At 41.2% G+C, this 288,358-nt stretch overlaps 1 protein-coding gene, 1 non-coding gene and 1 pseudogene across 5 annotated transcripts; 1 reads left to right on the forward strand and 2 right to left on the reverse strand.

The window, feature by feature from the left end:
* Positions 1–3,212: 3,212 nt before the first annotated feature.
* Positions 3,213–3,285, reverse strand: TRNAR-ACG (transfer RNA arginine (anticodon ACG)). Its single transcript has one exon. It is a non-coding gene; the product is annotated as a tRNA-Arg (tRNA).
* An 18,356-nt stretch (positions 3,286–21,641) lies between these two features.
* On the reverse strand, positions 21,642–155,370 carry LOC148026178 (ATP-dependent DNA helicase Q-like 2). Of its 4 annotated transcripts, XR_015693196.1 has the most exons (21): positions 155,039–155,370; positions 107,537–107,772; positions 91,232–91,378; positions 90,838–91,053; positions 86,863–86,967; positions 74,743–74,847; positions 74,395–74,517; positions 74,193–74,281; positions 73,751–73,787; positions 73,620–73,653; positions 73,181–73,233; positions 73,019–73,096; positions 72,866–72,931; positions 72,594–72,660; positions 72,392–72,445; positions 72,197–72,304; positions 72,031–72,107; positions 60,051–60,129; positions 24,905–25,134; positions 23,669–24,431; positions 22,948–23,081 (listed from the first exon to the last, which is right to left on the reverse strand). XR_015693196.1 is itself a non-coding variant. In XM_087693461.1 (20 exons), exons 1-20 carry the CDS (start codon positions 155,097–155,099, stop codon positions 22,803–22,805), a joined length of 2,244 nt encoding a protein of 747 aa, XP_087549587.1. In that variant the 5' UTR covers positions 155,100–155,370; the 3' UTR covers positions 21,644–22,802. The 4 variants fall into 4 exon arrangements, 3 of the variants coding, with proteins under 3 accessions (XP_087549589.1, XP_087549587.1, XP_087549588.1); XM_087693461.1 differs by lacking the exon at positions 23,669–24,431 and having other exon boundaries at positions 21,644–23,081; XM_087693463.1 differs by lacking the exons at positions 23,669–24,431; positions 90,838–91,053; positions 91,232–91,378 and having other exon boundaries at positions 21,642–23,081.
* Positions 155,371–260,022: 104,652 nt separating this feature from the next.
* Positions 260,023–260,775, forward strand: LOC148026179 (accumulation of dyads protein 2 pseudogene; annotated as a pseudogene).
* Positions 260,776–288,358: the final 27,583 nt, after the last annotated feature.

Genomic DNA, 288,358 nt, shown 5'->3' on the forward strand with positions numbered 1-288,358 from the left:
AAAATAGCAAAATGTTCAAAATCTCTATTCTGTCATCCACCTCTTCCTCTATATCTCCTCCTCGCTAAATTTTTCACAACCTCCTAAAACCTGCATTTCACCAAATTGCGGATTTAACCTGTTTTATTGGTTATCACTAGCATGTCCCATACCACAGACTCTCAAGAGGATCTCCCATGTCTCCTTCCTGAACTTGAATAAAATGCTTGGAAGCTCACTATTTCTTTCAAAAGATTCACCCTGCATATTGATCTCTTCAGTAATCATGAGAGAGACCAACTCATCAAATTTTGAAAATGGCTTTTATACATATACAGAAGTGACAAATGATTTCCAAGCCTTCTCATTATTAAGGCCACCCAAAGTAGATGAAACCAAATCATCATCATCAGGCATTGCATTAATCGTTGCTAAAGCATCTACAATGCTCCTCACCTTCAAAACACACTCATTGACACACATTTTTCCTTTCTTCAATGTATTCAGCTCTTGCTTGAGTTGAATCTTTCATGCCTTTGTATTTACTGAAAATATGTTCTCAAAAATTGTCCAAGTTGCATGTGAATTTTTTGCATTCCTGATATGTCCTACATAGTATTATCAATGACTATAAATAGCCAACACATCACCTTTTACCCGAACATAAACAACACTAGAAAGATGATATACAGAAGAGAATGCCATATGGAAATTAATAGGAATATCAAGGTATCCATTGTATTGATACAATGGAAAAACAACCAAAAGCTACAATAAATAATGAATTGAAATCCTATATTTTCACACACACTAGTATTGAGATATCTACAAATAGAAGTAGGCAATAAAACCAGAATACAATCCTACATGATGATAGAATCTCAACAACTCCCTAACTTCCACTGTATTTTCTTTGTCACATCCACAATAGTACCATGCATCCTACTATGATCATCATCTTCAACCTTGGGACTAGTAGGAGATCAAGCCAAGTTCCCATCGCAAGGGTCAGGGCCCACTGATATTGAAATGAAGCAATCTTCAAATTGAAAATAAACCATTACTTCAAGCAAAAATGACAAGAAACCATAGGAAACCATAGCCACAACCATATCATACATTGCAATAATGCACATGGCACAATGAATGCACATGGAATTATATGGAAACCATAGCTAAAATGGAAAGATACAAAGAATAAGATAATGGCACTTGAAGAGGCCAAACTCTTGTATGAGTACTCACCTTGATGCTAGGTGGACATGATAACTCGCCCTCATGTTAGGTGGGAAGAAGAACCTCAAGAGATCCACAAAAGGGAGCCTAAGTGTCCACATTTTATACTAAACCCGAATCCTCTAGGTTTAGTGTAAATGACATGCTTAGGAAATGCTACATTTCAACTATCAATCCACTCCATCATGCACCAATGTTTGGATGGAGCTACCAAGGGTCTAGTGTCCATGTTAAATGATTACATAAGATGTGGTGCAAATGAGCTCTTGGGTACTTAGATACCTAATGGTCAATGGTCTAAGATCCATGTTCAATCATCTAAATGCTCATTTAGAGGAGATTAAAATTCATGAAATGTGCTTTTACTAACATAGAAACAAATATTTCATGGAGAAACATAATAATCCCACATTTTTCCAATACGAGGGGAATAAGTGATTCAACATCTACTTGAAAGTTATGGTATGTGAGTAAGCCCAAAAGAAGTAGCCAAATACTTTTTTTCATGAAAAAGGGTGTCTAATTATATTACTAAAAGTTCAAAGAAGTATAAGGTCTCAACAATATAGCTAGAGTTAAAGACTTCTATTGATCAATATATACAAACACCTTTCAAGGTGGTCTAGGAGAGAGAAACCAAAAAAGGGGGTAGAGCACCAAGAACGGTGGCCTATCTTATAACATGAAGAGCATGTTGTGGCGGCCTTAAGATTGAAGAACCAACAACCACATCTTTTGTTAGTGATGGCAAAACTCCCCTTGGAGCTACTCCCACCATTGCTCCTGCAAGGAGAGAATGATGGGGACTAGAGATCCAGTATGATAATACACTACAAGGCTCTCTCTATTAAAGATTGGTTCACATTTCCCCCCCAAAAATCTCTTAGCTTGAGGTCCCAATAAGCTCTCGTGCCTTTGATATCAATATTGAGGCTCTAGAACCTAATGGTTAGGAGGGGTCTCTATGCTACCTACCACGAGTAGAGTCTAGCCTTGATGATGAAGATAATGACTCCATCTGTATCTTGTAGAGTAGGCGACAATCCCTAGCTAAGTGAACGGCAATAGAAAACACCCTAGACAATGCATTCTAGGCTCAGTCTTCTCTACTCACCATAAAATCCCATAGGCTTCACTTCACACCAACTTGGCTAGTCCACAAGACCAAAGGTAATGCTTTGGGGTCTCCAAGTATTGCTCTACACACAACACTCATATGACTGCTAATGTATGATAACTTGCTACCCATTACAAGTCCATGATGAGCAATAAACCAAAGAAAAGAAAGAGGCCATCCTCAACCATCAAGCCACAAACATTTCCAAAGGCACTTCTAGAATATTTATATAAAGGGCTTTGTAATCCTTTGCTTAGCATGCTACATGTAGGTAGGGGGGCAATCGGTGTATGCTTGCATTAGGATGTGCATGGTTAGGAGAAGAAATCCATTGACTCTTGTGAGATTGATGAAGCATACCTAGACCACTGTTTAGACCGACATGTTTTAGCATGCATATTACTTTGAAGAGCCCCTTTTTCTTAGCATGGATCTTATCTACCGCACCATCTTCCTTCGATGATATCAAATGACTTGGAAAAATTCTAAGTTTAGATGCTTTTACAATAATGGCATGAGTATTATGACAAAGCCAACTTAGCTTTCCAAGGTGACATATTGAAATATCCGCCGCACACAAAAATGATGCACCCATGAGCAAGAACTTACAACAACCCCACACAAAAGTGATGCACCCAAGAGTAGGAGCTTACAACAACAATTATTAGAGGAACTTATAACAACAATTATAGGTCCAAACTTTAATTGGACCATCGTCACTAGCAGCTTAATAATAGTTCGGGAGGAAAGATGGCTGTCCAAAATCCTTGCCAATCGTACTACACTGCAAGATGCTCCATGACGATGGCGACTGCAAAATTACTTGCCACAAGCAGAGAAATTTTAACACACATTTAACAGCACATACGCAAGATCAGATCGATCCTGCCAGGGGTCGAACCTGGAATCTCCGGTTTCGTAGACCGGCGCCTTATCCATTGGGCCACAGGACCTTGTTGACAAATGTCTTATTATCGCTTTATATATATTTGTGTGAATAATATATTTTACGGGCATTGCTTAAGCCCCTGTTTCTTCACTACGATGTTCCAAGCTGAGAAATTAGATGCATATTAGAGGCTGTTGCAATGATTGTAGTCCGAGTTTGCTTCTTGGAGTGGTGGCGAGGCGTAGGAGGTGAATGAGAATTGATGAGGAGAATCGTAAAAGCTCCACACTAGTACGCCCGCCATCAGTGTCCATGTAATGGAACCCGTAACAGCAGCAGGTGCTATTACTAGGTGAAGGAGCAGGTGCTAAGAAGTAAGAAGGCGCATTCTAAGAGCTCTACCTCTTCACACCATTAGCACTGGGGTGTTACGGTGGTAGCTACCGGGTTCCAGCATGTGAGGAATTTTCAGAAATCCTTCAACGCAGACCTTCTTAAGCATGAGGGGAGTTGAGAAAAGAGATTTGAGTCCCTACTCTCTTCCACACAACAAGATCAAAGCTCACCAAGATCTGTCAATGGAGGAAAACTTGCCCACTAACCTCTTGCAACCACCAGCTTTCAAGAAGACATTGCCTCTCTTGTCTTAGTGTGATCTACCTCAGAATGTTGACGGCATCATGTTGAAATTTACAGGGCAGCAACTGTCCTGAGTATCTACCACTCACTTGGCCATGCTCATTTGATGCCTGTCCATACTTATGTGATGCTACCACATTGGTACATGATATGCCTTTGATGTGAGATGACTTTGGGCTAATTAGAGCACTTCCTTCGCTCAATCTGGACAGAAATATGCATGTTGTTTATAACAAGGCTGAAGCTTATTTTATAAGTGAAAGCATATGCCTATTACTCTAGGGTGCTTACCAATCATTTTGGGTGATGTATGGATGATTATGGTTCATGTTGCATGCTTGGTTATGCTTCTGGATTTCCTTTGAGTTGTGATTGGAGCACTTTAAATCTTGACATTGGTTATCATTCACTATTATCCATGGTTATTTGATGCTTCAATAAGTGCTTTGCAAGTTAATTGGGTCAGATGCTCTTGGATATATGCTACTTGGATCTTGGATGTATGGATGCCTTCCACATGATGTTTTAAGCCGTTTTGTTCCATGGGAGCCACTTCTTGACATTTGGAGATTACATTGAGCTTTTGGTTATGTAATTAAGCTTGAGGGTCTTACAGTGAGATCGTGGGACTTGGTGACATGTATGTGCTCTTGTCATGTTTTATGTATGTAGTTGATGCTTAGTGGACTGATTTGACTTTACTTTTGGGCCGGCACCTATCTTTGTCATGATGTTGTCAGTGATGTATGTATCTTGGTTGGTTATGTACTAAGCTTCCGTTACATTGCTCAGTCCATTGTGCATCTAGTTGGTCTCTTCTGTTACCTGTGAGCCCCATTCTATGCATGATGGTTATGTTTATGGGATGTATCTCAGTCTACCACACTGATCCTTTGATAGTTCTCGGTCCTAGTCGCATATTCACTCACTACTAGTTGGAGTTATTCCCTGGCAGTTACATTTTGTCTTATATTAGTGATTGCCCCTCTCTTTGGCATTGATTTCTTACTGATGTACTTCATTTTCAGCATGTTGTAATTGCGGCTTCCTTTCATGTGACCCCTCATAGAGAGTGGTTTCACTCCTATCACAATTTGACTAGATCTGTCCGTTGTTTGGGTAATGACCTAGCATTGGAGATAGTTGGTATTGGTGATGTCTAGCTACAGTTTGGTTTAGGTTGTATGTTTACTCTTCATGATGTACATCATGTAGTGGCTCTCAAAAGATCCTTATCTCTACCGGCACTTTGAATGATGTAAGTTATGTGGTTTCTTTTGGTAATTCCTCATGGAAGATTATGCATGGGAGTCTTGCCATTGCACATTGTGCTAAGTCCAATACTCTCTATCTCTTGCTTGTATTTGGGTTAGCTAACCATATTTTGGTAGTGGATGTAGTTCCACATGTATCTCTTTGGCATCACCGCCTTGGGCATATGTCGTTGAAAGGAATGAAAATGCAAACTTATGATCATTGTTTATATGGCAGACAAATACGCAATATACATAAAAAGTCTTGTATGACATGTATAGTTGAGCCGTTGGCACTTGTTCATTTGGAGATGTATATGGTTCCATGCCCTGGAAGTCGTTAGGTGGCGTAAAGTACTTTGTTAAACTTTGAAATATGAGAATATGCAACTCTTGGAACCTTACTGGAGTCTATTTCTCTTCCAAAATCCTTTTCTTTATCATTTTCCTCATTTTATGATTTTTCATATCCTCTTATCCATCCTTTATCCCTCATTCCACTTCCTCCTTCCAATTCTACCATTCGTGATCCTCCTTAGTCGGTTCATGACTATCCAGGGTTTGATGCTACTAGTTCTTGTCATCTAGCATCATTTAGATTCATTGACCGGTCCTTGGATGAATTGGCCAATTATTCTAGAACATTGAGAATCTTTCGTCAATGCTTTTTGTAATCCTTCTGTTCAATTGGTAGTCAATTTTTCATGGTATCTAGCATTTATGTATAAACATTCTCATGTTGATATGAAGAAAGTTTTGAAGCTTTATCTAAATGCAAATGTGGACATTGTTGCTGAACAACTAGATATCTTGTATTTTCATGCCCATTCTTATGCTTCTAAATGTATTGTCTTACTAGAAAGGATGTGTTGTTTGCAATTTTTGCAAAATCCTCCTCTGCATTTGACAAATGAAAGGTATTCTAGATAGAGGCTAAGAAACATTCAAGCTTTTAAACAAAGGCATTCACACTGAGCTTTCTTGATTGTATATTCTATTTGATAATAATGTAAACATCCTTCCTTTTTTCCATTTTAGAATGCAATTTAAATTTTTTGTGTTTGTTTATATCTTCTTTGTGGATGTGATGTTGTATGTGAGTTTATCATCTTCAAATTGTGGATGTTATGGAGGATCATTGGTTGAACTTAATTCGATTGAAGATCTTGCTAACTCTGTGATGCTTCAAAGCTCCTTTTTGACGTATTGAAGATGGTAATGATGGAGAAAGCACTTATATTCTTTGTTAGATTATTTATTTGATTTAAATAATGGATTTATAGTTAAAGGTTCCTCTTTGTTTTCCTTTTGTTAGAGCAACAAGCCCAAGTTCTCTAAAGATTTGGTTGGGGTTGTATGTTGGTTTATTGTTCAAGTGATAAAGATAACTTGATATTTAGCTAGCTAGATGCGCTTTTTTCTATTTTACATTTTTTCAAGGTTGCAAGGTGCTCTCAAGCTAAGTACACAGATATGTCGAGTGCTTGAAATGCTTGACTTTTTGGCTATTTTTGTTGTTTTTTGAAGTTAAGATACCTTTTTAACTATGGTTTTTGAAGTTTGTGACTCTTTTATTAGTAGCTTTGTGAGTGTTTGTATGAGTTTGGATTGGTTGGATATCTTTTGATAGCTGAATATGGCTTTCACATTGATTTATGATATTTTGATGAGCCATGTTTTGGTTCTATTTGGGTTCTATTTGCCTCTACAAGGTTCTGTAAGGTTCTAGAGAGTTCTGTTTCTCTTCTATTTGAAGGTTTAAGGTTATAGTTGAATGATTTTGTATATTGATTGTTGGACCAACCTTAGATATTAGTGGATTGAAAATTTGCAAGAATGAAAATGTTTTCCATGGTCTAAAATATTTCCTCTTGAGTGGTTTTTGGTTGATTAATGTGGATCTTTTGTTGACTATGTGGTCTTGTTACCTTCTGTTTGGCTTCTTTCAACTTCTGTGAGCTTTTGTATGTCTCTATAGCCATATGTATACTTCTATGTGGATTCTATTGGATTGGTAGCTTGGGAATGTTTTGTTTCCTTGGAAAGAGGGGATTAGGAGCTCTTCCTAGCTAATACAAGCAAAGGAAGTTGTAATGGGAAAACTCAAGTAAAGACTTGAATGATAGTAACGATATTGGATTGTGAAGAGACATTATAGTTCCTCTAGTGAACCTTCTAATCAAACATACCTTTTGGGGATTGTCTCCAGAAACAAGAAGGAAATTTTTGGTCATTATTGCATTGTATCTTTGTGAGAGCATGAGTGAGAGTGAGGGAGAGAAAGAAGATAGTCATTTGATGTCAATTCTATGCAACTGAGATTGTGAGACTATGAGAGAAGAATATATGGAGGCTTCATTGAAATATTATGAGCCTATTTCCATTTAAGATTGGCACTTGAATGTGTTCTTTGTTTCATTTTTGGTGATAATGACAAATATGAAATGCTTTGTGAAAGATAAATTTGCATGAGAATTATTTTACGATATTGCATAAATTTGTTTGTCTTGGTTCTCTTTTCCTTATGTGTTGAAATAAAGAGAATAAGAAGATGCTTGTTGTGGTGTTACAAGATAGATTTTATTGCAATATTTTTCCTATTTTCTTGGTGCTCTCTCAAGAGCTCCACTTTGATTGAATCCTCAAAAGCAATGTTTTGAGCAAATGAGTAGCTAGAGTAGTGTTGAACTCATTTAACTAGTTGGACATGAATGTCCACTCTCCATACAAATATCCATAAGTTTCTTTAACAAGTAAACATATGATGCAATACTTTGCTTCTCATAAAGGTCACATAGCTTTTTCTAGACTCCATATACACCAAATCCAGAAGTTTCCTCCTCAGTGTAAGGCATTTGCCTCACTCCCGTTTGTGTATTGCTATAATTTACTACAAGTGGTAGGGAATATTTCCAACCAATGCTCTAGGTTTTAGGCATTGTTGGCAATAGAGGCTAGCATAAAATTGGCTACATGAAGATCAAGGTCTTTATTGTACTTTCCCTTCAAAATTGGCAATAAATGCTTAGAATCAACTAAGAATAGATCTTCACTCTTAAATTTTCCAAAATCCACCATTTGACTCTACTTTATAGCACTACAATCAATTTCATCAAATTTATACTCTAGCATCACTCATTGTAGATGAGGGCTTCAAACAATGGCTTTAGATTGACACTAGCTAATTACCACAGAATCTAAAAGAGGATACAAAGACACTTGAGAACATCTTTCCACTTTAGATGATTAAGTTTAAAAAATAACATTAATCTACAAATGAAGGTGATGGACATACAAAGTTTCCTAAGAATAATACCACTCACATTTCACGAAAGATCTGCATCATCCAGACTAATCAAATCTCCCCTAATGTACCTAAAAGACGTAAGCATGCTTTCATGAGCAACAAAATCCTCAAATGACATTCTAACCACTTCAGTAATAAGCATGGAAGATGATTGGGTGACATTCCATCCATTCTTGAGGGAAGAAAGATCCATATAGTAGATGACTTGATATAAAATGTTAAATAGTGGACCCAAAAAAAACAATTAGGAGGAACAGCATTCACAATTTTCTCAAAGGTAGTAAGAAGAAGATCCATGCAAGCTTTCAACCATTCAACCTTACCTTGAAACAACGAACTTAATAAAGAATTTCCTTGAAGATTAGCAAGGTCCACATAGGAAAGTGACGGAACCACAAGAGCCCTTGGATATGAGTGTGAAACGGGATGAGGGCTAACAATGTTTGAAGTTCTTGAATCTATCTAGCTTGATCACCATTAGAAGCTCTAGAATACCACAACTCAACATCCTAAGTAGCCAATTGGACTTTAAAGTCTAGACCTACTTTGGTAAGAGTATTACATTCAATAGTTAAAGAGGCTATTTGAGTGTGACCAACAACAATCTGTGCTTGTAAAGAAGTTGACTCAACCTTTGGAGCTTCCAATAGTTGGGTAGACTCTTGCATCTTGCAACTAACATTAGTAAGGGTCTCTTGAGTTGAGCTCAATTGACTCAAAGCATTACCTAGATTAATGTGAATATCATTAGTGGACTAGCATATTTTAACATAAATGGAAGAGTACAATTGTTGAAGATAAGCTATCACTGTCAACTTAGCAAAAGACTGAATATCCGAGCATAGAAATGGAATATAGTCAATAGCCACAATGCAACAAAGGAAAAGAGGTGTCACATCAACTGTATCCTCACGCTATGCTAAAAATAATTTTTTGATAAGTAAGAAAGTAGAAATGGAATTTCCTAATGTGGATGGTAAAGAAATACAAGGAGTTGCAAGTGCTGAAATTGAGGTGTTCTTTAAGCATTTAAAATGATGGATTGCCAAGTGAGGTGGAGGATCATGAATAGTAACCACTTGAGCAACATCAAGACTCAAGAGATGTTGCAAAAGAGTCAGGAAACTAGAGTAAGCACACCTTTAGAAGGAGCAATGAATATAAGAAGGGCATACAAATATGAACCATATGTGACTTTGGTAAGATTGCCTCTAGTCACTTTCATGAAGTGTTGGTCCATCTTAGAATAGAGGTATGCACTCCAATTAGCCACATGGCCCTTTAAGACCATGCAAGATGTAGAATAACTTCTTGGATAGATAGTGGCTAGGAGTTTTCATAGGTTTGAACCTAACTAACACAATTTTTTCTGTAAAGGAGCCACCATGGATGAGATATGATTGGGTTATAAACCTTAAGAAGAAAATGACAATTAAAAATCCCTAAAACAATCATGGATTATGAACCAATGAGTTAAGGTAACTCAAACTTCGTGCCATGACTGACAAGGATTCTAAATGTAAGGTTTCTCAATTAATAAATTAGAAGTGCATTTAGCATAATGCATGCACATTTGTATTGGTGGGTTGATTTTAATAGTTAATTGGTGTGTGTAGCATGGAGGCGCATGCAAATGTACACAATGGTTCCTTGGAAAAGTAATTAAAAAGTGTATTTAGCACCAATACATGTGCAATAGTATCTATGGTTCATTTTAACAAACAAAAGTTTGTTGTGAGTGTTGGGAAAAAGGAATAGGAGAAAACTTGGATCTGTGCATGGATGCACGATGGCAACCAAGGAAGAATCTAGGTGCAGTCGCATCTACAAGTACACAAAATCCAATAAAATCAATCTATGGATAGGGTGGTGGGTTTTTTGGGTTTTCTTTTTAATTTTTTTTCTTTTCAGTAAGTGTGGCATTCTTCTTTGTTTGGTTTTTCTTTTGAAGAAATTGATTGGTATTTGACAGATGCATGGGCATATGTGGTGATTGGTGGTTTGTTTTTATTTGGTTGTTAGTTTAATTTGTGAATTTTAATGTGTGTGTATGTATTTTTTCTTTTCTTTTTGGGATTTTCCCTTTTTTTTGTGGTTTGTGGGTTTTGCTATTTTATTTTATTTTTTTAAGTTTTTATTTTTTATTTTCTGTGTTGATTGATTAGGGAGGGACAGTCACATTGTGTTTGTTTAGGGGTAACACATGGAAGGGGTGGACATAGGGATTATGAGGGGGGGAATAGTTTGGAAGGTTCAAATCCAATTTATGCATGTATGAAGCCTTATTTTGGGTCAAAAATACATTGTTTTGAGCTTGGATTGTTGTATAGAAAACATCGATTCTTTTGGGCTAAATCAAATTGGGTTATCTCTAAGCTATAGACTCAAAACTATTTTCTGAAAGTGATTGTATATGTTGTATTGAATCTGAGCCAACACTTGAAAATAATAAATACAAACTCTAGTTGGGTTCTTGTATATTCCATGTGTTTCAATTGTTTTAAGTGTTTCTTGCCTTCTTCTTCTATGGATTCTCTTGCTTTTCTTTTGTAAGCTCTTCTTGTAAGAACCTTGACAATTTTAGGCCACACACAACAAATCTCTCAACAACATGGTCTCAAGGTTTCCCATATCCTCCACTACATACTCAATTGTAGTAGGGATTATTGTCATTGCAATGGTTTTTGACCTAAAGATGTAGCTTCAAATGGGGAGGATGTCATTACAAGGGAGGATTCTCTTGCTTTTCTTTTGTAAGCTCTTCTTGTAAGAACCTTGACAATTTTAGGCCACACACGACAAATCTCTCAACAACATGATCTCAAGGTTTCCCATATCCTCCACTACATACTCAATTGTAGTAGGGATTATTGTCATTGCAATGGTTTTTGACCTAAAGATGTAGCTTCAAATGGGGAGGATGAGTCATTACAAGGGGAGGATATTCCCACTAATGATGTGTGTTTGTTTGATTGCAATCAACTTCTTGATTCTCCCATATTTTCAGATGGCATAGAAACCCCTTAACTTTTCCCTTCACCACTAACCTCCCCTCTACCCCTCCACATTCCCTTTTTCCCATTCCTATGGTAGTATTGGTAGTAGTGGCAATGTGGATCACATATCTAAAATTCTACTATTTCTATAATAAAAGACAATTCAATACCCAAGGCATGTTAATCATCAACTCAAAGATTCTAGCATAACCCCTAAAACGTAAAGTTCTTTGTCAATCTTAATCTACAAACTTATGATTCAAAATTCAATTAAGGGTAATTTGTTCTTAGGTAAACATTTTAATATAGGGACATAATCATAAACTCAATTGAACCTACCTACAATGTCAAAAATGTTATTTTAAAATTGCTGTGAGGATCTTATGTACGAGCAACCCTTGTGTTGTCAACTTATAATATTAATTCAAGAATACATTACAAATTTTTATTTTAAAAATGTAAAATAAAATAATCAATGAGAGCATAAGGTGGACAACAAAACCAAGTTTCGAGAAATAAAAATAATTATGAGAAGTTATGGGGCATTGCCAAATTATAAAAACTCATTATAAATGTCTTGGGACATTTACTCATATCCAAAATATCACATCGATGACCTACACATCCAACAATTTGATCAAATGTATGGCTTGAATAGTCTTGCTTATTAGGTCAATCGACACAAAAGGAGGTAGTGTTTGAAACTACTCTTTAGGACAATGCCCATACATGGTTAGCAAATGATTTGAAAGACCGTTTTTCAACCTATAATGGTATCAAAGCTCTCTTGAGGTGTTTGTTAGGTGAAGACCATACTACAAATATGAATTGCTTGCAAACGTTGAGTAGGGTTTCAAGGATGTGTGCCATGTCCCTATTTTTCAAAGGTAATAATTTTCTTTACCACTCAAAGTGTCCATATCTATCAAAGCTCTAGTTTAAACAATGTTTTAAAGTTTTTAGCATTCTAAAAGAATAGACAACTCAATATCCAAGGCATGCCTTGTTTCACTTAAACATGATAATTCAAGGTATTTAACTAAAATATTTTGGCACTATTGATGGGTAAGCTTATGACTTCAAAATTGAGTTAAGGGCAATTAGATCTTAGGTAAAAATCTAATGTAGGATAGAACCATCAACTCAATTGATCCTACCTACAACATCCAAAAAATTATTCTAAAATTTATATGAGGATCCTAAGTAGGGGAAGCCCTAAGATTGTCAACTTCAAATATTTATCTATGAGTAAGTTATGAAAAACTATTTTTCACTGCAAAAGAAAAACAACAATTTCTAATGGGATCATAACCTATACAAACCCTAGGTTTCAACCACTCAAAATATTATGAGAAATTTCCACAATTATAAATGGTAAAAACTCACTAAATTGATCATCGATATCTCATAACATATACTTGGATTTAAAATTAGTTAAATTGGTGACTCACACATATAACAATTTGATAAAATGTGTGGCTTGAATAGTCTTGGTTAGATCAATTAAAACAAAAGAGAGGTAATTTTTGAATCGACTCTATAGGGAAATTGTCTAGAAGACCACTTTTCAACCTATGATGGTGTCAAACTAGCTCTCTATGGTGTTCACGAAGGGAAGACTCCATAATTGGTGGAATTATTCACAATGCTAGAGTAGGGTTTCAAGGATGTGTGCAATGTCCCTACTTTTCAAAGGTAAAAATGTTTCTTTTATAGTCAAAGTATCCATACCTATCAAAGCTTCAATTTACCTAAATAAACTTTCACAAGTCCCTAGCTTTCTAAAAGAAGAGACAATATCTAAGTCATATCTTGTTTCATAAAAGGCAAAATTTAGGGTATCAATTAAAAGACTTCGAATGTTGTTATTATTTAATATTATGAAAATAAGACATTAGCTATTGATTTATATTGTTAATTTATTCATTTCATGATAGTAATTTATTACACATGTATATGTCTAGCATTGGTCGCATTGTGCTAGGCAACTAGGCATGTAATTAATGCATTTCGTGTGTTTGGTGAGTAGATTATTAGTAGTTGTAGTAGTGCAAATGCAATATTTTTTATATTTACCAATGAAGCACTTTGGTATGCGGGCTATTATTTTGGATGCCATTGATATGTGTACTTATTTGTGCACTTACATATGAATTTATTTATTATTTTTTATAACATTTATATTATGGCATTAGAGCAAGTCGATTCTTTTTTATAAGATTAGAAATATGTTTTAGGCTTTATTAGCAAAAGCAAATTGTTTAAGCAAGGATAGCAAAAATCCCAAAAGAATTATTTTCATGTTTTTTAATCACATAAAATAAAGAAATACAAATCATTGAATGCTCATGCATGAGGAAAGTTGTACCCATTCTCTTGTCATGCACTCGTCTCTCTTATTCCCTTATTTAGTGCAGATGGATAGCATTGGTATCAAGGTACAAGGTGATTAGGCAAACCATCAATTTCACATGCATAGAAGACTTGATCATTATCATTAGGCATCAACCTTTTGTGTATTTAATCTTGGCATTATATAGTGGATATGGTTTCAAAAGTCACCTTCTTTGCAATTCACAACATGCAGACACCCCTCATGTAGCCTAAAAACAGCCGAATCTCTACAAATCACCAACTTAAATCACTTTGAATCATGGTTTGTAGGTGATTTTGCACCATCTACAAAACTAGCATTGGTAGTGGCTATCAATGTAAAAGTACCCTACCATGGCCTCTAAACCACTTCTTAGTTTCCTCCTCACTATTATTCACTAGCTACTATTGGATCGATGATGCAAATTTGTCTTGTTGGAAACTCACATAAAAACACAAGGGGTATTTTAAAGTTTAGACTTTTTATGGCTTACTTTTTAAGCCTTAGCTCAAGGCTTTATTTTTAAAAACTCTTACATGGCTAGTCCTACATGGATCTTGAATTGAAAACACAATGTGTACCCATGCAACAAGTCACTATTATATGAAAAATAGAAAAATGCTTCTAAAATCCATAAAATGAATCCAATTGATAATATCTTATTTTCATAGAATTAAATATCATAAAAACACTACCTTAGAAGGGTAAAGTTGTTCCTCAATCTTAATCTAGAAACTCATGAATTTCAAAATCAACTAGCCCTTAGGTCATAATTTTAATATAGGGGCAAAATCCTCAACTCAATTGCACCTACCTACTACAAAATACAAAATGCCAATTTCAAATTTATGTGAGAATATTAAGCAAGAGAAACCCTAGGTTGTTAGCTTAGAATATCACTGCAAATGAGTTATAGTAAGTACTTTTAATATGAAAGAAAAACTAAAATTATCTATGAGATCATAAGCTAGACAAACCTTGGGTTTTGACCAATCAAAATGTGATTGTTAGACATAGATGAATTAAAAAACCTTGCTAAAATGGTTATTTGATATCTCACAAGATATACATATATACCAATCCAATAATTTGATAAAATGTATAGCTTAAAATAGTCTCATTAGATCATTTAGCACAAAAGGAGGTAGCATTTAAATATACTCTTGGAGAAACTATCTACAAGATCACTTTACAATATTTGACAGTGATAAAAGGTTTCTTTGTGGCATTCATAAAGAGAAAATCATTATGCAAATGATATCTCTCTTATTGTGAGTTGCATGATCTAAAACCTAGAGGAGTCACTTATTAGTCGAACGAAACTCAAGTCCATGCATAACACCATCTAGTCCCCCCTTGGGAAATGGTAGACTTAGATAGGTATGAAAATTCCAATCCTACTAGTCCCCCCTTGGGAAATTGTAAACTTAGATAGGTATGAAAATTCCAATCCTACTTCATAAGAAAAGTGCGAGATGGTCAACCATAACAATTGTCCAATGCCACCTAAGAAGAGTTACTTCACAACCAAACAAAAGTGAGAGTGGACTAACACCACCTATAAGAAATCATCTAAACAATGTGTGTTTAAAGGATATTAATAAATACCTTTTTTTTACATGCTATAAGGCCTTAAAATGATCCCTTTTACTTTACTAAACTTATGATTTTTTTTCAAATTGTGATTAAAAGCCCCTTTTGTAAATATAATCCTATAAATTTTACTAAATGTAATACCCTTTCTTTTGAACTCACATGGTATCTTACATGTTCTATAAGGTGGACTCTCGAGGACTTCACTCTAGTCCCCTAAAATGATGTTAAGCTAGTTCTATCCTACCACCTTGGGGGGTCATGTTTTAACATCTCTATCTAGTATTTAGGAAAGTTAGCCAACTTATTAGGTCCATTCAGGATAGCGGTTGTCCATATACCTCAGGCCAGTTTCCTCAATGGGTTTGTTTTCGCTATCTAATTAACTAAGGTATGCTATCACACTATTTGAACATATAAAAAGAGCTTCCTTTTATTAATATGTTATACAAAGTTTGTTAACACAATCTTCAAGCACATAATAGATACTACAAAAAATTGTAATTCATGTTTATTATATAGTTTATATAAAACCATTACTCTTGCAAGAGTGGCCAAAAATTGACCACCGAGTCTAGGATAGGACTTTCCAATCCCCCCAAAAGGTTTGATTGTATATAATCACACTCCTTCCATGGTCATAGGGAATTTATGAGCTCAAAGCCCCACTAAGCTTCCATAATACAAAGGCACTTAGCACTCAACCATTTTCCCTATCACATGCTCGAGTGATTATAAAATAAAACACCTAGCTACTACAAGAGTGTAGGATCCTCACCCTACAAGGTGAGCTTATTGGGTATTCCACAAGATGCTAATGTACATTCGTGTGGAAATTCCAACACCACTATAACATCTTTTCCATCCAACTATCATAAGCATGGATTTGTAGTATGTAATAACTATCCATATTTAGAATGCAAAGATCGTCACACAAAACATTGCTTTTTAAACTCTTTATAACGATGCCATACATGAAATTACCCTTTCTTTTATATCGTTTTATATTCTTTAAAAGTAAATATTCATCTAAAGTTTGTTATGATATTTCTCAAGTTTTATCAAGTTAATTTCAACTAGTATAATATTTAGAGCCAAAATACCAAGTCTACGTGCATTTTAAGCACCCATGTGGGTTTATTGCTATATTCTTTTTGCTAATATACATATGACGATGTGTATAATTTAAAGATGGAAAAATGAGAAATTAAAGTGATATTTGATGTAAAATTATTTGACCATAATTCATCCTAACATGTTCATCCTCACTCGACCACCATCAGTCATTGCATGGAACCATTGTGACTTTGGGCAACGTGCAATCATTGTTGTCCTAGGTTGTGTGAATTCTATGGCCTCTTTGGGTTACACTTTAGCCTTAGGATGCACCTTAGCTTCAACAATGGGCTTGTTGATGATGGGAGCATAAACATTTTCCCTACATCTCTTTGGGACTATTGAAATAGTCTTCAGGATGTGACTTATAGGTATAGGTGTGAATGGTCTCCAAACTTAGGAATCCTATTGCTCCAGGCATGGTAGAGGCACAAAAGCATGATTGAATTTTTCAAAGTTAATCTAGAGTCATTTCAGTATTAAATCACCTAATGGGGTTCGTAGGCAAATACATGGGGCTTAAGTAAGTGGTTTGTAGGGTGGAATAGGTGTAAAGATGCTTGAGGACTAATTTAGCATGAGATGCTTAGTTGATATGAAAGGTTAAATAGCCAAAAAGAGGACACCATGTTTCAAGATGCTTGAGGATGCTATGCGTGATCATTCTACCTCGTCATGAATGGCTAATACCATAGGAATCCTTCCAATCTCAACGTCTTGTACCTTTGAGGGTTCATCCTATCTCATAGTTTGGAGAATCCATAGTTTCTTTCTTAAAATGGAAGCTTTGTATAGATGTTTTTTTTTGGGGGGGGCAAGGGGGTAGCAACATGCTTTTTCCCTTTCTTTTCTTAAGAAACACAAGCAGTCTATTTAGAGTATGCCTTTGTTAAGTGTGCCTTCTCTCCTAGAAAAGCTAATTCTTTTTAGGCTCTTTATAATCACCCAAAAGCTATACTTGAAAATTTTTTCCACTTGCATTTTATTTTTCCTTGTCCCATTATTTTTATGCACAAAAAACGCTTTTCTTTCTATTTCTTGCAATTAGACCTAGTGCACTCTTGGTGTCAAATTTACATGCTATAAAATTATAGAGTGACTAATTTTTTGAGAGGAGCATATGTAATTGGAATTTTTATTTTTTATGTTAAGTGAACCATTTAAAAATGTTTAGAATTTCTCATATTTGAACGGTACAAGTTAAATTTAATTAATCATGTTTGTGTCGAACAACATGGACATATGCTTCATCTTAACACCGTTAAATAAATTTTACACATTAATATAATTGATTTGAAATCCTCACCATTTTATTAATAGCAGCTATGTAATGGAGACATTACATTCTCTCTTCCTTGTTGGAGAAATTGGAATGTTCTCATCTCAATAGAAACTAAGGGTATTCTTTCAAAAGAGTAGCCTCCTCAACCCAAGTTACATCTTCTTCAAGATAATCCTTCCATAATGGAAGGTATTCTCTTAGGATTCAACTCCTCATATACTATTCTCTTGTCTCAAGGATTCTTTCTATGGCACTGCTACCTACTTGGAATGGGGTAAGGAGAAATTTAGGGTATTTGTAGGTGCAATGAAGGTTCTTTGTGGAGCCTCAAGGGCTATTATCATTCGACACAAATCCTATGCATTTTCGGTTTTCTGACATTGAGCAGTCCAATTGGAGGCCATGAGATTTTTATGTGGGTTCCTTATGGTAATTCAGTGAGGTATCTTGGTTTTCATATGGGTATTGATATCATATTCCAAGAGAAACAACTAGCACCCTTACTTTTGAACATAAAGAAGACGCTATTATATTGGAGCACTACAAGATTAAATGATTAGCATGGAGGATGGTAATGGCCAACTAGGTCCAACTAGCTACCATGTGGTATATTACCCATTACTAAGATTTCTCCAGGTCATGCATTGGACAAATGAAGCATCTCATCAAGAACTTCATTTTATTAGCTAGAGATGGTAGTCTTGTGAGGACTAATGTAGCTTGGGATGTCATTATTTAGTCCACATGTAGGGGTAGTTTGAAGATCATTCACCTAGACAATTAGAGGAGACTGCTAATGGTGCAGCTTATTATGAGGATCATTCTTTTGGGCTAGGAGCCATGGAAAAAGTTATTGTTGTGGAGATTAGAGACTATTGTTCCTATTCATGGAGGGCCTAGCTAAGTATCCATTCGATTTGGAGAAGGCTTTGAGGTCAGATTTACTGCAACCATTACATGGACTTGGAGATGAATATCTACAAGACTTCACCAACTTAAGGTAGCCATTATTGTAGAGAAGTTGAGGTAGGTACTACTCTTCAATCAACCACTCATGACAAAGGGTTCGGCTTTCATAGATATATTTTTCCTTGAGTTAGATGTGGGGAGCCAAAGGAAACAGATTAGACATGACATTCGGGATTGCCCTAGATTTAGGAGGTTTCGACAAGCCTCCAAACCAATTTGCCCCTTAGTTTGCTTTGGGATTCACTTTCTCTCTGCTCCTTAAAAGACAAATTCAGCCCTAAATTTGATATTGGAATTCCTGAATTTTAACTCTTGGAATTCAAGTCCTAGACCCTCAATTCTAAGCATGCATCCAAAGGAGGCCGTTAAAACCCTAATCTCTATTGTAAATTAGGACTCACAATAAAAATTGACTAAAATACATTTCTTTGATTACTCAAACCACTGGAAAATGCTAACATAATTTAAGAGATGGCTAGGGGATAAGAGAGAATACTGTAGAGAGAAATTTTAAAGTTTCATCGCGAGACACATTGAAAAGCTATTGCTGCCCTAGTCAAATAGCCATGGAAGCTGTCACCTACAACTCAAGACCACCACAAAGACTACTGACCCCTCTTCTATGATGTCATCTGCACCAGAAGGACCTTGGGCTAATGTTACCTACTCTTGGAAGACTTCAAACTACTATCACATGATATACGACTCATCCCTAGAGGCTGTAAATCACATCAGCAACCTCTCCTTGCTCTCTAATAGCCTCCTCCTCTCTCACAATGACTAGAATAGACTTCCACCAACCCCTAAAAACATTTTTTCCACTTAGCTAATATCAATTTTTTGAAGATTGAAAATTTAAATTAGTTCAAAATCAAATAGTTCTAATAAACGAAAGGGAAGGAAGTAACATGTTCATGAAGAAAGGGCCATGAAAGTAAATATTTTCTTACAAGCAAAAGAGGAGAAAAAGTAGATTTTTCATGAATAAAAAAGGAAATGCAATTCATTATGAAAATGAAAGGAAATTCTCTTATTTAAAAAAAAAAAACATTTGCATACCCTATCTCATCACCAAACCAAGAGCATGTATACACATCCTAACCCAAAAGCCATACTTGATTAATATGGATACAAGGATATGATTTTTGAATCTAGACAACTAAGGCATCTCAAGTGATTCATGTAAATATAAATCTCCATATTGGATTTTTATATACTCATGCTCTTCAAAAGATTGTGAAATTGTATGCAATATGAGCTATACTTTATAAGTGTATTGTGATATTTGTAGTAGAGTCATATGTATCATTTTGGATTAAAAGAAAATATTTGGATGTAATGATTAATATCACCATACATATAATATAAAATTAAGAATCTCATAAATAAAAAAATGTGTTTACATACTCTTTCTCTAATGCACATAGCTTACTTTGCAACACTGCAATTATAAAGCTTCTACTACAAATAGATTTTATTTTTTAAGTGATGTAATTTGTTATTTTGAAACTTAAACTTTTGTGATAAAATTAAAAAGCTTTGAATAAGATTTTGGAAGGGAGAAAATTGAAAGAAATTTTCTCAATTGTATAACACTAGAGTGTCTTAGAATATTCTTAAAAACATTAAGAGTATTCTTTATAGAGAAAATAATGATTCTATCAATAAATCATTGTAGAACAAAAGCACTCTTAAGGTAAATTACAAAAACAATCCTATAAATGACATATAGAATAAAGAATGCACAAAAAGGGGGGAAGCCTATTATAAGGCGTGAAGGAGGTCTATAGTACTAGACCATGTTGATTGACAATGGATGGAAGTGTTAGAATTGTAGATTTTGAGAAAACCTATTTTCTCATAGTTTTTGATTCACCATGTATCCGTGTTCATCCCCCAAAGAGTCAGCACAATCTTTGTCCAAATCTTAGAGTCTCTCTACAATGGGTATGTCCAATAGATCTATAGTAGGGCTACATCTAATAGTCCAAGCATACCAAGCAATGATGCCGGCTATAAGCTCCCATATGATATTGCCTTTGAGTCTATATTATATGTGGAAAATCTAGCGTGTTAATCCTACTCAAATGCTACTCTTTAGAGGGGATAGAGGTATGAATCCTCTATATATCCTTATATCCATAGGATGGGTCTCTACCGATGAAACCATCACCCAAGTTACAACCGAAAATTCTAATGTGCCATGAAACACCATCCCTAGGGCTACCCTCCATACCTATTGCAATCTTAATTGAAGGATAGTTTCAAATTTTTATTTTGTAATTTAACGATATATTAAGAAACTTAAAGATATGGAAGATCATAAATATTTTATGAGGAGTCTTTACGGTATATTTACGCCTAATATCAACATATCCATGTGCTCTCTTACCCTACATCTAAGCCCATGCACTAAAATCATATTCCATGATAGACATACAGTTTAAGGAGTAATGGTTCTACACTCGTTAAGGACTAAAGGGTCATTGCTCTTAAATAGACTTTGAGTATAGTCTAACCAACCCTCATAGAATCTCACATACTACCTTTTCTAATATACATGTCAATATGGGTGCTAATGTGTCATGAACATGTGAAATGTTCCATCACCAAACTATCCTCAACTTGTGCTCTCCCATTCTATAGTTTACATTTCCCATCTCTAATCGTCTTTCTTGAGAAAGGCCATTGTGTTACTATACAAGCATGTGGGAGTTACATGGGTGACTATCATGCCACATTAAATAATTGTTTACCATATTTAAGCAAAGCATCTAATGATGTACTTCCTATCAATTGGAGTGATGCTATCATCTGGTCCTCTGTACTTGTCTCTCGCTTATTCGCTATATCAACATATTGTTCACAGGCGTATTTTATTTAGTAACTTACTTTAATCCACAACATATATTCACTGTATATTCTACAAGTGTATATCGCTCACTGACATTTCGATAATACAATTAACCTGTGCAGTACACACTCTCTTTATATCTTGCAAGTGTATATTGCTCACTTCTGTATTTAATGTTTATTCAATCACCACAACCGCATTCACTACATCAAACAAAGGTCACACCATGCATCGGAGAGTAGTCTCGCATTGCATCTGATAGAAGCCACGCGATGGCAACAACCAAGTGGTCACAAGCATCATGCCATGACACCGGTCACGAGCATCATGCAATGGCCACTCCCAACAGTATTCGCGTAGTATTGCGCCTTCGTATCACTCTTGCAATTGTCACGTCTGCATTCGCATCACTCCCGAGTCCTGCATGCATGTCACTGCTACAGTTGTGTCCGGGAGTTGTGTTCGGTGTTGGTTTTTGGAAACCCCAAATTTGTCGAATCCGCGCATGTCCCGGTGGTTTCTCACTTTCTACACTCTGGCGGATGTTGGCATGATTGGACTGTCCGTAATGCTCTCATTTTCTATTCTCGTTCCGGCATGCATAGCGATATCGATTGTTTGCGAGGTCTCCTTGAATGGTCGCTGAGCAGCATTGAGTATGCGGGGATCATCTAGCTCCCTAGCATGCTGCCATCACTGTGTGACATGTAGTAGTCGACATTCAAAAGGCTCGATAATTTAAAGGCATTTCCTTTTCACTGTGGGTTTTTAGAAGCTTTGGATATCCATTTGAAAATGTGAGGACCGATACTTTCCAAAAATCAAAATTTCACCACGGAAACTATGAGCATGGGAGGAATGTCCATCAATCAAGATAGACTGGCTTGATAATATCTTGACACTTAATCAGTCCCCCTTGAGATGCCCCAAACATTTGAATAGGGCAGACTACTTATAACCAACAACAAACCTTGACCCAAAAGGCATGTTGCTTTTTTAGCTTAGCCTTCTCCTCTCACATATCAGGAAAAGGTCATCACCTCCTTAAGGCTGTTGAACTGTATAACAGCTTCCCATTGACTAGAGCCCTCTCGAGCATCCTGTGTCAACAACTCAGACTGAGCAATCAACGCTTGTGCTCACCAAATGCACACTTCATCAAATATCCTTCCATCATTAGCCCATCAGGCCTTATCCTCTAGGGATCATCCCCATCACTGTCTGTATCCTGTATGCATATGAATTCATCCAGTTTCCTCTTTTTGTTGGCTTTCTGCCGCTTCTGACTTGCAGCACTAATGCCAGCACTCTCATCACGTCTTACTTCTGAGCTCTGAGTCAAAGTTGAGCCTTTTGGTGAAACCCAGCTCCCGGCCTTTACTTGGCTATCTGGATCTTTGGTTGTGTAGGTCCTAATTGTCTCCAGAATTTCTTTCCCAAACTGTTCTGCTTTTCTTTTTCCTAACAACTCTTGTATCTGCCAAAAAAAGATGTTCCTCAAGTATTAGACCTTAAAAATGCTAGTCTGAAACAAACGTGTTAAACCGAGGTATTTTCTTGCTTCACAGCAAGCAAATGCAGATTACATGGTGCACGATGAGACTCAGTTTCAACAAAGCAAGCAAAGACACACAATTTTCAGGGTGAATAAACAAATTTGAATGCTTCACAACTGTGCACTGATCACTGCAGCTGCTACGAGCTACCTACATTGGTACAGAAATTCGGCCAAGTTTACATGGCAGGAAATTTGCCCACTTTCCACGTGGCTAAAAGTTGATTCCTGGTGGTGCCTGTCAGATGTGGTCTGGTTTGGATATCATTGGGGCAGACATCTGATTCTCCTAAGATGCATGGAGTCTGGCCATACTGAATGTACTATCATGCATTGGCAACGAAATTCACTCTTACACAACCATGGACAGTTTTGCTTGTAAACTATATCCTGTGTGATCACTACAGCACATGGGTATTGGAAGCTGGGATTATATTGAAGAAGTTCAAAAGGATAATTCTGGGCTGTCTTCGTAACAAAGTTATTGAATTACACAAACAGGGTATTACCAAATCCGAGTGAAACACTCCCCTCATCTGCTGGTGATGCATGCTCCTCTTCTCGGCCCCCAATGTTTCCTTCCATCCTGTTTCAACTGACAGCTCAGTTTCCCACACTGCCTTCAGTAGCAAACACGCAGCAGTTCCTTGTTAAAACTATCCCAAACAATATAACTGGTCCCTCATTTCTACGTAAAAGGACTCCCTTGTAGCCCCCACCATTTCTTTTCTAGCAAAGATGTTTCCTGGAGTCCTGTTCTCCTCCCTGAGTTGAGTTGCAGATCCACAACAGGATATCCAGCTTGAAGGTGACTTGCCTAGGATATCGGATCATCAAGGAAGGTGACTTGCCTAGGATGTAGGATCGTCAAGGAATGTCCACCTTTTTGCCTTCTCAAACACGAAATTCAGGTATGTGCTCTGAAGTGTCAATGGTCCCTTTGGGAAGAACATGCTTCTTAAAACGATAGGAAATCCTCCTACAATGAATCGTGCTTGTCAATGGAGGAAATCAGGTCAAAGATCTCTTGTAATGGTTGCCGTACGCTGACTGGCTTGTCCTAATGGCTCAACTTGGTCCTGGAACCCTTAGACTTTCATAGGAAATCTGTGTGCCAATTCACCACAATTGAAGGGTAGGTTGTAGAATTGGGTCTGAGGGGATAATAGCACTGGGAGAATATTCTCAGCTCTCTTAGTCCATACCTCATGGATGTCTCCAAAACTAAACAGAGGTTCCCTTTTATGAAAGGCATGTCACCAAAGTGCCCATCTTGCAGTATCAACACAAAACAAAACAGGATCAAATAAAAGCCATGTGGAACCAAAACATGAGTTTTGATGATCTTGTATAGATGCTAGACACAAGATGCAATCTCACCATGCTCTAATGGCTGCCAAGCTGATGCTAGATTTCCAGACAGAAATGTTTTGACCCTACGATCCTAGGTTTGGACTTTCCAGACAGAAATGTTTCCACCCTAGGATCCTAGGTTAGGACATTGCAGCCCAAAATGCAAGCATGCACCACTTCAAATGAACGCTAGAATCAAAACACAGTATCAAAATGCAGCATTTGTGGCAATTAATAACTCATACAAGATGACATACACGACTTCACATGAATGCTAGAATCAAAACACAATATCAAAATGCAGCCTTCGTGGCAAGCAATAACTCGTGCAAGATGACATACACCACTCCAGAAGCATAAAATGTAACACATTTAAAAATATTCAAACTTACTTGAGCTATTGAAGAAGGCTTTTGTACACACAACTGTGCAATCTGTTGAGAGGATAGAATCGCATATGGGTAGACTTCATTATATCTTTGTGCCAAGTCCTCACGTAAACTGTCGAGTACCCGTGCCAGACCGGAATCAAGAATATCCTGCAATGCTTTTCCTACATGAATCCTATTTGATTTGTTGGCTTGTACTTCTTGTTTTAATTCGAGTGTAACCTTTCTTTTTCCTGTGACATGAGAACATGATCAGTGTCTTGTTTTGATGTGATGATTATGACTAAGGTGCTATTTAATAGAGTTCCCTATTCAAGTGATTTTTAAGCGAGTGTAAGTCCTGTGAATGGAATTTTGTAATGTTTTTACTTCGTGATGACCATCACTGATGGCCATTTTTCAATGGAATTTCCTCTCTTGGAATAAACAAACTCTAAACTTTCAAATCCAGAAACATTCACTCTTGATCTAGATCAAATATACACAAAATGTCACACTCACTGATTATTTCTATCATGAAGGTTCCAACCCCACTACTTTTTTCATCTGGAGGAGACATGGCTGAACATGCTCAGATGCTGTACATACAAAGAGACATGGCCCACCACCCTCTGCGCCCCCCCAATCCAACGCCCCAGCGCCCCCCACACCCCCGTGCTGTCCCCTGTCTCCTTCACCCTGCAGCTTCAAGCCCCTCCCCCACGCGGCTCTAGTCTGACGACATCATTCCTGGCACCCGGTGCCTCCATCATCGTCAGAAAACAAAAACCACCCCCCCACACCCTCGTTGCTCCCTCCATTTGCAGCAACACTCCCGCCCCCCCCCCTCCAGCAGTTCAACAGTGTGATTGGCATGTTCTTAGTAGGGATGCGCAATGGAAACCTCTGGTCAGACGCTAGTGCATTCTGCAAGTGTCCCCCAGTCAAACACCTTGCGCGTCATCCTCTCTGAGGAACGGCTCTTAGCAGTCCATGCCACAGAACTGGAGCGAAAAGAAACAGCGATCTTCGATCAGTCATAGGACACTCCCCATCCAGGGCCCAGCTTCAAGATTGGCTTCACTCCAAGTGTATCCGCATGCCTCATAGCTCCTCTTCTTCATAGCAGCTTCCACACCGAACAGATGCTTGTTCGGTTAGTCACAGGTTTCCCTATGAGTTTACATCTTGCATCTTGGAATGTGAATAGCCTCTACTATAGTGGAGCACGTGATTCCAGGAAGTTGATTGTTCAACAGGAGCTCCAGCCTGCCCTTGCCAGACGGATTGACATCTTACTTCTACAGGAGCACAAGCTCACTTCCGCCCAAGCCCAATGGGTAGGGAAGGTACTCCCAGGCAATTCACACACTTACTAGGAGCACGCCATCGGTGCCTACGACAGGAGTGGAGGCGTATGCACCTCTATTGGCCCGAGTCTCACTGCCTGTGTATGAGACCACGGGACGATAGTGGCAGAGAGGTTTCTATGGATCAGATTGGATATTGGGGACTCGTACCTTGGAGTCCTCAATGTCTATGCCCCTACTGGGGTTAGGGCATGTAGCAGATTCTGGGTGAAGATCGTAGCAGGACTCCCAGAGGTGGACTCTTGGATTGCTGGAGGAGACTTCAACAACCTAGAGGCCTTAGAGGACTAGCAAGGCAGAGGCGGAAACTAGCAGGGCATGGTTGGGGAGGAGCAAGAGGCATGGGAGGTCTTTCTACTAGCAGTAGGAGCACGTGATGCTTGGAGAGACCCAGCTTTCCACAGAAGGGAGAGGTCACTGGACTTCTCTTGGGGATATAGGCGGCTAGGTAGAGTCCTGGTGGATCGGTTGGGGACAGGTTCTATGTGGGAGAGTGGGGATGCTCTCGCGCAGGCCAGGTAGGGCAGTTGGCGGGCTCCACTTTGTCGGATCACTACCCGGTTCTCTGGACACTTGATCCCCCACCATTTGCCCTAGACACACGATCTTGTCGGATCCCTGACTCGATCTATAGGAGGGAAGAGGTTAAGAGACAGATTGAACAGATTTGGACTAGGGAGTGGGGCAAGAGGGACCGGATCGCAAAGGAGGTTGCAGAGGTCCTAGCCCAGTCGAGCAGTAGCTGCCACGAGGCAGCCCTACAGGCTAGGCAATAGAGCTGGGAGGAGGAGAGAGCACTTTGGCGGGACCTAGCAGCCACGCAGAGATTACTACAGGAGGCACCAGGGGATCTCATCCTCCACGCACAGGAGGTGTGTGTTCTGAGTAGGAACATACGTGGTGTGAAGAGTACCTGTCATGAGCAATGTACTGATGCAAGGATGTACCTGTCGTGAGAAGTACTGTATGCTCTTTCTGCAGTGAATGCAATGGACGTACTGACTCAGGAGTACTGAATGAAACACACAGAAGTGACTGTTGCACTGTCCATGCTGACGCAAATGTGCCCAGAAGCCTGACATGCTATGCCAATTGACGTGAATGCAGACCTGAGTAAATATATTGAGATTGCAGATGCCAAGGCACTGAGATTGCAGATGTACTCAGACTGGTATGACATAAATGTACTCAGAATGACATGAATGCAGACCTGGGTGAATGTAGTGATGCACTGACCTGTGGACTAGGCAATGATGCATTGACTTTGGTCATGTCCTGGAGTATGCAGTAATGCAGTAGCTGGGGCTGCGACTTGTATTCTGCAGTGACTCTAAACAGTGTGAAGGCATTTGGGCGTGTGAATGATTACTAGGCTTGCAAAATTTAGTGAGGGGGTTAGGGAAACCTTGAAAATTTGCAGGAATCACAGATATTGCTCTGATTTGACGATTACAAGGTACAAGCTGAGTGGCTTTGCATACAGTGTGAAAGATGGATAATGCAGACAAATGTAAGCATCAAATTGTGGAAAATATTTGGGAGACGAATCTGATCAAGAACTAACACAAATGTCCATGGACTCGCAGCCCCAACACCCTTCGCATTCAAGGCAGTATCAATGGAAAGCATGTTTTTATCCTCGTGGATAGTGGAAGCACTCACAGTTTTGTCAATAAATCAGTCATTGATCGGTTGAAATGCACCCCTATGGCATTACACTATCCCTTGAAGGTCCAAGTAGCAAATGGAGAAGAAGAAATCAACACACATATATATCCTGCAGTTCCCTTATGCTTAGCTGAAAATTATGTGGCACTGGTTAATCTGATTGCCCTAGATATGGGGCCCATTGACGTTGTCCTAGGCTGTGATTGGCTGAAACAATTGGGGAAGATTGCTATGGACTTCTCTCAGCTTTACATGGAGTTTATGATGCATGGACAGCCTATCCACCTAGAGGGAGTTCAAGATCACGCTGATTTTCAGCTCATTACCGCAAAGCAACTCAAACGGGAGTTTAAGAAATGCTCACAAATCTTTGTTTTGCAATTAAATAAGGATAATTCTGATCAGCCCTTTGCAGTATCTAATGATTCAACCTTGCAGGCCTTACTTGAAGAATACAATGACCTATTTCAGATGCGTACATCCCTTCCCCCCAAGAGACAAGTGGACCACCCATTTGACCTAGAGCCCCATTCCAAGTCAGTAAATAAACCCCCCTATAGACTCTCCAAGTGTAAGCGTGAAGAGGTTGCAAAGCAAATCAAGGAGTTGTTAGAGATGGGTTTCATTGAACCGAGTTCTTCCCCCTATGCATCCCCCGTCCTCTTAGTCAAAAAGAAAGATGGCTCCTTTCGCATATGCATTGACTACAGAGACTTGAACAAAATTACAGTGAAGAACTACTACCCCATCCCACGGATTGATGATTTATTGGATGAGTTGAAAGGGGCATGCTTTTTCACTAAGATTGACTTGCGCTCTGGCTACCATCAAATTCGTATGAGGACAGGAGATGAGGTCAAAACGGCCTTCAAGATTGATTGTGGACTCTATCATTTTCTAGTGATACCTTTTGGGTTGACTAATGCCCCCGCCACCTTTCAAAGCCTCATGAACAAAATCCTAAAGCCCTTTCTGTTCAAGTTTGTGCTTGTTTTCTTTGATGATATCCTCATTTACAGCAAGTCATCCACGGAGCACTTGACACACGTTCGGAGGGTGTTTGACATATTGAGAGAGCATCGACTCTTTGCTAAGGAGAGTAAATGCATATTCATGCACACATCTGTGGAGTACTTGGGACACATTGTGAGTAAAAATGGTATACAGACTGACCCGAAGAAGGTGCAATGTGTTAGAGACTGGCTCACTCCGTCCACCACCACTTCTTTGTGTGGCTTCCTTGGTCTCTCTTCATTCTACAAACGCTTCATTAAGCACTATGCCACCATTGCAGCACCTTTGACTGATCGCTTGAAAAAAGGAGTCATTCTTTTGGGATGTCACTGTGGATCAAAGCTTCAAACAGTTAAAGGATGTGCTTACTTCAGCCCCCATCCTTGTTTTCCCTGACTTCTCTAAGTTGTTTACCATTCATTGTGATGCCAGTGGCCGGGGTATTGGTGCAATATTGTTGCAAGAGCATGGTGTGATTGCATTCGAGAGCTGCAAGCTTGATTTGAAGGAGATGCAAATCAATGTATATGACCAAGAGATGTTGGCCATTCTCCATGCCATCAAGAAATGGCACCACTATTTGTATGCCAGTCGCTTCCAAGTAAAAAGCAACCACCGAGTCCTCCAGTACTCCTTAACTCAGTCTACTTTGACTCCTAAGCAAAGGCGATGGGTGGCAACCTTACAGAACTATGACTTTGATATTTTACACACTCAGGGCAAGGATAATATTGTGCCTGATTCACTCTCTCGAATGTGGCATGCAGAGTATCCTCTATCTCAGAATTGCACAGTGATTGGGTTGAAGAGCTTCAAGAGGCTTACTTGTTAGATGATCACTTCAACCACACATTTCAGAAATTAGAGCATGGAGCCCACCCATCACTCCCCTCTGTTTCTCCTTGTTTTTTAAGGCCAAAACCTTCCGAGTGGGGATGGATTGTAACAAGTGGGATACACACCGACTAGGGTTTACACACCCAATCACACTGACTGTGGTATATAAGGTCTAAGAGCCTCAGATTAGGGCAATCAGTTATTATCAAGATCATACTCTTCACCTTCATCTCTAGCTTCCATAGCTTCCTCCTTCCTTCTCTCCTCTTTTCTCTCTTTCTCTCTCTTCTTCTAGTCTTCTTCTTGCTCTCTTTCTCTCTCCTCAACTCTTCTTTTCTCTCCTCTTAGCTTCTTTCATTACAACTATGCTGGCCATGCTAACTGCAGGAAGTCTACTTCAAGATATGTGTTCACGTTCACGGTTGCAGCAGTCTCTTGATATACAAGTTGCAAAAGTGTATTGCATTGTCTACTACAGAGGCAAAGTATGTGACTGCCACTAAGGCCTGCAAAGAGGCTTTATGGCTTTCACATCTAGTGAGAAAGCTTGGTATTACAGAGGCTCCTATCCTCCACTATGACAATCAGAGTGCTATCATGCTAGCATGGAATCTTGTCTTTCACGCAAAGACAAAGCACATATAGGTGAAGTATCACTTTATCAGGGATGTACTTGACAACAAAAGCATTGAGCTTGTCAAGGTACATACTGATGATAACCCTGCAAACCTTCTCACGAAGGGTCTTCTAGCAAAGCGGTTTACTCATTGCGGCCATATGATGGGGATTGGATAGTATATGTGTATTTCAGCTTTGTACATACATAGACTTAGCTTATTCTTTTCTCTACCTTTAGGCACGTTGTCTTTAGGTGAGAGATTGTTGGGAATAAAGGCTCATTGTGCCTTTCTAGTGTTCGGGTGTGAACGCACCCTTACACTCTTGTACTTTATATATTATCTAAACCTAAAAGTGGTACACCTGTCATTGTATCAAATACTGATTGTATCATGCTCACACTCCTGCTACTCACTCTTTTCCATGCTTCTTTTTGCACTCAATCTGCAGTCTTGTTCCTAGCTCACTCAGTCTTGATCCGAGTAGTGCCATCAATGTGGAGCTAATGGTGGCAAGAAGAGCGTCAATGCTGATGAACTCCATCGATAAGAATGCCAACTAGACCCCCTCCCCCCCTCCATATAAAAATCGGATCAAACAGAAGGCTACCAAAGGGCAATGGAAATAAAGAGGCCTTGAATGAATCACTCCTGAAGACTCCGTTCCAGCATGGGTGAGCCAAGCTTGTGACCCAACTAAGGAATGATAGCAAGGAACAATCAAAGGCGCCATAATTTGCATGGGAAAAATAGGGACCAAGGGCTGAGCAGTAGGGGATGGTGGCTTGATGACAAAGAAAAGAGGTTTCTGCATGAAAGAAAGGCCCAAAGTAGACTAGAAACTTGAAGAAACTCCTCACAATCCTAAGAAGGCCCCTTTGAAACACAATCATAGCCACATCACCGATATCGTCCCCCTCTGAAAGGGATGTGAGATACGAGGGAACCACAAGAGGAGATGGTGGGGGATGGGATAGAATCTCTGGGATAAATCATGCACAATAAAAAATGGGTGTCGCAATAGAATGCTGCCTCGAAGAGCCATGCACGATGGAAGAGGAATGGAGCATAGATAGTCCCCCTCTCCTGCCAACCAGTTACAAAAGTGGCTCTTGGAGAAGAATCCTCAACAAAGACAACTGGCTCGGTGAAGACAACATGGATCCCGAATCTAGGAAGGCCATAAACTAAGAGGAGAGAGAAGCCGAAGTTCGAAACATATAGGGTCAACTGCCCTGGAAGAGACAAATATAGGCAAAGCCAAAATCCAACAAACACGGCTTGTAAAGGGCAATAAACAAGCTATCTGGCCAAGGAAGATGTGCTCGGATGCAGAACACAACCTACCTTACAAAATGCAGACTCGAGAGGGCAAACCGCCCAACACTAGTAGAGGCTATCTGGATCCAAAACACAAGGGCTTAAGCATCTATGGATAGTGGCCAACTCAATTTATCATGCAGAGCCCCAAAATGCAGCTCTACACATGGGTGTGGGCTCCAGATGGTAGCAGGGGGATGAGAGAATGAGGAGGGATGGCTGATTATGAAGGATCAATGATGAATAATGAAAATGGGCGGGCAAGAAGCCTATATATAGGCAAACTGGGGCCACAATTGGTAATAAAGTGGCCAGGCCAAAAATATGGGCGCATAGGATAACCAATAGTGCCCAAAAAGAAATGCACTAATGTGCCATCCATCTAAAGTGCCTAAAACACATAAAATGACAGAAAGCGACAATGTTGGAGCTCCTAATGTCATTGTTTGACTGAGATTGAGACTCAAAGGCACGAGATGACCACACAAGACACACCTAACTGCTACCAAGAAGAAGCTGAGGATGCCAATGAGGCAGAAGAGTTGGGCAATGCTGGACAAAAGGCAGCTGCTACATGGCTGACGTAGGGAACAAAGATGGCAGGTTGCAAGCTGAGTAGCGAGTTAGATGGAATGCTACCCTATAGCAATAGGGCAGCAAAGAAACAATTGGATGGCGAGAGGTGAGCAGGGCGGTAGAGGGTGGTGGTAAGGTGCAAAATAGGCAATTGGAGAGGAAAATCAAAGTCATGCTTTTTGGACACGTAGACTATTGGGTAGAGGGGGAAGGAAGAGAGTGTGGCATTGTATGGGCGGGAGTAGATAGGAAGATGGACAAGGGAGTGGCTAGTACAACAGGTTCGAGAGTAGCTAGGGAATTACGTGCAAGCCAGTAATGTTAGGTCATTGGATATTCAACATTTGTTTCTTTTAAGAGTTACTTTTTTTCTTTTATCCCATGTAAATTGTGAGGACAGCAATCATTCATAAGGTGGAAGTGTTACATCCTTGGATAGGTGCTATTACAGGGACGTGAAATTTTAAGATACTTTAACCTTGTTGATAACATTTGATTAAGTTACTAATTAAATGTGCAAGGTTGTTTAGCACATGTGATGCACATGGCAGTTATTTCATGGTAACAGGCCAAGGACCCCGAGGATGCAGTGGGTGCCAAAGGCAAACATTGTAATCAATTATGTCTGACAGGTACTAAGTGGTATCTGGGGTCAGATTTGGTCCTAGACCAATTTATAGGTCACTAATGTCATTGGTGACATTAAAGACTAGGTATTAAATAATTAATGCTAGTCTAAAGATCAATAATTACTTGGAGATACTTGGAAGACAAATTGGCCTAACCAATTTAATTATTAGCTAGTGAAATTAAAATTTTTAGCACTAGAATAATTATTAAATTACTTTTCAAATTAATATTTTGAATATTAATGTGATAAGTTGGATAATGCTAGATAATGGGGATAGAAGGCTGCCACTTAGCAAAACTTGCCCATGCAAGTGGAAAAAACGTTTTTAGGGGCTAGTGGAAGTCTATTCCATTCATTGTGAGAAAAAAGGCTATTAGAGAGCAAGAAGAGGCTACTAATGCAGTTTGCCGCCACCAAGGATGGAGCGCGTGACAACAGCCCAAGGTTCTTTTGGTGCAGGTGACAATATATAGGAGGGGATAGCAGTCTTTCTTGTGATCCTAAGCTGTAGGTAACAACTTCCATGACTATTTGAGCAGGGCAACGACAGTTTTTCAGCATTTCTCGTGATGAAACTTTGAAATTTCTCTCTCTACATCCCCCAATCATCCCTCAAGTTATCTTAGTATTTTCCAACAATTTGAGCCATCAAAGGAAGAGATTTCAATCAATCTCTGCTGTAAACCCTAATTTACCGCAAAGTTAGGGTTTTGATACCTGCCTCCAGATGGTGCTCAGAATTGAGAACCTAGGACTTGAATTCTAGCAATTGAAATTGAGAAATTTTAGGGAGATTCAAGAGGCCAACCAGCCAATATCAGATTTAGGGCTGAATTTGTCTTTCAAGGAGCAAGGTGAAGGCCAATCCCCAAGTACATCAAGGGACAAATTGGTTTGGAGGCTTGCTAGTCAGTTTTGACAGCAAGAGACATTTGGATTAATGGAGGAGATCAGAGGATCTCAATTGTACTCCTTTGATTTGCAATATAAGATAAAGAAATACTGTAAGGGGCGTCAATTTTGGGGCCAACCGGGTGTCCAATATCCAACATTATAAGTGGTAAAGTGTGTATTTTCAATTTATGTGAATTTTATGCTTATTGTAATCGGTGTTAAATCAAGTTATTTACCACTCTATCCAAGAGGAAAGGTTGGTTTCAAGTGCCCACAGCATTGGCCATTCTCCAATGACCGTTTGGTCACTAGGGGCCACTAAGCGTTAATGTTTTTTGAAGATAAGGGCAACAAAACGGCCTTGTAGTGTGAACATACTCAAGGCACTTTAAGTTTAGCAAGGTTAGGCCATAGTTACCTGGAACGGGGAATGGGAACGGGAGCGGGACCCCCTGGAACGGGGGGAACGTCCAAGGTGGGGGAACGGGAACGAGGGGGAACGGCACATATCTTAAGCGCCCCAAATATGCCCTGCATGATCAAGTTGCCCCAAAGAATGTCCCTCTAATTGCCCCAATAGCCCCCAATGCTCCAAATTGACCCAAATGTCCCGAAATTGACTCGATTACCCCCACAGCTCCAAATTGCTCATGAATTGCCCCAATTATTCTAGTTTCCCTTGAAATTAGACAATATAAATGGATGATTACCTTGGAATTGAAAATAGGCTGAAATTTGATTGTGATTTGCAAGAGTTCATAACGCATCAAATTTAAGCTTTGCATGGACTCCTAATTGGCTTGTGGGTTGTCTTGACACTTTGAATATTCAAAAGAGAGAGAGAGAGAGAGAGAGAGAGAGAGAGAGATTAGTGTGTGCACATTAGGCAATGGAGATAGGTGAACATGTAGTAGAAGAAGTGTGATATAAGCAAAAAGAAAAAACGTGGAAAAATGTAAATTTTTGGTCAACAGGCCTGGAATGGCCGTTCCAAACAGGAAACGGCAGGGAACGGCAGGGAACGGCCCAGGGAACGGCCCAGGGAACGTTCCCTGGCCGTTTCACCTCCTCCAAGGATTTGGAACGCGTTAAACCGTTCCTATAGGCCGGAACGGCCGTTCCCTGTTTCTATGGGTTAGGCTCTATGAATGAAACACAAGGCTTATTTGTGCACTTTCATCATGTGATCCCTACAGTTGGATTTAAGACCCTAGGCAACTATACCTGCATACCTACATTGAAGTGGGTTGATGGTGTAGGATGCCAACTCTTGTTGTATTGACTCTATGGATAAGAAGAGATCCTATTTGCATTATGCCGTCCATGTAGATGCCATGATCCCTCAACTATGTGCTAGTCTTTGAAAACGAACACATGTATTCCTTGATGCTACAAACTATTGTGAGGAACATGGTGCCAACTTAGGGTCTTATAGTCCATGTATGGATGTGACCCCTTTGAAGAGAGCCTTAACCACTATGGCGGCTTGGTTGACGTAGAGAAGGCGACCCCAAGGTTGATATAAGATGATACTCTCTCCAGTATATAGGCTCAGTTGATGAGATGTGGAGTTGAAGTGACAATCCAATTAGCTAAGTTTAAAGATCAAGATCTTGGGCTTCCATCCATAGACACATCTCTCTCTATGCAAAGAGCATGTAGAGCATCGATATGGCATTGGGGTGTGTACTCAACCCTCCACAATGATGTTATGTAGCTTAAAACTTAGTCAAGGGTAGAGTACCCTTCTCTAAAGCTAGCTTGTCCAGCTGCTCTATGCTCATGGCGCTTAGCCCATTTGTTGAGCTCATGCTCGAGAAAAAGCCAAAAGTATTGGTGAAAATATGACCAATCATGCTCGTCATATACTTCTAGGGATCTATGGAATCTTGTGCTTTTTGTATATTGTTGTTGGTTGCCCAAGTGGATGGGAATCACTAACATAGGACTTTATTGGACATGTGCTAGAAGGGTCGCAAGTAAATCCCTCACATGTGAGTACTGCTCAAAAACTAATCCATGATGTCTTGAGCCTTGTCATTCTATAGACAATCAATAGCTGCCCTTACCATGTTGAAGTGCAACAAGGATGAATGGGTAGGGCAAGGTATTGGGAGGTGAGGGAAGGGGACTGATAAAGTGTATGCTAGAGAGAGTGAATATACATATGCCAAACATTTGGCAAGGAAGAAGGCATTGTGTGGTGTACTCTTAAAATCTCCTCCGATCTCCTTGTAGCCTTCACTTAGGGAGAACTAGTAGCATTCCTCTTCACCCTCCCATACTACACCCATTAATTGCATCTAATGACCTTCTTTGCTTTAGTATGGTTGTGTTTTTTTGTCCATTAAGGAAGTCAAGAAATCTCTAGCACTCCAATAATATGTCGAATACACATGCAATTCACATGGGTCTCATCTATGGTTGCATAGCAACCTAGTCAAAAAGTCTCGTGGTTCAAAACACATCAAGACAATTATACTTCTCCCTCCAACCCAAGAACGTAAACAAGTCAAAATGCTTCTAAAGTAAAAGGAATCTAAACAGATAATGAGCCACGGATGCAGTTTTATTCTCATAATTCAAACTTTAGAGGATGACTCCATCTCAATCTCAAGTAATGTAATCAACACAACCTACCCTTGAGCTAGGATATTGAGAATGCAATAGTAAATAAAAGTCTCAACATTAAATTACGGACCATTAACAACGTTAGTCCCTAAGCAGGTTAGCACATGGTAAGCTACTGATGCAGGATTCTATGATCTAAAGGAGATAGAGTAAACATAGGGGTACATCTTGAACGTTTGGAGAAAAGTGAATTGTGGGATGCCTCTTAGAGAGCAATAATGATCATATATCATTACCTATTCAAGGGACAATACTATTGCATTTATTATGTGTGTATTAGATCAATCCTCTCTCATGCTTTTCATCATGGTTCTCTTAGCACACGATCCTGGATAGTTCTCAATCGTACCACGACCACCATAGAATGGACTATCAATACCAAATTTACCTAATAGAGGAGTCTTCAAGGTGACAATAGATATAATAACAAAGCTATGTAGAGCTAGGAGACCTCATCCCCAATACACACAATGCCCACAAGATTCCTCTAGTGTCACCATATGAGGGATATCGTAAATGGTAGGAGAGCCAAGACCTCTTGTACACATTAATTGCATTACCTTTGATTCAGTTATTTTAGTTGTATCTTTCTTTGTTTAACCATCACGAGGCATACCATGAATCAGTTGTATTATATACAAGTCATTTTTGCATGTACTAGATGTTTTTTTTTCCCAAGAAAAGAAATTTCTATTAATAACACCTCGGCAAATAACTGAGGTAAAACACAAAGTACAAGGAACTTTGTGAAGAGTAACTAAATACATCACAAATACAATGGTTGTGTGAACTCTCTCTTTTGTAATGAGTACTTACATCATATCATATCATAGGCGTACAAAAATCAAATCACAAGAAAGATACAAAAGTCATGGCAAAGAAACAAAAGGGATTGCCATGTGCCAAGGAGCTAAATCCTCCCTAGGGAGAGATTAGCATGTTAAACAATATATAAATGCCAATATAAGAGACCCTTGATCTTGGCAATATGTCCCCATGGTGCAGTCTAAAAGCAAAGCATTAGGCGTAACCAATTATACCAACAACCCCAAACACTAAAAAAATGGACCAACATCTTCATGTGTGGCTCTACCGGGCTGGGGTATTTTGCCTTACGAAACCTAGTCAAAAAGACATAGCAACATGCCAAAACTAGAGCTCTCCAAATATTCAACAAGAGGGTCCACATTTTCCTTGTTAAAGGGCACAAAATGAATCTTTGACAAGCAAATTTCATACTAGTCGTGCAAAAAAAATAATTGCCAATTGATATTCAGCACTCTCTCTTGTTGAGCTAAAAATGCATTAACCTGACTTAAACAGCCCCAAATCATGCTTAGTTAATGAACAAACATTCTTATTTTGAAAAGAAATGAGATTCTAGAGAGTTGTGTCCCACATGCAAAACCCTAAATTGGGTGCCCCAAACTTTCTATATATAAATAGGTATGCAACCCACCACTCTCTCTCAATCTTGTGTTTGCAAATTTTAGGAGTTGTATCTCTACTTCCCACTCCTCGTTTACTAAGGACTTCATGGTCAAAGCTTGCCCTAGCCATCTGCTACCATCTGGCGCATGATTCTAGCCTTCCGCACCCGTCTACAGTTGTCGCCTGGTATCTTGGAGTTGTTGCCTACAGTTTGCCTACTACCTTTGATACTAACGTCAATATCTGGTGCTATCACCAACAATTTGGAGCTATCGCCCTGATCTTCTCTCCCCCACAACTGTATTTATAGTTTCTGGCTGCCACCCTGATCTTCTCTCTCCTTCACAGGCTGTGTTTGCACCTAATAGCTGTTGCCCGGTTTTTCTCTCCTCAGGTACTTGCGTTTTTAGTCAATCAACTAAAACACACCTCACTAAATCACTATCAACACCCCATCTACCATATCCTAGCATTATAAAGCTAGATGACATGCACCTCTATGTATAGGGTTTAAATCATTTCTATGCACAAGTCAACTCAAACTATCAATGCAACCTAGGTCCTATCATATCAACACCAAAATTGTGATTTTTATATATCATTCAAATCATTTACACCCCTAACCCTAGCCCTACCGTATCAACAACTATTGAATGATCAATAAATTGTTCAAGGCTCAGTATTCACTGCATAGTGTGTTTGTTGCATGAGCACTATATGTTCAATATTCATTCACTTTATTACTCATTGTGTTCACTGTCTCTTCAGTCACCCTAACCCTAATCCTAATTGTATTCTATGTTAATTAGTTTGTGCTTTGTTGTACGATTGGTTTTGTGTTTTCTGCACTTAGAGCATTTCTTCACATGGTATCATAGCTAGGTACTCTCTGAGAAACATTGGCCTTTGATTGAAAAGCTCATTCACAAAAGCAAAAACAACAAAGGGATCATATGACTTCGAACACATTCATAACACTGCTCCCATCTCCACAACCAAACATGGATAGAAATGATCAGGAGTGGGCCTCTCAGCTTGCTACAACCCGATTTGACATGGACACAGAACCATTGGACTACCATGGAGTCCACATACCATATTAAATTTCTGCCGTTGAGTATGATCTCATCCTTATGCATAGGGCTCCACAGGAGGTTGAAGGTAAGCCTGAGTTTTCTCCTTTAGATTCAATGCACAGAACTAATGATCTTGCAGGACCTTCCAAATCTCCAGTACCAACCACCATCCGCAAGTGGAATCTAGCTCAAATTACACATCACTTCTACAATACTTTTCTTCAATGCCAAGTACAAACGCTATTATTTCAAATTCTATGCCAATTGATTCTGTATTTTCTGTTGGATCGTCAAGAAGGACTCTTCAAAACAAACTTTGGTTTGTAAGTAATGAGAAAGATATGTGTTTCTTTATGAACTTAAAACTAGGTAAGAAGCTAAAAAAAGAACTTGTAAGTATTCCGTCCCTTCCTTTTCTTTCAAATGATTTTATTTCTCATGGTCAATTTGGAGTAGATGCATCCTCATCCAATGCATTTAATGGACAAAAGAAACCAATGATATTTTCCACAACAACATCCATCATAAATCCATTTGGGCTCCCACCCATCGCTCCCTCATCTTCCACTACATTTTTCTTTCCGCTTCCATTAAGTGCACCACATTATCCACCATATAGCATATGGGGGGTTGTGCACATTCAGGCACAACCTTTAAGACCTCTACATACTTGTTTTCAAGTAATATACCTGTGATGGACGTTGGACCTCCCACACATACACTTTCAGGTTATGCCTTTGGGAGTGCATCCCAGACATACTCAAGTGTGGATCATTTGGTATCACAATTTGTCTCTATAGCATTACCTAGTGTACCATCCAATCATTCTATTGTGCCCAAGCCGACATTTAGATAAGGCTATTGTGTCCCAGTGCCTCCACCTACACCTACGGTATCATATGGACCTATGTCCATTTCAGTACCTCCACAGCAATTGTTACTCATTGGATATCAACAGCTTATTTCTGTCTGTCCACCTTTACCCCTTCCTCCTTATCCACCACCATCTTATCCCATCTATCCATCTTCACAAACACCTCATGGTTCTAGTTTCTTATCCACCAAGAATGCTTTTTAACCGCCCTGTTACAATCAAGTCATCCTAACAGTGTGGATGAAGTTACAAATGCTCATAATGTACACTACAAAATAAATAAATTTCTAAGAGTAAAAAAAAATTGTAAGCATAATTAGTGTCACTATGAAGAGAAAAAAACCACCCCCTCTCAAATTGAAAGGAGAAGTAAGAGGGAAGCACCCTCTCCCTGTCAATTTGAAGAAGTAGAGGAGAGTGTACCCAAGCTAATCCACGGTAGAAGATACTACACAACCGGCTTGTTGAGTGCCTTGGTTAAAATATCTGCAAAATTGTCACTAGATGGCACAAACTCTAGGCATATGGTGCCTAGCTCAGTCTGCTCTCTGGTGAAATGGAAATGAACCGCCACGTGTCGTGTTTGAGGGGTGATGATAGGATTGGCCACAAGGGCAATGGCACTCTGGTTGTCGCAGTAGGCATTTGTAGGCGGCTCGAAGAAAACTATAGTACAGCCAGCAAGTTCCTCAAATAAATGGCCTCCGTAGTACCATTGAAAAGAGCCCAATACTCTGCGTCAACCATGGAAGCCGCCACCATCTTTTGCTTACGGCTAGCCCAAGAGATGGGTATTGTACCAAAGATGTAGAGCTAGTCTCCATGGGAACACCGGGTATTAGGATCTCCTATCCAGTCAGAATCAATATACCCCTACAAGCATAAACCATGACCATAGGTTAGTCCATAATTATAGGTACACCTTAAATATCTTAACACACAAAGACGAGCAATCCAATGAGACATTCTAAGTACATTAAAATATTGACTAAGCAAACTAACTAAGAATGCATAATCTAGCCTAGTATGCATCAACAAGAGTAATTTCCCTACACTAGGATGATGGGTATGAGTATCAAAAGGTTGACCTAAGGTATCATTGTGCAGATGGACTGGGATCTAGAGGCATGGCCACTGGCCGTGTTTGATCAATGCAATACAGTTTAACCAGCTGTAGGGCGTATTTCTGCTATGATACAAAGATACTTTTCTCAGATCTAACAATCTCCATCTCCAAGAAATAAGACAACAAACCTAAGTAGGCCATCTCAAAGGTAAAGCAAAGTTGTGCATTAATTTCTGCTAGAGACACAGAATCTGAGGCAGTAAGTAGTATATCATCAACATATGGTAGGATACAGCTGATCCCCGCGCTAGTCATGCACATGTATAGATTTGGATCATAGGCGTTAGAATGGTATTCATGAGTCCATAAGAACTTGTCCATCCTATGGTACCAAGACCTTGACACTTGCCTCAATCCATAAAGAGATTTCCACAAGTAAAATCTTGTCAGTCCGGTTAGCGGAAGAAAAGCCGGAAGGTTGCTCCACATAGACTTCCCCCTCAAAATAACCGTTCAGAAAGACACTCTTGACATCCATTTGATTGATTGGCCAACTGTAGTGAGCGGCAAGTGTAACCAACAAACGAAATGATGTCAACGAAGCGGTAGGTGTGAAGGTTTCTTCATAATCAGCATAGTTGCACTAGTACCACGTACGAAAGTTTTCATACTATACCATACTTTATGTACCGTATCTTACATATTAGTACCATAAGGTACCAACTTAATGGATACATCTTTCCCATTCGAACTGCACTTTGGGACTAGCTGAATGCTCCTTATATTAATATGATTCTCCCGTGAGATTAGGTTATTTGAGATTCAAACAATTTCTCTCAACCTTCTCTCTCTCAAGCCCACACCTCTCTTATTCGTATGATCATTAATGTATGATGTATCCACTGTAGTTATAAGTTGTAGGTAGCAGTAGCGCATATTGCACATCCAGCATTAGGTTTTGGCATGTTACCTTCAAGTACTTATCTTATATACTCTAATAGCATTGCTATTTAGACTTGAAATATCTATTCTATTATCTTTAGTCCAAAATAATCAAGTTATTTTTTTTCGTACTAATATCGTACCATACCTTATAAAATCTTAAGGTACCATTTAGTACCGTATTTTATCGTACCGTACCGTATCGTACCTTTCGTACCTGACAACTATGATAGTCAATGCCGTGCTTTTACTTAAAACCTTGCACTACAATACGAGCCTTGTATTTGCCTAGAGTACCATCAATCTTTAGCTTGGTCCTAAAAATCCACTTCATCTCGACGATTGGCTTGTGATACAAGAACGATCCACCAATGTCCAAGTCTCATTTCGATCAACGCTATCTAGTTCCTTCTCCATGGCCTCATGCCAAAAAGAGACTTGGAGAGTCTCCTCTAGCTCAAAATATGCAATGTAATTAGCTAGAAACAATGATGCATATGAAGCCTGAGGACAAGCCAAGCAAACCTTCTAAGACCCTCAAGAGTGAAGTCCGGTGGAAGGCTCCCCGAATTCCACATGGTCTGCTGGTACTAGCGAGATAACGGGTCTCGCGGAAGAGGCCTGGGAGCTGAAGTATTTGTTGAAAGGTAAAGAACTGGTAGTAGACTCGGCTTAGTAGGCCCAATCTCAAATGATGTGAGTGAAGCTGAGGACAAAGAGTCCAATGTAAAAGATTGCATAATGTTCCTCTCATCAAAGATGACATCTTGCCTAACGATTACCTTGCTTGTCCAAGGATTAAACATCACAAATATGCGTATAAGCACGACTATTGAAAACTCTAAACTGAGAAATAATAGGTCGAGAGCAAAAAAATGCCTCATATGGAGTCTTTTTAGGAATCGGCGAGCATGTACACTGATGTGTTAATAGCCTTGACGACCCAAAGGCGATCAGGAAGCTCTGTGGCGAATAGCATAGAGCGTGTCATATTCAAAACTGTCTGGTTCCTATGCTCTACGACTCCATTCAGTGCGGGGGAGTTAATAGAGGTGAGTTGGTGTGTGATGCCTTGCTCCTATAGAGACTCAAAGAATGCGTGGGAGGTAAACTTGCTACCAAAATCACTCCTCATAGTACCCACACAACATGTATCTAGAGAAATCATCCACTATAAAAAAGAAATACAACATGTCATTCAAGGTAGCTGTGAATATGGGACCACAAAGATCTACATGAATGAGACTAAGGGGTTCAACAACAGGAGTGATAATAGACTACTGAGGAAAGGGTGTATGATGCTGATTACCTAGCTAATATGCTTTACAAACCTCTCCAGATAGTTTTAGGCGTGGAAGGCCCTCAACTATCCCTTGACATGACAGCTCATAAAGAGAGTCATAGCTAAGATGTCCTAAGCGAAAATGCCAAAGACGCTCGGAGTCCGTGGGCTCCCATGCGGTGGTCAAAGCTTGGAAGTGATGGAACTCCGAATCATCGGCAATCGGCTCGGTAAAGAAATGTGTAATGTGATAAAGGCCATTAGACTCTGCCATGCCTCGAGCAATAAGTAAACCAGTTTGAGAGTCTAGGACCTCGACTATGGTCGCGATGAAGAAAATTGTTCACCCCAACTGGCAAAGTTGCTGAACGGATAAGTTCACCCCAAGCTGAGGGACATGATAGACATCATGGAGTGAAGTGAGATTTGGAGCTAGGTTAGTGGGAAAATTCACGTGACCTTGGGCCTAAATCTTGACTAATTAGTTGTTTCCTATGCGAACACTTTAAGGGCTCGAAAAATGAAAATGTCTACTTTAGGAGTCATGTGATGTGTAGCTTCACTGTCCCTAAGCCAAACAGGTGTTGAGCTGCTCAGCTATGACGAGTTGACTCTGCAAGCATCTCATCAAGAGGCAACTTGCAGATGTGAACAAGACTCACATCCGATGTCTCTAAGGAGAAGATATATGCCTTTATAGACCAATCAGACAAATCCTTTGGAGTTGAGTAGTTTGCCGACTGTGATGACTCATCGGTGGCAGTGTGGGTTTGGCCTTGCCACTACTCCTGCTAGGGGTTGCAACCACCCTGGTTCCCTTGTTGGGGGTTATCTCACTAGGATGTGAGGGTTTGATTCTTGGATTTTGACTATGTGCTTCTTGCCTTAGATCGACACACGTCGTCATAATGGCCAACCTTTTAACAATGTTGACAAAACCTATTCTTTTTAGGTACATTCTGCCATCCAAGTTTCAGAGAAGATTGATTGGTTCCTTAGGATTCACTAGGCTTGTTTTGATTTTGATTTTGAGTTGAGTTTGTTTGCCCTTGCCCTATTGCCCCTTTGAGAAGATACAACTAGAGCCCCCTCTATTAAGGACATGTTATGAAATCGATCAAACAACCATGCATAACACAACAACTGATACTCAAACTCATATAATGTGGCAATTTGAAGTTGTGAAATCACCTACTATACAAAATGAAAATATTTTCTTGGCAACTTGTTAAGAAATAGAATAACCTAATCGTCAGGAGACTTAGGAGCCCCAGTGGTTGAGAACTCATTAAGGAGACACCGATACTCAGCCAACTTGACTTTCAAGTCATCCTTGTTTGCCATTTTGAAGTTTTGGAGCTCATGATTCAAATTTATGCAACAAGTCCTATCCCAAGCCGCATAGTGGTCAATCAAGTATGCTCAATGCTCGGATGCTAAGTCAAAATGTTGAAGCTGAGAGTTAAACTCAGACAATAGGCCGCACATAAGCTCGACAATAGCAGAGGCATTACGAGCCTTCCGTGAGGGGATGACCTCGTATAGAACAAGTGCAGGATTAGGGTGGGATTCCAACTCCTGTACTAAATCCCATAGGTTTGAGAGTCTAAGATATGCCTCAATAATTCCCCTACAACCATACTATCCAAGTGACACCGTTGCATCGTATTCTACATGAGTATAAATACTTGCATCTTTCTTTGCATTACCCCATGCATCGACATTCTATTCATGTGGCATTGCACATGGCAGTCCCTAAAGGCAATTTTTCCCTATGCTGGCTTTGCTTGTCTTGCTTGCTCCCATCATATTGCCTTTCTCTTCACATATTCTCTATATGATAGGCACACACGCACGCACGCGCACACACACACACCCTCTTACAAATCCCTAAGCACTTGTCCTAGAAGTGTGTGGGATTATTTTGCTTATTTTATGAAGATAGTGGGGCTATCCATCCTTCTTTTCCCGTGTTTCGGGGCACTAACTCAATGGGCAAAACTTGATTTGAAACTATTAATTAATGCTAAACCTTTTGAACAAATTACACCAAAGCTCTCCAATTTAATTTTTTTTTAAATCAATAAACACAAAGTCCATTATTGATTCCATCCACCTTTGCAAGACTTGGTAGGCCCTTGGGCAACCAACGCACATCCTTGATCCAATACCCTAGTCTCTCTGGGGTGATCACTTGGGCTCCCTTGGTAAGATAACCATCGCCTCTGTAGCCTTGGTAGGTCACTAGGCAACCAACGTGCATCCTTTGCTTAATGCCATGGCTGCTTTGGGGTGGGACGCCTTAGGATAAAAGACAATACTTATCAAGTGCTTATTTCTCCAAGCTCAGTTTTGGCCCTAAGAGGGGGTCTTCAACTGAAAATGCATTAGCCTGAATTAAGTAGCCCCAAAACATGCTTAATTAATGAAGAAACCTTCTTATTTTAAAAAGAAACACAGTCCTAGAGAGTAAGTACGTCCCACATGCAAAACCCTAATTTAGGTGCCCCAAACTTTCTATAAATAGGCATGTAGCCCACCACTCTCCCTCAATCTCGTTTTTGCAAGTTTCAAGAGCCGTATCTTTGTTGCCTACACCCCATTCACAGAGGACATGGTGGTCAAAGCTTCCCCCAGCCATTTGCTACCATCTGATGCTTAATTCCAACCTTCATTACCTGTTTGCAGCTATTGCCTAGTATCTTGGAGCTGTCACCTACAGTTTGTCTGATATGTTTGATGCTGACGTCAACATCTGGTATTATGGCCAGCAGTCTAGAGTTGCCGCCCTAATCTTCTCTCTCCTCTATACATTGTGCTTATAGCCTTGATCTTCTTTGTCCTCCACAAGTTGTGTTTGCACTTAACAGCTGTCACGAAGATATGAGAGTTCGAGGTTCAGTATTCACTACATAGTGTGTTTCTTGCATGAGCACTGTATATTCAATATTCCTTCACTTTATTATTCATTGTGCTCACTATCTCTGAGTTACCCCAACCCTAAACCTAACTATGTTCTATGTTTATCAGTTTGTGCTTTGTTGTACGATTGGTCTTGAGTTTTTTGTGCTCACAGATGCAATTCCAAGAACCCCGCACCAAGCTATGGCTCTTCGATACACTGGTCACATCCACACTACTTTATGGAGTACAAATATGGGGGGCCAGTCTTGACCACTGTAGCAGATCAAGGCGCACTTATGACGGTAGAGGTCGATGGAGAAACCCCTAGTGTCCATGATATCTAGGATGATGAGATATAAGGCCTCGGTGCCACATGAGATCATCAAAGCCGAGCTAGCAGCTACACCAATTGTGGTAGAGGCCCTCACCCGATCGGTCGCATATATACATAGCCTATGGGACTTACCCAGACATAGATATGCACAGTTGGCCCTTGAGTCCTCCAGCTTGCCAGAGAGGGTCATACTTCATGTTGATATGCACAGATATCGGTCTGGTTTGAGCTGCATGGCTTTAGCATGGACAAGGTACCCCCCTTCCAGTACTCCCCTGATGCACCATCTCTTGATCTGAGTAGGTTAGAAATCTGCAAGATCATCAGGATGGATCTTACCCAGTTGGATATCAGGCGGGCATGGTTGATACCAGGGCAGGAGCTAAGGACAAAGATAGCTTACTACCGCGAGCATTTCCTTCATACTACACATGATTGATTTATTGTTCGCCCAAGATACATGGACACCCACCTTTCCCATGGGATCAGAGGTACTATTGGCCAATTGCGCACCTCCTCACATCAGCTAGAGATTGAGACTGGCAGATATAGATCCATCCCACCAAAGGAGCGCATATACCAGATATGCCAATTAGAGCCAAAGACAAAGGAGCATTATATATGCCGCTGCCCAACGTATTATGAGGTTTGTGGTCATTTCCATTGTCTCTTTAGAGATGGATTTGGACCACTATCCAAAGTCATGGATTTTACCGATCAGCGATGCCTTGGCCTCTTTCTTCTTGAGATATGACGGCTTTGTGACATGTGCCTCAGGAGTACATCTACTCTGGGACATCGAGGCCCTTCACAGAGGCAGCTCACAGACTTCTTTGCAAAGGAGACTCAGAAGACTTCAATACAGTTACAGCCAGAGTCCACACAAGAGCCTCTCTCACCGCCACAGTCCACACACAGACAAGGAGCACTGATTGATCGAGCCATTCAGCTTATCCGATCTAGACATCCTAGGCCTCGACATAGCCACCGATGACACCTTCATAGACGGATACATGGGATTATTGCTCGGGCTAGAGCTAGGCCCTCCATACCCACATGAGATTGTACCGTTTGGAGCTCATTGTTACTAGATAGAGCTCTATGTTTTACACATACGATAGTTAGTTTCCTTTCTTATTTTGCTTTGTGCTACATATTTTGCCCAGACAGTTGTACCATCATACACATGATTGTAACTCATGGTCTCATAGGTCATTTTGGCCTTTTGTAGACGTTAATATATCATTTCCTCTCTCTTCTTTTTTTTTTCGTAAAGGGTAATTGTATTAATTACGAAAAAAAGTACAAGTTTACTTGATTACAAGATACATGATGGCACTAAGCCATCATGTGAAACGGTTCTAGTTCTAAGAGTTACAAGGTCATGGCAAAGATATAGAGGAAATTGCCATATGCCAGGGACGCAAGTCCTCCCGGGAAAGTAAGTCAGAATGCTAAAGAAGATCTATCTGCCAATACAAGAGACCCTTAAGCCTAGCAATATGCCGCTGAACATTACAGGCGGAATCAAAAAGAAAAGCATTCCGAATGGTCCAGTTATGCCAACAGCCCCAATATCGAAGAAAGTGAAACACGAGCTTCATATGTGGCTGTGCCGGTGTTGGGTATTTGGGCTGCACAAAGACCTAATCAAAGGGCCTTAGCGAGAAACCAACCACTGCTCTCCAAACGGCTGACAAGAACGACCATATTTTCTTAGCGATAGGGCAAGAAATAAATCGGTGACGGGCAGATTCGACACTGGTGGTGCAAAAGAAACAATTGCCATTGGATATTCGTCGCTTGGAAAGAGCTGAAGCAAGCGGAAGACCCCCAATCATCACCCTCCAAAGAAAGACCTTATATTTGAAGGGTGTCTTGTTCAGCCACCCTTCCATCACAGTTGCCCTCCACCATGACCGGGATTTACGCAATCCCCATAGAGCATTAGCTTTAGTGACCAACCAGTGATGATCTTTAATCAGAAGATGATAGACCTGGTTAGCGGAAGCTTTGTCTAAACTCAGCCGGCCTTCAAAGTCCCAATCCTGCCAAGGACGATCCAAAGTAAGGGCAGGAAAGGGTTGTCTGCTCTGGAGCACCATCAAAAGCTGTTCCCATAAATGCCTGTATCCACGAGGGATCCTAAAGATCCTCCTGGCTGTACGAAATGATATTAACACATTGCAACTGGCAAGGGTGGCATCCGCAACTGAAGTTAAGCCCAAACGTGCCATACGGTTGAATTGTGGTCGAAGCTCTTGTTTACCTTCCCATGAAAGTAACCGCGAGACTGCCAGCAATTCCAGTTGAAAAGAATTAGCAACTAAGCGATCCTCCGCTGGATGCCACTGAGCCTTCCGGAGGACCAGTTTCCAGGAACATACCAAATGGGTAAGCAGTGATGAAGAGGAACAAGAGAATCGGGAATCGGCATTAAGGACATGCCACCACGAACTCTGGATTTGGGTATTGCCATGCCGAAGCCCCTGCTCCTCAAGGAAATAATGGGCTATAACGACCCACGGATGATGATCTGAGCACATAGCGTGGAAAAGAGACCAACGGAGGGCCAACATGTGAGTTTGGGCATCCAAAATAGCTCCTCCACCCATGCGTTTGGGGGTGCACGCATGCGACCAAGAAATCTAGGAAATGCCTGCATGCAAGGAATCTTTCTTCCATAACATGAAACGAATAAACTGAGTCAGAGCATTCAGAGTAGTAGTAGTCCAGGGCAGCAAGGGCAAGAAATATGTGAGCATCGGCAACATAATTGTCTGGGCTACTTTGAGGCGAACATGGAATGGCCAAGCCTGAGACTTCCAATACAGGAACTTAGCTGCCAGTTTCTGAGAAGTCCACTGTAGAAGCTGCTTTGGGGGAACATCAACGCCCAAGGGGTAGCCAAGATGCCTGACAATGGAACCACGAGGCACAACGATACCCTGCCAATTCAATGACTGCAAATCGGACTCCGTGCAGCTGAGAATGGCTGATTTCAACGCATTGATGCAAAGGCCGGAAGCCTGACCAAAGAGAGCCCAAACATCCAATGCTTTGCGAAGGTTATCCTTATCCGCCCGCAGAATCATAAAACTGTCATCAGCCAAGGATTGACTAATGAAATGTTGTCCAGAAGGAAGCGACAATCCAGCCAACTGAGTGGAAGCTGCCATATGAGATAACATCGAAAGAACCGGATGAGTCGCAAGGGCAAAGAAGAGCGGGCTCAATGGGCACCCCTGTCTGACAGACCGGGCAAGGGCAAATGGCTCGGTAACGCCTCCATTCAACATGACTCGCGAAGACGCCGCTGCACTGATGATGTAGATCAGTCGAGACATCCGATCACCAAAGCCCATAGCAGACATAAGCTCTGCAACAAAAGACCAGTCCAGATAGTCGAAAGCCTTTTCCAGGTCCAATTGAATCAGTACGACCTCCTGATTAGAATGCCGTGCATAATCAATCGCCAGTTGCGTATTTAATACATTGTGCAGAATGTTTCGGCCCTTAATGAAACCATATTGAAGAGGATGCACAATGGCAGGGAGATGCTTGTGGAGCCGATTCGCCATTACTTTGGAAAAGATTTTGTACATAGAACCCATTAAAGAAATTGGGCGCCAATGTTTCAACATAGACGGCGAAGGAACCTTCGGAAGCAATTTAATAAGTCCTTCTTTCCATGAGGAAGGCATAATCCCCGTTTCCCACACCTGCTGAAACAAAGCCGTCAATGGTTTCGCCAATTGGGTAGCAAAAACCTCAAAGAACTCATTGGTGAGACCATCCCAGCCAGGACTTTTATCCTTGGGTAAGTGTAACAAAACATCCATAACCTCCGCCTCACAAATATCTGACTCCATAGTGGCTTGCATGTCTTGCGGAACCTGATTACGAACCAGGTCATAAAAAACTGAACGGGCGTGAGTAGTTTGGGCTGAAGGTGGAGAAGTGGAACCAAGAAGATCGATGAAATAATCCCTACACATATGCACAATAGTCTGCGGATCAAGGACCAGGTGCCCGTCTGCATCCAGAAGTCTAGTCATATTCTCTCTAGCAGGAGAGGGATGCAGGGCTCGAAAGAATTTATGAGTCTGACACGCATTATCTTGCAAAGTCTCCGTCAGATGCTGCAATTTGGCCTACTGATACGATTTCAACTGAAACTCTTGAATAAGATGAGCCACACGCATTGCCAGTGCTAGTAGAAATGCATCATCTGGAGTGTCCATCAGCAGAGAACGGACCAAAGCCAGCAAGTCCTCCGCTGCTTGCCGACGCTGTCGACAAAGAGAGGCATGATGGATTCCATACTGCCGAGCAACCCGCTGCACATTAGAGAGCAATCGTTCAAACGAAGCAGTGCCCTGAGAGGAGAAGTCCAGTAAGAATCTATCAATCAATTGCTGCATATAACCCTGAAAGATTGCATGCTTCAAATAAGATGAGTTAAAACGCAAAGGTAGCCGCTCCAGAAATCGCTTAAAAGGTGCAATGGGTTGTGCGAGCATCTCAAGCTGCAGAGGAAAATGGTCCGACAATGCATATTGCTGCAACACTTTCATTTCAAGCATCTCAGGGAGGAAATCATCATTCTGCATTATGTATATGCGGTCCAGCCGCGACCATGTTGTTGCATACTGAGCGGAATGGAAAGTAAACCCTGTAGAAGACGGGTGCAGCCAGCACCAGAGATCTTGCTTAAGAACAGCAAGAGCCAATTCATGCCACCTACGGCTTTCCGGCGCGTCCATCACCGAATGCTCCGATGTGGACTGCGAAGAATCAACACACATATTGAAATCTCCCATGAAGAGGCCCCGTCTGCCAAGTGACAAAGAAGTCTGCAAAGTATGCCAAAGCTCCTGGCGCGATAAAGGATCATTCGGTGCATAGAGACCAAGTAACCATAAGATTTCTCCATCGAATAAAATTTCAATCACCACAAAGCGGCCATGCACATCATTTTTAATAAGAAGAGGTTGATATTTTTCGTGTACAATCATGAGCACACCAGAATAACGCATGGCCTGTGTCCCTGCATAGAACAGACGAAAGCCATGGCAGTCTACAACTTTTCCAGCTTCACCGTGACTCTTGTGTTCAACAGCACACAAGACATCCCACTGATTCTCATGCAATACAGTCCACATGGCATGTTGCTTATGGCGAGAACAGATTCCTCGCACATTCCAAGTGGCTATTTTTCATGTGTTTTTTGTAAAAGAAAATCACGTACGAGGCACAGCTTGTCTCGATTTGACCTTTTCTACGAGAATGTCCAGGACTCCCTCATCCAAGAAATCAGCCAACACGGCAAAAGAGTTCTGCGGACCAGATTTGGAGGTAGACAGCATATCTGTTGGCTTGGGAATGGAGCGGGGATAACGACGATCCCACGGGGTAATGACGTTGCCTCTCGTATCAAAAGTCAGCTTAGCTGGTGGACCCTTTGGACGATCCGAATACACTCTCCGAGTGGGCTGAGGACGGGGGGCAGAGGAAGCCATCGCAGGAGGAGAGTGCTCCGACGGCAACATTTCTTTCCTGCGCATATAAGTACGCATGGAATCTTGTGACGCAGAAGGCACAGAATTCTCCATGCCAGCAACCACCCTGTTACCTTTTTTTGCGCGTACTTCAACCCAGTCTGTGCCATGGGAGTCTAAAACCGAAACCTGTTGTTTACCTTTATCCAGAGCTTTAGGTGGGTGAATAGCATCCTGCGATGGGACATCACATACCATATCTTCCATGGGTAGCGCAACATGCCCCGCATCTGAAGTGTGTTGTTGTTCTGGGCATTCGGCCATGAAATGCCCTAATTTGCCACAGGAAAAGCATGTCCTGCAAAATTGCCCCATTTCAAACGAAAGTGTAAGGGATGCATGCCAGAGCAATTGAGACATAACCACGCAGGCCTTTTCCTGGTAGTGTCCCATAACATACACAAGCGATTACGATTCACTGCCCTTAAACTTGGAGGGACCAGAACCGTGCCCACAGTAGCCATGGCGTCCTTCAACAGTGGCCAATAAATAGCCGGGCAATTTTCCACTTCAACCCATACACGGCACTCCCGTTGTAGCAGGCGCTGAAAATCTGCCATTGGGCGCCATGGTACAACATGGACCAAACGACGATCAAGAAACAGAGGCAGTTTAGACAGAAGAGCAACACGGTGCGTCTCAGATTTTAACAACACCTCAAAAAAACCTCGGGGCCCCACAAAAATCTCTTCAACACATTCCCCTTGTAGCAGACTGTGCAGCCACTGGCGAATACGGGAAAGCTGGGGGATTCTACCAGTGAAGAAGAGTATCACCGCGCGATCATAGAATACTGAAAAGGAGCGCAAGACAGATTTGGGGTCAACAGTGGCTTCCAAAACATCTTCCGGTGCAGAGTCAGAAAAGGCTTCCTGATTATGTTGAACATAATCGCCAAGTAGAGTGTTGGCAAACTCTAGCAAATGCTCCCAGTCAACATCCTGTGAGTCTGCAGAGTCCGAAGCAACCTGAGCATAGGAACGATCCTGATGATCCATTGACTCCTCCGAAGTGTGCTTGGTGCGTTTGCCTGCAGGCTGAAAGTCAGGAGCAGTGGGCATCTCTTCATTGCACGGAACCATATCATCGGGTTCCTCGGTATCAGAGTCCGGACGAAGCGCTGCCACCGTTTGGTCTATAAAATCCAGGTCCAAGCCAGCCATGGTGTATCACTGCGTATACCGGTCAGAGGCCGAACGAAGATCTCACGGGAGGCAGGAATGCACAGGCCATTCTTCCTCTTCGCAGGCAGAGACGGGCTCGTTCCCTTTGCTGGCTCACCCTGTCGCACGCTCTGTGTGGCAACCTGGGTGTGACTGGCTGCTGGCCCTTGGTGGCAAAACGGGCAGATCAGGGCGGGTAGCAGGCAGGGGGCGACGGAACGTGCAGGCAGAGGGCGAGCTCTCTTTCTCTCTCTCTCTCTCTCTCTCTCTCTCTCTCTCTCTCTCTCTCTCTCTCTCTCTCTCTCTCTCTCTCTCTCTCTCTCTCTCTCTTTTCGTAAAAGGTAATTGTATTAATTACGAAAAAAATACAAGATTACTGGATTACAAGATACATGATGACAGAAAGCCATCATGTGAAGAGGTTTTCTCTTTCTCTCTCTCTCTCTTTTTTCTGATTACAAGATACACGAGGGCCCTAGGCCAACGTGTGGGGAAGCCCCGTAGTAATGCACTGAAAAGGTTACTCCAATCATGGCAACGACCCAGAGGCAATTGCCATATGCCACGGATGCAAATCCTCCCGAGGGAGCAAGTCGGAGTGTCGGATGATATCTAGCTGCCAATCCAAGAGCCCTTTAAGCCTGGCAATATGTCGGGGTACATTAGAGGCCGAATCAAAGAGAAAAGCATTGCGCGTGGTCCAAATGTGCCAGCATCCCCAATATCTGAAAAAGTGAAATAAGATCTTCTCATGCAACTGTGGCGGTGCGGGATACTTCGGGTGCACAAAAACCCAGTCGAAAGGAGTTAGCGAGGACCCCACCACCGCGCGCCAAATGTGCGACAAGAGTGACCAGATATTCTTGGCGAGCGGGCAAGAGAGAAAACGATGTCGGGCCGATTCCGCCGGTGTGGTACAGAAGAAACAATTGCCATTCGAGATGCGACGCTTGGCAAGGGCCGAGGCCAGAGGAAGACCACCAATCATCACCCGCCAAAGAAAAACCTTGCATTTGAAAGGGGTCTTATTTAGCCAGCCCTCCATCAGCGTTTTCTGCCACCATGACAGCGATTTCCGCAGTCCCCAAACAGTATTAGCTTTCTCTCCCAGCCATTGGTGATCTTGAACAAGAAGATGATACACCTGATTAGTAGAGGCCTTTTCCAGACTCAGGCGGCCTGCAAGGTCCCAGTCCTGCCAAGGGCGATCCACAGTCAAGGCAGGAAAGGGTTGCCGACCCTGAAGCTCCGACGAAAGCTGCTCCCATAAATCACGGTATCCACGCGGGATCTTGAAGAGTCGCCGAGCCGTCCGAAATGATACGAGGACATTGCGAGTGGCAAGGGTAGCATCCGCAACCGACGTCACACCTAAACGGGCCATGCGATTAAATCTTGGTCTGAGTTGATGTTTATCTTCCCATGAAAGGAGTCTCGATACTGCCAACAATTCCAACTGAAAGGAGTTAGTCTGCAAGCGGCCCCCTACTGGGTGCCAACGGGCCTTTTGGAGCACCACTTTCCAAGAGCCGACCAAGTGCAGTAACAAAGAGGAAGAGGGACTGGAAACACGAGAGTCAGCATTAAGGACATGCCACCAGGAGGCCCGAAGCCGTGTGTTGCCATGGCGGAGCCCGCTGTCCTCAAGAAAATAACGGGCTATGATGGTCCATGGCTGATGGTCCACACACATGGCACGAAAAAGGGACCAACGGAGAGCTAACATATGAGTGTGTGCATCCAAAATAGCTCCTCCACCCATGCGCTTAGGGGTACATGCGTGTGACCACGAAATCCAGGAAATGCCGGCCTGCAGTGAATCCTTCTTCCACAGCATGAAACGGATGGGATGAGTGAGGGCCTTCAACGTAGTAGGCATCCATGGCAACAAAGGCAGAAAATACGTTAGCATTGGAAGCATGATTGTCTAGGCCACTTTGAGGCGGACATGGAATGGCCACGCTTGCGACTTCCAATACATAAACTTCGCCGCCAGTTTTTGTGAAATCCACTCCAGCAGGTCTTTTGGCCGTACATCCACCCCCAATGGGTATCCAAGATGCCTGACAATGGATCCACGGGAAACCACCTGGCCTTGCCAACCTAAGGACTGTAAATCAGGCTCCGTACAACTGAGAATGGCGGACTTAAGGGCATTGATGCGAAGCCCAGAGGCCTGACCAAAGAGTGTCCAAACATCTAATGCCCTGCGAATGTTGTCCCTGTTCGCCTGCAAAATCATAAAGGTGTCATCAGCCAAAGATTGGCTAACGAAGTGTTGACCCAACGGAAGAGACAGCCCGGCCAGCTGAGCAGAGGCTGCCATGGAGGATAACATTGAAAGGACCGGGTGAGTCGCCAGGGCAAAGAAGAGAGGGCTCAAAGGACAACCCTGTCTGACCGAGCGTGCAAGGACAAATGGCTCTGTAACTCCACCATTAAGCATAACTCTGGAGGACGCCTCAGCACTAATGGTGTAGATCAGTCGGGACATTCGGGTACCAAAGCCCATAGCCGACATGAGGTCTGCAATGAAAGACCAGTCCACATAATCAAACGCCTTTTCCAAGTCCAATTGGATCAATACCACTTCCTGACCGGAGTGCCGCGCATAGTCAATAGCCATTTGCACATTTAAGATATTATGCAGAATGTTGCGGCCCTTAATAAAACCATATTGAAGAGGATGCACAAGAGCTGGAAGGTGCTTGTGAAGCCGATTCGCCAGCACTTTGGAGTAGATTTTATACATGGAGCCCATCAAAGAGATTGGTCTCCAGTGTTGCAACTTTGACGGCGAAGGGACCTTTGGAATTAGTTTGATAAGGCCTTCTTTCCATGAGGAGGGCATGACCCCCGTTTCCCACACCTGCTGAAACATGGCCACCAATGGCTTCACCAACTGCGTGGCCGAGGTCTGAAAGAATTCATTAGTGAGACCATCCCAGCCAGGACTTTTATCATTCGACAGGTGCAACAAAACGTCCATAACCTCTTCCTCGCAAATATCTGTCTCCAAAGCGGCTTGCATATCAACTGGAACCTGCTGGCGGACCAGATGATAGAAGACCGAGCGGGCATGCGTAACCTGGCTAGAAGGCGAGGAAGAGGAACCAAGAAGTTCCATAAAATAGTTTCTGCACATAGTGACAATGGTCTGCGGATCCGTGACCATGCGACCTTCCGAATCCTGGAGTCTGGTCATATTTTCGCGAGTCGGAGACGCATGCAAGGCGCGAAAGAACTTATGAGACTGGCAGGCGCTATCTTGCATTGTGTCCTTCAAGTTGTGCAGCTTGGCCTGTTGATAAGATTTCAACTGAAACACTTGAATAAGATGGGCCAACCGCCTTTCCAGCGATAGCAGAAAATCATCATCAGGGGAATCCAGGAGCAAGGAACGGACCAAAGCCAGTAAGTCTTCTACTGCATGTCGACGTCGGCGGCAAAGCGAGGCATGATGGATCCCATACTGGCGAGCAACCCGCTGCACATTAGAGAGCAGCCGTGCAAATGAAGGCAAGCCCTCAGAGGCGAAGTCCAATAAGAACCTCTCAATCAGCTGCTGCATATAGCCCTGGAAAATTGAATGCTTCAAATAAGAGGAGTTGAAACGTAAAGGGAGCCTATCCAGGAATTGCACAAAAGGTGCAATAGAGTGTGCCCACATCTCAAGCTGGAGGGGGAAATGGTCCGACAACGCATATTGCCGCAAGACCTTCATTTCCAGCATCTCGGGAAGAAAATCATCGCCCTGCATGATATACATTCGGTCCAGTCGCGACCAGGTAGTTGCATATTGTGCGGAATGAAAAGTAAACCCTGAAAAAGAAGGGTGAAGCCACGACCAAAGATCTTGCTTGAGCACGTGCAAAGCAAAGGAACTCCACACCCGGCTTTCCGGCGTATCCATTACCGAATGCCCTGAAGTGGACTGAGAAGAGTCAACACACATATTGAAATCTCCCATCAAGAACCCCCTTCGGCCGAGTGACATGGAGCCCTGCAAAGTGGACCAAAGATCCCGTCGGGATGCGGGATCATTCGGAGCATAGAGGCCCAACAGCCATAAAATCTCTCCTTCAAATAAGACTTCGATCACCAGAAAGCGGCCCTGCACATCATTTTTAACAAGGACAGGCTGATATTTCTCATGGACAATCATCAGCACGCCCGAATAGTGCGTAGCATGGGTCCCTGCATAAAACAGACGGAATCCATGACAATCCATCACTTTTCCTGCTTCACCGTGACTTTTGTGCTCAACTGCACACAATACATCCCACTGGTTCTCGTGCAAGACGGTCCACATGGCATGTTGCTTATGGCGAGAGCAAATGCCTCGCACATTCCATGTGGCTATCTTCATGTATCCTCAAAGAAGGAAGTCAGGAACGAGGCGCCTGCTGCCTCGATTTCACCTTTTCCGCGAGAGCATCCAGGACACCCTCATCCAGAAAATCAGCCAATACTGCGAAAGAATTCTGGCGACCTGCTTTGGAGATAGAAGGGAAATCCACTGCCTTGGGAGAGGGGCGGGGATAACGCCGATCCCAGGGTGTAATAACATTTCCTTTGGCATCGAACGCCAGCTTGGCAGGTGGGCCTCTGGGGCCGTCGATATAGGCTCTCCTTGGAGACTGATTGCGGGGGCCCGACGGGGCCGTAGGACGCGCAGCCTGCTGTGAAGTGGCCATTTCTTTCCGGCGCGTATACATGCGCACGGAATCCTAGGAAGCGGGAGGCCCAGGATCCGCCAGGCCTGCATCCAACTTTTTACCTTTTTTAGAACGTGCCTCAATCCAGTCAGTGCGACGGGAATCCACACTCAGGACCTGTTGTTTGCCTTTATCCATGACATGAGGAGACTGAAGGGCTTCCTGGGGCGTGGCATCAAGCACCATGTCGTCCTTGGGCAGCACAACCTGCGCATCCTCGGAAGACGATTGCTTTTCAGGGCATTCGGCCATGAAATGCCCCAATTTACCACATGAAAAGCAGTGGCCCGCAAAGTTGCCCCATTTTAAGCGAAAATACAAAGGATGCATGCCCGAACAATTGAGGCGAAGCCACGCGGGCCTTTTCCTGGCCGTGTCCCATAGCATGCATAAACGGTTGCGGTTCATCGCCCTGAGGCTTGGGGGAACCAGCACTGTTCCCACAACCGCCATCGCATCCTTCAACATGGGCCAATAGACCGCCGGACAGTTTTCCACCTCCACCCACACCGGGCATTCGCGTTGAAGCAGACGCTGGAAGTCGGCCATGGGGCGCCATGGCACAACATGGACCAAGCGGCGATCAAAGAATAGCGGCAACTTGGACAGGAGCTCAGCGCGATGCGTTTCCGATTTCAGCAGGACCTCATAAAACCCGCGAGGTCCAAGGAAGATCTCCTCAACAGACTCCCCTTACAATAGATGGTGCAACCACTGGCGAATGTGCGAAAGCACTGGGATCCTGCCAGTGAAGAAAAGTATAACTGCACGGTCATAGAACACCGAGAAGGATCGCAAGACTGATTTGGGGTCCACCGTGGCTTCCAGCACATCATCCGTTCCCGCAACAGAAAAAGATTCGGTATTATGCTGGACATAATCACCGAGCAGAGTATTGGCGAAGTCCAGCAAATGCTCCCAGTCAATTTCCTGCGAATCCACAGGATCAGAGGCCACTTGCGCATAGGAGCGTTCCGGAGGACTCATTGGCTCATCAGGCGTATGCTTGGAGCGTTTGCCGGCAGGCGGCTGTTCAGAACTCGGCGGCAACTCCTCCGTGCATGGCACCATATCTTCCGGCTCCTCTGCATCGGAATCAGGGCCAAGGGCTGCCACCGTCCGGTCAAGAAAATCCAAATCCAGGCCAGCCATACTGCTGTCTTCACACGCGTCCTGGCAGAGGGCGCGCTAGGTTAGGTGAGGTCGATCCTGCGCAGGGACGTATTGCTGGTCCCCTGCTTCGCGCAGGATCCAGTCAAGCCTGCGCTGCCCTGGAGGACGGGGCCAGGCGGCGCGCAGGGCGGGATGGCGAAGGAACCACAGGGCAGGGCGGCGCAGCACGCAGGCGGGTCAAAGACGAAAGGCGCGCAGGGGGGCGACGAAAGGGCGCAGGGGGTAGCGACAGGCGAGAGGGCAGGGCGGCGCGCAGGGCGGCGCCAAGCCCGCAGGTCAGAGGGGCGGCGGCAGGAGGGCCAGACGGGCGCAGGAGGGCAGACGGGCGCAGGAGGGCCAGACGGGCGCACGCAGGGCCAGACGGACTCGCAGGCGCTCTCTCTCTCTCTCTCTCTCTCTCTCTCTCTCTCTCTCTCTCTCTCTCTCTCTGTGCGGTGCGCACTATGGAGCGACCAGCTGTTCGCAGACAGGCAGGGGCAGGAGTCGAGCCGCAGGGTCAAACAGACCCCACACGGGTCCGAAGGGCGAACGTAGGCAGCGCGTGAGGCAGAGGAGCACGTCGGCGGGTCAGGAGAGGCACGTCAGATCCTCTCGCTCTCTCTCTGAGACGGGCACGGACAACGGCGACGGCGACTGACGCGCACGGGCACAGGCGGGCGAGCAGGCGACTGACGAGCGCAGGCGGACAAGCACGGGCGACGGCGACTGTCGCATCGCAGACAGGCGACTGAGGCGGCGCAGACTGGCGATGGCGTGTCAGGCGACGGCTGCGACAGACGCTATGGCGTGTCAGGCGACGGCGGCTACAGACGCGACGACGGCGTGTCAGGGTTTCGGTCCCGCTCCCGCCATCGCTCCTCTCTCTCTCTCTTCATTTTCTCTCTCTCTCTCTCTCTCTCTCTCTCTCTCTCTCTCTCTCTCCCCAAAATTTTTTTAAAAAAACAGTACCCATCTCTTTTATAGTTGTCCAAACCTCATTGTTTTCACTAGTTGCAAAGCCAAAACATATGAAATTTGAAATGCATCTAAATTTTATCAAAACAAAAATTTCATGCAGCAAGGTATCTGCAAGAATCAAAGACATTTACCATTCATTATTGATTGGAAAACTGGTCCAAGTGTTACATATGCATTTGTTGAATACGCAGTGTGCTGAAAAGTTTCCTTCTGCACAGAGATAAAGAGAACAATTAAAACACTATACATTGATATAACATGAATGCCAACACTAAACATTTCTTTTTCCTTTCCAAGAAATAAAAACTATTAATAAATCTCCTCGGGACAACATATCCCAAGGAAAATTACAAAATTAACATTTCCTTGCATACAAAATTAACATTTCCTTGCATACATGATCAAAAGCATTTCAAGAAAAAAAAAGAAAAAAGATAAAGAACACTACTAACTGGCTGCTCTGAGGGGTTGTTACTGCCATAATAACCTGGGATGAGGTACAAAGATAGGGTTGGGGATGGGCAATCACCAAAAACAAGGGACAAGGACAGGGAGTTGGGCAGCATACATATGCCATCATCTCATCACCATCATCCTCACTACTGCATTTGGCACCCAGCATTCATTAGCAACCTCTGATGAGCAGCCATAGTTATCATCTGCAGTTGACACCCTGCTGCTGCCTCCATTGTCAGCCTTGGAGAAGCCAGCATGCTGCTTTGTTTTCTCTTCCCCCGATTGTCAGAACCAGACACAACCCTTCCAGAGGCTGCCATGTCAAACAGCCGCGAATGAGATTTTCCTGCTGTCACTGCTCGGTCCAGTCATCATCTCCACTGCAAGAACTTCCTTTTGGTCTCCTTTAATTGCTGCAGCACTGCTCTATTCATTCTACATCATCTGGCATCAAGTTTCTGTTGGGTATCTCACACGCCTTACTTATGCCTACGCTCATATGGGAGTGTGCGGGTGATCACTAGGACACTGGGGCACTTTTTACTCTCGGTAGGAGAGGTTTTTCCCCCAGATTATGTGTACTATTTTGTATGTGCTTGTGGTGCACACTTACGGGCACTTACTGTGTTCGGGTGTGAACAGCCCCTTATAACTCTAAGGTATAAGGGTTATCATTTGTACTTTCAGTTACACTCTATTCAGTACTATTGCATTGGGTGTCGTGCTCAACTCTGTCTCTCACTCTCACACTGTCTACTGCACTTCAGCTGCACCTCGATCCTCTCCCATCTGACATTTGGTATCAGAGCTCAGCTCAGAGCAGTCTTCAGTCTGCAGTCTGCAGCCCCCGCCAGTTCTGCCCCAGCCGCCTGTTCCTGCCCAGTCCTGCCTGCGCCTGTCAGTCCGTCAGCGCGCAGCACCAGACGACTCCTCTGCCCAGCGTGCAGCTCCAACAATCAGCGCGCAGCACCGCCCTGCCCAGCGCGCCACCTGTACCTGCGTGCTGCCACCTCTGCCCAGCGTGTCCTCTGCCCTGTGTCTGCCCAGCGTGCCCCTTCGCCTGTCAGTCTGCCTGCGCAGCCTCCCTGCGCTGAGCTAACCTGTGCCGTCAGCTCCAGCTGCCAGCGCGCCACCTGTCTCCACCAGCCAGTCCTGGGTGCCGCCTCCTCTGCCCAGCGCGCGCCCAGTCCTGCCTGCACGTGTCACTGGACCTGCACGCCTGTACCTGTGCGTCAGTCCGACTGTACCCAGCAGTCATTACCTCGGGAATCGTGCCCGTCGTCAACACGCAGAGGTAACATTCTGCACTTTTCTTTTACACAGGAGTTCGTGCAACAGGTTCAGGTTCAGCATTGGGAAACGTGCTGAACAGCAGGTTCAGTTTTCAGCATTGGGAAACGTGCTGTGTCTGTCTGTGACACATTGAATGCACATTTTGGGGCTTTTGTAACAGACATTTGTGACAGAAATTTTGGGCAGAAAATTTTGGGGCTTTTGATGTTTTAGTGCTGCTGAGCACTAATTGCACCTTGGGAAGCGTGCATCAGTGACAGTTTTTTTTGACAGAGTATCCTTTGCACATTAATTGCAGACTTGTGTTTGCTGCAATTTCTGGAAATTTGCAGATTTCCAGCCCGTACTGCATTGACATTGCTCTATTACCTTTTGGGAAATAATGGCAAATCAGGGAGGAGATGTATTCACCTATGTGTCCAAGGAAGACCGATTGGATGGGAACAATTATTCCCTTTGGTCTTTCATGATGAAGAATGTATTAGTGGCCAAAAATTTGTGGGATTATGTCAGTGGAGAGGAAGCACGACCGGGAGTTGTGGCTCCCGCTACTCCTCCTCCAGGAGGACGTGCAAGAGGGCAACCTCAGCCCCCTCCACCTCACCCCGCTCAGCCACTTCCCCCAAGAACTGCAGCTCAGAAAACTTGGGATACACGGGATGCACAGGCTATGTCGCTGATTGCATTGGCAGTTCAGCGTTCTATCATTCCTCATATTCGTTCAGCAGCTTCTTCACAAGAAGCTTGGTTGATATTGGAGCAGATGTTTGCAGGAAAGAATGAGACTCGCATCTCTTTCTTGAAGAAAGAGCTAGAGACTCTAAAGATGAATGAGGGTGATTCTATGCAGGATCATCTCAACAAAATTCAGGACTTGCGGGAGCAACTCATGAATGTGGATGAGTACTACTCAGATGCGCAGCTGATTTCTACAACATTGAATTCACTGCCTCCCTCTTACTTGGCTTTTCATACTGCCTTGAACCTCACTATGAGGATTTCGAAAGAGCCCATCACTTTCATTCAGCTTGTCAGTTTGCTTCTAGAGGAGGAACAAACTAGACGGAACAGTGGTGTGGATGGTATAGCCTCTGAGCAGGCTTTTATGTCAAGGCAGAAGGGTAAAAACAGCCAAGGGAAAAATGCTTCGCAGAGTTCTGGTAGTAGTAACACTTCACAGACAAGTCAGAAACAGGGGGGCACGCAAGCCAAGAAAGGAAAATGCCATTACTGCAAGAAGCCTGGCCACTACATCACTGAGTGCAGGAAGCGCATCGCCAAAGAGAAGAAGAAGGAGTCAGGGATGTCTGTTTCTGCAGCTCCTTCCACTGCTAGTGAGTCCGCGTCCTTTGTTGCAGACAGGGACTATTGTTTTTACACTTGCAGTTATGATGTCTCTTGGGCTGATAGAGCATTTAGCTCTACAGAAGATGCTGACACTTGGTTCTTTGACAGTGGTGCTTCACGGCATATCACATCTCGTAGAGATTTGTTTGCTTCTCTTGGTGCACCTCCCGTTGGGAAGTCTGTTCAGTGTGCTAATAATGCATCATACCCTGTTCGTGGTATTGGGGAGATTCAGCTTACAGCCATTGATGGCTCTATTCTCCGCCTACAGGATGCTTTGTATGTGCCTGGCATTAAGAAGAATCTGCTTTCCATTTCTTCTATGGCACGTTGTGGTTTGCAGGTCACCTTTGATGATGACCGTTGCATGGTCCGTGACAAGGAACACATGACATTGGTCTTGACAGGTTCTTTGTGTCATGGGTTATATGAGTTGGATGCTCTTTCGGTAGATCAGTCTGCATATTTGACATCCACTCTTACTCCTGCTATGTTAGAGGCAGAGTTATGGCATGCTCGTTTGGGGCATGTAAACTATGGCAGCTTGATGCTATTACAGCGTACTCAGATGTTGGATGGATTACCTCTCTTGGAGAGACCTCCTGAGCATTTATGCGAGGGTTGCATTTTGGGGAAAATGCATCGTTTCTCTTTTCCCCGTGATGTTGCTTTTAGAGCAACAGCCAGATTGCAGCTTGTGCATTCGGATGTTTGTGGGCCCATGCAGACACAGTCATTGGGTGGTTGTTACTATTTTGTAACATTTATTGATGACTTTACACGTTTGTGCTGGGTCTACTGCTTGAAAAAGAAGTCAGAAGTGTATGATGCATTTTTGGCTTTCAGTGCACTTGTGGAAACTCAGTCTGGTTGCAAGATTAAGACTCTCCGTTCGGACCGAGGGGGGGAATACATGTCCTCTATGCTGAATTCTTATTTGCAGCAGAAGGGCATTATCCATCAGTACACTACTGCATATACTCCACAGCAGAATGGGGTAGCAGAGAGGAAAAATCGGTCACTCATGGAGATGGCCAGATGTATGCTGAAGGCAAAGAGTTTGCCTCATAGTTTTTGGATGGAAGCCGTCATGTGCGCTTGCCACATTTTGAACAGATGCCCTACCAAGGCCTTGAAAACCGTCACACCTTTTGAGGCTTGGCACAGCCGCAAACCTTCTGTTGGCCACTTCCGTACTTTTGGGTGTCTTGCATATGCCCATATTCCACAGGTACTTCGAAAGAAGTTGGACAACAAGGCTGTAAAATGCATCTTTATGGGATATAGCAGCGAAAGCAAAGGCTACAGACTCTATGATCCCGTGACCAAGAAGGTTTTTGTCAGCAGGGATGTTGTATTTGATGAAAAATCAGAATTATCCTTGGCTGGTTTTGATACATATCAGGCTGCCCGTGATGTCTTTGAAGGGCTGCTGCCCATCACATTTGGTGATTCAGCTGGTACTTCAGCAAATGAACCTAATGTTCAGCCAGCTGCTCCTATGGAACATGCAGTAAATCAGCACATTGCTGAAACTGAAATTCAGCAGGAACTTGTACACAGTCAGGAAGCAAGACAGGTGCCTAGATGGTACACGCAGACTATGAGAGATAGTCATTTGGAAACACCCTTGGCTGGTCGTACTCGAAGGCAAACTCGACTGCATGATTCAGCACATTCCATGGAGTTTGTTATGGCAGCATGTACTCATGATAATGAGGAGCCTGAATGTTTTGAGGATGCACGACATAGTGTGCATTGGATGGCAGCCATGCAAGCTGAATTGGATTCTATTCATAAGAATCATACTTGGGATTTGGTGTCTTTGCCAGTTGGCAAGCGTGCCATTGGTACGAAATGGGTCTACAAATTGAAAAGGAATGCAGATGGATCCATAGATAAGTACAAGGCACGGCTGGTAGCTAAAGGCTACGCACAGAAAAAGGGCATTGACTATGAGGAGACCTTTGCTCCTACCTCCCGTATGACGACCATTCGGTCTATGATTGCCTTGGCTGCACATTTTGGTTGGAAAGTGCATCAGCTGGATATAAAGACTGCATTCTTACATGGGGAACTTCAGGAAGAAGTGTATGTACAGCAGCCCATTGGTTTTGCAGTTGAAGGCTCAGAAAATTTAGTATGCAAGCTGAAAAAAGCTCTATATGGTTTGAAACAAGCTCCACGAGCTTGGTACGCAAAGATAGATGCCTTCTTGCTTAGTCAGGGGTTTATAAACAGCCCATCTGAGTCTACCCTTTATGTACATAAAGAAGGGGGATCCATGCTGATTTTGTGTCTATATGTAGACGACCTTTTGCTCACTGGAACACGTGCTGATCAGATTTCAGCATTCAAAAATAATTTACAGCAAACTTTTGACATGTCTGACTTGGGTATTTTGCACTATTACTTGGGCATCCAATTTGTACATGATGCTAGAGGCATTGGATTATGTCAGTCAAGGTACATTGGGCAACTTCTTGAGAAGTTTGGCTTACAGGATTGCAAGCCAGTTTGTACACCCATGGAACCTGGGCTCAAACTGTCATTACATGATGACAGTGATTTGTTTGATATCCATACTTATGCTCCAGCAGTGGGATGTCTCATCTATCTATGCCACACTCGGCCAGACATACAGTTTGCCGTTTCAGTTTTGAGCAGGTACATGCATCAGCCTCGTATGTCGCATTGGCAAGCTGTGAAGCGTGTGTTTCGTTACTTGCAGGGTACTAGAGCTCTTGGATTGCTTTATGCCAAGGGGGGACCACTGCAGTTACATGCTTACAGTGACTCTGATTGGGCTGGTGATTTTGATACTCGTCACTCCACTAGTGGCAATTGTTTCTTTCTTGGCTCGTCATGCATTTCTTGGCTTAGCAAGAAACAATCCACTGTTGCCACGTCGTCATGTGAAGCTGAGTACAAGGCAGCCTTCACTACTGCAGTTGAGTGCGTATGGCTTAGACGCTTACTTGCTGATTTGGATGTATCTGTTACGGAGCCTACTCCTTTATATACTGACAGTCAGAGTGCCATTGCAGTGGCACGGAACCCTGTGTTTCATGCTCGCACGAAACACATAGAGATTCACTACCACTTTGTCAGAGAGAGGCTACATGCAGGTGATATCAGCCTTGTCTACTGTCCTACCACCAGCAATGTGGCAGACATCTTCACCAAAGCTCTTCCACGAGACAAATTTGAAGCATTTCGCGATGCTTTGAATTTGACGCCCTTTGGTGGCGGATGATCCTTGTACACTTGATCACTCTTCACTCCAGGGGGGTTTGTTGGGTATCTCACACGCCTTACTTATGCCTACGCTCATATGGGAGTGTGCGGGTGATCATTAGGACACTGGGGCACTTTTTACTCTCGGTAGGAGAGGTTTTTCCCCCAGATTATGTGTACTATTTTGTATGTGCTTGTGGTGCACACTTACGGGCACTTACTGTGTTCGGGTGTGAACAGCCCCTTATAACTCTAAGGTATAAGGGTTATCATTTGTACTTTCAGTTACACTCTATTCAGTACTATTGCATTGGGTGTCGTGCTCAACTCTGTCTCTCACTCTCACACTGTCTACTGCACTTCAGCTGCACCTCGATCCTCTCCCATCTGACAGTTTCAGTGTCAATTAGGATGAGCATCTCTTGGACAAGTGTATACATTGTTCCTCTTTTACCTTCTCAAAGTCCCACCCTCATCTAGATTGCATTTAGGTTTTGCTTTATCTCCTTCTAGTAGTTTAGCTTTATATCCTTACATCTCTCAGTTCTTTTCTTTTACTTAAGTTCACTTAGAGCCTTCTCTACATTTTAGGTCACCTCTCCCTTCTGTAGAAATTACACAGTGCAGCGGACAGAATCTGAGAAAGTAGAGAACACATAGCAAATATGAGAAGAACGAAAATTGCTTTAATTTCAAATGAACCGATACAAAGATTGTTCTATCCACTTATGCACTTCCATTGTGTGAAGCTTAGATGATGATCCAAACAGATGATAGGCAAAGAGCTTAAGGGTAGCTGGAAGAAGTCTGACCGGGTGAAAGATAGATTGATGATGGCTTTGGAAGGATCTTCTTTTTATAGCCCAAGATAGTAGTCTAGTCGGCCTATCCGACCATATTATGAAGCTTCCCTAGTCGGCCAAGGAATATTCCATTTACCGTCGAAACAGGGGTGCTACCCTCGAACTCCCATGAGTAGGGCTGCTAGTCCCCCCTTGCGACCCCCCAGCCAAGGGTTACTTTTGCGGCCCCCGAATCCCAAAATAGTCATCCTAGATAACTCCGACACCTCACAACTTGATGCATTACGACTCATGTTGCTACCAACATAACTACTCTATCTAACCCGATGGCTAGATCCACAAAAGATCACATTTTTGCCATCCAATCACATAGACCTCATCTGACAGACAATTCAGGACACTTCTCCCCATAACAGGGGCCTTACAACTTAAAGTACCATGGGGCATTGAGCATATCTAACACCCCCCCTCAATGTCCACCCACAAGTGAACTACATCCTCGGCCCAATGTCGAGTCTCTAAAGATGAACTCGAAGTAATCCTTCATAAGAGCTTTGGTGATTGCAACAAAACAAGCTGCGTTGTAGTATGCTTTGGTAGAAAACAATGCCATAGTTGATTGCTTCTTATTGATCCAAGAGAAGATTCCTGAACCTAAAGAGAAACAATATCCAAAAACTCATTTCCTAGAACCATCGTCACCTGCCCAATCTGAGTCACAGTTCCCCATAAGAGAACTTCTAGAACTATATGTGATACCATACTCAAGAGTTCCCTTCAAGTATCTGAGCATCCGCATCCCATCTTTCCAATGCCTTTCTCGTGGTTTGTTTGTGAGAACCTGCTCAAAACACCACCAACAAAACTAATATTTGGCCTAGTGTTACACAAGTAGATGAGGCTGCTAAACAACCTCCTATACCTCCCAATGTCTGCTAGTGTTGATGTATCCTCAATGAATAACTTCAGATTGACGTCCATAGGTGTAGCTATCTCCTTACACTCAGTCGTGCCAAATGCTTTTAAGATCTCCCATGCATACTTCTTTTGAGAGATGAAGATTTTGCCACGCACTTGCCAAACTTCAATCCCCATACAACAGTGCAACAAGCCCAAGTTTCTCATTTCAAACTTAGAGCTCAAAACCTTTCCAATGTGATGGATCATATCTTCATAGTCACATGTAATAAAAAGATCATCCACATATAGACCAATCACTACAGACTTTTCACCATCCTTGTTACCGTACAAGTTAGCATCTAAGGCACATCTTTTGAAATTCAAGCCTTAAAAAAAAATTATCTATTAGTTGGTACCATGCTCTAGGGGCTTGTTTTAGCCCATGCAATGCCTTCTTCAACTGACAAACTTTGTTCTCAGAATGAGGAACCTCAACCCTGATGGCTGAGCCATGTACACCACCTCCGTGAGGCCTCCATTTAAGAACGTTGATTTAACATCCATTTGGTAAACTGGCCATTTCTTATGAGCGGCCACTACAAGTAATGTGCGAAAAGTAATCATTCTAGCAATTGGAGCAAATGATTCTTGAAAATCAAATCCTTCAACCTATGAAAATCCCTATGTAACTAATCTAGCTTTGTACTTATCTAAGTTGCCATCAACCTTGTACTTTACCTTCCGAACCCACTTGGTGCCAATAATCTTCCTCTTTTCTGACCAATCCACTAGCTCCGAAGCATTATTTTTCATTATGCTATCATACTCAGCTTGCATAATTGCTCGATCGGCAAGTGCTTCTTCCAAGTTTGCTAGCTCCTTTACTTCTCTCATAATCTCAGCCATCAAGGGCATATTGAATATGTGAGTAAAAGCCTTTCTTTGCTCCTCTATTCTTAGAGACCTTCAACTATGGTAGGCATAGAATTACTTTGATCATAGAGCTGCTTCACCCATTGCGGCAATGGCTTTTCTGGTGGTGTGATTGCAGGTTGGTGAACTTTTTCCTCATCATCTGAAGATGATGTTTCCTCCTCCTTCAGGATAGAGACAACTCTTGGGATGGGTTCATAGTGGACTACTTCACTAGATGATAAAGTGAAGTACGTCTTGAGCTAAGAAATGCATTCCATGCTAATTAGCTACTTAAACAGCCCCAAAAGAAGCTTAATTTAATGAAAACCCTAAAACAAGAAGCGGTTTAAGAGAGTTCAGTGAAACCCTAATTTAGGAGGGTCCATCCTTATCTATAAATAGATAAACTCAACCTCATCCCTTCCATGCATGTTTCTCACTCGTGTGCAGATCTTAGCCATCAGTCTCCTACCATGTAGCAGTCCATCACCTCATTCTACTGTGGCATTCTACTGCGGCGTTTTACTGTAGTATTCTACTGCTGCATTTTACTAATGCATTTTACTGCGATGTTCTATTGCAGCGTTTTGCTGCTTCACCCACATCCTTAAGCATCATCCTCTGCAGTCTCCTCACACTGTGGTGATTAGCATTTGGTGTTCCTCTCACTCCGTCACTCCGACTGGTGGTCACAGCACTTGGGATCCATCTCCGATGGGCGTCACTCTCCAACACACTACTCTGCCCTTGGGCACACTGAAACTTACACATTCATTTACAGCATTGATTCACTTCACAGTTGTGTTCTTTCTATCCCTTTTTCTATTTGTGTTTAGTTTTGAGTTTTGTGTTTAGGGTTTGAGATTTGCTTTCTGTGTCTATGTTTGTCTCCTTTTGCTTTTGTCTTGATCATACACTCTGTGTTTCCTCAGTGCAAACCCTAGCAATGCCTCCACACTCTTCTTCACATGGTATCACAACAGGTGCTCTTATCAAGAGTATCCTGTGGATATTGTGGAGTACTAGTCTTTGCACAAGGCACACAATATGACTCATAACTAAATAATAATGTCACAGAAACCTTCTTCTTGTAACCCCATGATGTCATATCAGGCTTCTCCATCATTGGAGGCCCTGAGGAGGCATTATGAACTCGGCGAGAAAGAAAACACTCCATATTCACCCTCATCATTACCCTCTATGTTTACACCTATGCCAAATATTCCAGATTTCATCAACCTCACAGAGGAGTTTGAGGAGTACCTACGCAACAAGTATGGGCTAAAAGACATCCCTTCTTCCAGTTTTGCTACTCCTTCCGGACTAGTTGGTAAGGCTAGCCACCTTTCTGGTCACGGAGGCAATATGACATTTGGAACGACTCAGTATCCATCTTCATCATCTTTGCCAGGCCCTAGGTTCGTACAACCCTCTTGAGTCATTCGAATCAAAACCCTCTCTTGTTTTGCCTTTCAGTGTGTAGGATCCGGATAGTCAAATGTATGTAAATCTTAATAGAGTGGTCTCAAGAAGCAAACATTCATCACATCAGGTGTACCCACATCTTCTGTTTCATTTGAGCAAGTAAATTACTCTTCTTCTCTCCCTCCCATCCCACCCTCTTCTCCAACAATCATATCACACTCATTTCACAACCTTGGCTTACATTCCACGTCCGCCTCTACCACATTAGGAGTTGGACCTTCTGTCTCAACTCCTAGCACATTCTCATTTTCTATTCCATATTCACATCACGGTGCCTCATTAAGGGGCATTCCACCTCTTAACACTGTCACCTACCCTTTTCCACAAGTCATTCCACACTATGGGACTTCATTACAAGAAACGCCACCCTCTAACATAGTTTCCTCTACCCTTCCTTATGTAGACATCTCTTTTTCCTACTGGGACAGTTATGATAGACATCCCCCTCATCACTACCCCCAACTACATGCACACCATGACCTCTCAGTTGCAGGGATTTCCATCCTTTGCTTATGGTGCCTCGTCACACTTTCCATGGGTCACTCCTATGCAGGGATTTCCATCCTCTACTCCACATGTCCCTATCCCTCCACCATGGGGTCCTCATGCGGCGACAATGCCCATGCCTAGTCGTCCCATGCACACATTTGGATCCACTGTGCATACTTCTCGAATGCCTGGTGGGCACAATGGGACCCATTCCCAAGTGTACTCGTTTCCACCACAATATCCACACTATCCAGCTTATCCGAGCACACTCACTCTTATTGCCTCGACCAAGAATGCCTTCACAGATAAGACTCATTTCAATGGGTCGATTTTTACCACTTAGTCAAACTATATGCCGCAATGCCTGAGTCTCAAGGTCTTTGGAACCTCGTTGTTGGTCCTAAGCCTATGCCTGACCCTCATTTAGCCCACCCTAATCACATCCGTCAGTGGAGAGCTCACAATGCCACAGCCAATGTCGAGTTAATGCAGGGTTTGCTTCTTGAGTTTCACTCTCAATTACAGCACCTCCCTCTTGCATCGGAATGTTAGAGTCATCTCGTCGACCGCTATGCCACTAGAGATCGTACTCGGCATTAAAAAATCAACTTTGAGTTTCAAGAGTTTTCCATTAAAAGGAAGGGGATGATCTTAAAGTCAAGTTGACCGAATATCGGCAGTTACTAGCCAAGTTTTCCACTACTGGCTCTCAAAAGTCCTAGGTCACGTTCTTCTTGAACAAGTTTCCCAACAAATACTTCCATTTTATCCAACACATTATCTCATCGCTTAGATTGCCAACCTTCTACGAGTTTGAATGTTAGTTCTTGCGTTACGCAAGGCTGCATGATAAAGTTCACAAGAAATCCTCCACTCACATCTATTCAAAGGAGCGAGGGATGGTTGCCTCTTCTTCGGGATGGAAAACCAACAATAGCAATAACTTGCAAGATGTGAAGGCAAGCCAAAACAAGGCTTCCATGAGTGAACTACCTCATATGAGAATCAGTGGGGGTTAGGCAAGGATTCTTGCCCTAAACAAGTTCCCACAAGCCTTGGGAATCCAAGACATGTCACATCAAATTTGACCAAGTGGTAAAGTTAGACCCATTAAAACGACTCATCCATAAAAGCATGCTTGGCCAACTTTATAATGTTTCACCTTATTGTAAGCTGAGAAACATACCAGGATACCATCAAGAATAAGCTGAACAATTATGTGCTCCAGCTGCTCCTTTTTCAAGTTCTTGAAAAGCAATTGACCTGCAGCAAATCAGTCCAGTTCCAGCACATGAACCTAGGCAGGTCTAACTGGGTGATCAACAGGAACATATTTGATATTTTAATAGTACCTGCCTTGTTGGAGTGACTTTTACATAAGTCTGAAAGCTGTAACATCGTAATCTTTTTGTCAGAATTTTCCAGATCCCTCACAGTTTCTACAATTGCAATTGCATGTCCTGCATCACAAGGAATCTTTTTTTACAATGTCTTCACATTCTAGTGGGTCAAGAGTGCAAAATCATTACCAATGAACTCACTATCACCTGTAATGTCCATGTCAGAAATGTCACCACCAACTGCACAGTTGTCACACATGCCTGATTCACATAAGCTACACATTAAAATCAGCTCAACAGCCTATGCAGTGCACCTTGCACTAGAGTTCCTTTGAACATTTTAGTTCTGCAACAAACTTAAATTCTTTAAGCTATACAATCTGTACTTACACTAGTCAGGATTTATTACCATTGCATTCTTGAAGCCCTTCTCCAAAATGGTTGAAGAAAGATGAACGCCGGCAGGCATGCTTTGACTAAAGCAACATGGCAGAAGTGATAGGATAAAGTGTTAAAACCTCAATTACTGCGAAAGCTCTCATAGTTGACCCTAACAATCTGCAAAGTACTTGCTTTTTTTTTTTTCTGGGGGTGGGGGTGGGGGTGGGGTGACAAATATGAAATGTGTAGTTGATTTTGGGGGGGACAAATATGAAATGTGTGGTTGATTTTGGTGTACACCTTGCAGAAATGCACCATGCTGTAAAGATTTTGCAATCCTGTATGTTCATAGAAAACCATGGAGCTCTGTCCCAGCACAAACAAACAAGTGATTTATTTCAGCAGTTACGAAAAGATGCTAGATCAAATCAAGGGGAAATTGAGCAGCCCTACCTGACGAGGGAGGTCCGCAGGCCTATAAAACAGTAGGCAATGTGATGGGAGACCATCACGACCAGCACGTCCACTCTCCTAAATGTCACTAACAGACATTAGTAAATCAGCAACACCACTACTGATTCTCAAAGAGAGTTAGATTTATCCAACAAGTGGTACCTGATAATATGTCTCCAGTGACTTGCTCATAGTGTGATGAATTACAAAACGAACTGCAATGGAAAAGCACTACCCCCATTACACACAATGTGCAAAGTTTTAATGTTTGTCTTCAGGGAAGGAGAACCAGAATTTATGAAAATCTCCGAGGAAAAGGGGTTCAACATTGTCAGGCTAACGCAAAATTGATAAACTGAATAATGCCAAACACTTGATTGAATTAAAGGCATATGACGCAAGAGGATGTATTCAACTATTCTGTCTATGTCAGCCAATTGCTTTCTTAAAGAACCTACTTCTGTACTTGGAACTTCATCTACCAAATGCGAAACCAAATCACACTACCTGCTGCTTTCTTGGCTACTTTCATATCTTACTAGATGATGTCCTATAGAATTTCGTGGCTAAATGCATTAAACAAGAACTTATTTGTAGGTACCATCTGGCTTGTTGATGCCCATGCCAAAAGCCACCTGCCACAGTAGATACAGAAAAGTTATTTGTCTTTACCACGTGAGGAACTTTCAGAAAGAACAGGGGAAGGAAAAGGTAATGTGAAAGAAACCTTACTGTGCCAACAATGACCTGCAACTTGTTCCTGCTCCACCTGATTGAAAGAAAGAAACAATGCTATAACTGTGATTGACATTTAACCAGACATCTGGACTTGTGCAGACCACTAGAATCATAAATCTACATACTGAAACATAACCCTCCATCTGGAGAAGACATATATAATTACTATTATCAAAAGAAAGTCATTAGAAAAATATGAACATGCAGTATGTTCAATGGAAGTTGTCAGAGAAAGGCAGCTATAATTACTATGATCAAAAGAAAGTCATTAGAAAAATATGAATATGCAGTATGTATCAATTCAGAGAAAGGCATCCATTATAAAAATCTGCATGAATGTGCATATATGTGAGGTTGCCAGAAGAGTCTAACATACTGTATTAAAGAATTAAAAACTAGAATCAAAATTTCTGAGATTGGTACAAGCATCACCCACCTATGATGAACACTACTGCGGGCAGCTGTTTCCATATCAGCATGATAATAAGCTGCTGATATTCCTCGTTTACAGAGCTCTTCTGCAACCTATAACAGGAGTAAACTTTCTTAGGCATATTGACATATGAAATATACTAATAACTGAACTTCATATAAATCAGTATGTCATTCAGCATGATTATCCAGCAATACTACTTTACCTGTTCACACTCTTTACGTGAAAAACAATAAATAATCCCTGATCCTTTCTTTCCATATGACTCCTTAATGAATTCAGCAATCTCCAAAATAACCATTTGAAAGTTTGATGACTTCTCACGGACCTACAAGCCAGAAATTGTCCCCTAAGTTATGCAGCATTTACATTTATATACATAATTGACCAGAATTGACTTCATGAAGACTATCATTTGTTTTAGGTGAAGGTGGCCATTATGCTTCTGTTTCTGCTGGAAGTTGGACACAAATGAGACCATAGAACCACATGTATCAACACATTTTCTGCTTCTGAAAGACTGCCCATAGTGTTTACTGCTACATGGACTTGCCTCGTAGAATAAGTTAGGCCTGTTCACTGTGCTCACAAATTTCACACACTTTTTTATGAGAAGCATTTCCCTTAAATCTGCCTGCACCCTCGCAGTAGCCGTAGCCTTCCTAGCCAAAAAAGAAAAAAGATTCATGCATTCATAAGAGAAATTTTTGTATGACCATTCTTAAGAGAAATTTTGTATGAAAGCAACGATCTTATTTCATTTTTACCCCATGAAAAAAAAAGGCCAGAATAATATGACTAGATGAACGTTCACCAATGGCAGAACCACCTCACGTATATAAAGATGTACAGAGCAGATAATGATGTATAGGAACAGATAATTTAACTTTACTTGCTACAAACAGTAACATTACCCAGAAGTGCGAGCAATGTTCAAATTTTTTTTCTACCCAGGCTATTGTATACCTCCTCTGACAAGGTAATTGAAATCAGCACCCCATTCTTATACCGAAGCGACATGCCAAAGCAAGTATCTTGAGACATATACCTTGAGTTCACTTCCTCTAGCCCCAAGTTTTCCATGAGGGCAGCCAATTCTAAAGTCACATGGAGTTTTACAGCCTTAAACAGAAAGTGCACACAGGTTTCATTGCAGGAGCCGAGGACAAAGCAACAGCTTACCCAGGCACTAATCTATGGAGGGCCCGTTGTCCATAAGGATGGGGGACGCTGGCAAGGCCCTTGGCTATGCTGAAGCCTGATCGTCACGAACATATACAGTGAATCATTAGTACCACTGAAGATTGTTACTGCTGAATTCACTGCTGCCACATGGTGGTTGATGCCCTTTTCAGGTCATTTACTACCTACACAAACTACGAGGCATGGCCACAGACAAACCCTACATTAGCACTACGGCCCTCAAGAAAAGCTAATAAGTTGCATGCATAGAGCACGGTTTACATATCATGACCAATAGGCAATATTCCCTAGAGTGCATTGTGTGAACGATGACTCCTGCATAGAGAACCTCCCCCAGGATACACGTCCCTTGTCCAAGGAGTGGCTTGGCTCTCATCTCAAATAATGATTGAAGAGAAGGCATTGCCTCCCCTTCTATTCAGCTATATTCGGTGGTAGCTGATGAAGCCCGAATGAAATAGATCTCCATGCTCTAGTAATGCAAGCTACAAATCTGACCTCAAAGCTCCTCCCTATGTCCCTAGTCCTGATCTCCTCAGAGATCCAGTGAATATTGGGCTGCTATGGTCCTCCATGTGTAGGTGTGATAAACCAAACCCTCCCTATCAAGAGTTTCTCCCAAGGCTCCTCGCTGGGGAAAAGACCCCTAACCATGAGCTTAGCTAATAAGGCTTTGCTCTAGCCATCTAGGTCTATGACCCCTAAGGCTCCTCTAGATGTGTGTTGCATGATGACATCCCAATCCACCTTCGCTCTAGCTGAGCTCCCATCTCCTCCTAACCAGATAAAGTTTCTAATAAGACAATTCACCAGCCAATGCATGACTTCAAGAAAGCCCAACAGGAACTGATGCACCACATGCTCGCAAGGAGAACCTGGCTAACCAGCACCACTGTCCCTGCTAGTGAGAGCCTTGTTGCTCCAATAAAGGAAATTCTGCCTAATGCTCAAAGAGGTACTCTCAATCGCCACATGGCATTCAAGATATCTCACTGCAGTCCTACTGGGAACCCAAGTGAGATCCTCGTGCCGGCACCATTCAGGCTGCCAAGATATCTCACTGCAGTCCTACTGGGAACCCAAGTGAGATCCTCGTGCGGGCACCATTCAGGCTGCCAAGATATCTCACTGCAGTCCTACTGGGAACCCAAGTGAGATCCTCGTGCGGGCACCATACACAAAATCCATAAAACTTGCACCAATTACAAGGCACCTCCTACTCTACAAAATATCTCCATGGCCGCTAAAAAGTCCCTAAAGTCAGCATGACCTTGTTGATCCCAAAGTAAACAAGAAAATCAATAATCTAAAGCACGTATTTCCAATAATCTTCTTTCTCGCCCTAGAGCTTTTTGCAGCTATGTTTCCAAATTTCAGTTTTCAGCCTTCATGATGATCTTGTCCAAGTTTGTGGAGAAGTGAAAGGTCCTTTGGATTTGAAATGCCTAGTGATTACAAGCTTGTGCAAAAACTGGACCTCCAAATGTATCCTACTAACAACACCCATGAGGTGGGCCTAGCTGCTCCTCAGCAGTTTTGGAATGGTAAGGTGGAGCTGTCAGCAATCAAGCTTGAAGGCTCCAGGAAACACTTTGAAACATTATGCACCTTGAGCATGTAGACTCAATGTTAGCCATTGAATGTTAAAATGACCCAATCTATGCATTGATTGGGGTAGGCGCATGTATTTTCTCCCGTCAACAAGACCCTTACACTTCTCAGGTTTCTGAGAAATCTTAGCTCCACAGCAAGCACTAGACCAACAAATTGATTTATTTCCTGGTGCTCAACTTGGAGAATGTGTGTTGATTATAAAAGGCTCACTAGGGTGACAATAAAAGATTTTATCCCCTCCCAACATCTAATGATTTGATTTACTATTAGCTAGATTGAAGTATTTTTCAACACCAAAGGAAAAAGAAATATAATGTCCCTAGATCCCTACTCATCTAGCCTAACTCCCAATGCATGAGCCCCCAATGTCGAGCCTAACCACAAGGCTCTATCTGCAATAATCAACCCATGATCTTGCACAAAGGACAATAGTCTCAGGCCAATTGAAACCAACCTTCCTTCCATGAATGGGTGATAATTCCATGATTACAACTTAGTTACAACAATAACATTTATTACAAAACTAAGAAATGCAAATTAATTCACAATCTTGGACGATGGACATCCTATTGGCCCCAAAACTAGTGCCCCTTTCAGTATTTCTTTAACTTAATTGAAGAAGAAGTTGATGTACAATGAGATTTTACCAATCCCTTTCAATATTCCAATCCCCTTGCTGTCCAAAATAACCAATAAGTCTTCAATCTGATTTGCCCCTTGATTCGGGCAATCAATTGGCCTTCATCTGCTTTGATAGAGATGGAAAATACCCCAAATTCATTGATTTATGGTCCCTCCACTTGAATTTGACTGAAAACAGCTTCACCCCTATCAAATCCAAGTCTTGGAGCTTCCAATTTCTGACATGCTTTCCGAGGCTACTACTAAACCCTAATTTATGCTGCAAACTACAGTTTATAGTAAAGAAATCTGAAATTTCTCAGCCTCTGGTGATCTCAATGCTGTAATCTTCAGAGCAAGGTTGTAGAAAGACTGGGAGATGAGAGAGAATACTAGGGAGAGAGAAAATTCACATTTTCTTCGCGAAGAACTAAAGAAAATCAGTCATTTATTGTTGCTTCCCTGTCTCATCAGCCTGTAGATGCTGTTGCGTGCCGTAGATTGGTCTTCTCCTACCTCTAGCTGCCTCAGAAGGTCCTCCAATGGCTACAAATCAGACCACCAATATCTCCCCTCTCTCTCTTGCAAGCTGAATGCACTAAAATGCGTCTCTCCAACCTCTAAATACATTTTTTAATCTTGCATGGGCATTTTTGCTAAGTGGCGCCCTTCCCATATGGTTTTTTCAGTATTATCCATAATTAAATATTAATTTTCAATCTTTAAATATTGAAAATTAATCTAATAATTATTTCGATGCCTGGAAAAATAATCTGATTGGCCAATAATTAAATAGGCTAGGCAACTTCCATTCCCAAGTGTCTCTACGTCATCTTTGACCATCAGATTCACATTATGTACCATTGAACGCCACTTCTCTAGTATCACCAACTAACACGTTGGCCAAATGAATGACCTAGACCAACAACAACTGGTATCAGATACCAAGTACCTCTACAGCATAACTTATGGCAACTTTTACCTTTGACATCTCGTGGTTTTCTCGAGTCCCAGGCTCTAAATTTACTCTAACCCCAATTACTCCTCACATGTGCAACATTTACTTAACCATGTGATTAAAAATTAATCCACATGTTATATGAGATTTCAAAAATACATGTCCTCATGATAACTTTTCTTCTTGTGCCTGATTATATTACTAAAAAAAAAGTGATTACAACAGAGTGCTCATGCTCAACAGACTAACTGGAGCTGATGCAAAGTCACTAATATATCATGTATACAAGCCTCTCAAGGCGGTCTAGGGGAGATGGGGGCAAGAAGCCATGAGGGGGGGGGGGAGTATATCGCCAAATGGGATTGCCTGCTTGCATCACAAAGAACGGGCCCTGGCCGCCCCAGATACGCATGAAGTGACCACGGAGCTCCTGACGAGCCCTGGACTCGCCCTGCACCTGATCCCATCAGCCGCGGAGGGAATGGATGATGGAGGTCCATAGCTCTGTTAAGGTCGCAAGTGCTAAAAGTCTCTCTCCGCCGAAAGCCACGTGGCATCGCGCCTTCCAGATATGCTATCCAGTAAGACTCCCTATGATCTCCCATATCTCCGAGCGGTCTGCTGTGGGCTCTAATACCTGGCGGATGGGTAAAGCCTCCAGACCGACCACTGCACATGAACCTGCCTCGATCATGAATATCATGTCCTGCATCCCGGCCTCATCTCCTCTAACTCCTCGCTAGTCTATGGCTCCTCTCTGCACCAAAGGGGATACAAGATATGTGCGACAGCATGGATTGGTTCCAATCCCATTGTGCATTCCACACTGCACGAATCTCATCAACCCTTCAAAGTAAAGAATCATGGATCATAGATAAAATAAGTTAAAAACTTGGAAGTTAAAATAATGATCAATCATCAAGGAGTCGTTAACACCAAATAATTACATGTGTAAAAGTTAAGCAAAAACTTACTTGTCTTGGGGCAAAAAGCTATTGCAAAGCAAGGCCTTGCCAATTTTATCCATATACTCATATAGAAGGCCCAAAGTACTCCCTTCCATATCAGTGATGCGCAATACAGTGTAAATAGAAGTGAGACTTTTCATCAATGCCTCTGCCTCAACCCACCAACTCTCATTTAAAATATTTCGCCTAAAAGCAAGAGCCTTTGGAGACTCTCTCACTCCATGTAAGCCATTCCTGCCATGCAATGGTCCATATCAAATTTGGACAGACCCATATCAATCTCTCCAATACAATAAACATATAAGCAAATCTAGTAGTAGAGGGCTTCAATAGCTCAAGTGTGCTATTGGCGCAAAGCATGCTTATGACGGATGGCCTCTTCTTCACGTCATCCACCCAAGATATTTATCAAACATCTTCAATAAACAAGTCAAGGTAATGGGATGCACATGGAGTCTATATTATGCTAAGAAACTCCTCCTCAAGCATACGTCTAATAGACACACAATTGCTTCCATTATCTGTCACCACCTACACCATATTTTGAACTCCCACGTCCATGATGAACCGTCACATGTGCTTTCAAATGAAAGTCATTGTGATGGTAAGACCTGAGGCAAAGACATCAATGGCCTTAATGAACATGGTGTTGAGCTAAAAATGCATTAGCTTTACTTAAACAACCCCCAAAACTTGCTTAATTAATGAAGAAACCTTGTTTATTTAAAAGAAACACGATCTTAGAGAGTTTCTGTGTCCCATAAGCATAAATCCACTTGGGAGGGCCTAAACTTTTTATAAATACGTATATTGCTCTCCATTCAGCTAATAATCTTGTTTTTGTAGATTTCAGATGTTTCAGCTTGCTGTTGACACCCCGTTTGCGAAGGACATCCAGCCGAAGCTGTCCATTGCTGTCTACATCAGTTGGCGCCTGATTTCCAGCCCTCCCATCTTTCAAATGTTGCGATAAACTTACCCTTTTCAATAATCCCTTCCCATGCAGCTTAACTCAGGTCTAATGCATCTTACGCGTGAATCAAAGCAAGCATTTATCATTTTGGAAATACATTACTTACAATCGATACCACAATTGGATGGACAATGATGTCCTCGCCCGAGGCTTCATTGCTCGTTATGGGGTTTCCATCCACGCATGTCATTTTCCACTTGGGAGCCATCCTCAATCTTTGCGAGTTTGGAGCTGATTTTAGTCAGGCGACTGCTATTCTTGCACAGATCTACTGCCGTGCTACCTGCCACGTCATCTGCAGCCTGCGTTTGGCAGTTTTCTCTCTCCTTTAGCTGTCGCCAGACTGTCCAACCTACATTTGATAGCTTTCTCTCTCCTGCAGACATCCTGCTATTCTTACACAGACCTGCTGTCGTACTGCTTGCCACGTCATCTACAGCCTGCGTTTGGCAGTTTTCTCTCTCCTCCAATTGTCACCAGGCTGTCCAACCTACATTTGGCAGCTTTCTCTCTCCTACAGACTGTCCTACCTACGTTTTCAGTATCTCTCTCTCCTGTAGAGTGTCCTACCTATGTTTTTAGTCTTTCTGCGATTCAGGATACGTTCAGAGTACGACATACTCTCCAGCTCATTACCCCTGCCCTGATCCTTGAGATACACGAGTTCGAGATTCAGTATTCATTCACTACATGGTGTGTTTGCTACATGAGCATTGTATATTCAGCAGTTATATCACTTCAGTTATTTTCTATGTTCATTGTCTCTGAGTTACCCTAACCCTAACTGAGTTCTTTTATCAGTCTGTGCTTTGTCGTACGATTGTTATTCGTGTTTCTGTGTCAGAGTATTTCTTTACACATGGTGCCTTTACATAAAGACACTAAAACATTGTACTCCAAGTGAGCCTCTATCGATGCTTTCTCCTTTCGAAGCTCCCATGTGCATAATGCATCCGTGGATGGGCCTTTCCACTCACACCGTATATGGCTCACTACCCTCATTGTCTTCTTCCATTGATGTGTAGTGGCCACATTGAAAGGGATAGCACAACGAATAAATAAGCATGTGGTAATTGTAAACGATCATTAAATGATGTCTAAATAGTTGCACGAACTTTGACAATGAAACATATTTTATGCAATTTGCATGCTTTGATAGCTACATTTCTAGGTTGAGATAAGCGATAAAAGAAGGATTAAATCAATGATGTACTCATTGGCATCTGGTCATGAAAGAATGGTGCATCCATGCATAGAGTTCTTTTATTAAAGTTCGAAATTGGGAAGGGATGCATATTCATTAAAATACTAAAAGCTTGAATTCGATGCATAAAACGTAGGGTTTATAAGAATAGCTCTGAATGTCAATCAATGTTGCATAAGGCAAGGAAAAGAAAGATCACTATAGATCCTATAATTGCATAAAGGCAAAAGGCCTATGGTCTTGAAATTTCATATTTGCATGGAATGATATAACTCATACATCTTGCAATTACTTACATCATTCTCTAGTTGCCTCCACAATTGCCTACCTCTGAAGTCCTGCATGGACACTTGCACCATGCAAGGAGCCCTTTTGCCCACCACCACTAGAAGATGGCGACAGGGTCCTTTTTGCACTTGAAACCAATACGGATATGGATGCACTTCTTTTTTATGGGCCACTAGCATCTCCAATTTAGCTAGCGCCACTAGGCCCACTAGCCTCTCCTTGCCCCACTTGTGCTTCATTAGCCCAATGTGGTATTGGATGAGAGGATTCATCCTCTTCTAGCTCAATATCCATACGCTTTCGATGCCAAAGATGGAAACTTACCGTTACTTCTGTCGGCACATTTGCGCAAGGCTCGATGTCTTTGTTGGGAACAAGTGTCAAGTGGTCTTTCACACACGTTACGCTCCCCGATTTCTCCAATCCACAATAGTTGCACTTCTTTGATCCGTCAAAGCCCTCGTATCCCTTGATTGGAGTAACGTGCCTCCAATATGAATCCGGCGTCATGATATGATGATTAGCCTTTAGATAATGGATTATGGGAAGAAGAATAAGAACAAGAAAAATAAGAACAAAAACAAGAAAAATAAGAAGAAGAAGCCCCAAAACGCCGTTTCGGGATACTATGATAAATCTAGAGTTATCCATCACTAAGGAACAGAGGTGCTAGCTCCCTCACAAGCATCAGGTAACACTCTGGACCCTTACTTTGCTAAACCTAATTGAGTCCGCAAACTAAAGTCGGCTCTAACTAGAAAGCATCAAGGTAAAGCTACAACAACTAAGGATGGTCTACCAAGTCATCCTCCTCCATCCATTTGGTATCCATTGGTGAATAATTGTGAAACTTCACCAAGTACCTTCTGGAATCCTTACCCCTGATCTTCCGCTCTTTGTGTGCAAAAATCTGCTCTAATTTTTGGCTCTATTTTGAGATTTACCCTTTTTCTCAACCTTGGCCTTAGTGACAAGCTTGGCATCACTATCTTGGAATCTTGCATCTTTTCCACGCAGCAATGTGTCAATTGTAGTGGTAGTTTTTATAAGCTGAGATATGCTAGAAACAGTAAACTTAATGCAAAAATCCCAAATACCCTTTGGCAAACCACAAATACACTTTATCCATATGGCCTGCTTTGTGCCCCAGGCATCATGCCTATGCTGCCATACATGGGATTAGGCATTCCACTTGCATTACCCAGATACATTGGGTGTTGTGAGCCATGCATTGGCTGCTGCATACCATAGGGATTTGAGCCACACATTCCTGTATGCCGTGCCTGTCCAACCATAGCATGAAAAATGGTAACACCACCAAAGTATCCTTGTTGTCTCATGCTTGCATGTGCTTAATTACCTTGCTGCCCATGTTCCCATAGAATGGCACTACCAAGTTGGCCATGCATTTGCACTTGCTGCCCCATGGGTACCAACTGCTTGTGCTTATCACGCATTTTGGGCTCTTCCAAAGAAGGCTTAGTCATTTCCTTCGGTTGTTGTGGCTGTCCCAAAGCTGTAATAGGTGTCTTCTTCTCTTTGCCTTTGCTATCCTTCCCTAAGGCATTCACGAATTGAGAAAATTGGGGATCCTTTGCCAATTCAGCAAAAAGATTTGTTGTTGTATACATTCAATCCTTAAAGCTATCATCGAATTCTTCAGCCCCTTGCTAGTCATCAACCTCTTTATGCATTGAAGTGCCAACATTTGGGTCATTTCCCATATTTTTTGCTTGCTGTCCATGTTGAGAGTCATGCCCAATATCGGATATTACATTTTACCCTTCACTACGTGGCTGATCAAGGAGTGATGTATCCTCTCCACTTCATCCCATATCACCATGTGAAGACCTGCTTCCTCTAATTCACTGCTGAGAGCAATTTCAGCACTAATGCAATAGTCCCAAGTTGCAATCAAGTGCTATAGGCCCACCAATTCAAAGAATTTGATGGTATCCGGGCAAAGGAACCATGAAACCAGCCTTCCTTCCATGGATGGGTGGTAATTCCCTGATTATAAGTTAGTTATAGTAGCAACATTTATTATAAAACTGAGAAATACAAATTAACTCACAATCTAGGACAATGGACATCCTGTTGGACCCAAAAACTGGTGCCCCTTTTAGTATTTCTATAACTTAATTAAAGAAGAAGTTGATGTACAATGGGATTTTACCAATCCCTTTTGGTATTCCAACTCCCCTTGCTGTCCAAAATGACCAATCTAATTTATCCCTTAATTCGGGCAATCAATTAGCCTTCATCTGCTTTAATGGAAATGGAAAATGCCCCAAATTCATTGATTTCTAGCCCCTCCACTTGAATTTGATTAAAAACAACTTCAGTCTATTAAATCCAAGTCTTGGAGCTTCCAATTTTTTATATGCTTCCCAAGGCTGCTGTTAAATCGTGATTTCTACTACAAATTGGAATTTACAACAAAGAAATTTGAAATTTCTCAGCCTCTAGTAAGCTCAATGCTATAATCTTCAGAGTAAGCTGTAGAAAGGCTGGAAGATGAGAAAGAATGATAGGGAGAGAGAAATTTCACACTTTCTTCGTGAAGAACTGAAGAAAATCAATCATTTATTACTGTTACCCTATCTCAACAGCTTATAGATGCTATTGTCTACCACAGATTGGTCTTATCCTACCCTAGCTAACTCAGAAGGTCCTCGAATGGCTGCAAATAAGACCAGTAGCATCTCCTCTCTCTTGCAAGCTTTAAAGACGTTTTTTAGTCTTCCATGGGCATTTTTGCCAAGTAGCAACCTTCCCAAAAAGTTTTTTCAGTATTATCCATAATTAAATATTAATTTTTAATCTTTAAATATTAAAAATTAATTTAATAATTATTTCGGTGCCTAGAAAAATAATCTCACTAGCCAATAATTAAATAGGCTAGGCAACTTCCATTCCCAAGTATCTCTGTGGCATCTTTGACCGTGAGATTGTTGTTAGGTTCCATTAAACGCCACTTCTCTAGTATCACCAACTGACACTTATGGCCAAATGAATGACCTAGGCCAACAACTAGCACTAGATATCACCAAGTACCTATGCAACATAACTTATAGCAACTTTTTTGTTTGACATCCCATGGTTTCCTCATGTTCCGAGCTCGTAAATTTACTCTAACCCCGGTTACACCTCATATATGCAACATTTACTTAGCCATGCAATTAAAAATTAATCCACATGTTAAGTGAGGTTTCAAAAATACATGTCCTTATGACACCAATCAAAGACCATAGTCCTCCACTCCTACCATGGGTTTCAATAGACTACTCCTAGTAGGTATGAGAACCTCCTAGAAGCACCTTTCCAACTCTGTTAGCTTAGAAGAGGAAGGGCTTATGCTCCTCAAGAAGAAGAACGTTGATACATTTAGCAAGGGCTGGCTGCAGCTCCTTCAAGAAAATCAGCTTCCTGGGACCTTATCCCCACTGAAAGCAGGGGCTATTCACATTCAAGGATGTAAGGTGTATATTCATTGGAACACTCTATGTTTTGTTGGACAAGCTCTACAAGACCCATAGCATGCTACAAAGAAAGGATGACCTAAGTAATGAGTTAGTGCTATAGTGGAAATCCATCTCAAAGACAATCTCCACTCACCACCTAACGAGGTCTACACTCTTAAAAGCCCTTGTAGAGGACTTTCCATGCATACCCACCTGGAGTGAGCCCTAGATCACCAACTCCCTATACAGGGACTTTGGTACTCTGAATCAATGATCCGTCGGGCCCCCCTCAAAGCAATGACAAATGATGCTCTCCCAAGCCACCTTAGCAAGACCCATCTAAGCTGCACCACAAAATCTGAAGTAGGTGGCGTAGTTGAGCCACACATGCCAAAGAGGCCACATGGTATCCAAGATATCTCACCAAGGTCCCATGGGGAATGTGGGTGAAATCCTCATGTGGTTGCCATTCTGGCTGCCTACTGTTCCATACCCAAAGTCCATAGGACTTGAGCCAATTAATGAAGGCACGTTCCACCTACTTCTCTGCAAAATATCTCCTTGGCTGCTACAAAGGCCCGAAAGGTAAAGGGATCTTATTGATACCAAAGTAAACAAGAACATCAATAATCTGAAGCACATATTTCCAAAAATCTTCTTTCTTACCGTAGAACTTGTTGCGGCTATGTTTCCAGAATTGATTTTTTGGCCTTCATGATGATATTTTCCGAGTTTATAGAGAAGGGGAAGGGCACAAAATACACATCCTTTAGGATCCAAAATGCTTAGTGATTTATAAACTTGTGCAAAAACTGGGTCTCCAAATGAATCCTAGTAGCAACACCCATGAGATGGGCCTAGCTGCTCCTCAGTAGTTTTGGAATGGTAAGGTGGAGCTATCAGCAATCAAGATTGAAGGCTATAAGATACTCTTTACCAATTATGCACCTTAAGCACGTAGACTCAATGTTAGACATGAATGTCAAAATGATCCAATGTATGCATTGATTGGGGTAGGCACATGTATTTTCTCAACAAGACTCCTGGTCTTCTCAGGTTTTTGAGAAGCCTTACCTCCAAAGTAGACAATAATAGATCACCACATTGATATATTTCCTGGTGCTCAACATGGAGAACGTGTGTTGATTACAGAAGCTTACTAAGGTAAGATTTCATTTTCTCCCGAAGTCTAACAATTTGATTTACTGCTAGCCAGATTGAAATATTTATTCAACACCAAAGGAAAAGAAATATTTATTCAACACCAAAGTCTAATAATTCAATTGACTGCTAGCCAGATCAAAACACCAAAGGAAAAGAAATACAGAAGCAAAACCTAAATCCAACTGAATGTCATTGTGTTGATCTTGTAGTACTTACAGTCAAAGCAATCATAGGCACTTTAGGAAATTGTTTCTTCAAAATGCCTAAGTTCTTATAGTCTGGACGAAAATCATGACCCCACTGACTGCAACAATGGGCCTCCTGAAAAGAGAAAACATCATGGGAGTAAAATCAGCATCAGTAATGAAGCAGCTCACAGTGCATGGTTATTTATCGCTTATTCCAGTAGTATTATGAAAGTGCAATGCATATTGAGATCTAAACAGGTTAAAAGATAAGGAAACAAGATTCATAACGTGTGAAGTCATAACATGGTCTTTCTGCTGAACAGTGCCAATTACTTAGTTGCAAGCCTTTTCAAATTTATAAGCAAAGATTTGTGATGTGTGAGAAGTCGTAACATGTTCCTTCTGCTCAGTACTTAGCAACAAGCCTTTACAAAGTTATAACTAAGCATTTTTGTGAAAGTTAGACAATTGCCATAAAATAAAGACACTAGACAGCTGAGTTAAAAATTAAGACGCAATCAAACTACACATTCTTTGATTTCTTATTACTCAAGGAAATAGTAATTCATCCAAATTTCCAAAGAAGAGAAGAATCTTAATAAACTCATGAAAACTTTCCAGAGGTAACAATACAAAACAAGCCCTGAAAAGAACTTCAACAATACATCAACAAGATTAAGGAAGTCTAATACAAAACTGAGTAAATAGCCAGTCCAGCGGGCTGTAATTCCAAACCAAACATGAGTCCAAATGAAAAAGGTGTCAGGATCCCAAGTACAAATTAAGACATTTCTCCTCCTCATCTGCTCAAAGTCAACCTGCAGTCTCCTCCTGTGGAGTGCCCGAGTAATCTTGTTCCACATCCTAGAGAGAGTGTATGTAGGAATGTCATGTAAATCAATGGCATGAGTACATCTCACTGTCCAAATGAATAGAAATCAGCTCCCATCTGTGACAATGCCTCTCACTCCACTCTAAATGTGAGAAGTCTCATGCAAGAATAAAGCTGATGTGCTAGCCAGCAATGAGAAAGATGTGACTCTCCTATGATTCTTGTATCTACATGTTGGGCCTATGTCCGTAAACAACAAGCTACCATCCCCCAAGCCACTCTGACAGTCTCCGTTGTACCATAGAACACGATCCTAAGGGCTCTCCTCCAAACCTCCTAGGTCTGAGGGCAATTCCATAGGTTGTCTATCTCCATGGCCAAGCCACGTGCCAATTGCTAAACTCCTATGTGCTACTAGCCACAAGAAGAATGAACTCTTCTTAGGTCTAATGTTATCATTCAACCTCCTTCAAAAGTCGATTGAAGAAGGCAAAGAAATACCATCTCCAACCCAATATTGGGTAGCAGCTAGCATCCTCTAATGCTACTCATATGTATCCTCCTCCTTAACCTCCTAGTGTAACCAAGAAGGGCATGTCACAAGGTCTACCAAGAAATGGATCGCTCCCTACCCATTTATAGATCAAGATGGATAAGAGAGGGAGTTTTATGATGGATGGGAGATATAAAGAGACTACTAGTCATGATTATGTCATGTATAAGACGAGCAAAGAGTTCAACCACATACGAGATTATCAGAGTGCAAATGGGGGTGGTGGCTATGCTAGCTGGAGCCCTACTCTAAGCTGTGACTTACATATACAAATATAAGAGCTCCCTCAAGATAGATACCAATGGCTAGCATTAACTTCCTTTAGACAGGTTGTGATATAGAGGGTGACACACATTGTTGGTATGCTAAGATGAGTTCATGGATGAGTTTTCCTACTGGCCACACCCCATTCGCAGAGGAGATTATTATGATCAAAACTTCCCCCGGTCATCTACTACCATTTGGTAGCCTAATTCCAACCTTTGCCTCCATCCCAGAGCTATCGTCTGGTACCCTAGAGTTGTCGCCTACACACAGATTGCTGCATTTCCTACTGATGTCATCATTTGGTGCTGTCACTATCAGTCTAGAGCTGCCACCTTGACATTCTCTCTCGTCCCCAGGTTGTGTTTACTATTTTTGCCTACCATCCTAATTTTTTCTCTTCTCTATTTGCTCCATTTGCATCTAACAATTGTCATCCAGTTTTTCTCTCTTCTGAAGTACTTGCGTTTTTAGTCTTTCTCTCTGTTGCACTACCGTCTACTTTAGATCCAACCTTCCTTATCTGCATTTGCTAGTGTTCGATACTTGTTGGAGGCTGCCTTGCTGCAATTCGGGACGCATTCGAAGTATGACACACTCTTCAGCTCATAACCTCTACCCTAATCCTAGAGATACGAGAGTTCGAGGTTTAGTATTGACTACATAGAGTGTTTGCTGCATGAGCGTTGTATATTAAATATTCATTTACTTCATTATTCATTGTGTTCACTATTTTTGAGTTACCCTAACCCTAACCCTAACTATGTTTTGTGTTTATCAATCTGTGCTTTGTCATACAATTGGTTTTGTGTTTTCTGTGTTTAGAGCATTTCTTCATAGAGAGAACTCTTGCCAAGGGTCAGCGACAGCTTGGCTAATTAGGTGACAGCATTTATGTGGCTTTGGAGAGCAGGTGATTGCATTTAGTGCAGTTTGATCAAGGTAGCAATCAAATTGAAGGCATTTCCTATGAAGATTCTCTAATTTCTTTCTCATCTCAGCATTCTCTCACCTCACCTTCTCTAGCTTGTGCTCACTCATTCTCAGCATTTCTCAGTCATTCTCAGAAGATCTCAACCAGATTTGGTGGATAGCAATGAGAATTCTATTGTAAACCCTAAATTTCGATAAAAATTAGGCTTTAACAGCCACCTTGGGACCCATGCCATCAAACAAGGGTATCATACACTGAAATCAGCACCTGAAATTCAAGGCATTGTCAAGGATTTCAGATGCCAGCTCATCCGTTGTGAATTGGGGTAAGATTGGCTAGTTGGTGGTTCCATTAGTGCAAGTCCTAGGTGAAAATCAAGGGGCAACTGGCCAAAATCGCTTGCTGATTGTTGTACAACAAGGGGTTTTTTGGGTATCCAATGTCCGTGGAGATATGGAGAGACTAGTGCCTTACATCCTCTATCTCTTGATGGAGTGGACTGCGGAAGTAGTATCACATAGGGCTTAGGGATGCTAAAAAAGGTGTCAAGGTTGTGTGTTATTATAGGTGGAGTTGAATGACACCATAAATAATAGGGGGGAAGTGTATCATCACTTATATGGATCTCAAATGTGGGCTGCTAACTAGCACTCTAGGTAGGGATACTAGACTGTGAGGTATAATCTTCATTTGGGTAGCCATGAAGAACAAGCATTTGTGTTTTAGCAGGTAGCGGCTGTAAAGGCAGTACAAGTTGCATTTTGGCAATAAGCAGGTGCAGTATGAGCTGGATCCTTGGTGCAGGATGCACTGTTTCAGGTAGAAGCAGTTCCAGGTGGCTGAAAATGCTGACATTGGAGGAGACAGCAGATGATGCATCTCAGGCTGGAGCAGTAGCATGAAGACTGGTAGAGCAGTAGCCCAATGTAGATAATGCTGCCCAAGAAAAGTTGTGGTAGCCGCAGGATTAGTCACCAAGCTTTTAAGACAGGTTGTGGCAGCAGCTGGACTGATATGGAGGCTGGTCCTTGTTACATAGTAGGGTGGAGATGAATTATGGGATATGTTGGGATTAAGTATGAATGCCCCTATTATAGAGTTTGGGCAGGTGTATGGCTCCCCCTAAGAAATTCTTAAAGCCCATTGAATTTTGGCCCTTTTTGGGACTGTTCTCCAAGGAATATATTTGACCATGAATTTTCTTAATTACTATTGTTTTTGTCCTAATTTAGCCTTGCTTGACAGCTTGCCCTTTCATTCCAATTCTTGCATTTGGTAGCTTGATACTGCTCACTTTAATAAACAGTACTGAATTCATTAGACACGCAATGAATAGTAGAGCCAAAAATGATGCTTACAAACTCAATTATCATGTTCCCCTATGTTAAACATCAAAGTTCTTGTAACTTTTGAAAATTACATCAATAGCTATAAGCGAGAGTCGACCAGCATGGTTGCATTTTTCCAACTTTGACATGAAGCGCTTGCTTTTGGAAATCTTTTCTGGAGTCACATACAAAACTTTCAGCTGCCCCTCTCCTTTCTCAAGATATGTATAAACTGTCTTCTCTTCATCTTTTGAAGTGACTGAAGTCAATGATGCTGCCAAAATGCCTAGACTGTTGAGGCCCATTATCTGATGAAAAGGTGGTGTGTTATAAGTTCAACTTTCACTGTTGCTAATACAAAGCTTAAGAAATATAAGGTCTTTCAATTGGGGACTGCTTGTAAATAAAATTTGGATCCTTATTGTGCTTAAGCTTTGAAGCAACATATATACAGGAATAACCCATGACTTTGTAAAATAAATGTACCTGGTCTTGAATAAGTGAAAGTAATGGGCTAATGATAAGTGTGATGCCTGGGCGGAGAACTGCAGGAAGTTGATAACAAAGGCTCTTGCCACCTCCCGCAGCCATAATGACTACAACATCCCTCCCACTCATGATTGCATTCACTATCTGTGATTAAACATACAACACAGTTACAGAGTATCTTGTCATCTGCAATATACAGACTACTGCTATTATACTGTTGCTTGCAGGCATACTCTTCTTACTTTTATGTATACTTGACCCTGACTGCCTATCTTGAAGCTCTGAAGACAAAAACTAAACCTTCTGTATTCACATCAAATGCAGCTGATCATGAACACCAAGAGAGGGGATGGGAAATGAAACGGGTAGAACCCTCCCGAATGGTTATGTCTATCACTTTCTGATCAACACTTGGTCAATATAATGAGTACTAAAGATCCTATATACTTGAAAATCATCAACAAAACACCACTAAATGTTAAAAAAGGTATGGTTACTTTAGTTTAACAAGGGAAAAAACTCGTGTCACTTTCTCATTAAAAACACATAGAAACATGCATTTTATTTTGAAGTTCAAAATATTCACATCCAATTAGCCTACCACTTTTAGTGTTGTCAGTCCTGTCATCTCCCGGTTGTGAGCTCCTATCTGTTCTGATGGAGACATGGGAGTTCTAGCATTTTAGTATGTGTTTCTCCTATTTTAGACCCTTTCCCTATGTTTGTTAGTCGATTTACACCTCCTGCTAGTGCCTATCTACGGCCAATAAATTGGTCTAGGCTAAAATCTGACATTGAGTATCACCTAGTACCTATCTGACATAACTTATCACAACTTTTACCTTTGACACCCATTGCATCTTCGGGATCCTTGGCCTATTACCATGAAATAACTACCATGTGCATCACATGTGCTAAAGAACCTTGCACATTTGATTAATAACTTAATCAAATGTTATCGACGAGATTAAAGCATCTTAAAATTTCACGTCGTCATGGCAGACCCCTACAATCATTCTTGATTGCACTACATTGTGCCAAAGGAAAAGCGTATTGCACTAGAATTTCCGTAAGGCATCACAGTCACAACATTGGCCTCTGTTGTCCAACCATGTCATATGCTCCAAACCTGCTGAAAATTTCCAACGAGCATATACATAACATAAAACTAAAAATCACTCTAGAACTATTGCTAGAGCTGACTTCAAAACCACAATAAAGCATATTTTCAACATAAACCATGGCTGAAACTCCCAATGGCATTTACTCACATGCTTTTGTCCATGGAACCAGCTGTAAACCATTGAAAACTAAGCATAATCTGATCGTAAATTGACCACTTGCTGATCTAAGAATTGATCACAAACTGCTGCAAATGTGATCCCAAACTGATCACAAACTGATTGCAAAAACTGACCACCAATTGATGCAAAAAAACTCGTGCAAAACTTATCCCAAAAATGACCATAAAGAGTTCTCACTCTGATCAAAAACTGAGTTGAAACTTATCAGAATTTTATCTAAAACTAAGGCAGACACTCGTGCCCATGAACTGATCCCACACTCATGCAAAAGAATAGTCTTAGAACCATGGCAAAACCACACTCATCTGCCTACATTTCACATGACTAGTACACAGAGTAGTGACCCCATGGCAAACATACTATCAACACAATACCTTGAATGCATGCTGAATACATCCGAGATCCACTACATACAAGAGTTGTCCACAATAGGAGGAGTGGAAGTGCTACCTCTCCCTTGAGCATCAAGTTATACTCCACATCCCTGCTCTGTTGAACCTGACCAAGCCCGAACTGAAGTCGGTTGTAACTGAAAGGCATCGAGGTAAAGCTGCAACAACTGACAATGGTCTGCCAACTCATCCTCTTCCATCCACTTTGCATCTATTGGTGAAACAATGCTAAAGCTTCATCAAGAAGCATAAGGAAACTTTACCTCTAGCTTTACTTGCCTTAAAACCTTCACTAGGTTGTAAGCATTTCTTCCCCTTCAACATTGCAATACTTTATACTTTCACATTGCTATAATTCCAACTTAACTAATATGCAACATTCCATCCAGTTGACTAGCCCCTTATGTGTACTTGACATGCTAGGAGCACCACATGCATCACGAAACATTCTTGTTTACATACTTTGGACTAGTGCAATATGACTATCCATGGGAATTTGCATACTACCAATCATACCAAGATACATCTTCCTATATATTGCATGCATTACTAGCTATATTTTTCCTCATGACCAACGCTATACAAAGCATCTACATGACTAGCATTAATAGCATGAGGTACAACCACAGTGAACTACATACACACATTGCCAAACTTGACACTTTGTGCCACGACATCATGCCAACATTGTTATACATGGGATTATACATATTACCAACCATACCCAGATACATTATCATGGCTAACCCATCATTACATACATACCCTACTATCCAAAAAGCATTGGATTGGCACTTTCAAGTTGGCCTTGCTATGCACCAATTGCTCCTTCCCATGGCCAAAACGGTGGCATGTTGTCTTGGTGCGTGCCATACAAGCTCGAGGAGGGAAAGATGGAGAAAGACAGAGATTGGGGGTGTGAGAATGGAGAAAGCAAAGAAAGAAATATGTGAAAATGAGACGAAGAATGAACTTTTAACCCGTTTAAATCCCAAAACCGATTTAATGCAACTTCATATGCACTGTCCATTGTGTGATTGTAAATCCATAACCTTTTATCAGAATGCAATGAAACTTTACACACCCACTCGTTAGATGGCCAAGAATCCAAGTTTCTTTTTTTTTGGAAAAAAAAGGCCTAGAGACCCTTGGTCTGAAGTGTGGTATCTGGAGCCACTTTCCTAGGCTCGGTGGAGCATCATTTGCTTATGCTCACTGCTCACATTTGGAACATCGTGCTGATGTATTGGCTCTTCCTTCGGTGCATCTTGCTATCCTGAACATCTTAAAGACAATTTCCTCGTATTGCCTTTACCACCCTCCTTTAAGGGATTCAAAAAGTATATGAACAAAGGATAATTTGCCAATTCCACAAATATTCTAATTGTTTCTTGAAGACAATTTCCTCGTCTTGCCTTTACCACCCTCCTTTAAGGGATTCTGTACATGAACTAAGGATAATTTGTCAATTCCACAAACATTTTAACTGTTGTAATCAGCTGCATCTTTAAAATGGTCATCAAATTCCTCTTACTCTTGCAGGTCATCAGCTTCTGAAGGCCTAGGAAGGACCCACATTTTGGTCTAAACCAACATTATCAACTAGTTGTCCATGTTGCCTGCCTTATCCAAGATTGGGCATTGCATTTTCCCCAACAATTTGTGAATTATCAAATCGAGAGGCATCATCCTTGCTTGATCTCATCTCACAATCTGTAGACATTCTTGCTGTAATGCTTAGCTAAATACAATTTCAAGACTAAAGCATTGCTTTTGACCTTCAATCAAGTGCCTCAAGCCCAACAATTCAAGAGAATTAATGGTATCTCAACAATGAAACCATGAAACTAACCTTCTTTCTCAGATAGGGTAGTAAATAACCTAATTTAACACTAATTACAACAAGTATAAAATTCACATAAATTGAAATGTATGCTTTACCACTTTAATCTTAGACATTGGACACCATGTTGGCCCCAGAATTGGCACCCCTTGCAGTAGTTCTTTATCTTCTATTGCAAATGGAAGGAGTACAACTAAGATCCTCTAAGCTCCTCCACTAACCCAATTGTCTCTTGCTGTCAAAATTGACCACCAAGCCTCCAAACCAATTTGTCCCTTGGTTTGCTTGGGAATTGGCCTTTACCTTGCTCCTTAAAGACAAATTCAACCCCAAATCTCATACTACCTAGCTAGCCTCTTAAATTTCCTTGAAATTCCTCAATTTCAGCTATTGGAATTCAAGTCCTATTCCCTCAATTCTGAGCATGCATCACGCGGCGATTGTCAAACCCTAATTTCTACTATAAATTAGGGCTTACAACAAAGATTGACTGAAATCTCCTCCTATGATGGCTCAAACTACTGGAAAATACTGAGATAACTTCAGAGATGGTTCGAGAATGAGAGAGAGATAAATTTCACAGTTTCATCGCGAGAAACGCACAAAGGCTACTATTGTCCTCTTCAAACAGCTATGGAATAACACTCAAAGGCTACTATTGTCCTCTTCAAACAGCCATGGAATGGGCTACTGAGGACTCCAAATTGTTGTCACAAGCTATAGCATTGATTCCTAGCGGCTGCAAATCACATCACCAGAATCTCCCTGCTCTCTAATAGCCTTTTTCTCTCTCATAATGGCTAGAATAGACTTTTTCTACCCCTAAAAACGTTTTTCCCATTTGCACGAACAAGTTTTACCAAGTGGCAACCTTTTAATCCCATTTTGCAACATTATCCAAATTATTAAATTAATTTTTAAAATATTATTTTAAAAATTAATTTAACAATTATTCTAGTACTTAAAAATTTAATTCCACTTGCCAATTTGTCTTCCAAGAATCCTTGAGTAGTTATTGACCATTAGATCAACATTAATTAATTAATTAATACCTAGACTCTAATGTCACCACCACTGATATTCGTGGCCAATAAATTGGTCTAGGCCAAAATCTAACATCAAGTACCACCTAGTACCTGTCAGACATAACTTATCATAACTTTTGTCTTTGATATCTATTGCATTCTCGAGGTCCTTGGCCTGTTACCATGAAAGAACTCCCATGTGCATCATATGTGCTAAACAACATTGCACATTTAATTAATAACTTAAACAAATGTCATAGGCAAGATTAAAGCATCTTAAAATTTCACATCCCCATGGCATTTTCCTACTTCCCAATGATTGTTTGTGCCTAGCAACAATCCTTGACTGTAGACAACATCTTCTGGGTATACTCAACAATCTTTTTCGTGCAAGCGGCACATCTACATCTTGATTGTAGTTGGCTTCTATTAGCAGATATGTCAGTTCATTGTTCAGTCAGTGCATGCTAGAGAGAGTTGGTGTCATGAGGACATGTAATTTTGAAACCTCACTAAATATGTGGATTAATTGTTAATCACATGGTTAAGTAAATGTTACACATGTGAGGTGTAATCGGAATTAAAGAAAATTTACGAGCCCGAGACCCAAGGAAATCACAGGATGTCAAAGGAAAAAGTTTCTATAAGTTATTGTTGCACAGGTACTTGGTGGTATCTGGTCCCAATTGTTGGCCTAGGTCATTCATTTGGCCATAAGTGTCAGTTTTGGTAACACTATAGAAGTGGCGTTTAATGGTATCTAACGTCAATCTGATGGTCAAAGATGGTGCAGATACACTCGAGAGTGGAAGATGCCTATCCAATTTAATTATTGGCCAATCAGATTATTTTTCAGGGCACCGAAATAATTATTTGATTGATTTTCAATATTTAAAGACTAAAAATTAATATTTAATTATGGATAATGCTGGAAAAACCATTTGGAAAGGCTACCACTTGTCAAAAATACCCATGCAAGACTGAAAAACGTCTTTAGAGACTGGAGAGGCATTTTTTGTATATTCAACCTGCAAAAGAGAGAGAGAGAGAGAGAGAGAGAGAGAGAAGATGTTGTTGGTCTGATTTACAGCCATTGGAGGACCTTCTGAGACAGCCAGAGGCTAAAGAAGACCAATCAACAGCAAGTGAGAGCATCTACAGGCTGTCGAGACTATGTAGCAATAATAAATGACTGATTTTCTTCAATTATTTGCATCTACAAACTGTTGAGACAGGGTAGCAGCAGTAAAATGACATATTTTCTTCAGTTCTTTGCGAAGAAACTCTGAATTTTCTCTCTCTATAGCTTTCTCTCTTATCTCCCAACCATTTCACATCCTTGCTCCGAAGATCTCAATATTTGGACCCTTGGAGACTGAGAAATTGCAGATTTCTCTGCTGTAAACCCTAATTTAGGGTAGAAATTAGGGTTTAGCAACAACCTCGAGAAGCGTGCCAAAAATTGAAAGCTCCAAGACTTGGATTTTTTAGGACTGAAGGTGAATTTCAGCTAAATTCAGATGGAGGACTAGCCAGCCATTGAATTTGGGGCATTTCCATCGTCTATGAAGTGGGTGAAGGCCAATCAAGTGCCCGAATCAAGGGGCAAAATAGATTGAAGACTTGTTTGTCACTTTGGATAGCAAGGGGAGTTTGGATTGCTAAGAGGATCGGGAGAATCCCATTGTAAATCAACTTTTTCTTCAATAAAGCTAAAGAGATACCGAAAGCGGCACCAATTTTGGGGCCAATTGGGTGTGCATTGTCCAAGATCAGTAGGTAAATTTGTATTTTCAGATTTGCATTAATTGTTTACTGTTGTAATTAAGTTGTAATCAAGGATTTACCACCCATCCACGGAAGGAAGGCTGGTTTCATGGTTTCATTGCTAGGATACCATCAAATCCTTTGAATTGGTGGGCCCCTGGTACTTGATTGCAACTTGGGACTATTGCATTACTGCTGAAATTGTTCTCAACAGTGAATTACAGCAAGCATGTCTTCACATGGTGATATGGGATCAAGTGGAGAGGATGCATTACTCCTTGGTCAATCACGTGGTGAAGGGGGAAATACAATGACTGATGTTGGGCATGGTTCTCAGCATGGACAGCATGCTGAAAATGTGGGAAATATCCCAAATGTTGGCACTTCAATGCATAAAGAGTCCGATGACCAGCAAGGGGCTGAAGAATTTGATGATAGCTTAGAGAGTCAAATGCGTACAGCAGCAAATCTTTTTGCGGAATTGGCAAAGGATCCCCAGTTTACTCGATTCTTGAATGCCCCAAAGAAGGATAGCAAAGGTAAAGAGAAGAAGACACCTTCTACTTCGAGACAGCCACAAGAACTGAAGGAAATGCCTAGGCCTTCTTTAGAAGAGCCCAAAATGCCTAATGAGCACAAACAATTGGTATCAGTCGGGCAGCAAGTACAAATGCATAGCCAACTTGGTACTGCCAATTCATGGGAAGCAAGGAAATTATGCATATGCAAGCATGGGACAGCAAGGATACTTTGGTGGTGGTACCATTTTTCATGCTATGATTGGACAGGCACCACATGGGAATGTATGGCACAAATCCCTATGGTATGCAGCAGCCAATGCATGGCTCACAACACCCGATGTATCCGGGTAATGCAAGTGGAATGTCCAATCCCATGTATGGCAGCATAGGCATGATACCTGGGGTACAAAGTGGGCCATATGGATATGTGTTGGCATCCTCAGGGACTGTTGGAGCACAAGGATTTGGTGTTGGTCATGTAGGTACTTCAGATAGTGCTAGTTTTTATGCAAATACAGCCAATGCACCCTTTGTGCAACAGCCCATTTACGATAACTTGACTCCCATAGGTCCCCCGAAGGACTACGATGAAGATGGCAAAAGCGTGAAGTTTGAGCCTTTCAGTGGTGCACAAGATAGGCTAAAAGCACTTGTTTTTATTCAACAGTTTGTTGCATCCTATTTTGAAGGCAACTTCACAGAGGCATCTAAGATACACGAGGCGGCCACATTTTTTAAGGGAAATGCATTGCAGTGGTGGTCTACAGTTCTTATTCAAGGGAAGTCACCTACCACTTGGGTCTAGTTCAAGCAAATGTTTGCTTCAAATTGGTTGACAAGTACCTTTGAAGTAGACATTATGACAGCTTGGAATTAGTTGAATTCCAAAGATTGCAAGAACTGGGAGCAATATAATAAGAAGTTTTGGGATACATTGCTGCCTATTACTTCTTATCGCCCCGTACCCCTTCATGAGCAAGTGGAAAAATATGTTTGTGAGCTACCCAAAGGAATCAGGAATTTTTGCATTAAATCCACTGTGTCTAGCATGTCTCACCTTATAGAGACTGCTGCTACAACCGATGCTTTGCTGCGTGGGAAGGATTCGGGCTTCCTAGAGAGTGGAGAGAAGCCGAATAAAAAGTTGTTTAAGGCTAAGAAAAGGGGCAGATCTGAAAATCAGCCTGAAAAGAGGCCAAAATAACAGAAAAAGGGCTCGAAAACATTGGCACGACGTAGGGAGCTGATGGCTGCAAATAAATGCTATATTTGTGAACAGGAAAGGCATATGGCACGCAGCTGTTCTAATAAACAGCAAGCTGAAAAGGATGATAATAAGGGAAAGAAAGGCAAAACCACTGCTGGTTTAGTGCTTGATGTAGTGGCAAATTAGCCTAATCAAGATATTACTGAACTTTGCAGGACATGGGGCAAAATCAGAGATCAGCATGCATTGATTTTTCTTGATCTAGGGGCATGGTCAAATTTCATCTCTCTTGATATGGCTGACCGTCTAGGCATCAAAGAGGATGAGATGGGGCCCATGGGTGAGATTGGTATGGCATGCAAGGGACAAGCAGAGCTGGTCACTCCTATCATTGGAAAGCTTCGTTTGCACATTCAAAGTTATGTGGACAACGAAGAGTTCTTTATTGCTCCATTGGAAGGATGTGATGTCTTGCTTGGTATGCCTTGGTGTCATCGTGTGCATGCAGTGTTGATTCTCATAATAAGATTGTGACCCTCTTCCATAGAGGCAAAGTTCATAGTTTGGATGTAAAATTGAAAGGGGAATCTGTCCCTATTGTATCTACTTCTGCTATTTCCAAAGTAATGAAAAATCATCTTTCAGCTTACTAAGAGAGCAGCTGATTGTCATAGACGTGCTTTGCACTTTGCAGAGGGAGATTATGTATTGCTACAATTTGAAAAGGCATGGCTGATAAAGATGAAGGGCAAAGAGCGATTGTATCCAAAGCTGTCTATGAGATACTATGGGCCATTTCAAGTATTGGAGAAGATCAACGATGTGGCATATCAGCTGAAATTACCTCCACATTGGCGGATACACAATGCCTTTCATATCAGTTTGTTGAGGCCTTTTCATGGTGATGTGCCAGAGGATATGTCTACTGAAATTCAGCCTGAGGTTGAGAAGCTAGATGAGATTTCGATACCTAAGTAACTTTTGGCACATAAGAAAAGAAATGTCAAACATAAGGGTTCCAAAAGGTACTTCGTGAAGTTTCAGAATTATTCACCAATGGATCCCAAATGGATGGAGGAGGATGACTTAGCAGACCATCCTCAGTTGTTGCAGCTTTACCTTGATGCTTTCCAATTAGAGCCAACTTTAGTTCAGGCTCAATCACGTTCAGCAGAGCAAAGGTCCAAAGTATTACCTAATGCTTGTGAGGGAGCTAGCATCTCCGCTCCTCAGTAATGGACAGCTCTCGTATGTAGTGGATATCGGATGTATTCAACATGCATCCAAGGTACTGCGTTGACAGTATGTTTGCCATGAGATCACTACCTAGTGTACTAGTCACTGTGAGATGTATACAGATGAGCATGAGTTACACCCGAGCACTGGAACTATACTTTTGCATCATCTTATGATCAATTCAGCATGAATTTTGCCTCAATTTTGAGACAAAAATTCTGATCAGTTTCAGCTCAATTTTTGATCAACTTGAGAACCGTTTATGGTCACTTTTTGGATCAGTTTTTGCATTGATTGCTAGTCAGCTTTCGCAATGAATTTGTGATCAGTTTGGGGTCACATTTGCAACAGTTTGTGATCAGTTCTCAGATCAGTAAGTGATCAGTTTATTATCAGATTATGCTCAATTTTCAATGGTTTACATATAGTTCCATGGACAACAACATATGTTATGATGCCATTGATGTTTTAGCCATGGTTTATGCTTGGTTATGCTATGCTATGGTTTGGTTTTGCCACATGAGTTGAGCTCATGAGAAATGGACATGTCACATGATAATATGGCAATGTTTTTTAGATTCTTTGTGAGTCTTATGTTATGTTATGTTGGCTGGTAATTTTCAACATATATTGAGCATATGGAATGGTTGAACAGCAATGCGCAATATTGTGTTGACTATGATGCCCTATGGAAATTCCATATAGTCATCATGCATCATCTGACAAGTTCTAGTAAAGGGAGAGGAGCAAATGCCAATGCCTTCACAGTCGGTGACTCACATTGATTCTATACTGTCTCATATCTTGGTTTATAGATTCCATTTCCTAAGTATCTCTTCGCTTCTAAGTTCTTTGTGCAATGTTCTTTTCTTTTGCAGTGTTTCTCTTTCTCTTTCCTTTGTCTTTGGTGTTCAGCAGTCTATTACAACAATTTTCCACGTTTCCATCACTACATCCACTTCTAACATGGTATTCGATTGAATGATCATTGTTCTTATTGCTGTTTTATACTGTTTCAGGTCTGAGTTTTGGCTTTTTGTCTACTGATTTGACTTGCTTTTGACTTTTGTGCCTGATTTACAGCTTGGGCGACCATCTTCTGATCACTTTCAGCATGTTTCATCTGCATTTTGCAGACAGCCATTTGCATTTTCAGCTTTCGGGCGCCTTTTTCAAGGGTAGGGACCTATTCTTGACCCTTCCACGACAGCATTTTGGTGTCTGATGCTTGCAATTTTTCTAATCCACCTGCATTTTACTTTTTTTCTTCTGTGTAGTCATGTTCTCATCACTATATGCTAGTTCTTGTTGATCTTTTCTCTGTGTGTTTTCTTTACTACTTTGAGCTCGTGCAATCCTTGTGAGTCTGTATTTTTGGCATACTTTATCTCCCTCCTCATGGCTCCTCCAGCATCTCTCGATAGGCAACATGCAAGCATTATTTACTCATCCACGAGTGTTATGTCGGAGACTTACTGTGTTCAACTTCAGGTTTCTGTGAGGATGCTCTCTCTTTGTGCTTAGATGCTCCAATTTCAGAGAGGGGTGCCATACAAAGGAAGAAGAAGTCTCCCTGCTATTATTGTGGCAAGAAGGGACACCTCAGCAAGGACTGCCGGACATTAGCAACTTTACAGCAGGAGCAAACAGTGACGAAGGGTGAGGACTCTCTCAGTGAGTCTTCCTTATCTCCAAGTCTAGGTTTAGGCTCCAGCTATGTGGACCTGACAATGGTTGTAGGGGCCTCCCTTCTAGGTTGCTAGTAGAGATGATACGGTCATCCCTCACAACTCTCCCGTGCTAGAGAAAGAGTGTGAGGGGTTGGTGCGATGGGGTTGGAGAGCCTCATCTATATAGGTATACAGGTGCACACATTCCCGAGAGGGGTTTTCCTCACATATCAACCGAAGTGTGGCAAGTTCAAACCCTTGAGCTCGGATTGACATCCAGATTCATGATGAGTTGGATATTTGATAGAGAGGGGGATTGGCTCCTAGCCCGAGCTCACATGAGGAGACACTTAGCGGTCTGGCCAAAGGCGTGGTCACATATGTTCAAAGGCATTTTCAACAAGTTGGTCTTGTATGCTACTACGAGACATTCTTAACAGCACCTTGGTGGTGGCTTGCGCACCCACTGCTTGGGTATCCATGGTTCTACTCTAGTGGTCCTTGTTGTATGTACTATGATGGGATATTATCATTGTATATTGTATTGTATCAGATCACCCATGATCTGAGAGAGGGTGTTACCAGATATCTCACTTCATGGCTAAGTCTATGCATACCACAGAGGGCTGGGTACATTCTATATATTTTAGGCATTTTTTATTTGCCATTTTGATCATGTTTATAGCATTTACTACTAGCCGACCTGCTGCCATTTATGGCATTATTTTTTGCCTATTTACTCAGGGTCCTCCACAGTCATTACGCATCATCTATCATTCATCATGTGACAAGTTCTGGTGGAGAGAAAGAAACAGATGCCAATGCCTTCATAGCCAATGACTCACATTGGTTTTCTATTGTCTCATATCTTGGTATATGGATTCCATTATCCAAGTATCTCTTTGCTTCTAAGCTCTTTGCGCAGTGTTCTTTTCTTTTGCAATGTTTCTCTTTCTCTTTCTCTTTCCTTTGTTGTTGAGTATTTTACTCACGCCTCACTTACGCCTACGCTCACATAGGAGTGTCGGTGATCAATAGGACACTAGGACATTTTTACTCTCGGTAGGAGAGGTTTTGCCCCCCTGACTTATGGTATTATTTCGTATGTACTTATGACACACACTTACGGGCACTTATCGTGTTCGGGTATGAACACCCCCTACAACCCTAAGGTTTAAGGGTTGTACCTTGTACTTTCAGCTAACACTCTTCAGTCTATTGTATTGGGTGTCATGCTTCACTCTCACACTGTCTACTGATTTCTGCGCTGAGCTTTGATCTTGCCTCCATCTCACATTTGTCTCTTGTGTTCAATAGCCTATTACAACAGTTTTCCACATTTCCATCACCACATCCATTTCTGATAACTTCCTCCTATTTCAATGCTGTTGACAGTCAAAATGCAACTTTTCTGGGTGTTTGCAAGATTCATGTTAGTAGCCATGTGTGTCTCGTACAGTCGTCTCTTGCATGTGAACGTCAATCTAAGTAAGACAAGGACATTAGGAGCTCTGACATTGTATTTATCTATCATTTAATGTGTTTTAAACACTTTAGATGGAGGGCACATTAGTGCATTTCTTTTTGGGCACTTTTGGCTATTTTTAGGGGTTTTACTATATTCAAGGTTTTGCCTTTTTTTTGCTTATATATAGGTGGCTTGTCCTCCCAATCTCATTATCCATCATTGATCCTGATTCCTTTGTGATCAGCCAACACTCCTCATTCTCTCATCCCCTTGCTACCGTTTGGCATCCACATTGATGCATAGAGTTGCATGTTGTGAAGAAAATACCCTAACACAAAAACACAAATAACACCGTACGACAAAGCACAGACTAATAGAAGAACATGGTTAGGGTTAGAGTAACTCAGAGACAATGAACACAGAGAATGAATTAAGTGATATGATTATTGAATCTACAATGCTCATGCAGCAAACACACTATGTAGTAAATGAATACTATACCTCGAACTCCTGTATCTCAAGGATCTGGGCAAGGGTAATGAGCTCGAGGGTGTGTCGTACTTCAAACACATCCCGAATCGCAACAAGGCAGCCTCCAAATATCAAACACCAACAACCGCAGCCAAGGAAAGCTGGATCTAATGCAGACGGCAGTGCAGGAGAGAGAAAGACTAAAAACGCAAATGAGGAGAGAGAAGCAAACACAGGCTGCAGGAGAGAGAAAACAGCAAACACAAGTTGCAGGATGATGGCGACAGCTGGAGAAGAGAGAAAATCTGCAGGTGAGCAACTGGGGCCTGAAAATGCAGCAGTATGTTGCCCCTTCCTCTACTGCTTTCTAGTCTAGGTGATGTAGTCATCCCTCACGACTCTCTGATGCTAGAGAGGGAGAGGGAGAGTGAGAGGGTGCTGAGATGGGGCAGCCAAACTTCATCTATACAAGTATACACGTGTACATGTTCCAAAGAGGGACGTCCCTGATGCATCGTTTGGCAAGTTTGCCAGCTATAGACATGTGGCTGATTAGCAAACGCAACAAAAATCAATGTAAATTGTGCAATCGAGACTAGAAACAGGTGCCAAACTAATGTAGACAGCAATGGGCAGCTCCAGAAGAGATGTCCTCCGTGAACGCGGTGTGGACAGCAAAGCTAGAGAGCCTGAAACTTACAAAAACAAGATTGGGGAGAGTGTGGGCTGCATGCCTATTTATAGAAAGTTTGGGATACCCAAATCAGGGTTTGGTAACTCTCTAGGACCACGTTTCTTTTTTTTTAATAAGAAGGTTTCTTCATTAATTAAGTGTGTTTTGGGGCTGTTTAAATCAGGCTAATGCAGTTTTAGCTCAACAAAAAGTACCCAAGAGAGTTGTAACTCGATACTAATAGAGGGATGGTTGTCCAAGAATTGATATTATTTGCTCCTAAAACTGTCGCAATCAATTAGAAAGGGCCTCTGATAAGTCCAAACAAGCTAAAATGGAACAGTGACGACACACCATGCCAAGGCTATAATAAGGTCGTCCAGCAGACACTAGTGAGCCTCAAGCATTGTCCAATATACACATAACAAAGACTGGCACATTTATGCGAGCATTGGGACATTTAAAGCACACTGATAAGCCTCAAACACTGTCCAGCCAACACATAACAAATACTGGCACATTTATGCAAGCATCTCTGCTTATGTTGGTGATTGGAAAACATATTATGGGGTGCTAAGATATTTTCTAATCCATCCAGTTATGCTATAGCTGCTTTTGAACCAAGTTTGGATGTGCAGTCAGTTGCTATTTTTCAATTAGAAGCACCTCAAAATGTAACTTCCAGATACATGTTTGACCTATTCTAGGTGCCCATTCTGGTTCTGACAAATTTCTATCTGAGTCAATGCTCTGCATCTGATTTGAATTTGAATTCAATCTTGAAAATTCTAAGCATACATAGCTCATTTTGAAAAAACAACGAAACTGTATATCTGCAATATTAACAATGACAAGGTCCAACAGAATAGCTCATTTTAAAATAACAATGAAACTGTACATCTGCAATATAAAAAATGACTAAGTGCAACACAATCAATCAACTTGGCAATAGACATACAGTCTTGATAACATCCATGTTAAATCCTTTCCCCTTTATAAAAATTGAAGCTGTCTCTATCTGAATTTGAAATTGATAGAGTCTCTTATTGGTGTGGATGGATTTTCTGAAGTGGCATGTTGTCCAAGATAGTATTTCACTATACCAGGCATTCTAGCATGTGTCAACCGCAAACGGTTGTAATCTAGGATTCTGTCAAATTGTAGATCAAGGACTCCTTAAGTCGGCTTTAAAATTTGTGAAGAGACATGATCATAGCTTTGAAAAGAAGTCACCAAGAGAGGATGCCAAAACCCACTGTACAAGAAAGGGTTATGGTCAATATGTGATGTTGAGTACATGGAGTGAAGACAGCATAAGAAAGAGGGCGCTCATCGTGAAGATAAGGACATCGCAAAAAGGACAGCTCTCGGCAAATATATCTACAGAGCAATCTCACTCCAATCCAAGTAGCACACAACAGACATGTATGTCACGGATACTAGACACATGACTAAAAGGAAATGGACCATATATTTAGATAGGAAGATAATTATTGCAGGGATATTTGAAGAGACCTTCAAAAGGGGAAACATCATGTTACATAGAAAGGCATATCAATGTCAAGGAAGCTTGTTGCCTAAGGTGAGAGAATATAAATGGGAGTCATCGTACTGCCCACAACCACATACATCAGGATGCAAGAGAGTATCAACAAGGTAGGCGGCTATGCAAAGTGGGTATTATGGTCTAGATAGTCAAGCGACACAAGGCCTGTTAAGGAAGGCTAAATTAACCCACAAAAAATGTTAGCTAATGACAAATTAATGGCCAATTTTATTCCACAGAATACGGTCCCAAACAGGGGAAATTTTAATTAACTACAAAAAGTTCTCAATGGGCAACCATTGCCCAAACTCTATAAAAAGGTGGCCAAAGGGAACCAGTCTAGATCTCACATGATCCACACATCAGCCATCATCCTGCCCACATGAGCACCAGCCTATCCATGCCCACACCCTGTTTTCCATGCAAGCTGCCAGCATTCTACATCTGATGCAGCTGCTGCAACAACTGCTCCAAGTGCTGCTATGACTGCTACTGCTGCTGCACACATCATATCCAGGTCTTCCATGTCATCATCTACATCAGGCAATGGTCATTCCAGCCTGTCATGCTGCTGTTTCCTGCCAAATGCAGCCTCTACTGCGTCAATTTCCATGCTTGCTGTTCGCAGTGCTGCTATTCAGAAGGAAGCATCCTGCCCCTCTATAAGACATTATTCATCCTGCCAGCTGGTCATGATTCATCCAACACTACCATGTCTATCAAAAAGGCAGAACTCACATATGCCAGATAAATATCAGATTATCATAATTGGTCATTCCTAACAAGGATATACGAACCACCATGGAGTCTGAACTTAGTAACTGAGTGGAAAGACAGAGATGCAAGGAAAAGAACAAGAATGCTTTAAGAGAGGCTGTTCTACTCTAGATAATGTATTCTTTGGAGGCCCTTATTGAGGAGGGCAGCATCTCTACACAGCTTTACATTTTGACAAGGATTCTAGAGGAAAACAAATGAGGTTGCGTCAGTCTTAAATAGCAATTAACCTGGGGTCACTAGTTAAGATTCAGGTGTAGCATCATCTCACTTTCAGCAGCTTCATGTAATAGCCTTGAGAATACAGGGAAAAGCATTCAGTTGAACTCATGAAAACTGCAAAAAGAGTTACACAGCTAGTAATTTTCTTTAGATTTTGCAATGTTGACTGCTAGCACTTACCTCTCGCTGATTAGTTCGATAAGATGGAATACCGAAGATGTTCAAAAGACAATCATGAGCCTCTTTGTCCCATGGAAAAGACCCTGCCCAATCCTCTTCTGAAGCATCTGTTAGATTATTATGGCTCCTTGTTTCTTTACTTGCACCACTAATTTCACATACATCAAGCAAATTTTGCAGTTCTTCTTTCTGCCCCAGCAGCTTTTCTTGACGCTCAAGTAAACAGGCTATCTGTTCTGAGGACAGAAAAAACAAAAGTCAAAAGGCGGCATCATAAGTTCTAATTCAAGTATGGTAAGTCTTAACTTGAATACAAACTGAAAATGGTGAAATTGCAATCCAAGAATAACAATTACATATATGGATGCCTTGCACAATACATGTGTGTCCACAATATACCAGAACAGCTCCTCAAAGTGGCACTCAGGAGTTAGACAAATGTATGCATCAGCTAGCCTAATAAAACTCAGAGAGCGTGATGTAAGTGCAGGAAGGTACAGAAAAGCAGCAAGCAACGTCCTCAATGACTTTAAACACACTATTGTATTCTAGTCACATCTTAGTCTGGGAAGGAGGCCATCCTCAGTTCTATTGAAGTCATCAGGATCAAGAAAAGGCATTCCAACCTCAGCACTCTCCTTGACCGTTCCACAAACTGCCTCTTTTATTGTGTCCGTTTTCAATGGCAAGAGCCTCTTGCAACTTAGAAAAGATGGATCATACCAATTTGTTTGAATCCATATATTCATGTAAGGGTCTGATATAAGTAATCCAAAAGAGGGCTACAGACCAGAAACTAAAAAAAAACACTAATGCTGCTGCCTAGTTTTGTGAAATTTATGCGGCAATACATCCTGGCTCCACAACAGTAAAACACATTATAGCACCTCCGAAACAGTACCAATCAACTATATTCTAAGTATGCATCTTCATTACTGGAGATTAGCTTGGAGTTGCTGCACCTGGGTTTGCTTCTGGGATAGGCTACCCTACTAGTCGTTTGCTTGTTGGAGAACATATGGCTATTGATGTATCAAACATCCATTTAGCAATTGTTTTTATAGTTGGTCTGCTGCCCACACTATTTCCAGATCACTTAGACATCATCAGATACATCCAGATTATTATTGCTGTGTTTTGGGATCTGTTGGAGTCCAATATACTTTGATACCCATGCCTTTAGCCACCTTTGCCCCAATCTCGGAGACGTGGAGGTTCGAGGCCCTATCTTCATTACTAAAACTACTAAAACTCTTTTATGAAACCTTAATAGATAGTATTGTAGTATTGTAAGAGAAATTTGCTAGAATTTTTTTAAGCCAAATAGATAGAGAGAGAGAGAGAGAGAGAGAGAGAGAGAGAGAGAGAGAGAGAGTGTGTGTGTGTGTGTGTGTGTGTGTGTGTTGATAAAAATCCAAAGTTGTTAATGTAAAAGAGGGTCTAAGGTAGTATTATAGGAGAGAATCGCTAAGATTCTTTAAAGCCAAAGAAGGGGGCACTGGTGCCCCATTCTTTGACTTAAAAATTTTCTACCCATTACAACAGGTTCGAGAGCAGCAAAACACAAAGATCAAGACCTAAAACAATAAATAACAATAGCACAAAGCACCAAAACCAACAACACTGGTCTTCTAATACCATGTGAGAACAAGCAACCAAACCGGAAGAATCACAACTATTGACCACTGGATTGGAACAGGGAGACCCCATTTTGGAACGTGGAGATAATGGGATATTTTTTTAAAATATCAACTTTGGGTTTTTTCCATAATTCAGCAAACAAGCACTTCACAAGTATTTGAAGATACTTCAAAGGCACACTCTTAACATCATTTTGGCCCAGTAAGACCAAAATGAATAGTGCATGACATATTAAGGCTAGTTGATGCTGCAAAATACGTCCATAACTAAAACAAGTCTAAAGAGTAAAGATCAAGAACCATAAATGTCTGAGGTCAAAGTATGTACGTCATATCATGAAAGAACAAACTGGTCCCTAAAATACGCAATCGGCCTACTAAAAAACTGGCTGACCAGCCATGTGGCGGTGCAAAAATGCTGACCGAACACTCCAAGGCTGATCGCATTGACCTGGGGCTAGCAGCCTCTCGCATAGCAAGGAAAAAATGACTGCCTACTTAGTGTAAACACATCTAACACTGACTGAAGGAAGAAATGCACACAACTGAATGGAAAAGACAGTTAGAGCTCCAATGTCTCCATCAGACTCTGATGGAACTCACAACGAAATGATGACAAACTGACTGGACAAAATGGCAATCTAACACCCCATCTCAAATCTTGGGAGTATTTGAAGACCCAACAACCTCATATCATGAAGCATAGAAGCTTGTCGAAGAGGCTTCATGCAAAGATCCGCTACATTGTCTTCCATGGGACAGTAGGCCACCCCTAACTCAAAATCCACAATGCTCCCTGAACAAGTTGGTACTGAACCTCGATGTGCTTTGTGCGAGCATGAAACACAAGGTTCTTCACTAGAGCTAAGGCACTCTAGTTATCCAAATGCACCTGTGTGGGTTCTGTTTATGGAAGGCTAATCTCCACCACCAAGTGACAGAGCTAAACTGCCTCCTGAGCTATAAAACAAAGAGCACGGTATTCAACCTCCGAAGAAGATGAGGCCAAGGAAGACTGCTTCTTATTTCTCTGTGAGATAGCTCTCGATCTGAGGGAGAAATCAAAACCTTTAGTGGAACCTCTAGACTCCACATCACCTACCTAATCAGAGTCACTCCATCAAACAAGAGTAGCCCACTCTCCATACATGATCCCATAGGATCAAGTTCCTTGAAGTGGCACAACACGCGCAAAGCAACTCTCTAGTCAGCCTAAATAGGAGTCTTCATAAAATAAGACAACAGTGCTACCACGAAAGAGATGTCTGGCCAAGTATGAATGAGCCAAATCAAGGATCTAACAAGACATTTGTACCTGGTAGCATCAAGAAGGCAATCTCCAATAGTAACCAACCTAGACTCCAGGTCCATCGGGCAAAAAATTGGCCGACACTCCGCCATACCAAACTCTGAAAGAAACTTGAACATATACAATACTAAGAGATGAAAATACCCTATGCCAACTAATAGATCTCCAAACCAAGGAAGAAGTGAAGGATCCCAAAGTCTGTCGTGTCACTCTTGCCACAAGTTCTCGTGAGTCCAATTAACCTCTTGTGAGTCACTCCTTGTGATAATCAAGTCATCCACATACAAGATGACTAAAATACACTTATCACTCCACAACCTTATAATAAAGGTTGGGATCATGATCGGATCGATGAAAGCCACTCCATAAGAAGAACTGATCAATCCTCTGGTACCAAACCCTAGGAGCTTGCTTCAAGCCATAGAGCGCCTTACACAATCTGTAGGCACAATCCTCCTCCCCATACACAAGAAAACTAGGAGACTATGAAACATAAATCTCGTCCTCTAGTATGCCGTTCAAGAAGGCAAACTTCACGTCCAAGAGCCAATATAGTGTGAATAGTAGACATACAAGTTGTAGATATGAAGGTTTCCAAATGATCCAAACCTGCTCTCTGAGCAAAACCCTTGGCAACAAGCCTAGGTACAGCCATTAGATAAGTACTTGGTCTTAAAGATCCACTTCACACCAATCACCTATTCGCAGAGTATTTATCAGCTCATGTTTAAGTCTGTGCATGCCAGTTGGGCTGCCCATGCTAGCCAATATTTAGGCATTATTTTATTGATTTTTGTGTTTCACTTGTGGCACTTTACACTAGGTGGCTAGCATTAAATACTAGCTGACCAACTACCATATTTGGCAATATTTTGGGCCTATTTATTCTATGGCTCCTCCTCTTCCCATTCAGTCATCATCATTCTTCAAGCGGTCTCCTATTGGAGAGAGGAGCCAGTGTCAGTGCCCATCCAACCAATGACTCACTATTGTATGCATCATTCTTGTGTTTGGTATATGGTTTCCATTTCCCAAGCACATCTCTGAGTTCTCTTCCTTTGCAGTGTTCTTCTGTTTTCTTTCTCTTTTGTCTTGTGTTTAACAATTTATTTCAGCACTTGTCTATGCTTCCATTGCTACACCACTTCTGACATGGTATCAAATTGCAAGATCTAGGTTCCTACTGCAATTTTTCTGCTCATTAGGAGTCTTTCTCTCCCCTATTGATTAGGTCTGTGTTTCTCAGACTAGCAACTTGCATTTCGGCCTGCACCTCGATTTCAGCTTGCAATCATCAGTTTGCTACATTAAATGCTCCATCATCCTGCATTTCTCATTTTCTACCCCTAATCGTGGCTGGTCGACTCTTTGTACAAGCCGTTTTTGCTATTTCTAGCAGTTCTTGACTAGTTTTTCTTCATTTTGCAATAGTTAGCCTTCATTTCCAATTGGGTTTTTGGTTAAACTGCATGTGAACTCCCATTTTGTGGAGTCTTTGCTGTTGGTTTGGTTGTATTCCCTCTTTGTATACCTTCTATTCTCTATCTTCTCTTCTTCTCCTCTCAAAATGGCTCCTCCATGCACTTCTACAAATGATAAGTTACATGGACCTAACTATCTTACAAGGAGTGCTATGATGAAAGCTTGGTTTGTGTAGAAGCAGATTCGGTACATTGTCAGTGGCGCTATTCCTCGATTCCAACGTCCTTTTCCTCTTCCCGAAGATTTTGATGCGGACAACCGGACGATGCACATGCATATTTTGCACTACTTCGGTGTATTTCTAAAGAAATTCTATCGGCGATTACCTCCTGTAGGACATCACCAAAAATATGGTCAAAGCTTCATATGTTGTACGAGGCACCTTTCCCCATGCGTGTTGTAACCCTTTATGGATAGCTTCAGCAAATGAAGTTTGAGCTTAAGGACACCATTCAATCATTTTTGCTCCATGTTACACACGTATAAGACCAGCTTCGACACATGCAATCTGCCCTTCCAAAGGCATGTCTAGTGGGAAAGGTACTCTACAAGCTCCCCCCGAGTTTGATGGAGAAGCGAATGCTTTGAGGGCACAAACATCATCTACACATGTGAGCTTTACACATATGCCCTCGATGTTGCTTGAGCATGAGGCAACTTAGCGTCTACAAGGTGGGCTTCCATCTCATTATGTGTTGGGATGAGTGCGCAATGAAGTGCAAGACAGAAATGGAGTAGGAGCAATGTTGAGTGAGAATGAGAGAATTCCAAGATGAGTGTACCAATCAGTGACGGTGCACAAAGAATAAGATCTATTTATATGTTAGGGTACAAATAAGGGTGTGTTCACACCCATATAAGTTTATACACACAGACTTTACACCGGAAGAGACTTAACACCCAACAACCTCCCACTTAAAGGCCCGAAGTGGTACCTTTAAGCTAACCCAATGTTGAGAGTGAGAATGAGAGAATCCCAAGATGAGTGTACCAATGAGTGACGGTGCACAAAGAATAAGATCTATTTATATGTTAGGATACAAATAAGGGTGTGTTCACACCCATATAAGTTTATACACACAGACTTTACACTGGCAGAGACTTTACACCCAACAACCTCCCACTTAAAGGCCCGAAGTGGTACCTTTCAGCTAACCCACTCGCACTACTCCGATGCAATGCTCATGCTAAGCCTTTTCAAGATTCTTAGTGAGAACATCTACAAGGTTATCTTGGGTTTTGACCTTAGTTTGTGTGACAAGACCATCATCCAAGATTTGTTGAATGAAGTGGTACTAAACATCTATGTGTTTGATACGTGCATGAAACATGGCATTCTTAGCCAGACATATGGCACTCTAGCTATCACAACCAAGCACTGGAGTACGTGAAAAAAGATCAAAATCCTTGACCAAATGACCCAGTCAAATAGCTTCCTTAAAAGCTTTTGTGGCTGAAATATATTCAGCCTCTATAGTACTCAATGCTACAATTTTCTGCAACCTTGAACACCAAGAAATGGCCTCATTAGCCAAAGTAAAGGCATACCCACTGGTAGATTTGCTAGTGTCAAGATCTCTTGCCATGTCCAAATCAGACAATCCTTGCAACTCTAGTATATCATTTCCATAGCAATATACACTTTTCCTGTGTACCTTTTAAGTATCTAAAGATACATTTCACTACTGCCCAATGTGGCTTGCCAAGGTTAGACATGAATCTACTAACAACTCCCACTGCATGAGCAATGTCAAGACGAGTTGCAACACCATGGCATACATCAAAGAACCACAAGCTGATGCATAAGGTATGCCCTTCATAGCAGTAGCAGCTACATTATCTTTTGGGCAATCAGCTTCGCTAAGCTTTGTATGTGGCGGTAAAGGCACACCAAGAGGCTTAGCATCAGCCATATTAAATCTATCAAGTACTTTGCTCATGTACTTGTCTTGTGAGAGAAACAACAAGTGTTTCTCTCTCTCTCTTTTAATGCACATGCCTAAAATGTGTTCAGCTGCCCCCAAACCTTTCATTGAGAAGGCTAAACTCAGTTGCCTTTTAAGAGCATTTAAAGTACTCTTATGCTTTTCTGCAAATCAGCATGTCATCCACATATGAGGCTAGCATAGTAAGGCTTATATCATCAGTCTTTTTAGTGTATAAGCATTGATCTGCATGACTGTGTTTAAATCCATGGCTGAGCATAAAAGTATCAAACTTTTTATACCACTATCTAGGGGCTTGTTTCAGCCCATATAAGCTGCATTTCAGCTTATAAACTAAACATTCTTTCCTTGGAATAGCAAAACCTTCAAGCTATTTCATGCACAGCTCTTCATCCAGGTCACCATGAAGAAAAGCAGTCTTCACATCCATCTGATCCAACTCTAAATCCAAGGATGCAATCAGAGCAAACAAGACATGGATGTTGAGAATCTGCCAATCACACCCTATGTATGCCCCTTTGTATGGAACAGCTAGGCTAGGGAGATGCAGTTCATTCTAGGAAGAGAGACAGATCCCATAGGCACAGTGGATGTAGTGTGCTACCAAGCAATCCTATATAATGATGTACTTGACTATCACTTTCACATGATGATAATGCAATAGTACTTGTCTCTTTCTATCAAGTGTCTATGTCATTGTCAGTACTACACAAGAATGTCTTTATGAGTCCAAGTCTCAATCTTGGAACCTAATTCACTTGTGTAATAACAGTTGTCTTCTTTGTCAATGTCATCATGAGTTCTCTCTTCATCTTCCATCCTCCATAGCTTCCGCCTCTGCCATGCTCTAGATCCCGCATCTTTGACATGGTATCAGAGCCCAGTCGGGCATGGCCTAGCTCATTTCACTCCTCTCTCAGCTCCTCTTCACTCAGGTCAGCTTAAGTCCAGCTCAGTCCCAGCTAATGAGCTCATTTCTAAACTCTATCTCCACTTGACCTTGTGGCAGCCATAGCCAAACCTGCACCCTGCCTCCTTGGAGCTTCTTGATCTCCCTCCACAATCAATATCCTAACCCGCTTTCTTCTAGAGATACATTCCTTAGCTCAGGGCACTGCCTCCTGCCACTTCAAACACCAACATTGACCAACCATAGCTCCAGCATTGCAAGATTTCGTGGTCGCTGTTCAAATCTGCGTTGTTCCCTGTCGTATTGCTGGATCTCCACGCACAAGCCGCGATACATCCTGCGTCTATAAGGCTTCTTTAGCCCTTGAAATAGGCTATCTAACCACCAAGTTTCAGCCCCAATGATTGCGCCTATCTCCTGCTTCAGACGAAAACACAGACGTTGCCTCAAAAACCCTAACAATGACTCCATAGCTACTTTGTGTCAAACTTCTCTTCCACTTCATTTCTCTCTCCTGCCACTTAAAGCAAGTCTAAGCCACTCTGATCAGAATCCTCCAGCAAGATTTCAACATCCAACAAGCAATCTTTGAAGATCTTGAAGACTTGGAAGGTTCGAAGCATTCAAGGACAAGCATTGTGAGATCCCAGTACTTGTGTCCCTTAACACATTTGGTTGCTGATCAATCTCAGTCAAGTGAAGCCATTGTGAAACTCAGAAGATTTGGAAGATTCTTGAAGTTTTGAAAAGACCTCAAGATCAAGTTCAAGATTGAAGGACACGCATCAAGAACCATCATCAAGTTCAACCATAGTATCTTTTGATACTACATAGTGTGTTTTCACACTGACATTGGTTGTGTCTTTTGACACATAAGATTTCAACTCTCTTGCTGGTTATTCTCAGTCATCTGCTACTGATTTCCTGTCACGGGAATGACCAATATGAAGATTTCTATGTGGATACACTTCATGAAGAGTTACACGAACTATGTTGCTCATCTACACTACATGAAAGATTTGTTTGATCTACTTGCAGAGAGACATGGAGCTGCTCACACTAAAGTGCAATCAATGATTCCATCTAAAGTTTTTGAAGACACTCCAGCTACCTTGGCCATCATGAAGAATGAGATGTCTTTGCTTGAGGGGGACAAAGACATGGACATGAAGACTGAAGCTGCAAGCAAAGTCCATGGGGAACCAGACATGAAAACTGAAGCTGCAAGCAAAGTCCATGGGGAACCAGACCAAGAAGACCATAAGATCAAAGAGCAAAGGAAGAAGGACAAGAAGAAGATCAGCCATGAAAACCAAAAGACCACATCATTCAAAGCTGAAGAGCCAAAGATTAAAGACAAGAAGATTTTCCATGCTGACAAAGAGAAAGCATATGCTGAAAAAGACCACAAGGGCCTATCGGTCCTTGTCTCTCATTTTTTGTTTTAAAAGCATTGTACCTGCCTTAATGTTCCTTTCATAAGCTTGTAAACTCCTCATGTAGCCTTGTATTACAGTCCCTGTACACTTTGTGAGGCCCCTGTTACAGCCTCTGGATGTCCACCATGTTTATGGTACCCACACTTAGCCTTTTCTGCGAGACAGCCTCTGGTGTTTTGCCATGTTTGTGGTATGCCCACACTTTGCAAGTGTTGCTCTCACTAAAGCCTCTACACTTTGTACTTTCAGGTTGTGATTGAGGAGGGGTGTTGAGAATCTGCCAATCACACCCTATGTATGCCCCTTTGTATGGAACAGCTAGGCTAGGGAGATGCAGTTCATTCTAGGAAAAGAGACAGATCCCATAGGCACAGTGGATGTAGTGTGCTACCAAGCAATCCTATATAATGATGTACTTGACTATCACTTTCACATGATGATAATGCAATAGTACTTGTCTCTTTCTATCAAGTGTCTGTGTCATTGTCGGTACTACACAAGAATGTCTTTATGAGTCCAAATCTCAATCTTGGAACCTAATTCACTTGTGTAATAATAGTTGTCTTCTTGTCAATGTCATCATGAGTTCTCTCTTCATCTTCCATCCTCCATAGCTTCCGCCTCTGCCATGCTCTAGATCCCGCATCTTTGACAATGGAGCGTAGTCATCTTTGTTGGGAATAAAGGCCTCGTGCCTTTAAATGTGCTCGGGTGTGAACACACCCTTAGCACTTGTACTTACATATATATATCTATCTAAAAACCTAAAGGTACTCTCTCGTCATTGTACCTACCCACAGGCTCACTCTCGACTTTGCTCTATCACACTCTCTCTGTCTCTCACTGTGCGTAACACCTATTTGTCTCGATCTCCGTGCCCAACCCGTCACTACAAATGGTATTAGAGCCATCAGGTTCTGCACACTTCTCGAGACGTCAAGCATGAGCTGGGTGAGGAGGCAACTGCCAAGGCAACAGTTCCAGTTCACAAGCAGACGGCATTTTGTCACATGCAACAGGGCCAGGCTCCAACGAGGAGAGTGTGTGACAAGACCAGCAGGGAACCAGGCGTGCAATGGGCAACGGATAGTGCGTAACCTACAAATGAGGAGTGTGCGACAAGCGGGCGACTTGCGAGCACATAGGCGACTGGCGACGACCAGCAACTGGTAGCGGACGGTGCGACGGGTGACGGGCGATAGGCAGGGGACAGCCACCAACAGGCCATCAATCACGCAACCTGCCTGGCGTGTCAACGGACTCATCATAATTTTCTTACGAAATCAATTTGTTCTTGAAATTCCTTTTGCCCATTGACGGGCGTTCATGCGTGGAGGCACAGCTTCCAATTTTTGTGCAATCTTGACCCAGAAATTTGGGGCTTTTTCCAAATTTGGAAAATTTGATACAGGACAAGCAGATCTGTCTCATAAATTACAAGAATTTGTGAACAACAAGTAGATGATCTCGAGTGGGAGCAGCATGCAGGAGCCGGGCAAAACGCGCAGTCCCAGATGATCCGGGCGGGAGCAGTGGCTGGCCAAAGGTAAGTGGTGCCACGTAGTGTTCCCTGTCCCATTTCAGACAGGAAATGCAGCAAGTTCCCTGTCTAAAACGGAACAGGGAACGTTCCACCAATTCGGAACGCGTCCCACGACAACTTCGTGCCGGGGACAGCAATTCCACATACCGGGGGGCCATTCCGACCGTTTCCTGTCACTATGGAATAAAGGCCTCGTGCCTTTAAATGTGTTCGGATGTGAACACACCCTTAGCACTTGTACTTACACATATATATCTATCTAAAAACCTAAAGGTACTCTCTCGTCATTGTACCTACCAATGGGCTCACTCTCGACTCTGCTCTATCTCACTCTCTCTGTCTCTCACTACGCGTAACGATTGTCTGTCTCAATCTCAGTGCCCAACCCGTCACTACAATCTTCACCACTGGTGAAAAAACCTCGAAGTCTATGTCTTCTTTCTGTGAATAGCCCTTAGCAACCAAACGTGCCTTGTACTTGGGCTTCCCATCAATACATGTCACCTTGTAAACCCATTTGTTAAGGATAGATTTCCTATTCTCGGGCAAAGGTACAAGCTTCCATGTGTTATTCGCATATAAAGACTTCATCTCTTCTTGCATAGCAAGCTCCCACTTTCTCTTGTTTTCACACGACTGTGCCTCTCTAAATGTCAGAGGCTCACCTTCATCAGTCAATAAAATGCAATCCAAAGATGGTTGAAACATCTGTGGCTACCTTCTGATACGTGTAGACCTTCTTACTCAATTATCTATATTGTTAGGCAATGGGCCTACATCCTCAAGTATGTACACACCATCACCTGGTGGCTGACTTTCAGCATTTTCTTGCTGTTGTAACCTATTTTCAGCATATTCTTCTTGCTGTCCTATTCCAGCCTGTGCATCTACTTGCTGTCCATTATCTTCTAGCTGTAGCATAATAGGTTGCTGCCCATTTTCAGCATCAAAAGGAACAGAATCTTAAGCTAATGGTTGTTGAATGGCTGGTTGTTCATGCTTAAATTTGACCTTCTTCTTGTCAAGGTCACCATGTGTAGCATTTTTCAGTAACTTTGCCTCATTAAATACTACATCTTAGTTGTGTACTATCTTCCTATCTTGAGGAAGCCAAACTCTATAACCCATCTCTCCCTCATCTCCATATCCCATGAAGATGCCCTTGATGGATTTCATGTCTAGTTTAGTCCTCTGATTTATAAGAACATGCACAAAGGCATCACAACCAAAGACACACAAACGGTCATATGAAGCCGGTTTGCCATACCAAACCTCTTCAAGAATACCATTTTCCAATGCATGATTGAAAGAGTGATTGCATATATGAGCTGCAATTTTAAGAGCCTCTCCCTAGAACTACTACGAGAGATTAGCCATGTATAGCATGCATCTGACTCTCACAAAGTGTAAGATTATACCTTTCAGCCATGCCATTTGATGCATGATTGTAAGGGGCTGTCAACTCCCTCTTAATGCCATGCATCTCACAAAACTTTTTAAACTCATTTGAAACATACTCACCCCCATTATCCATTCTTATAGCTTTTAACTTAAGCCCTTTTAGTGTGGTAACAAAGGCATAAAACCTTTTAAAAGCATCCAACGCTTCCTTTTTGCTCTTTAACACATACACCCATGACTTTCTACTGAAATCATCAATAAAAATGCCCATGTGAATTAACAAGCAGTGCACACATCAGAGTGTACTAAATCAAGAGCATTGGACTTCTTAACAATACTAGAGTAATAAAGAGACTTCACATGTTTTCCGTACATGCAATCATTACAGAAGTCCAAACTAGAACCTTTTACATCAAAACTCCCTAAAGAAGAGAGAACCTTAAGGCCTTTCTAGCTCATATGGCCAAGTCTTTTATGCCAAAGTTCTATCTAAGAATGAACTTCAGCCATAGCCAAAAACTTGCCAGGTAATGCTTTACAATGCAAATAGTACAAAATCCTCTTTTTGTTGTCTTTAACAATCACCATAGAGCCCTTGTGGACCTTTTAAGATCCACCACCAAAGGTAGTAAAATATCCTCATGCATCAAGCTACCCAACTGACAATAGACTGTTTTTTATACCAGGTACATATCTGACATCCTGTAAAATCAGCTCTTGGCTATTTTCAAGAGCCAAGTGAATGGTACCTACACCCTCTATTCACATGTATAATTGTTGCCCAAGTAAACCTTGCCTAAGCAACCTACAGTGTATTCAAAAAATGATTCCAAAGAGGGAGTAATACGAAAAGAGGCACCACTGTCCAAAATACATAATTTTCACCAGTCATATATAATAAAATAGAATCATAATGGCTCTATCCACGATTGGGACAGCCCATCATAAGCTGAAAGTAAGGCATCAATCACCTCCTTTTTGGTGATGTGCATATCACATGTTGCTACCATAACATCTACATCATTGCATGAGGCTGCAATAAGTATCTCTCTTGTGCTAGAGAGCTCTTCAATGACCACACTAGATGCAACATTTGCCTTTGCAACTTCTTTTGAGGGAGAGCTATCATCATCTTTCTTGTCATCCTTCTTTTTCTTTCCTTGTTGTTTCTTTCTTTCTTGCTCTTTCTTGCAGTACCAATAATCGAGCTTTTTATGCCCTTTACGCCCACATTGATAGCAAGTAACATCCTACTATTTGCCCTTGCTTTTACTCCTACTTTTCCCTTTATTTCCTACATTTCCCCTCTTTTTTAACCTCCCTCTAAGATGATAGACTAAACCACTACTTTCTTCACTCGACTTTCTTCTGATCTCCTCATTGAGAATAGAGCCCCTAACACCATCAAAGGTTAAAGCAAGGTTGTTGCTTAGTGAAACAACCAAAGACTCCCAACCATCAAGCACAGTCATCAACAAGAAAATAGCCTTTAATTTATCATTGAAGGGCTGCAAACCAAAGTCCTGCAACTGACTCAAAATCCCCTATGAAAGCAATTAAATACTCTGATGCTGGCTTAGACTCGTCCAACTCCATGTTCACAAGCTTACACATGAGATGCACTTGATTTACTAGAGTTTTATTTTCATAAGTGTCCATCAACATTTTTCATATGGCATAAGCCGTATCAAGAGGCTTAATGTCTGTAAGTACACCATCAAATACAACCATTTTGATGTATACAATGGCCTTCTTATTGAGTCTAGCCCAATCCTCATCTGTCATAGCTGAAGGCTTGATTTCCAAGAGAGTATCATCATAGTCCTTGAGAAACAAAATGTGTTGCATCCTATCCTTCAACAAGTCTAATGCCATCAAACCTCTTGATTTCAAAAAGAAGGGATTTAGTGTCACTGCTGCTAGAAGCATTAGTGACTATTGTTCAGCAAAGTGCCAAGTACCAATGCTATATTTTATGACAGTAAATATTAGGCTGAATATTCAACTAATTTCAGCCCAAAATTTCAGGAGATAAGAGCAAGATTTGATCCAAGTTCATGTACAGCAGTAGAAGGAATGACTTTCAACAATATATCTAAGATTTCAGCATAAAATCCATACATACACCACTGCAAAGTGACTCCCACTTCAGCAATATTACCAAAAATATTTGCAACAATCCCAAATCTGTAAGTGATCACTAAGACTGTTGCAGCATGAATATTCAGCAATACATCAACTCAATGGGAGCTGCCAAACATGTGTATTGCATACATATGTGCCCAAAAGCACTTTTGATACACAGAAGCACCAAAATTCTCTGCAATTTCTTCAAAATCTCACAAGTGGGGGACAATGAACTCGAATTTCACTGCTTATTGCACCAAGATTGCTTGAACAATGTTCCCAATGTGCATTTCACACATCAATTTTGCCAAAATTCACAAATTTCAGCAAAATTCCCAAAATTTCACTGACCAATATGCTCCAAGTGCATTAATATGTGTTCCTAAGAGCATGAAACAGGTAAATTTAGCGAAGTTCTGCAGAATTTTGCAAAAGCCCCAAATTTCTCGTCTCAAGTCCAAATGTGCACCAATGTCAGTAAATTCTGAGCAAAATTTCACCAATACATGAAAAGCCCCAAAATTTTTAGGGCCAATGTGTACAATTTCTGCAATTTCCGAGTCCAATGTCACTATTATGCATGACCAACATCAAATCTGGGAAAACCCCCAAATTTTCGGGCATAAATATGCACAAATCTGAAAGCTGTGCTTACGTGTGTGAGCCCCCATTAGTGAGAAGGAGAATAGTCTGCATAAATTATTTTTTTAAAAACTGACAAAAGAAAACAGCCGAAACGTGACCACTGACCTGTCACCTCACGCTTGGCCTGTCAACTCACACCGTCGCCTACTGACCTGTGCCTCACGCTTGGCTTGCTGTTCACGCCGTCGCTTGCTAACCTGTGCCTGACCTGTTTGGTCAAGAACAACTGTCGCCAACTAACCCGCTGCCCACACTAGCTTAAAAAATGCAACTAACGAAACTAACAAATTGACCAGTCGCCTAGTCAAGACAAACGCCTACTCACACTCAACTGGTTGAAAGGTAAACTACCTAACTCCTCCGCATGCGCACGCACAGAACTAACTAGCAGTGTCCTTGGGAAGCGTACACAATCTTGCCGCAACTCTGATACCAGTTTGTTGGGATGAGTGCACAATGAAGTGTTAGATAGAAATGGAGCAAGAGCAATGTTGAGAGTAAGAGTAAGAGAATCCCAAGATGAGTATACCAATGAGTGACGGTACAGAAAGAATAAAATGTATTTATATGTTAAGGTACAAATAAGGGTGTGTTTACACCCATATAAGTTTATACACATGGAGATTAAGGGACTTTACACCCAAAGGGACTCTACACCCAACATTATGGAAGTTCCAATGAGGCCTTTACAACTTTAGCGAGGGGTGACAGGAAAAAGAAGTCAAAGGCCTAGTGTTATCACTGTGGTAAGAAGGGGTACTTACGGAAGAACTGCAAGGAGTTAGCCGCCTCATGGAAGAAGAAGGAGAAACAGAAGAAGCCGGATGCAGACTCCTCCAACAAGTCATCCTCTTCCTCAAACTCCGACTCCGATCCTCTGGCCAAGGGGAAGTCCAAGGCGCAACAAGGATCCACTTCTTCAAACGGAGGGACGGGCTTGATTGTTCCTTCCTCTGCTGCTTTCTAGTCCAAGTGATACAGTCATCCCTTACGACTCTCAAGTGCCAAAAAGAGAGTGTGAGAGGGTGGTGAGATGGGGCAGTTGAGCCTCATCTATTCAAGTATATAGGTGCCCAGATTCCAGAGAAGGACGTCCCTGGTACATCGACTGAAGTCTAGCAAGTTCAAATCCTGGAGCTGGGATTGACATCCAAGTCCATGATAAGCTAGTTATTTGACAGAGAGTAGGATTGGCTCCTAGTCCGCACTCACATGAAGAGACACTTTGGCGATCTTGGCCAAAGGTGAGGAATCCATGATCACGTATATTCAGAGGCATTTTTGACCGGATGGTCTTATACACTACTGCAACATATTGTTGATAGGGGACACAGAGATCTGTTATGACTCTTTTCTATTTTTAGGAGCTGGTATGATCGACATCTACCCCAGGTTCTCTTCGAGACACCTTGGTGGTGGCTTGATGACCCACTACTTGAGTATCCATAGTTCTACTCTGGTGGTTCTTTGTTGTATAGACTATGATTAGCCTTTATCATTGTATCATTGTATTATATGAGATCACCCTTTATCATTGTATCATTGTATTATATGAGATCACCCATGATCTGAGAGAGGATGTAAGCAAACTATTTGTCAACTCGTGTGGGTCTCTACATGCCAATTGGGCTACACACACAAGTCATTATTTAGGCATTATTTTAGTGATTTTTGTATGGCACTTTATGCCGGTCAGCCAGCATTAAATGTTGGCTGACCAACTGCCATATTTGGTATATTTTGGGCCTATTTATTATGTGGCTCCTCCTCCCATTCAATCATCATCATTCTTTAGGTGGTCTTCCTATTGGAGAGAGAAGCTAGTGCCGGTGCACACGCAGCCAATGACTCACTGTTATATGCATCATTCTCGCGTTTGGTATATGGATTCCATTTCTTGAGCACATCTCCGAGTTCTCTTCTTTCCCAGTGTTCTTCTATTTTCTTTCTCTTGTCTTGTGTTCAATAGTTTATTTTAGCACTTGTCTATGCTTCCATTGTTGCACCACTTCTCACATCACCTTCGAGAAGAAGAGGACTCCTCCTTAGACGGCTCAAGACTCCTAGAAAACACCTAAGGGGATGGGGAAGGAGTAGGAATACTCAATGAAGAAAGAATAGAAGAAGCTGTCAAGGGTGGAAGAGAAGTTGAAGGGGGGGAAGGAGGGGATGGAAGGGGAGGAGTCGAAGACGAAGGAGGGGTACCAATACGTAACTTGGAAGGAAAGGGAGGGGTTGATGATGAGGGAGGGTCAATCGATGACAAAGAACCACCTATACAAGCACTATCGATTGAATAGTTAGAGACCGTGGCCTCATCAAAAATCACATTCCAATTCACATCGATCTGTTGTATCTTCGCATCGTAGAGCCTATAGCCCTTCATGATGGTGCTATAGTCCATGAAGATAAGCTTCTTGGACTTTGAGTGAAGTTTGTTGATGTATTTCTTCTTGTCCACATGGACAAAAGCATCCCACCCGAAGATGTGAAAGTGGGGCACAAAAGGCTTCTTCCCAAAGAAAGTCTCGTATGGAGTAATGTCCTTCAAAACCAAAGTTGAAGACCTATTGCAGATATACACCATTATGGAAACTACCTCACCCCAAAGGAAATGAGGAAGATCTCAATGCTCCAATATCGATCGAGACATCTCAAGTAGCATAGTCCAATTGACACACTTCACCATGCCATTCTCAAATGGTGTGTTTGGATGAAAATATTCCATCAAAATGCCGTGATTCCTGCAAAACTTAGAAAAGACATTAGAATAAAACTCGCCACACAGGTCAGGACTCAACTCGAAAACCTTGAATCTTGAAAGTCGTTTGCATTTCCACAATAACCTTTGAGTCGCAAAAGTTTGTTGGAGATTAAAGGCCACATATGCCTAACTACCTACATTTAATTTGTACACAGCGCCTGCATACCTGTACACTACAGGTGGTAGCTGCCCATCATTGTCACTTTATTCTTTATTCTTTCTACGACAATAGAATAAGAAAAGGCAACTCACACATTGTAACTATTAAAGTTCCCACATACAGTCTTGCTCTCTCTCCTACTTGAATCTCCATAGCTCTTACTTCCTCTTGCTTCTGCTTTTGCTCTCAATCCTGCTCCACCTTTCAACTAGTATCAAAGCGGGCATTTGAGGAGCTTCATCCACATTGACTTGAGACCAAAAAAGAGCTTCATCTACACCTTTCATGGCAGCCACTAGTTGAGATATGCACCAGTCCTATCTCTCTTTGGACCTTCTTGGCACTACTCACGCTTGTCGAGGACCTTCTAGGGATTGCCTTGAGTATTGTAAAGTGCTCAATAAGAGTAACAACAGCCAGCAGTACCCCCAAGACAGCCAATGCGATTTGCGCCAATTTGGGCAGCCCCGTTCCTAACTAACAACAATCATCCAGCTCTTGCTTGAGCTCTAGGATCATTGGCCACTTAATTGGCATCCTCTCTGGCATTGAAGGCTTCCATTTGAGCATTGTTTTGAGTGATTGACATCAGCCATTGACCTACTGTTCAGGACAGAGCTGTTGTATGTTAGCCAGTCATTTCCTGGACAGAGTGGACATCAGTGCCACATCAGCAACTGCAATCGGACAGGTTGCTGCAGTCGGACAGTATTTACTGCAGTCGGCTGCATTAAAATGCAGCCAACCTGATGCAATTATTTCCTATTTTTCGGCTATTTATAGCCGGTTTTGTGGCACACTTCATTATTCAGATTCTGATCTTGAGATCTGTTGGCTGAGACAGACTGTGCTCGGGCTGACGGAGATCGAGGTCATCAAGTCAAAGATATATGCAGATATTTCCTCTTCACCCTTGTATATTTCTGCACTCTTATACAGCATATTACACCGCAGATTTTCTGCATTTACACTGTCTCCTTTTCTCTCTCTCTCTCTTCTCTCTATGTTCACTCTCTCTCCGTCTTTGTCCTACACTTCCGCATTGCGGCACTTTGACATGGTATCAGAGCGGTGAAGATGGACTGACTGAGCTATCTAAAGAGGAGATTTCATCGCGACACAAGGCTGCGTTTCCAGGTTTCGAGGGCGAGCGGGAGGGCTGCGCATCGGATCAAGGCTGAAGCGAGCGTGGGCATGCGGAAAAGGAGTCTAATCGGTGAATTTGCTGCAGGTTATTGCTGTTCGAAGGGGAGGAAGACTACGTTTGAGGCCTTCCATTGCAGATTTTACCTTTTCATCGCCTCCGGCAGGTGAAGAAGGTTTGGGCAGCGGAGGAATCAGTCCTAGAAGGCTACGTTTTCACAGTCAGAGGGGGCTTCTTTTGTGTTTTTGCAGGTATTGCAGGTTAACATGTCTTCAAAGACTGATTTGGAGTTCCAGGCAATCATGGACAGGAAGGTGCCTGTCGTACCAGCTCTTCCAACGGATCAAAAGCTTGATGGTGACAATTACCGCATCTGGCGGGTGATGATGTTGGCCATTTTAGAGTCTTATGATTTGGCGGAACTAGTGATGGAGGAGATTAACACGCCCTCGGTGGGGGATGAGTCCAAACTCTCTTCCAATGCTCGTGCGGAGTTGACCAAGGCCCAGTCTCATTGGGACAAACTGATGCCAGTATTCGATCTTTTCTATTTCTGTCTTCCACCACAACCATGATAGCTCACATCGAGCACTTGGCGGTGGCTCGTGAGATATGGCTGGAGCTCGATCAAATGTACAACCGGATGACCCTAATGAAGAGGGTTTCTTTGGAGGTGCAGATACAGACTTTGTCCGTGAATAAGTCTTCTTCGCTTCGGGAACACATCAATAAGCTTCCGCAGCTTCAGATGCAAGTTCAAAATGCGGGGAAGCCTAGTTCCTCCGAAGACATGGCGATCACCTTACTATCCCAGTTGCCGCCACGATTCGGTACTTTTTATTCCGCTCTTATTGCTTCAGGGCGGGAGTCAACTCTTCGGTGGGAAGAGTTGGTTCCTATGGTCTTGGACTAGGAGGAACAATTGAAGGGACAGAATGCTTCCAAATCGGAGGCATTGGCTGGAGGAGGACAACAAATCCAAGGAGGACAAGGAGAAGGAATCAACTTGCCATATTTGTGGTAAGATAGGTCACTGGAAGAAGGATTGCCTCGACAAAGACAAGAAGGATACCAAGAAGAAGGACACGAAGGACTCTGGAACGGTGGCTGCACCCTCATCAACTGCTTTTCTACACTTAGCAATCATTGAGGACTCTACACCGACAACTTCTGATGCTGCGATGACAGCTCCCCAGGCTCAAGAGTGGATTGTGGACAGCGGTGCCTCACGGCACATGACTCCTTCCGTTGGTGTTGCCCATTTGCGACCTTCGCATAGGCAGATTCTCATTGGAGATAGCTCTTCTGTGTCTATTGCTGCGCGGAGTGAGATGCAGCTTATTCTAGATGGACGTGGTGGTACCCACACCTCTGAGGTGTTGCATGTGCCAGGATTAGGGTATCATTTACTTTTGGTTCATAAGATTTGTGCTCTTGGTCTCTTGGTAGAGTTTGACAGTGATATTGTTCGAGTCCTTGATCGTGGATCGAGGAAGGTTCTCTCTGCAAGGTATGAGGAGAATGGAGTCTACAAATTGAAGTCTTCTTCAACTCTTACTTCTCTTCTTCTTACTTCTCAAACACAGTCCAAGCTATGGCATGCTCGGTTTGGCCACCTGAACTATGAGTACCTTCGGAAGGCGTCGCGAGGGTCATTTATCTGAGGCTTGCCGAACATAGTGGTGAGCCATCAGCCATGTGTCTCCTGCATTCGTGGGAAACTGCATCGGGATGCAATTCCCAACAAAGCTTCTAGACGGTCTACTTCACCCATGGAGCTTGTATCTATGGATCTTTGTGGCCCGATGAGGACCGAGTCCTTGAAGGGGAGCTTGTACTTCATGTTGATCGTAGATGACTACAATAGGATGACTTGGGTCTATTTCTTGACTTTGAAGTCGCAGGCTTTCTCTCATTTCAAGGATTGGCTTCTCTTTGAAGAGAACCGTTCTGGCCGGCGACTGAAAACCTTGCGTTCAGATAAGGGAGGTGAATTTATGTCTAATGAGTTTGCTCATTTTTTCACCAGGAGTTTGATAACACCAACACTCCCCAAGAGAATGGCATTTTGGAGCAGAAGAACCAAAATGTGATCGAGATGGCACGCACCATGATGGAGTACCGTAAGATGCCTCAGTTTCTGTGGGCCGAGGCAGTAGCTACCGTAGTTCACATCCTCAATCGATCTCCCACTTCGGCCGTTGACAAGATGACTCCTTTTGAGGCTTACTTTGGGACTAAGCCTGATGTCTCTTATTTCAGGATCTTTGGGCATGACGCTTATGTGCACATTCCGAAGACGCAGCGTGATAAGTTCGAGACAGCTTCCCGACGACAAGTTTTTGTTGACTATAGCTCCCAATCCCAAGGTTATCGTTTGTTTGATCCCATTAAGTAGGATGTCTACACGAGCCAAGATGTGCGGTTCGTGGAAGTACCGGCCACAGAGGGGGGTGAGGAGCACCCCGTCCTTGGAGATCCAGGGGAGAGTTGGGCTCCCGAGACAATTCCTTTGGAGCCAGAGCCTCTTGATGGAGATTCTTCTTCAAATTCAGAGTCTTCTCTTCCACCAGCCACCCCCGAGGAGCTTCCGCCGGTAGATGTTCTTGAGTCTTCAGCAGATGGAGAGCCACGGGGAGAGGTTCGTCCTCCTCCTCGTTGGGCCCGTGATACCCTCCGAGATTCAGGGATCGAGGGGGTCCTTGAGAAGTGGAAACCACAGGATGAACCGCGGAGGTCACGAAGGAACCAAGCACATTCTTCGGAGCTTGTTTGCTCTAACTATTGTTTACTGACCCGTGTTATGCAGATTCGAGAGCCCACTTCAATAAAGGAGGCTTTGCAGTCTAATCATTGGCGGAATGCCATGGAAGCCGAGTTGGAGGCTATTGAGAGGAATGGCACTTGGTCTCTTGTGCCTCGTCCCTCTCACAAGAAGGTGATTGGTGTCAAGTGGGTCTTCAAGACCAAGTACCTTAGCGATGGTTCTTTGGACAAGCACAAGGCTCGCCTTGTTGCTAAAGGTTTTCCTCAACGCCCAGGCATTGATTTCCATGACACTTTTGCCCCCACTGCTCGTATGGCGACTATTCAAGCTGTTCTTGCCTTGGCTGGCCAGAGGAGATGGCATGTTTATCAGTTGGATGTGAAGTCGGCCTTTCTGAATGGTGACTTGCTGGAGGAGATCTATATTGAGTAGCCTTCTGGCTTTGGATCCTCGGATGGGAAAGTTTACAGGTTGAAGAAGGCCTTGTATGGCCTCAAGCAGGCTCCACCTGCATGGAACGAGAAGATTGACTCGTTTCTTCAGTCGAAGTTGGGATATCGGCGCTCCAAGGACGATCCGTATCTTTCTATGCACACTTCCGAGGTTGGTCATGTGTTGTTTGTGTTGTATGTTGATGATTTGATTTTGATAGGGGATCATGCACAGAAGGTCCGAGAGACCAAGACAGCTTTACATCAGGCATTCGGGATGACAGATTTGGGGCTTCTTCATTTCTTCTTGGGTCACGAGATTTATCAGTCTCAGAGGGGGATTTTCATATCTCAGCAGAGGTACATTCAGGAGCTCTTTGTGACTTTTGAGATGGAGACTTGTCAGCCCATTTCTACTTCTATGAACCCGAATTGGAAGGCCACTTCACACTCAGATTGATGGATGCTTCACGCTACTGTCAGTTGATTGGATCCTTGATTTGGCTTCTCAACACTCGTGTTGATCTTTGTTTTGCTGTGGGTCTTTTGGCAGGGTTCATGACGGAATCCAAACAAGTGCATTGGCAAGCTGACTTGAGGATTCTTCGGTATTTGAGGGGGACCTCTGACTTAGGGATTTCTTATCCCACAGGTACAGATGCTACAGATCTGGTTCTTGCAAGTTGGAGTGACTCGGATTGGGCTGGAGACGTGAACCACCGACAGTCTACTACAGGCTACTGTTTTATCTTGGGTACAGGTGTTATCTCTTGGAGTAGCAAGAAGAAGCCCACGGTAGCCCTTTCTTCTACTGAGGCGGAGTATCGAGCAGTGTCTTCCACCACATGTGAGGTTGTGTGGCTTCGGAGATTGTTGGAGGAGCTTGTCTGCCCCCAGACTCGTTCTACTCTTCTGCGGTGCGACAATGAGAGTTGCATTGCCTTAGTACGGAATCCAGTATTCCATGCCCGGACGAAGCACATTGAGATCCAGTATCACTTCATTCGGGAGAAGCTTCTGGATGGGACCATTGATGTGAAGTACTGCAAGACCGAGGATAATCTTGCAGATTTGTTCACGAAGGCGCTTCCCCAGGCTCTTCTTCGGCAGCATTCCAAATCTCTCAATCTTTTCACCCGTCCAGGATCTGAGAGGGGATGTTAGCCAATCATTTCTTGGACAAAGTGGACATCAATGCCACGTCAGCAGGTGCCACGTCAGCACCTGCAGTCGGACAGTATTTACTGCAGTCGGCCGACCTACTGCAATTATTTCCTATTTTTCGGCTATTTATAGCCGGTTTTGTGGCACACTTCATTATTCATTATTCAGATTCTGATCTTGAGATCTGTTGGCTGAGATAGACTGTGCTCGGGCTGACGGAGATCGAGGTCATCAAGTTGGAGACATACGCAGATATTTCCTCTGCCCCCTTGTGTATTTCTGCACTCTTATACAGCATATTACACCGCAGATTTTCTGCGTTTACACTGTCTCCTTGTCTTTCTCTCTCTCTTCTCTCTATGTTCACTCTCTCTCAGTCTTTGTCCTACGCTTCTGCATCACGGCAACATGTATCTGAATGCCTATTGCTTCACTAATGCTAACATGATGCTATTTTAGTGCCCGGCTGATGCTTTGATGCTTGGGAAAGGCTTTTGATTTGTTAAAGCTTGAATAGCTCCATCATTGAAGGGTTCTTTGCTGTTATACCCTGTGGACAGTATGCACACGCTATGAAAGCTTATGTATTAAATATACACCGGTGCTTTGGGGATGTTGTTGGGATAACGGCCCGGTTTAACCCCCGTGTACAGTACATGCACATTGTACATGTGAATGCACCCTTACGTGCCCTAAGTATAAATACATTTTATTCTTTGTGTACCAACATATTGTTGGTACACTCATATAGAATCGTACTTGACTCTGCTCTCTCTCTCTCTTGTTGGTACACTCATATAGAATCGTACTTGACTCTGCTCTCTCTCTCTCTCTCCAACAGTCACACTCTCACACTCACTCTTCCTCGAACTTCTGTCACTTTGCAGCTGAGCTTTACAACAAATGCTACATGGATGTTTCAATACTTGGCATTGATTACTATGCCCAAATATGCTTATGTTGAGCTCTGAGCTTTGGATTTGAGCTCCGTTAAATACATATTTGCAATGGCTATTTGCTTCAATGGTTTCTCCTTTGCCGCCTTGAAAACCTCTTGTAGGTATATACTCGTGTCTTTGGGCATCTAGATGTTATGAGACATATATTGAGCTTTGCTTTGCTCTTGGACATTCTAGATTTGCTTCCATGGGAGCACTTTAATATTTTTCATTGTAGAGCTTGGTTTATTTGACACAGTGGGAGTCTCTTTCCTATGTACATATGCTCTATTAGTTTTGGTATACACTGTCCTTGCAAACATTGATGATTGTGGGCTGATTAAGCTTTGGTTTGTACACCTAGTACTTTCTCTTGTCAAACGGATTTGTCACCTTTGGATCCATGATTGGTGATGTACTTGAGCTTCATTCTTCATATGTAGTGAGTTAGTTACAGATTGGTGAATCTCTGTTACTTTTGGAGATCTCTTATGCACAATCAGCTTATGTACATCAGCTTATGTACATGCTACTCTTGCTTGAGATTGCATCTATGTACCTGACATCTGTATTACAACAGCCCGTACTCTCTTTGCTTAGTCAACATAATGGCAGGTGTTCAAATGCTTCCAATGAATGTGCTATCTTTAATATAGAGAAGTTGGATGGCAATAACTTCCTGCTAGCAGTCATGTGTGCCGTGTGTGGTCATCTCCTGCCTATGAGCCTCAGTCTAAGTCTGACAAGGACACTAGAAGCTCTAACATTATTTTATGTGTTTTAGACACCTTAGATGAAGGGCACATTAGTGCATTTCTTTTTGGGCACTTTTGGCTGTCCTAGGGGCCCTATTTTGGGTCCGGCCAGTTTTGGCCCTAATTTTGGCTATATATAGGCTATTTGCCCTTCCACTCTCATTATCCATCATTGATCCTTCGTGATCAGCCAACCCTCCTCATTCTCTCATCCCCCTGCTACCGTCTAGTGCCGACGCTGACACGTAGAGCAGTGTATTGGGGCTGACTGTTCCAGCCCTGTACCTTCAACCATTGCAGTCACATTGTTCCTCCTCTCACCTACATTTTCTCTTTATCTCCTCTCCAAGTTCACTTTCCTCTTTCCGTTGCACACTCTCACGTGGTATCAAAGCCACACATGGAAGCTGAAGATCTTGAAGAGAAGCATGCTGTCCACGACAAAACCAGCTAGGTGTCATCCACACATCTTACAACCTTTGTGTTTGCCCTCTCTAACCTGTGTTTAGCAGGACACCTCTACTCATGTTGGCTTCTCCATTAGGCAATCCTTCCCACACAAGAACTGCTGCTTTCCCCCTTGCATTTACAGCAGGGCTGCTGTCCACCTTGCGTTCTCTATCAAGAGGGCCATTATTCAGGTCAGGGCAGCTATTTTCAGACCAAGACGGGGGTCTATTAAGACCAGGTGGCTACCCCCAATCCAGGGTGACAGATTTTCTGACCTATTTTACTACATCTATTGCAGCCATCTCTGTGTTTTGCAGATCTATCCCTCCTGCCTGGCATTGTGCGTTCCCTTCGGCATCGGATACTCCCCGTCTACCTTGCCTAGGTCAATCTTCTTCTATACCATGGCCCGATAGACCCCAATTATCTAGAGGACACCACCTATTGGTCGTTTTCATTCCAATGGCAGCATCTTCTTTGTTTTATTGTAGGTACTTATTGAAGAACATCTATGGCCAACATGTATGCTTGAGGGGATAGTGTGGTTGGGGACAAGTCAAACTGACCACCATCCAATCTCTCTTTCCCACTATATTCTTCCAAGGATACCAATCCCTAATTGGCATTGATGGCATCTCCTAAGTAGGTGCCAGTCCTACCCTCTCAACCTGCCTTCCACAAGCTGGATAGGATGAACTACCCTCTCTAGTTGTGTCAAATGGAGTGCCTCCTCGACATATATGACCTTTGGGATTTTGTTATTGACCCTATACCTCGGCCTACCATGGATCCTCATGATGGTGTGACCACAAATTCGGTAGCTTTATGAGATCAATTGAATGCCAAAGCCCACTCTTTTCTTCTTTTGAGTTGTACAGATAATGTGCTCATGCATATTAGACGTATCCGCATTGTTGTGGAGATTTGGAGGACATTGGCATCTCTCTTCTAGATCCAAACATTTGGGCATCGATTATCTCTTGAGTTGAAGCTACAACATCTTTTTGTCACAGATTCCCCTACGATGAGGAATCACGTCTACCAGATGGAGGAGCTACGAGATGAGCTTGCATCCCTTGGTACAGACATTTCTTCGAAGGACCTACCTATGACACTTCTCTCACATCTTCCATCATCAACATATGATGTGTTCTACACAAGTCTTCTCACTTATCATCATGGTCTCTTCCCTCTCCTCCCCTTTCCATTTTTTGGCAAGCTTGTGACCCCCCATACATTTTAATTATTTTAATTATTAGATCTCTCTTACTCCCCCCTCCCAATCAGCTTAAGTGAGTCCCCCATTATTTTGTAAATGGTTAATAAGAGAAAGAGAAAAGAGAGAGAGAGAGAGAGAGAGTCGAGAGACTCTCACTTGGGAGAAGCTAGTCCCATTGGTGCTTGAGTAGGATGTGCGTCATTGTTAGAGATTCCTACAGAGCCCATGCACATGGCCATGCTTATGCAACTTTATCTTCACGTATAGGACAAGCAAAGCAAAAGATAGGGAAGAGGAAGAAGTTGGAGTCATCTTCCGACCGATACAAATTTCATAGGGAAGTGTAGAGGATATTCCACGTGCCCTCATTGTGGGAAGATCTCGCACCCCAATGAGAAGTGCTAGAGGAAATAACCTCACCTTTGTCCGAGAGCAAGATCTACATTGAAGCCTTTATTTACCTATTCTTCATCACCCGCTATTACCACTAAGTAAGTATTTCTACACATTTATCAGGTGGAGAAGCCTTCTTTGACTATCTCGTCTTCTAAGCAGCCTTGGCTCATTGATAGTGGTGCATCCAATCATATGACTCCCCGAGGTGATTTGTTACAAGATCTCTATCTATCAAAGGATATCATCACTACTAATGACATTTCTTTGGTGCCTATTAGTGGTGTTGGTACCTTGCCTCTGTTGTCCGACCATCCACGAAGCTCCATTTCTGCAGCCCTATATGTTCCTAGCTTGGGCTTCCCTCTTCTCTCAATTCATGGCCTTCCTAGACTTGGGACCCGCGCTGTCTTCATCGAGCCGGTCATCTTTGTTGAGGATTCTTCCACAGGAGCCACTTTTGTGACAAGTTGGCAAGAGAGGGGGATATCTATGCTCCATTCCCCTTCCTTTGTACAGGACCCTCCAAGGCAGCTTTCTATCGTTGCACCCATTCTTGATTATGCACCATTTATCCCACAAGTTCTATCCCATCCCCCACCATCTCCTCTGGTGGTTCCCTCGTACCTCCCATCCCTCTCAAAGAGGGACGATATTGGTGATGCAACTATGGATTTTCTAGACCTTGTGTTTTAGAGGGGGCTACCCAAGATCATAAGGAGTTACTTCAGGGCTCCCAATCCACTTTGGGCCTTTCTTTTATGAAACAACCTCTTTTCTTCATCATCGAGCCACCATCCCTTGATGCTTCGCCCTTAGTTCCTGTTGTTTTTTTGTAGCTTATGGCGCCTTCAGTAGTTTCTCTCTATCATCTCATAGTTGGATTAGAGGCTTGACTCACCCATCCCCAACTAGAGTCTTCAAGAGTAATCCATTCAAAGCCTCTCCGTTTCCATTGCCCTTTGGTAGCCTTCCATTTGATCGGATTTTTTATGGAGAGGGGGTCTTGCTCCTTGGCTAGCTTTCTTCATCAACGGACTTCATCGGCATTGGCACTCTTCCTGCCATCCTCGGATCCGCATCTCGTTTGGCCTTCTGCCACATCTAGGATCTGAGGCAACATTACCAGTCGTCTTATGTAGTCATCTCTTGCTTGTGAGACTCAGTCTGAGTCAGACAAAGAGCTCTAACATTGTATTTGTATGTCATCTTATGTGTTTTAGACACTTTAGATGGAGGGCACATTAGTGCATTTCTTTTTGGGCACTTTTGCCTGTCTTGGGCGCCCTATTTTGAGTCTGGTCACTTTTGGTCCTAGTTTTGCCTATATATAGACAACCTGCCCTTCCACTCTCATTATCCATCATTGATCCTTCGTGATCAGTTAGCCCTCCTCATTCTCTCATCCCCTTGCTACTATCTAGCACCCACAGTGAAGCATAGAGCTACATGTTGGAATTAATTATTGCAACCTTGTATCTTCAGCCATTGCAATCACATCATTCCTTCTCTCACCTGCGTTTTCTCTTTGTCTCCTCTCCGTGTTCACTTTTCTCTTTCTGTTGTGCACTCTCCCACTTTCAATGCTAGAAGACCCAAATTTGGTACATATTAGTGCAAAAGAAACAAGTTAGGCCATTGAAAACCAAGGGAATAAAGCCAGAAGATTGACATAGAGATGATTGGAATGAGGTTGATAAGCTATACATGTCCACCATTATCCTATCTTTATCTAAGCAAGTTTATTTCAATGTCATTGAGACTAAGGGTGGTGCTTGGCAATTATGGGATAAAATATGTTCTCTTTATGATAAGCAAAGTGGTGCATCACAATTATATTGGTTGAAAAAGCTTGTGGACCTTCGCATGAAGGAAGGGGCTGCTATGTCCTCTCATTTAAATGAGTTTCATTCCATTTTCAGCCAGCTTACTTGACATGGCATTAAATTTAAGAACAATATAAATGTTGGGTTTGTTTGACTCAGGCCTACACTCACAGAGTGTCGGTGATCTTTAGTAGGACACTGGGGAACTTTTAACTCTCCATATGAGAGGTTCTTTCTCCCAGATTTATTCATTTTATTGTTTTAGACACTTACCGTGTTTCACACGCTTAGAGTGTGAACACCCTCTTACAACCCTAAGGTTTAAGGGTTGTACTTTGTACTTGCACAACACACTTCAGATAATTGCATTGGGTGTCGTGCTCTCACACTCTGCACTGTCTACTCCACTCTCAACTGAGCTTCTCTCTCTTCCTACTCTCACATTTGGTATCAAAGCTGAGTTCAACTCAGTCTTCTCTCTCTCTGCAACCAACAGCATTGGGTCTAGCTTCAGACTGGTCAACTGCTCCTTCAGACTGTAAATGCCACCAGCAGCACCTCTGGTTCAGCCGCCACCACCAGGCGGAAATCTGCAGTGCCAGGCCAGCTGCTAGCTGCTAGCAGTACCACCAAGCACGTCCACTGCCTTCACCACCTGTGCCTCTGGTTCTAGTGCTGCCCCAGCCTGCTGTCTCCAGTGCCGCCGCCTGGCAGTACTCTGTGGCTGCCCTACCTACGCCCTGTTTATCCCTGCCCGCCAGGCAAATCACAGCTTGGCCCAGCTCGCCTGCCTGCTCCAGACCTGTCACTACCCCTGTGCCGCCCCCTGCGCATGGACGCCGCTGAAGACCTGCTGCTCCCACCTGTGCAATGCCGCCTGCAACAGCTCTGACAAGCTGCGCCACCTGCTGCTCCAACTCCCAATGCCCACCAGTCCAGGTCTGCTCTAACCTGCCAGGTCAGCCCGTCAATTTCGCCCGCCACTGGTCTATACTGCCTTCAGTCACCTCCACAGCCAGCTCAGTCCATATCAGAGGTAACAAACAAGAAAATTTTATCAATTTTTTATTCCCTTTAATTCTTTGGGAGAGGCTTCTGCTCGGGCAGGCATCCTCAACTTCAGTACGTGTCTGGGACACGATTACAGCAGAGATTTTATGCATTTGGGCCAGACATTTGGGGCTTTTGCAGTTAGCTCACTGATTGACACATGTACATCTGTGACAGTCTGAAATAGACTGATTTTGTACATTTTGGAACACTAAATTTTGGGGCTTTTGCATCTTCAGTGCTGTTGAGCATTTATTGCACCTTGAACAACATGCATTTCAAACAGTTTTGACTGAGTGTGCTTCAATTTGCTAATTACAACAAAGTACTTGCTGTAATTTCTGGAAATTTTGAGATTTCCAAGTTGGTCTAGCTTGAGACATTGCTCTTTTGCTCTCTGATTAGCATTGTTTTCATGGCAAATCAGGGAGGTGATGTATTTACTTACGTATCCAGGGAGGATAGGTTGGATGGTAACAACTATTCATTCTGGTCCTCCATTATGAAGAATGTGCTGATTGCAAAGAATCTTTGGGATTATGTCAGCAGTGAAGAAGTTAGGCCCGGAGTTGTGGCTCCTACTGCTCCTCCTCCAAGAGGATGTGGACAACGGGCAACTCAGCCTATTCAACCTGCTCCAGCTCAGCCATTTCCCCAAAGATCAACAGCACTGAAGGCTTTGTCGTTGATTGCATTTGCAATTCAGTGGTCTATGATCCCTCACATTCGGTCTACAGCTTCTTCACGAGAAGCGTGGCTGACCTTAGAGCAGATGTTTGCTAGAAAGAATGAGACGCACATCTCTTTCTTGAAGAAAGAGTTTAAGACAATAAAGATGGATGAAGGTGATTCTATGCAATATCATCTAAATAAAATTCAGGACTTGCGTCAGCAGCTTTAAATATAGATGAGTATTACTCAAATGCACAGTTGATCTGTACTATCTTGAATTCATTGCCGCCCTCGTACTTGGCCTTTCATATGGCCTTGAACCTCACCATCCTCATAGCCACTTACTTTCCTTCAACTAGTCAATTTGCTCTTAGAGGAAGAGCAAACACGAAAGTGTTGAGCTAAAACATGCATTACTTGCTGATTAGCCTCTTAAACAGCCCCAAAACACACTAAAAAATGCTCTTTTAGAGTAAAAACCCTAAAACAGGGAGCAACGGCCAAGAATGCCTTCATGGATAGGACACGTTTTAACACGTCAAATTTCACCACTTGGTCTGATTTCATGCAACAAGTGCTTGAGTCTCAGGGTCTTTGGAACCTCGTCATTGGTCTAGAGCCTATACCGGCTAGCTCACCCTGATTACATCCATCAATGGAGAGCCCGCAATGCCACAGCCAATTTGAGCTTATGCAGGGATTACTTCCTGAGTTTCGCTCTCAGTTGCAGCACTTCCCGCTCGCGTCAAAGCGTTGGAGTCACCTTCTCGACCGCTATGCGGCTCGTGATCGTACTCGGCGCATCAATCTCGAGTTTGAGCTTCAAGAGTTCTCTATTAAGGAAGGGGATGATCTGAAAGTCAACCTGGCTGAATATAGACGGTTACTTGCCGCATTCGCCACTACTGGCTCTCCAAAGTCAAATGACGATCAAGTTACATTCTTCTTGAATAAGTTGCCCAAAAAGTACTTCAATTTCATTCAACACATCATCTCCCAACCTCGATTGCCAACCTTCTACGAGTGTGAGTGTCAGTTCTTGCGTTACGCAAGGCTACATGGTCAAGTCCACGAGAAATCCTCATCATAGCCTTATTCAAAGCAGAGGGGATTGGTTGCCTCTTCTTCGGGAGGGAAAACTACCAGTGGCAAGAACTTGCAAGATGCGAAGGCAAGCCAATCAAAGAGTGACTCCTCTTCCTTAGATGGAACCAAAGAATCTAGATCTATCTGGCAGCAACTCCCTAAGAAAAACCGATTTTGCACACAGTGCCAGAAAGCAGGCCATGTGGATGAGGAGTGCCGCTCCAAGGCCCAAGATCTTCCACCTAAAAAGCCTCAGCATACCGCTGCGATTGCACAGTCCAGTGGGGCTACGCCTTCCACTCTTGCTTCATCTACTCCTCAGCACCCGTTGTTGCTAGACATGTGGCTCGAGTACAGCCTCAGTAGCCCATCTCTTTCACTACCCCTGAGGGACTGGCTGATTGGTCTGCAAGTTCCGATCCCGTTGCACTTCATGTATCTATCTCACCTTCCTCTCCACCTCATCAGGTGTTCCCTTGGCAGAGCCCTGCTAGTGGACGTTCGCGATGGTGGCCACCTTCTTAGACTAGCATGTCTCTAGGTCCTTTCGGATACCCTAGGTCAATGTAGCATTCATTTTTCAAACTCTTAGAGTTGGGCCCATAGGATTCATTGTCCTTAGCTTTTCCATTCTTTTGACTTCCGCTGCATTTACTCACACACATACACTCATTGCATTTATTTTGAGTTAGATTTCCTTTCTATTATGTTTTGCTTTGGAGCATCTCACCACTAATCTCAGTGTATGCAGATTCTCATCTCTTTTACAGGGTTTTGTCTTTCCGTGTAGGGCTAACTTGCAGATTGCTTTGGTCCTACCTGGGCTAGAGACGTGGGGATGTGCACCATTCCTTTCATGGTTTCATCATCCTAGGAGTGCTTGCTCTTCTTCCAACATTGCGGTTTCCCCTCCCGAGGCAGATCATGCAGCATCTCTCTCGATGCTATCATGGCAGTGACTTCTACCTTGCTCTTCTAGCGGGGTGCTTTATCCACTTCCTCTTCTTTCATTCCTTATAGTTCTTGGCACAATCCAAAGACCGACATCAAGCTCCTCTTCCTTCTTCGACATCTACATCCAGGTTGAGAGGGGGTTCCTACCCTTCTTGGTATTCTACAAGCTTCAACACTTTGTCTTCGACATCGACTTCTTCCCCCTGTTGTACCTTACCCTTTGCATTGCATGATTTCATCATCTTTGTACTAGGGCGCTTGGGCAAGTAAACAATTTCCCCACGAGGGATACTGTCCAAGTGGCACCTGCTGCATGAGCATTCTTCAGCATGTAGCATACTTTGCATCTCATTGTGTAGAGCACCACTTGAGCGGATTCTAAGCTGTTTCCACCGGCGGCAGATGTCACCACACCACCATCCTCCTTCATCACATGGATACCTCATCACCTATTTTTCCTCGTCATCAACACCCTGAGTGGATGGGTTAGCTTCTTATGTTTTGTGATGTGTTGGGTGTATCCTCTCCCGTCTTCTGGGTCACTATTACTCAATCGGCTGCATCCCATAAAATTTACCTCACTTATTCAAAAAAACAAAAAAGTTCCATGTACTTTCATCCGACTTTATAGGGCTTGGTAGGCCACTAGGCAGCCGACGTGCACCCTTTGTTCGATGCCCTATCCTCTCTAGGGTGACTACTTGGATTCCCTTGGTAAGATAACCATCGCCTCTATAGTCTCGGTAGGCCACTGGGCAGCCAACGTGCACTCTTTGTCCGATGCCCTGGCTGCTTTGGGGTGGGACACCTTGGGGTAAGTAAACATCACAATGGCTGGCCTAACCTTTCGGCTCAGTTTTAGAATTGAGAGGGGGTGTTGAGCTAAAGCATACATTACTTGCTGATTAGCCTCTTAAACAATCCCAAAACACACTAAAAAATGCTCTTTTAGAGTAAAAACCCTACAATAGGGAGCGGTTCGAGAGAGTTCAGTGAAAACCCTAAAACGGGGAGCGGTTCGAGAGAGTTTAGTGGACACCCTAATTTTTGGGGTGCCCTTCCATATCTATAAATAGACAAACTGCCCCCATTCAGCCCCCAATCCGTCTGTGCAGGTTTCTCACTCCACGTGCAGATTTCAGCCATCAGCCTCCTCCCACATGGCTGTTCAGCCCTCGAGACTGTTGCCACTCCATCCGTATTTGCTCCTTCTGCTAGCGCCTTCATCCATGCTGACATCAGCTGCTGGCGACATGATCATCTGCTGCGATCTGATTAACCAGTCATCGCCAGTCACATCAAATACTGTTTCAGCCTGTTGTTTACAGCAGGCTGTGCACAGTTTCGAACCTCCGATCAGCAGTACACTATTGCGTTTGCCAGTTTCCAACCTCCAGACTGCTGCATTTTGGTGACCAGCCTGCTGCCATTCACTATTCAACACTCCTACACTCCGACTGGTGGTCACAGACTTGGGATCCGTCTCCGGTGGACGTCACACTCCGACATTGCTCTACCCTTGAGCACACTGTACACTCTTACATTCATTTACAGCATTCATTCACTTCAGAGTTGTGTTCTCTCTCTCCCTTCTTCTGTTTGTGTTTGAGTTTCTGAGTTTTGAGTTTTGCGTTTAGGGTTTGAGTTTTGTCCTCTGTGCCTATGTCTGTCTCTTTGTGTTTCTGTCATGGTCGTACACTCTGTGTGTCCTCAGTGCAAACCCTAGCAGTTTTCTTCGTAGAAAGAATCGCGGTGTGGATGTTATAGCCTCTGAGTAGGCTTTTATGGCATGGCAAAAGAGCAAAGGCAGCCAAGCAAAGAATGCTCCGCAGAGCTCTGGGACTTCAAGCACATGTAGAAAGTGCATAGCCAAGGAGAAGAAGGAGTCAAGGATATCTGATTTTGATGCACCTTCTACTGCTACTGAGTTAGCGTCCTTTGTTGCAGACAGGGACTATTGTTTTTACACATGCAGTTATGAGTCTTCTTGGGCTGATAGAGCATTTAGCTCTACTAAGGATGCATGTACATGGTTTTTTTATAGTGGTGCTTCCATGCACATCACATCTTGCAGAGATTTGTTTGCTTCTATTATTGCAGTTGTCATGAGGATATGTATTTTTGAAACCTCACTTAACATGTGGATTAATTTTTAATCACATGGTTAAGTAAATGTTGCACATGTGAGGTGTAACTGGGTTTAGACTGAATTTACAAGTCCAAAAATCGAGAAAATCACGGGATGTCAAAGGCAAAAGTTGCCATAAGTTATGCCGCATATATACTGGGTGGTATCTGGTGCCAATTGTTGGCCCACGTCATTCGTTTGGTCATAAGTGTCAGCTGGTGACACTAGGGAAGTGATGTTTAATGGTACCTAACGTCAATCTGATGGTCAAAGATGGCGCAAAGACACTCAAGAATGGAAGTTGCCTAGCCAATTTAATTATTGGCCAGTCAGATTATTTTTCAAGGCACAAAATAATTATTAGATTAATTTTTAATATTTAAATATTAATATTTAATTATGGATAATGGTGAAAAAACCATTTGGAAAGGCTTCCACTTGTCAAAAATGCCCATGCAAGAATGAAAAACGTCCTTGGAGACTGGAGAGAGGCATTTTTTGTGTAATCATCATGCAAGAGAGAGGGAGGAGATACTGTTGGTCTGATTTGCAGCCGTTGAATGACCTTCTGAGGCAGCCAAGAGCAAGAGAAGACCAATCAACAACAGGTGATAGCATCTACATGTTGATGAGACAGGGCAATAGCAATAAATGACTGATTTTTTTCAGTTTTTTGCATCTACAAGCTGTTGAGACGAGGCAACAATAGTAAATGACAGATTTTCTTCAGTTCTTCGCGAAGAAAGTCTGAATTTTCTCTCTCCTCAGCATTCTCTCTCATCTCCCAGCTTTTCTATAGCTTTGCTCCAAAGATTAAAGCATTGAGATCACCAGAGGCTGAGAAATTTCAGATTTCACTGCTGTAAATCCAGTTTAGCAGCAACCTTGGGAAGCATGCCAGAAATTGGAAGCTCCAAGACTCGGGTTCTGATGAGCACGAGCAGCAGCAGAGAGAGCATGAACATCAACTAAGATGCTGAACATTGAGAGAGTGAGAGTGAGAGTCAACCGATAGGTATGTACTAGTATGGTACACACAAAGAATAAAAGAATGTATTTATACTTAGGATATGGTACACTTACACCCGCTAGGATAAGTTCACATGTGTGAATTAATATATACACGGGAGAGCGTGTGAAGGGCCTTTACACCCAACAACCTCCCACTTAAAGGTCCTAAGCGAACCTTTAACCAACTCCCACAAGTCTAATGCAATGCTCATGTGGAGTTTTTGCAAGACTTTTAGTGAGAACATCTATAGGGTTATCCTGTGATTTGATCTTAGTCAGGGTGACTGGACCATCATCCAATATGTTTGGTACGTGCATGAAACATGGCATTCTTAGCCAAGCATACAACGCTTTGGCTGTCACATCTAAGTACACGTGTTTTGGTGGGCAGCCCAAAATCCTTGACCAAACGACCAAGCCAAATTGCTTCTTTTGAAGAAGCAGTGGCTGAAATATATTCAGCCTCAGTAGTAGAGAGTACTACTATTTTTTGCAATCTAGAGCACCAAGAAACCGCCCCACCATTCAAGGTAAAGATGTACCCGCTAGTAGACTTGCGAGTATCCAAGTCACTTGCCATGTCTGCATCACAATACCCCTGCAGATCTAACGTACCCTTGCCATAGCAAATACATTTTCTTTGTGCGCCCTTAAGGTACCGTAAGATACATTTCACTCCTTCCCAATGTGCTTTGCTAGGATTTGACATGAACCTGCTTACTACTCCCAATACATAAGCAAAGTCAGGTCTAGTGGCAACCATAGCATACATGAGTGAACCACAAGCTGAAGCATAAGGAACACCCTTCATAGTACTGGCTACCTTATCATCTTTTGGGCTATCTACTTTGCTAAGCTTAAAATAAGATGGAAAAGCTACACCAAGAGGCTTAGCATCAGCCATAGAAAAACAATCAAGTACTTTGCTAATGTACTTTTCTTGTGAGAGAAATAAGAGTTGTTGCTCTCTATCTCGTATTACACGCATGCCCAAAATATGTTCAGTTGTACCCAAATCCTTCATGGAAAAGGCTTATCATCCACATAAAGTACAAGTATAATAAGGCTTCCATCATCAGCCTTCTTAATATATAAGCAGTGATCTGCACTTCTCCTTTTAAATCCATGTGAGAGAGTATGAAGGCATCAAACTTTTTATACCATTGTCTAGGAGCCTATTTCAAACCATACAAGCTTCTCTTAAGCTTACATACCAAATGCTCCTTTCCATGTATAACAAAGCCTTCGGGCTGTTTCATGTACAGCTCTTCTTCCAAATCACCATGCAGAAATGCAATTCTAACATCCATCCGATCAAGTTCAAGATCCATAGATGCTACAATGGCAAATAACACTCGAGGAGTAGTCATTTTGACAACATGAGAAAACACTTCCTGAAAATCAATGCCCTCCTTTTGTCTATAGCCCTTAGCCACAAATCTGGCTTTGTATTTGGGTTTGCCATCCACACACTTGATTTTATAGACCCATTTGTTAGGAATGGGTTTCCTATCCCTGGGCAATGTAACCAAATCCCAAGTATCATTCTGATACAATGACTTCATTTCCTCCTGCATAGCTAGCTCCCAATTTTTCTTTAACTCACATGATAAAGCCTCTGTATACGTAAGAGGCTCACCTTCATCTGTGAGCAAAATGCAGTCCAAAGAATGATCAAATCTTTGTATAGGTCTTCTAACACATGTAGACCTTCTTACCCAATGATCTATGTTATCAAATAATGGATCCACATCCAAGGGAATGTCAATGACCTCATTGTTTGGCTGCTGAACTGCATGTTCGAGTTGCTGTAATACAATTTCAAGTTGCTGTAATTCATTTTCAGCATGCTGATTTTGGTGCTCAAGCTGATGTTCAGCATCCCCTTGCTACCATTTTCATCTGGCTCAATAATGATACGCTGATTGTCACAATCAGCATCAAAAGGTTTTAGTAGCTGATGACTGCTCAAGTAACTAATCATGCTGAAATTTAACTTTCTTTTTGTCTGAGTCATTAGATGTGACATTTTTTTGCAGCTTTGACTCATTAAATACCACATCCCGACTGCGTAGCACCTTTTTCATGCTTGGAACCCAAACTCTATAGCCCATTTCACCTTCATCTCCATAACCCATAAAGATGAATCTATGAGATTTCATATCAAGTTTGGTTGTGTTATCAACAGGTAGACTCATTAAATACCACATCCCGACTGCGTAGCACCCTTTTTATGCTTGGAACCCAAACTCTATAGCCCATTTCACCTTCATCTCCATAACCCATAAAGATGAATCTATGAGATTTCATATCAAGTTTGGTTCTGCTATCAACAGGTGCATGTACATAGCATTCGCAGCCAAAGACCCTTAAGTGGTCGTATGAAGCAAGTTTGCCAGACCAAACCTCTTCAGAGATGCCACTTTCAAGTGCACGGTGTGGAGATTGGTTGCAAATATGCACCGCGGTTTTAAGTGCCTTTCCCCAAAATGATTGCAAGAGATTAGCTGTGGACAACATGCATCGAATCTTCTCACATAACGTACGATTCATTCGCTCGGTCACACCATTAGATGATGGATTGTAAGGAGTTGTAAGCTCTCGTTTAATCCCATTGTCATCACAAAACTTATTGATTTCTTTAGATACATACTCTCCCCCATTATTTGTTCTTATGTATTTTAACTTTAAGCCCTTTTGAGTATTAACCAATGCATAAAACCTTTTAAAAGCATCCAATGCCTCACTTTTCTGCTTAAGCAAGTAGACCAATAGCTTCCTAGAATGGTCATCAATAAAAGGACACAAAATAACGGAAACCATTATGAGTTTTTATTGGCATGGTGCAAACATCAAAATGGACTAAACCCAAGATACATGCCTTCCTAGAGGCTCCATAAGAGTATGGACTCTTTACATGTTTACCAAAAACACAATCATCACAAAAGTCAAGCTTTGAGTTTTTCACATCAACTCTTCCAAGTAAAGAAAGTGCCTGCAAACCCTTTTGGCTCATGTGTCCAAGACGCTTGTGCCATAACTCCATGTGTGATTGTACTTCAACAACAAACTTTCCAGGAAGTGCCTTGCAGTAGAGATAATACAGAGTCCCCTTTTTACCACCTCTAGTGACTAGCATAGATCCTTTCTGTATTTTCCACATGCCACCACCAAAAGTAATGAAGTAACCTTTGATGTCTATTTGCCCAACACAAAGCAAGCTCTTCTTGATACCAGATACATACCTAACATCACGAAGAATCAATTCCTGACCATTTTCTAGAGCCAGGTATATAGTGCCCATTCCTTCAATATCATATGCATGATTGTTCTCAAGGTAGACTTTTCCAAGATTACCTTCTGCATAAGTAGAAAAACACTCCAGAGATGGAGTTACATGAAAAGAAGCACCGCCATCAACAATCCACGATTGTGACAAACCATCATGAGCTGACAACAAAGCATCTATCACATCTGTTTTAGTGATATACATGTCCTCCACTATCATAGCAAGCGGATCAAAAATGCAACCAACAAATCAGCATCTTTATTATCTTCTATTTCCTCACTAACAACACTAGATACCACATTTGCTTTTTCTATCTCTTTAGGGGTAGAGCTGCCATCCTTGTCATTCTTTTTGCCTTTTGCATTAGCTTGCTTTTTGTATTCTTGTTCCTTTTTAAAGTTCCTGCAATCACGTTTTTTATGCCCTTTGCGACCACATTGATAATAAGTTACATCTTGCCATTTTTCCTTGCTTTTGCTGCAATTTTTGTTTTAATTTATAACATTATATCTAATTATCAGTTCTTCCTCGTACATTGTATGCTGATCCACTATTTTTCCCACTTGCCTTTGCATCTAATCTCTTCATTTAGAATAGAACTACGCACACCATCAAATGTCAAGTTGGGGTTATTGCTCAATGACAACACCAATGCTTCCCATGAATTGGGCAAGGTCATGAGCAAGAAGATAGCCCTCAATTTAGGATCAAAAGCTGGCAAACCTGCATCTTGTAACTAACTCAAAATACCAATGAAAGCATTCAAATGCTCTGAGGCAAGCTTGGACTCATCAAGCTTTAAGTTGACCAACTTCCGCATGAGATGTACCTGATTGACAAGAGTTTTATTTTCATAAGTAGCCTTGAGTTTCTCCCAAACTACATAGCAGTATCAAGCCCCTTTATATCAACCAAGATATCATCTATGACGGCCATTTTAATGTAAGTAATGGCCTTTTTATTCATTTTAGCCCAATCGTCATTTGACAAAGTAACAGGCTTATGTTCTTCTAAAGCATCATCACAATCCTTTAGAAAGAGTATACCCTGTATAGATCTTTCCAAAGATCAAAACCATTGCCATCGAATTTATGAATCTCAAAGAGATTCTTTGTGTCACACGTAGATGCACTCCCAGTCATCTTCAGCAATACACAACTGCAATAACGAGCTGAATGCTTTCAGCCAATAGCAAGGTTGCTGAGAGCTCCAAACTACCTTCAAAAGGATCGATTTATTTCAAGTTTGTACCCCTTGCTCAGGGAGAAGGTAAAGGTGAAATTTCCAAACACTTTTGAAGATGCTTTGAGAATCACTAGGGAAAAGAATTGAAAGATTCTCTACCAAGCCCAAGCTAGCCAAGCAGTTTTGGGAAACAACATCACAACTATGAAGGCCTCTCAAGTTCCCTCAAATGTATCTAATACACCAGGACTTGTTAGAGCTCAAGAAGACATGATCCAACAAATAAACAATCTTACTAATCAACTAGAGAGTTTGAGAGTGAATCTTGTGCAAGGTGCAAGAAGACCTATCGAGGGGAATGGTGGGAATCGACCACAAATGCGGCGACAAGCAAGGGAGATGTGTTACAACTGTGGAGAAAATGGACATGGAGTTATTTTCTGATGCTGATACCGACGGTTGCAGAAAATAAAAAAATTTTATGGCAGCATCTGCAGCGCTGCCACAGTTAGAGCCACACAGGGCTAAGAGACAATTCTTGCTGTCAAAGAAGTTAGACAATCAATCCCAAATAATGACAAGACTTTGCAAACAAGTACTTTCAAAGAAAACAGCAATTCTTCACGCAGCATCATAGTAGATATCTCCCACGGATTTGATAGAATCAAGCATATTCTCCAACATCTTCACAAAATCCATCAATAAAACAAAGAACACGAGAAAATACACCATCTTTGAATGGAAATACATTCACATATTATTCATCTTCAATGTCTTCATAGTTCTCTTTCTCAATCTCTCATATACAATTACATTGTTTTGATAGATTTGACTATCTCTGACTCTCTTTCTCTCTCTCCATCAATACCATGGCATCTCCACCAACAGACTACCCATCTCCTAGGTGCTCCTATTGCAACAAGAACACTAACACCACTGAAAATTGTCGACATCAACCTTCGCTCCCTACCCCACTAGCGTATATGCATATTCAAAGGGGGATCTTTTTCCTTTGCCCTCCAAGGGGACATCGCCTTTTTCTTTGGCTTCAAAGGGGGATCCTACTCCTCCAATTTCTGAGGGGGATCCCCCTACTCTCAAAGTTCTTTACCCACCATCTTTTACTTCTAAGGTTTGGCTCTCTTTCGAGTAGTTTTACCTCCACTAAAACCCAACATCTAGAGGATCTATCTTCGATCAAGGCCCTTGGATTTTCAGCAATGATTGTGTAACTAGGCCTTCGTATTCCCTCCAAAATGGTTCACAGAGCTGGTGGCTTCTCACCCGAGGTGGTGTTTCAGGTTCTATCGCTCATCCAGTCTCCCAACCATCTTCAAAGGTCTCCTTTCAAGTTGTATTATCAGCTTACAAGGTGGACCTTCTTCTCTCCACCTCACTCCTCTTTTGTGCTTCTATTTATAGGCTTCTTTTGTCACTTATCCATCAATAGCTCGTTCAGTCAATCACCATCATCTTTCTCTCTCCATCATCTCTCTCTCTCCTCTCCTTCCACCATCTCCACCTGCTTCTACCAAGCACCAGCCTCCATTACTCATGGGCTGCATTTAGGTGGCAATGGCTCCCTCCTCAACTCATGCTCCTCCACCTTGGCATCAGCATCTCCTAGAGCTCCTCTATCTTGCGTTTGGTACTCCTGCTCTACTGGAGCCTTTCTCCATCATCAGGCATCATCTTTCTTAGCTAATAGAGTTTGTGTTTGCAGCATCTAGTCGTTGCTCCACCATCTAGTATCACATCACTACTGGCATTTCCATCATCAAAGGCTTTTCATCCTTGTTTGCAGCTTTTGGCCCTGCTCCATCCCCTGGGAACAATGCACCTATCTCACGAGGATGTGAAATTTTGAGATGCTTTAATCTTGCCGATAACATTTGATTAAGTTGTAAATCAAATGTGCAAGACTGTTTAGCACATGTGATACACATGGCAGTTATTTTATGGTAGCAAGCCAAGGACCCCGAGGATGCAGTGGGTATCAAAGGCAAAAGTTGTGATAAGTTATTCTAGTTGGGCTTTGTGCGTCTGTTATTGCTGTCAATTTTGACCCTAGGACAGTTATTTGGCCAATAAGTGTCAGTGGTGACACTAGAAACTAGCATTAATTAATTGAATTAATGCCACTCTAGGGTCAATAGAGGTTAAGAACCACTCTAGGTTGCAAATTGACCTAGCCAATTTAATTATTGGCTGGTGAAATTAATTTTTTGGGTACTAGAATAATTATTAAATTACTTTTCAAAATTCTGAAAATTAATTTAATAAGCTGGATAATGCTGAAAAATGGGTTTAGAAGGCTGCCACTTGGCAAAAATGCCCATGCAAATTGAGAAAACGTTTTTGGGGGTTGGGTCTCAAAGATTCAATGAGTTTACAATTTGGAAGAGGGAGAGAGAGAGTTGCTAGTCCATTTTTTTATCAGAGAACAGCAATTTTCTGCAAAAGATAGGCATCTGAGGACCTTGGCAAGCAAGGGACAACAAGAAGTCACCTTCCAAGGGTTGGCAACAGCATTGCTAATCAAGTGATAGCATTTTGGAGATGTCTGGCAATAGGTGATTGCATTAAATGTAGGCTGAAGCAGGCAGCAAGTAGAATTTAGGGTTTTCTCGCGAAGAAAATCAGATTTCTCTCCTATCTTGGCTTTCTCTCACCTTCTCCAACCCATTCTCAAGAGATCTTAGCAGTTCTCAACCATTTTGAGCGGATCTCAGCGACATTTGGTGGACAACAAAGACATCTCTACTGTAAACCCTAAATTTCTGCAAAATTTAGGGTTTAATAGCCACCTTGGGACCCGTGCCAACAGGAGAAGGCATCGTACACTGAAATCAGCACGTGAAATTCATGGAATGGATAGGGATTTTAGATGCCAAGTCATCGATTGTGAATTGGGGTAACATTTGGCCAATTGGTGGTTCCATTTGTGCAATTCTTGGGTGAAAATCAAGAGACAATTGGTGTCACGAGGACGTGAAATTTTGAGATGCTTTAATCTTGCTGATACCATTTAATTAAGTTATTAATCAAATGTGTAAGGTTGTTTAAGCACATGTGATGCACATGGCAAATATTCCATAGTAACAAGACAAGGACACTGAGGATGCAATGGGTGTCAAAGGCAAAAGTTGTGATAAGTTATGCCAACAGGGTTCTGTTGGTCAGTTGGTATCAGATTGGACCCTAGGGCAAGGTTGGAGACCACTCCAGGTTGCAAATGGCCTAGCCAATTTAATTATGGATAGGCACATTTAATTTTGGGTAGAATAAGAAGGGCTGAAATTAATTTTTAGAATTATTTAATTCTGAAAATTAATTCAATGGCTAGATAATGCTAAAAAATGGGTTTAGAAGGCTACTACTTGGCAAAAATAACAATATTGTCAAAAGTGGATGCAATGATGGAAGCGTGAAAAACGGTTGTAATAAATTGTTAAACATAAGAGACAAAAGGAAAGAGAAAGAGAAACACTGCAAAAGAAAAGAACATTGCACAAGGAACTTAAGCAAAGAGATACTCGGGAAATGAAATCCATATACCAAGATATGAGACACTATAGAACCAATGTGAGTCATCGGTTGTGAAGACACTTGCACTGCTCCTCCCCCTCCACCAAAACTAGTCAGGTGATGAATGATTAATGAATATGGAGAAGAAGCCTAAATAAATAGGCAAAAATAATGCCATGACTCATGTTAGGTCCGTCAGCATTTAATATCGGTCGGCCAGCAATAAATGCTAAAATGATCATCATAAAATGCCAAGAAAAATATCTAAATAATCAGGATAATATCTTGGTGCCGTAGCCTACTGAATCACATGCACAGGCTCAGTCATGAACTAACATTTCTGCTAACACCCTCTCTCAGATCATAGGTGATCTGATGCAATACAATATACAATGATAAGGTCCCATCATAGTACGTAAAACAAGGACTACTAGAGTAGAACCATGGATACCCAAGGAGTGACTGCACAAGCCACCACCAAGGTGCCTCAGAACTTGATGTCGATGTCAATCGTAGCAGCTCCTGAAAATAGAGAAGAATCATAGCAACTCTCAATATCTGTCAACAATATCTCGCAGTAGCATATAAGACCATCCTGTCAAAAATGCCTTTGAATATATGTGACCATGGATTCCTCGCCTTTGGCTAGACTGTCAAAGTGTCCTCTTATGTGAGCTCAAGACTAGGAGCCAATCCCGCTCTCTGTCAAATAACCAGCTCATCATGAACCTAGATGTCAATCCCAGCTCTAGGATTTGAACCTACGAGACTTCGGTCGGTGCGTCAAGGAAATCCCTCTCTGGAACCTATGCACCTATATACCTGTATAGATGAGGTTCACCTACCCCATCTCACCACCCTCTCACACTCTCTCTCTGGCACAAGAGAGTTGTGAGGCATGATCGCATCGCCTGTACTAGCAGCCTAGAAGGGAGGCCCCTACAACCATCACCGGGCCAGATGAAGCCTAAACCTAGACCTAAAGAAGAGGAAGACTCGACGGGAGATTCATCACCCTACATCACGTCCGCACCTGCTTCTATTGTAAAGCTGCTAATGTCTTGCAGCCCTTCTAGAGATATCCCTTCTTACCACAATAATAGCATTGAGACATCTTCTTCCATGGTATGGCACACCTCTCTGAAACTGGAATATCTGAAGTACTGAGAGATAGCATCCTCACAGAAACCTGAAGCCGAACACAACAAATCTCCAACATAACACTTGTAGATAAAGAAATAATGTCAGCATGTTGACTATTAGGAGGAGATGCTAGAGGAGCCATGATGAGGGAGATACAGAGAAGATGAAGAAAGACAAGGGATCTTTAGGGAGAAAAGTATGCCAAAAATACAAACTCACAAGGATTGCATAAGTTCCAAGCAATAAAGAAAGCACATAGAGAAAAGATCAACAGTAACCAAAGTGTAGAGATGAGAATACGACAATTGGATGCACATCAACCCTCTCGAAAGCTGAGCAGTGTACCACACAGTGAGAAGATAGACCAAAAATAACCTGAACCAACCTGAAAATACCGTCGCCCAGCCTTGCACACGAGCAAATAGCCAAAATGCAAGTGCCGATGAATAAAACACATGCAACAAACACCAAAACACAAATTTGGAAGGGTCAATAACAGATCTCCAACCCTGAAACAGGCCCAAAAAAAAACTGAAAACGAAATGGCAGTCTACAAAACGCTGAGAAAACAAGCCGAAAATGATCGGAAGATGGTCGCTCAAGTTGCAAATGAGTCGCAGCAGCCAGAAACAGGTCCAATCAGCAGCAAAAAAGCTAAAACTTAGACCCAAAACAGTGTAAAACAGCAACAAGCACAATGATCCTACAATTTGATATACCATGTCAGAAGTGGATGCAGTGATGGAAGCGTCGAAAATTGCTGTAATAAACTATTGAACACAAGAGACAAAAGAAAGAGAAAGAGAAACACTATAAAAGAAAAGAACACTGCACAAGGAACTCGGAAGCAAAGAGATACTCGGAAAATGGAATCCATATACCAAGATATGAGACAGTATAGAACGAATGTGAGTCACCGGCTATGAAGACACTGGCACCTGCTCCTCTCCCTCCACCAAAACCAATCAGGTGATGAATGATTAATGAATGTGGAGGAAAAGCCTGAATAAATAGGCAAAAATAATGTCATAAATCATGTCAGGTTGGCCAGCAATAAATGCTAAAATGTCCATCATAAAATGCCAAGAAAAATGCCTAAATAATCAAGATAATATCCTAGTGCCCTAGCCCACTGAATCACATGCACAGACTCAACCATGAACTAACATATCTGCTAACAGATGCAAACTAAGAAAACGTTTCTGGGGGTTGGGTCTCAGCCATTCAGTTAGTTTACAGCTTGGGAGAGGGAGAGAGAGAGAGAGAGAGAGAGAGAGCTGTTGATCCATTTTCTGATCAGAGAATAGCAATTTGCTACAGAAGACAACCATCTTGGGGCTTTATCAGGCAGGGGACAGCAGGATGTCACCTTCTAGGGTCTGGCAATAGCATTGCTAATCAAGCGATAGCATTTTGGAGGTGCCTGGTAGTATAGGTGACTGCATTGAATGCAAACTGGAGCGAGCAGCATGTAAAATTTAGGGTTTTCTCGCAAAGAAAATTAGATTTCTCTCTCATCTTGGCTTTCTCTCACCTTCTCCGATCCATTATCAGGAGACCTCAGCATTTCTCAACCATTTTGAGCATATCTTAGCCAAATTTGGTGGACAGCAAAGAGATCTCTGCTGTAAACCCAAAATTTCTGCAGAAATTAGGGATTAACAGCCACCTCAGGACCCGTGCCAATCGGTGAAGGCATCATACACTAAATTCAGCACCTGAAATTTGTGTAATTGTCAAGGAATTCAGATACCAACCCATTCATTGTAATTTGGAGCAGCCTAGAGTACCATGAGCTGAATTTAATCACCAAGACACATCGGAGTCCTGAGAGGGGACTGATATGTCTAGGCATCCACATACGGAAGCTCCACAAAACATCAAGGCACTACCCAATGTTTGAGAGGAGTGGCAATGTTGATCAAACAAGAGCTACGGGATAGAGTCTACATCATGGCACAAGACCCTGGCATGCGATACATGTAGATCAAAGTGGAGATCTCCCAAGACCAAATGCTATATATCGCCCTCTACTACTTTCCTTTACGAGGATCAAGATATGCTACAGAGGAGCCCCAACAGTAGGACAGAGAGGGAGATCAACGAGCAGATGGAGCGTCCCCTTTCATAGACCTCTCAAACGAGATTGTACACTATTGCAAAAGACTAGGAGAGATTCTCTTGGTAGGAGATTTTCACGCTAGGATGCAGAGCAGACAATGTGACGCATATGATTTTGAGGATCCAAGGTGGCTACAGGTGATGGATATAGAGCAGGCATACACAAGTAGGGTATCAGCTCTTAGCAATCATGTGTGTTATGCACAGTCATCTCCTACCTTTGAACCTCAATCTGAGTCAAACGAGGATGTTAAGAGCTCTGACACTCAAGCTGTCATATGTTTTGACGGAGGAGGTAGCTCTTTTAGAGTGGATTTAATGGTTTAAAGCATGACCACTCCTTACTACTTAAATACTCTTGCAGCATAGCCCGACCACATGAGCTACCATCGTTAAGGGCAAGCTGTCTTTTTCCTAAGTGGCAATGATATGTCAATAAAGCTTCTCTCATCTGGTCTAGGTTTAACTATGATAGCCTCCCTACAACTACAAGGGAAAAGTGTGTTAAGGGGTCTCACCATGGTAAGGTTGGGCTTTAAGGAAACATGCTAAAAAGGTGGTTTATTTTTAACCAAACACCATAGTATCCATGTGCACCCAAATTGCTAATCGACCTAGCATGGTTCATAAAAAGGTCGGAGTGTAGCCTTCTACTACAATTTCTCATGTGCACGGGCTCTCAAGGATGTCCACATCCACAAATTGAACAGCAAAAAAATTTGCACCTAATTTCACTTTGACAAAGTTGCAGATGTGACATTAATCTGTGTGGGTGGCTCTCCCACCAACCTCAGCCAGGCCTTTAACGAAAGGACATATGTGCTTTCCCAAAACAGAAAATGAAAAACAAATGCCCAAAGAAAAAAGGCGATATTATTGTACCTTGTACGTGTTCCAGCTCCTCCTCTACCAAAGCCAATTGTTGCCGCAACTCTTCCGTCATATTTCCGATGCCGGCAGGTCCGGCACTGCAGGAATGAGAAGCTTGGAAGGGCGATTTTATCTGTCGTGTGATTCCGGCTCTAGAGAACAGAAAACGTAGTGATTGTAGAGGAACGCGTTGGTCTCTCCTTCGTCAGACGAGGTACGTGAAGCGTTCCATACAAGCAGCGGTCACTAACCTCCGAGCCTCGACGTCTACCTGCTAAAGCATGAGGGACAATGTCACGTGTGATCTCTCTATTATTACACATAATGTAAGAAGTAGACAGACATTACACACATTAGGAAAAGGGACAAGTTGCTTTCAATTCATTAGGTGCCTTTCCAAAGCAAGACAAGTTATCACAAAAGCTAATTGAAAATAAGACTTTCTCCATTGAGAATGGGACTTATTTTCTATTCGCGAACAAGGAACTATATATATGGGCAAAGGTCCTTCAGGATGAGAGTAAAGGATAGTCGTAAGTCATAAAACATGCATGTGGTCATGAATAGAATGAAATGTTGTTACCAATCAAAATGTGTTAAACTAATGCATCATCACCTTGTTGTATGGAAGCTGAAGGCTTCGAATAAGAATCTATGGCTCTTTGTTACAAATGAGTATGGCTCCTAGTTACACGCAAGCATTTGCATATATATACATGTACCATAATAAGTCATCAAGTTGTTAATCAAAGTACCTAAGGTTGATTAACAATAGTAACTAGCCTACAACTCCATGCATGCTTCTTGCTTTACAATGCCAAATGATGGCCTCCTCATTATATACTCCAATCAGGCTGCAACATGATGCTCATCCCTACTCATCCATTGCTAGTGTCCTACTTGCATAGATTATGATTGGCAATCTCCTTATGGTTTGTGTTACCAAGTAGCAAGAGCCTTGATTTCCATAGCATATTAGATAGTCACATGGCAAACCAACCATTGTACAACTCACCACATGCATTTGCCCTATTTGCCACCAAGGTTTTCATCATGTGTTGTTGCGCTCAAACCAAGAGTCTCGAAATATGTAATTAATATAGTGTTGAATTGGATATTACAAGCTAATAAGATTACATTCTTCACCAATGGCATCATGTGTGATCATTGATACAATTATGAAACCACTTTCTAGAATTAACACTGCACATTTTAATGTCAAACTTACACATTTTAATGCCAATATGCACAAAGATTGATCATTATTTGCTCTAAGCATGGAAGATGAAATGGAGGAAACTCACCTGATAGAGACAACTCTACAAATAGAGATAAGAGCCATAAAATAAAAATAGAAATGGATCTATTAATGGAATAATGTATGCTACCATGACTCTTGGTGGCCAAATCATCACCATGAAAGGATGGCATGGTGCTAATATAAGGCCGATGCACATGAATACAAACTTGCCTCCATACACAAGGTGGGGAAGAAGCTCACGTCCAACCAAGGTGGATGGTGGAAGCACAAGGCTCTCCCAAATCATAGTTGAATATCACTAAAATCTATTAAGGATCATAACTAAGAAAGAGTGTGGTCTTTATATAGGTGATCAAACTATAACCAACTTGTTGAAACTATCTAAGCCTAGTAATATAGGAAAAATAAAAGACTCCAAGACCATCTAAATGTAATGCCTTAACATGTAACTATCACCATATCTTAGTAGTGATGTGTGTGAAAACACTTAGGACTACCAAGGCAACTTTATCCCTCTCTAGGAGTTCTTTTTTTCCTCTGGCCTTATATGTATTCCTATTCACTTCATGCATACTTAGTTTTGTTAATCTTCTCTATTGATACCTCCCAATACACTTTGTGTTGTGCACTCTCAAGCTTCTCATTCTCAAGCTATATGTGTGCATTACTACAATCTTAAACCCAAGAATTGGTACCAAAGAGAGCTTCAAACTACTTGGGCAAAGACTTCAACACCATATGCTTGATTTCCTTAGATTGTGGCAATATTTGACAAGTGCTCGTGTAGGTTGACAAATGTTATTGGTATGGCAACAATGCTCGACATCGTCAAGTCTTTTATTGAAGTTTGTTTTAAGATTTGTTTGCACTACTACCAATACTACACGTGCTATTCTATCCTTTTGTGCAAAATATTCGATAATGATAACTTCTAGTACTAAGAGCCTTTATAGTCTACTTTGTGGTATGTTATCATAGCACATATTGGTTTTGCATATCTTTTTGTGGGTACCTTTTACATCAATGGCTATGGCTAGAAACAATGATGTGTTCTATAGGTTGGCTATTGAGAACAAGTTGGATGAAACCCATTATCCAATGTGGGCTCATATGATACGTCACGTATTTGTTGCAAAAGGGCTTTGGAACATTGTGCATGGAATTGAAGTACATCATGATAGAGCTTCAAAGACTACAAGTGCAATAGAATCAGGTGCTATAAAGTATGTTGTAGGTTCTTCTAGTTTTGCACCAATTAATACTAAAGATCATCCACCACATACTTTTGAGCAAATCTATTGCAATGGTAAAGAGAAAAAGTCACACCTTGATTGCATGAATATAAATATACTATGATCCTAAACATGTGCTCATATAAGTCAATTAAAGATGCCTGCTACAACTAGGATTTTGCCAAATAGTTCACTTTTGCAAGCTATTGTCAATTATCTTCCTGATTCTAATCAATGTTTTGAATCTACTCTCTGATTGATGATGAAAGGAAATATGAATGCTTTGTCATTTTTTATGAGTTCATTTCTATTTTGTTGCAAGAAGAACAACAAAATAGGTCCATTATGCGTGTTGGAGATCAAGCTTTTGTGGCTAGTTGAAAAAGTAAAGGACAACCTAAATTTTCTCCCAACCAGCCAAAAGATGGAAATGTTGTTGAAACAAAGAAGGCTAATGAGTATGAGGGAAAAAAAGATTGTAAGATCTATTGTAGGTTTGTAAAACAAGAGATGATGTCGTAATGATTGGCCTAAACTACTTGTGTAAGAGGCCAAGAAAAAAGGGGCTTGTATGGTTGTTGTAGGTACAATTAATGATTGTCCTAAATTGGTTGTGTAAGAGGCCAAGAAGAAAGAGGCTTGTATGGTTGTTGCAGATACCTCTCTTCTAAATCAAAAATTTCTGTAGGATACATAGTGGATATTTAGTGCGTATTACAATTATGACCCTTCTTTACATGATTTTTACATGTATGTTGTGGATCCGGATGTGTGGCTATCATGTCTACTAATAAATTGTTTTATCTTATTCAAGGAGTTTGCAAATTTGTGTTAACGACTATTAATGGGAGTACATTCACACATATTACTAATGTTTTGTATGTACTAAAGATCATGAAGATTTTGTTGTTAGTTTCTACGCTTACCAAGGTTGGCTTAATTGTTAAGTTTATTAATGATAGATGTATACTTTTTGATATTTAATATGATGATATAGAAATTAAATCTAGTTCATCATGACATAGGTTGCATAAGCTCAATAATTCTATTAAATGTGTGGAAGACATGGCATATGCAATTGTAGATTTATAGGCTATTTTAGATGCAAAAATTTAGAATGCACATGTTGGTCATTTCAATTATTGCTATGCCTACAAAAATATGATATGCTCTCTTCCTTTGTGAGAATTGCATATTGATAAAGTGTAACATTCTTCCTTTCCAAAAGATGGTTTAGTGAGAGTTCTTTGCAAACTATAGCTTGTACACAATGATGTTTGTGCTCAGATGCAATTATCGTCTTTTGGCAACCAACTATACTCTGTGACATTTATTAACATTTATTCCACACATGCATGGGTATATAATTTGAAACCCGATGTCAAAACTTTTTGTGCTTAAAATAGTTTTTAAGTATGGTTGAAATTTTATTAGGATATAAAGTGGGTGCTCTTTGTCCTAACAAGAGGAGAGAATGTGTCTAAGGAGTTTAATGTACATATTGATGAATGGGAGTTAAAACACCAATGTGCAATGTATTAAACATTATAAGAACACGATATAGGTAAAAGCAAGAATAGACCGCTCATGGAGATGGCACAATGTATGATTAATAGTGAAGCTTCACCCCATAACTTTTGGCTTGAGACTATCATATGTATAGCTTATGTACTTAATAGGTGTCATGTTAGGCATTGCAATCTATCAATTTGTATAAGGCTTGGTATGGCAAAAAGTCATTTATTTCTCACTTGTGGGTTTTTGATTGAAAGCTATGAAATGCATATTTGTTGGTTAGAGTACTAAAAGCAATGGCTATAAGTTATATCATCCACAGACTAAGTATATTTTGGTTATAATACTAAAAGAAAAGGCTATAAGTTATATCACTAAGTGTGTTGTGGGTAATCATGATATTGTCTTTGTGGAGGATGTTGTCCAACCTTTACTTTCATGTACCAAATAGCCAATTGTATGCTAACAAGTTATGTATGACAATTGTTGCCTCTTTTTATAGTGGTGGGCAATTACTTGTAACAACAAATGAGGTAATTTTTCAAGTTATGTAGGTTCTCATGAATCCACAAATTAGACTATTTTTAATGCAAATTTGAATTATATACTTCTTAATGATAGAATAGATATTTACCAATCTAGGACTATGCCAAAATGTGCCAATATTAGATGTCATTAAATTACATGCACCTTTGTCTAGTCATTCTTATTTTGACACGTCATTAAATTACATGCACCTTTGTCTAGTCATTCTTATTTTGGCACTCATAATGCCTCTTATGCATTTGATTGTTATGCACTATTCTAATACATGTGATGAGGATGAGTCTATATTTTTAAATGGGCACAAAATTCAAAAAATTGGATAGCTACTATGAAACTTAAGGATAATGTTATTGTAAAAAATGGTACTTTGTTCTTATGTGAATTGTCTCTTAGCAAAAAGGCCATTGGTACTAAGTGGGTCTGCAAGTTAAAGTGCAAGCCAAATGGTAATGTTGATCGCTATAAGGCTAGACTTATGGCAAAGGGTTATACTCAATAAAAGGGTATTGACTTTGATGAAACCTTTCCTTCCACTTGCTGCATGCTAACAACTTGTAGCATTTGTGCATAAGTAGATCATCGTGGTTGGAATATACGTTAGTTGGACATTAAAATTGCATTTCTAAATGGTGATTTGCATGAGGAAGTATATGCTCATGGTTTTTCTTGACTATACTTTTTAGTGATTTTGATGCCAGGAGGCATATTCCATGGTGGATTCTGTGAGGTTTTTCGATGGATTCCATAAAACTATTTATTTGCCGAGGCTCGTACACAAGGTGGATTCCTTGTGTGAGAGACTGATGGGGACACTTGTCCTTTTCGGGCATCAGATTAATTTAATGTGCACGTGGGCGATTCCATAGCGGGTGATTCCGTAAATTACATATTAAATTAATGGACGTTTACGAGTTTAGAGTGCACACTCTAATTAAATTAAGGTTAGCACACAGAGTTCCAAGCTATTTCATTATTTTGTAGCTGAAGACTGCTAGGTATTCACTTTTGTTGGGTTTTACTTAATTATTTTCTAACAATTGTGAATGCTTCAGTTGATGTGTAGAGCAAGCGGCGGTGGTGTTGGGTAGCATCGAGCGATAGTGTAAATCCAAATGCCTAGAAGAATTACTATTTTTGATGGACGTGCACCTTATCACTAAAGGCGTGGCGCTATCACTGCACGTAGGGTTGAAGGTCACCTCAGGGGTTTGGCAAGAGAAGAATGTATGGGGTTTTAAGAGCTTAGACCTTGGAGATGGTAGAGATAAGAGAAGGGTTGAAGGTTTCAAGCCAAGTTCTTGAAGATAAGAGACATCAGGATGAAGGTAGATTTAGGGAGAGAAGTAGATGGAAGAGAAGGGGTTTAAAGAAATTGAAGACATAGAAAAATACTCAAAAAAAGAATTAGAAAATGTAGAAAAATACTAACAGAGATTAAGCCTGTCAGTTTCTTTCAGCATTATGAGAAGATATAACTATAATAGACAAAAACGTGTACAAAATAATACCTTCCTCTATGTTGCTCAGATCGCCAATCTGACACCTGGCCAAAATTCAACCAGATCACTCCTTCTTCATCTTCCACTTTGGAGTGCTGTTCTTGCCTGAAAACAGCGATTGTGCGTCGTGCGATTTCATCAATCTCTCTTTTTACATAAAATCCTCTCAAATTGGCTGAAAGCTACATGCTTTCTTTTACATGTCATCCTAATCTAGAAGTTATCCATAGTTTTATGGATTTTTACAAGAGATAATATCTAGAATATCAAAAATTGACTAAAAACTTGTCCAAAAAAATCTAATATTTTGAACCATGGACACTAATACTAATGCCTAAAGTGGCATCGGCTTTCTAAATCTAAAAGGAAGTCACACTCTAGATTTTTTTACATGGTGTGTGCATAGCGGCACGACATCCACCCCCTCCTAACCTGCATATCCTCTGGTATGTGCCAAAGTCTTATGGATTTGCAATGTCAGAAGAAGTATCTTCTGCCATGTCACTGTCTTCATCTTCTACCTCTTCTTCTTCCTCTATGTCTTCATGCTCTTGAATTATATTCAAGTCTTCTAGCTCATATGTTGAACTTTCTCTTCGTTTGAAGAGCTTGATTCTTTTTCTAGCTATGGGTATCTTCATGCTTGTTCCATCCAATTCAGCCAATGAATATGTGGCATTGTCATGAACGACCTTTACCACATATGGGCCAAACCAACGCTTTACCATCTTCCTAGAAGCATTGTATTGATTGTCTAGGCTGCTGTCATAGACAAGCACCCAGTCATTTTCTTGAATTGTTCTTGGCTGAAGTCGATGTTGCTTATCAAATCTTCTTTTGTTCTTTAGTCTTGTTGTCTTTAGCTTCTCAATAGTTGCTTGAACATCTTCAGGCCTTCTTTCTAGCTGCTAGGCCGAAGTTGATGACTCTTATCAAATCTTGTTTTGTTCTTTAGTCTTGCTGTCTTTAGCTTCTCAATAGTTGCTTGAACATCTTCAAGCCTTCTTTCTAGCTGCCATATGCGCAAAGTCAGTAACTCTTCTCTATTGATGCCTTCCTCCCAAGGTAGAAGACTCCACGTGAGAATAGATTCTTCAATTGGCATAATTGGTTGTTGTCCATATATAAGTTTAGCTGACTAACATATAGCCAATCACTATATTGTGAGTAGTCCGATTAGCCCATAATGCAAAATGTAGCATTTTAGGCCATTCTTTAATCTTTCCTCTACAAGATTTTGCTAGAGCTTTAAGAATAGGTTGGTGCCCTCTCTCACTTTTTCCATTGCCTTTAGGGTTGTAGGCTGATGTTAAAGCCAACTTAAGACCCAATTGAGCAAAGAAATTGCATGCCGCCTCATCAACATCCAACTCTCCTCTATCTGCAATTACTTTATCCACACAACTATATCTACAAAACACTTTTTCAATCAAAAAACGACAAACAACTTGAGTGGATTTGGTTGTTAAGGCTTTTCCCTCAACTTGACTGGTTAGATCCTCTCTTGGAAGCACTAAATATCGCATATTCCATATTCCTATAGGCATGGTTACAAGATCAATAACCCATTTATAATTTATAGACAAGGGATAAGTTGGTTGTAACCCATCTCGATGCTTGACCATAGAATACATCTGACACACATAACATGTTTCAACAAAATGTGCTATGTCTCGATACATGTTTTTCCACCAATATTTTTCTTTGACTTTAATAAAGATTCCCCATATGCCTCCATGTCATGCCCACAAGCTTTCATGAAATTCCTTCATTATCTGTTGTTGCAACCTTTTGTTACCTACAACTCGGACAGGTGCTCCTTTCTTCTTCTTTGCATGCTTCCATAGATGTCCTTGTTTGAGAAAAAAACCACAAGCTTTCCTCTTGATATGCTTGAACTCCTCATCAGTCTAAGTCTCCTTCTTCTTCATTGTGCTCAAATATTGGCTTCAGCCAATCTTCTTCAAGGAAATGAACTAGAACTTGAGCAATGCAATGAGCATGCTGGCTTCTAGTTGACCACCCTATTGTTTTCAGCTTTGGACAAGTATATGCTGTAAAACTGAAAAGGTATTTTCAGCAGCCATGGAATGAAATTCAGCAAGTATAGATTCTTCAGCTTCATCTTTTTCCATCAGCTCTTTTTCATTGTCATATCTTGCACGTGATAGCATGTCAACAACTGGATTTGCCTTTCCTGCAATATGCATGTTCACTTGCTGTGGTGGCTTAGATACTATAATCATGGGTTACACTTACTCCAACTATGCAAGTCATGCAAATAGTAGAAAGTCCACCTCTAGGTATATATTCACCTTTGCTAGAGTTGTTGTTTTTTGTATGTCGAGGGTGCAGAAATGAATGGCCTTGTCTACTACTAAAGCTAAATATATTGTAGCCACTATGGCTTACAAGGAGGCCCTATGGCTAAGACGTCTAGTGGTAGACCTTGGTATTACTATTACTCCTACACTGCATTCGGATTCTATGAGTGCTATTTAGTTGGCCAAGAATCCACTCTTCCATGTAAAGACAAAGCACATTGAGGTACACTATCACTTCATTAGGGAGATGGTAGAGGATAAGTCTATTGAGCTTGTCAAGATTTTGATTGACGAGAATCCTGCTAGTTTGCTTACTAAAAGTCTCTCAGCAAAATATTTTTTCTTCCTTAGGAAGATGATGAGCATAGAATGAGATTGCATCTATTCCTCATCCTATTGTACTTTATGTACATTTGTACCTTGTCACTTTTTTCTATACTACATGTAGCAAGTGCTCATCAATATCACTTTATTCTTTATTTTTTTAGTGACTATTGAATAAGGGGGAGGTACACATTGTGACTGTTGAAGTTCCTACATCTTGTGTGTCTCTCTTATACTATAGGGAAACCCACCTACACTCATGTCATTCCCAAATTCTTGACTTACACTCATTTTCTCACCTTATCAATCACTTCAAATTGATGTTCATGATTTGGACATTCTCAAATTATAGCAATAGTGGCCTTTCCAATGTGTGGCACAGCGGTAGTACTTTCTTCAGTGGACACATGAATCACTTTTATTGGTAGCATGTTGAGTCCTTCACTTTTCAAGGCAATCTTACCCTTGGCGCATTTTCTCCTTTTCTTTGAGTCTTCTTGCCTATTACCATTGCCTATTACCAATCTAATACTAGATTCTTATCTTTCTACATTAGTCCTTAGTGATGGCATTCTCACTAGAATAGGTAAGGTGTCCTTGTCATTAATTGTCTCCACTTTGAAGAGGCTTAGAGACACCAAATTAATGATTACCTTACTTTTACTCGCTTTCTACTTAGGGAAATTGGAGTATATGTGAGTGATGTCATGTCAAGATTGTGGGAGAGAAGGAAGGAGTCTCACTTGTAGCTTTCTTGCTTGCACAATGGGGGAATACACACAGAGGTGGAGGCTGAAAACAGTTTTCCTCTTCTTAGTTGTGTAAGCCAAAAAGAACTCACATACAAAGAAATAGAAGAACCCTATATATGGGTCTCAAACCAAACTCAACTAACTAAGGTGGCATACTAACCAAGCCACGAACTAGAGTAGATAAGGATAGCTATCATGTAGCTATTATTCATGGGTGGTGTACCAACCGCATCTGCAACTAACACGTCGGTGACATAAATGCACAACGGTCACCCTGGCATATCACGAGTGGAGCTCGATATCTCAACACTCCCCCTCGAGCTCAATCCCAATTCCTGCACACCAAGCAGGTCTCTGAACTTGCGCAACTTCTCTGCGCCCAATGCCTTCGTAAATATGTCAGCTATCTGATCCTCTGTGCTGACATAAACTAGATCAATAAGACCTAGTAAAACCCTCTCCCGCACATAGTGATAATGCATCTCAATGTGCTTTGTTCTAGCATGATAGACTGGGTTATTTGCCAAGTGTATACTACTCATGTTGTCACAATAAATGACAACTGGCCCATCTGTAGGCTGATGCATATCATAAAGTAGCTTATGCAACCAAGCTACCTCACATGCAGCCATTGCTGCACCCCTGTACTCAGCCTCTGTGCTGGACAAGGCAACTATAGGCTGTTTCTTGCTGCTCCAAGTGACTGCAGCACTCCCAAAAGAGAACACATATCCACTGGTAGATCTTCTATCAGAAATACTACCAGCCCAATCAGCATCAGTGTATCCATGCAGCTGTATCTGAACCCCAGTCTCATAAAATAGTCCATACTGCAATGTGGACTTCACATACCTGAGTATGCGTCTAGCCGCATCCAAATGTGGTTTCCTTGGAGCCTGCATAAACTGACTTACCAATCCAACAGCATAGCTCAAATCTGGCCTGGTAATAGTCATATAAATCAAGCTTCCTACTATGCGTCTGTACATAGTAGGGTCTTCCAGAAGCTCACCTGCATCTGCGCTCAGCTTCACATTCTGCTCCAAAGGAACTGAAATAGGCTTACAGCCTGTCATCCCATATTTGGACAGCATGTCCAATCCATACTGCCTCTGCAAGAGCTGTATCCCACTTGGTGATCTAATCACCTCAATGCCCAAGAAATAACGCAGCTCTCCCAAATCCTTCATCTCAAACTTTTGCTTCAATAGCATTTTCACATGAAGGATATCTTCATCACTGTCACCTGTCATAATCAAATCATCAACATAAATGGCAAGCAGCATTATACCTTTCTCTATTTTTCTCACATAAAGTGAGAAATCTGCCTTGGAAATCTGAAAGCCAATAGTGACAAGATACTGTCCTATCTTGTCAGACCATGCTCTAGGTGCTTGCTTCAAGCCATACAAGGCTTTCTTCAACCTGCAAACAAACTCAGGATGAACAGTATGCACATAACCTGGTGGCTGCTCCATATAGACCTCTTCTTGCAAATCACCATGCAAGAAGGCATTCTTTACATCCATCTGATGTAAAGACCATCCCTTTGATGCAGCCATAGCAATGACTGCTCTTACGGTTGCCATCCTTGCAACCGGACTGAATGTTTCTTCATAGTCAATGCCATATGTTTGTGCATACCCCTTGACTACTAATCTTGCCTTGTATATGTTCACAGAACCATCTGCATTGTGCTTCACCTTATAAACCAACTTACAGCCAATTACATTTTTACCTTTAGGCAAAGGTACCAATTCCCATGTAGCATTTGCTTCCAAGGCATCCATTTCTTCATCCATGGCTTTCTCCCATTTTTCTTTTCCCATGGCTTGCTCAAAAGAAGTGGGTTCTGGTTCCTGTATCACTTTGACCATATATGCATAGTGAATGGCTGTAAATCCATCATATTTCAGCCTATCCACAGGATACCTAGCTCTGGTAGACCTGCGCAAAGTAGGTTCACTCCCAGGTGCTCTCAAAACATCCCTGGTCTTCCTTACTCCAGGTGTAACAATAGAAGGAATACCCAACTCATCATCAATGCTCTGTTCTGAGCCACTGGATTCACCATCCACATAAGAGTGACCTGCATTCACATCAAACATGGGCTGATCAACCTTCTCTTTTCCTTTTCGTGATACCTGCATACCACTATCTGCATTGCTTTGAGAAGATTCTTCTGATCTCAATCTGCCTGTCCATGGCGAAGAATGTGAACCACTGCTAGAGGATGCTCCAGGTCCACTAATATTTTGTGACTGCTGTTGTGAATTCTGTGCAGCATTACCATTTTGTGCATCTACATCATCAATCACATTTATTGGTTTATACCAGCTACTCATCTCATCAAAAACAACATCTCTGCTCACTGTAAACTTACGAGTAGAAGGGTTATAGCATCTATACCCTTTTTGCTGCAGAGAGTAACCAATAAAGATGCACTTCTCAGCTTTTGGATCCAACTTGGATCTCAACTCATCTGGCACATGTACATAGGCAATGCAACCAAAAATTTTCAAATGAGAAATATCTGGTTTCCTACCAGTATACCTCTCCTCTGGAGTCATTCCATGTATTGCTGCAGTGGGAGTCCTGTTCATTATGTAGACTGCTGTAGCAACTGCTTCAGCCCAATAAAAATCTGGCAAGTCTTTTTCATTGAGCATGGCACGAGATACCTCTCCAATATGCCTGTTTTTCCTTTCTGCAATTCCATTTTGTTGTGGGGTATGACTGCATGAATATTGTTGCTTTATGCCATGCTCCTGCAGGAACCTTGCAAACTCATTTGAGAGGTACTCTCCCCCTCCATCTGACCTTAGGCATTTTATCTGCAAGCCTGTTTCTTTTTCAACCATAGCTTTAAGAGTTTTGAAATGCCCAAAAACTTCACTTTTCTTTTTCATAAAATACACCCAAATTTTTCTGCTATAGTCATCAATAAAAGTGACAAAATAATGACAGCCTCCAAGAGATGCAGCTTTAGTAGTCCACACATCAGAGTGGATTAATTCCAATGGCTTCTCACTCTCTTGAACATGTCTAGGAAATGGTTTCCTTGCCTGTTTTCCAAACTGACAGGCTTCACATACCTTATGCATTTCTGCAACCTTGAATTTGGGCAATCCTGCAACAATATTTTGGGCCTGCATTGATTTAAGTCGCTGTACATTAACATGACCAATGCGTTTATGCCAGTTATCAATATCTGCAACTACACCGGTCCCATGTGCAAACATTGCTGCACTCAATTCAGACATGTCTGCATCCAATGTAAACATTCTGCCCTTCTTCTTTCCTTTTGCTATCAAGCGACCTTTATTTTTCATATCCTCAACAAAGCATCCATGAGGATTAAATCTGACCTGCAAGCCCTGCTCAACCATTTGACCAACAGAAACCAGATTCTTGGTGATATTCGGGACATGAAATACATCGGACATGTATTTCTTTTTCCCATCCTGCATAGACAAAGGAATTTTTCCAATCTGCACAATAGGATGTGCAGTATCATCACCAGTCTCCACAAATCCTGGTTTTTCCATTTTCCTTGCATCCTCCATCCATTCTGCATGACCTGTCATGTGGTTTGATGCACCTGAGTCAACATACCATACATCATTGCTTTCTTTTGCACTTGTCACAGAATTGTTCATGTGCTGCACCATAAACAAATGCTCATTTCTGTCATCACCCTGTCTACTAGAAGATGCATAATTCCCTTGTTGCAGTTTTCCATTCATGATGTCATTCTGCTTTTTATAGCAGTCTTTAGCCATATGACCCATTTTACCACAGTAGTAGCATTCAACATTACTGTTTGCATTTTGGCCTCTTTGCCATCCACCACGACCTCTTTGGCTCCCCCTGCCTCTAGAGTTACCACGTCCTCCTCCATAGGACTGATTTTCTTGAGTTTGCTGCATATTCTGATTTCTACCACGGCCTCCAAATCGGCCTCCTCTACCTCTGCCTCTACCTCTTCCAGCATTTGAGTAGAAGACAGCTTCTTTTGAAGTTCCTCCTGAAGAAGATGCACCACCATTTCTCTGCTCCTCAGAAATTAGAAGAGCAATCAACTCCTCAAAGTCAGGAAATCTTTCACGAACGGAAATGGATGTTCGAAACTGTGCATAATCCTTTCCTAGACCATTCAAGGTCACGGAAACTAAATCATCATCTTCCACTGGCGACCCAATGGAAGCAAGTGCATCTGCAATCTTCTTCACCTTCATGTGGTAGTCATTGATGCTCATATTTTCTCTTTGAACATTATGCAACTCTTGCTTGAGCTGCATTTTCCTGGCTTGCGTATTTGTGCTATACATTTTTGACAAAGTATCCCATGCCTCCTTTGGCGTACTTGCATCCTGAATATGCACAATCATAGAGTCTGAAATACTGATAGACAGCCAGTACATAACTTTCCTGGCTCTCTCATGCCATGCTTTGAATGCCTGCATTTGCTGTTGATTGGGAACATCAGGAAGAACTGGTTCTTCTTCATTTCCTGCAACAAACTCCCAATATCCTTTTCCCATAAGGAAATTCGTCATTCTAAACTTCCATGCTTGGAAGTTGTTCTTGTCAAGCTTTTCAGTGACAATCTATGAGAGAGAATTAGACGCCATTACAGAATACTGCAAAAAGTTCTGTCACTGCAAAGAACACAGCTTCAGCCTCACAAGGGCAAATCTGCAAAACTGGCGAAAGTGGTATTTGACCACACAGTCACTTCCTAGTGACGATTTTGCATAAACAGGAACCAAGGATGATTCTGTAACTCCCAATGTCTCTGCACATAAGCATACGATGCAATTTCTACAGTAACTTTTCACCGACCTGTAGAACAGTGGCTGCACAGCATAAAACTGGGCTTTTTCCTGAGTGCGTGCAGAAAACTTCCGTCTCCAAAACAGGCCCCGAAATGGCCTCAAATAAAAAAAAAACAAGGTCGCCGAGGGCTAAAGCCCTCTCCCGCAGCATATACTGCCCTTTTGCTTCACCTCGAAGGGCATCTCAACCTGAGACAATGCACTCCTGCACTTTCCGGCTGTGCTACCTGCAGAGATCTGCTCCCAAAACAGAAAATGAAAGCAACACTGCTCCTCTTACCAGAACACCGCGAGCTTGGCTTGCTTTCTTGAGCTCCTTACCACGAACAAGGCTCTGATATCATGTCAAGATTGTGGGAGAGAAGGAAGGAGTCTCACTTGTAGCTTTCTTGCTTGCACAATGGGGGAATACACACAGAGGTGGAGGCTGAAAACAGTTTTCCTCTTCTTAGTTGTGTAAGCCAAAAAGAACTCACATACAAAGAAATAGAAGAACCCTATATATGGGTCTCAAACCAAACTCAACTAACTAAGGTGGCATACTAACCAAGCCACGAACTAGAGTAGATAAGGATAGCTATCATGTAGCTATTATTCATGGGCGGTGTACCAACCGCATCTGCAACTAACACGTCGGTGACATAAATGCACAACAGTCACCCTGGCATATCACGAGTGGAGCTCGATATCTCAACATGTCATACTTTGACCACCACCATTAGTCCATGTGATTGTCCTTAAGAGATTCCAACTCTATGGGCATTTCATGGACATATACCCATGCTATTGGAAACATTAGCATTCAATGGTTTCTTATGGCTGTATTGCTACTCTCCCTTGACCATATCCTAGCATAATCAAAAGAATCAGATAATACTCCATAAGAACTATGATGGTCTATTTTTAATATATGACATAGGGATTGGTATACTCCTCTTCTCTAACAGGTTACTTGATGAAATACATAGGAGCATTGGTTGGAGCATAACAATAGGCCCATGAGGTCTTAGTATACCTAATGGTTTAATCTCAACCTTTTGAGCTACTGGTTTTTTCTCACACGACTCAAGCAATGCTAGTTATGACGACACAAGCAATGCTAGTTATTGTGGCCTTGGATAGTATGGGCTAAACTTTTGTTGTTATTCAAGATTTGCAAATGGAACAAAGTAGGGGAGTCTTCTTAGCATTTGGCAATATGTAACCTCATGCCTAAAGCTCCACAATTTTGAGAAGGTCTAGAGCATACATTTGGAAAATGGGGGTCACCTTTACAATACACACATTGTACATTTTGGCAATAGGTTCATGGTTGCTTTAGGACATTTGCAAACTTGGAGAGCTCTAGCCATTGTTTCTTGAAGGGAATTTAGGAAGGCTTGCATTGTGTTGAGCTTAGTGTTACTCCTCATCAATATAGAATCTTAAGTGATTGCCTACTCCTCTCCCTATGGAGATTGTCAAAACCATATTGCCTCATCAGGGATACTATTAAGGTTGGATCTATCCAATGTCAATTTCCTAGCCATTGCCTCATAGATTATTTCAATTGTGGATGCCCTTGGCAAAATCTTTTATGAAAACCTTGATATTAGGTATTTTCCCCGCAAGGATCCTTTACACAAGCATCAAACCTTTGAAGTATAATCTTTCATATTCTCTTACTAAATATTCATTAGTCATACAAGGAGGTTTCCCCCATATCTATCTTCTAAAAAGTACATTATGAAGAGGTATTTTGCATAGTTGAAAATTGTGACTTCTCATTACCCTTGTGAACCATGTGTGCCCCTTTTCATCTAGGCACAACCAAAAGGCATGTGCTTTCTTCAAGTCAATAGTGATGTTGCTCACCTCGCATACTTGCTCAAACTTCTCTATATAGATCTAGGGAGTCATTCCCCACTCTATATTTTTTCCATTTTTTGTCTATTAAGGGCATCTTTGATTGCTCCTTGGTCCCACGTGTAAGACCCATTCCTATGCGAATAGTATGTTAGCCAAACGAGTTCCAATGTGAAGTGCACTTGAGTTGTAGAGCAATTTTTTTTTTGACAAGATTGATTATAGAATCATTAGAGATCTTTCTAGGCTTTTATTTTTCAAGAGCCTTTTAAAATTTTCCATTTCACACTAAAATTCAGCCCTTACTTATTGCATTGACATAGCTACATCCATAAGCTTGCTAAAAGTATACTTACTTTGGTCTACCAACATTCGATATGGGCACCATAAGTCAAGTCACACACATCACTTGGAATCCAATCCTCTTGTGGCATGGAAATGGCCTAAGGATATGTAAATCTTATGATACATTATCCAAGAAGTGTTCCCTTTGTGTGTAAGTACTTTTTTTTAAATCTTTCCTATTCTACTAGTTGGACTAACCTCTCAAAATAATAAGAGGTACCAGAGTGTTTGAGATTTCGATTGCCTTCAAGATACATTCACGAGTTGTTAGTTGGCTATTATCATGAGTCAAGTTTTTTTAATAATCATGCAAGCGCATGAGACTCATGTCTTCTTGGCTCCTTACTAGCCTAATTTTTAGTCACAAACCCAAATTTTTTCATGTACAACTTCTAACCCTTGTGAGCTCCCCTTTTGTGTGTTTGAATTTGTCACTTTTTCCCTATTATTTGTTTTGTGCTTTTCTCAAATTTCCAATTATTGTGCAATGGTTTCTTCTCTCCCAATTTTTGTAGTCCAAGATTCCTCTTTAGTTTGGCTTCAACTACCACTTATGATTTTGAAAATCAAGCACAATCAAATTTTGTTTTGAATGCCCTATGTATGTGTCCTTGTGCATAGTCACAACTTTCTAATTTCTTAAAACTAATTGGTTATATGCGCAACCAATACCTTTTAATGATATTAACTTAGCTCTAGGGGGTTTTGGTCTTTCTATCATTTGGTCAGTGCAAGTCACCACTTGTGGGGTCTAATGGTCTAGTCTTGTTGAATTTTCACCTAATGAGCCCTAGTGAGCCAAGTTTATATGTGGCCTCACTTTTGCATGCAATGGGATATGTAGACCTAAATGGTGGTAAGTTAAATGAGTGTATGACCTTAGTGCATATAGAAAGAGACTAAAGTGTGATGTAAGGTTGTGTCAAGTGAGTTAGATTTAGGGAAGTAAATGGGTGGAACAGACAATGACAATCCTACTATGGCTTTTATGGATGAACTTATCGTAACTCAAGGGTAACTATGAGTGGTAGATGAGCTAGCCAAAGGGGAGGTGAATGTCTATGGCATGTAACTATGGATACTCTACATGTGGCAAGTGTCCCTTATGTGGAATGATGTTTTTAAGTGTTTAAGAGTGCAACTTAGGATTCTTGGTAAAACCTTAGTTTAAAACAATCCAAAAGATTATATGTAGTGTATGACTCCAATGGTAGGCAAAGATGGTGTCTTAGATGCATGTATGTCCTAAGGCCTAGGTATATGGTTGTGTGTGAAATCTAAGTGTCAAAGGGGTGAGTGGATAAGTGGAGAGTTGTCTCTAATTGTGGATGGTGTTGGCTCAGTATTGGTTATGTTGTCCTACCCTAACTTTGATTGCATGCAAGAAGGCAATGTGGCCTAGATGTACATATGTTCTAGGATTTCAAGTAGCATGTGCCTTATCTACAATGGGAGTATCTTTGAGAGGAGGTTGAAGTTTAAAATGTGAGATATGTTGTCCTTGAAATGCAATTAATAAGTCCTAATTCAAGTGCAAGTGAGCCTAGGTGTAAGTATGTAAGGGTATGTCTATCTTGAGGATGATGTGCCTAAGAAAAGTGACTAGAGTGGTGCTCCTATGTCGATGGTGCTTATGGTGTTAAGTGGATATGCCTCTAACTATTGTGTCTAAGTGATTTAAAAGTAGTGCTCATGTATGGCTATGTTGAGGTGCCTTTGAGTGAATCATGTGGTCAAATGTGTGTGCTTAAGCATAAAGGCAATATACCTCTTAGTTCAAGTGATAGAGTGGTGTGGCAATTCAAGTGGTCACTTGAGTGTGAGCTATGTGCTTGACTGTGGACTTGAAGAGATGTGACATGAGTGATTATTCAGGAGATTGCACTTGAGTTATTCTTGTCAAGCATGTGATTGGTAGTATGAGGAATGGACGACTCAAGAGTCGGCTAGATGGCAACTTGAGTAAGTCCTTGTGTCTTCTAATGAGGGTGGGTGTGATTGGACTCTTGTGCTAAGATGGCACTCAAAGTTGATCTTAGCAAACTTGAGGCTTGACTGTTAGAGAGCCTAGTCGAGTGTCTAATGACTCATGCACTATAAATTGAGTGAGGGTGGTGGTAAGTGTACTCAAGAGGGGTGCTAGATAGGTGATGACTCAAGTATTAGGTGGAATTTGTAGATTAAGGTAACATGGCTTGAGTGGTTGTGGGGTGGTGGACTTAAGGGGGATCACTTGAGTAATTGTTAATTTGGCTAAATGTTCTTAATGGAATGTGGCTCTCAAGCACAATGGATGAGGGTGATGGAGGTGAATGGTATATTTGTGTACCCAGGTGGTAATCACAAACAATGATATTTGCTAACCCTTGTGCAAAGAAAGAAAAAGAAAATCAAAAGATACAGACAAAGTAGAAAAGGGCAGCCCAACAAAAGAAGACGAGGAAAAAGGCCAAAAGCAGAGGAGCAACTTTAAAAGTCCAAAGCGAGTGCAAAAAGGAAAATGTGTATTTTAAATATAAAAACACACCCTAACTTTTTGTAAAATTATGCCAAGCTCCCTCCTATGAAATTTGTAAATGCGCATGGGTGAATGAAAAATGTAAATAGGAAGGGAATAGGGAAAGAGGACCTAGGCTAAAATGGCCGGTCATGTAAAAAAGGATGGGTACCCAAGATGGAGGTAGGGCATGTATAAAAGGAAAAAAGTGAATGAAAAAGCTCATTTCTGTGTGTTGCCAAAACTAGCTCTCTTCTTCTTCTTCTTCTTCTTCTTCTTCTTCTTCTTCTTGCTTGTGCTTGTGCTTGAGAGAGGGAGCATAAGGGTGTAATATTTCCACACAACAAAAGTGAGTTGGTTAGTTTGAAAGTTAATTAGTCAATTAATAAGTTAGTAAGATTACTAACTAAAGACTTACTTTTTAAATAAAGAAAAAAAACTAACATTAATAATTAAGGATTTTTATTTAATTAAAAATATATGTTTAAAAAATTGAGAATCGTAAATCTGATATTTTTCTCAGATTGACAAGGACCGTAGCCACCCTTCACGTACGTTACAACGTGAACGAGACTTATGAACTATACTAATCATTAATATTAATGTGTATAGTTTGGATGGTCCAAAAATATTAGATTTTTGGCAAAACTAGTGTATTCTAGATATTTTAGATATTATCTAAAAAGATATGGAGATTTCTAGAACTGGATGTCATTTAAAAGAAAAGACAAGTGATGTTTTAGTTAGTTTTGGAGATTTTATAAAAAGAAAAAAAAAGAGGGATTGGCGAAATGGCGCACGCCGCGATCGTAGTCTACAGGCAATAGAGAGTACTTCGAACAGAGAAAAGAAGAAGGAGTGAGCTGAGAGCTTTCTAACCAAGTATTTTGGCATTTTACCCCCCTTTCGAAGCCAATGGAACCATCAGATTTATGATCTGAGCATCAGATCACTGATCTTTCCAATATCCCCCTCCACAAAGAGCTCCACTTCTCAGTCACAAGCCCTCTTCTCTAATTGACTATAAATATGAGGCATGGGGAGGCATAGGGAAGCATAAGGAGACCTCGAGAGGCTACGAGAGAGAGGTAGAGAGAAGGATACCCCTCCAAGAGATTGTGAAAGAGAGTTTGAGAGAGAGAGAGAGAGAGAGAGAGAGAGAGAGAGAGAGAGAGAGAGAAGAGTTACCCCGAGAGGCTGCACAATTCCCTCTATCTCGATCCTCAACTTAGCCATCTTCTCTTACACTCTCCCATCTCGAATCTATTCTGCCTTCTTAATCTCTTGAGCCTACTTTCGGACGATGGCCCCCAAGTGAAGAATGTCACGTACAGATGGCAATCCCATAACCAACAATGAAGCTTCAGATGAAGGCATCATCGTCAATTCTATTGTGGTACCGGTCGTAAGTAATGTATTTCCAAATTGATAGATGCTTGTTTTGATCCTCGTATGAGATATGTTAGGCCCCATACTATGATGCATGAGTATAGGTCATCGGAAGGGATAAATTTTATCTCACGTATTCAAATAGATCGAGCTTGCAAAGTGCATGTATTAAGGGAAGTTAATTGCACCTAGTTGCATATGGCTTGTTTGTTGATAGAGCAATTACAAGGAGGAATCGGTCAAGGGTTATGAATGGCATAATCATGACATTAAAAATTATGTATACAAGTGTTAAGTAAATTTTACATAGAATCGCTCTTTGATCCCAAGGGGAAGAACATATATGCAATGGTAATGTTATCACGACTATTCTTGCATTGTTTGGCAAGAATACAATTGGGTTTTCATTGGTTGATCTAGCAACATCCTAAATGCTTTTACATTCAACTGGTTGTTAATTTGTTGTTTGGATGATTGTTCCAAGTGCTTGTGACTTATGGTAAATTCATGGCAAGGGTCTGTGATGACAAGTTGCCATGGGGATAAAGGAATGTTTTCTTGGAAATGATATTAGGGCTGAATGCCTTGTTTGTGCTTGATTCTTAAAGGAATTAATTAAGGATATATCGCATGGGTGGATCACCTCCATGATCGCACCGTGGATTAACCCAAAGAGGGCTCTGCTTGATTCATGGGCCAAAGGTCGAGTGATGAAAAGGCCAACCACGGGAATGATGTTTTTCTCCTAGACAGCTTGCAGGTCAGGTGGAGCTCTGGACACCCCTTGCTAGGTCTAGAATGGAGTTGAAAACATCCGTGGCCCCCAACATCTAGGTATGTTGGGATATCTTATTCTAGATAAAGGATAGAATTGGTGGTGCCATGTAATTTCGACCAGTTACTTCTGTAGGGTAGAAGAGATACTTTTGTTGGATAGAAGGGATACAAAATTTCTCCTGTATGGGTAGGAGACAAAGATTAACTTCAAGATAAGTTAAGGAACTTGTTTGTCAATAGATTGCTTGCTCTGTTTTTGTGTCTGTGCCATAAGTTATGCTAACTAACCATGTTTCCTTAAAGGCTTAATTAATGAAGCTGATTTTAAGTGTCGCACATAAATATGGTAGGACCTAATTAGAAAACTAAAGCTATCAAGGGAAGCGGGTGGGCAAACCCTCGACGTGTCTGTCCTATAGCAGGGTGGTCCTAGAGAACTGGGAGGCTTCTCACAAGATTTTATTATCATTCGATCTTTAGGTATTGTTAGGTTAGAACCCGATTCATGCCGTTTTAGGGGACCGAAATGGGACTATACCCTACGGGCAGAGAGGTGGAGTGGCGCGAGTAGAGAGGTTGAGCGGCACATCCCTCTCATTTCCCATTCTCTTTGAACCAAGTGTGGATGGGTCTGCTTCAGCTTGGATATCTCTATATAAAGTAGGATGTCCAGGATTCGACGCTAGAATGCTAGTAGGAGACCTTGGCCACACTAGGAGCCCAAATTTCAGATTGATCCTGGTGGGTTTTGGCAGTGAACGTTCTGTTGTGAGGCAGATTCGGGAAACCCTAGGTGACAAAACTCGAAACATTCCATGGGAGTGCCGGGCAGCAATGCTTAGATTCATTTCTCAATAGACCACTAAAAGCGTGCTTGGATAGCCGATGGGCGGGCACCTTATAGAGGGAGTGAGGGAATGAGTGTGTGAGGGTGATGGACCCTGGTGGAGAAGCTCTCCATCTTCTTCTCTCTTCTCTCTTCTCCTTCTCCTTCTCCTTCTCCTTCTCCTTCTCCTTCTCCTTCTCCTTCTCCTTCTCTTCTCCTCTCTTCTGCTCTGCTCTGCTCTTCTCCTCTCCTCTCCTCTCCTCTCCTCTCCTCTCCTCTCCTCTCCTCTCCTCTCCTCTCTTATCTTATCTTATCTTATCTTCTCTTCTCTTCTCTTCTTATTCTCTTCTCTTCTCTTCTCTTCTCTTCTCTTCTCTTCTCTCCTCTCCTTTCCTCTCCTCTTATCTTATCTTATCTCATCTCCTCTCTCTCTTCTCCTCTCCTCTCCTCTCTTCTCTTCTCTCACTCATAGAAATGGAGCTCGGAGCTTGAGGATCATGGAGCTTGCTTGAGCTTGCACCTTGGATCGTGGAGCTACCAAAGAGCTTGTGGGAGGAGGCAACTTGATCGGGCATAAAGGTAAGCTCACTACACTCATAGGTGTGAGAGTGCACACAGCTATGTGAGAGATAGCCATTGCAGTTGGCTTGAAACGAGTGAAATAATAAGCACTCCATGGGTCTTAGCACTCGAGTGTGAGCTCCCACATTTTTATTCCATTGTCGGGACAAGCAGATTTAAGCTTTGAGTGCTTTGTGCTCCGAAACGAGAACTAAAGTAGGGTTTTCCACAAACTAGTGCTTGAGATAGGTAGGAAGTGAGGGAGTTGGAGGGCATTTGATCCCCTTTGCAAGTAAGTTTTTTAGTTTTTAAGATTTAGGTGAAAAGGTTGGAGTAGTGTAGGTGTTTTCTTTGTATTTTGAATGCATTAAGGTAGGAAGAAATATGACCCATTTTACCACAGTAGTAGCATTCAACATTACTGTTTGCATTTTGGCCTCTTTGCCATCCACCATGACCTCTTTGGCTCCCCCTGCCTCTAGAGTTACCACGTCCTCCTCCATAGGACTGGTTTTCTTGAGTTTGCTGCATATTCTGATTTCTGCCACGGCCTCCAAATCAGCCTCCTCTACCTCTGCCTCTACCTCTTCCAGCATTTGAGTAGAAGACAGCTTCTTTTGAAGTTCCTCCTGAAGAAGATGCACCACCATTTCTCTGCTCCTCAGAAATTAGAAGAGCAATCAACTCCTCAAAATCAGAAAATCTTTCACGGATGGAAATGGATGTTCGGAACTGTGCATAATCCTTTCCTAGACCATTCAAGGTCACGGAAACTAAATCATCATCTTCCACTGGCGACCCAATGGAAGCAAGTGCATCTGCAATCTTCTTCACCTTCATGTGGTAGTCGTTGATGCTCATACTTTCTCTTTGCACATTATGCAACTCTTGCTTGAGCTGCATTTTCCTGGCTTGCGTATTTGTGCTATACATTTTTGACAAAGTATCCCATGCCTCCTTTGGCGTACTTGCATCCTGAATATGCACAATCATAGAGTCTGAAATACTGATAGACAGCCAATACATAACTTTCCTGGCTCTCTCATGCCATGTTTTGAATGCCTGCATTTGCTGTTGATTGGGAACATCAGGAAGAACTGGTTCTTCTTCATTTCCTGCAACAAATTCCCAATATCCTTTTCCCATCAGGAAATTTGTCATTCTAAACTTCCATGCTTGGAAGTTGTTCTTGTCAAGCTTTTCAGTGACAATCTGTGAAAGAGAATCAGACGCCATTACAGAACACTGCAAAAAATTCTGTCACTGCAAAGAACACAGCTTCAGCCTCACAAGGGCAAATCTGCAAAACTGACGAAAGTGGTATTTGACCACACAGTCACTTCCTAGTGACGATTTTGCATCAACAGGCAACAGGGATGATTCTGTAACTCCCAATGTCTCTGCGCATAGGCATACAATGCAATTTCTACAGTAACTTTTTACCGACCTGTAGAACAGTGGTCGCACAGCATAAAACTGGGCCTTTTCCTGAGTGCGTGTAGAAAACTTCTGCCTCCAAAACAGGCCCCGAAATGGCCTCAAATCAAAAAAACAAGGTCGCCGAGAGCTAAAGTCTTCTCCCGCAGCATATACTGCCCTCTTGCTTCATCGCGAAGGGCGTCTCAACCTGAGACAATGCACTCCTGCACTTTCTGGCTGTGCTACGCAGAGATCTGCTCCCAAAACAGAAAATGAAAGCAACACTGCTCCTCTTACCAGAACACCGCGAGCTTGGCTTGCTTTCTTGAGCTCCTTACCACGAATAAGGCTCTGATACCATGTCAAGATTGTGGGAGAGAAGGAAGGAGTCTCCTTGAAGATTTCTTGCTTGCACAATGGGGGAATACACACAAGGGTGGAGGCTGAAAAACAGTTTTCCTCTTCTTAGTTGTGTAAGCCAAAAGAACTCAAGTACAAAGAAATAGAAGAACCCTATATATGGGTCTCAAACCAAACTCAACTAACTAAGGTGACATACTAACTGAGCCACGAACTAGAGTAGATAAGGATAGCTATCATGTAGCTATTATTCATGGGCGGTGTACCAACCGCGTCTGCAACAACTGACAAGTCGGTGACATAAATACACAACGGTCACCCTGGCGTATCACGAGTGGAGCTCGATATCTCAACAGATGCCCCCTGCCATCAGAAGCTAGAGCTATCAAAGCCTCAGCTTCTAGAAGGTCCGTGCTATGTGACATTCCTGGACGCATCCTCTGAAGATGAATCCCTAAGTCCAAAAGAAATCACCACTCACACAGAAGCAAACAAAGCTTTGATATCCTTCTAGCAACCTCAACAGATAAATGAGTCATCTGTTCAGAAGGAGGACACTGGTTTTAGTGGAACATCAGACGAGGACACTACTCTCTTGAAAGAGTCCGACCTCTATCCAAAAGCAATCCGTGGGACATTTATTCGCGAAGTGGAAGGTGAAAGGCAAATAACATTCTTGGATACTAACGGTACTGAACGTCACCTGAAAGTGGGCCTCAATCTTCCAGAAGAAGAACTAGTGGTCCTACAAGACCTACTCAAAGAGAACTTAGACGTGTTTGCTTGGTCATATAAAGACCTAAAGGGGATTGATCCCACAGTATGCCAACATCACATTGACCTAGAGCCCGATGCCAAACCTGTAAGGCAAAGATGAAGGCGTATGAATCCTAATTATTCTGCTCTGGTGAAGCCTGAATTATTAAAGCTCCTTGAAGCCAAGTTCATTTATCCCGTGGCTAACAATGAATGGGTTTCGCCCATTGTGGTAGTACCCAAGAAGAACGGAAAACTTTATATATGCGTAGACTTTCGAAAGCTCAATTCGAAGATGAATAAGGATCATTTCCCTATCCCTTTTACAGACCAATTATTAGACACAGTGGCAGGCCATGAGCTCTATTCCCTCTTGGATGGATTCAACAGATATAACCAAGTCTAAATTGCAGAAGAGGACCAATCCAAAACAACCTTTACCACAGAATGGGGGACCTATGCCTATAGAGTGATGCCATTTGGGCTCTGTAATGCTCCTGCCACCTTCCAGCGAGTAATGATGGCTACTTTCCAGAACCATCTGCATGATTTCATTGAGGTGTATCTCGATGACTTCTGTGTCTATACTTTAAACCATGAGCACTAGGGACACCTAGAGCAATATTTTGACAAGTGCCGAGAGTATGGGATTTCTCTCAACCCCGACAAATGTGTCTTTGATGTCTCATCGGGAGTTCTTTTGGGCCATATTATCTCTACACAAGGGATTGCAACAGACCCGACGAAGATTGAGAAAATTGTCGCCTTGGCAGCACCAACAAACCTCAAGTAATTGAGAGGATTTCTTGGCCATGTGGGCTACTACATAAGATTTATTGCACATTTTGCAACCAAGGCAGCCCCTTTGCACAAGCTCCTAAGGAAAGCTGCGGATTTCCTTTGGACTGATGACTGTGAAAAAGCCTTTAATGCCCTAAAATGGTACCTTATACAAGCACCTATCTTGCAACCTCTTGACTGGATGAAGGAGTTCCATGTGCACACAGATGTATCAATCGAAGGGCTAGGTGCTTTCCTATGTCAAAACGGCCCCTCTAAATTAGATCAACCAATATATTATGCAAGCCGGAAGGTCACTGATAGGGAACGGAACTACGCAGTGACAGAGCTTGAGTGCTTGGCAATGGTGTTTGCACTGGAGAACTTTCGACACTATCTATTGTCAATGCATTTCAAGTTCTACGTGGATCATGAATCCCTGTCCTTCTTGATGAACAAAGTAGATGTTAAAGGACGACTAATGAGATCGTTGCTCCTATTCCAAGAGTTCGATTTTGAAGTAGTCACTAAGCCTGGCCGTTCCCATGTCCTAGCCAATCATCTATCACGGATCCCTCAAACTGCAAAAGAGGAACAAGATGATCCAAACCTTCCTGATGCTTCATTGTTTCTAGTTGAAACAGTTACTCCCTGGTATGCAGACATAGCCAACATCCTTGCAACTCAACAGTATCCTCCTGGAATCTCAAGCCGTGAGAAGAAGAAGCTTCTGTTAGAATCAACCCCCTACACTTTGCTAGGCAGTGCACTGTACAAGAGAGGCAAAGATGAAGTGCTGCGAAGGTGTGTTGTAGGGGATGAAATCAGCATAGTATTGAAAGCAAGCCATGACGAACCATGTGGTGGACACTTCACAGGAGAAGTGACAGCTAGAAAGGCTTTGTTAGCAAGATACTAGTGGGTGGCCGACCCTCCACAAAGATGGATATGACTACTACAAGAGATGTGATGCTTGTCAACGAATGGGAAAACCCACTAAAACAAGTGCCATGCCACTGCAACCTATTCTTCTCCTAAAGTCATTCGAGAAGTGGGGGATTGATTTTGTGGGTCCCATTGATCCACCCACCAGACAGAAGCAAAACATATACATCTTAGTATGTACGGATTATGTCTCAAAGTGGTGTGAAGCTAAAGCTCTGAAGCGGGACGATGGTAACAACGTAGCCCTGTTCGTGTACGAGAATATTATCATCCGTTTTGGCAGTCCCGTCGAGGTGGTAAGTGACAAAGGTACTCATTTCCTTAACAAAATCATGGAGGAGCTAATAGAGCTGTATAAGATCCACCATTGCAAGTCCACTCCCTATTACCCCAGAGCCAATGGCCAAGTTGAAGTCACCAATCGCATCCTCTGCTCGATCCTGACAAGAACAATTTCCGCACATCGTCATGACTAGGACAATTGACTTACAAAGGTCCTCTGGGCATACAGAACCTCCCATAAAGTAGCTCCAGGACAGACCCCTTTCCAGCTAGTGTATGGTACAGAAGCCGTCTCCTGTTGAACTGGAATTGTCCTCTTTACGAGTGGCAGTTAAAGAACGCTTGGGAGATGATGAGTCATTGCAATGCCATCTCCTGTACTTGGAATTCTTGGATGAGATACGGCGGATAGCCCTACAGTGTATGGAAACAAATCAAGTGCGATGCAAGGCCTATCATGACAGTTTCATCAAGCACAAGTAACTCAAAGAAGGTGATCTTGTCCTAGCCTATGATTCGAGATTTGTCAAGTTTCCTAGCAAGCTTCAACAATGGTGGATGGGCTCATACACGGCTCTGTTCAGGTGCAGACCGTTGATGCCTCTGATGATCCTTTCCTGATCAATGGCTATTGTCTGAAGAAGTACTTCTCTCCTTGGGGATCTTGACAATCATAGTCGACCTACCCTCTCCCTTTTGGCTGTCACACTGTCCTTCTCTTCGTGCTTCTGATAGCCCTTATGATTCTCCTCATGAGGCAGCCTCGTTCTACTAGCCCCTCACAGATACCTCTCAACCCGACCTTGTTCTCTTCTCATCTGATCTAACAATGGTGGTGAGGTTGGTCTTGACACATGGTATTTCTACCTTTCTCTTTCTTAATGAAAAAAAAAGGAAAAAGAAAAAGAAAAAGAAAAAACAAACAAAACTATTATGGGAGAAAATGAAGAAATTCCCTATCATAACAGGCCTCGTTCCAAGAAAAGGTGGAAACACCCTTGGGCGGGAAGCTGACTATGGAAAAGGTGGTAACGCCCTGCAGTTTAGGATAGTTGACTCACTAGCAGAACCTTTTCAGAAGCCACCTCCCTTGGTGCACTGTCTCTATAATGTCAGTCCGTCTGTCCTTCTTAATAGATGACCTTTCTTACAAATCATTGAAGTACCAGACTTGTTGGCTGCCTCCCTGGGTACGCCTCGTCTTCAAGATCCTAATGACAATAGCCGACATGATCTTCATCACCAACCCCTTGAGTGATGTGAGCTTTCATCCTAACACGATGGGGACGTGAGTCTGGGCTGCCCTCTGTATCTATCAATGAGCGTGAGCCAGAGGGTGGGGTGAGTGACCAGTTTTTCCCTTCAAATCAAATGAGAGGTGAGATGTGTGAACAGAGTGTTACACGCACAGGATGGGCCTCTCAATGCACAACGCACGATCTGTTCATGTGCACTGCACCATAAGTATCCACGGCCTTCCTTCGTGCACTATATACCGGCACATGGTGGGATGCACTGTTGCACCATCAAATGCGCACAAGGCATACAAGCTCTGCACAAGTGACAGCAAGGATTACATCAATGGGTTTGAGGAATGGGCTGCCCCCTCTGTATCTTTCAACAGAGCATGAGACAAGGGGTGGGCTGAGGGTGACTAGTGTTTCTTCAATCAAGTATTGAGAGGTGAGGATTTAGGAATGTTACAACAATTGGAGTCCGGTATGTTTCCATTTCCCTATGCACCCACAGGATGGGTCTCTGCCATCAGCACACAAGACATGTCACTCTGTTCTGTACACGGTACTGCAAGGCTCCCTGGCCTTCCTGCTTGCACCTATGCCAAACGGGGTTAGATGCACTGATGCACCATCAATTGTGTACCTTGGCATACTCCCTTTGCACCACCCCCTTGTCGATTCCTAAATCAGGTGTGAGATCTGGGTTTCCATCAATATTAATGGAACGAGTGACTGTTTTCTCATTCCATTTGAGTGCCCGTGAGTTGAGTGACTATCTTTCATCAACGATGCCTCCCCCGATGGGCCTTATCAACCAGCTACCTCCCTGGGTGCTGCTGCATGGTCCCTGCAATGCTGGGTGAATGCTGGAGCAAGCCGTGGTACCTCTCCTACAGCCGACCCTAACCCTTCTGTAGCAGTGATGAGACGGTTCCTTCGACCATACGCAAAACGGGCCAAGTGTTCCTAACCCTACTTTTCTGTTTGTAAGTATGTGATGTCTTAAGTGTGGGGATGCCAGCTTCCAGTCGATTGACAAGTCTGTGGCCATGTCGATCAATCTACTCTGTCCGTTAAGGTTTTAAGTGTGGGGACACGTCCCTACGCGTCTGATGTGCCTACCCCCTCCTGCATATGTCTCAAGTTGATCATGCATGTATGCCATGACCTCTTTCTGCCCTCATGGGGTCCCTTTCCCACCCACCTGTCTAACTTTTCCCCACCCTTTGGGTCGTTCCTTCCCTATTTCCCTTTATCCCTTGTTCTGACGTTTTGCATGTGAACGCATCCTACATTCATCGGAATCCAAATCCAAACTTATAGCCCTATTTGTCCCTTCAAATTGCCCATTTTTCCTTTTTACCAACCCCTGTTCCGACGCTGGTTCTTGAGTTATTAATTTTTGAAGCAATTCCCGTAAATTGGACGGTTTTCCATGTCAACATGCTTTTATTGCTTCGAAACTGAGTTTCGACGTGCCCATCCTGACAACCCCCTTTCCCTTGATATTTTTTGTTTTTACTCCATATCCTTCTGATGTGCAGTTCATCCGCTATTCATTTTTGCGGGTATTCAAAATCTTTTCGTGCGTATTTTTCACATTTTTCCCATGTGAACCCCACCCACTTCTCCCCAAACTGAGTTCTGATGTGTTAGCCCTGTGAATCCCCTTCCCCAAATATTTTTCTTGTTTATCCCACTTCGTTTCGGCAATTGGTTCTTCTCGTATTAATTTTCGAGTCCCTTTTCGGGTACGATTTTTGGGTTTTTTTCATGTGAACACATCCTATCTTGATCGGAACTGTGTTTTGCCATGATAATTTTGTCGGGCACATTATTTTGCACATTTTTCCTTCGTTGCGCCCTACATTCCGACGGGCAGATTTTTCCATATTAATCCTCGTTTGTATTTTTGGAGCCATTTTTTGTGTTTTCTCCATGTGAACACCCTGATTTTGCCCCAAAACCCGTGTCGCATTTTTCTCTCATCTTCCACTCGTCTTCCGACACATTTTTCCTTTTTACAGTTTTTCTATTCGATGTCCGGTTTGTATTTTATTAATTTTTCTTTCCATTCACGTGTGCCGCGTCCCACGCCTCGCGCATGTTTTTGGGTTTAAGCACCTCGCATTGCCCCATGGTGTCTGCAACTCGCGTGTCGCCATCCCCGCCGCCTTGTCTGATCCCGCCGATGCTAATTTTTTTACTCCCGTCCCGCGCATGCGCACGGGCCGGGGGTGCACTCATTTTTTAATGGAAACACACAAACCACACACAAATTAAAAAAAAAACAACCCAAAAAATTTTATTAATAAGTAATAATAAAAATATTTTAAAAATCCACACAACCCAACTAAACCAACCCAAATTCCAACAACAAAATAATAATAATAATAACATACAAATAATAATAATAATACAATACCAAACAAAAAGAAAAAAAAGACAAGAAAAAGAAAAAAAAACAACACGCCCACATTCAAACCAAATTTTAGGAAAAAACACAACCTAAACTATCAAAACAAAAATTATTTTTTTTAAAAACGCAAAGAAAAACAACCCCTTACCTTACCTGTTCGTGCCTGCTTCCTCCCCCACACACCAATCTCCCTCCCCTTGGCCCTGCCTCCTTCCTCCCCCATGCGTCGATCTCCCTCCCCTCGACCCTATCTCCTCCCCCATGCCCCGCCGACTACCTCCTCCTCCCTTCCGCCGCACCGCCGCAGTACCCTGCCTCCCTCGGCTCCCTCCTCCCTCGCCTCCTCCCTTCCCTCCTCCGCGAACCTCCTCCTCCCTCGCCTCCTCCCCTCCCTCCTCCGCGAACATCCTCCTCCCCTCCTCCAATCACGCCGCTACTCGTCGTCTCCACCCCTCCTCCTCCTAGTTAGGTCCCTAACTAACTTAGCATACCTTAATTAACTTTATTAACTAACCTAACTTAACTAACTCACTTAACACCCTAACTAACTTAACCTAACTTAATTAAGTTTATTAACTAACCTAACTAACTTAATTAAATTAATCACCCTACCTAACCTAACTCACTTAATTAACCTAATATACTTACCTCACCTAATTAACTTAATTCACCTAATTTCCTTAACTCAACTAAGTTACTTAACCTAACCTAATGCACTTAGATCACCTAATTAACTAACCCCCGTTTCCCCCATTTTAGCCCCCTTTCCTGCCCCTTCCCCACTCTACCCCCACCCTCCACATGTAGTGCAGCCGTGCAGGTGTGCCTATGCGTACGGGAGTGGCCAACAGGTGTTCACACGCGAGGACGCGCGTTTGGTCTTCTCCGTGCAGTGGTGCGTGCCGTCCCTGAGCGCACACAGCTATTCACACACAGCCCGCGTATCTCTTTTGATTTTCCACAAACCTGAGAGAAATATCTAAAAACACTTAAAAATATTTAAAAATTCATAAAAATCAATTAAAAAATAAAAAAATTTACTTAAAATTTTCTTGCTAAATTGGATACTTTTTTGGTTTATATTTTTTATTATAATATAGGAAATTAATTGTAAAAAAATTAATAATATTTAAAATCCTTTTAAAATTCATTAAAATTTGAGGAAAAATCATTAAAAATCCCTAAAAATTAGAATTAAATTTAAAAAAATCTCAAAAAATTCCATCAATGCATTTGACTACTTTTTAAATATTTTAAAAATACAAATATATCCCAAAAAACAAAAATAAACAAAAATAAAATACAAAATCAAAATACACCTAGATTACAACAATTAAAAAAATACTAAGAACAATCTTACCCACACACTAATGAATATTTCCTAAATCAAATGTGATCTCCCTAATATTTCTTTGATATTTAATTAATAAAAATTAAAAAATAAAATAAAAAACTGAGGTGTTTTATTTTTTTCAGTCTCAGTGGTTTTTGCTTTTTGGTTGGATTCCTTGCATTTGGGACTACTCAGTGCACCCTCAGTCTGTTGCATACACACCCCTACCAGGTATCTATTTTTCATGCTTTATTTATTTATGGTCATCTCTTAACCTCAATTAATGGTTAAAATGAACTTTATTCACCCACTTTTCCATGCGCGCTCGCGCTTAACACACATTTTTCTAATAATTTAAAATCAACCTGCCGTTCACTCTACACGTGCTACGTGCGCTTCAAAGGCACTTTAGTTTTTAATAAAAACAAACTAGCCGTCACAAAAATGCACGCGTTGAAAAAGAAAAGCGCTTCAGACACATTAAAATTTTAATCAATGAATATGCATTAAGAGACCTGAGTCTGGGGATCGTAGTCCGGGTTTCGTTAAAAGCACCATTTCACATTAATAAATTATAACTAACAATTTAAAAATGAACCGCCGCTTTCTTATTAAGGTTTATAACCTAATAAAATTTCAACCATTGTTAATAATTTATTAAAATGAACCCTTCATTAAAATCATTCCCCTCACTGCACTTTTTTCCCTTTTTAATAAATACGCTTCGTGGGATGGGCACGTATAGTCCTTTAAGCTGACATTGTTTATCAAAGTTCTGGTTATGCCCTGATTAGGTTTTTGAAGTATTATGGTTTGCTTGTGTGATACGATTACGGGTGCGGTTTGTAGTTTTCTTTTTTTGTCTGATATGGGGTCTTGGGTGCCTGCTTGTCGCATAGCATGAAGCTTTCGGTCGCATATGTGTAGGGGTCATGCCGAATTTTTTCTAGGATGTGGATTGTTTGGGGTGGTCAATTAGTTAGTTATATTTGTGTGTGCTTATTTTGATCGATTTCTTTTTTATAGCTATTTGGTTGTTTTGCAGGCATTCTCTGTGATTGTTTGTGTTTGTGGTGTGTGTGTATTCCATCTGAATGGCGCCTCAAGCTCCTCCTAGGGTTGTGACGCCTATGGTTATCTTTACCATTCCGCATGTTCCTTGGAATCTTCGGTCTATTCCTGTGCCTAGAGCTTACTTGCCCAAATTGGTGGAGCTTTTGGATGAGTGGATCAGGATGGGGATTCTTGAACCATCTTCAGCTCCTTATTCTAATAGATGGTTCACAGTTCCCAAGAAGAACGGGACACTCAGATTCATACAAGACTTACAGCCTGTGAACATGGTTACTATACGGAATGTTGGTGTAGGACCTATTGTGGATGAGTTCGTAGAGGCTTTTGATGGACGTGCTATCTATTCACTTGGTGATCTTTATTCTGGTTATGACTAGTTCTAGCTTGCCCTTGAGAGTAGGGATTTGACTATGATGAAGACACCTTTAGGCCTTGTCCGAATGTGTACGCTTCTGTAGGGCGCTACTAATTCGGTTGCCCATATGATGAATGGGATGAATAAGGTTTTAAGGGATTTTATTCCAGAGCTTACCATGCCTTTCATTGATGACCTGCCTATCAAGGGATTCTTGGAAAAGGAGAAAGATGAGACTTTGGACGATCATGGATGCATGTACTTTGTGGTTGCGCATATTAGGGATATTGAGAGGATTCTTTGCAGGCTTGAGGAGGTGCATTTGACTCTATCAGGGCTGAAGTCTATTTTTGGTGTCATAGAGGTTTTGATTGTTGGTCATATGTGTGCTTATTATGGCAAGAGACCTCCTCTTGTGAAGGTTGATGCTATAGAGAAGATTGCTGAGACTTGCACTTCTACTTCAGAGGTTCGCAGGTTTCTTGGAGCTTGTGTATTTTATTTGATTTGGATTCCTCATTTCGCTCATATTGCAGATGATCTCTACCAGCTCTTGAGGAAAGGGCAGCGATTTTCTTGGGAGATGAGACACACTAGAGCTATGTAGAGGTTGAGGAGATTGTTGAGAGTTGCTCCAACTCTTCAGAAAGCGAATTATGAGTGTGGGAGACCTATTGTACTCATTGTTGATACTAGTCCGATTGGTATTAGATGGGTTGTTGGTCACGATGATACAAATGGAAACTGGTATGCAATTCTCTTTGGGGCAAAAGTCCTAAATGAGCGGCAACGAAGGTATCCACAAATTAAGAGGGAGCTCTTAGGAGTTGTCACGACTCTCAAGATTGACAAAGAGTACTTCATTGGAGCTGTTGTGGTGGTCAAGACCAATTTCTTGCCTCTTCTAGGTATGATCACGAGTTGTTCTACTCCAGATATCGCCATGCTTAGGTGGATTGGGTACATAAAATCCATGAATCCTGAGTTCAGGCATATAGCAGGTAAAGATAACTCAGTGTTTGATATGCTCTCACGAGCGAGGTGTGATGACATGGATTTTTCTTACACTAATGATGTTGATGATGGGGCTAATGTTTTAGCCATTCATGCTTATCATATTTGTTATGTATCTGCCTTGGAGAGTTTTGATGAGTCTTTGTACACATGAGAGTATTTGCAGATTGGTCATTACTTGAGTACCTTGTCTAGACAGGATGGGTGGACTAATGTAGAGTTCAAGAAGATCAGAAGGAAAGCTTATAGATTTTTCTTGCGGAGTGGGCTACTTTGGAAGCATCCACGAAAGTGAGGAGGACAACCATTGAGAGTTGTATGTGACAGAGCTTCACAGGTGCAGATCATGAGAGAGTTTCAAGAGAGTCTTTGGCCTAGACATAGAGCTATTTGGGTGACCTATGAGAAGATTAAAGAGCGCTATTGGTGGAGAGGCATGTAAAGGGATATTTCACGGTTTGTGGAGACATGTATAGATTGCCAGATGTTTTCTTCAGTGAGACATAGAGACGAGCTTCACCCGACATACCCGCTATGTATTCACTATAAGTGGGTTGTTGATTTGATTGTGATGCCTGTTGGATTGTGGTAGATGCGCTACATTGTTTTGGCTCGAGAGGATCTCACGAACCAGGTGTAGGGAAGAGTATTGAGGATGAAGACTACTTCAGTGGTTCGTAAGTTTCTGTTGGATGATGTTATTTGCAGGTATGGTTGTATTGGGAAAATTACGGCAGATAGAGGTGAGTTGGATGCTGAGATGAGGCTAGGGATTGCTTCTCTCATCTTGGCATCAAGCTTGCTTTGACTTCAGCATATAATCCGAAAGGCAACAAGAAGAGCGAAAGAGGCAATCCGTCGATTGTGAAAGCCTTGGCCAAAGAATGCAGTGGACAGATCAAGGAGTGGAATAGATTGTTGTCTTATGCTTTATGGGTTGATCGTACTACCCATAGTGCGACCACATGATATATGCCAGCTGAGTTGATGTATGGGCAGAAACCAGTCATGCCTACAGAGACTTGCACACTTACTTGGACCACTTTACCATGGCAGCAGGATGAGATGACTAGAGAAGATCTTTTGGCTCTTCGTATTTGTCAATTGGAGAGGAGATCAAAGGATATCGAGAGAGCTGTCCAGAAGCTCAAAGATGCCAAAATTTGTAGCAAAGACTGATCTAACAGCAAACACAGATTGAGACCTAGAGACATTGAGGAGGGAGATTGGGTGTTAGTCTATGACAGCAGTCTAGACAACCAGCATAGTACTATTCGCAAGGTTTCGAGACGATGGTTTGGGCCTTACTTAGTGCAGCATGTCCATGACAATGCTACATATTCTTTATCAGAGCTTGATGGTATAGCCTTGCGGATATCGATTGCTAGGAAAAAGGTCAATTTGTTCAAGAGGAGAGATGATACATCCTATGCAGTTGAGGAGTTGGATGTGTATTTAGCAGATGATGTTGCAGAGGATGATGAGATTGAGCTGACCATCGAGCTTGGTGGTGATGAGGATGGGTAGCTTTGGCCCATCCGGAGGATGTGCAGGTTTGGAGGGGGCAGATGTCGTGACACTGTGCATCCACCACTGCAAACCAGAGGATGGACCTTCTCACCAAGACTTTCATTAGTCAGCATCACTTATTAGGTTTTTTATTTTCAATTGTGTGCAAGCGTTTTCTTGTTATTTTGCAGTTTGTCAGGTGTGTGGTTGCTTGAATCCAACCTAAGATTTTGTACACGCTAAGTAGTACTTACGCACAAATCCGTGTGCAAATAGTGTGCTTGTTGTGTGTTTCTACGTGTAGTCCAAGAAAAATCTGAAAAATGATGACAAGTTCTTGAGTGTATGCAGTTGGATGCCAAGTCACAAGAGAACAAAAGCCAAAATTTTACATGAGAATCCGCTCTAAAGAAGAAATCTCCAAAGAAAGTTGGAGACTTATCGAGGTTTGGGATCCCATGAAAATTAGTATATTAAACCTTATAGCATAAGGTTTAAAAGATCTAAGTGAAATTGGGCAGAAACAATGAAGGTACAAGCTTTCAAGGGAGAATCAAACCCTTTCATGAACTAGTTTAGTCTATTTGAGTGTGAAATCTCAAAGGGGATAACTTTGAACTAGTTTCAAGGCTAGTTTGAAAAGGGTTTATGCTACCTTATCGTTGGGCCAATGATGAAAGCAGGAAGCTTCTAATAAGATTTTCAAAAGAATATTTTTTGTCTTTGCAAATTATGTGATACAGAAAAGCGTTTTGAAACGTCAAAAATGCACTGAGCCAGGGGGATGTCTGCGCTGAATTGGCAAAGTCAGGGCACTGGGAGGACAGTCGATGCAGACAACGTTGATAAGGAGAAGCATAAAATCTTAAATCTTATGTTATAAGCTTGAAAGGGTGAATAGACGACACTCCACGGAAAGCTAATGCTATAATAAAGCTTTGTGCTTTAACAAGTTTAAGGACTAACTACATCGACACACTTTTTGGAGAGTCAAGCTTGTAAGCATATACCTGGAACTGGACTTTCGTGCAAAAACATGAGCTTTTATGGAAAAGCTTTCTTAAGCTATTATGAGAGAAGAAAACTACTATTTGGAATAGGGCTCTCTGTACTTCATTGGGTGGATAGCATTAATAGGAATTTATAAGCAGAAATTCTCTTGAGCAGGGAATTGGGAGCTTATGAACGTATAAAAGATTTGCTTGTGTTGGTAGCATTAGAAAAGGATTTGCTGAAATAGAGTACTTGAAGCAAGAGAAGATTCTTTGGATGCTCTTGATAAAAGAGATTACAAAGAGTCTTGGATTCTTGAAGACCAGCACTTGGATTTGGGATTTATTCATAGAAGCTCTTGTACTCCATTGAATATTTGACTTGGCATTATGTCTATGGATTTAGCTCTCCTAATTGAGCTATCTTGGATTTGTACTTGGAGTAAAATTGCAATACACTAGTTCTTTGTCATCAATCTGTTGTCTTGTTCTGATCTTGATCAAATCTCCCGTCTCTCTTAGTGTCCCGGTGACGAGCGAAAAATTCACGAACTTCTGCGCTATTTTCTACGCTACAACGGATGTACGGCAATATTGTCGGTCGTACGACAATCGTGATGTAAGGTTTTGTCGTACGAATGGCAGTGGTGACATATGTTTTGAATTCGTGCTCCCGCCAAACGAGAAGTGCTTATATACTCGGGTTGCTTATGTCCACGTGTCACGTTCTCATTCGCCTCGATATTAGGGTTTTTCTAGAAAGTTCATTCCTATTTAAGCCCACTCAAAAAAATTCGCACCTTTTTCCTCCCCATTTCCTCCAGTGCTAAATTTCTTCCTCTCTCCTCGGCTCCTTTCCCTTCCTTATCACAAACGCCCGTCTCCATCTCCGTCCCCTTATGGCTTAATCACATATGCTCATCCATCCATAATTCCATTCCCCTGACGTCACCAACTATGTTGCCCCCACATTTTGTACTCCGTCCAAACATTACGTCCAATATCATTCCCAACCTGTCGTAGAACCTTCCATGCATGCCTGAGTAGATTTCCAAAGTCCATCCCCAGGTTTTTATATTTCTATTCTCATATTCACATCTCCACGTGTATTCACGTCTCCACTTGCAAGGTTTTTTTCTCCACTCGCAAGGTTTTTTTCTCTCCACTTGTTGCAAGGTTTTTTTCACATGTGAGACTTATCACAGGTGAGTCTTATCCCATGTTAGGTTTTTTTCTCTTCACTCGCAATGTTTTTTTGTCTCCACTCGCGTCGTCCACAACTAAAACAACACGATAGGTATTAAAGAAAGGCTTTCGTTTCTCACCCACTTGCATCGTATTGGAAAGACCTTATTGCATCGTAATCATGTCTCCACTCGCGTCATCCTCCATTCGCGTTGACCTCCATTGAAACAATCACTCGCGTCGACCTCCACCAAAGTAATCACTCACGTCATCCTCCACTCATGTCAACCTCCACCGAAACAACGCGATAGAGCTAATAGGAGGGCTTTTATTTATCTCCACTCGTGTCATATTGGAAAGACTTCGCTTAAGGTTTTTATTTTTCTCACAATGTACTCTCACATACGTGTCTTTGTTTTGCATTGTGTGTACAATCCCAACCAATTTCTGAACCAGAACGGTGCGATGGAGAAGTTTTGAGGCTGGTAAATGCTTCTACTCGCGTCGTAAAAATTGATCTTCCAACACGGTGTCAAAGAGTTTTTTGTTCATGATATAAATCATAGAATTATTATGTTTGTAGAACAACTTCATTAGGATTCGCATGAGGAACTTTCATACATAATTTAGTCATTGTTACCCAACATCCGACTTAGATATCACTTAATTTCATAAGTTCTTTTGTAACTGTCATGCAATTTTCAGTTGTACCATGTATATTGACAAAAATTAAGGCTATGGGAACCCACAACTTGATCAACTGGAGGTAATTGATAGTCTGCAGGCTAAGTCACATTGATTCAAGAGGAAAATTTGGCTAGAAATCAAGAGAAGTGCCAAAAGTCCACTAGGTTTGTATGGGACCTGGAATAATGGACTTATATGACTTATAAGTGACCTAAATGATCAAACTGAAGTGTGGGAACTGAAGGGAGTGCAGCCCACATTTTTCGGCGCAAAAATCGGGCATGCATACCTGTGGCAGATGGAGGGTGAGATGAAGGCTATGGTGCATGCTCCAAAGCATGCCAACTCAAGGCAAACTAAAGCTAAAGAAGGAGATACAAACAAAGAAGGTGAGAGCTCTTCTTGCCGTCCATTTGGTATGACGAAAATGAGTGGTATGACAGTCCATAAAAGGGGGAAACCTAAGAAAAAGTATTTACCCTGCTCTTATGTACGCCTTCTTTCATTCTTTTACCATATTCATGGTCTAATGAAGCCCGTCTTATTCCCAAGTACTTGAGTGACTTTGGGGCAAGCAAAGGGGGAGGATTTTGAAGGTGTATGGGCTATTTTGGACTTAAAAAACCAATCATAAATAGGGCAGCCCACTGTTCTTGTCCATTTTGATAAGAAAACAAGTGATCTATGTGGTTGTAAGAGAAGGAATTGACCTCTTAACATCAGGGCTTCATTTGTGAATGATTAGAGAAGCTTATTTTTGGGATTATGTGCATTTTTGGAGCTTGTTTATGGGTTGGAAATTACTATTTTAAAACAGGGCTGAAGTAAATTTTATGCTTTGTCAAATTTATGCTTTGTCAATGCATTTCATGAGTTTTTGATCTATGTCTTGGATGTAGAAGAGTCTACCACCAAAATACTTGTATCTTAGAGTTGTTGTCCATTAATATTCATGAAAGAGAACCCGTTTGAGCTTGCATTGGAAGTATGCATTTGGATTAAATCTAAGATAATCCCTAAATGTATTGGCTTATTATCTGTATATGCATTTGATGTAATCAAGTCAAAGTCTTTCATTCCATTCATGTATGCTAAGTAAAAGAAGAAGCTTGAGGTCTTATTCTTCAACTGAGTCATCTCCAAAACCCAAATCTTATCAAACCCCAATCTTTTCTCCCTCTCCTAACCTTGAATCCCACACTCCTCTTCTGCTCTAAACCCCGGTGGAAGACCTTCAACCCCCAACACAACGACCGTGGTGAACCCGACGTGAAGATCAGCCGCAGAAGAGAAAGTACAATGGGAGAATCATCAAGTTCGGGAGGAGATGCCTTGCAGCAGTTGGTTCATTTGATGCAAGAGAGCCAACAACAACAATCGCAATTTCAGCAGAGCAGTTGCGTCTACAACGACAGCGGAGACAAGATGAAGAGCGAAATGATGCCACTGCCATTAAGGTTTTGGAAGCAATTGGATAGGAGCTCAAGCAATTTAATGGGAAAAATGTGTCCTCTTTTATCCGCCTCTATACGGAAAAGATGGTCTTCTTTGGAGTTACTCATCATGCTTGGAGCCGATACTTTGCCCGTTTGGCCGTGCATGGCCTCCAGGACCGGATTCATGGTCTTTTTCAAAAAGATGCGGGATGGTCTGCATTCAAGAAGGCTCTTTGAGAATAAATTTTTCTTGAAGATTCTGGCCTCATGACGAAGAAAGACTTCACTGAATGGGTTGAAAGGCCCAATAAGGGACTAACCGCCACTGGTCTTCACTGCGAATTTGAAAGCAAATTTGCTCAACTAGATCTTGACGATCAGTAGGGTATAGAAAGACAAAAGATTGAATTGTTTCTAAAGGCTACAGATCTTTTTCTTCAAGAGAAGCTAACTGATCGGCTTGAAGATCCTGACTCTGAGACAGGATTGAAGACTGCTTGGGGTGATGTCACTGAAGCAGTTAATATGATTGCTCGAAGAGAGCGGATGCACCTAAGGTGGGGGTCTATCTCTGCACCAACTGAATCCATGAAGGAGCCTGTTCCTGTATCTCGACCTCCTGTCTCTATGGCCGAGCAACCAAGAAATCCTGTTGTTCCACCTCCAAAGAAGGATGTTATGGACGAGTTGATCAAGAGCATGCGAGATCTCCATCTTAATCTAACGGAAATTAATTCCAAGGTGGAAAGGCTTGATATGAAATTGGAAGAAAGAGGGCGGACAACTGCCCAAAGACCCGTACGAGAAGGCTTTAAAAGACGTATCTGGTGTGATAGCCTACAACATGATAAGAGGGAGTGCAGTGCATTCCATGAAGCTGAAGTGCAAAAATTAGTCTTTTGGAAGAATGATATAATTTATGCAACCGAATCCAGGCTTCCTCTTGAGCCAAATTTCGATAATGGTGGCATGAAGAAAAGACTGGAGGATTTGGCAACAAGAACAGCCTATGCAACTATTGAAGTAGCTACCTATGGGGGGCTGCAAATTGATCCAACTAATGAAATTGTTAAAGCATGTAAAGCTGATGCAAAATCTAAAGTGTGGATGCAGGCCTTAGATCGCATGGAGCAAGGCAAGGCAACCAAAGATGATTTAACTACTGCCAGTCAATGCATCTGAGGAAGAATCGGATGGACCGAGCTAGTTGATTCATTTTCAGCTTTCGCTCGGTTGGCTGAAATTAATAATCATGAAGCTATGATAGAATAAAAGAGAAGAAGAGATGAAGATGTTGCCGGTCCCTCCTCTTCGGGGCCAACTAAACGTGTGACAAGAAGTAAACCAGATCAGCAGAAGGCTGCTGAAAATCCACCACCGCCAGAGCTCGATATGGGAAATGCCCCACAAGCAAAGAAGACGGAAGGAAAGAGAAAAGGTAAACATCCCACGGCTACAAGCTGCAGTCTGACATAGAGACTGCGACAGATCTCAAGCGGATCCTAGAAGAAAGGATTCTAGGAAGCAGAATTGAATTTACATTGGGTGAAATTCTCAGAATTGCAAAACGAGGATTTCATGATGTAATAATTGATGTAATTAAACGAAAAAGACAAAATGTTGGTGAGAAAACTGAAGAATCTGTGCATGCTTCTTTGCAAGCCCTTCATGTGTATTTGCAGGATGAAGAGAAGCTGAATACTCAAGGGATTTGATTGGAGGCAATCAAAGAATTGATTGCAGCCATAGAAGCCAAAGATGAAGACATCTATGAAGCAGAAATTGAAGAAGCTATTGCAGAGAATGTTATGGTGGGATCTTCTCAATCTAAAAAGCAACCCATGCAAAAGAAAAAAGCTCATCTTCACAACATGCAAGAAGAGATTGATGCTCATTTTATTCCTAGTAGTCACTACTCCCTACCCATTGGGCAAGGGCGACCACAGAAACCGTTGTCAAGATTGGAGAAAGAGAGACTCCATGCATTGCCCTTATAGACCATGGCTTGGAGATCAACGTCATGTCAAGAAGTCTCTACGAGAATGGTGGATGGCCCATAGATGTGGACCTGGGATGGTGCATGAAAGCAGCCAATAATTCCTTTGGCGATCTCTATGCGGCATGTCCTTATGTACGGGTTACTATTGGTAATGTAAAAGATGAATTTCATTTCTTTGTTCAAGATTCCTGCAGCTATCCTATCATTCTTGGTCAACCTTTTATTTCTGATCTCGTTTGGAGACAAAGGCCCTTGATGATGGTTCATCATATGCTTGGATAAGAAGTAAGGATAATGACAAAGCTATCCAATTTCTGACTGTATGTCTAAATCATCATCGGAATATAGATTGATTGAGAGATCATCCTGTACCTCCTAATGCTTGAGAATTTAAGGGTTTTCGGGTAGCATTGCTGTAAGTGGAGGCTATGGTAGTGCTTCATGTCATAAAAATTTGCCTCCACATGTAAAGGGGGCTATGCCAAAAGTTGACTTGCAGGTATTTACCGCCAGCAGTGTGGGCTGTTATAAACAGTTTTCAGCCCCCATGAATAGGGCTGAAAGAAAGCATTTATATCATGTGGAGCGAGAGCTAAAGCAAGTTGATATTTTAGCTGAAAATGAAAAAATTTCAGGGCTATTTCATGGGCTGATTTATAATGATACATTGGCTGAAATACATGCAGCTGTTCATACAGAAAATCAGGCTGGAAATCAGTCCATACAGGTATGCACATTGGATATTTATGACATAATTCAAGAATTTGCAGATCATGAAGCTTTTGGACAGCCAAACAAGGTTGAGGTAAGGGTAGAGACGAAGTATAAGACAGTTGACAAGAAGGTCAAGTCGGTGGCAACTCCACTACCTCCCGAAAGTGAAGGACTGGCAGAAAGGGCATCCAAACAGCCAAGCCTTCGTGACCCCAAAGATATTGGTCACCAATTTAGGGCTGAAAGTTTACAAGAGCAAAAAATTGGTGAAGACCCTTTTCTCTTGCCAGCTGAAAAGCAAGCCTTCATGCAGATATTAAAGAAACATGGAAAAGCTTTTTCATTTCAGCCTCATGAAATTGGCTGTGTGGATCCAAGTGTTGTGGCACCAATGGTGATTTTCACGGTCCCACACGTTCCTTGGAATCTTAAACCAATTTCAGTACCAAGGGCTCATTTGCCTAAGTTACTGGAGCTTTTAAATGAAAAGATAAAGATGCGAATATTGGAGCCATCTTCAGCTCCATATTCCAACCGATGGTTTACTGTGCCTAAGAAGAATGGATCTTTGCGATTCATTCAAGTTTTACAGCCTATCAATAAAGTCACTATTAGAAATGTTGGTTCGGGGCCAATTGTTGATGAATTTGCTGAGGCTTTTGCAGGTAGAGCAATTTATTCCATGGGTGATTTATATTCGCGTTATGACCAATTTCATCTTGCTTTGGAGAGCCGAGACATTAGCACAATGAAGACGCCTCTTGGTTTAGTTTGCATGTGTACTCTACCTCAAGGAGCTACAAATTCAGTAGCTCACATGATGAATGCCATGCATAAAGTATTGAGAGATTATATTCCCCAACTAACTCTTCCTTTCCTTGATGATAACCGATCAAAGGATGTGAAATTCATGAGAAGAATGAAGAACTCAATGAGCTTGGATGCCGCAAGTTTGTTTTCGATCATATTAATGATTGTGCTCAAATCTTGTCTAAATTGGAAGAAGTCCATCTTACCCTTTCAGGTGATAAATCTGTTTTTGGAGTCGAAGAAGTTCTTGTGGTAGGGCATATGTGTGGTCCATATGGCTGAAAGCCTTCTCCACCCAAGATTGATGCTATCAGCAAAATGCGGGAAATTTGCACAAATGTTTCGGAGGTGAGAAGTTTTCTTGGAGCATGTGTTTTCTATCTTATTTGGATCCCACATTTCGCTTATGTTGCTGAAAATCTTTATCAACTATTAAGAAAAGGCCAAAGGTTTATATGGAAAAAAGAGCATACTCAAGCTATTCAAAAATTGAAGAAATTGCTAATTTCTGCCCCCGCCTTAACACAAGTCTTATTGGGATAGGATGGGTAGTCGGTCAAGATGATCTTGAGGGTAACAGATTTGCAATCCGGTTTGGAGTGAAGGTTCTTAATGAACGTCAAAGAAGGTATGCTCAAATTAAAAGAGAACTTTGGGGAGTTGTAACTACATTAAAATGTGACCGGGAGTACTTCATGGGTGCCCATGTAATAGTTGAAACAAATTGTCTTCCACTCTTGGGCATGATTGCCAACTACTCCACTCCCGACATAGCTATGCTAACATGGATAGCCTATAATAAATCCTTAAATCCTGATTTGAAACATATTGCAGGAAGAGATAATCCATTGCTGACATGCTTTCGCGCGCCACATATAAGGATGAAGAAGAGATCATGGATGAGGAAGAAACAGAGTCTATATTTGCTAAAAATGATGCTAAAATTGCACGTTCAAATCTGAAAATAGCAAGTACAGCTGAATCTAATGATGGTTCAGCTGTAAAAAATGCAGGTACATCATTAATTACAGCAAGTACAACAGGTTCAACTGCTGTAACAAAATTTACAGCAGCAAAGAAAGAAGAAACAACCATGGAAGGACGGTGGGTAGCTGAAAGACAGCATGCTCAATGTTTTGTTTTGGTTTGTTCATACTTTAAAGAAGAATATTATGCAGGTAATTGGCTAAAAATTGGCCAATTTTTGAGCACTATCACAAAGAAGGAAGATTGGACTAATGAAGAGTTCAAGAGAATCAGGAGAAAAGCTTATGGCTTCTTTCTCAAAGATGGCTACCTTTGGAGGCATACGAAAAAGAAAGGAAGAGCGCATATTCGTGTCTTAGGAGATAAGAATACTCAAAAACAGGTCATGCAAGAATTTCATGAAAGCCTATTGGCTGGCCATAGAGGCATATGGGGCACTTTTGCCAAAATAAAAGAGAAATTTTGGTATCAAAACATGTATAAAGACATTGAGCATTTTGTCGAGACTTGTCATGTTTGTCAAATGTACTCTATGGTTAAGCATAGAGATGGGCTTCAGCCTACCTTTCCTTTATCTATTCATTACAAATGGGTTGTTTATTTAGTAACCATGCCTATAGGAATTTGGAATATGAGATATCTAGTGCTTGCTAGAGAAGATCTCACAAATCAGGTGGAAGGAAAAGCCTTGACAACAAAGTCCACTCAAGCCATTTGTAGATTTTTACTTGAAGAAGTATTTTGCAGGTATGGCTGTGTTGCCAAACTAATTGTTGATAGAGGAGAATTGGATGCCAATGAGGCTCGCCATTTCTTTGCTCAATTGGGAATCAAGATATCTCTTACATCAGCCTACAATCCTGAAGGCAATGGTAAGAGTGAAAGAGGTCATCAACCAATTCTCAAAGCATTGGCAAAATCTTGCAGAGGAAAGATGAGAGAATGGCCTAGAATGCTTCCATTCGCGTCATGGGCTGATAGAACTACCCATAGTGCAGTGACAGGTTATATGCCGACTGAACTAATATATGGGCAACCATCTATTATGCCTATTAAGGAGTCTATTATCACATGGAGTATCTTGCCTTGGGATGAAGGCATAAATAGAGAAGAGCTGCTGATTTTGTGCATAAGGCAGCTTGAAAGAAGGCCAAAAGATGTCAAGACAGCCATTGAAAGGCTAAAGGCAACAAGATTGAAGAATAAGAAGAGATTTGACAAGCACCATCGACTCCGTCCAAGAGCTATTCAAGAGAATGATTGGGTACTTGTCTATGACAGCAGCCTGGACAATCAATATAGTGCTCATAGGAAGTTAGCTAAGCGATGGTTTGGACCATATGTGGTGAAAGTAGTACATGATAATGCTTATACTTTGGCTAAAATGGATGGGACCATGGTCAAGGTACCAATAGTTGGTAAACGTATCAAGCTCTTCAAACGAAGAGAATCTTCTACTTATCAGCTTGATGACTTGGATGTGAGCCATCTACTTGAAGACAAGAAAGATGAAGAAGACTTAAAGGATGAAGATGAAGATATGTAAGAAGAAGAGCCTCCTTAACCCGCAATTTTGTGAAATGGCACATGCCGGAGGATGTGCAGGTTAGGAGGGGGTGAATGTCAAAGAGTTTTCTGTTCATGATATAAATCATAGAGTTCTTATGTTTGCAGAAGAACTTCATTAGGATTCACATGAGGAACTTTCATACATAATTCAGTGATTGTTACCCAACATCCGACTTAGATATCACTTAATTTCATAAGTTCTTTTGTAACTGTCATGCAATTTTCAGTTGTACCATGTATATTGACAAAAATTAAGGCTATGGGAACCCACAACTTGATCAAGTGGAGGTAATTGACACAGTCACATTGATTCAAGAGGAAAATTTGCCTAGAAATCAAGAGAAGTGTCAAAAGTCCATTAGGTTTGTATGGGACCTAGAATAATGGACTTATATGACTTATAAGTGACCTAAATGATCAAATTGAAGTGTGGGAACTGAAGAGAGTGCAGCCCACATTTTTCAGCGCAAAAATCGTGCATGCATACTAGTGGCAGATGGAGGGTGAGCTGAAGGCTATGGTGCATGTTCCAAAGCATGCAAACTCAAGGCAAATTGAAGCTAAAGAAGGAGATACAAACAAAGAAGGTGAGAGCTCTTCTTGCCCGTCCATTTGGTATGACAAAAATGAGTGGTATGACAGTCCATAAAAGGGGGAAACCTGAGAAAAAGTATTCAACCTGCTCTTATATACATCTTCTTTCATTCGTTTACCATATTCATGGTCCAATGAAGCCCGATGTCTTGTTCCCAACTACTTGAGTGACTTTGGGGCAAGCAAAGGGGGAGGATTTTGAAGGTGTATGGGCTGTTTTGGACTGAAAAAACCAGTCATAAATAGGGCAGCCCACTGTTCTTGTCCATTTTGATGAGAAAACAAGTGATCTATGTGGTTGTAAGAGAAGGAATTGACCTCTTAACATCAGGACTTCATTTGTGAATGATTAAAGAAGCTTATTCTTGGGATTATGTGCATTTTTGGAGCTTGTTTATGGGTTGGAAATTACTATTTTAAAACAGGGCTGAAGTAAATTTTATGCTTTGTCAAATTTATGCTTTGTCAATGCATTTCATGAGTTTTTGATCTATGTCTTGGATGTAGAAGAGTCTACCACCAAAATACTTGTATCTTAGAGTTGTTGTCCATTAATATTCATGAAAGAGAACCCGTTTGAGCTTGCATTTGAAGTATGCATTTGGATTAAATATGAGATAATCCCTAAATGTATTGGCTTATTATCTGTATATGCATTTGATGTAATCAAGTCAAAGTCTTTCATTCCATTCATGTATGCTAAGTAAAAGAAAAAGCTTGAGGTCTTCTTCTTCAACTGAGTCATCTCAAAAACCCAAATCTTATCAAACCCCAATCTTTTCTCCCTCTCCTAACCTTGAATCCCACACTCCTCTTCTGCTCTAAACCCCGGTGGAAGACCTTCAACCCCCAACACGACGACAACGGAGCGAGGGTTGCACTTCAAGAGATCTATACGTTTATATTCTCTTTGTATAGGCAAGTAGTTTTTAGAGCTATTAATTCAAGATGTCAGGAACTGAAATGTCACACATATTTGCCTCCACATCTATAAAGGGGAAAAAAGATCTTGAGCCCACAATGACAAAGGAGTCAATTGCTTCAGAGGATGTTTCAATTGCATCTCATATGTTAGTGACAGGTGAAGGTTCAAGGAAGGCTTCAAAGAAGGAAAAGCCTTCAAAGTCTCCTGTGAGGGTCCCAGGGCTTTCTCAAATTATAGATGTTACAGCTTTTGATAAGCTCTTGGATTTTCTCATAGAAAATAATATTGACCTTACATTCTATCCAACAGCTCGGGAGATTTTCAATCCAGAGTGGGATATTGATCAAGTTCCTAATTTCTCAAAGGACTTTCGCAATGAAGATTTTGCAGAGTTTGAAGAGTTGGCATATCCTGTTGTTCAGTTGGATTCCAAGGAGTATGTTCACACCCCTGTTGGAAGGTTAGGCACTGAGAAATCCTTGTTTACCAAGAAATGTGGTTATCATTCTCTTGATAGATTTTATGTAGCTGAGTTATGCTCTTTACACCCAAAAAAATGCAAGCTTATGCTTAAGTCTACTACATTCATTGTATTTGCCCTTGTGAAACACCCCCTTAAATCAAATGAAAAGCATAAAGAAACCTCAAAATTATCTAGTTTTTGCCTTCTTAAAGAGATAATTGATGAAGTTGATGTTGAGGAGCAACTAGACACCCGTATGGAAGCACTAGTTTCAAAGGACCTAGATGTTGCTAAATTTAAATCAGCGACTGTAATTGAAGAAACCACTATAGAGGTCTATGAGCCATCTGACAGTCCTTCAAGCCTTATTGTTCCATCTTTGCCTACTTTCCCAATGAAAGACAAGGAATACATATTATTGTCTGATCTCCAAACTCTTTTCGATTTGAGAGAATATTATTTCTTAGGAGTTATTGTAGAGGCATTTGTAGATGAAAAAGGCGTAGTGGATGTTGAAAATGAGTCCAAGAAGGACTTAATTAAATTAGATACTCAAATGTCTGATGATATATTTATAGATGAATCAAATGCTTTATCCTTATGTTTAAGCAAGGTTAAAGATGCTAAGAGAGAGTTATTAGCTGCTAACAAAGAGTTTGACCAATTTCAAGAGAAGCTTGGAATCTCCAATTTTGGAAGGGAGGAGTCAGAATATGTAAAGGAGATCAAGGATATCAAGGAGACATCAATCAGCTTATGGAATCCAAACAAACTTGAGAGTGATGAAAATCACATGGTAATGCATTCTTTTGTTTTTGTGGAAGCACATACATATTTTTGTTTTTTTCATTCTGACTATTGCTTTTACAGTTGGAGATTGCAGATGAGGATAATTTCTTGGGAAGAGCCAAAGGATCGAGAGTTGGTGGTAGTTCCCTAAAGGATGTTGCACTTGGGCATTACATATCGAGGATTGATCCCAATATTCTGTTAGTTTTGCATAGCACTTTCTCAGAGGAGGCCTCATGGCCAATTGTCTGTGTTAAAGCACTTACAAGGCTTCTTGGATACTCAGGTTTGCAATACAATGCACACAAAGTTATGTTTTTGGAAAAGACAGCAGCCATCCGAATATTTGGTTATGGTCCTGAGTTCTCTGCCTCCAGGGCTGGATACTTCCTTGCATACTCATCTTATGTTTTAGCAGCAAACAAAACAAATATCAAATCCATAGCTGGATATAAGAGAAAGTTTTTACGTTATAGAGGAAAAATGCTTGAGGAGGAAGAGGATGTAAAGGCTCTTAAAAGCTAGCCATGTATATAACATTTTGAAAATAGTATCAGTATTTTAGATTCCACCGTATTTATTGTGTTCTTTGAAGTTGTCTTTGAAAAAACCAATTGAATAACTCCTGAAGGGAATTGGTTTTTGTTGCTCCTCCTCCATGTCTAGTGCTCTAAAAGAAACACATGCGTGCTTGGTAGTGAGATTTCTCCATACCTTGGCTACTGTAAGTTGCTAGGGGCCCTTGCTCTTCCACAAAAAAAGGCCCATGAATAAGAAGAATATGTTGTGACAACCCAACAAGAAATAATCAGTTTAAATCATTAAACCTTGTTTTCAAAACAGAAATGTTCAAATTTATGTCCATCTTACCAAGTAGAAAGTAATATCCTTTTCTCCCCAAGTTTCCTTGATTTCTTGAACAAGATTCACAATTGAACGTTTGTACTCTTCCGAATAGTTAGATGTTATATTTTGTTGCTTGAGCATTTTTAAAAATATGTCAAGGTGTCTCCAAACCTTTATTTTTAGGAATGCAATTCATGGTTTGCTAGCCACATTTCTTAGAAATTGTCTAGCTTTTTCACCCCCCATAGAGACAACTGCTAATACCTCTCTTATTTTCCCTGAGGCTTTTGGATCCTTTCTCAGGTGAACTTGACCTCCATGAAAACCCATTTTTGACAGTAATGCCTCACATTTATCAATACAATCATCTAGCAAAGATACTGGATTTATTGAATATGCATAGTCAAGATGCAATCTAAGCAACTTATCAATTATTCTAATCTATGCATGTAATGTACAAATATGAATGTTCCTTAGAGAGATTGAGAGAATAGGATCCCATAAGCCATCCATGTTTTTGAACTTACTCAAATCTATAGAGTTTCGAGTCGGGGCTCTTCTTGCTGGCCACAAAGTACTCCATTCTTTGGATCCCAAACTCTCCATGCAATAAATACAAGGATATTTTGCATTGGCCCCATTACTTACTCCAAGCATACATTTGATAGTTTTTAAGTCAGCACTCATATGCCATTCCACATTAAAACTACCAACACCATCGACTATCAACATTTCACCTTCACTTTGAGACTTTATAATATCAGGAATACATGTATGAGAGAATAACCATTTCAAGATTTCATGACTTTTAGTTGGTACTTGGGCCGCACCAATCCAGCAAAGCTCCATCTCGGATTGTATCTTAAATTGTTGCTCTGGCTCCTTGCTGGTACTGTAATCTAATGTCCTATTCATGATACAAATGCTGACTCTTTTCATCTTTTGTCCCTTTTGAATCTATGCTTCATCCAATTTTAGTGCAAGCTTCAAAATACCACCACATTCTTGGACAGTAAATTTATACATATGGACCATTGTAATCTGGACTCTTTTAAGATCAATCCAAATATTATTAAATGTATTGTATTCAAAAAAGGCCTTTGTTTTATGTTTTTCATAGGGCATGGATCCTTCTATATGAATATACTCCCCAAAAACATTTGGAATCCTATGATTCATAGCTATCCTAGCAATTGAAACTGCAAGAGGCCGAGGCAAACCAAATGCACTTATTCTATGACATTTAAGATTTGTAAACCACAATTTAGAGAGAGCATGATAACCTCTACAATTGATACCCATACTGTCACATGTCTCCACTATTTCATCTGGTTTAACTGTTCCTTTTAAATCTTTCACTAACTCTTTCAGAGTTTGGCTTCTCAAGTCTACATTTTCAGGTGATTTAAGAATCCTTATAATGTCCTTCTTTGTCATGGTTTCTTTAATAAGCTTAATCCTCTCATTGTTCTCTCGAATATTAATACCTGAAATATTAGAGACACATCTCTTTTGCAAGATTGAGTCTCCTTTTCTTCACCCGACTACACAAGTCCATTATATTTTTAAGTGGTCTTTTTCTCTGTCTAAACCCTATTGGAGTTTCTTTCAAGCGCAATAATTTTTCTTGCAATGACTGATTAGAGTTTTCTAGATTATCAACCTTGTCTGTTAGCTCAAAAATAGTTTTTTGTGCCAATCTTAATGCTTCCTTCATTTCGTACATTTTTTCTGTAAATGTAAAAGATGCAGAATATAACCTCATGCAATAGCCAAGCATCCCATCACAACCATCTCCAAGATACCTTATGCAGTTGTGAATATTGTAAAAAGGAGGATGCTTGGCTGTAGAAGGGTTCGAAGGATAAATATTCTACAGCCAAGCATCCTTGTAATCGCAACCTGTTAGCTTCATCCTTGTCCAACAATGCTCGATGGTGTATACTCCAAGATGAATAGATAGGATCTAACTGAATAGTAAGTTTAAACTTGTGTGGTGGGGCTGTGCTTGTATTACTAGAAGAGGTACCGATAAACATTTTGGTAGGGAACCCTAAACGGGACAACAATATCACACAGAAGGAAATAAAAACCACAGGAAAGAGTGGTGTAGAAAATAAACGTCAAGGAACACAAAGAGCGATGTCTTAATACCTGACCTATTAAATGAATCATATATTCTCTCATTAATCACGTCCAGGCAGCCAAATTTGGAGGGTTTTTCTTTTCTAAACCTCTTCTAATTAGCAACTGAATCATTTTCTTACGAGCACCATTTTGAAACTTTTTTGGCCCTAGTATAAAAATCCCTCTTATTAATTAGTTTTAATATTAAGAAAAAACCTAGTCTAAGGCTAAAAAGAGCCTTGGAAAATGCTATATAGGGGGACAGAGCATGCACAGAGGGGGGGAAGGAGATTGGAGATGATTTTTACGTTTATGAAGGGGGCTACTCAATTCATCTTTGAGGTAATAATTGGGAGAGAGCAAGCCGACATGTAGAAGGAGGAGCTTGTAGGCCATCATCATCTCGAGGGGGTTCCTCAGTTGTGTGTGGAGCATTGACATGTTTTAAGGCGATCCCAACTTTTATATTGTGAGGAGCATTGACGAAAGGAGGAGGAATGGTTTAACGCAAGGTGTCTCGAGTAATTAGATGTGAGTTACCTCACTGTCACTTTTAGGAGGCTATCTGCAAGGTCTAATACCACAAGTAACAGGCTCCCTCCTATGCAAGTTGTAAAATCAAGGAAATCACAATGATGTATAGAATAATTTGTGCTTTGCAGGCTTAGAGAGAACGTAATACACGTGTTGAGAAAGGGTCATTGTTGGATCAAAGGGTGGGTGGATGCCCAAAAAAAGGACATATATGTAAGCCAAAAAATAAGAGGATAAGCTCATTCTTGGAGTGTGCAAACTCCTGGCTGTCTTCTTGCTTTAGTGTCCATCTTATCGAGAGAGAGAGAGAGAGAGAGAGAGAGAGAGAGAGAGAGAGAGAGAGAGAGAGAGAGAGAGAGAGAGAGAGAGAGAGAGAGAGAGAGAGAGAGAGAGAGAGAGAGAGAGAGAGAGAGAGAGAGAGAGAGAGAGAGAGAGAGAGAGAGAGAGAGAGAGAGAGAGAGAGAGAGAGAGAGAGAGTGTGTGTGTGTGTGTGTGTGTGGAGCGAGAGAGAGAGAGAGTGTGTGTGTGTGTGAGGGAGTGGCTTGGACAAGCTTTTACTTCTCTCCTCTCATATTCTCTTTGCACGACGAGCAGGGTGGGTGGAGCATGGAGATCGAGCTTGCTTGAGTGAATTTCTTGGATCGTGGAGTTATTGGAAAATTCCTATGGCTAGACTACAATGAATGGATTGGCTAGTAAGCTCACTATATTTGATTAGAGAGTGTGCATTGGCTATGTGAGAGTTAGCCATAGTTCGGTTGCTTGAAACACTTAAATCAATAAGCGATTTATAGGCTTAATAGTGTTGCTCATGAGAGCAATGACATTTTGGTTCCATTTCTAGGACAAACAGATTCAAGCAAATAGGTGTCCATGCTCTAGATCAAGTGACAGAATATGAGCTTGCACTTCGAAAAGTCTTACAGATTAGTATAGGATGATAGATCGAGAGGGAATCGGTTTGTATTTGTGTGTTGGATTTTCCATTTTTATTGCATGGATTATTGGTTGCATAGTGTAGATTGATTTAACATTACATGTGAATGTAGAGTTTAGGTATTAAGGTGCTAAAGTCAAGGAAAAAAATTTAAAGAAATTTCAGACTTTGTATGCTCCATAGGGTTGCAAGCAAGGGGCTTGCAACCAGGGGGCTTGAGGAAGCTTGTGAGTAGGGTTTTTTCCTTTTCCCTCTTTCTTACTTTTTTTAAAAAATAATCTAATATTAGAGTTGGGAGCTTACTTTTCACTTTGGTGTCTGATTTTGCTTTCAGTAAAAAGCTTGTGCAGTGGGAGAACTATAAGACCAAGGGGGGCAAGAGAGAAGGCACCATTTGGAATCTTGCATTGGGAGGAGGGAAAAGATGATACAAAAAATTGCAAGCATGACAAAGGCCCATGAGTCTACTCCACCCCCTCCAACTTGTAGGTATCGTGACTCCTTGGGATGATGTTAAATTATTTCCATCATTGGTGTAAGTGGTGCATGCATCCATCTCTTCTCGTGTACTTGATCTTGCCTTTTAATTTTATTTAATACTTGTATAACTAATCATCCACTTGGACCAGAGAGAGATACCTAGATGTAGAGGTGTGTTTGGATGAGCATGGGTTCAAATAAGAGCCATAAGGCTAAGGCCTAAACATCCAAGTGATTATTGTTCAAATTGGATAATGCATTAAGCCTTTGCAAATTGATGTCATTCGAGTCATAATTAGGTGTAAATCTAAGGCACGCCATCCGAGTCATAAGGCATAAAGCCAAGTCATTTTGTCTTAGTGACCATTGACTAAGGCATTTAGCCTTTGATATTAATGTTTTTTGCGTTGCCATGAGCCATCTGAATGATCACAACATGTAATTTCTAGGGCATTAAGCCATTGATATTGACGTTATCTAATTTTCCAGGAGTTGCCATAAAGGTGTCTTTAGATTGTCATAAAAAGGCTTAAGCCTTGGCACACAATATCTATCCGAGACATAGAGGCTTTTAACCGTAATGAAGAGCTATGAAAAATCTTTGAGGCTTTGTGCCTCAGGTCCAATTTAATAGGCCGCATAGACCACCCTACACGTTGCCATCCGTGTTGAAAGTATTGAGCCTTTGCTTTGTATATTTGAATTGACCAAGCAATAGCATTGTCTGAGTTGCCACAATAATTATGGGCCATTCCTCTAAGTGTTTATTAAACACAATGATTATTAAATGCAAATTTCAAAGTGACCAAGGGGCTAAAAGCCTTATGATGACAAAGGGGCTCTTTCCGAGTGGAGCAAGGGGCTAAAAGCCTATTCTTGTTTAGGGCCATCCATTTGAATGTTATGTCCAATTGACCAATAGGCTTCTTGCCTTAAATGTTTCATGCCTATCCAATCTAAAGGCATTAAACCTAAATGCTTCATGCCCATTTTAATTTCCAAGGCTTGAGTCTTTATGTAAGTCTAATTTGATAAGGCGTTAAAGTCTTAGCTTGAGGAGATGTCCAAATTGACAAGGCATTAAGCCTTAGCTTGAGGGCCAATCTAAATGACTACAAGACTTTATGCCCTAAGCATTTAAAGGGGCCATTTGAATTGAAATTTGTCCAAAAGGCCTCTTAGCATTGAAACCCATTCAAGATGACCTTGTTGATGAGCCGTAAGGCTTTGGGTCTTTGCATTACAGCCATCTGAAAGCGATACTAAGTCTTAAGCCTTAAGTGTTTATACCTAGAAAGAGTTGACTATCTGATTGGCCAACTTGGCCCCTCAAACATCAGGCTTGACACTCCAAAACTCACATACAACCATACGTCATGACCCTTGCTTCAAGTTGATATACCACTTGAGGAGTTTGATGTCACACATCCATGTCACCTCATATGACATGAATTTCCCTTGAGAATAGTAGCTCCCTACTACTCACTCAAGCCATTCAGATTAAATAAATTTATGGGGATGATGAAGAGGAAATTTACATTGATAAATTAATGAGTGCCAACCCTTAGGTTTGGCTTAATTGGCTCATACCACAATTGGTCTCTCATGATGGCCTCCCATTGCCTCTTGCTAGTCCTAATAACAATGGCCTCCAAACTAGGGATATGTCACTAGCTCTATCCAAAGTGAATCATACTACAATCATGCCCGATGCTACTGTATTGTGCATGCCAACACAAGTTAACAACCTAATGATGTTGTGGCACATCATTATTCTCATCCAAGTTAATTCACAAGGTCTTGTTAAATTACCAACCTTTCCACATGCCTAGCTTCTTATGCAAAGCACCATAGCCACCTTGCCTTTCATGACTTGTTTCTATGCTACTTTGTAGCTTGAATAACCTACAATATGAGTATTCCTAATTGAGACTAGAGGATCTACTCCTTGATCATTGTTTAGCCCACATAAAGGCTACAATCGCAAGGACACCTAGTGATTGTCTTATAGTGCAATGCAAGCATAATACTTTCAATTATTGCAGGACTGACTAGCTTGAGGTACACATCTCAAGAGTGGGCCAACTTGGGCTATGACACAGCGCAAGGTGCTCTAGATCCTTCATCAAGTTCCTTACCTAGTCTTAGAGTCACCATTGAGTTGAAACCCAAGCAACTAGCCTAATGATGAAAAGTGTTTCAATGACTTTGAGTGGTTCACCTAGGAGAGATAAAATATGTTGAGAGTCAAGCAATCACATCCATTCGTATGCCTCTTTTTTTGGATCATCTAGGCAAGGGAAATGCAAGCAACTAGGAAAAGGTGCATGGATCCCATAGGCATAGTGATCAAGAGTGGCATCATGGAACTATAAAGCTATGTACTTAACAATCATTTCAATGCAATGCTATTGTACCTTGTCCTTTCACTCTTGTCTCTTTTTCATCTCAAGATTGTGGTTAGTCTCAACTCTCATGCTTCTTGTCTAATCCATATCCATCATGCTTCTTGTTCATGAGCTTCAACCTCCATAGCATAGCCGTGCTCTAAATTTGTGTTTCTCAACATGGTATTAGAGCCGTGGTGAGCATGGCCCAACTATGCAAACTCTTCCCTTAGCTCCTCTTTATCTTTTTCTATCTCAAGTCCAGCTGACGATTCCATCTCTCACTTAATCTACACCTCTATCTCTTGGCAGCCATAGCCAGCTTAAACCCTACCCCCTTGGAGCTTTTGGATCTCCCAAGCTAGAGCATATCTTTGCAAGATTTTTCCTAGGGATACCTTTTTTACTTCAACACAAAACTTCTCATCACCTAAGTCCTTGACATTGAGCACTCCATAGCCCGACATTACAAAAATCGGCCATCGTTGTATGTGAATTACATTACTTGTTGGTTGCACGATCAAGGTTGGGCATGCATGCCACCATTCGTCCTGCGATGCTAGGGTTTTTTGAGCCTACCTTATAAGCTTTTGTCCCATAAAATCTTGTGGAAAATGATCAAGTCTACATGCTATGTAGCAGAAAAACCAGTCGACTGCAAACCCTAGCAGATAACTCCATAGCAGTTTTTGCCATAAGCTCCTTTCCTACTTCATTCTCTTACCCCATTTGCTTCAAGCCAAGTCACTACCACTTTGATTCACTGATTCATTGAATTTCCCACAACATTTGGACATCAAATCAACAAGGAGGGGGATATTTGGAAGACTCAAGCTCAACTCAAGAAGATTGAAGCTCGAATAAGCATAGTGTCTGTCGACACTCATGTAGTGCCTCTTAGTACTTGTATCCTTTGATACAATCAACTCATTACTTGTCTAAATCTGAGAATTTTTTAGCAGATTTTCTACTTTTCTAGTCACTCAACATGGGCAAAAATTCACTATCTTACCGCTTTAAGGGAGTCGAGTTTCACACTTGGCAAACAAGGATAAAGCTTATCTTAATGAAGAGGGCCTTATAGGCAATCACCAACGGTCTCAGGAGAACCAACGGTCTCAGTAAAACTCCTCGTGTAACTTTTGGTACTACATCCTCTGTAAACTTTGTGAAGCCCTATTATAGCCTCTAGATGTCCACCATGTTTTTGGTGCCCACATTTAGCATTGTTTGCAATAGCCTCTCTGGTTGATCACCATGTTTCTGGTGTGCCCATACTTTGCAGGTGGTTATTCATTAGAGCCTCTACACACTTTGTGCCCTCTTTATTGTGATTGAGGAGGGGTGTTGAGATTTATGCAATCACACCCATTTGTATGTCTCTTTGTATGGAGCATCTGGGAAAGGGAAATTCAAGTGACTAGGAAAAGGTGCATGAATCCCATAGGCATAGTGAGGAAGAGTGCTACCATCATGGAACTATAAAGCTATGTGCTTGACTATCATTTCAATGCAATGCTATTGTACCTTGTCCTTTCACTCTTGTCTCTTTGTCATCTCAAGATTGTGGTTAGTCTTAGCTCTCATGCTTCTTGTCTAATCAATATCCATCATGCTTCTTGTTCATGAGCTTCAACCTCCATAGCATAGCCGTACTCTAGATCTGTGTTTCTAAACAAAGAAGGCACAAATAGAATTCCTTGAGTTGATGACACACCTAACCAAGGAGTGTTAGATATGCTCAATGTCCCACCCTCGTAAGATGCCACCAATGATCCATGGCGCTCTAAGTTGTAAGGCCCCCATTATGAGAAGAAGTCGTGTGTAAGCACAGACATTGGGTGGATCTTGACTTGTATGCCAGATGAGGTCTATGTGACCCGATGGCAAAAAGGTGACCTTTGTGGATCTAGCCTTTGGGTTAGATAGAGTAATTATGGTGGTATCAACTCCATGCATAATGCATCAAGTTGTAGGGTGTGGGAGTTGTCAGGGATCCCTATTTTTGGGTCCAAGGGCTACGGAAGTGGCCCCTAGCTGGGGGGTCTCAGGGGGGCCAACACTCACCCTGACGGGGGTTTGGGGGCAATACCCCTGACGCGATGGTAAAGGGAATATTCCTTGGTTGACTAGGGAAGACTCATAATATGGTCAGACTTGCCAACTAGACTACCTTCTCAAGCTATACAAGGAAGACCTCTCTAAAGTCGTCTCGTCAATCTATCTTTCACCTAGCCAAAGTTCTTCTAGCTACCCTAAGCTCTTCGCCTATCATTTTTCTGGACTTCCACTTAAGCTTCATAGTGGAAGTGCACGGGTAGATAGAGCCATATTTGTATCACTTCATTTGAAATTCTCTATTATTCTCATATTTGTTGTGTGCTCTCTACTCCTTATACAAATTGTATTTGTTGTGCTATGTAATTTCTACAAGAAGTGCAACAACTTTGACACTTTGAAAGAAATTTTCATCAAGAACTTTTTTGAAGGAGGGTACATAGATAACTTGATTGTCAAACTGATGAACATCAGTCATGAGGAAAGGAAGAGATTTGTGATTATGTCACCCATGTCAGGAGCCTCTATAAGAGAATCCCATTAGCTGAGCATATGAACAAGAAGGTAGTCTCCACTAGGTTTATTAATGGAATACAAAATGAGGAGCTCTATAAAGCCCTAGCGAGTAACTCAATTGTACAAAGGGATTTGCTAGAAAGGATCTTTGAAGAAGCAATACACGTGAATGACTTGCTGAAGAAAAGAAGCTCAAAAGCCATTCAACTAGCAAGTGCCACTTCTAGCTATGGTGAGAGAATCAATGTTCACAATTGAACCATCTATCGTTGATGCTTACGAAAAATGGAAGAGTATTGACCAATCATACAAAATAGTAGCCCTCAAACTAGAATTGGCTAAGCTCCAAGAGGAAATCTAAAGACCTACATGACATCTTGTGCAATCCATCCATTGTGGGGAGAACAACCTTCCAAATAAATGCCTTGACCCTAGGCCATGCACTTGCACAAACTGTGTTAGGTATGGGCATGGAGTAATACATTTTTGCTTGCCAAGGAGGTTGCCTTATCAGTAACCCCATCCACTACCATTCTATCTTGGGAATAGGCAATTAAATTTTGAGAGAGGGGCTCCACTAGCATTGTTGCCATAAACTAATGAGTAGAGACCAACGGTCCCTAGGGTTGATATTAATCCAATAAGAATACCTAGACCATTTGGGCCCATCACAACCCATCCACCGAGTGATGCCCCAGTAGATTTTGTGGAAGAACCATTGAATAAGTTGACATACATGAGCCCCTACATCACCTACGATGAAGAGGGTAATCCAATCTTGATGGATTAGAGACCAATGCTAGTTATGTATTGGGCAAGGAACAAGGTAGAGGTTTAGGAGGACACCAAGGATAAGAGCCACTCACCTATTGTACATGAGTGATGTCATGGATTCTTTTCACCACTTCAAAACACCTGTATAGAAAGAATTGGCTTGCTACATCTCATGCTTGAGATTTGATAGTGGTGGAGAATATGTCTCTAAAGACTTTGATCACTTCTTGGCAGCTCATGGGATTAAAAGGAAACTAACATGCACATACACACCACAACAAAATGGTGTGGCAGAAAGGAACAACAAGGAAGGTAATCATGGAATTGGCAAGAGCCATGTTGAATGAGAAGAGCCTACCAAATGCATATTGGGCAGAGGCTGTAATGACTACAGTGTATGTCATGAATCGTATATCGACAACAGGGTATACATGAGGTGACTCCTCGTGAGAGGCTTTATGGGATAAAGCCAAACATTATCCATCTTAAGGTCTTTGGATTCTTGGCATATGTACATGTTCCAAATGAAAAGAGGAAGAAGCTTGATCCAAAGGAAGAAATGGCCATCTTTATTGGGTATGCACAAGATAGGAAAGCGTACAAATGCTACAATCCTTCTACTCATGAGACATTGGTCTCAAGAGACGTGGTATTTGATGAGCTGAAATCATGGCATGAGAAGAAGATCACTTTGCTGAATGATGATGATGTTTGTCAGAAGAATTATGTACATGCAAGTACAAATGAAAGTGCAAAAATTTTTGGGCCTTCAAAAGATGCTACTACATCAGTTAGTCCTTGGATAGGTAGATTGAGGACTTCAACATCTTTATCCACTAACACGGGTATGTTAGTGAGTGGGAGAAATGTAGATAAAGGCAAAGTCAAACTTGATGATGTTACAAGGCCACTCACTTGTGGCTATGATTCACCTGGCACTGACAGCTTGGATAGTGTGTTTGGTATTCCATCAATTGTGACTCCTGGTGAGACATAGATATGTACCACCTCATGAGAGAGGAAAGTCTCATACTGCACCTTAGTTGAGAAGATTAGAAAGAGTCAGGAAGCCTATGGATAGGCTTGCATACAGTGGCTACATGGTGAGGCACTATGCATATATGGCAAAAGTCATTAGCTTCAAGGAACCCACAAAGTTTTCTGAAGCTATTTTGGATTATCATTTGGTGTAAGGCAATGAATGAGGAATATTCAGTATTGGCTGAAAATGACACTTGGGATTTGGTTGATTTTCCTGAAGGAAAAATGGCTATTGGTTGCAAATGGGTATACAAAGTGAAGTGTAAATCAGATGGCACATTGGAATGATACAAGGCAAGACTTGTGGCAAAAGGGTATGCACAACAATATGGTCTTGATTATGAGGAGACATTCAGCCCTGTTGCTAAAATGGCAACTGTGAGAATAGTGATTGTATTGGCAGCATCTAGAGGATGGATTATGTATCAGATGGATGTGAAGAATGATTTTCTCAATGGTGATTTGGTTGAGGAATTATACATGGATCAGCCTGAGGGCTATGTACATCCAAATTTTCCTACACGTGTATAGATTGAAGAAAGTATTATATGGGCTGAAGAAAGCACCTAGAGCTTGGAATGCTAAGATAAGTGCATGCTTACAGAAACTCGATTTCACTATGGGCAAAGGTTGATCATAGCCTATTCACAAAAGGACAAGGGCTAGTTATGTGATATTAGTCATCTATGTGGATGACTTGATCATTCCAAGTGATGATGTCACAATGTCACAATGCATAGGGTTGAAGGTCACCTCAAGGGTTTGGCAAGAGAAGAATGTATGGGGTTTCAAGAGCTTAGACTCCAGAGATGGTAGAGATAAGAGAAGGTTTGAAGGTTTCAAGCCAAGTTCTTGAAGATAAGAGATAGCAGGGTAAAGGTAGATTTAGGGAGAGGAGTAGACAGAAGAGAAGGGGTTTGAAAAGATTGAAGATGTAGAATAATGCTCCTAGAAAGAATTAGAAAATATAGAAGAATACCAATAGAGATGAAGCCTATCAGTTTCTTTCAACATTATGAGAAAATATAACTCTAATAGACAAAAACATGTACAAAATAATACCTTCCTCTATGCTGCTCAGATCGCCAATTTGATGCTTCCATTAGCTCTGAAAGGGGGGTTAAATACCAGGACACTTGACCAAATTTCAGCCAGATTGCTCCTTCTTCATCTCCCACTTTGGAGTGCTGTTCACTGCCTAAAAACAGGGATTGCGCGTCGGGCGATTTCATCAATCTCTCATTTTACATAATATCCTCTCAAATTGGCTGAAAGCTACATGCTTTCTTTTACATGTCATCCTAATCTAGAAGTTATCTATAGTTTTAAGGGTTTTGTTACAAGCAATAATATCTAGAATATCAAAAATTGACTAAAAACTTGTCCAAAAAAATCTAATATTTTGAACCATTGGCACTAACACTAATGCCTAAAGTGGCATTGGCTCTCTAGATCTAAAAGAAAGCCACACTCTAGATTTCTTTTACACAGTGTGTGCGTAGCGGCACAACATCCACCCTCTCCTAACCTGCACATCCTCTAGCATGTGCCAAAGTCTTACGGATTTGCAGTGTTAGAAGAAGTATCTTCTGCCATGTCAATGTCTTCATCTTCTTCCTCTATGTCTTCATGCTCTTGAACTATATTCAAGTCTTCTAGCTCATATGTTGAACTTTCTCTTGGTTTGAAGAGCTTGATTCTTTTTCCAGCTATGGGTATCTTCATGCTTGTTCCATCCAATTCAACCAATGAATATGTGGCATTGTCATGAACAACCTTTACTATATATAGGCCAAACCAATGCTTTACCATCTTCCTAGAAGCACTGTATTGATTGTCTAGGATGTTGTCATAGACAAGCACCCAATCATTTTCTTGAATTGCTCTTGGCCGAAGTCGATGTCGCTTATCAAATCTTCTTTTGTTCTTTAGTCTTGCTGTCTTTAGCTTCTCAGTAGCTGCTTGAACATCTTCAGGCCTTCTTTCTAGCTGCCATACGCGCAAAGTCAGCAACTCTTCTCTATTGATGCCTTCCTCCCAAGATAGAAGAATCCATGTGAGAATAGATTCTTCAATTGGCATAATTGGTTGTTGTCCATGCATAAGCTCAGCTGGCATATAGCCAATCACTGTACTGTGAGTAGTCCGATCAGCCCATAATGCAAAAGGTAGCATTTTAGGCCATTCTTTGATATTTCCTCTACAAGACTTTGCTAGAGCTTTGAGAATAGGCTGGTGCCCTCTCTCACTTTTCCCATTTCCTTCGGGGTTGTAGGATGATGTTTAAGCAAACTTAATACCCAATTGAGCAAAGAACTTGCGTGCCTCATCAGCATCCAACTCTCCTCTATCTGCAGTCACTTTACCCAAACAACCATATCTACAAAACACTTCTTCGAGCAAAAAATGACAAACAACTTGAGTGGATTTGGTTGTTAAGGATTTTCCCTCAACTTGATTGGTTAGATCCTCTCTTGCAAGCACTAAATATCGCTTATTCCATATTCCTGTTGGCATGGTTACAAGATCAATAACCCAACTATAATGTATAGACAAGGGATAAGTCGGTTGTAACCCATCTCGATGCTTGACCATAGCATACATCTGACACACATAACATGTTTCAACAAAATGTGCTATGTCCCGATACATGTTTTGCCACCAATATTTCTCTTTGACTTTAATAAAGGTTCCCCATATGCCTCTATGTCTTGCCCACAAGCTTTCATAAAATTCCTTTATTATCTGTTGTTGCAACATTTTGTTACCTACAACTCGGACCGGTGCTCCTTTATTCTTCTTTGCATGCTTCCATAGATGTCCTTCTTTAAGAAAAAAACCATAAGGTTTCCTCTTGATATGCTTGAACTCCTCATCAGTCCAAGTCTCCTTCTTCTTCATTGTGCTCAAATATTGGCCGATCTTCAGCAGGCCAATCTTTTTCATAATCTTCTTCAAGGAAATGAACTAGAACTTGAGCAATGCAATGAGCATGTTGGCTTCTAGTTGACCACCCTGTTGTTTTTAGCTTTGGACCAGTATATGCTGTAACTGAAAATGTATTTTTAGCAGCCATGGAATGAGATTCAGCAAGTATAGATTCTTCAACTTCATCTTCTTCCATCATCTCTTCTTCATTGTCATATCTTGCACGTGATAGCATGTTAGCAACTGGATTTGCCTTTCCTACAATATTCTTTAATTTGGGGTTGAGAGATTTAATATATGCAATCCATCTTAGCATAGCAATGTCGAGTGTAAAGCAGTTGGCAATCGTGCCCGAGAGTGGAAGACAATCAGTTTCTACCACTACGGAAGCACCTATAAATTATTCACGATCAGACTTTAATGTTGTTACAACTCCCCACAATTCCCTTTTTACTTGTGCATACCTTCTTTGACATTGATTGAGAACTTTTGCTCCAAAATGAATTGCATACCTATTACCTTCAAGATTCTCTTGGCCAACAGCCCATCCTATCCCAATGGGACTTGTATCCACAGTAAGGATGATGGGTTGACCATTTGAATAATCATCCCTTTTGAGAGTGGGGGCTGAAATTAACAGCTTCTTTAATTTACGCATAGTGAGAGTACCCTCATTACCCCAAGAGAATCTTTGGCCTTATCTTAATAATTGATAAATATTTTCGGCTACATGAGCAAAATGTGGTATCCATATGAGATAGAATACGCATGCACCAAGAAATCTTCTTACTTCTGAAGCATTTGTGCATTTTTCTTGCATTCTGTTGATGGCATCTATCTTGATTGGTGAAGGTTTGCATCCATAGGGGCCACATAGATGACCGACTTAGCTCCAGAAAGGGTAAGATGTACCTCTTCTAGCCTTGTCAAAAGCCTATCCCAATCATGAATATGGTTAACTACAAATGTCATGTAACCATCTTCGTCAAGCTCCTCATACTTTTCATTGACTTCACATCCCTTGATAGGTACATCATCAAGAAATGGAAGAGTAAGTTGTGGAATAAAGTCCCTTAAGACTTTGTGCATGGCATTCATCATATGGGCTACAAAGTTTGTTGCGCCTTGTGATAGAGTGCACATGCGGACTAATCCAAGAGGTGTCGTCATCTGGTAATATCTCGGTTTTCTAATGAAAGCTGAAATTGGTCATATCCTGAATATAGGTCGCCCATAGAATAAATTGCTCTACCTGCAAAAGCTTCAACAAACTCATCAACAATTGGACCTGAACTAACATTTCGGATTGTGACACGATTGGCAGGTTGTAGATCTTGAATGAATCGTAAAGATCCATTTTTCTTAGGCACATTAAACCATTTGTTTGAGTAAGGTGCTGAAGAAGGTTCCAAAATCTTCATTCTGATCTTTTCATTTAGAAGTTCCAATAATTTGGGCAAATGTGCCCTTGGAATAGGAATAGGTTTGAGGTTCCAAGGTACATGTGGAGCTGTAAAAATGACCATAGGAGCCACAATATTTTGATCCACACAGCTTATTTTACTTGGCTAAAATGCAAAAGCCTTTCCATGTTTCATTAGCATTTGCATAAAAGAGTGTTTTTCAACCAACGAAAGGAAAGAATTTTCTCCGATTTTGAGCTCTTTTATACATTCAGATGTGAACTTGTGACCAATGTTGGAAGGATTACAAAGACTTGGCTGATTTGCTGCCCTATTAGCCAACCCTTCACTTTCAGGAGGCAGTTGAACTGCCACATGCTTGACTTTCTTATCCACCATCTTGTATTTTATCTCCACTTGTGCTTCAACCTTGTTGAGTAAACCAATGTCTTCCTGCTCAACAAATTCTTGAATTGTTTGATAAAAATCCAATGTACATACTTCTATGGACTGATTTTCAGCTTAATTTTCTATATGAGCAACTATATATGTTTCAGCCAATGTGTCAGTAGTAATTAGTCCAAAACAAATGCCCGAAATATCTTCATTTTCAACCATCATGTCATAAGCTTTTAGCTGCCTTTTTACATGACATAAGTATTTTCCTTCAACTTGAGTCATGGTTGGAACAGACTTATAACAACCCATACTATGGGCTGTACATACATACAGATTTGCTAGAGACACAATTTTTGTAGCATAAGGAGGTTCAATCTTTTTACATGACGCACTACCATAGTCTCCTTTTATAGCAGTGCAGCCTGAAAACCCTTGAATTCTCGAGCATTAGAAGTCACCGGATAATCACACAGTCAATCTCTGTTTCGATGATGGTTAACACACACAGTAAGAAATTGGACAACTCATTCATTATCCTTGCTTCGGATTCGAGCATAGGAAGAACTATCATCGAGAGCTTTTGTTTCCAAGCGGGCTTCATAAATGTAAGGTTGCCCAAGAATGATAGGGTAACTACAAGAGTCTTGAACGAAAAAGTGAAAATTGTATTTTATGTCTCCAATGCACATTAGGACATGCAGCATATAACTTTCCAGAAGAGTTGTTTGTAGCTCTCATTCGCCATCTTGGATCAACATCTATGGGCCATCCGCCACTTTCATGGAGACTCCTTGCCATGATGTTTATCTCCGAGCCATGGTCTAAGAGTGCAATGCATGATGTTTCTTTTTCTCCAATTTTGACAATTGTCTCCATTGTTACTCTTGCCCAATGCGTACAGGAGTAGTGACTGCTTGGAATGAATCGAGCCTCTTCCTCCTCATGCATGTGTTGTAGACGACCTTCTTTTTGAGAGATGGGCTATCCAATTGGTTTGGACCAGCTGACCATTACATTTTCAACTTTTGCTTCTTTAATTTTTGCATTTATGATTTCTTTATCTTCAGCTTCAATTGTTGCAATTAATTCTTTAACTACTTCAAGATGAATTCCTTGTGAAGTCAACTTCTCCTCATCCTGCACAAAAACTCGAAGGACTTGCAAAAAAGCATGCACTGTTTCTTCAACTTCATCACCAACATATTGTCTTTTCCTTTTGATTACATTAATAATTACATCATGGAATTCACGTTTGGCCATTCCAAGAATTTTGCCTAAGGTGAATTCAATTTTTCTTCGTAAAATTTGTTCTTCTAGGACTCGTTTGAGATCGGTTACAGATTCTATGTCAGACTGCAATTTGTAGCCTAGCTGCTTGCCTTTCTTCTTTCCTTTGGTCTTCTTTGTTTGTGGCGCATCTTCCATCTCTTGATTTGGGGTTATATTTTTAGCAAGCTTTGGTTGTTCAAGTGTTCTTCTAGTTACCCATTTTGGAGGGCCAAAAGAGGAAGGCCCTAGTTCATCTTCTCTTCTTCTCTTTTCTTCAATCAAGACTTCTTTATGATTGACGTTAGCCAAATGTGCAAAGGCAGAAAAAGAATTTACTAGTTCTTTCCAACAAGTTATTCCTTGAATACACTGACTGGCATTAGCCAAATCTTCTTTGGCTGCTTTACCACATTCCATTTGATCTAGTGCCTGCATCCATACTTTAGATTGCACATTAGCTTGATTTAGTTGGCTCAATTTGTAGCCCATAGGTAGATGCATCAATTGTTGTGTAGGCATTCATTATAGCTAAATCTTCTAATCTTTTCTTCATTCCACCATTGCCAAAATTTGGCTCCTAGTGGAAGACCAGTTTCAGCTGCATGAATTTTTTCGTATTTCCAAAAGATGAGCTTTTGTGCTTCAGTCTCACAGAAGGCAGAACACTCCCTCTTGTCATGTTGTTGGCTGTCACACCAAATACAGTGCCTCTTAAAGCCTTCTGTCATGGGTCTTTGAGTTGATGATCATCCTCGTTCTTCAACTTTGACATCCAGCTTCTCCACCTTGGAACTAATTTCTGTAATGAAGGTCATGCATGCTTTTAATGAGTTCATCCATTACATCATTTTTAGAAGGAATAAAAGAAGAAAGAGTTGGTTGATTAGTCAAAGGAATAGGGGATTTTGAAGGTGGGACAAGCTCCATCAATGGAGTTGTTGAAGTTGAAGTAGAGCCCAATCTTAGTTGCATCCGCTCTCTTCGAGCAATCATGTTAACTGCATTAGTAACATCTATCCATGCAGTCTTGACTCCTGATTTGAAGGTAGTATCTTCTAGCCAATCATCAAGCTTTTCTTGCAAAATGGGATCTGTAGCCTTAAGGAATAATTCAATATTCTGACCTTCCATACTTTGTTGGTTTTTAGCATCAAGTTGTCAAAATTTACTTTCAAACTCATGGTATAGAGTTGTTGCAACTAAACCTTTGTTGGGTTTTTCAACCCAGTCAGTTAAACTTTTCTTCGTCATAAGGCCAAAGTCTTCTAAGAAGAATTCTTCGTGTAGGGATTTTTCTAATGTAGCTCAATCTGCATCTTGCTGAAAAAGACCATGGATTTTCTCTTGAAGACCATGATTGGCTAGTTTGGCAAAATAGCAACTCCATGCATGTTGTGGTACACCAAAGAAGAGAATTTTTTCAACATACAAGCGAATAAAAACAAACACATTTTGACCATTAAATTGTTTTTATTCACGCCCAACTTCCTCTAGGGCCTTGATAGCTGTGGAATCAATCTTCTTTTTGTCTTGCCTTTGTTGTTGTTGTTGTGACATTTGGATTTGTTGTTGCTAAGTCTGCTGTAGTATGCGCACCAATTGTTGTAGAGTATCTCTTGAAGAATCCCCCATCTTGGAGTTCTCTCACACCGACCTTCACGTCGGGTTCACTAATGTCACAGTGCGTACACTTGAAGGTCACCTTAGGGGTTTTGCAAGAGAAGAATGTATAGGGTTTCAAGAGCTTAGACTCTGAAGATGGTAGAGATAAGAGAAGGGTTGAAGGTTTCAAGCCAAGTTCTTGAAGATAAGAGACAGCAGGGTGAAGGTAGATTTAGGGAGAGGAGTAGACGGAAGAGAAGGGGTTTGAAAAGATTGAAGATGTAGAAGAATACTCCCAGAAAGAATTAGAAAATATAGAAGAATACTAATAGAGATGAAGCCTATCAGTTTCTTTCAACATTATGAGAAAATATAACTCTAATAGACAAAAACGTGTACAAAATAATACCTTCCTCTATGCTGCTCAGATCGCCAATCTGATGCTTCCATTAGCTCTGAAAGGGGGGTTAAATACTAGGACACGTGACCAAATTTCAACCAGATTACTCCTTCTTCATCTCCCACTTTGGAATGCTGTTCACTGCCTAAAAATAGCGATCGCGTGTCGCACGATTTCATCAATCTCTCTTTTTACATAAAATCCTCTCAAATTGGCTGAAAGCTACATGCTTTCTTTTACATGTCATCCTAATCTATAAGTTGTCTATAGTTTTATGGATTTTTTTACAATAGATAATATCTAGAATATCAAAAATTGACTAAAAACTTGTCCAAACAAATCTAATATTTTGAACCATTGACACTAACACTAATGTCTAAAGTGGTATTGGCTCTCTAAATCTAAAAGGAAGCCACACTCTAGATTTTTTTTACATGGTGTGTGTGTAGCGGCACACGACAATGAGAATTGAAGAGATCAAGGAAATGTTACATGTTGAATTTCAGGACAAAGATTTGGGTGAACTAAAGTATTTCCTTGGGATTGAGGTTGTCTCTACACCTCATGCTACTTGGTTGTTGCAAAAGCAGTATGCACAAGACATGTTGACCAAGTATGATTTGTTGGATTGCAAAGTATTGAGCACTCCATTAGAGCAAAATGTTAAGTTACTTGAAAATGTTGTACATGAGATTGAGAATGTCACTATGTATAGAAGCCTATGAAGCCTCACTTGGATGTAGTGAGGAGGATCTTGAGATATATGAAGGCTACATCAAATTATGGTCTATTCTATGAGCATGGTAAGCCTTTGGAGCTTACAGGACATATAGATGCTGACTGGGCAAGAAGTAACTATGATAGGAGATCTACTAGTGGGTATGCATTTTCCCTTGGTAGTAGTATGGTCAGCTGGAGTAGTAAGAAGCAACCTACAGTTGCACTCTCTAGTACTGAGGCAAAGTATAGAGGTGCTATATTAACTGCATGTGAGGCAACATGGCTCATGAAGCTTCTTGATGATTTAGGCATGTAGGAAGTCAGGCCTGTCACACTCTGTTGTGACAACATGAGTAGTGTGCTCCTAGCTAGTAATCATGTCTATCATGCTAGGAATAAGCACATTGAAGTACACTATCACTTTATCAGAGAAAAAGTGATTGTAGGTGACATTGATTTGGTCCATGTGAGGACAGAAGACCAAGTTGCATATATCTTTACCAAGTCATTGGGTAAAGATAAGTTTGTGCGTTTTAGAGAGCTACTTGGAGTGAAGTACCCCACTTGAGCTTGAGGGGGAGTGTTGAGATTCAAGCTCATAGTTTTACCATATTTGAATAAGGTTAAGTCACACTGAGTTAGCCATGGTTAGATCTAGCTATCTTGATCTTTGTATGTGTGTTGTACACAATTGACATTTGAGTGTGTTGATGAAATGAACTAAGAAGGGAGCATAGCTGCTACCCTTCCTGCCTGTGCCTTTGTCCATCTCTCTCTCGCTTTCTAATAATGGGCCTAGGATTGAAACATTACCTATTTTAGGTTGTAACTATGATATATGCAAAAATCCTAATACGGAAGGTTTGAATGAGCATAAAAATGTGATTCTCTTTGGGAAGGTCAAATGGTCAATCTATTTGAATAACAATCAAGGTGCGACACATGAGCCCAATGAGATCATTCATCTAGTTAATAGTACCCAAGAAGAGATAGCCCATATTGATGTTATATCAATGGGAAGGCTTGGACTTGTGGATATACAAAATCCTAGGATTAAACTTTGATGATTATATTGTAGTGAGTTGACTTGCATAAGTAGCATGAGGCTAGCCCTCACATCTTATGGACTTTTTGGTTTACATTGGTTAATCTGATAAGATGCAATGTATATGCGAAGAAGACCATGCATTTGATAAATCAAAAGGACATATTCTCATTAGGCCAAGAGGGCCCTTTTTTCTTGTAGAGAATTTTTTGATTTTGTTAGGCCAAGAGGGTCATTTGTTTGTTTGGTGCAAGTGCGGTCAATGGATATTGTTTTAATGCTGCACTAAACAGATTTGATGGAGCACATGGGGGGGAGCCTCTTGCTACGTAGAATATTTTTGTGGCCAAGTCTAGGTGATATCCTTCCTTTCTGAGTTATTTCCCTTTATTCTTTATGTGTGTATGTATGTGAGGTATTTTCCTTTCGTTGGCGGGGATCAGCAGTCAAGGCATGAAGTCCCAAGGTTAGGTTATGTGTGTCTGGGGAGATTTGAGCAGTTGTCTACCTCCTATAAGACATTATCAAGTACTCTAAGAGCTATTCTTGAGGGTAGTCCTAGTGACCCTGTTCTACTAGCCTGCTAGGTAGCTATTTCTAGGAATCTATGTTAGTTGTGAGACAGATAGGGAAGCTAACCAAATAAAACAAGAAAAAAAACAATGAATATATCTGAAATGCATAAGATATGGAGGTGTGTAAAAAGGGGTTCTAACCCCTAAAATAAGAAAAATAAAAAAAAGAGAAATTCCAAAAGTAGATATTCATTGCCTCTTGCGAAGGCCTAGTATGTTTCTGGGGACGACAGGGACCGATGCCTTGTCTTCCTAGGGGTGGCATTTAGCCGAAAAATAAATAAGGATGGTTGGAGAAAAAACAAAAGTGGGCAGAAGAAAAATGATTTAGTGTGGCCTTGCAAGAGCTTGGTAGGTTCTTGGATACCGAGTTTGGAATTGAGGCCGATACCCTATTCTCCTTGGGTCACAATATGCTCAACTCTCTCCTTTTTACATATCCAAGTATAAAATACTAAAGAAAAAAATATGGTAAAATAAAAAATATATAATTTTCAATAGCTCAAGCTATAGGAGTCCTTGCCTAGTAGGATTTCCTGGTCTAGTTATCTTAGGTCAGGTAGGCAAGTCAGACCATTACTTAGGATGACCTTTTTTGATAGTTCTTTTTAGCGAGTTTGTTTTGGAGTAGTTGGTTAGCAACTAGCTCTAGATCTTTGTCAGACTATGCTTGGCCTATCCCTTGTGGACTTCATGCTTTGATTTTGTCAGGGGGTAGGGTGAGGGATGTATTTGTGCTATGTTGTGTATTTTTCTTTGAAGCAACTTGATGCTCTTTATGGTTTATGTTTGTGTAGATTAATTTGTGGGTTCGATGGGCTAACTTGCTCTATCTTGTGGTCACTAATGAGAGCTGAATTTAAAGTGTTAAAGTGATCCGAGATCCATAAAAGATGCATTTTTAGTGAAAAATGTATCGATCATGAATTAATGAGCTAGATTTTTCTTAGATACATTTCAACACCAAGAATCCAATGCAAGTGTCCATTTGTCAATCAGAGTTCATTTGACCCCCAATTTAATAGTTGCAAGGTTTGTCATTATGAAGTAGATACTGGATCTGAAAGTGAGAAAGTAAGTGACAAAGGCTAAGGTAATAGATTTCGATGCCAGAAAGTCACCTATCCAGTCGGATAGTGAATCCGAGGTCATTTATCCCTCCATCTGGACCAAAACCACTTCCAAGAAAGTGTGAATATAAGAAAGTGAATTGGTTTTTTTGTGAGTTAGGAGTTAATTGAGATTAAAAGAAGCATGCAACCAAAAAAATCACGAATGGGGGGTGGGGAGGGGGGGTGCAGGGGAGGCGAGAGGCGGGGACACCTTTTTTTGCGACACCTCAATCCATTAAAATTTTTTTTCTTGCACATTTGAATTAGGCTGCATGCTTTTGGCCATGGATTCTCTGATTTTTTTCACTCTTTATCATAAGAAACAACAAGAAATTTGACATATGGAATGAAAAGATAGAAAGTAATCTTTCTCTCTCGCCATAAATGTGATTCATATGAGCTAAGAGAATAAGGAAAAATGGATGCCGGTTCATAAAGACGAGATGCGAGGGATGGATCAAGAAAGTGCAAAGAAGATATCATGACTATGAAAGAGCATTAGCAACTTCTCATTTTTTAAATATGATGTGTGTGTGTGTGGGTTCTAGTGTAAGAGGTTTTTTATTGAATCTTATGATGAGCCTCTCATTCTTTTGATGGAAAATGATTGGAAATGGTTGAATATGCTTAAATATGTTTGAAAACATAGAATAATCAATAATTTCTAGCAATTCATGTAATGGAAATCAAAATTGTAAAATTTGAAATGTGGGATTTGGTAGAAAAATGATAATTTCATGGATTTTTATGGTTCAAATGGTATTCTTATGATACTGAATAGAATTTTGAATCACAATCCACATCAATTTTATAAATTTGAAAATAAAAAAATTGAGTAATTAATATTAAAGTAAATATTAAAAATTTATTTTTTATATAAAATTTTTAAGGGTAAGAAAAATTATTAAAATTTAGGGAAAGGTCCGTGAATGTATTATGGCTATAGAGCATGAGATTTGTCTCAGTCTAAACCCATTTGCGTATTAAAGTGATAATGTAGAGAGTGTTTTTATGGAGGAAATATCGCAAAGCATAGGAAGTACCCTACATAATGAATGAACACATAAAGAAGCTAAAATGTCAAGAATGTTACATGAAAATATAAGTGCTTGCACATTGAAATGAAGCATATAGGGCTCATTTAATATTTTTAAATGGATAATAGTACGGACTAGTTTGGTGTTGTTTTTAAGCAATGAAGCAATACGTTAAAAAGGAAATCATTGAAAGAATGTTACACGATATATTGGTTGATTTGTGGTTAATTTGTTTGAGCATTATATAGTATTACACCTTGTATTTGCATCCCTATACATGGTATCAAGAAAGAGAACGTATCTGGATGCATTGTAATTAGTTGTTTAAATTGTTGGCCAACAATGAGAGTGAGGATGATTGTCTTTGGGGACTCATATGTGAGGAAACAAAAATATATGTGGGAATGTGCAGCTTGGAAAAAGAGTGGACAATGTTACAATTGTATTTTTATGTTTAAGATGGCCCATCTTGGGGCCAATCCTAAGGGTGCAGGAGAGCTGTAGAGGAGCCATAGAGATCGGCTAGGGGGTTCTCTATATGTGTGTGCAATGAGGTGTTGATAACCTATCTGTGTGGTATACTCCCTCTATTGGAGTTTGGGATGGGAAAAATCATTGAACTACAAATCAATACAAATATGTGATCTATTTTGAGCATTGTATAGTCTCGAGACACTCCTATGGCTGCGAGACCATGAGGGTGGTTTGGTGAGCATAGAAGCTCCGCTAGAGTCCTAGAGCTAGTGTCAAACCCATTTTTTGTCCCAACACCTTTGTATATGAGCTCTTGGATTCTTCACCTCTCTTTATGCTCTTATCTATTTTCATAAAGGCCATCCCATAGCTTCATGGAGCTCGGTTGAATGCTAAGGTGAAGATATTGGAGCAAGAAAGTAAGCAAGCAAGCAAGGGGAAAGAAGCTCTTCCACCTTGCTCGATTTGCCTTGGATTATAATTGCACGATGCTTCTGAGGCTAGCAAGGTTGCAATCTTTGATTGCAATGAAATTTGGTGAGTAAAAAGAACAATACATATACTACAGATAAGCCCTTTTGGGATGATTTTTAGCATCTAAGGTCATTTCGGTCTCCATTCTAGGCCTACAAATGGTCATGATATCTATTTTTGGGTATACTGTAGTTTCGATTGTGTCAATTATTTATAGGTGTATAGGTTACAGATTTTGGACTTATAAGATTTCAGCTGTTTACTGGATTTTAGACACATAAGGCATCTATATAAAAATAACAAATTATCGTTATTGTTATGCAATCAGCAAAAGAAGGCTATGTGTTTGGTTGTGGTACACCTTGTATCAGGTTACTTGTAGATTGCAAATTTTTACAAGTTTGTTTTGGCAAAATGTTTGAAACTTCAACACATTGTTAGTGAGAAGCTTAATAAGAAAAATTATCATGCATGGAAGTTCAAGATGATAATTTTTTGAAGAATAAAGGTATTTGGAATTACATTGAGGAGACACGGTAGTAGCACTGAAAGTTCTTGCATGAAATGCTATTGTGCAGAATATGTAAAGGCTAAGAAAGATTGGGAGCTAACATAGAGTAAAGTCATGTATTAGCTATTTGAAAGTTTTTACATATAGTATGATGGACTATTTGTAAGAATCTGATACCCCATTATTGCATGAAAGAATCTTGCAAGGATATTCAAAGTAAACACAAAGGCCAAAAAGCTACAACTCAAGTGAGAGTTGAACCAAGTGAAAAGAGGGAACTTGTCCATTAATGATTATGTATCGAGACTAAAAATGGGCCACAGTGGCTCTAGGGCTCTAGCCAAGCCTCCTCTACTCACCCAAAAATCCCACAGCCTCACGGTTAGGAGTGTATAGACACTTTGAAATAATTTATCGAAAGAATGCATTTGTAGATACAATCTCTAGATTGTAGTCCAACATGATGCCCTTTCCAACTCCAAGCAGAGGGAGTACCCAAACATATAGGTGGCTAGCACCTCATAACATAAACAAAGGGAGCACCCCCTAGCTTATTGTTGTGGCCCCACTATGGCTCTCTTACATCCCTCAGCTTATTGATGTGGCTCCACTACAACTCTCCTATACCCCAAGGATTGGCCCTAGGATGCGTCAACATATGACACATACACACAAAGTTTACTCTTCACAATATTTGTTCCAAGAGATATTATATTCCTCACCAAATCACTCCCCAAGAAAACAATTATTCCTCACCAAATCACTCCCCAAGAAAAATGGTGTCCTCTAACCCTCCCACTATTCTTGTTGCTTAGTGTTCATGGTTTCTCTTCTATACTTAAAGTGCATGATTATGAAAACTCAAGTGCATGAGTTACATGACATATTGACTAGCCTAGTACATGAAATATTGTTACATGAAATCTTGCAAATACGGGATGATTGCATGGGAGTCAAGGGGACAAATAGAATGGAATTTGCATGAATTAACGCACATGAAATGATAAGGTTTTCATAAATTTTTACATAAAATGATAGACCTTCGCGTAGAGCAATGCCTAAATTAACCAATAAAAATCACGATTTGCATCTGCACAAAAATTAAACACACGGAATGTTAGTTTCCATTCATACGATGCAATTGCACCGATGGATAGAAACCTAGACCTTCATGAGATCCGGTGCATTAGGAATAAGTATAATTGCCTGCGAATTGTTTTATAGATCTTGCTGTGGACTATCGCAAATGGATACACTCCTAGCTTAATTGAAGCTGGTGACCTAACCTTAAATGGATTGTTGACCCAAGTTGTTTGAAAAGGTTGTAAATCCCTTGAGCAAGTGTTTTGATACATCCAAGTTAAATTCTGATTGTGCATGCAATGGGATTGCGATGCCTTGAAGCAAGAGGTTGTGCATTCAACTGTTTGTTAATGTGGTTTTGGATGTTAACCCAAGTGGGGTGTGATTGATGATTGCATGGCCGGGTCTGAGATGACTAATTGCCATGGAAACAAAAGGGATGTTTTCCCTAGTAATTGTTTTTAAGCTAGTTGCTTCAGCTGTGGTTGATTTCCTAAAGGGATAATTAAGGAAGGATGGCACCAGCTACCCTTGGCGAACGGCCAAACCCTAACCAAGGGGGTTGTGAATCTGCACCGAAAATGTGGACCGAACCTGCCGCGAGAGGTCTCTCCGTGGAAATTACTTGGCATAGGAGGATGCTTGGGTGCCAATGGGGGCTCTGGCCATAAATCCCAATGCCTCTGGGCCCTACGCAAGTGTTCCACGTGACTCGAGATGGGATCTCGAGGCCTTAATACTAGTTACAAGGCAGAATCTTGGTAGGATAAACCTTCGAGTTTATTGCCAGGAGACGGAAGGATTTTTCTGCGAAGGCAGAAAGGAACACTTAATTCTCCTGTATGGGCGAGAGACAAACATTACTCTGAAGATAAGTTAAGGAAGTGTTTGATCTTGTTTTATCTTGTCTTCGTGTCTGTGCCCTAAATTACGTAAAGGAACCTGTGACTAACGAGTTAATTAAGGAAGCTGCTTTTATGTGTCAAACATAATGTGGTAGGTAATTAGATAACTAAAACAACCCCCGAGGGAAGCGTGGTAGATGTGACCAATGGGTCTATCCTACAGAAGGGTGGTCTCGGTTAGTTGAGAGATTTCCTCAAAGGAAATGTTAGGAAAGGTCGGATGATGACCTTAGATAATGTTGGTTAGAACCCTGATTCATATCGTTTTAGGGGACTCGAATGGGACTACGCCCTACGGGCAGAGAGGTTGAGCGATGCATCCCTCTCGTTTCCTATTCTCTTTGAACCAAGTGCGGTATGAGTCTACTTTGGTCAGTTGTGTCTGCGCAAAGTGGAGCAGTTGTAGACCAACACTAGAAGGCTATTAGAAAGACCCGATTACAAGGAATCTGGACTTCAGGTCGATCCTAGTGGAAATGGCCAGATAAGTTCCGTTGCGGGGCAGACTCGAGAGACTCTAGTTGGCAAACCCCATGTCATTCCTTGGGAGTGCTGGGTGGCGTCTTCTAGATATATCTCTCAATGGACTGCTAAGACGTGTCCTACAATTTGAGGAGCGGGCACGTTACACCACGGGATGGGAAACACTCCGACATAGGGTAGCTACTCCCTCGTCCCCATACGTAGCACATTAGACTTTACATACTGTAAGCCCATCCGTAGGTGGGTGGAGACTTTACATACATTAATTTTGTTGAGCTACAAGAGATGAAATTCCTTCTCAAATAATTTAAGAAAGAAAAAAAGCATGATAACAAAAACAAATTGTTTGTCTTAACGTAGACCAAATGGAAAACGATGAAGGCCGTGACATTCAACATCGCGAGGTGTATCTTAATCAGTGTGTCCCATGTTCTTGCTCTCAATGTAAGCTGGCAATTAGACGAAAACGCCGATTGTCTATAGAACACGTACGACGCTTCAACAAGTTTCAATCAGAGATCATTGATCAGGCGATCTCAGATTTTTGAGCAAAAGGTAAGAAAAGTATATATCAATCATGCATTGTATTCGCAAACTTATTGAATATCATATACGAAAACATTGGATGTGGCCGAAAAATTTATTACAGGGAGAAGAGTTCGTGGGTGTGTGATGGATGGAGTGCCTGAGCCAATCCACCACTTGGACGTTACTACCCAATCCATACCATCAATACTAGAGGAGACAGGCAGCCTTCCAGACTTTCCTACAATCTTGGAGCCTGAGATGGAGGCATTCATCGATGCATTGATGCCCATGGATGTCGAGACATCTCATCCGCTTAGAGAGGAAGCATTCATACCATTATATAATGGGTGTTGAGTATCTCACCTGAAGACACTACTTGCACTCCTAAGTGTGCAAGCAAAATACGGGTGGAGCAATGCGAGTGTGACCGAGTTGTTCAGGTACCTTGTAGGTATGCTTTGTTGCTTTCTTTTTGGCACTATCATAAAAAACAATTGTGCTTTTTCAAGGTGTTTTATGATTTTTTTCAGGTTACTGAAGTATCATAAATTACCACTTGCAAATACCATGCTTGAGTCTCGTGATGATGCGCGATATGTTTTATGAAAGCTTGGCATGGACTACAACAGCATCCATGCATGTATCAATGATTGTGTACTTTTTCGAGGAGAATAGGAGACTATGGAGACATGTCCAAAGTGTGGTGCTTACACGTATCGATAGAACTTGCAAGGGAAAACCATCACTCAAAAAGTTCTTAGACACTTTTCGCTTATCCCCCGCACAAATCACATGTTTCGTACATCTGACATAGTGAGCTTAACAATGTGGTATGCGCAAAATAGATCCACAAATGGAGTTCAACGAATATCATTGGATTCACATGCATGGAGCAACAATGACTCTACCTTTCTAGGCTTTGGCTGAGAGCCAAGGAATCTTCGGCTCGGTCTTGCTATGGATGGCATGAACCCATTCGGTCTGTGCTGAACTTCTTATAGTGTGTGGCCTGTAGTCATTGTCAACTATAACATCACTCCATGGCTTTCTACGAAGAAAGGACACCTCATCCTTAGCTTGCTCGTTCCTAGTTGCCACAAAGTAAAATATATGGACATGTATCTTCATCCATTAGTCAATGAGCTTCAGATTTTATGGGAGGAGGGGTCATCATGGAAGATATGAGCAAGCGTGATGGTCGACGGTCTGCCAATATTCGAGTCATTCTCATGTGGACCATGCATGACTTTCTGGGATTCGGGGAGTGCTTACGTAAGTAGGCTTCTGTTCTCGTTGGTAATATCTATCATAGCTCATTCAAGTTTGTATTCAATGGATAGAGGGGTTGGGACAGGTTTGGTTACCTCAGGTTATCATGCATGTCTATTGTGTGGGGCACTGTTAGACTTTCGAAGGTCACGAACCATGAAGAATATCGTATATCAAGGATACATCGCTTTTTTGCCAGAGGGTCATGAACTAAGGGAAGGTTTTCTTGGACAACCTCTAGCACATATGAATGCCCAAAGCTGGTATGAGTTGAAAATGGTCCATACGAAGTCACATCCAAATGGAATACGACGATTCTCAGTTTTCTACAACTTTCCGTATTGGACCCACTTTTACAGATCAACCACTTGTTGGATCCCATGCATATTCTCAGGAATTTTGGCAACCTACTATGGGACCACATCACAAGAAAGAGAAGCACTACAGGGGCATGAATGGATTTGAAGGAGGTAGGCAAGATGGAGGCCCTTTGACTGGAGTCGAGTGCTGATGGTCACTTGCAGCTACCTCGCACTCCTTGGGTATTGTCCACTAAAGAAGAGTGCATTTTGAAGAAAATTATCAAGATTATCTACACTCCGATGAGTATGATGCGTTCTCTTAGGTCCGCGTTTTCTAAAGACGACCAATTATCAGGGCTAAAATCCCATGATTGGCATAAGATATGTCAGGTTTGTATTACGAATGGATTATAAGTGACCTACATATTTGTCTATTTGAAGTGTAGTCATTGTTTGTAATGCTTTTTCATTTATGACAGTCTATACTACCGATCGCGATCGTAGAATGCCTTACTCCAAAAATACGCGGGGCGATTTACAAGTTGTCAACTTTAGTACAATGGATCTCACAGAAGGAGATCAAGACATTCTCTATTGAATCTGCAAGGCGGGGAGCAGTTGAGACGGTCTGTCTCTTTGAGAAATACCTGCCCACCAACATGCTCACGATACAAATCCACCTTCTTGTACATCTTGTAGATGAAGTGGAGATTGTTGGACCTATCCATACACGATGGATGTTCTTCTTGGAGCACTTCATGAAAACCCCGAAAGGCTTTGTGTGACAATGAGCTAAGCCAAAAGGTAGCATGGCTGAAGGTTGGCTGGTGTCTGAGGCCTTAGTGCATATTTCATAGTGGCTATCAACGGTGGATTCAGACAATAGTATGTGATGGTCTCGCTAAAGGACGATGATAGACTGACCGAAGATGTGGTGGTTGGAAATGGGTAGAAAAAAGAATAGATGCTATAATGGAGGAGAAAGTGAATCACTTTTATATGTTGCACCATGCCTCCATGGAGACGTGGCTTGCTAGGTATGAGCAAGCTAAGAAAGATCGAAAGAAAGTGTGATCTGAATTTCGACGTAGTACGCTGTCGTAGATTTCGTGTAAGGGCTGCAGAACACGGGGTTCAAGGTACAGCAATGGAAGAGCTAACAAGAAAAACTCAAAGTTTTTTATGCCAAAGTAATCTAAATTGTTTGTCAAATGAGTTACAAGAAAATCATGTTCAGAATAATCCGAAGTATCTCATAAACTGTTTACATTCAGGTGTATGTTGACAGTTGCAGTAAGAAGGTAAATACTCTTCACATCTGCATATAGATGCAGGTAGTTAACTGCATGTGCTACATCAATAGCAATGTCCAATCTTGTAGCCAAGTCAAGATCTGTACCAAATTGACCATCGAGCATTCCTTATGAAAACAGGTCCATAAACTTTGAAGAAATCCTGTGGAGCGCAGTCTCCAGGAATTGCATCATCAAATTCATCTGTGGAGTCAAAAATTCGTCTCTTGACAAGATCAATCAGCACCTCGTAAGCCTTCAATGCTTATGCGAACCACATCACCTGGCAAAAGATGTTTTGGAGGATTGAAGTCAGATCCAACACCAGCAGGTGTTCCAGTGGCTTTAATATCTCCAGGCTTCAAAGTAATACAAGCTGAAATAGCCTCAATCAGATCAGGAATAGGGAATATCATCTGTGATGTTCTTCCATCCTGCCTCAATCTTCATGCGTGTATTCCAATCAAGGGGTTCTCTTTCAGGGGATAGGTCATGCAAGTGATCTTCCAAAGACCCCAACGGCAAGTATTCATAAACAAGAAGTCTCTGATCACCATCGGCACAATAGCCTATCAAATTAACTAGATTGGGATGATGGAGCAAACTGAGCATTAAGACTTCAACGAGGAATTCTCTGTTTCCTTGAAGATCATTACGATCAAGCTGCTTCACTGCCACAACCTGGTTGGTACTCTCCAATTTTCCTTTGTACACTCGACCAAAACCTTCTTCACCTATCAAGCATTCTGGTCTAAAATTTTTTGTAGCTGCAGCAAGCTCTTTGAATGTAAAAGTCTGGGCAACGATATGGCGTATATTACTGACATCTTTATCCTTTTTCGCATCCGAAGATGGCTTTCGTTTGAATTTTCCGTTAGAGGTTTTGTGACTGCGGCTGACTCTTCCACTTTCCTCTTTGTCCGAGTCCTCCTCCTCGTCCAGTGCGGGAGACAGAATACACGCACGCCGACAGAGGGCGAGCTCCGATTCTCCTCTCTCTCCCTCTGATTTCCTTCAGCATCCTTTTTTAGCTGATGGTGTTGCTCAACGGGTTCGCCTACGATGCCATGATGATCCTTCTTTGTCAATCTGATCCCTGCTTAAGGAAAATCTTCACGATCCTCACTTCTTCCGAAAGTTGCTGAACTCCTCCACTCTGGTCCGCCCACAGCCCGCCATATTCACCTTTTCAAAAATATCCCCCTATCTTCCCAGAATAGACTAGCTTTTCCTTTAAAACTTCTTGTACCTTATCTTTAAGACAGGTCACACCATAGGCCTCTAACATCCAATTGTATGTGAGTGAATTTGCACCAATACCACCAGTTTGCTTCATTTCTTGATAAACACGTTCTGCCTTTTCCATCTGTCCACTGTTTATGTAAGCCTTTATAAGCATATTAAAAGTAGCATGTGCAGGCCGCACATTCGCAGCCTTTGCCCTGTCGAACAAAGACTCCACTTCTTTTTAGCACTTCAATTGCAAATACATATTCATGGCACTGTCAAAACATGGTTGGAGTGGTTTGAGGTCAGTCTTCTCAACTTCAGATAGTAACTCCAGAACATGATCAGTGTGCAATGCATTAAGGGAATATATACATTGGATGCGGATTATTAAAATGCACCACACAAACAATGAATCACACGCAGAAATTAACACAAATGCACAACAAAAGAAATGGAGGTGTATACGACTCAGATGCGCAGTAACACGACATCCACCCCCTCTAAACCTGTGCATCCTCCGGATGTGCCAACTAACCAGGATCATTCAATTCCACAAACAGGTCAAGTTCATCTTCTGATTCTAGTAGACCTGTTTCTCCATCGGCTTCATCATCTATGTCTTCTGTCTCATCAGCTTGTCTTTCTCCTATCTGCTCTTCTTCTGTCAATGCTTCAAGTGCATATTCTTCATCTTCTCTTCTCTTGAAAATCTTGACTCGTTTTCCAGCAATAGGCACCCTCAATGTTGTTCCATCTAATTCAGCCAGCTCATAGGTACCATTGTCAAAAACCTTTTTCACTTCATACGGTCCAAACCATCTTTGAACCATTTTTCTCATGCTACTATGCTGATTTTCTAGACTACTGTCATAGACTAGAACCCAATCTCCTTCTTTTATGGCTCTAGGCCTCAAGCGATGCCTTAAATCAAACCTGTCCTTATTTCTGAGACGGGCTGCCTTCAAACGGTCAATGGCTAGGTGCACATCTTCTGTCCTTCTCTCTAATTGACGAATCCGAAGGGCTAACAGCTCTTCCCTTGATAAATTCTCATGCCACGGAAGAACACTCCAAGTGAGAGCACAAATTTCAGTCGGCATGACAGGTTTTTGCCCATACATCAACTCCGCAGGCATATATCCAGTAGTCACACTATGTGTAGAGTGATCAGCCCACAATGCAAAAGGTAGTAATCTCGGCCAATCTCCAATCCGTCCTCTACAAGCTTTTGCCAATGCTTTAACTATTGGCGGATGTCCTCTTTCACTTTTGCCATTTCCCTCTGGATTATAGGCAGTAGTAAGAGCCAATTTAATCCCAAGCCGTGAGAAGAATTCTCTAGCTTCATCAACATCTAGCTCTCCACGATCAGCTGTAATCTTGCCTATACATCCATACCTGCAAAATATTTCTTCCAACAAGAATTTACATACTGTAGTGGTGGTCTTCGTCCGCAACGGTCTACCTTCAGCATAGTTTGTAAGATCCTCCCTAGCCAAGACAAGATATCTCATCTGCCAAAGTCCCACTGGCAAAGTAACCAAGTCTACCACCCACTTGTAATGCATACATAGTGGATAAGTCGGATGCAGCTCATCACGATGTCGCACTAAAGAGTAAAGCTGGCAGTCCCTGCAAGTCTCCACAAAATGAGAAACATCTTTATACATCCCTTTCCACCAGTATCTTTCTTTGATTTTCTCATAGGTAGCCCACACACCTCTATGTCCAGCCCATGAGCTCTCATGAAACTCTTGCATAATCTGTATTTGCATCGCTACATCACAAACTACTCTCAAGGGCAAGCCTCCTCTCTTTCTTGGATGCTTCCAAAGAAAACCATCCTTCAAGAAATACCCATAAGCCTTCCTTCTGATTTTCTTGAATTCATCATCTGTCCAATCAGCTCTTCGAGTCAATGAACTTAGATATTGTCCAATTTGCAGCCACTCATCAACATAAAGTTCTTCAATAAAAGCTTCAACAGTAGATACATGACAATCATGAATAAGGACAGAAGCAGCAAACTCTGTCTCATCATCTTCTACAAGCATTGACTCCTCATCCTCATATCTCGCTCTAGAAAGCATGTCAGCAACTGGATTATCTTTCCCTGCTATGTGTCGAAATTCTGGATTCAATGATTTGATATAGGCAATCCACTGAAGCATCGCTATATCTGGAGTCGAGCAACTAGTAATCATGCCAAGCAAAGGCAAACAATCTGTTTCCACAATAACTGAAGCTCCAATAAAATATCCTTTGTCACACTTCAGTGCAGTGACTACTCCCCACAACTCTCTTTTAATCTGCGGATATCTCCTTTCTCGCTCATTAAGAACTTTAGCTCCAAAGCGGATAGCATACCTATTTCCATCAGCATCATCCTGTCCCACAGCCCAACCTATGCCAATAGGGCTAGTATCAACTGTCAACATGATCGGCCGTCCACACTGATAATCCGCCTTGCGTAGAGTAGGAGCTGATTGCAACAGCTTCTTGAGCTTACGCATGGCTTTTGAATGCTTCTCATCCCAATGAAATTTCTGCCCCTTTCGAAGCAGCTGATAGAGAACATCTGCAATATGAGCAAAATGAGGAATCCAAATCATGTAAAATACACAAGCTCCCATAAATCTCCGCACCTCTGAAGTAGTCGAGCAATACTCTGCAATCCTGTTTATGGCATCCACCTTTGCAGGAGAAGGCTTTCTGCCATAATATCCAACCATATGCCCAACTATGATGACTTCATTAACAGCAAAGACAGATTTCAGCCCTGAAAGTGTCAAATTTACCTCCTCTAATCGTGTCAATATTTGCTCACAAGCATTCAAGTGATCAGCCACAAACTGTCTACATCCATGCAAATCAAGACTTTCATTCTTTTCTTCTTCTGCACAACCCTTAATAGGCACATCATCTAGAAAAGGCATGGTAAACTGCGGAATATAGTCTCGAAGAACTCTATGCATAGCATTCATCATATGAGCAACTGAGTTTGTAGCACCTTGAGGCAAGGTACACATCCTCACAAGACCAATAGGTGTCCGCATAGTAGTAATATCCCTGCTTTCCAAGGCAAGCTGAAACTGATCATAACCTGAATACAAGTCACCTAGTGAATAGATGGCTCGTCCTGCAAAAGCCTCAGCAAATTCATCCACAACTGGACCTGTTCCCACATTCCTGATTGTCACTTTGTTCACGGGCTGCATATCCTGAATAAATCTCAAAGTACCATTCTTCTTTGGTACAGTAAACCACCTGTTAGAATAGGGTGCAGAAGAGGGTTCCAAAATCCCCATTTTAATCTTCTCATTCAGCAACTCTATCAGCTTTGGCAAGTGTGCTTTAGGCACAGGTATAGGACGTATATTCCATGGTACATGAGGAACAGTGAAGATGACCATAGGTGCAACCAATTCGGGACTAATGCAGCCAATTTCATGTGGAAAGAAAGCAAATGCCTTACCATGACGTCCAAGCATCTCTCTAAAACATTCTTTTTCCACTGGAAGCAAAAAATCCTCATTTCCAATCTTCAATTCTGCAAGAGTTTCAACTGTAAACTTATGTCCAATATTTGCAGGATCCCTCAACATAGGCTGCTTCATAGCTTTTTCAATCTGTTCATCACTATCAGAAGGAAGCGGGCCTACAACCGGCTTAACCTTCTTATCAACTGTTTTATATTTTGTGTCAACCTTGGCATCATTCAAGCACTCTTTCCTTTGTTGCAATTTCTGCAAATTTTCAGCATCTTTCAACTCTGTTGGCTGAAAAATTTCAGCCTTTAGCTCTATGGACTGCATGGGTGCAGCCTGAAACTCTGTATGCATAAATTTTTCTGCATTCAACTCTGTTGGCTGATTGAATTCAGCCCTCAGCTCAATGGACTGCATAGACGCATCCTGAAACTCTGTATGCAGAAATTTTTCTGCATTCAACTCTGTTGGCTGAATGGATTCAGCCCTCTGCAATTCTATTAGCTGATCAAGATCAGCCATAAATTCAGTTTGCTGAGTTTTCTCAGCCTTTAACTCTGTTTGCAGCACAAAACCAGAAATTTCCTGAAACATATCCAAGGTTTGCACAGGTATCATCTTTGAACCCTTGCATACATCAGTTTTCAGCATTGCTCTCATCTCAAACAATGTATCTGCATAAGACATCCCTTCATACAATCCATCCACATGCTCTTCTGCTTGCAAGATACCTGCATTCTTCAACTCTTTCTCCTTACGACCAATGTACTGCCTGGCAGCTCTAGGCAAATCTGAAATTTTCTGATAACTCACTGAACTATCTGAAGTAAACCCAACAAAGTTATTGGAGAAAGACTGGCTGCCAGGAGGCGAGATCTCCTCTTTTCTCCGCTCCGTACCACTGGCGTCTCGCAAGACAGTGGTACCTAATGAAAATCCAACTCCTTCGCAGGTAGTGGTGCCTCACGCAAGGAGTCCCTGTTTCTCGGATGATTTACCCCAACAGTCATAAACTGAACAGCTCGCATACCATCTTTACTGCGTATCCGCGCATAAGCTGATCCGTCATCCATCACTTTTGTTTCCATTCTTGCTTCTGTAATGAAAGGCTGTCCAAGAATAATCGGATAAGAGCATGAATCTTGAACAAAGCAATGATAATCCTCTTCAACATTACCAATAGAAATTCTGATACTCGGACAAGCAGCATACATATCACCAGAAGTATTATTGGCGGCTTTCATGCGCCAGCCATGCTCTGCATCCATAGGCCACTTGCCACTCTCATAAACACCTCGAGCAATAAGATTAATCTCAGAACCATGATCAACTAAAGCAATCAAGGGAATTTGTTTCTCTCCAATCCTTACCACTGTCTCAGTGGTTGCTCTAGCCCAATGACTTCGTGAAAAATGGCTGCGAGGAATGAGAATAGGGGTCTCATCATCTTCATACTGCATAGGCTGCACTATTTTCTCCAATTGCGGATTAACAGAAGCATTCTCAACCATCACTGCATCATCATGCTCTTCCCCAAGAGCTCCATGCCACAATCCCTGTAAAGCAGGTCCTTCCATCGCATGTCGTTTCCTCCGCAAAAGATCCTGCATCTGATCCTGTATTTCTCTTCTAGCAATCCCAAGAGCCTCTCCAACAGTAAAAGTGACTTCACTATTCAAAATTCTTTCATGAAAAATCTTACTCATATCCGTTTGCATATCAAGGTCTGACAAGAGCTTGAATCCTGGCTCTTTTCTTGGTTGCCTCTTTTCCTTCTGCTTGTCTTCCATTGGTTGATCGGAACCTGTTTGAGTTGGAGAATTTGACATAGGTGGAGCTGTAACAGGTGGTGAAACAAAGTCACCCCCTCTAGTCTTTTTGGAGGAGCTAGGACCCTCCTCATCTCTTCTTCTCTTTTCCTCAACCATAGCATCTAAACCCTGCGTTTTAGCCATATAAGCAAAAATAGAATACCTGTCAACAGGAGAATCCCATCCTGTTTCTCCTTGGATGCTAGAGCCCACACAAGTCATAGTAGAAGTTTGAACTTTCCCTCTTCTCGCTATCTCCAAGGCAGAAGACCATAAAGCAGAGTCTCCATCAGATTTCTGCTCAAGCTGGACTCCAAAAGCTGAAGCATCTCCTCTAACACTCACATAAGCTGATCGCGCAGCCATATCATCAACAAGCTTCTTCATACCTCCCTTACCAAAGTTCGTGTCAAGAGGAGCGCCAGTCTCTGTCAGCCATATCTTCCCATCTTGTCCCCAGAACACTACATTCTTCTTACGTGCTTCCTGAAAAGCATCACAATCTCTGCAATGTTGGTGCTCTGTACTATCACACCAAATACATCGACGCCCTTTTCTTTGACCAGCTGGAAAAGCAGTCACTGGAGCAGGTGCTACAGCAGGTACTGACATAAGTTGCTCCTTTAACTTACCAACTTCAGCTTTGACTGCTTCAATCGTCAAATCCGCCAAGCCTTTAATAACATCATCTACAGATAAGGGCACTGGAGCAGCAGGAACTGGTGGATTCACAACAGGAGGAGTAGGCTTAGGCAAAGAAGTTGCAGCAGGGATAGAAGAAGAAGTCTCCAAAGATTTCTCAGGAGCTGATCCTGTATTTCGATGCAATCTGACTCTCCTGCGCTGCTTCTTGACAAGAGCATTCACAGGATCAATGACATGTCTCCACTCAGTCTTTAAACCTGAATCAGTAGCTTGATCTTCCAAAAGATCATCCAACTTTTCCTGTAAATCAGCATCTGCAGCTTGCAAAAATAACTCCACTTTCTGCATCTCCAAAGCTTGCTGTTCAGTCCCATCCAACTGATCATAACGGCTTTCAAACTCTCGCAGAAGAGTGGTAACAGAAAGTCCCTTATTAGGCATAGAAACCCATGCTAAAAAATTCCTGCGATTCATAAGACCTGTATCCTCCAGGAAATATTCATCTTTTAATGCCTTTTTAAATTCAGCCCAACCTGCATGTGCTTCTTGAATTTCTGCAATTCGACCTTCAAGAGCTCGAACCACGATCCGCAAGAAGTAGCGGCTCCAAACATCTTGAGAAACCCCAAAAAACTTCATCTTTTCTTCATACAAATGCAGGTAAGTTGACACTTGCTGGCCATTAAACTGCTTCATCTCCTGTTGGACAGCTTTCAAAGCATCCATAGCATCACTGTCACGTTTTGCATGAGCTTGCTGCTGCATATACATGGTAAATGACTGAAACAGGTTCTTCATGACATTATCATCTGTCATCTCTTCTTGCGAGTCTCCCATCTTGCTGATGACGCAGCACTTTCACGTCGGGTTCACTAGAAATGTCGTAGATTTCGTGTAAGGGCTGCAGAACACGGGGTTCAAGGTACAGCAATGTAAGAGCTAACAAGAAAAACTCAAAGTTTTTTATGCCAAAGTAATCTAAATTGTTTGTCAAATGAGTTACAAGAAAATCATGTTCAGAATAATCCGAAGTATCTCATAAACTGTTTACATTCAGGTGTATGTTGACAGTTGCAGTAAGAAGGTAAATACTCTTCACATCTGCATATAGATGCAGGTAGTTAACTGCATGTGCTACATCAATAGCAATGTCCAATCTTGTAGCCAAGTCAATATATGTACCACATTGACCATCGAGCATTCCTTATGAAAACAGGTCCATAAACTTTGAAGAAATCCTGTGGAGCGCAGTCTCCAGGAATTGCATCATCAAATTCATCTGTGGAGTCAAAAATTCGTCTCTTGACAAGATCAATCAGCACCTCGTAAGCCTTCAATGCTTATGCGAACCACATCACCTGGCAAAAGATGTTTTGGAGGATTGAAGTCAGATCCAACACCAGCAGGCGTTCCAGTGGCTTTAATATCTCCAGGCTTCAAAGTAATACAAACTGAAATAGCCTCAATCAGATCAGGAATAGGGAATATCATCTGTGATGTTCTTCCATCCTGCCTCAATCTTCATGCGTGTATTCCAATCAAGGGGTTCTCTTTCAGGGGATAGGTCATGCAAGTGATCTTCCAAAGACCCCAACGGCAAGTATTCATAAACAAGAAGTCTCTGATCACCATCGGCACAATAGCCTATCAAATTAACTAGATTGGGATGATGGAGCAAACTGAGCATTAAGACTTCAACGAGGAATTCTCTGTTTCCTTGAAGATCATTACGATCAAGCTGCTTCACTGCCACAACCTGGTTGGTACTCTCCAATTTGCCTTTGTACACTCGACCAAAACCTTCTTCACCTATCAAGCATTCTGGTCTAAAATTTTTTGTAGCTGCAGCAAGCTCTTTGAATGTAAAAGTCTGGGCAGTGATATGGCGTATATTACTGACATCTTTATCCTTTTTCCCATCCGAAGATGGCTTTCGTTTGAATTTTCCGTTAGAGGTTTTGTGACTGCAGCTGACTCTTCCACTTTCCTCTTTGTCCGAGTCCTCCTCCTCGTCCAGTGCGGGAGACAGAATACACGCGCGCCGACAGAGGGCGAGCTCCGATTCTCCTCTCTCTCCCTCTGATTTCCTTCAGCATCCTTTTTTAGCTGATGGTGTTGCTCAACGGGTTCGCCTACGATGCCATGATGATCCTTCTTTGTCAATCTGATCCCTGCTTAAGGAAAATCTTCACGATCCTCACTTCTTCCGAAAGTTGCTGAACTCCTCCACTCTGGTCCGCCCACAGCCCGCCATATTCACCTTTTCAAAAATATCCCCCTATCTTCCCAGAATAGACTAGCTTTTCCTTTAAAACTTCTTGTACCTTATTTTTAAGACAGGTCACACCATAGGCCTCTAACATCCAATTGTATGTGAGTGAATTTGCACCAATACCACCAGTTTGCTTCATTTCTTGATAAACACGTTCTGCCTTTTCCATCTGTCCACTGTTTATGTAAGCCTTTATAAGCATATTAAAAGTAGCATGTGCAGGCCGCACATTCGCAGCCTTTGCCCTGTCGAACAAAGACTCCACTTCTTTTTAGCACTTCAATTACAAATACATATTCATGGCACTGTCAAAACATGGTTGGAGTGGTTTGAGGTCAGTCTTCTCAACTTCAGATAGTAACTCCAGAACATGATCAGTGTGCAATGCATTAAGGGAATATATACATTGGATGCGGATTATTAAAATGCACCACACAAACAATGAATCACACGCAGAAATTAACACAAATGCACAACAAAAGAAATGGAGGTGTATACGACTCAGATGCGCAGTAACACGACAACGCGCCATCGATCGATTTGATATCCCAAGGGCATGGAGGAGATACCGTGGTTTATGTCAACAAGATGGTTGCATGGAGCTTTGACTGTAGTGTCTCACGAAGGGGCGGAGGTCTCAACCAAGGAGTGGGAATTCGCGAGGGGATGTAGTCCAAAGGTGATAACATGTTTAGGGTTTGTCATATTTACATTTTATATGCGATAACTAATTTAATGTTTTAATGTATAGTACAAAATATACAGTGCGGCGCGATCGCGCGGATGACATTTTCGCGTGGAGCGTATCGACATAATGCGCTCCACAACAGATTGTGGTATCATGGTAAATTTTGAGGTAAGAGAGCCGACGACGAGCAATGGATCCAAACACTATTATAGATGAGATTGAGTATTTTGTGAACTTGCAAAGTATTATCACGGTGGATTACCGTAGCTTCTCCATGATCCTATTCGATGTGCAGTGGTTCAAAGTGGTGCTTGAAGGAGCTAGAGCAACAGTTCGACAAGGTCCATCTAGATTTCTCGAAATAGATTCTGAAAAATGATGGACGTATTTGCATGACACGCTTGTATTGCTGGCCCATTGTGAACACGTGCATGAACTCATGTTTTTTTAAATTTTATTACAACATGGTACATGCCACAAAAGTTACATCCCTCTTATATGTGATTTTGAACATGTAATTTTCCATCCAAACCCCCGACAACCTCGATGGTGATATGTTATACCTTTAGCTCCCCGAAGTGCGAGAGTATATGATCAAAGCAATGTTCCCAGCATACATGAGGACAATATGTAAATAGAGAGGTTGATATTACAAGGGATGGAGACTGTCGAAAGCTTGGAGCATGTAGAGGAGCCAAAATTGGGTAACAATGATGGAAATACAAGAGTCCAAGAATTCTTTAAGAACAAGGTGGATTCATCATTTTGTGGTGACCTGTCTACAAACCTTCCAGTGTATGCAGACTTGTGTCAAGAGATTAACATAGGACCATAGGGTACTTCATACTTGGAGCATCCACCACTCAATTTGTTGACTAATTGCTTATAAGGGTACATAAGATATGCATTTTAGATAAGATAATTTTTTTAAGATTTATATTACCATGCTTTTCTTGATTTATATTGATTATGATAACATCAATTTTTGTCTATGTAGGTGACATTTATGGATATTTAGATCAGCATGATGAGTTGAGGGATGAACAACGAGGAGCTACAGGAGATCTTCACACGTATGTCTCTAGATCAGATGACTTAATTCAGAGATATGACAAATCCTGATGTTGTATTGGACACCATCGGGATATTTCGTTAGATCTACTTCGGTGCACTTTGATGCTTCAGTTTCCAGTAGACAAGGTCGACGCTCCAGACTTCGGCTAGATGGAGGGAGTGGTTTTGGGGGATGTTACGGAGGCATGGATGCAGTGAGCCCACGGTCGGCTCGGGATACAGGTGCTACTCCTTGCTCTCATGCAGGTTCGAGAGAGTGTAGCTCGGGTGGTTGTGGAGGTACCGATGCAGTGTCTCCATCTCGTCGTTGTCAAAGAGTTTACTGTTCATAATATAAATCATGGGATTCTTATGAACACAGAAGAGCTTCACTGGAAGCTATATGAGAAAATTTGCATACAAAATTCAGACATTGTTATTCAATAACCACCTTAGTTATACAAGTTCTTTTGTATTTAACATATAGTTTTCAGTTATACCATGTATATTTATGAAAAATAAGTCTACGGGAACCTACAACTTGGTCATCTGGAAGGAATTTACAGTCTACAAGATAAATCACATTAATTCGGGTACAAAAATATGGTCAGAACCCAAGAAAGATGCCAAAAACTGCCAAAAGTCCACTAGGTCCACATGGGACCAGGAGTAACAAACTTAAGTGACCAGCAAGTGACCTAGGCTGGTCAAAAAGTGACCAGGGACTGAGCAGGGAGCAGCCCGCGTTTTTCAGCGCAAAATGCGGGCTGCATTGTCTGAGGCAAACTGGAGAAAGATGGAGCTATGGTGCATGAAATGGAGCATGCAAACTGAAGATCAACAGGCCCAACTACTGAAGATGTAAACATGGTGAGAGCTCCACTTCTTTGCCTCTTTGGTCTGACGAAAATGCATGCTGAAACAGTCTATAAAAGAGGGAAATCTGAGAGAAGAATATTCAGCCTTCTCTTATGCACGACTTCTCTCATTTTGTTTACCTTATTCTTGGTCCAATGAAGCCCGACTTGTACCCAAGTACTTGAGTGACTTTGGGGCAAGCAAAGGGTGAGGATATTGAAGACTTATGGGCTGTTATGGGCTGAAATAACCAGTCATAAACAGGGCAGCCCACTGTTATGGTCCATTTTTATGAGCAAAAATGGGATTTTTATGGTTGTAATGAAAGGAAATGACCTCTTTTCTTCAGGACATTGTTCATGAATGATTAGAAGTGCTTCCTCTTGAGTTTATGCACTCATTTTGAACTTGATTATGGGCAGGAATTTTCTGTTTTAAAACAAGGCTGAAGCTAAAAGTATACTTTTTCAATTCATTCCATGTATCTTTGGCCCAAATCTTGGATGCATTTGAATCTATCAACAATATACTTGAACCAAAGGGTTGAAATCCATCTATGTACTTGAAATAAATGCCATTAAAGATTGCATTTGACATTCATAAATGAATTGAGAATTTGAAAATATCCTTTATGATATGATGTATGTATCCAGAGGCATTTGATGTAATCAAGTTAGTCTTATTCCTTTTGTTCATGTATGCTAAGTACATAGTGAAAAGGCTTGAACTCTTCTTCTGTACCTAAATCATTTCTAGATCCCGGATCTTATTAAACCCCAATCCATTTTCCCTTCCTGAATCTTGAATCCTAAACTCTTCTTCTGCACTAAAAGCCCCGATGGTAGACCTTCAACTCTTAACGCGATGATAGTGGTGAACCCGGCGTGAAGGTCCGCTGCGGAAGAAGAAGTCCAATGGGAGAATCATCAAGTTCGGGAGGCGATGCTTTGCAACAGTTGGTTCGTCTAATGCAAGAGAGCCAACAACAACAACTGCAATTTCAACAGCAGTTGCAATTGGAACAACACCGGAGACAAGAAGAAGAGTGGATTGATGCTGCTTCCATTAAGGCCTTAGAAGCAGTTGGGCATGAGCTCAAGCAATTTAATGGACAAAATGTGTCCTCTTTTATCCGCCTCTACACTGACAAGATAGTCTTCTTTGGAGTTCCTCAACATGCCTGGAGTCGTTACTTTGCTCGCCTGGCTGTGCATGGTCTCTAGGACCGAATTCATGGTCTTCTCCAAAAATATGCTGGATGGACTGTGTTCAAGAAGGCTCTTTGAGAAGCAGTTGTTGATGTTGCAACTTATGGGTTGCAAATTGAGCCAACTAATGAAATTGTTAAAGCATGTAAAACTAATGCAAAATCTAAAGTGTGGACGCAGGCCTTGGAATGCATGGAGCAAGACAAGGCAACTAAGGATGATTAAACCACTGCCAGTCAATGTATTCGAGGGAGAACCGGATGGTCCGAGCCTGTGGATTCATTTTCAGCTTTTGCCCGGTTAGCTAAAATTAATAATCAAGAAGCCATGATAGAAGAAAAGAGATGAAGATGTTGCCGGTCCTTCTTCTTCAGGACCGACTAAACACATAACAAGAAGTAAACCAGACCAACAGAAGGCTGCTGAAAATCCGCCGCCATGAGAATATGACATGGGAGATGCCCCTCAAGCAAAGAAGATAGAAGGAAAAAGAAAAAGCAAACATCCCAGTGACAAGTTGCAGTCTGATATAGAGACCGCAACGGATCTTAAACGGATCCTAGAAGAAAGGATTCTTGGAAGTAGAATTGAATTTACATTAGGTGAAATTCTCGGTATTGCAAAACGAGGATTTCATGATGTAATAATTGATGTAATTAAACGAAAAAGACAATATGTTGGTGAGGAAACTGAAGAATCTGTACATGCTTTTTTGCAAGTACTTCATGTGTATTTGCAGGATGAAGAGAAGCTGAAAACTCAAGGGATTCGATTGGAGGCAATCAAAGAATTGATTGCAGCCATAGAAGCCAAAGATGAAGACATTTATGAAGCAGAAGCTGAAGAAGCCATAATGGTGGGAACTTCTCAATCTAAAGTATAGCCCATGCATAAGAAAGAGACTCTTCTTCACAATATGCAAGAAGAAAGTGAAACTCACTTTATTCCTAGTAGTCACTATTCCCGTACCCATTGGGCAAGGGCGACTACTGAAACTGTTGTTAAAATCGGTGAGAAAGAAACTCCATGCATTGCCCTTATAGACCATGGATCGAAAATTAATGTTATGTCAAGAAATCTCTATGAGAATGGTGGATAGCCCATTGATGTGGACCCAGGATGGCGCATGAAGGCAGCCAATAACTCTTCTGGCGATCTTTATGCAGCATGTCCTTATGTACAAGTTACTATTGGTAATGTAAAAGATGAATTTCATTTCTTTGTTCAAGATTCTTGCAGTTATCCTATCATTCTTGGACAACCATTTATTTCCGAGTCTCGTTTAGAGACAAAGGCTCTTGATGATGGTTCATCATATGCTCGGATAAGAAGCAAGGATAATAATAAAGCTGTTCAATTCCTAACTGTCTGTGTTAATCACCATCGGAATAGGGATCGATTGAGAGATCATCCTATTCCTCCTAATGCCCGAGAATTTAAGGGTTTTCGGGTAGCGCTGCTATAAGTGGAGGCTATGGCAGTACATCATGTCACAAAAAATTGCCTCCACATATGAAGGAGGCAAGGTCAAAAGCTGATTTGCAGGTTTTTTCAGCCCCAATGGTGTGGGCTGTTATAAACAGTTTTCAGCCATGAACAGGGCTGAAAGAAAGTTTTCAGCCCCAATGGTGTGGGCTGTTATAAACAGTTTTCAGCCATGAACAGAGCAAGAGCTGAAGCAAATTGATGTTTTACCTAAAGATGAAGAAATTCAAGACTACTTTATGGGCTGAATTATAATGATACAATGGCTGAAATTTATAGCTGAAAATCAAGCTGAAAATCAGTCCATACAGGTATGTACATTGGATATGTATGACATAGTTCAAGAATTTGCAGATTATGAAGCTTTTGGACAGCCAAACAAGGATGAAGCAAGAGTAGAAACAAAGTATAAAACAGTTGATAAGAAGGTCAAGCCGGTAGCTACTCCTCTACCACCTGAAAGTAAAGGACTGGCAGAAAGGGTATCCAAACAACCAAGCCTTCGTGATCCTAAAGATATTGGTCACCAGTTTACAGCAGAAAGTCTACAAAAGCTGAAAAGTAGTGAAGACTCTTTTCTCTTGCCGACTGAAAAGAATATCTTCATGCAGATGTTAAAGAACCATGGTAAAGCCTTTTCATTTCAGCCACATGAAATTGGCTGTGTGGATCCGAGCATTGTGGCACCAATGGTAATTTTTACGGTCCCACATGTGCCTTGGAATCTTAAACCAACTCCAATTCCAAGGGCTCATTTGCCTAAGTTATTGGAACTTTTAAATGAAAAGATTAAAATGCGAATATTGGAGCCATCTTCAGCTCCATATTTCAACCGTTGGTTTACCGTACCTAAGAATAATGGATCTTTACAATTCATTCAAGATTTACAACCCGTCAATAAAATCACTATTAGAAATGTTGGATCAGGACCAATTGTGGATGAGTTTGCTGAAGCTTTTGCAGGTAGGGCAATCTATTCCATGGGAAACTTATATTCAGGCTACGACCAATTTCAGCTTTCTTTGGAAAGCCGTGACATTACCACAATGAAGACGCCTCTTGGCCTAGTCCGCATGTGTACTCTACCTCAAGGGGCTACAAATTCAGTAGCTCACATGATGAATGCTATGCATAAAGTATTGAGGGATTATATTCCTCAATTCTTCCTTTTCTTGACGATGTTCCAATCAAAGGATGTGAAGTTCATGAGAAAAATGAAAAACTCAATGAACTTGGATGTCGAAAGTTTGTCTCTGATCATATTAATGATTGTGCTCAAATCTTGTCTAAATTGGAAGAAGTCCATCTTACTCTTTTAGGAGCTAAATCTATTTTTGGAGTCGAAGAAGTCCTTGTGGTCAGACATATGTGTGGTCCATATGGCCAAAAGCCTTCTCCATCCAAAATAGATGCTATCGGCAAAATGCAAGAAGAATGTACAAATGTTTCAGAGGTGAGAAGATTTCTTGGTGCATGTGTCTTCTACCTTATTTGGATTCCACATTTTGCCCATGTTGCTGAAAGTCTTTATCAGCTTCTAAGAAAGGGCCAAAGGTTCCTATGGACAAAAGAACACACTCAGGCTATTCGAAAACTCAAGAAAATGTTGATTTCAGCCCCCACTTTAAAGAGGGCTAACTACTCTAATGGACATCCCATTATACTCATAGTGGACACAAGTCCCATTGGAATAGGATGGGCAGTTGGACAAGACGACCTTGAAGGCAACAGATATTAATCCGTTTTGGAGCAAAGGTTCTTAATGAACGACAAAGAAGGTATGCTCAAATTAAAAGAGAGCTTTGGGGAGTAGTAACTGCATTAAAATGTGACAGGGAGTACTTCATGGGCGCACATGTTATAGTTGAGACAGATTGCCTTCCACTCTTGGGCATGATCGCCAACTGTTCCACTCCTGACATAGCCATGCTAAGATGGATAGCCTATATTAAATCCTTAAATCCTGATTTGAAACATATTGCAGGTAGAGATAATCCAGTTGCTGACATGCTTTCACGTGCCAGATATATGGATGAAGAAGAACCAGAGTTTATAAATGATGCTGTTAATGCAGGTACAACAAAAATTACAGCAAGAACAACAGGTTCAGCTATTAAAACAACTTTTACATCAGCAAGGAAGGATGAATCAACCAAAGAAGGACAATGGATAGCTAGTAAACAGCATATTCCATGTTTTGTTATGGTTTTTTCACACTTTAAAGAAGAATATTATGCAGATGATTGGCTAAAAATTGGCCAATTTTTGAGTACTATGACAAAGAAGAAAGGTTGGACTAATGAAGAGTTCAAGAGAATTAAGAGAAAAGCCTATGGTTTTTTCTTAAAGATGGTTACCTTTGGAGGCATGCGAAAAAGAAAGAAAGGGCACCTGTTCGTGTCTTAGGAGATAAAAAGACACAAAGATAGGTCATGCAAGAATTCCATGAAAGCCTATTGATTGGTCATAGAGGCATATGGGGCACTTTTGCTAAAATAAAAGAGAAATTTTGGTGGCAAAACATGTATAAAGACATTGAGCATTTTGTTGAGTATTGTCATGCTTGTCAAATGTATTCTATGGTAAAGCATAGAGATGGGCTTCAGCCTACCTATCCTTTATCCATTCATTATAGATGGGTTATTGATTTAGTAATCATGCCTACAGGAATTTGGAACATGAGATATCTAGTACTTGCTAGAGAAGATCTCACAAATCAAGTGGAAGGAAAGGCCTTGACAACAAAGTCCACTCATGTTGTTTGTAGATTTCTACTTGAAGAAGTATTTTGCAGGTATGGATGTGTTGCTAAAGTAACTGCTGATAGAGGGGAATTGGATGCCGATGAGGCTCGCCACTTCTTTGCTCAATTAGGAATTAAGCTATCTCTTACTTCAGCCTACAATCCTGAAGGCAATGGAAAGAGTGAAAGAGGCCATCAACCAATTCTTAAAGCTTTAGCAAAATCATGCAAAGGGAAGTTGAGGGAATGGCCTAAAATGCTACCATTCGCATTATGGGCTGATAGAACTACCCATAGTGTAGTGACAGGATATATGCCAGCTGAACTTATGTATGGACAGCCACCCGTTATGCCTCTTGAGGAATCCATTGTCACATGGAGTATCTTGCCTTGGGATGAAGGCATGAATACAGAAGAATTGCTGTCTTTACGCATAAGGCAACTTGAAAGAAGGCCAAAAGATGTCAAAACAGCCATTGAAAGGCTAAAAACAGCAAGACTAAAGAATAAGAAGAGGTTTGACAAGCATCATCGACTCCGTCCAAGAGCTATTCAAGAGAATGATTGGGTTTTTGTCTATGATAGCAGCCTGGACAATCAATATAGTGCTCATAGGAAGTTAGCCAAGCGATGGTTTGGACCATATGTTGTAAAAGTAGTACATAATAACGCTACTTACTCTTTGGTTGAAATGGATGGGACCATGATAAAGATTCCAATAGCTGGGAAACGAATCAAACTCTTCAAACGAAGAGAATCTTCAACTTATGAACTTGATGACTTAAATATAAGCCCTCTACTTGAAGACATGCAGGAAGAAAGAGACTTAGAGAATGAAGATGATGAAGAAGATCCTCCTTGACCTGTAATCTTATGAAATAGCACATGCCAGAGGATGTGCAGGTTAGGAGGGGGTGAATGTCAAAGAGTTTACTGTTCATAATATAAATCATGGGATTCTTATGAACACAGAAGAGCTTCACTGAAAGTTATATGAGAAAATTTGCATACAAAATTCAGACATTGTTATCCAATAACCACCTTAGTTATACAAGTTCTTTTGTATTTAGCATATAATTTTCAGTTATACCATGTATATTTATGAAAAATAAGTCTATGGGAACCTACAACTTGGTCATCTGGAAGGAATTGACAGTCTGCAGGATAAATCACATTAATTCGGGCACAAAAATATGGTCAGAACCCAAGAAAGATGCCAAAAACTGCCAAAAGTCCACTAGGTCCACATGGGACCAGGAGTAACAGACTTAAGTGACCAGCAAGTGACCTAGGCTGGTCAAAAAGTGACCAGAGACTGAGCAGGGAGCAGCCCGCGTTTTTCAGCGCAAAATGCGGGCTGCATTGTCTGAGGCAAACTGGAGAAAGATGGAGCTATGGTGCATGAAATGGAGCATGCAAACTGAAGATCAACAGGCCCAACTACTGAAGATGTAAACATGGTGAGAGCTCCACTTCTCTGCCTCTTTGGTCTGACGAAAATGCATACTGAAACAGTCTATAAAAGAGGGAAATATGAGAGAAGAGTATTCAGCCTGCTCTTATGCACGACTTCTCTCATTTTGTTTACCTTATTCTTGGTCCAATGAAGCCCGACTTGTACCCAAGTACTTGATGACTTTGGGGCAAGCAAAGGGTGAGGATATTGAAGACTTATGGGCTGTTATAGGCTGAAATAACCAGTCATAAACAGGGCAGCCCACTGTTATGGTCCATTTTTATGAGCAAAAATGGGATTTTTATGGTTGTAATGGAAGGAAATGACCTCTTTTCTTCAGGACATTGTTCATGAATGATTAGAAATGCTTCCTCTTGAGTTTATGCACTCATTTTGAACTTGATTATGGGCTGGAATTTTCTGTTTTAAAACAAGGCTGAAGCTAAAATTATACTTTTTCAATTCATTTCATATATCTTTGGCCCAAATCTTGGATGCATTTGAATCTATCAACAATAATATACTTGAACCAAAGGGTTGAAATCCATCTATGTACTTGAAATAAATGCCATTAAAGCTTGCATTTGACATTCATAAATGAATTGAGAATCTGAAAATATCCTTTATGATATGATGTATGTATCCAGAGGCATTTGATGTAATCAAGTTAGTCTTATTCCTTCTGTTCATGTATGCTAAGTACATAGTGAAAAGGCTTGAACTCTTCTTCCGTACCTAAATCATTTCTAGATCCCGGATCTTATTAAACCCCAATCCATTTTCCCTTCCCGAATCTTGAATCCTAAACTCTTCTTCTGTACTAAAAGCCCCAGTGGTAGACCTTCAACTCTTAACGCGACGACAGTTCTGCTGGAGTTGCATCATCTATGGGATTTGTCACACGTGTGGGGACGTCTACTCCAGTCACTCCGGCTTTTGCTCGGTCGTTCCTAGGTGGCACCCCTATGGATGCTACTCCGAGAGATACTACCCTCCTAGGTACACCAGATGTATAGGGGTCTCCTAGATATGCTCAAGAGTATGGTCGCGGGTGGGAGAAGATACATCTTAGGCATATCCCAGAGGGGTATGGATACCTTGTAGATGATAGGACAGGAGCCATCATCATGAATGATAAGGGGAGGAGGGTGATGAGAGAGTTGTGCCAACAAGTTTTTTAACATAATGTCTTGGATCATTGGAAGAACATACCAGAGGGGAGCAATGACTACATAGTAGTATCCTTGCATGAGGAGTTTCTAGTATCTGCCACAGCAGATAAGTTTTTCATAGGGGATGGATGATGGAGTACATGTGTGCGTACATGTCACACAAATAATCCGATGCATGCAAGGCACTTAAGAGGGGAGGCTCAAAGCCCGAGTGGCTAGACACGGATGACTGGCACCGACTCAGGGAGAAGGCTATAGATTCTCCAAGACGTTGGAGACAGCAGCGCGAGGCGACGAGGATATGATTGGAGACAGAAGTGGTGCATCATCTTGGGAGTGACAGCCACAAAACTTATCTGGAGGACTTTGTAAGTTTTTCTTTTGTTCTGCTTGCTTATTTTTTTGCAATCGTGTTTCTAACAGTTGTATTTTGTTTTCTTTGCAGCACTCCATTAAAAACCGCGATCCTACTGGCCTAGAGACTCAATATGCAGAGAGACATGGTCTCACTGCATTGATCGACTGATTGTATGGATGCGGCGGCCCTGTAAGTCACTCATCTTTCTTGTCTGTAGTTACTAATTTTAATTAAAGTGCATTATTGCATGGTGGATTGATGTGTAGTTGTTTCTTTTTTTATAGAGTCTGTTCGATGCTCCTTTGCGGTGGGATGAGCTTTTGGATGGCAAGGATCTATAGCTCGCCCTTGGATCCATACACTGCACATGCTCTTCTTTTTTGGTCATGTGATTTATGTAGGCATTTTCTATGCACTATGTTATTATCATCCTTTGTATCTTGCTATGATTGTATTGTCGCTTTCATTATGCGATCTTGTATTTATTTTATATATTAGTCTTATGGATTCAAGTACACTTTGCCTTCATTTAGACGAGCATTGTACACATTACTGAAACTCTTTTGTATGGCCCAAATAGAAATTTTTTCCCTTATTACCGTCGCTATTAGCGTCACAAATTTATTGCATGCGTTGCTATTAGCGTCACAATGTGCATCGCAAAGCATCGCTATTTGCATCGTTATCAGCGTCATATATGTGACGTTGATAGCGACGAGAATAACAACTCGGATAGCGACTGTTCTATGACATCGCTAATACTGACGTTTTTGTGAGGACGGGGGCAAATTTCTTTATCAACATTTTCGTCACTTTGAACGTCAGTATAAGGCCTGTATCTTGTAGTGATAGGCATAACCTTCCTAGTTAAAAGCTTGCTATCCAAAAAGTATACAATAGAATAACCTTGTAGGAACTGAGCTATTTGAGCTCAAATGAAGCTAATGAATACCTCAATACATTATGTAACATTTGAGCATTAATGCCAAGCTCCAGAGGTATTGCATAAGCAATGAGCAGCTCAATGCATTTTGTCCTGGATGTTTACAATAGGCATGCACTATTCCATAGTCAATGTTTGAGGTATTTCACCTCAAGGAAGGAGCCAAGTGTAAACAAGCAATGGTGGAGTGATTCACAAGTGTTTAACCGATTTTCCAAGGGATCTAGGAGTTATAGAAGAGGTGCAAACTGCTAGAGATAGGGGATGGACAACCATGGTCAAATTGCACTTAGCTTGTTGGTGTATTTGGTGGTCCTACTACTCACTTCAAAGCCTTGGGCAATGATCAATGAAGTTCGAAGGGTCCTTGGAACAAGCCTGAGCAAAGTGGGAGAACAATACATACCTTGAAGGGTTGAAGCCATGGTTTCCATAACATAGTGAATGAAGCTTTGAATCTAGGCTAAGGTGAATGATGGAGAACCTCCTTGAATGGTAGGCTTTGATACTAGTTGAAGGGTGAAGCCCAAGTGGAAGCATGAGCAAGTAGAAGTAAGAGAGATGAAAGCTATAGCAGATGGAGCAAGAGAGCAAGAGAGCAAGAGAGAGAGAGACACACACAAGATGTGGGAAATCCAATAGTCACAATGTGTGACTGAAAGTCATTGAAAAAATAAAGAATAAAGTGACAGTGATGGGTGCCCACCACCTATAATGTATAGGTGTAAGGTCACAATGTATGTAGTGGATATAGGGTGTAGTTCATTGTTGTTGAGTGCTTGTAGAGGCCAATGACCAATGACATCACTTAGTAGTTGTACTCCTACAATAATAACACCCAACATATTGGAAGACCAGTAAATCTTTTTTATTTGATTGAATAAATGAGGGCAAACAATCAATATGGAAGACAAAGGATTTGCCCAATAGATAATGCCAAAATTCTTGATGGAGTAAATGAAACCCATAGATTCTCAATCCATGACAAAGTAGTTTTTTTCCACGTTGCATTCTTTAGACCAATAGAAGGTAGCCTTAACCAATGTGAGGCCATTTCTTGAGGGATGGTGCAGTGACACGTGGAAGGCAAGATATGGAAACGAATCGGGATGATGGGAGCCTTTTTTTTCTAGGATAATGTGGCAAGGTTTTCCCTATTGGATAGCAAATGTTTTACCTACCATTGTGATATTTCTAGGTCAAGAGTTTGGATGGGTAGTTCATGGTTTGATGATTGACTGATAACTTAAACTTAAAGATAGGTGAACATCACAAACTAGGATTTTTTAAGATGAGGGAAAGCGCTTGCATATCTTTTAGAAAACATGAGGGGAAATTCTTGAGGATGAGGTTGGTTCATTCAACATGTAGGAATCAAAATGTAGATTGTCCATTTAGTTCTATCCATAAGGGTGATGAATCCAAACCTACAAAAGCATCCTGGATGAGCTTCATCACATGCAGATTCATGTGGTGATGTTATGTCCTACTTGAAGCTTAAGGGGAATGTGTAGCACTGATAATATTTGGGGTCAAGGCTTTCCATCTTGGAATTATCCCAAGCAAGGAAATTCTTTAAATACTTTCAAAGGTCCAACGATTCATTCTTGAACTTAGAATGCAAACAATGAACTAATTTTATCTAATTTTTTATCCTTCCTCTTATATTTCTTAAGGCCTTCAAGGATGGATCGCTTTTTTTGTTGGCCCCTACTAGCTATTTTGCATCACCATGAGGATGGGTGATTGTGACTTGAGATGACGAGAGATTAATACTTTTTACTTTCATTTTTATTTTCAAAAATGTGAGCTAAGGAAACTCGACAACCAAAACTCTTCACTATGGGTAGGGAAGGCATAACTACCTCACATGCAATATGAGGAAACTGTTATATAATTTATTCATCACGGCAAAGAGAAGAATTCCCGCACTCAAGAGGCCAACAGACCTAGGCTCTACGTACTACATACTTTACCGTCCATCCTTTTTCACCTTTAAAAAAGAACAATCAACGCACAACCACAAACATTGGATTCATGAAAAACAAGTTTGATAGTAGATACACAAACCTTTAGTTTCACAATCTTGGAGGGATTTCTAAACCAAGTACTAGTGTGTTTATGTTTTTTATAATTCGAAATTGTTGTAAATTTCAACGTCGTTAACTTCCCCTTTAAAGTTGTAAGGTTTTGTGGAAATGTTTGCAATTGATTTTGCACTAAACCTCGGTTCTTCATGACCATTGAATAAGAATAAGCATTTGGCCTTAGCTGCAAAATTGCAATCTTATGTGGATGATGTGTTATCCATGAATTCAATGGGTCCCATAGGATCTCAAACCCTGGTGGGAAGAGTTCCTCGATGTCCGGCTCCGAAGTGTGAACATCGTTTGTTAGCTTCATACGCTCGCACTTTGGGACGGTTCGCACTGCGTGAGTATTATGTTGCACATTCTTAAACTTACGTGCAGTCCGTTAGTCGGCAAATTCGGTTAGCATTAGTGAATTGAAAAAGCCCGTGGGACATGATGATAATGGGGGCATCTTGGATTTGCGCCACTTGGAGTGATGTGCGACTACATTGCAAGAATTATAACCGGCTTGATGGTGAGGGAGTGTGTTGGGGGCTATAAACGCATGGTGAGGGAGTGTGCAGCAAGGATCGAAGGTAAGCGGAGACAGTAGAGATCATAATATTAGCACGCACATCTAATAGAGCGGGCAGATTAGTGTTTTTGTGAGAGAGAGAGAGAGAGAGAGAGCGTCTTACCACGGCTTGCAGTGAGAGGAGGAGAAGACAAGGAAGGAATAGAGATTCTAGAGCAGATAGTCTATTAGCAAATTAGAGAGCGAGGAGCGTAGTAGCACATTGGAGAGAGAGAGAGAGAGAGAGCGGGGGGGGGCATGTCGATGACGACGCCGCAGCACGTGCTGTCGATGGGCCACCCCGGAGCAGCGCCGGCAGGCCCGCTATCACCCATGCCGTACTACCTAGGCGACAAGTACATGTGCGGGCCAATCAGCAACATGGTTGGCGGCGGGCTGCAGCAGGCGAATGCGGGGCCCCTGGGCCTCTCGGCGTTCGCGCTGACGACGTTCGTGCTGTCGTGCTACAACGCGGGCTTGTTGGGGGTGAGCAGCAGCGGGCCGGTGAACGTGGTCCTGGGCCTGGCGCTGTTCTACGGCGGGCTGGCGCAGGGCCTGGCGGGCATGTGGGAGTTCCGGGCGGGCAACACCTTCGCGGCCACCGCCTTTACCTCCTACGGGGCCTTCTGGCTGGCCTACGCGGTCCTTCTCATCCCGGCCTTCGGGGTGGCGGCCGCCTACAAGGAGGCCTCGGCTCAGGAGGACCTGGCCCCGGCCGTCGGGACCTTCCTTCTGGCCTGGAGCATCTTCACTCTGCTGATGCTGGCGTGCAGCCTGCGCACGTCCGCCGCCCTGGTCGCCCTGTTCGCCGCCCTCTCCCTCACCTTCGCCCTGCTCATGGCCGCCGAGCTCCGGCACTCGCCCTCCATGCATCGCGCCGGCGGCTTCACCGGCATCGTCACCGCCCTCATCGCCTGGTACAACGCCGTCGCCGGCATCCTGGCCGCCGACGCCAACGGCCCCCTCTTCACTCTCCCCGTCGGCAAACTTGGCCTACTTGCCAGCCCCAAGCAGTGAAGAATGCATGCATGCTGTGGCCATCGTACTCCCCACCACACGAGCAGTTTTCGTGGAAAATTGAATTTCTAAAAGAAGAACCTTTGAAAATCAGCCTCAAGTCCCCCTCAATAATAGTAACTAGCTAGCCTGGGCCGGCTCACTAGCGGTGCTTTGCGTGGTTGGTTTGCGCCATTGTAAATTTTTGTAAAGGTTGCTCGGATAAAACAACATGCTTGGTGCACATGGCATAAAGCTATGATAGAAAAGAAAATTTATTGAATCTAGGTTTTATGTGATGAAAAAGATACTTGAAGCTCTATAGCGTCCTATTCAAAAGTTCCTATGCATCGAGCTCTAGATAAATAACTTCATACACAACAATTTGTCCCTATCACTTGAATAATGCGATGTGAAATTGATCTTCTTTTTAGCACACTATCTTTAACTTTGTAGCACTTAAAAAATTCTCTCATAGATCTAGGAATATAAGGAATCAAATGTGAGACATATTCATATTATAGGGTTTTGTAAGAATGTGCAAATATTTGCAAGAACATGACTAATACATCCACGAGAAACATACCTCAGCAATATATTCACGTGTATACACTCGTCATGCCAAAAAGAGATAGATATGGCCTAAAAGAGATATATTGCCAATGTGTAGATGATAGAGGTAAGCTAATCATTAAAGGGAACATGGCATTGGTAAGCTTTCAAGAAAGATACATACATCTCAAAGTGTTGGCTGTGCATGCTAACTCATACATTAACCACCCAATAAGCACGATTAGAAATGGCTAAAGAAAACATGTATATCTTGCAGGGAGGATAAAGATAATAGGGATATATAAGAACCACATGAATGAAAAGGATTCCCCTACTTTCTAGGGATACAATATAAAGAAAAGCATCTCCTACTATTGTCAACTTGTAGACCATTTTATTTGGTTTCCCAAATCTTAATCTCAAAGGGGCGAGAAAGAGAGATGTCCTCACCATCCAAGCCAAGGGCCCTTATCTCAAAGGAGAAGCCATTGCATGCAAGAGATAGGTGCTTCCTAATGGCTTAGTGAAATGCCAAGTACACCCACTAGGGCATAGTGGACAACAACCACTTCTTCCTTTGGCATAGGCTACATTACTATTATCGTCAAGACTACTACACATTTAAAACCCTTATAAGAACATTCCATGGTTTGAACCATACATTACAATCAAACATTGGAAAAGTTTGTTAAGGCTTGGCATCAATCTCGTTAGCTTTGAATCTTCGAATCTATATTCATTATTAACAAGTTATCATGAATCAATGACAAAACGAAAGAGGCAAGCATTACACACACACACACACACACGGGTAAGTTACTCATGAATATATGTGTGCATCACATGGTTCAAAATAAGATATTTTTAAAATACCAACTTTATACATTTTTTACATGCAAAAGGGTGTAATATAAAGGGGTTATTTATAGATTTAATACAAAAGGATTATGTTTTATTCAAGAAAATTTCACCAATAAAGATATTTATAAATAGGCATTGAACGCACGTAATGTAGAGGATATACATATAGTAACTTCCCCGAGACACACACACACACACACACACACTCTCTCTCTCTCTCTTTCTGTGGTGCACAGATCGGACGCCATATGCGCGTATAGTGAGCGTCAGAAGGTCCCCAAGAGCAAAAGAACTCTACTTTTTGCACAAAAAACAATGAAGAAAGCTTGCACGACATGAAGCAAGAGACTAATTGGGTGCAATGTTCCCCCATGCCTTGTGTGAGCGCTCTACAAAGTATGTATTTTATATATTATTCATCTTCAAGCTCAAAAAATAGCCCAATTTACAATTAGCATGCTTTAGCTTTTGTGTTTGCTTTTGTGCCACTAAAGAATTAAAACTATTGGGCGCCCAAGGAGTCAGGCGGTACCCAAATACAATGTCCAATACAAGTATTTAAATCGTGCGCCCATGCGCATACAAAAGTAATAAATAAATATCAAGTGCTTTAATAAATAAGAGCGTTAAAATATGGACGCCATGCCTAAGATACGCGCCCATAAAAAATTGATGATAAATTTGAATACATGCTATCCTCCAATGCTTTCCAATGCCACCGCTGCTTGCTCTACACATCAACTGAAGTATTCACAATTGTTAGAAAAATAATACAATTGAACCGATAAAAGTGAATACCTAGCAGTCTTCAGCTACAAAAATAAATTGGTTAAAACTCAATCCTAACCGTAATTTATTATGAGTGCGCACTCTAAACTCATAAACGTTTATTAATTTAAATATGTATTTTGCGAAATCACCCGCTATGGAATCACCCACTTACACATTAAATTAACAAAATGCCCGAAAAGGATAGGTGTCCCCATTGACTTTTCGCACAAAGAATCCACCTTGTGTATGAGCCCCGGTAATAAAATTTTACGGAATCCACCGCAAAACCTCACGGAATCCACCGTGGAATATGCCTTTTGGCATCATACCCCCAGGTGGGATAGCAATTGTCCTCAATTGCTATTAGCTCAATGTGGAGCTAACAGTGTGGGAAAAGCATTTAGGTCTCTAGCGTGCATCCATTGGGCCTCTTCAACAGGATGGTTTTTAAACTTGACCAAATATCTAGAATATCTACGGCCAGTTCTGGTGGTCATAAAGTCAGTAGCTATAATAGTTTCAGGCTCGAGGATTTCAGTTTCTTCGTCTAGCAAAGGAGGGTTTTCATAGATAGGGTGTACATGTAGTTGTCCTCAAAGGTCGTAATAAATTGATAGGAAAGGTGTTGTGGATTTTCCAATGTTGTGGTAATTCTAGTTTAAATGCATTGTCGTTGATTTTGTGTATGATCTTGAATGGTCCATAAAATCTAGGTGCTAATTTGACAACGGGGTGTTTATCTACACTTTGTAATCTTCGTTTTTCAATTCGTAACCAAACATAATCATCAATTTTAAAACTCATAGCTTTTCTTTTCTTGTTTGCTTGTTTTGTGTATGATTGCTGGGCTTTGGCAATCATATCTTTAACTTCATCAAAAATAGTAGCATGCATGTTAGCAATATCATCAGCAGTTTGAATTTTGTTTGATAATGATGCAACAGGTGTAGGCAATCGATATCCATAAATAATTTCAAATGGTGCTTTCTTTGTAGCTGTATGTGGTGTATTATTATATGCAAACTGAAGTAAATGTAGATATGTATCCCATGTGTGTGGTTTTGAAATTGTGTAAGCACGCAAAAGATCTAAAATGGTATTGTTAGTAGCTTCTATTTGACCATTTGTTTCAAGATGAAATGCTGATGAAAAATCAATCTTTGTTCCTAAGTTAGTAAACAAAGTAATCCAAAAATTATTGCAGAATTTAGAATCACGATCAGAAATAATGACTTTTGGTAAACCATGGTTAGTAAAAATAATTTTCAAAAACAATTAAGCAACTTGAGATGCAGTTAAGGTTTTCTTGCATGGAATAAAATATGCTTGTTTGTTGAACCTGTCTACAACAGTCCAAATCATATCATGATTAGCTTTAGTGTTAGGTAGACCAGTGATAAAATCCATTGAAATCTGTTCCCATGGTCGTGATGGAATGGATAATTGCATTAGTAAACCATATTGTTTACCATGGTGTCTTTTTACTCATTGAACAGTCACACATAATCTTTTTTCATAAAACATAAATCCATTAGTGTAAGACAATGAATCAATAGGAATCCAATTATTTGCAACTAGTTTATTCCAATAAGCTTGAAAAGTAGGATCTTGGTAATAAGTATCTTTCATAGGAATAAGGGAATCAAATGATATCACAGAAATATTTTGAAATGTCGGTCTTCTACTCAAAGCATCAGTAACTACTAAGAAGAATGCTCTATTGAAGTCAGGTAATTGTAATACAGGAGCATGAGTTAAAGCATGTTTAAGAAAATCAAAGGACTTTTGTTGATTGTCAGACCAATTATACACGATACCCTTCTTTAAGAGTTTTGTCAAAGGTAATGCAAGTAATGAGAAGTTCCTCACAAATTTTCTATAAAAGCTAGCAAGACCTAGAAAAAAACGTAATTCATGCACATTTTTGGGTATCGCCAATTTAAGATTGCTTCTATTTTTTTAGGGTTGACTTTAATACCTTCTGATGAAATAATATGTCCTAAATATTCAATTTCTGTTTGAAAAAATTCACTCTTTTCTGGATTAGCATATAATTGATTGTCTTTTAGTAACTTAAAAACTAAAGACAAATGTTCATAATGCTCATTCTCATTTTTATTGAAAACTAATATATCATCAAAGAAAACAATAACACAATGCTGATGTTTCAAAAATATGCGATTCATCATACGACTGAATGTAGAATGGCATAACCAGAAATTCATAGTGTCCAAATTGTATTCTAAATGCAATTTTGAATATATCACATTTGTCCAATCTTACTTGATGATATCCAGATTTAAGATCTATCTTACTGAATATGGCAGATCCTTGTAGCTTGTCCATAAGATCATCTACCCTAGGAATCGGGTATCTATTCTTAACAATAATTTTATTTAGGGCACGATAATCAATGCACATGCGATAGGTATTATTTTTCTTCTTCACTAATAAGACAGGTGCACTAAATGGAGAACTACTAGGTCTAATTAATCCTCTGTTAAGCAATTTGTCAATTTGGTTTTGAATTTCTTTCTGTTCAATTTGGTTGTCTATATGGTGCTTTACATGGTGATTGTGTTCCAGGAATTAAATCTATCTTATGATCTTCAGGACGTGCAGGTGGTAATCCAGGTGGTAAATCAGCGGCAATGTATTGCTGAAATTGGGAAAGAAATTGTGCATGCCTAGGATGCATCTGGTTTTCTTTAGCTTGAATTTCATTCACCCATATTAAATAGGATTTGCTACTTTTACGTAATGCACATTTAGCCTGAGTATGAGTAAGCAATGGAAAATTATTGGAAGCATGTATACCATGCAGTGTGATTTGTTTTCTTTGAAAATAAATTTTAATTAAATGCGTAGAATAATCTATATCAAGATTGTATTGATGACGCCAAGGCATTCCTAAGATAATGTCACTAGACTGCAAAGGTATAACTAAGAAATTTCTTTGTTCAGTATAATCACCAATTTTAATTTCTAAATTATGCACCTCTTGTGTTCCATTATATCTCGTACCTAGGAATGCAGCCTTGAGGCGATAATGTGTAGAAAATGTAAATTCAATTCTTTGACCAATTTTGCAAAAATAAAGTCATGAGTGCTCCCATCATCATGTAAAATAGTTTTTTCTTTACCATGCACAAAACATTTCATTGTTAATAAGGAATGGGGAGTTGGCATACCTGGCAAAGTATCAGAAGTAGTACCAATGTCTTCATATTCTTCCGTAAAATCTGGCATCTCTTCACGTTCTTCATCTTCTATTGCTCCCAGATAATTGATATGAACGGATGGCTTTTTGGATTGACAATTGGCTGCCAAATGTCCAGGTTGATGACATTTGTAATAAACTATGGGTTTTTCTTTGGATACATTATTGGTAATGGCAGGAAGTTTAGGAATGTTGGAATTTGACTGTAGAGATGGCTTCGGGTTTGGATTTGTGTTTGATTGGTCGTGTCCAAGATTTACGGAATGAAGATGGAAGAAAACAACTTTGATTGAATCTTCGAAAATTTTAATTGAATTTTTTGGAACCAAAGTTACCGTTAGTTGAAAATTGTTGTGGTCGCTTATCTCTTCCGCGAATTTTGTCTTCAGTGTCATGGGCCAAGGAAATTGCATCTTCAAGGGTTGTTGGCTTGAACATATTGACCTCCACATAAAAATGTCCAAGTAGGCCAAACATAAACTTGCATTTATGAGTTGTTTCAGGTACATCTTCAAGCATACGTAGTTGCAATAGAGCATTCTAGAAACCATTACAGCAAGCAGCAGTTATAGACACGCTTGGTACACATGCATAGTCGGGTGTGTTTAACTGTGCGTATATAAGCGCATGTATATAGATGCAATTCGTGCTCTATATACACGTGCTTATAGACGCGCTTTCAGATGCGCGCACAAACGCACACTAAATTTTTTTAAAAAATTAAAAAATATTGATGGTGTATCATTGTTTTCAAAGTAGTCCCGTCTTACATTTCTTTTGGGTTTTTTTTTACAGACGCACGACACAAAGAGAGGAGAAAGGAAGAGGCAAAGAAGAAAGGGTAAAGAGAGGAGGAAGCAAGAGGCAAAGAGAAAGGAGAGGGAGGAGAAGGAGTTTTTAGCCCTGTCACCGCCCATCACAACACCGATTCAAGGTGAGTCCTTCTTCTTATCTCTCTCTCTCTCTCTCTCTCTCTCTCTCCCTCTCCCTCTCCCTCTCCCTCTCCCTCCCCCCTCCCTCCCTCCCTCCCTCCCTCTCTCTCTCTTTCTCTCTCTATCTTTTCTTTGAGTTGTATTTTGCTACCTTCTTAGCTTTTGGTATGTTTGTTGCGATGAGGAGAACAGCCAAAGAGCAAGGAGATGGAGGAGAAGAACCAGTTTGTAGTTGTGCCGCTGCCCATCACAACAAATATTTAAGGTGAGTCCTTCTTCTTTTCTCTCTCTCTCTCTCTATCTCTCTCTCTCTCTTTTTAATCTGAGTTGTATTTTGGTTCCTTCTTAGCTTTGGGTATGTTAGTTCTTGCTTGCTTTTCCTAGTTTTATTTTGTGCTTCATTGCTAATTCATGTCTACAAGCGCGTCTGATATACAGAGTAGACGCGCTCGTAGACGCGCAAGTGTTGAAGATCCATGAAACCTCCTAGTTTTTTTTTGAGTTTTGTGGAGCTGGCACGTGTAAGAGCGCGTCTGATCCACAGAGTAGACGCGCTCACATTAAACAACCACACCTCCTCTGAGGTTTTTTTAAGTTTTGTGAACTTGGCGTGTGTAGGAGCGCGTCTAGCGTGCAGTGTACACGTGCTGATAGACGTGCAACTTTGTTGTGCAAAATATGCAGAGAGAGAGAGAGAGAGAGAGAGAGAGAGAGAGAGAGAGAGAGAGAGAGAGAGAGAGAGAGAGAGAGAGAGAGAGAGAGAGAGAGAGAGAGAGAGAGAGAGAGAGAGAGAGAGAGAGAGAGAGAGAGAGAGAGAGAGAGAGAGAGAGAGAGAGAAGAGAGAGAGAGAGAGAGAGAGACATACAAACATATAGAGAGACAAACAGATAGACATGTAGATAGAAATACTCACTACAATGCAATGGCACCTTAAGTGTAACGGATCCTTGCAACAGATCCTAGCTTATAAAATCACTTTTTTTTTGCTGTATTAGCTACCTTGTAAAATTACTTATCTCTCACACTGGTACTACACGATCTTTGCAATGGACTTTTACGAGAAGGGGCTCATCATAGATAAGATATGTTTTGTTATTGCGTGAGAAGCATGGCTAATATTCTTGAGTAATGTTCTTGTGTTTTCCCCAAACACACAAAATTTGATTGGGGGGGGGGGGGGAAGCCAGAGAGCAAGTGGTTTTTTTTCATACACTATTTTGCGCGTCTATATTTGCATCTAATTTGCAGGTGAAATCGCATCTATGTGCGCGTGTATATGCGCATCTATAAGTGCGTCTATATGAGCATCTATATTCGGGTATATATGCACATCTATATGCGTGTGTAGTTTTCACTATAAGCATGCTTGTAGACGTGAAATTTTAGACATGCTAGTAGACGCGGTAATAAACGCGCCTAACATTTGTAAACACAATTCAAATATTGCGTCTACAAGCGCATCTATGGAGCCTTTTTGTTGTAGTGAACGTTCAGTATATTGTGCAATAGGTTCGCGATCCCTTTGTTGTAGAAGATCCCATTGTTTGATTGCTTTTTCGTGGAATTAAGGTGGAAGGAAATCCTGCAAAAATTTCTTTTGGAAAGTCTCCCAGGTAGTGGGACAATCAACGCTTTTGCGGACCACAGTCCACCATAAGGATGCTCGGTCAACTAAATGGTTAGTGACACATTTAATTTTGTCTTTCTCAGCATATGATTCTTCATGGAAATAATCATCAAATTGACTGATAAAAGCAAGGACAGTCTTTCCATCGCATGATCCATTGAAAGTACAAAATTTGAAGTTTCTTTTGCTTATCTTTTTTTCTTTTCGAATGGATTGGGCTTCAAGTGTTGTATCGATGGTACGTCGTATAGGATCTTCAGGTTGTGATCCATCTTGGTCGGTGGTAGATCGTTGCAGATTGGCTAATTGAGTTTGCAAAACTTGTTGTGCTCTTCGTTCTTCTTGAAGGTGCATCATAATCAAATCCAACTTTTGCTCCATTGTTGGTTTGGGTAGATCACCTTTAGCCATAAAATCTTCCATGGTTTGATCAGTCATCCTGCAAAATTCCAAAAGACCTCACACACTCGAAACCTTGTTAGCGGGATGAGCGTAGCTCAAAGGTGGGTTTACAAGGCTTGTATATTTATTTTTTTTAAATTTGGCTTTTGGTAGTATTTCTCCTTTATGATTGCGAGATTCGATGTCACAATCGTCTTCCAAGAGAATAGTTTTGCGTATAGACTGCGTGTTGATGATTATTTGATGTAATATGCTTCTGTCAATTCACAGGTGTGAACAGGGGCTTCCAGAGGGTAATAAACTGATTCATGAGTTGTTGAATATGAACTGCCACTATAGTAGTTGTTGAAGATGATCTTTAGGAACTTAGTGACTTGGAGTGACTTATAGTACTTGTAGTTTTAATCTTTTATGACTAAGCTTGGATTTGAAGGACCTGAGTATGTCGTCGCCAGATTCGGCGACGGCGGGCAGTACGTGCTGCCGCCGCTGACGGGTGAATTTGAGTAATGAAGCTTTTTATTAAGCTTCTTTTGAAGCTTAATAAGCTTATTATTAAAGCTTGAAAAGCTATGGATGAAATTTCTTATCTGTTCTCAATGACTTTATGAAAGATCTTCCCGCGTGGTCCTCCTCCGCAGAGGTCGGTCCCTCTCGATCTGAGTGTAGAGTAGGGGGTTCTTGACTGCCAGGAACACGCTGGTATCAACCGTTTGCCACGAGACTGACTATAGAGCTTGATCGTTCCAGGAGCTCCGCCTTCACGCGAGATGGTAAGCGATTGGAAGCTCTCGATCTCAGCTTCGCTCTGATACCACTGGTACATAGATCGGACGCCATATGTGCGAATAGTGAGCGTCAGAAGGTCCCCAAGAAAAAAAGAACTCTACTTTTTGCACAAAAAACAATGAAGAAAGCTTTCACGACATGAAGCAAGAGACTAATTGGGTGCAATCTCCCCCCATGCCTTATGTGAGCGCTCCACAAAGCATGTATTTTATAGATTATTCATCTTCAAGCTCAAAAAAATAGCCCAATTTACAATTAGCACGCTTTAGCTTTTGTGTTCGCTTTTGTACCACTAAAGAATTAAAGCTATTGGGCGCCCAAGGAGTCATGCGGTACCCAAATACAATGTCCAATACAAATAGTTAAATCGTGCGTCCATGCGCATACAAAAGTAATAAATAAATATCAAGCGCTTTAATAAATAAGCGCGTCAAAATATGGACGCCATGCCTAAGATACTCGCCCATCAAAAATTGATGATAAATTTGCATACACGCTATCCTCCAATGCTTTTCAATGCCACCGCTGCTTGCTCTACACATCAACTGAAGCATTCACAATTGTTAGAAAAATAATACAATTGAACCGAAAAAAGTGAATACCTAGCAGTCTTCAGCTACAAAAATAAATTGGTTAGAACTCAATCCTAACCTTAATTTATTATGAGTGTGCACTCTAAACTCATAAACGTTTATTAATTTAAATATGTTTTTGCGGAATCACCCGCTATGGAATCACCCACTTACACATTAAATTAACAAAACGCCCGAAAAGGATAGGTATCCCCATCGACTTTTCGCACAAAGAATCCACCTTGTGTATGAGCCCCGGTAATAAAATTTTATGAAATCCATCACAAAACCTCACGGAATCCACCGTGGAATATGCCTCATCTCTCTCTCTCTCTCTCTCTCTCTCTCTCTCTCTCTCTCTCTCTCACCAAAGATCTCGTATCCCAAACTGAAAGCATAACACTATCATTGAGCCAAAAATCATTATAGGGCCTATGAATATTGAGATAATGACTCCTTCCATAGCCAAAACCTATTGTGCATTAAAGTAGAGACTCATTACCAAACCAAGTCATAAGCATACATGCTTGATATAACATGTGGATTCTCCCAACAACCTTCCTCAACTTGTAGACTATTTCACTTGATTTTAGAACCTTAATCTCCAAAGGGAGAGATGCCTTCAAAATCTTGGGTTTTGGACCTTTATCTTAAAGAAGAAGCAATTGCATGCAAGGGATATGCGATCTCTATCAGCTTGGTGCCATACAAAGAATGCTTGACTCACATCAATCCTTGCTTGCTTCTTAAGAGTATCTTGATGAGCATTGTGGAACCACTTAACACCATATTTGAGAATTTGAAAATATGCTAAGTCCCAATTTCAAATAAGTGATAAATATTTGACCACATGGTTAAATCTTGATCCATATTTGAAAGTGGGATTTGAGAAGGTAGCTTATATATTATTTAGGGTAGACTCTACATTTAAGTAAGACAATAAGATTTGACCATGTGGTCAAATAATAAAGGTATTGTGGATTCCCAAAGTCCATGGAAATTCTCAAATTTCCTAGTGTAGTGTTACTTCTTGCTCATGCTATGGGAACATTGAAGGATCACTACATTTAGACTCTACTTCAATAATGATAATGAAAGAAAAGAATAGTGTTAGCATATATATTAGTTCATGCATGAATTTGTGTGTACCTTTTAGGCATTTTTTAATTGTCATTTTGATGGTATTTATCACATTGATATATGGATTTCATTTCCTAAGTATCTCTTTGCTTTTGAGTACTTTGTGTAGTGTACTTTTCTTTTGTGATGTTTCTCTTTCTCTTTTCTTTGTCTCTCATTTTCAATAATCTATTATAGTAGTTTTCCATGCTTCCATCACTACAATCCACTTTTGACATGATATCTGATTGTATGATCATTATTCCTACTACTATTTTATACTATTCTTGTTATTGCAACTGAACCTTCCTTTGCTACTTTTTGGTGTGTGTTTTTGCTATTTTCTCAGCATTTTGTGGTCTGCCATCAGCATTTATAAAATTTCTGGGCTGTTTCAAGGTGACCGAGGATCTATTCTTGCTCCTTCCATGATAGTTTTTTGGTATCTACTGCTTGCATTTTTCCGACCCGCCTCTTTATTTTTCTTTTTGCTTATGTGTAGGGTTGGACGACAAGTTTCGGGCTATTATGTGGCTGTGTTTAGTTCGTATTTTTCTTTTGTGATATACTACTCAGCTTTAGAGGAGGTTCACATGCTTTCGGATATCATGTTCTCATCACTACACTCTGGTTACTGTTGCTCTTTTCTCTATGTACTTTGTTTATAGTTTTGAACTCATGCAAAATTTATGAGTTTTTTTTTTTTGGGCCTATTCTCCTTGAAGATCCCTTGTCTTGTTTTCATCTTCTATGTATCTTGCTCATCATGACTCCTCTAGCATCTCCTCTTGATGGTTACATGTAGCTATTATTTACTCATCTACCATTGTTTTGTTAAAGACTTAGATTTAGGCTCCAGCTCTATGTGACCCTAGTGATGGCTACGGTAGGGGCCTTTCTTCTAGGTTGCTAATACAGATGACATGGTCATCCCTCACAACTCCCCAATGCCAATGAGGGAGTGTGAGAGGGTGGTAAAATGGGATTGGTAAACCTCATCTCTATAGGTATACAGGTGCACCGACTCCCAATAGGGGTTTTCTTTATGTATCGATGACTTAAGTTTGGTAGGTTCATGATGAGCTAGTTCTTTGATAGAGAGTGGGTTTGGCTCCTAGTTTGGGCTCACATAAGGGGACACTTTGGCAGTCTGCTGGCCAATAGTGGAGAATCCATAGTCACATATGTCCAGAGTAATTTTTGATAGGATGATCTTTTATGCTACTATGAGACATTGTTGATAGATATTGAGAGCTGCTATGATTCTTCTTTGTTTTCAGATGTTGGTACGATTGACATTAACATTAAGTTTTCTCTAAGGCACCTTGGTGGTGTCTTGCACACCCACTGCTTGGGTGTTAAGCCAAGCACACCAACAATGAAAACTTTGGATGGGATTCTATTCTTTCAGAAGCTGAAACCCATGTTGGTGACAATCTCTCACCTTGTCTCTCAACATTGCGCTCTACACTAACCAAGCATCCTTCTCTCTAATCAAAGAAAGAAAGAATGCAAGACTAGCTTCATGTTGTACAAAACTCACCAATCTTACCTTTCGAAGCCTCGAAGATGATTCCATGACCATGATCAACACAACCCGAAGCCATCGCTCCTTTGCATATACCATCGAGCACACCAACGAGTCGAGAAGCTACTAGAGAAGAAGAAGAAGAAGAAGAAGAGAAAGAAGATGATAAAGAGTTTCACTTTCCTTGAGTCCTTTCTTGCTCAACAAACCTCACTCACTCCCTCTCATTTGTTGAGATGTTTGCAATCACACCTAACTCAGCCTCTTTGTATGAGGTAGTTTTGAGCTTAAGACATGCAGGTAGACTAAATCCCATAGGCACAGAGAGGGAGATTGCTACCTATCTAGCAACTATAAAGCATTGTACTTGACCATCGCTTTTTCATATATGATGAATGCAATATCATGATGCTTTTCTCTTTCAGTTAGTGTCTTAATCATTGTCAATCTTATACACAAGATTGTGTTTATGAGTCCAAGTCTCAATCTTGGAACCTAATTTACTTGTGTAACAAGTCAAGTCTTTGTCTATGTCATCATGAGCTCAATCCTCAAATTCCATCCACCATAGCTTTTGCCATGCTCTAGATCGCACGTCTTTTGGCATAATATCAGAGCCCAGTTGGGCATGGCCTAGCTCAACCCAGCTCTTCTCTATGGTCTTCCAGCTTCTCCTAACCTTAGGTCAGCTAGAATCCAGCTCATGGTTTGATTTCTCACTCCCATCTCCACTTGACCTTATGGAAGCCATAGCAAGACTGCATCTACCCTTGATTAAGCTCCTAGATCTCCACAAATAGGCAATATCTTCTGAAGCTCTCTTCTAGGGAAAATTTCCTCCTGTTAAAGCGTTCCCCTTTGACACCTCAATCAAAAACATTAACCCTTCTTTGATTCAGCATTGCATTTTTTTGCAGCTGCCTATATGTGCATCCCTCTGTTGTTGTATTGTTCATTCTCCTCTTGTGCTACATGAATCCGTTGCTATTCATGGGGCAAATGAAGCCTATCACCTAAGCTTTATCCTCACCAAATCTTGTTTAAAATAATTCATTGTACACTCTACTGTTGCCGCGAAATCGGACAAGCCAGAAACCCTAAACTTAGGACCTCCGTAGCTAGCTTTCTTAAGGCTTACATATTATTTAATTTTCTTTGTTTCCTCTCTCCTGCCACTCAAATGCCACCCTGATTGCACTGAATTTAAAGGTTTTAACAAAGACTTGGGATATTTTGAAGATTTTTTTTTCTTTGCTTCATTCTTCCTCCCTTTGGTAAGGCAAGTACTGTCACTTTGATTTGAGTATTTACTCAGTGCTCAACAAGATTTTACTAGTAAGGAGGAGACTCAAGTAATAGGTTCATCAAGCAAAGAATCAACATCAAAATCAAACATCAAAAGTTCAAATTTGCTAGTATCTCTTGATACTTACATAGTGCTTTTTGGCAATGGTATCTCTTGTGTCTTTTGACACATTAAGTTTCAACTCTTTTGTTGGTCAAAAAATTAGAGATTTGGAGCTGATTTTCAATGGCAAACATGAAGTTTTTCATGAAGATGCCATTCATAAAGAGAAGTGCAATCATTTTTACTCACTTGTACCACATAGAAGATGTACTTGCTCTACTTGCAGGGAAAAATGGAGTTTTGAGAATTCAAGTGCCATCCATGATTCCATTTGAAGAACTTGAAGACATGCATGCTACCTTGGAGACAATGAGCATTCAGACTCTACTTTAATAATGATAATGAAAGAAAAGAATAGTGTTAGCAGATATATTAGTGCATGCATGAGTTTGTGTGTGCCATAGAGGGCTGCACACATTCTAGATGTTTTAAGAATTTTGTATTTGTCATTTTGATGGTATTTATCACATTGATATATGGATTTCATTTCCTAAGTATCTCTTTGCTTCTCAATACATTGTGTAGTGTTCTTTTCTTTTGTAATGTTTCTCTTTCTCTTTTCTTTTGTCTCTCATGTTTAGTAATCTATTAGAGTAGTTTTCCATGCTTCCATCACTACAATCCACTTTTAACATGATATCCGATTGTATGATCATTATTCTACTACTATTTTATACTATTCTTGCTATTGCAACTGATTTATAGTATGTGCAACCTTCCTTTGCTACTTTTTGGTGTGTTTTTTTGCTATTTTCTCAACATTTTGCAGTCTACCATCTGCATTTACAAACTTTTTGGATTGTTTCAAGGTGGCTGGGGACCTATTATTGCTCCTTCCATGATAGTGTTTTGGTATCTACTGCTTGCATTTTACTGACCCACCTCTTTATTTTCTTTTTGCTTATGTGTAGGGTTGGACGTCAAGTTTTAGGCTGTTGTGTGGTTGTGTTTAGTCCGTATCTTCCTTTTGTGATATACTACTCAGCTTTAGAGTGTTACAACTATATATATCATCTCTCACTTGACTTGGGTCTCACCTATATATACTAACTCTACATCAATATGAATCATTCTTTGGGAGCATGTCTTGTATATCTCTCTCGTACTCTCTCTCTCTCAATATGGTATCAGAGCTATGGATGCGTAGCAACAACAAGGAAGAAAAGTTGTTTCATTGTTTATACTTGATTGAATTCTTTGCACAAGTGATGATTTGATACATGACCTTGTTCAAATTAGAAGTATTAGTTAAAACCACTTGTCAATCGGAGTTCTGGATCAAAAGTTATGACAGTTCAAGATTCAAGACAGTAGTTCTGCTCGAATCTGCGATTCTTTATTTAAAACTGTAATTCTAATTACAGTTTGTTAATCCCTAATTATAGTTCGTTAATTGTTTGTCTTCGTTAATGACATTGATTACGACAAGCAAACATCTTGCTATTTTTAGCGATATTTTATTATCGTTCACGTTCTTTGCTCGACCAAAATAGCACTTTTCTTTTATGCTTCATCTCGTCTTGCACGTTACGTCTCTCTATTTCGGGCTTTCTTTTTAGTCACTCAATACTTTTTGTCATTTTACGTGCATCTCCCTATTTTGATTGTCATCCATCTCAACTACGCTCGTCTTGATCATGGTTTGCAGATTCTGCGATCTCATCTTATTTGTTTTCTCTCGACATACAGGCATGGCCAATTGTGTAATTGTTAATGGATATCCGTCTGGCCAACGTTCGATTCCCTTCTTCCAAGGACAAGGCTTTCCTGGGTGGAAAGAAAAGATGATGCCAATTCTTGAAGGTGACGAATTATTTGATATTGTTTTGGGCGACCTGTCTTGCCCAGTTCAACCTATTGATGTGATGAATAACAATTCTGTGATTATTGATGGCCCATTATTTGAACAATGGAAAATTAATCATACTGATTGGATTCGTCGTGACAAAGCGGCTCATCGTTATATATTGTCTGCACTTCCTGACTCACTTATGTTGGATGTCTTTCATCTGGAAACCTCTCATGCTGTTTGGGAGTATCTTATCTCAATGTTTGAGAAGAAATCGGCCATCGAAATTTTATATCTCCAAACTTGTTTGAAGAATATTCAATATAAGGTTGGTACTTCTATGCACTCTCATATCGAGGCTTTTAAAGACATTATCAATCAGCTTGGTGCTGCCGGTGCTCCTGTTGCTAAAAAACAAATTGTTACTCAACTTCTTCATACCATCAAAGATCCTTTATATGACAATATCATCACTATTTTGTCTAACAAGGATGATATCCACTTTCACAAAGCATGTATATCTCTTATTGAATATTCTCAATGTCATGAGCATCATTTGGAAAAATCTGATGCTGTTTTGGTCACTCGCGAACAAAGGGATTTTGATGCTGCTTTTGTTGCTCGCAAGCGTCCCGCTTCACGTTTTCAGCAGGGTGGACACCCTAATCAAGGTAGTAAATCTTCTCGTCTTGCTTATCCTAACAAAAATTGTTCTTATTGTGATAAGAAAGGTCATGTGGCTTCTGATTGCTGGGCACGTCAATATGATGAGGAGCATGGAGTTACTACAAAGCAACCTCGCTCATCCAAAAGTTTTCCTCCTTGTGATTATTGTGTACATACAGATCATCCATCTCATTGTTGTTATAAACACAGATATGATGAAGAACGTTATCGAGCTTATATTGTTCAACAAACTACAACTGATGATGATCATACTCATCAGGAGCTCAATTTCGTCCATCATGATATCTCTCTAGAAAAGGTACTTCATGTTCATGATGGTTCTCTATTCATCGTTGATTCAGGTGCCACTGGAAACATAACATACCAATCGCAGTGGCTTCACAATTATCATTCTCTTCCTGTCAAGAAGTTTATTTACCTTGCGGATGATACGACTTCTCAAGTTAAAGGAGTGGGTGATTTATATCTGGGGACTGTTTCATCCACTAGAATATTAAGAAGAGTTCTTCATGTTCCAGATTTGCAAAGAAATCTTCTTTCTGTTGCTCGTCTAGTTTATCTTGGTTTTTTTGTTGGCTTTGATCATAATCAATGTCGTATAGAGAAAGATGGACATACTATAGCAGTGGCTCCTCGACATGGTAATCTATTAGAGCTATCATTGAACGATACAGTTGCAAATGTTGTTACTGCCCTTGGAGATGCAGATTGCAAATTATGGCATCAACGATTTGCACACTCCGATTTTGCCAAAATTCTTGATCTTCATCGTCATGGTCTTGTGCAAGGTATGGATCTTAAATCTCATCCTCGTATGGGAATATGTGAGTACTGTGCACTTGGAAAACACAATCGTTCGCCTTTCCGCACTTCTACTTCATCACATTCCTGTGCTCTCTTGGATTTGGTTCATACCGATATTTGCGGTCCTTTTCCTGCCTCAAAGTCTCAATATCGATATTTTATAACTTTCATTGATGATTTCTCATGGTACACACATGTCTATCTTCTTCGACATAAGTCTGAGGCTTTATCTATATTTAAACAATATAAGATAAGTGTGGAGCTTCAAACTGGATTCTCTATAAAGACGCTTCGTAGTGACAATGGCGATGAATATGTATCCAATCTATTTGATGACTTCTGTAAGGATCAAGGTATTCATCATGAGTTTACAGTTCCTTATTCTCCTCAGCAAAATGGTGTTGCTGAGCGCAAAAATCGCACTATTCTTAATGCTATACGTTGCATGCTTATACACTCTGGTTTATCTCGAAAGTTTTGGACTGAAGCACTTTTAACAGCCGTTTTTACTCAACATCATCTTCCAACTATTGCACCTGCTAGTAAAATTCCTATAACAATCTGGACAGGGAAGACACCTTCAGTCTCTCACTTTTGCACATTTGGCTGCATTGCTTATATTCATGTGCCCAAGGACACTTGACATAAGTTGGATCCTCCAGGTTTGAAGGTTATTTTTCTTGGTTATTCAGATCATTCCAATGGTTACAAATTTTATGATCCTTCTACTCAAAAGGTTATCATTAGTTGTGATGCTATATTTGATGAGAAGACTATGGGTGGCACATGGTCGTCAGATGTTTCAGATGATACACAGTCTTTGCTTAGTGCATTTCCTTACTTGCTTTGTGAGTCTACTAATTTTGATGATCATAAACCTCCTTCACCTCCAAAGAAGATTGATGAAAATTTGGAGACCTATGTCGATCTTCCTAATGAGATAGAGCATGGATTCTATTCTATTGAATATGATGTCTTTGATGATGGTATGTTTGTCCAAGAGGATCCAATATCGTATATGGAAGCTATCAATTCGTCTCAAAGGGATCAATGGCAAGAAGCTATGCTAGCTGAGTACGATTCTTTAATATCCAAAGATACATGGATTCTTACTGAACTCCCCCACTTTTTGGGACAGTATCTTTCTTCCCCTTCCACTATTCATTGGAGTGTTCCAAAACGTATTCTTAAGTACGTCAAGGGTACTAAGGAATTTGGTCTTATTTATCATCGTCGAGAGGATTTTTCTTTATCTTCTTCAACTTCTCTTGACCTTATTGGATATACAGATGCTGATTGGGCAAGTTCACACTTATCCATGCGATCTACAAGTGGGAATTGTTTCTTTGTAAATGGATGTTTGGTTTCTTGGTCCAGCAAGAAACAACGATGTGTTGCAGCTTCTACAACTGAGGCCGAATATGTTGCTGCATCATTAGCAGCTCGGGAGCTAGTTTGGCTTCCACAACTACTTGCAAATTTGGGACATCCTTCATCATCTAGTACACCTCTTTGATGCGATAACCAAAGTGCTATTAGTCTTACCAAAGACTATATACAACATAGTAAATCAAAGCATATTGCTATTCATTATCATTATGTTTGACATGAAGTCAAGAAAGGTTCCATTATGGTGGAGCATTGTCCCAGTGATCAAATGGTTGCAGACATCTTCACAAAATCTCTTAGTGAAGCTCGCTTTAGTTCATTAAGACATACACTTGGTATTGTTCCAAGTTCTTGTCTCATTGATTGAGGCATGTATCATTGTATTCAAGAAAACTTTATAGTAAATCATTTTTGTATCGTAGGTATGTGTAGGGGCTCGAGTTTTTCCCTTGTTCTCCCCAAGGGTTTTTTCACCACAGCCAGAGACCTTTGTTTGAGTGGGGATGTTACAACTATATATATCATCTCTCACTTGACTTGGGTCTCACCTATATATACTAACTCTACATCAATATGAATCATTCTTTGGGAGCATGTCTTGTGTATCTCTCTCGTACTCTCTCTCTCTCTCAACATAGAGAGGGTTCACATCTTTCGGTTATCATGTTCTCATCACTACACTCTGGTTACTATTGCTCTTTTCTCTGTGTGCTTTGTTTATTGTTTTGAACTCATGCAAACCTTATGAGTTATTTTTTGGGCTTACTTTTGTCCTTGAAGATCCCTTGTCTTTCTTCATCTTCTATGTATCTTGCTCATCATGACTCCTCTAGCATCTCCTCTTGATGGTTAGATGTAGATATTATTTACTCATCTACCAGTGTTTTGTTAAAGACTTAGGCTTAGGCTCCAGCTCTATGTGACCCTGGTGATGGCTACGGTAGGGGCCTTTCTTCTAGGTTGCTAATACAGATGACATGGTCATCCCTCACAACTCCCCAATGCCAAAGAGGGAGTGTGAGAGGGTGGTAAAATGGGATTGGTAAACCTCATCTCTATAGGTATACAGGTGCACCGACTCCCAATAGGGGTTTTCTTTATGTGTCAATGACTTAATTTTGGTAGGTTCATGATGAGCTAGTTCTTTAACAAAGAGTGGGTTTGGCTCCTAGTTTGAGCTCACATAAGGGGACACTTTGGCAATCTACTGGCCAATAGTGGAGAATCCATAGTCGCATATGTCAAAAGGAATTTTTGATAGGATGATCTTGTATGCTACTATGAGACATTGTTGATAGATATTGAGAGCTACTATGATTCTTATTTGTTTTCAGGTGTTGGTACGATTGACATTAACATCAGGTTTTCTCTGAGGCACCTTGGTGGTGGCTTGCACACCCACTGCTTGGGTGTTAAGCCAAGCACACCAACAATGAAAACTTTGGATGGGATTATATTCTTTCAAAAGCTGAAACCCATGTTGGTGACAATCTCTCACCTTGTCTCTCAACATTGCGCTCTACACTAACCAAGCATCCTTCTCTCTAACCAAAGAAAGAAAGAATGCAAGACTAGCTTCACACTGTACAAAACTCACCAATCTTACCTTTTGAAGGGTTGAAGATGATTCCATGACCATGATCAATACAACCCGAATTTATCGCTCCCTTGCATCTACCATCGAGCACACCAAGGAGTCCAGAAGCTAGTAGAGAAGAAGAAGAAGAGAAAGAAGATGTTAAAGAGCTTCCCTTTCCTTGAGTCCCTTCTTGCTCAACACACCTCTCACTCACTCCCTCTCATTTGTTGACATGTTTGTAATCACACCTAACTTAGCCTCTTTGTATGAGACACATTTGGTCTTAGGACATGCAGGCAGACTAAATCCCATAGGCATAGAGAGGGAGACTGCTACCTATCCAGCAACTATAAAGCATTGTACTTGACTATCACCTTGTCATATATGATGAATGCAATATCATGATGCTTTCCTCTTTCAGTTAGTGTCTTGATCATTGTCAGTCTTATACACAAGATTGTGTTTATGAGTCCAAGTCTCAATCTTGGAACCTAATTCACTTGTGTAATAGATAAAGTCTTTGTCCATGTCATCTTCCATCCACCATAGCTACTGCCATGCTCTGGATCCTGCATCTTTTGACATCATTCACTTTCAACAATGGAAGCAAGATGATAGAATGTAAGAAAAAAATAGAAAGCTTTAATAGTTGCATTGATAGATCTTTTGCACCGTGGGTAACCAAAAGGATGAATACAACTGAGACCTGCCACCCTTATGTAGACACAAATTAGGGTTGGGGTTAGGTCACCTCCCTAGGATGGTGTACCATTTTAGAGTTAGGTTTTATGCTATACAAGATATAGGTCTCATACCGATGTTCAAAGTGATGCAAATGTTCATTAAAAAAATTGCCCATATCATCAGTATCAGTGTCCCCATAAGACCGTCACTATATGCATCGCTATTTTTGTCGGTTTTGCGATGAAAATAGTGACGGTTTGCAACACATATTGCGACGTCAATAATGACGTGTGTAATGAATTGGAGACGCTAATAGTGATGATTATAGAGAAATTTTTTTGTGCTAAGGCAGATGTGCTATGCTTATATTCTACAAATGAATTACATGTTAGATGCGCAATGGTTGTCAAGACAAGCGCAAAATATTCTTGAACCCATTAGAGAGATCCATATAATCATTGATGAAAACTCATGAAATTATGACAAGACACAAAGGATGATAAGTACATAGTACATAGAAGATACCTACATAAATCACAGGACCAAAAAAGAAGAGGATGTGTGCTCCATGAATCTAAGTGCGAGCTATAGATTCTCGCCATTTGGAAGCTTGTCCCAATACAAAGGAGCATCGAACGGACTGCGCAAAATGAACAACTATACATCAATCCACCATATATAATGCATTTTTAAAAAAATAGTAACTACTGACAAGAAAGATGATTGACTTGCTAGGCCACCGAGTGCAAAAAGTATATCGATCAATGCAGTGAGATCGTGTCTCTCTATATATCGTCTCTAGGTCGGTGGGATTGCAGTTTGAAAAGGAGTGATGCAAAGAAAATAAAATAAAACTATTAGAAACATGATTATCAATACAAGTGATATTGGAAATAAGAAAGCGAGAACAACAAAATAAAAACTTACAAAGTCCTCTGGATAAGTCGTGTGGCCAACACTCCCCAGATGATGTATGACCCTTGTCTCCAATCGTGCCCTTTTTGCCTCCCCAGCTATCGTTGCCAATGTCTTGGAGAATCTGTAGCCTCCTCCCTGAGTCTCCGCTAGTCATCTACGTCTAGCCACTTAGGCTATGTCGTGCCACTCTTGAGTGTCTTGTGTGCGTCCGTCTATGTGGCATGTACACACGCATACACTCCATCATCTACCCAGTGGAAAACCTCCCTGTCACGGTAGGTACTGAAAACTCATTGTGCAAGGATTCTACTATATAGTCCTTGCTTCTCTCAAGTATGTTATTCTAATGGTCCAAAACGTTGTGCTAAAAAACTTGTTGGCACAACTCTCTCATGCAAGACATCATCCTCCTCCCCTCATCATTCATGATCATAGCTCCTATCTTGCCATCTACAAGGTATCCATACCCCTCTGGGGTATGTCTGAGGTGTGTCCTCTCCCACCTACCATCACCCTCCTCGACATAACTAGGAGACCCCTGTACATCTGGTGTACCCACCACGGGGGTAGTATCTCTCAAAGTAGCACCTACAAGGGTGCCACCTACCGACAGCTCAGAAAAAGCTATGGAGTCACTGGATTAGATGTCCCCATAGGCATGAAAAATCCTGCATATGACATGCCTCGACTAGAACGACAAGGCAGAGACACTACATTGGTGCCTCCACAACACCCACTTGAGCCACCCTCTCTCAAACCTATACGAGAGTGAGGAGTAGCACCCCTATCTTGAGCCGACCATGGGCTCATAGCATCCATATATTTGCAACACCCCCTATAACCACTCCCTACATCTGGGTCTAGTCTGGGAGCGTCGACTCATTTACTAGAAATCGAAGCATCAGAGCGTACCAAATTAGATCTAATGAAATGGCCCGATGGTGTCTAAGACAACCCTTGGTTTGCCATATCTCTAAATTGGGCCATCTGATCTGGAGACATACCTGTGAATATCTCATGCAACTACTTGTCTCTTATTCCTTGACTCATCTTGCTTTCCAAATATCGTCAAAGGTAACCTGCACAGACAGAAAATGATGTTAGCATAATCAAAATAAAGATTCAAGTAGATCATGGTAATATAACTTTGAAAAAAATGATGTTACTTATAGAGTAACCTGCATATTCTAGAGTATCCTTATAAGTGATTCATCAATGAATTGAGGAGGCAAATGCTGCAAGTATGACGTAGCCTGTGGTCTCATGTCACAATTCACTTTCTCCTCCATTGCAAAATCCATCCTTTTTTCTACCCCATTTTCAACCAACATATCTCCGATCATTCTATTATCATCCTTCAATGACCATAGCATATTGTTGTCTGAGTCCACTACTGGTAACTACTATGAAATATGCACTAATGCCTCTAACATTAGCCAACCTTTAGCCATGCTACCTAGTGCAGCAGCTCGTCGCACAAAGCCTTTCAAGGTTTTCATGAAGCGCTTCAATAAGAACATCCATTGCATATGGATAGGTCCCGCAATCTCCACTTCATCTACAAGATGCATTAAGAGGCGGGTTTGTATCGTGAGCATGCTAGTGTGCAGGTGTTTCTCAAAGAGACAGACTGTCTCCACTGCTCCCCACCTTGCGGATTCAATTGAGGATGTCTTGATCTCCTTCTGTGAGATCCATTACACTAAATCACCCCATGTATTTTTGGAGTGAGGCATCCCACAATTGCGATCAGTAGTACAAATTTCCACAAATGAAGAAGCACTACAAACACCGACTAGACACTAAATAGCAAAATACGCAGGTCGCTTTCAGTTGAGGACAATACAAATCTGACATATCTTATGTCAATCATGGGATTTTAGTTGGTGGTCATATTTAGAAAAAGTGGATCTGAGGGAACAGATCATACCGTCTCAGCGTGTGGATAGACCTGATAATTTGCTTCACAATGCACTCTTCTTTAGTGGACAGAATCCAAGGAGCGCAAGGTAGTTGTAAGCAACCATCAACGCTCGTAAAGTGCCTCCATCTTGCCTACTTCCTTCAAGTCCATTCGTGCCCCTGCAATGTCTCTCTTCCTGTGATGTGGTTTAATAATAATCTACCCACATTCTTGAAAATATACATGGGATCCAACAAGTGGTTGATTTGTAAGTGGGTCCAATATTGCAACTCGTAGAAAACCAAGAACCGTCGCATTCCATTTGGATGTGACTCCATGTGGCCCATTTTCAACTCGTACCAACTTTGGGCATTTATTCGTGCTGGAGGTTGTCCAAGAAAACCTTCCCTGAGTTCATGACCCTTTGGCAAGAAACTGGCATGTCCTTGATATACCGTATTCTTTATGGTTCGTGACCTGCGGGAGTCTAATTGTGGCCCACACAATGGACATGCATGATAACATGAGATAATCAGACCTGTCCCAACACCCCTATTTAGTCAACACAAACTTGAACGAGCTATGTTAGATATCACCAGCCAGAAGGAAATCCTACTTACCTGGGCACTCCGTGAATCCCAGAAAGTCATGCATGGTCCACATGAGAATGGCTCATATATTGGCGGATCGTCGACCATCGCGCTTGCTCATATCTTCCACGGAGACCCCCTAGGATCACACATAATTTTAAGCTCATCAACTAATGAATGGAAATAGACATCCATATTCTTGACTTTGTAGTACCCAAGAATGAGCAAGCTAAGGATCAGGTGTCCTTTCTTCGTAGAAAGCCATGGCGGGATGTTGTAGTTAACAAGGACTACATGCCACACATTGTAAGAAGTTAAGTGGAGACCAAATGGATTCACGCCATCCATAGCAAGACCAAGCCAAAGATTCCTTGGCTCTCATGCAAAGCATAGAAAGGTAGGGTCAATGTGGCTCCACGCGAGTGAATCCACTGATATTCATTGGACTCCATCTGTGGATCTATTCTGTGCCTGCCACGTTGTCAAGCTCGCCATGTCCAACATACAATATGTGACGTACACGTGGGATAGGTGAAAAGTGTCTAAAAAATTTCTGAGGGATGGTTTTCCCTTGCAAGTCCTATCGATACATGTGAGCGCACACTTTGGACATGTCTCCATAGTCCTGTAGTCTCCTTAAAACAACACACAATTGTTGACACATGCATGGATACTGTTGTAGTCCATGCCAAGCTTTCGTAAAACATGTCGCATATCATCATAAGACTCAAGCATGGTACTTCCAAGTGGTAATATATGATACTTTAGCAACGTGAAAAAAAATCATAAAACACCTTGAAAAAGCACATGTATTTATAATGTAGTTAAAAAAATCAACGAAGTGTATGTAGAATGTACCAAAACAACTCGGTCACACTCGCATCACTTTACCCGTATTTTACTTGCACACTTATTATGAGTGTAGCTAGCATCTTCAGGTGAGATACTTGGCACCCATCATATAATGGTATGGATGCTTCCTTTCTTAGCAGATCAGATGACTCGATATCCATGGGCATTAATGCATTGATCATTGCCTCCATCTTAGGCTCCAAGATTGGAGGAAGGTTCGAAAGGAGCTGTCTCCTCTAGTATTGAGGATATAGAGTGAGTCGTGCCTTCCAAGTGGTGGATTGGCTTAGGTGCTCCATCCACTACATGCCCACCACAAACTCTTCTAACTGGCCACAATAGGTGCATTGCTTCTTGGGATGAGACATCACCTCCCTATATAAATTTTTTGGGCACGTCTACTGTTTTTGTATATGATATTCAATTAGTTTGTGAATGTGAGACATGATTGATACACACTTTTCTTACAGTTCACTCAAAGTCTGAGATTTCCTGATCAATGATCTCCGATTGGAACTCACTGAAGCGTCGTACGTATTCTATAGACAAGCAATGCTTTTGTTTGATTGCCAGCTTGCATTGAGAGCAATGACATGGGACATGCTGATTAAGATACACCTGGCGATCTTGGACATCAAGACCATCATCTTTTTCCATTTTGTCTACATTACGACAAACAACAGGTTTTTGTTCTCTTTCTCTTTTTTTATAAAAAAATTGCCTCTCTTCATCCTTCTTTGCTTCTCTCTCCTATTTCTATAAATGTTTCTTTATCTCCCCATCTTCCCTCCCCACTCTCACTTATCCTCTCTTTTCCTTTCGCTCCCTTCTTTTCTCTATGTCTTTCTCTCATTTCCTTTTCATTCGCACTTGACGCATATCACTAAAATCAAAATCAAGGAGGATCAAAAATAAAAAACTCATAAAACAAGGCATTGAAAGACTGTCTCTCCCCACTCCTCTTCATGCCCCTCTTCCCCCTCTGCTATTCTCTTTCTGTAATTTTGTTCTCTCTAGTTTTCTCATTGTTTCCATTATTCTCTCTCTTTCTCTTGCTCTCTATTTGTTATTTTTTCGATCTTTCTTTTCTCCCTCTTTTTGTCTCTTTTTCTCCAATTCTCTTTCTAGCTCTCTTTTTTTAAACACTGTCCTTCTTCTCTTTACTTCACCCTTTTATCCACCTCTCCCTTTACTCTCCATTTCATGTTCTCTCCCCCCTCTCTTTCTTTCTCTCTTTCTCTTTCTTATTGCCCCTCTCTTTGTTTCTCTCCGCCCTCTCATTATTTTCTCACTCATTCTCACTCGCTAATGTTGTAGATGATATATAAGAAGATGTGGTAATTGATGGAAGATAATGTCAACATGAAGAATCACGGATGGCATTGTAGAAGAAGAGAAATGCAACATCAAAGAATGGGGATGCAGAGGCCACTGATGTTGATGGTTCTTTAGTCCTTCAAATGATCTTCTACAAAAGTCATGTAATCCAACTTGTGCTCTCTTTAAGGGGTGTTTTTAACTTGTGTGGTGACTTGTGCACGTGTAGGTGGAATTGGGAGACGGGCCAACAATACTTCAAGCAAGGTGGAAGTATTGTCCCACACTTGAGGATCTAATTAGTGAAAAGTTATTGTGTAGTGCTAAGCTCAAGGAGATAGATCATCTAAGAAAGCTGAGATGCCTTGCCCATAATGTGCCATGAGACTCTGTAGTGATGGAAGGGTACTAGGTTAGAGATGGAGCTGACCAATCAAAGCCACTAGATGCGTCTAACTTAAGGATGCCTAGGTGCAGTGCAACTGTGAATGTACCTAGCTAATCTTGGAGCTCTTGATCTCTTTTCTTTTCTTTTGTCTTCTTCATTTCTTTCTTTTTTTGGATTGTGTTGTGTGTATGTGTGTGTGTGTGTGTGTTTATTTATTTTTTAATGAATGGTACAAAATATTTACTCCTCATGGAGTGGCTACAAAGTGAGGGGAAGACACCCCTTGCTTAGAAGATATGGCTTAAGGAATGTTCGTATGTGAATGGGAGACTCTGGGTAAAAAGGATGTATACACAAACCAAAGTTGCTATCCACCATATCCTCTAACAAGGTGATACAATAGGATGGAGACTATATAGCTCAAAGATAAAGTCTTGCCATGGCAATGCGGTCAGTCCATGAATTGATATCAAAGAATAGTAGAGAAAGTCCCTCCTCATAAGGAGTTGGTGGGCTGTTGTAGAAGCTTGACGAGGAGTCAGAGATAATTGGATTTCACAATGAATGTTGGATTTGGAAAATTTGTGAAAATTGTTGAAAGAGAATCAATTGGAGATCCTGCAACTAGAAATGGTAAATTTTACTCTCATGTGAAGCATTTGCATTAAGGGCCTTGCAAAAATTGTATCTACCATGTTCCTAAACATCATCATAGTCACTTGCATACCTTCTTGGATAAGGGCAATACAACACATCTGCCCTCCAACTAGAGTATGCAATTATTGATACATGCATGGATGCTATTGTAGTCCATGCTAAGCTTTCGTAAAACATATCGCGCATCATCATGAGACTCAAGCATGGTATTTGCAAGTGGTAATATATGATACTTCAGTAACCTGAAAGAAAATCATAAAACACCT

Source organism: Lygodium microphyllum, chromosome 14, assembly GCF_053477565.2.
Source record: "Lygodium microphyllum isolate KBCC chromosome 14, Lygodium_microphyllum_v1.1.10, whole genome shotgun sequence".
Taxonomy (NCBI): domain Eukaryota; kingdom Viridiplantae; phylum Streptophyta; class Polypodiopsida; order Schizaeales; family Lygodiaceae; genus Lygodium; species Lygodium microphyllum.

Excerpts from the sequence above, each read along its gene's own strand:
- LOC148026178 (XM_087693461.1), bottom strand. The coding sequence starts at position 155,099 with ATGACGGAAGAGTTGCGGCAACAATTGGCTTTGGTAGAGGAGGAGCTG. Across the intron at positions 73,788-74,192 it reads CGCAGTAGTGTTCATCATAG|GTGGAGCAGGAACAAGTTGC; the intron begins GTGGGTGATGCT and ends TCTTTCAATCAG. Across the intron at positions 73,654-73,750 it reads TGCAGGTCATTGTTGGCACA|GTGGCTTTTGGCATGGGCAT; the intron begins GTAAGGTTTCTT and ends CTACTGTGGCAG.